The 288,358-nt window shown below is 43.5% G+C and overlaps 1 protein-coding gene and 1 pseudogene across 1 annotated transcript; both read left to right on the top strand.

Annotated features, from left to right (window-relative positions):
* Positions 1-65,797: 65,797 nt before the first annotated feature.
* On the top strand, positions 65,798-251,706 carry LOC124613795. Its single transcript, XM_047142517.1, has 4 exons — positions 65,798-67,052; positions 196,381-196,659; positions 223,716-224,342; positions 250,770-251,706. Exons 1-4 carry the CDS (start codon positions 66,704-66,706, stop codon positions 251,408-251,410), a joined length of 1,896 nt encoding a protein of 631 aa, XP_046998473.1. The 5' UTR covers positions 65,798-66,703; the 3' UTR covers positions 251,411-251,706.
* Positions 90,765-90,882, top strand: LOC124614304 (annotated as a pseudogene).
* Positions 251,707-288,358: the final 36,652 nt, after the last annotated feature.

Here is a 288,358-nt window from a genome sequence, read left to right as displayed (position 1 = left end):
ATCGCTTTCGCTTTTGTCTGAGGCCTCTCAGCAGCTACTACTACAGTCATCTAATTCGATCTGAAACGGTTCTACTGCTATGCCAACACAATGGGCTCTTTGCTCTGTAATCAAGTTTGTGCATATGACGAACTGAAATCCTCCAAACAGTTTGGGAAACATTTTCCAGAGTATGTTATAAAACATCACTTACTTAAAATTCTTGTTCTTTTCTACATTGCTGTTGACAAATGCCCAAATACGTTCAATTGTGCTGAATTCGCAGTGCGCCACAGGCAACCGCAGAAGTTTAATTTCCTTGTATACTAAGCGCAATACGCTTTCCAAAAGGTATGCTTGTGATCTCAACTGCGGTCGTGTGTGTTCAAGTAGGCCAACATTAGTAATTTCTTTATATGATGTGGCATTACATGGACGCTCTACATTATTGCTTTCTACTCGGTCACTAACTCCTTTTTCCATTCCATAGATGGATTTTCGTGACACTGGATTTATCATCGTGTGATATGAAACAGTAGCAGGTACGTACCGTAATTTTTCTGGGACGCTCCTAAACCGCTCTTTGTAGTGTCTGACATTCACGCAGAACGATAATGTCCATCTCCTTTTTGCCCAATAAATCATAAACCAGCATTTCATACGAACCTATCTTCGCACCCATTATGGCACTTTATAATTCTTTTTCCAGAATCAGACAGAGCTTGAATTCCTCCTTTTCAGCTGTTCCACTCACGAACACTTCCTCTGTGATAATCGTATACACATTCTGAGGCGCCGGTCGGAGTGGACGTGCGGTTCTAGGCGCTACAGTCTACGGTCGCAGGTTCGAATCCTGCCTTGGGCATGGGTGTGTGTGATGTTCCTAGGTTAGTTAGGTTTAATTAGTTCTAAGTTCTAGGGGACTGATGACCTCAGAAGTTAAGTCGCATAGTGCTCAGAGCCATTTGAACCATTTTGAACAACATTCTGAGGCGTAAGGAATTTTTTTGCACCTCCCATCAAAACTTTTTAGAATGAATTGTACCATTCCAACACTCGTCAGTCTAATGAATAGTCCATTAAGTGTTTCGCAAGTGTGTTGTTTCTCACAAGAATTCGTCTATTTTTCTTCCAGTGGCACAGGTTTTCGTGAACTCTATGTATCTGAAGACTAATTTCCGAATAGTTCACCAAAGGGTTGTTTCACTCATTTCAGGAGAGTCTTTCAACCTTTCCAATACGTCTGCTGCTGTTGGAAAGTGCTTTTCCACACAGTAGTTGTCTATTTTAATTCTTACGACTCCCTGTGTAAACTCGTCCTGCAATAACTGTTGGTTGGTAATACAAGACATGAAATTTCCTGTTCCCTCGAAATTCGCTTCACTGTATTTTCATCAATACCAAAACACTGGGCATGGATGTGTGTGATGTCCTTAGGTTAGTTAGGTTTAAGTAGTTCTAAGTTCTAGGCGACTGATGACCTTAGAAGTTAAGTCCCATAGTGCTCAGAGCCATTTGAACCATTTGAACCAATACACTGAGAAGTTCTGTATACTGGCTGTAATACGTAACTGTACGCGCTCCATTTTTTTTTTCGTCCTCAAAGTCAGTACCATATGCTGTATCCTGCCTACTCGTCAAATATGTGATATCTCTAGGAAACCTACTTTTCGGATCGCTAGACAGCAATTAAAGCAAATCGGATGAATGAATTTTATTTATAGAAAATAAGTGACAATACTTAAGTTTGAGAAATTTACAATGATGTGTCGCAAACAAAGGGTGACATGCAACATAAGCAATAAGCAATCTCTTCGGTATATGTTGTTGTTGTTGTGGTGGTCTTCAGTCCTGAGACTGGTTTGATGCAGCTCTCCATGCTACTCTACCCTGTGCAAGCTTCATCATCTCCCTGTACCTACTGCAACCTACATCCTTCTGAATCTGCTTAGCGTATTCATCTCTTGGTCTCCCTCTACGATTTTTACCCTCCACGCTGCCTTCCAATACTAAATTGGTAATCCCTTGATGCCTCACAACATGTCTAACATTCTGCGTGGTGTCTGTTGTTCTAAGTCGTGTCACCCTACCACTTTCGCGCAACGACGCTCTGAGCGTGTTTTTTAGAGAATTGACTAGTTTGAACCTGGGACAGGTTGCTGGTAAGGAGACGCCAGACCACACATGACATGTAGAGTTCAGAAGAGTTCAGTGAGACTAGCGATGATATAACCAAATACTTAATGATTACAGCGTCAGCTCCACTGCACTCCCTGTAAAAGAATCTTAATACTAATTAAATTTAGTGGAAGGGGTTCAAGGCTTTCCTATTTTTAGTTAGCTGGTAAAATAACGTCGAAAAAGCAGTTATGTTTACCATTGGAAATTTTATTCTACTCACAAAACATTGTTTATAAATTGCACTATTGATAAAAGAAAATATTTTAATACAGGATGATAAAAACCAACTACGTTCAACAAAAATGTGAACGAATATTCCCTGAATGGGTTTCCAAGTTCTACAATGGATCGAAGGATGACCTATGCCATAACACATCTATAATCTAGGTTTAAATTAAGTTTCACAAGAGAGAAAACTATCAAAATGGTCTACAGTGACCCTCAATTATCTTTAATTACTTATCTAACTTGTCGTAAATTACAGTGGCTGATGTGGCTTCTCAATAATTATAAAACAGAAAAATCATCCCGTTTCAGATTTTAACTTACGTAGCAAATGTGAATACCATGAGCTTCAATTGACGATCGACACTAGTATTACGCAAAAAAGGGGATGTAGCAGATGAGACTTCTGCAGTTCTGAGTAAAGCCTTATGCGCTCAAAAATGCGGCATCGCGTGCGTTCATTACCTTGTCGGTGTTCGTCAGAGGGCGGCGGCCGGCGCAGCTCCATCCAGCTCGCCGTCTCCGAAGCAACTCTTTCCTAACTTCTCGTTACTACAATTTACCGAAGTTGGTTTAAAAAAAAAACTATCTGGCTGTGTTTTCATCTGACCAATCAGGGTCTCAATGTTAACCTTAAGCTCCACCTACAAAAATTCTGTCTATCCAATGAGAAACGTTATACTTTTCGTGGTGGGGCAATGTTTTTAAAGTTTGCAACGTAACAGAGACGCGAAAAAGTGTCACGCTAAAACTTGCAGCTGGTGTGGCCCTTTTAGTGTTATCGTAAGATCTATACTGTTCTTCTGGAGAGCTCTAGCTTTTAACATGGGCTGGGGGGTGGTCCTAGCGGTTAACTGGCGACGTGGGTGTCCGTCCCTTATCGTAGGGCTTTCTCGCTTAACACGGTTCTGCTGTCGGCTTCTGTTCTCGTTCCTCCCCTCGGAACTGCGTCTGTCTCACGGTGGGAAGGTATGACACGCATTTAGGCATTCTTGTGTTAGTCTGTGGTATTCCATTTGCTCACTCGTTACTCGTATTACTTTTGTTAATTTAATGTCACGATTTATTCGGAGCTATGTGACATACTACTGGATTTACTTATCATGTCAGGGTTTTCATGGAAGGTGTTGGATTTGCCTGACACCTTACACATGTCCTACCAACCGATGCTTTCTTCTAGTCGAGTTGTGCCACAAACTTCTCTTCTCCCCAATCCTGTTCAATACCTGCTCATTAGTTATGTGATCTACCCATCTAATCTTCAGCATTCTTCTGTAGCACCACATTTCGAAAGCTTCTATTCTCTTCTTGTCCAAACTAGTTATGAGCCATGTTTCACTTCCACACATGGCTACATTCCATACAAATACTTTCAGAAACGACTTCCTGACACTTAAATCTATACCCGATGTTAGCAAATTTCTCTTCTTCGGAAACGCTTTCCTTGCCATTGCCAGTCTACATTTTAATCGTCTCTACTTCGACCATCGTCAGTTATTTTGTTCCCCAAATAGCAGAACTACTTTACTACAAGCCGCTGCTATACAAGTGCGTGTTCCTGATGCCACTGTCGAAGTGGCTAGTCTTCAACCGGGCCGTGGCCGGGCGGCGCGGCCCGGCGCTTGTTTCCTCTTCGTGTGGAGGGCGGTGCCGCCGGGTTGTCGTCGTATAGAGGGGTCGGTCCGCCTGCAATTGGCGGACGTCGTCTTCACAGGCCTGCTGTAACCTTCTTGGCCAGCGAGCTGGCGCTTGACTTAACGCCGAACACCATCACTATAGACTTTTCACAACTCCGTAAATGATGCATGGTTTCGCAAAAATAAAAAGCAACTAATTATGTTACGAAGAGTGTCTGACATGAGTACACAGCAACGAATGGAAGCACGATTGTTTTCTATCTGACGGGAATCCCCGACGTAAACACTACAGTATTGACAGTGTAGCGGAAATGGTATTCAGAAGTCCGGCACCATAGCATATGCGAACACGCGGACCATAGAATCACGTAAGGAAACACATTAAAGATATGATATTAGCGTTTTGTGTAGGTGTATGTGAATGAAAACATAAGAATTGTTAAAGGCAATAACAGAACTTGCATTTTCACATTTTGTCTTGGTAATAGGTACGAGGTGCATTCAAGTTCTAAGGTCTCCGATTTTTTTGTTGCCGTGCAGGAAGGAATTTGTTCTTCAAAACGTTTTCGTAGGATGCACCTGTTACCGTAGTGCCCTTTGGAACGCAATGGGTAAGGATTACGCCCTCGCTGTCCCAGAACATGGACACCATCATTTTTTCAGCACTGGCGGTTACCCGAAATTTTTTTGGTGGCGGTGAATATGTGTGCTTCCATTGAGCTGACTGGCGCTTTGTATCTGGATTGAAAAATGGCTTCCACGTCTCATCCATTCATCCATTGTCACAACCGACGAAAAGAAAGTCCCATTCATGCTGTCATTGCGCGTCAACATTGCTTGGCAACATGCCACACGGGCAGACATGTGGTCGTCCGTCAGCATTCGTGGCACCCACGTGGATGACACTTTTCGCATTTTCATGTCGTCATGCAGGATTGTGTGCACAGAACCCACAGAAATGGCAACTCTGGAGGCGATCTGTTCAACAGTCATTTGGCGATCCCCCAAAACAATTCTCTCCACTTTCTCGATCATGTCGTCAGACCGGCTTGTGCGAGCCCGAGGTTGTTTCGGTTTGTTGTCACACGATGTTCTGCCTTCATTAAACTGTCGCACCCACGAACGCACTTTCGACACATGCGTAACTCCATCACCACATGTTTCCTTCAACTGTCGATGAATTTCGATTGGTTTCATACCACGCAAATTCAGAAAACGAATGATTGCACGCTGTTCAAGTAAGGAAAACGTCGCCATTTTAAGTATTTAAAACAGTTCTCATTCTCGCCGCTGGCGGTAAAATTCCATCTGCCGTACAGTGCTGCCAACTCTGGGACGTATTGACAATGAACGTGGCCTCATTTTAAAACAATGCGCATGTTTCTATCTCTTTCCAGTCCGGAGAAAAAAAATCGGAGGCCTTAGAACTTGAATGCACCTCGTATTAGCATTAGCCAAACTGCGGCGGTCTACATCCACCATCATGTAAAAGTGCGCTTTCTTTTAAGCATTAACGCGTATGTCTCCCTCTTTTGTACTAAATTGAAAATTCGTACATCAAATAACATCAGTAAGAGTATACATTTCCATGATTACGGCAAGGTAGTACTCACAGATGTTCATTATGCGACGTAACAAGAATATGAGCTCAAAGAAAGGGGTTAATCGTTACGAAATGGAGAAGTACACGCCTTTTACTCTTGCCGCGGCAAGAGCAGCCACACCAACAATCGCTGTCCTGACAATTTCTTTTGCTTCAGACAACGGCACGCTATCCATGTGACTTTCTTTGTAAACAATTCCCACCTGATTGTACGATACTGTGCGGCCGAGTAGACTGTTTGCGTCCTCTCGAGCGCTAGTCATTTGCGATTCTACATGGCGTTAAGTACGAGGGAGATTCAGTAAGTAAGGGAAGAATTTTTTTTTTTTTTGAAAGCAGGCTGTTTGTATTTGCCATAGTATTCCCCACACTTTTAGCTACACAACCGTACTTTTCAACATAACCTCCATTCCAAGCGACGGCCTTACGCCATCTTACTGGGAGGGACTCTATGTGTGAATGGTGCCGCTGTTCTGGACGGCGTCGGAGCCAACGTTTTGCTGCATCAATAACCTCTCCATCACCCACGTACTGCTCCCAGGGAGAGTACCTTGGGCCAGACAGATGGAAGTCGGTTTTGCGAGTACCAGGATGAACTGTCGCATCTCCCCTGGCCACTATAATCACCAAATCTCAGATTATTGAGTCTTTATAGCCTACTTTGGAGAGCAGAGTGCATGATCGCTTTACACTTACGCCATCTTACTGTTAAATTGTTACGAATTGTTATTTGTTACGAATTGTTACGAATGTATTTGTTGTTACGAATTTGTTACGAAATTGTTACGAATGGCGTTCAATAATTAAAACAACACATTTTTCATATTCCAGTACTTCAAGCCATTTTGACACGTCTGCATGCTTTCCTCAAAGTTTGCAACTTTAATGGTCAGAAGTGCACAATTATCGAAACTGGAGGCCGCTGCGGAAACGGCACTGGCGCGTAGTGTGAGTGGCAGTTGCATTCTAACCCTCAGAGACGTGCTGGAGTGTGCGTGTGGCCTGGAGAGAGAGCTAACATGGACCCTCTTCAGAGTGCGCGGAGGGGGGGGGGGGGGGGGGGTCGCAGTAGGTCTATGATGCAACAACAATATTGGCTGCTAATGGCAACAGGGAACTGGACAGTAAGTATACAATAGTATGCACAGCATGAGGATACGGAGCGTAGTTGAACTGCTTAGTCGACGAGTAACTCACAATGACTCACAACACTGCTACAGTGCTAGTGGTGTTGACATTTCGTCAGAAAGGAACCTACGGAGTTTCGCAAAGTGAGGAAGAAGTGACACATGAAATAATAGCATTTCTGCAAGACGAGTCAGTGAAATGCGTATTGTTGCACACGCTCGGCTGTGCGAACAATATGACGAGTACAATGATGATGATTCGTGCGTAACAACCGTGACACTGAAACAGATGTCTAGCCACGTAGTTCATCATCCTTGTCAGACAGGGAGCCACAAATCCCGTCTCCAGTGAAACATAGTGAAGGGCGATCGTTGTCCAAGGAGTGTGTACTAAATATAATTAGGTTCATGGGACGTCATCCGCAGCATAGAAATTATATACACTACTGGCCATTAAAATTTCTACACCAAGAAGAAACGCAGATGATAAACGGGTATTCATTGGACAAATATATTATACTAGAACTGACAAGTGATTACACTTTCACGCAATTGGGTGCATAGATCCTGAGAAATCAGTACCCAGAACAACCACCTCTGGCCGTAATAACGGCCTTGATACGCCTGTGCATTGAGTCAAACAGAGCTTGTATAGCGTGCACAGGTACAGCTGCCCAAGCAGCTTCAACACGATACCACAATTCATCAAGAGTAGTGACTGGCGTATTGTGACGAGCCACTTGCTCGGCCACCATTGACCAGACGTTTTCAATTGGTGAGAGATGTGGATAATGTGCTGGCCAGGGCAGCAGTCGAACATTTTCTGTATCCAGAAAGGCCCGTACAGGACCTGCAACATGCGGTCGTGCATTATCCTGCTGAAATGTAGGGTTTTGCAGGGATCGAATGAAGGGTAGAACCACGGGTCGTAACACATCCGAAATGTAACGTCCACTGTTCAAAGTGCTGTCAATGCGAACAAGAGGTGACCGAGACGTGTAACCAATGGCACCCTATAACATCACGCCGGGTGATACGCCAGTATGGCGATGACGAATACACGCTTCCAATGTCCGTTCACCGCGATGTAGCCAAACACGGATGCGACCATCATGATGCTGTAAACAGAACCTGGATTCATCCCAGGTTCGTCGTTGAGTACACCATCGTAGGCGCTCCTATCTGTGATGCAGCGTCAAGAGTAACCGCCGGCATGGTCTCCGAGCTGATAGCCCATGCTGCTGAAAACGTAGTCGAACTGTTCGTGCAGGTGTTTGTTGTCTTGCAAACCTCCCCATCTGTTGACTCTGGGATCCGTTACAGCCATGCGGATAAGATGCCTCTCATCTCGACTGCTAGTGATACGAGGCCGTTGGGCTCCAGTACGGCGTTCCGTATTACCCTTCTGAACCCACCGATTCCATCTCCTGAACCCACCGATTCCATATTCTGCTAACAGTCATTGGATCTCGACCAACGCGAGCAGCAATGTCGCGATACGATAAACCACAATCGCGATAGGCCACAATCCGACCTTTATCAAAGTCGGAAACGTGATGGTACGCATTTCTCCTCCTTACACGAGGCATCACAACAATGTTTCACGAGGTAACGCCGGTCAACTGCTGTTTGTGTATGAGAAATGGGTTGGAAACTTTCCTCATGTCAGCACGTTGTAGGTGTCGCAACCGGCACCAACCTTGTGTTAATGCTCTGAAAAGCTAATCATTTGCATATCACAGCATCTTCTTCCTGTCGGTTGAATTTCGCGTCTGTAGCACGTCATCTTCGTGGTGTAGCAAATTTAGTTGGCAATGGTGTATATACGAAATTAGTCCCCGCGATATGACCGTGTAGCGCATAAGAAAACCTACGAATATTCAAGGGAGGACATGGTGTACTTGTTACAAAAACTAGAGTTAGCGCTTTTCATGGATGTTTGATACTACTGACAAGATGTGCGTGGTAGTGACGTACTACGCTGTGGACAGTAAATTGCGTGCGGTGTAGATTGTAGTGATTTCAATGGAAGCAGTGCATGGGTGCGTAATTTCAAAGAGTGCTATAGAGCTGGAAGACGTAAAATAAGGAAATTTCAAACAAAGCTTCAAGTTGGCGATGCACAGCAAACTACAGAATCCCCCTGAAAATTTGTAGATGAGATAAACAAACTTATCCCATCGTTCAGTATGAAATTTGTTTACAACTCCGACCAGTTGGCATTTGAAGAGGAAATGCATGTGATTGGAGCCCTGGAATGTATAGGTACCAAGAAAGTTATATCAAGATCAACTGACATCAGTGGCTTAACGCATTCGTGAACAACTACGCCGATTGTTAATCTGGATGGTAAACTGGTCTGGAAAGTTATGTATTGTGCTGTGAGAAGTTCGTGGTGCTGTGCTCCCTACTATTCTCACCGTGGCGATAGGAAATACTTACGTCACAGCAAGCAAGAGTGGGAAAATGGGCGTAAGAGAACTACAGTTATGTTATGAGCACTGATGTTGGCCAATAGCTGGTCAAAATAACTTGATCTTGCTCGATTCCTGGTCTGCGTATAAACATCATATTCCTTTAGAGAAGACAATTCCTCCTGAGAAGTGTGCGACATTGCAGATCATACCACCTGGAACCACTGGACAAATTCAGAGTCTGGTATTTTATTTTTATCCGTGCTTCTAAAACATATTATTGCATTATCTGCAGCCAAGTCTTAAAGGGTAGCCAACTTCACCATAAGGTACACGACAGACTGTTTCGCATTCGGTTGCATGCTATGACATTCCATCAGTTCTCAGCACCTTGTCACACCAATATGATTCGATATACATTCTTTTAAGAGCGGGTACCTTGCTGAACGTCCTGCACGGTTTGTAACTACCAAGGAGTCCGCCTTCGATCTTGATGGTGCGAACCTTTGTGATCACTGAGGCTCGTCATTTTTCATTCGATGCTCATGGTGCAAGTGAATGGTTTGTTTTGAACGTCTCTTGAATATCGACGATGTCCGTTTCGTGAAGTGTAATACATATATCCCACAGAAGGTTGATCTCTGCACTTCCCGCACATTCATTTTCTGTCGACCTTCTGAGGCACATGGTGAGTCATTAGGAGGTAATATTTTTTCTTAGATAATTATTAACACAAGACCTTCAAATGACTTTACTAAAGACTGAACTTGCGACCTCGCACTCAATGTGTTCCTTGTAAGACAGTCATTACCCGTTCAATACCGACGACGGCGCCTTGCGTCTACCCAGAAACTAAAGAGAAAACAGCCCCGCACGCGTGTTTGAGTTATAGCTGCTCCGTACGATATTCGTCAGTAGCCGTTGTGGTCTTATCTTAGCTGTCGTTCGGAGTACGAGGTACTGCTTGTCTTTCCACTAGCAACAGACGATTAGAGAAACCCGACTGTTTGCTTGAACAAGTGTTCCCACTCGTTTTCACACATATTGTAAATAAACAAAAGAGAAGAGTTAATTTGTAAAAAGAGAAGCTTGCACTTGCTGGTAAAGTGATCCCACCATTTTTTTACAGTAGCCTTTGGATTTACAAAGCTAATCTGTATGAACTTTCCAGTTAATTTTTAAAACCAGTTAGCATGGTAACTGTTGATCTTAAATCTAAACAGACGTCATACAAAAATTAATTTTTCACATGACAGCTCTGAATTTCAGTTACGAGGGCGACTGGAGTAAGAATTCCAGAATGAGATTTTCACTCTGCAGCGGAGTGTGCGCTGATATGAAACTTCCTGGCAGATTAAAACTGTGTGCCCGACCGAGACTCGAACTCGGGACCTTTGCCTTTTGCGGGCAAGTGCTCAGTTGGTAGAGCACTTGCCCGCGAAAGGCAAAGGTCCCAAGTTCGAGTCTCGGTCGGGCACACAGTTTTAATCTGCCAGGAAGTTTCATATCAGCGCACACTCCGTTGCAGAGTGAAAATCTCATTCTGGAAACATCCCCCAGGCTGTGGCTAAGCCATGTCTCCGCACTATCCTTTCTTTCAGGAGTGCTAGTTCTGCAAGGTTCGCAGGAGAGCTTCTGTAAAGTTTGGAAGGTAGGAGACGAGATACTGGCAGAAGTAAAGCTGTGAGTAGCGGGCGTGAGTCGTGCTTCGGTAGCTCAGTTGGTAGAGCACTTGCCCGCGAAAGGCAAAGGTCCCGAGTTCGAGTCTCGGTCGGGCACACAGTTTTAATCTGCCTGGAGTAAGAATTGTTTGCATCGACTCATAAAATTAAAATATTCGTGCAGAAGCAAGGACATAATTATTCTTCATACCTGACTGCAGTTGTCAGAGTTAACACCAAGAAACTTTCGACATATGATTGTGAAATGTGATAAGTTTACAAGTTGCAATCATCTATAATAACCAGGACCATAATTCAGGTAGTGACTACTTTTTAATTATGACAATTATTCTTTTCGGTAAGTGTTCTTTGTGGCATCTGTCCAGCTATATTTCAAAAGGCATCCCATTCCATCAGTAGCACTGCAAAGCCAGCGTTGTATTTTCAATTTTATTAACTTACACAGTGCCTGAAACGTAATTTCAATTCTGGGAAGCGTTTTAGTTTGACAATTCTACGACGCCACCATTGCAAACTGTTATTGCGCGTACGATCTGTGAATAGAAACTGCCCACTGTCACTCGTGTTTTGCAGCGTTATCTACTTCAAACTGAAAAATATGTTTACCGTGAATTCCTGCGTCATTCACCCGGGTTTTGACAAAACCAAAGTCGTGACCTGTACAACACGTCACATAAGCAGCTATATCACCTTAAACTACTACCACTCACGTAACCTACCTAAAAACTTCAGCTTCCGATTTTTTTGAATTATTATTTTGGTAGTTCTTAGGACTGTTCATACTGAACCTCAGGATTCCGATAGTTTCCTAGTCTCGCTCTCGGGGAAACCTGTTTCTTCAGTCTGCCTACGAAGGGCCATCTTTTCCATCACCTCGAATGCATTTTCGTCTCGTTATTGCCAGGTACCATCGTTTCCATCCGAGCTTTCGTCGACCAGATCTACAGCGCAAAGACTGTTCTGTGTTTACAATCACATACCTGAGACGTCGCGTTGGCAGCCCACTACTTCGTGTGGACACAAGCAGCACCGCGACCTACCTAATCACTGCTTCGCGTGACTCTAGCGGTCGATAGGTATAGATTGCCTCTATTTTAGTGCTTACATGCGACGACAAAAGTTCCTACATGTGGGTTCGAGATATTTTGAGTCCACAGCCTAACTCAAAATATCGTGGTCACACACCGAGACATCTTAGTTTCATTAAAATTGTTATAGCGATACTAAAAAACAATACTGACCTGTCATAATCTGTTCATTTATTGTGTGACGATTTGTGTTGTAAACAGTGGAACATCATAAATAACATCACATACAATGAAATAATAGACCTTAGTACTGTTGAAGGATTAATCTTATTGCAGAATATAAATGACGATGGCCTGATATTATTTTTACTTGGCAGGGCATTTAGACACAATTTTGTTGGATCGATTCTGTCACCACAAAATCCTTGTGTTAGCGCTTCTGTTGATGGCACCTTTTTATACAACAGCCATATCGAAAATCGTAACTTCTTACAATTACAAAAAATTTAAAACACAACCAGGAATTTTTTTCGGAAACGAATTGAGAAAAAAATATTCCTCTCAGATTGTGCCGAATCTTCCGCTACATTCTACATTCCCGTTCTCCGCACAACCACTGTGACGCAGTGCCATGTTGCGGTGCAGCGTCTTGTCCCGGGGAAAACTCAACCACAAGGACAGCACAAGGCGGATGAGCGGGTAGTGAGCACCCACAAGCAGTGCGAAAACCACCACGACGATGGGGGCGGTTGAGGTGTTGGGCAGCACGTGGCAATAGTTTGAAATACTGTAGCTGTACTTGGCGTTTAGCTGCCCTGCTAGTGTACATATTTCTCCGGTGGTCAAGCAGTAGGCTTTCTCGAGCCTCAGTCGCGGATAACAAGGTTGATTGCGGCGACCTTTTGGCGAATAAGTACAAGTTTGGTTGGTGGTTGATTTGGGGGAAGGGACCAAACAGGAGGTCATCGGTCCCATTGGATTGGAGAAGGATGGGGAAGGAAGTCGCCCTATGCCCTTTCAAAGGAACCATCCCGGCGTTTGCCTGAAGCGATTTAAGGAAATCACAGAAAACGTAAATCTGGATGGCCGGACGCGGGTTTGAACCGTCGTCCTCCCGAATGAGAGTCCAATGTGCTAACCACTGCGCCACCTCGCTCGGCGGAAAGTGAAAGTTTAAACAGTATAATACTGGTTTGCTCTTGGACTTCGCCACACAACTGTTTCTCTATTCGTCACTTCCATACTACTTTTCCTCAGGACATTGTACTGTGATCTCACATTCGTAAGCAGTGGTCCGCGGCAGTATTGTAGTTTGAGATCTTCGGCTCTTCCCGCTTTACACCGGTGCTTTCTCCGTCGCAGTAGTTCCAGTGGTAAGCTCAGTCGCAGAGTCTTGCGTCTGACATTATAGCGATGAAACGACTGATTAGAAAATAACGGAAATCTGCATTGAAGTGTAGGAAGGTTTTATGTTTCATCAACGAAACTGAAATTTTTCACTTCATTACCCTCCGACTTCTAAGACTCCTCAAAGTCTACACTTGCCAAAAAATGCTCGAAATCGCATGCTTTCCCGTAAATACTGAATTATTGCGACGCATGTCGCCCCATTTCAACTAAAATCTAATGTTCGTATTTACACTACTGGCCATTAAAGTTGCTACACCAATACGATTACGTGCTACAGACACGAAATTTAACCGACAGGAAGAAGATGCTGTGATATGCATAATGATTAGCTTTTCAGAGCATTCACACAAGGTTGGTGCCGGTGGTGACACCTATAACGTGCTGACAAAAGAACAGTTTCCAACAGATTTCTCATACACAGCAGTTGACCAGCGTTGCCTAGTGAAACGTAGTTGTAATGCCTCGTGTAAGAAGGAGAAATGCGTACCATCACGTTTCCGACTTTGATAAAGGTCACATCGTAGACTATCGCGATTGCGGTTTATCGTATCGCGACATTGCTGCTCGCGTTGGTCGAGATCCAATTCTGTTAGCAGAATACGGAATCGGTGGGTTCAGGAGGGTAATACGGAACGCCGTGCTGGATCCCAACGGCCTCGTATCACTAGCAGTCGAGGTGACAGGATCTTATCCGCATGGCTGTCACGGATCGTGCAGCCAACCTGAGTCAACAGATGGGGACGTTTGCAAGACAACAACCATCTGCACGAACAGTTCGACGACGTTTGCAGCAGCACGGACTATCAGCTCGGAGACCATGGCTGCGGTTACCCTTGACGCTGCATCACAGACAGGAGCGCCTGCGATGGTGTACTCAACGACGAACCTGGGTGCACGAATGGCAAAACGTCATTTTTTCGGATGAATCCAGGTTCTGGTTGCAGCAACATGATGGTCCCATCCGTGTTTAGTGACATCGCGGCGAACGGGCATTAAAAGCGTGTAGTCATCACCATACTGGCGTATCACCCGGTGTGATAGTATGGGGTGCCATTGGTTACACGTCTCGGTCACCTCTTGTTCGCATTGACGGCACTTTGAACAGTGGTCGTTACATTTCAGATGTGTTGGCCCTACCCTTCATTCGATCCCTGCGAAATCCTACAATTCAGCAGGGTAATGCACGACCGCATGTTGCAGGTCCGGTACGGGCCTTTATGGACACAGAAAATGTTCGACTGCTGCCCTGGCCAGCACTTTCTCCTGATCTCTTAGCAATTGAAAATGTCTGGTCAATGGTGGCCGTACAACTGGCTCGTCACAATACGCCAGTCACTACTCTAGATGAACTGTGGTATCGTGTTGAAGCTGCATGGGCAGGTGTACCTGTACACGCCATCCAAGCTCTGTTTGACTCAATGCCCAGGCGTATCAAGGCCGTTATTACGGCCAGAGGTGGTTGTTCTGGGTGCTGATTTCTCAGGATCTAGGCACCCAAATTGCGTGAAAATGTAATCGCATGGAGTTCCAGTGTAATATATTTGTCCAATGAATACCCGTTTATCACCTGCATGTCTTCTTGGTGTAGCAATTTTAATGGCCAGTAGTGTACGAGGGGGTACCCAAAAAAACGCCGGAATTATTTTTTAAAGCTATGTATTTTCAAATTGTTTCAAAACAATCTTATCCCCTTCAAAATACGCTCCATTATAATTACTGTCCCACCGTTGCTTCCACTGTTCGAAACATTTTTTTTTCATCTTTAGAAATGGCTGACAGTTCCTTCCTCGTTTTCATTCTTGACTTCTTCAATGTTGAAGAATAGGTGTCCTTTCATGCTCATTTTCACGCGTGGAAATAACAAAAAAGTCACACGGAGCCAGATCAGACAAGAAAGGTGCGTGGGCCAGCGGAACCGTGCCAGTTTTAGCCAAAAACTAACAGAGGTGGCTGTGTGTGCAGGTGCGTTGTCGTGTGGAAGAATCAGTCTGCCGTCTGCGACAAATGGGGTCTTTTTTGATTAACGCTGTCATGCAGTCTCCTTAAAACTTCCCAATAAAAGGTCTGATTATCGGTCTGACTTGGGGGAACAAACTCTGAATGAACTACGCCGTTGGCATCAAAAAAATAAATCACCATTGTTGTGATATTTGATTTGATTTCACGAAGATATTTTGGGAGTGACGGTGTGTCTTCCATTAGGTTGACTGTTGCTTTGTTTGTGGGTGGTAACCATGGCATCATGACCCGTCACCAGTACTGACCTTGGACAGAAAATCTGGATCGGTTTCAAGATGTTGTTTCAAAGCACAGCATTCTTCAACTCGACGTTCCTTTTGATTCTCAGTCTGAACCCGACAAATTAATTTGGTAGCAACCGTTTTCATTTCCAAATATTCCGTTAAAAGTTGCTGATCAGACCTCAAAGATAACCCACTAATCTTTGACAGTTGATCACTTATCTGTCGACGATCTGTGAGCACAAGCTCTCGAATTTTGTCAATATTTTCGTCGACTCGGGCAGTTGATGTACATCCAGAACGGGGTTTGTCATCAATCGACATGTCGCCATTTTTAAATCGAGCAGACCAGTTGTACACTTGAGTTTTTCACATAGCGTCATCTTGGTAATCTGTTTTCAACATTAAAATAGTTTCGGCAGCATATTTACCCAGAATAAAAGAAAATTTTCTGACCAGAGGGCGGTGGTTTCCTTGCCACCGGATTTGCCCTCTATTTTGCAAGACGACGCAACGACTGTGGTTAAGGTCTTACGGTTTTGTGTCCTGTCCAATTTGTTGCCTCGGATTTTAGGGAGAGGATTTTAATGTGCTGCTGGGTGACTGGCTCACCCAGGCTTTAGGTAAGAGGTCCGCCAGTCACGATTACCTACTTGTTTCTCTTCGACTTCTGTTCTCTTTTCCTTGTGTTTCCTTTCCTTTTTTAGTGCGTTTCTTCTCCTCTTGTTTTGCCTCTGAATGTGAGGATTTGTAACTGCGTCAGGTCTGTGTCTTTTAGCCGTTCTCCTTGTTCGCTGTCCGTCTTCGTCTCTTCACTGCATGTGTTCCTGTTTCTATGCGTTTGGGCGCTGATGACAAGCTGTTTAGCGCCCGGAAACCTCAAACCACACACACACACACACACACACACACACACACAGCTGCACGTTGTTCAGTTAAACTTACTATAATAGAAAACGAATTAAGAACAAAACCGCACAAGCAAAAACAATCACTGCAGATGAACAGAATAAGCCAGGTCGACAACACAGGCAGCACAGAAGTGGCAAAGAGTTGCGCTATACACGTCTAACGGCAGAAATGCGTACTACACACGCTCCGCCCACGGCACTGTTAATCCGTATTTCTTCTTTTCTTTTTTTTTGTTTGTGTGTGTGTGGGGGGGGGGGTGGGGGTGGGGTGGGGGAGTACCACCTCGTATTTCCACGATTCTGGCAACGTACAACACAACGCTGCTCGTCGTGGTACGTAACCAGAATATGAGCTCAAAGTGAGCAGTTAGTCGTTATGGAGTGGGTAACTGGCGCCAAGTAGTCTTTTGAGAGTTTCTTAGTTCTTAGTACAGCATAACGATGGGTGCGGCTGTATGTGGATACCCCAAGGACAACGAATTTTGGGTCGAATTCGTCATGTTGAACGGCCGCTGTCGGCCTCTGGTCCCTGGTGTGATAATATGGAATGCTGTTTCCCACACTACATGGCTGACTGTAGTTTACGTAACTGGTCATCAGTGCAACAGCAGTTGCATTTCTGACTTGTTAAGGTCGGGAGCTGCGTTCCATCCTAAGGTCTTGGTGACGTTTTCTTTCAACATGATAACGCAAGACCTGTAACACTAGACGTAATGTTTTGTCCCTGCCGACGATTCGTCTCCTGCACACCCTCAACTCACCTACAAATATCTTTCTTCTTTATCGTGGCCTCATTCCGTAACTTCACAGGGTCGGCTCGTTAATGTGGATTTGACTGTGTTAGCGGTAGAGGATCGGCGTATGACCCTCCTATCGCCACACCTTCCCCCCAGGACGAAATTTGTGTGCTCCAGCTGTCAGCGTTTAGTGATATCCTATGTGAAAGTGGGAGCACTTTTTCGAAATATCGACGAATTGTGTAATTGAGGCGGGATGTGGGTGACAGCTCCGTAGTCACCTAATCGCATGTGGGAAACCGCCTGTAAACAACACACAAGCTGGCCGACACATCTACCTTTGTTCTTAATCTGCAGGACGGATTCGACCTCCAACCGGCGTGTCTCCCCGAATCCGAGAAGCAGCATGCTAACGCGTGTGGCGAACCATCTGGGGTGGGGACGTCAAATGGCCTACGAACGTAACATTGCATTTTTATACAAAATGTTGTATACGCACAGTAAGCTTACAAATAATGAGTTTTTGTATCCAAGGTTCTCGAGTGTCCAGCCGGATCCGATCGTCGAAGTTCCACGATATTTCGGCGAATAACAGTTCCGCCATCATCAGGTGGTGTTGATGGAATGATCTGTCTGCGCTGTGTCCGTGGTATTTATGTCCGCGGGGTCCCGAGTTGGAAACTATCTTGAACAACACAATTTCTTTTCTCATTTTAATGAGACATTTTTCGCAGGAGCGGCATTTTCTTCATCTTTCTATTCAACAACAGAAAAATTCCTCGTTATGTACAGATAGTAAAGAGCATTTCTCAACGGGAAGAAAGAAAAACACTGATGATGCTGTAACTTTAGCGAAATATGCCTGTGTAGTTACACTCTTTCTGCGCCGCACGTTTACTGTCAGTTGTTTTCTTACTAAGTTCGTCAATACATTTTTAATATATTTTTCCATTTACTAAAAGTGGTAGTCAGTCCCAAATAGCTGCTGTGATGAATCACTTTATTAATACAAGATGTCTCGATCACTGTTGTAATTGTTAGAGTCTACCTCGAATAATAATGACGTTATGTAATTCATAAATTATAATTTAAATATTTTGCTAATCTAGGACTGTTTGGATAATTGCTTGTTACAATGCCTAATTGTGTAGGTGGTTGAAGTCAGAAACGTCATGAAAAGGGCAGCATTGATCGTAACTGAAGTGTTTTGTTTCTTTACAGTAATATGATGCAGTTATGACTCCTAATATGTTCATAATATTAATGGAATCAGATTATTTCAGTAAGATAGTGTAGCTTCACTAGTTACATCACAGGTGGAATTAAGTAATTAGGCTTCGAAATCAAAAGTCTCTTCGGGTTTGCTACCGGATCCTAAAGTCAACTCGATTCAGTAACTTAACTGAGTTCTCAGCGGGACTCAGCAGGAGTAGCAGCAGTGTTCTCCTGAAGATGGCGAACAGCTGGATCGTCGAAATATTGGACCGAGTTGATTTTAGGATCCGGCAGCAAATCGGAAGAGACTTTCAAGACTTATTATGCCGGGAAAGCCTACGGAGTCGCAAAAAATTTATGATTTTATTCGCGTGCTATCACAGTGGAATCAAGCAGAATATGACTAATACAGTGGAAGCGACTCACAGTATGTCTAAATACCACAAATGAATGGTGGTGCTGTGCCTCAGAGGCGTAATGTAAATAACGAGATACAGAATTTCTTTACTTTGAATTCTCCTTGTGGGGTCTTTGAACAGTAAGCAGTGTTTGTACCGAGCGAGGTGGCGCAGTGGTTAGCACACTGGACTCGCATTCGGAAGGACGACGGTTCAATCCTGTCTCCGGTCATCCTGATTTAGGTTTTCCGTGATTTCCCTAAATCGTTTCAGGCAAATGCCGGGATGGTTCCTTTGAAAGGGCACGGCCGATTTCCTTCCCAATCCTTCCCTAACCCGAGCTTGCGCTCCGTCTATAATGACCTCGTTGTCGACGGGACGTTAAACACTACCTACCACCACCACCAGTGTTTGTACGAAGTACTTCTTTACTTCTCTGACAGCAGAAACTCCGCTATCATAATTTTTTCTCCTTTTCTTTCGCTAGTGATTGTTTTACAATTTTAATTTGACTGAAAACAGACTTTATTATAAACTTCAATTCGGACATTTGCCCTCTTACTGATGCAATATACAACTATTCAATTTGATTGAATGACATAAACACGAATAAGAATCATATTACTTTGCGTCTGCAGCCAAAATCATTGATAGTAGGCACGGTTAATAATCAATCACAAACAATCGTTCTTGTTTAACCATGTGTCGAGAGACTAATAACACTATACATTTCCAACCAAAGTTACACAGCTACATAATACCACAATTTCATAAAGAACAAAGAGATCTTAAAGCTTAATAAAACTGAACTGCCCACATAAAAGTCCACAGTGAAACATGCTTATGCTGAAAATACAAAGTGGGCCAACCAAGGTCGTAAAACTTGCACACAGGAATAATAACAAGTTGCACGTTCATTAAAAATACACAAATGATTAACATCAGTGTTAAATAAGAGGGGCTAGTAATAACTCAACCAATAAAATGACTTATAGGAACCCCAATATTAACAAGCTGGCCTCAATTAACGGAAATAATGGCTCAGAATGATTCCCACATCGCACTTAACTTTAGAGAACAGCCTTAAGGCCCATAGCAGTGTTTGGAAGCAATAACGCTACGGCCGGCAGACAATACGAGCGTTCACTCCAGACGGCTTGTGCACAGGGGGACATAGCAGGCAATATATATTTCTATGTAATCCGACCAACCCGACAATGAGCGGTCCTGACAAGAATCAATAACCGCGCCGACGCCAGGGAACGAGCAGTCTTAACAAAAGGCCTGCAGCCCAAATAGATTGCAATGAAAGCAAGGTCAAATCACAGCCGCACTGGAATATATAATAAGCACGCCCCCAAATTCTTAAAGAGCAATACTCTAGCATTATCCGTCTCCCAGTAAATTAGCAGGAAACGTAGAGATCACTTCGCTGCCTTAAGGCACTTTCACAGTCTTAACAAAAGGCCTGCAGCACAAATAGATTGCAATGAAAACAAGGTCAAATCACAGCCACACTGGAATATATAATAAGCACGCCCCCAAATTCTTAAGAAGCAATACTCTAGCCTTACCCGTCTCCCATTAAATTAGAAGGAAACTTAGAGATCACTTCGTTGCCTTAAGGCACTTTCAGCAGTAAATAAACATACCAAATACAGCCGTGAAAATGATTAAACCATTAACTCTACGGCTGCCGGTCACGAACACAACCGCAGCCAGTCCGAAAGCGGACAATATGTCCTAAAACAAGTTAAAATTTGCACGAAAACCACTTAAAACACACTCCACGGATGATCAAAAACGGAATGAGGAACATCAGCCTGCCGGCCGGAGTGGTCTGGGCGCTACAGTCTGGTGCCGAGCGACCGCTACGGTCGCAGGTTCGAATCCTGCCTCGGGCATGGATGTGTGTGATGTCCTTAGGTTAGTTAGGTTTAATTAGTTCTACGTTCTAGGCGACTGATGACCTCAGAAGTTAAGTCGCATAGTGCTCAGAGCCATTTGAACATCAGCCTCCTTAAAATGGCCACTATGGAACCAAGTTCAGAATCATCTCCGGCACCTACCCATGCCACAATAAGTTTCAACAATCTTCTTAGTTAAACAGAGAATAAAAGTCATGCGCAACTTGGAGCTTGCAAATTACGAGATGGGAAGCTGTTCAGCGTGAGAAGACGAACCCACCACAATTTTGCACGTCAAGGCGCTCAATGATCGGCACCGTACATCTGGCGTAACAAAAGACAAGGGCGGCGAGCACGGCGAGGCCCCAATGCACCACGGTTAGGGACGCGGGCTTGTTTTCAACACAAGGTGGCTCGTTGACCGCCGACCGGAGACTCACTTGTCACATGTTCACTCGGAAAACCACCCGGGGGAACAGTCGAAGACAGCAGGACAGTCGAATATCGATACCAGCGACGCAAGTCGAACACACTAGCGCCAGCCGCCACGGCTCAGCAGAAGACGATGGAAGCGAGTGCCTTAGTTTACAGCACGACGTCGCCCACAGCTCCTCTCGTGGGGTCGTGTCCATATTGCTCGGTCTCTAGACGATATTGCTTGGACTCTAGACGAACGGAAATCAGTGGCCTGGTCAGATGAGCCCCGTTTTCAGATGGTAAGAGGAGGTGGTACGTTCGGGTGGGGCACAGATTCCATGAAGCCATGGACCCAAGATGGCAACAAGGCTCTGTGCAGGTCGGTGGCGACCCCATAATGGTGTGAGCTGTGTTTACATGGAATGAGTTGGGTTCTGTGGTCCAACGGAACAGATCATTCACTGGAATGGTTATGTTCGGCTACTCTGAGACCATTTGCAGCCATTCATGGACTTCATGTTCCCAAACAACTAGGGAATCTTTGTGGATGACAATACGCTCTGCCACCGGGTCTCGGTTGTTCTAGATTGGTTTGAAGAACATTTTGGAAAATTCTAGCAAATTATCTGGCCACCCAGATTACCCGGTACGAGTCCCATCGAGCATTTATGCGACGTAATCGAGAGGTCAATTCGTCAAAAAATCGTGCACCGGCAACACTTTCGCAATTGTGGACGGCTGTAGAGAGAACGTGGCTCAATATTACTGCAGGAGATTTTCAGAGAACTGTTGAGTCCACTACACTAGGTGAAAGGATGTTAGGAAGTACCCCATGACATTCGTCACCACAGTGTACTTCTCCTTTATTTTCCGACAGCAGCAGCTCCACTGTCGTAATTCATGTTCTCAAAGAACTAATTGTGTATTTCTTCTTTTCGCTCCTTGGTTTAATGAAACATCTAGTTTCTCATAAATACCTTCGCTTATTCCGAACGAGTATGTAATGACTTATAATATGCTGTTCTTTCGTGAGTACGACCTACTTCTACTCTTACCAACTTTCAAGTTCTAGGCTCACAAGGGGAGGCCGCCAATTGTGAAATTCAGATTCGATTCATACTGCGCATAATAAAAGCTCATGGTGTAATGTGGCAAAGCACCAAGATGCACTTCTCAGCCGTTGTCGAGAAAATCGACAGTTAAAAGTAACCGTTGCGGTGAAATACTCTCTACGATTAACAATTTTCTACAGCGTCGTGGCGCAGCGGTAAGCGCTCGGGCTCGTAATCCGAAGGTCGCCGGATCGAATCTCGCGCCATGCAATTTTTTTTATTATTAGTTTCTTGTAATTCAAATGTATATAAACTATTAATGAATTGCTTATGCATGTTGGTGAAGGCGGATCGCTCTCCAATTGTACCGCCTCCATTTTTCCGTTTTTTAACAGGGTGTACCAAAGCTCTCCCGTCCTCACTGATTTTCGACGATATAAGTTGCGCTAGGGACCGCATCTACCTTCTTTCGAAGTTAGCAGGCAACTACGCTGTTACGCGGCGGCTCGTTTCGACCCATTCAACATCTGTCCTTCAAGTGTATCGAGCGAGTAACGGAGTTTATATTTCATACCTGCCACAGCAAATTTGTGTTCGTGCGGTCTCTATTCTAATTCGAACGTTTGACTTACGCTATACGTATTCGTTTCGGAATATCGTTTCTACGTCTTCCGGTAACTATACGTGGTTAACATTATGAAGACAATTAATAACATTTGTGAAATACAACTTTGTTTGCGGAAAACATAATGATGTTCGAAGTCGCCAGTTTTTCCACGACAAACGACTTATTATTTGCATAATTGTTGCAACTGATTGCCGGTAATTATATATATATATATATATATATTTGAATTACAAAAAAACAAATACTAAAAAAAAGTTGCATGACGCGAGACTCGATCCGGCGACCTTCGGATTACGAACCCGAGCGCTTACCGCTGCGCCACGACGCTGTGGGAAATTATTAATCGTAGAGAGTATTTCACCGCAACGGTTTCTTTTAACTGTCGATTTTCTCGACAACGGCTGAGAAGTGCATCTTGGTGCTTTGCCACATTACACCTCTGGCCATGAGCTTTTATTACGCGCAGTATGAATCGAATCTGAATTTCACAATTGGCGGCCTCCCCTTGGCAGTCTAACAGTCTGAAGATTGCTCTTTGTCCAGTCCATGGCTGCTGTCTAAAGGTTCTCTCTTTGTGCAACGTAGTCCGTGGCCAGTGCCCGAAGGTTTTCTCTTCGTGCACGATGTCCTTTGTTGCTGTCGGAATGTTCTCTCTTCATGCAGTGTAGTCCGTATCCACATTGGAAGGTTTTCTCTTTGTGCAATGTGGTCCATGGCTACTGAAGAAGGTTCTCCCTTTTTGTAATCTATTTCATGGCCGCTGTCTGAAGATCCTCTGTCTGTGCAAAGTAGTCCATGGCCACTATCCAAAGTTTCTCTCTTCATGCAATGTAGTCCATGGGCGCTGACTGGAGGTTCTCTATGCAATGTAGCCCGTGGCTAGTGGTCAAAGGCTATTTCTTGGTGCATCATAATCCGCTGCCGCTGTCTGAAGGTTCTCTCTTCATTCATCATAGTCCATGATCACTGTATGAAGTTTTTCTCTTTGTGCAACATAGTCCACGACCGATGCCGAAAGTTCTCATTTCGTGTAATGTAGTTTATGGCTGCTGTCTGAAGCATCTCTCTTCATGTTCCATTTTTTCCTTTCGGACTCACACGACCTTCTCAAGCGGTAGATGCAGATGTTGGCGGTATTCAGTGCCTGCCTGCAAAGGTCATCGTAATGCTGGCCAACCAGATGTTGTGGTTCTTTGTTGTTAGTGTTTATGATGAACTGCTGTACGTTTCACTTCAGAACTATCTTGTTGTCCTGTCCGTTTTTACAGCTTTTTTACATCGAGATTACACGCCTGGCTTCGGGAGAGTTGTAACTGACATGAGAATAACATTACCTGTTGACTGAAGATGATGGTCGGTGACTAATACTTCAGTGTATGTAGTGTTAGCTTCCTCGTGGATACTGACATCTGTACTTCCGTCTTGCCATGTTATTCTAAGGACTACGCATTTCTCTTCGATTTCCATAAAATTACATTGGACCGGAATACTGTAAGGTTCCACCTTGGCACCTCGTACGGCGTTCCTAACTGTGGCAGAACTTTATATGATGTGGTCTCTCTGGTTTTCTCGACGTGACTGATCAGTGGTGTCCTGGTAATTCAGCCTGGTTGTTGCTTCCATTTTATGCACAATTTTTCGCCGGCTGAACGACCCATCTTCTTCAGGTGTACTCTCTGCTTGCACTCCCAATCAGACTGTGAAATATCGGTGGTCCCTCACCGACTACTCGGGACCATAGAGCAAGACCACTTACTGCCGGTTCTAGGCGCTCAGTCCGGAACCGCATGACTGCTACGGTCGCAGGTTCGCATCCTGCCTCGGGCATGGATGTGTGTGATGTCCTTAGGTTAGTTAGGTTTAAGTAGATCTAAGTTCTAGGGTACTGATGACCACAGATGTTAAGTCCGATAGTGCTCAGAGCCATTTGAACCATTTTGAACCACTTACCGCAAAGGGAGTCTAGCCAAAGAATTACACCACCTACAAATTGCGTTCTGGAGAATCAGATAAAAATGAGCGGGCATTGCAGTCAAAATCAAGAACACCTGAGAAAGAGGATGGGACTGAGACAGAGAATCAAAGAGGCGCTTATCTCCCTTATGCTGGCCCGGTATCTGGAAATATCTGGTGTGAATGACTTTATCAGCAGGAAACGACTGAAGTAGGTCGTGTGATAGAAATATGAGGTTCTCCTAGAAAACTGAAAGCGTTACGCGCTATGGCTCTTCAGTTGTGTCATTGAGCAGATACATGAAAGAAAGATAGACATCTCCTCGCCATCGAGGTTATCATAGAAAAAGCGCAGGCTCGAAGTGAACCAGAAAGGAGAAGGATTTCAAATTAAACATCTTTCAGGCGTCAAATTTCCAACGTTATTTTATTTGGCAACCAGTTTCAGCGTTTTACTACGCCATCTTCAGTCCCCAGACCGGCGTGTAGGAAGAATCTACCTCGGTTGTGATCAAAACAGGGGCCAGGAATATTGGTATTGGTAGAGGAATGTTTATCTAACAGTCGGCAGGTGATGGTTGAAGTGATTACTAAAGCAAAAATTTACTAATACCAGTGTTGCTGGCCCCTGCTTTGATCACAACCGAAGTAGGGCCGCTTTGATCACAACCGAAGTAGGGCCTGAAGATCGAACAGCCGAATTCCACAACCATCTCTAAAAAGATAGATATACGGAGAACGAATGGAGAACGTTGTAGTTCGCACCCTTTTCAAAAGAACCATCCTTAATCGTTAACATTCCGGTTACCTGCCCTGGCCATTGACATAAATTCATGCAGTGTATTGTCCTCATCGTTTTGTCGCTGTCCAGCACGGTGTGTAGTTTGGCAGCTCAATGCATAATTGGTTATGGGCGCCAATGCGTTCTACACTGTTCCATTGAACTCCCTGTTGTGTGCTGGTCGGGTGAAGCGGAGGTTATCTTGTTGGTGGATCCGTTGACTGTCTGTCGGCTGGGTTGTCGTCGACTCGACAATGGTTGGGCCGACTGCCTGTCTCACCGAAGCGAGCGTTATTAGAATTATATATTAATACCTTCAGCTGCTGATGGGCGTTATATATATCAATGGGGACAGGTGGAAATGTGTGCCCCGACATGGACTCGAACCCTGGATCTCCTGCTTACATGGCAGATGGTCTATCCGTCTGAGCCACCTAGGGCACAGAGGATAGTGCGACTGCAGGGACTATATTGCGCAAGCCTCCCGCGAGAGGAAGACATTCTTACCAAGTCCCGTAAGAGTTCGGGTAATATGTGTGCATCCGCACAGAGGAAGAAGGTCATGGCCAGTATTGCCAGAACCATATACTTATACGGATATGGTGTCTGACATGTCCGAAAGAACAGACACCATATCCCTGTAAGTATAAGCGAATGTTAGTCTTTGAATTCCAGGCCGACCCTCGGAACTTGTGAGCGCCCTTGGGTGTGCTGCCTTTTCTTGTTTATTCTGGTTGTTTGTACTTGTATGGCTTCTAGTCGATTTTTAGATTGAGGTTGTTTTGCCCTTAAGGCTTCAGATGGTTTGGGCCTTCAGCCTAATTTAAAAACTGTTTTACATAAAGCCTTTGGCATTTTTAAAATTAATGATATTGAGTCTTATGTGTTGGGCCTTCAACCGATTTTGAATTTAAGTTGTTTTGCTCTTAAAGTGTCAAATTCTTTAGGCCTTCAGCCTAATTAAGGAATTTAAGATAAGGCTTTGCCTTTTAAATTTCTGATTTTGGTTGAACTTTAAGTTATTGGCTTTCAGACGTTTTTTTAAATTAAAGTGGTCTTGCCCTTAAGGCATGAGATTGTATGGCGCATTCAGCCGCTAATTAAGTTCCGAAATTAAAGTTGTGTTTCTTTTTCTAAAAAAATTCTTGGCCCTTGTAATGTTTGATCAAATAAAAGGTTGTATTTTCGACTGTAATTGACAGCCGCTTATTCTGGCCCCTTTCCACAACTTAAACTACCTGTCCTGTCCTACTTGCTTTGCACGGCGTCTCAAGAATATTTTAAAATGCCTGCAGCAAACCGATGTTATTGCTCTATAATTTTGCGCTTGTGTGCAACCCCCGCCTTTAGGACAGATTGAATTCTGCATGAGACGCTTCTAGTGAAGAGTCTGAATGCTTGAGGAAGGTGGAATGGGGTGGCCGTGTGGTTCTAGGTGCTACAGTCTGGAACCGTGTGACCGTTACGGTCGCAGGTTCGAATCCTGCCTCGGGCATGGATGTGTGTGATGTCCTTAGGTTAGTTAGGTTTAAGAAGTTCTATGTTCTAGGGGACAGATGACCTTAGAAGTTAAGTCCCATAGTGCTCAGAGCCATTTGAACCATTTTGAAGGTGGAAGGTTGGCAGCTCGTTCCTCCTCGAGAGCCGAAAATAGAGAAGGTAGTGACGTTGGGCGCTGGCATGAGGAGCGAAGTCGACGTTCTGAATCCCAAAGGTGTTCCATTCGGCTGAAATCTGGACTCTGGGTGGGCCAGTTCGTTTTAGGAACGTACCATTGCCTAAAATATAACAAGGCGCCTTGTAATTCTTCAACAGCCATCTTCTCTGAACTGTTCCGCTACTTTAAGAGATACAAAATGGTGTGAAATGTGTTCACATCGTTAGGCATTTAGTGTTATCTTAAACGTAATAAGGCAACCACAGCCTAACCGCGAAAAACACCTCCTCTGTACTTCACTGTCGGGCCTACACATTACGCCATTCACCAAACCCAAACTCTTCCATCGGATTGCCACAAGGTATAACGTGATTCACCGGTACAAACCACACTTTACCAGTCGTCCACAGTCCAGTGGGGTCGCTTTTTACACTCCTCAAGCGTCGTCTAACTTCGACTACAGAAATGTGTGATTCACGAGGAGCTGCTCGACCACTGCCCACTATTCTTCATAACTCCCAACGCACACTGATTGTTCTAACTGGGCTACTGGTAGCACTTGGGAATCGACGAGTGATTCAGCCCACTGATTTCATGCAATTTTTTACAACGACTCTCCTCAATGCTCAATGGTCCCTGTCCATCAGTGCACAGGGTCTGCCTTGATTTAGCTATTGTTGTCCCTTCTCCTCTCCACATTCACATCACCAACAGTGGACTTGGGTATCTTTAGAATGGTTGACATGCCCCTAATATACAATGGTGTCCAAAGTTAAAGCAACAAACCGCTATTTCCACGTCCTGTGTCTAATTCACGATATAATCGCACAAACTGGCAACAGATGTCCGTACGACCGTGTTTTTCATGGAAGATGGCGGGCAGGTAAACGGACCACCACGCCAACGACGACGTCAGGGCACCTATCAAACTGGATAGTGTTTGCTGGGTAGCCCCACATACAGAATATCTGTGCATACAGTCACAGACGGTGCAGTGTGGCACAGAGAAGACGCCCACCAGGCTATCTGCGGTGGGAGGCCATGGGAAGAATGGAAGCAGGACAGCCGCAAACTGATGTGGCCCGATGACTTAATGTGAATCGTTCTGTTGTTTTAAGTATGTGGTGACAGTTTATACACAGATGGAAACTATACCGAAGACCAGGGCGGGGCCGACCACGTGTAGCATCAGAAAGAGAGGGCCATTGTTTGGCTGTAAGGGCACGACGGTACCTCCTTAGTACTGCACGGCAACTGGCATCTGACCTCGAAGCATCCACTGGACGTGTTGTAGCGCGACAAACGGTGTACAGAATGATTTGCCGGAGTGGCCTTTATTGTCAGACAACACAGAAACACACCAGGATTACAACATTTACGAACTGAACGACACATATACGATGCAATCAGAACACCAGAATTATGGGACGAACTAAACGTAGTGACAGAAAAAATCTCAGATGAAAGCCATAAAGAGTACAGGCGCGAGAGACCGTACAGACGACAAACCTAGATGCAGAATCTACATAGACGACGTAGTGTGGAGGATGAAAACCGAGACAGGAAGAAGACCGACAGAAATGCATTTGTCTAAACATAATGTACAGATATCACAATAGATTACACATAAGTAAAGCTCTATATGAATACACGTAAACAGTGTCGGCGCAGGCCGGCCGGTGTGGCCGAGCGGTTCTAGGTGCGTCAGTCTGGAACTGCGAGACCGATACGGTCGCAGGTTCGAATCCTGCCTCGGGCATGGATGTGTGTGATGTCCTTAGGTTGGTTAGGTTTAAATGGTTCTAAGTTCTAGGGGACTGATGACCTCAGATGTTAAGTCCCATAGTGCTCAGAGCCATTTGAAGCATTTAGTGTCGGCGCACCGTCCAATTGCCACAGGCAAACACGGCACTTTAAACCTGTTAATAGCGTAATTATCTTAGTAACAGCTTTAGTAATTAGCATAGAAATTATAGATTAGCATAGATCTTCAGCGCTTCAGTCTGGAACCGCGCGACCGTTACGGTCGCAGGTTCGAATCCTGCCTTGGGCATGGACGTGTGTGATATCGTTAGGTAGGTTTACGTAGTTCTAAGTTCTAGGGGCCTGATCACCTCCCATAGTGCTCAGAGCCATTTGAACCATAGATCTTCTTAGTTAAAGGTAAGCAAAGGACTAGAGACTGAGGATCAGTGGCTTGACGACTAATTCCAAGGCTTTCATCCTCAGTTCCCCAGAGTGGAGGGACTATAAACTTCTTCCTTTCCTATCTTCTTTCCTCTTCTTCATTCTATTTTTGTATTTCTTTTTCAAAATTTAAACTTCACGTAAATTTTTGTTAAACGGTTTGGGAATGCTGCCATAAAGAAAGGAAATGAAAGGTAAACAGCAAACAAAGAAAACCAAGTAAAAGAAAACAAAATAAAAGAGACAAAAACAAAACACGATCAACTGGTGTGGAGGTTCAGCCATATCAGCTCCCATATACCGATCGCAGCAGCTAAGTGGTCAGTAAAGACCCACCTTTAGCAATTAGGTGGTGGCTCGTAAAATCAGGGCGGCAAGTGAAAAAAAAAAAAATGATCAGCCGTATGTGTACCTCTGACGCGTCTTCACGGAAGGGAACGTCTAGACAGGAGCCGTCAACGTGCCATCTGGACGGTCGAGAAGCGCGCCAATCTTCTTTTCATAGATGAGTCCCGATTTGATCTGGAGAGTGTATCTCGGCGGATTCGCAAAAATGGTTCAAATGGCTCTGAGCACTATGGGACTTAACTTCTGAGGTCATCAGTCCCCTAGAACTTAGAACTACTTAAACCTAACTGACCTAAGGACATCACACACATCCACGCCCGTGGCAGGATTCGAACCTGCGATCGTAGCGGTCCCTCGGATCCAAACTGTAGCGCCTAGAACCGCTCGGCCACCAAGGCCAGCACGGATTCGCATCTGGAAGGAGCGTGGAACACGATTCCGGTATCGAACCATTGTGAAAAGACACTGATATCGAGGATGACCCCTAAAGGTGTGGGCAAGGATTATGTTGACCACTGGAACACATCTTCATGAAATTGTACGTTTAAGTCGACATACTTTAACTGCTATCAGGTACCGTGTCGAGATCTTTGGACCTTATGTGCTGTGCTGTCGCTGCGAGGTGCTTTTGGCTCAAACTTGGAATTTCTGGACGATAACGCTCCACCTCATAGAGTACGGGTGGCTTATGTTTTCCTAGGAACGGAAGATACCGCAGGTATGGCGTGACCTGCTCGCTCTCTCGATTTGGATCCCATAGAGCTCGTCCGGGATACACTAGGTACACGGATTGCATTACGTCGGCGTCTACCAACTACTCTCCAAGACTTGCGAGCAGCGCTGCAGGATGAATAGGCCTTATTGCCTCAACATGAGATTCATGGCATCAATCGCAGCAACATCGTCACGAAATACACACGATGACACTATGGTTTCACTACATCAGGATATGTTGTAAAAGAGATCTAAAGACGGTCATCGCTCTCCGAAACCGGTAGTCTCACGACAAAAAGCTTTTTGATCATGTACGGATATAAAAGATATTAATTCTACATTTCCTGGAACGCTGTCTTAATCCGCGACCTTGTGAAATACAGGGTGTTTCCGCAAGAGCGCGTAAAAATGTACAGTACAGGCCATTAAAATTGCTACACCACGAAGATGTGCTACAGACGCGAAATTTAACAGACAGGAAAATAGATGCTGTGATATGCAAATGATTAGCTTTTCAGAGCATTCACACAAGGCTGGCGCCGGTGGCGACACCTACAACACGCTGACATGAGGAAAGTTTCCAACCAATTTCTCATACACAAACAGCAGTTGACTGGTGTTGTCTGGTGAAACGATGTTGTGATGCGTCGTTGCAGGAGGAGAAATGGTACCATCACGTTTCCGACTTTGATAAAGGTCAGATTGTAGCCTATCGCGATTGCGGTTTATCGTATCGCGACATTACTGCTCGCGTTGGTCGAGATCCAATGACTGTTAGCAGAATATGCAATCGGTGGGTTCAGGAGGGTAATACGGAACGCCTTGCTGGATCCCAACGGCCTCGTATCACTAGCAGTCGAGATGACAGGCATCTTATCCACATGGCTGTAATGGATCGAGCAGCCACGTCTCGGTCCCTGAGTCAACAGATGGGGACGTTTGCAAGACAACAACCATCTGCACGAACAGTTCGACGACGTTTGCAGCAGTATGGACCATCAGCACGGAGACCGTGGCTGCGGTTACCCTTGACGCTGCATCACAGAAAGGAGTTCCTGCGATTGTGTACTCAAGGACGAACCTGGGTGCACGAATGGAAAAAGTCATTTTTTCGGATGAATTCAGGTTCTGTTTACAGCATCATGATGATCGCATCCGTATTGGCGACATCGCGGTGAACTCACATCGGAAGCATGTATTCGTCATCGCCATACTGGCTTATCACCCGGCGTGATGGTATGGGGTGCCATTGGTTACATGTCTTGGTCACCTCTTGTTTGCATTGACGGCACTGTGAACAGTGGACGTTACGTTTCAGATGTGTTACGATCCGTGGCTCTACCATTCATTCGATCGCTACGAAACCCTACATTTCAGCATGATAATGCACGACCGCGTGCTCCAGGTCCTGTACGGGCCTTTCTGGATACAGAAAATGTTCGACTGCTGCCCTGGCCAGCATATTCTCCAAATCTCTCACCAATTGAAAACGTCTGGTCAATGGTGGCCGAGCAACTGGCTCGTTACAATACGCCAGTCACTACTCTTGATGAACTGTGGTATCGCGTTGAAGCTGCATGGGCAGTTGTACCTGTACACGCCATCCAAGCTCTGTTTGACTCAATGCCCAGGCGTATCTAGGCCGTTATTACGGACAGAGGTGGTTGTTCTGGGTACTGATTTCACAGGATCTATGCACCCAAACTGCGTGAAAATGTAATCACGTGTCAGTTCTAGTATAATGTATTTGTCCAATGAATAACCGTTTATCATCTGCATTTCTTCTTGGTGTAGCAATTATAATGGCCTGTAGTGCAACACGACATAGAGAATTCTTCACTGAATAATTTTAGGTAGGGAACGTGGAGTCAGAGAAGCTATCTTAAGGAGATATGGAAGTAAACTTGTCTACAGCTTTGTCTAGCATTTATGTTTTCCAGCTTATTTATAACTAAAATGCGCACACATTTGCACGTGCTGTTTATTTTCATGTACATTCGTTATTTCCTGCAAGGAAACATGGAGGACGAGCATGGTTACTAGGAACTCATATGCAGGTTTTGTTTATTTTACTTGTCCATAAGGTGGCTCTACTGTATCCTATTTACATTGTCCCATGACAGAACGTGCTATCAATCAATGCCAGACCCATTCATTACTCAGTGCTATTCAGAGACGTACAGTACAGTACGATGGAGCAGTATCGGCAGAGTTTCACATAAATCGCTGACATACACCTTGTGTATGGGGAAGTACGTCGCAGTTCTCTCGCTGCTGAAAGGCTGTACAGGGCACGATTTCCTGACAGGCATCATCCTTCACGACGAGTGTTTGTTTCTCTCGATCGATGGATGCGGGAGACTGGTTTACTGGAAAGAAGAAACGACGGACCTGCCAACATGAGGATCACACCAGGGATATTTGTCATGGTGCTTCAGAATCTTGCTTGCCGATGTCTTGCTTGCATTGAGGTTGATGGCCGTCAGTTTAAGCACGTTTTGTAAGATACAGTACAAATGGTACGTTCAACTATGTCTACATCTACATCTACATTGATACTCCGCAAGCCACCCAACGGTGTGTGGCGGAGGGCACTTTACGTGCCACTGTCATTACCTCCCTTTCCTGTTCCAGTCGCGTATGGTTCGCGGGAAGAACGACTGCCTGAAAGCCTCCGTGCGCGCTCTAATCTCTCTAATTTTACATTCGTGATCTCCTCGGGAAGTATAAGTTGGGGGAAGCAATATATACGATACCTCATCCAGAAACGCACCCTCTCGAAACCTGGCGAGCAAGCAACACCGCGATGCAGAGCGCCTCTCTTGCAGAGTCTGCCACTTGAGTTTATTAAACATCTCCGTAACGCTATCACGGTTACCAAATAACCCGGTGACGAAACGCGCCGCTCTTCTTTGGATCTTCTCTATCTCCTCCGTCAACCCGACCTGGTACGGATCCCACACTGATGAGCAATACTCAAGTATAGGTCGAACGAGTGTTTTGTAAGCCACCTCCTTTGTTGATGGACTACATTTTCTAAGCAATCTCCCAATGAATCTCAACCTGGTACCCGCCTTACCAACAATTAATTTTATATGATCATTCCACTTCAAATCGTTCCGTACGCATACTCCCAGATATTTTACAGAAGTAACTGCTACCAGTGTTTGTTCCGCTATCATATAATCATACAATAAAGGATCCTTCTTTCTATGTATTCGCAATACATTACATTTGTCTATGTTAAGGGTCAGTTGCCACTCCCTGCACCAAGTGCCTATCCGCTGCAGATCTTCCTGTATTTCGCTACAATTTTCTAATGCAGCAACTTCTCTGTATACTACAGCATCATCCGCGAAAAGCCGCATGGAACTTCCGACACTATCTACTAAGTCATTTATATATATTGTGAAAAGCAATGGTCCCATAACACTCCCCTGTGGCACGCCAGAGGTTACTTTAACGTCTCTAGACGTCTCTCCGTTGATAACAACATGCTGTGTTCTGTTTGCTAAAAACTCTTCAATCCAGCCACACAGCTGGTCTGATATTCCGTAGGCTCTTACTTTGTTTATCAGGCGACAGTGCGGAACTGTATCGAACGCCTTCCGGAAGTCAAGAAAAATAGCATCTACCAGGGAGCCTGTATCTAATATTTTCTGGGTCTCATGAACAAATAAGGCGAGTTGGGTCTCACACGATCGCTGTTTCCGGAATCCATGTTGATTCCTACATAGTAGATTCTGGGTTTCCAGAAATGACATGATACGCGAGCAAAAAACATGTTCTAAAATTCTACAAGAGATCGACGTAAGAGATATAGGTCTATAGTTTTGCGCATCTGCTCGACGACCCTTCTTGAAGACTGGGACTATCTGTGCTCTTTTCCAATCATTTGGAACCCTCCGTTCCTCTAGAGACTTGCGGTACACGGCTGTTAGAAGGGGGACAAGTTCTTTCGCGTACTCTGTGTAGAATCGAATTGGTATCCCGTCAGGTCCAGTGGACTTTCCTCTATTGAGTGATTCCAGTTGCTTTTCTATTCCTTGGACACTTATTTCGATGTCAGCCATTTTTTCGTTTGTGCGAGGATTTAGAGAAGGAACTGCAGTGCGGTCTTCCTCTGTGAAACAGCTTTGGAAAAAGGTGTTTAGTATTTCAGCTTTACGCGTGTCATCCTCTGTTTCAATGTCATCATCATCCCGTAGAGTCTGGATATGCTGTTTCGAGCCACTTACTGATTTAACGTAAGACCAGAACTTCCTAGGATTTTCTGTCAAGTCGGTACATAGAATTTTACTTTCGAATTCAATGAACGCTTCACGCATAGCCCTCCTTACGCTAACTTTGACATCGTTTAGCTTCTGTTTGTCTCAGAGGTTTTGGCTGCGTTTAAACTTGGAGTGGAGCTCTCTTTGCTTTCGCAGTAATTTCCTAACTTTGTTGTTGTACCACGGTGGGTTTTTCCCGTCCCTCACAGTTTTACTCGGCACGTACCTGTCTAAAACGCATTTTACGATTGCCTTGAACTTTTTCCATAAACACTCAACATTGTCAGTGTCGGAACAGAAATTTTCGTTTTGATCTGTTAGGTAGTCTGAAATCTGCCTTCTATTACTCTTGCTAAACAGATAAACCTTCCTCCCTTTTTTTATATTCCTATTAACTTCAATATTCAGGGATGCTGCAACGGCCTTATGATAACTGATTCCCTGTTCTGTACATACAGAGTCGAAAAGTTCGGGTCTGTTTGTTATCAGTAGGTCCAATATGTTATCTCCACGAGTCGGTTCTCTGTTTAATTGCTCGAGGTAATTTTCGGATAGTGCACTCAGTATAATGTCACTCGATGCTCTGTCCCTACCACCCGTCCTAAACATCTGAGTGTCCCAGTCTATATCTGGTAAATTGATCGTATTTGGAGTTAACTGTAACTAAAGTAAATAAAAAAGTATACATTATTGTGATTTCTTAGGCAAGGCCCTTGCCGCAGTGGATACACTGGTTCCCGTCAGATCACCGAAGTTAAGCGCTGTCGGGCGTGGGCGGCACTTGGATGGGTGACCATCCAGACCGCCATGCGCTGTTGCCATTTTTCGGGGTGCACTCAGCCTCGTGATGTTAACTGAGGAGCTACTCGACCGAATAGTAGCGGCTTCGGTCAAGAATACCGTCTTACGACCGGGAGTGCGGTGTGCTGACCCCACGCCCCCCTATCCGCATCCTCCACCGAGGATGACACGGCGGTCGGATGGTCCCGGTAGGCCACTCGTGGCCTGAAGACGGAATACATTATTATGATTTTATTCCTATTACCGCCTTCAGCTGGCTTCTCCGACCCCAGATTCCCGATCTCAAATTGTTCAGTGGAGCATCCTCTGTGTCGTGTTAAACTTTTGCACGCTGGTAAGGGAGCACCATGTATATCCTTGCATACAGAAAGTAGTGGCGTTTCTCGTGCCGTTCTGACGTTTCCAGCATGCCAGCGTTGTGCTGCTGCAGTTTTAGCGGCCAGCAGGGTACTTACGTAACGTTACGTCACAGATTGCTCTCTGTTCCTGGAACGAGCGAGTCAGCAGAAGTGTAGTCTTATTTGAGGATTTCAGTGCAGTTTGTCCTTTCCAACGTGACACCAGAGAGACGGCATCAAGAGAACTCTTACAGAATATAGTGCCTCAGAAATAGTAACTACAGACGTTCTTAAAAATGTTCACCTAAACTTTTCTCACACCGACTCCGTTTCGTCTATTTGCACCCGTTATTCGAGATCTCTGTGGTTATCCAGACATCCGTAAGCGTTACATTCTTTGGCTAGAACAAGCACATTGTTACACTACTGGCCATTAAAATAGCTACACCAAGAAGCAGCAGATGATAAACGGGTATTCATTGGAAAAATATATTATACTAGAACTGACAAGTGATTACATTTTCACGCAATTTGGGTGCATAGATCCTGAGAAATCAGTACCCAGAATACCCACCTCTGGCCGTAATAACGGCCTTGATACGCCTGGGCATTGAGTCAAACAGAGCGTGGATGGCGTGTACAGGTACAGCTGCGCATGCAGATTCAACACGATACCAAAGTTCATCAAGAGTAGTGACTGGTGTATTGTAACGAGCCAGTTGCTCGGCCACCATTGACCAGACGTTTTCAATTGGTGAGAGATCTGGAGAATGTGCTGGCCAGGGCAGCAGTCGAACATTTTCTGTATCCAGAAAGGCCCGTACAGGACCCGCAACATGCGGTCGTGCATTATCCTGCTGAAATGTAGGGTTTCGCAGGGATCGAATGAAGGGTAGAGCCACGGATCGTAACACATCTGAAATGTAACGTCCACTGTTCAAAGTGCCGTCAATACGAACAAGAGATGACCGAGACGTGTAACCAATGGCATCCCAAACCATCACGCCAGGTGATACGCCAGTATGGCGATGACAAATAAACGCTTCCAATGTGCGTTTACCGCGATGTTGCCAAACACGGATGCGACCATCATGATGCTATAAACAGAACCTGGATTCATCCGAAAAAATTACGTTTTGGCATTGGTGCACCCAGGTTCGTCGTTGGGTACACCATTGCAGGCGCTCCTGTCTGTGATGCAGCGTCAAGGGTAACCGCAGCCATGGTCTCCGAGCTGATAGTCCATGCTGCTGCAAACGTCGTCGAACTGTTCGGGCAGATGGTCGTTGTCTTGCAAACGTCCCCATCTGTTGACTCAGGGATCGAAACGTGGCTGCATTATCCGTTACAGCCTTGCGGATAAGATGCCTGTCATCTTGACTGCTAGTGATACAAGGCCGTTGGGACCCAGCACGGCGTTCCGTATTGCCCTCCTGAACCCACCGATACCATATTTTGCTAACAGTCATTGAATCTCGACCAACGCGAGCAGCAATGTCGCGATATGATAAACCGCAATCGCTATAGGTTACAATACGACCTTTATCAAAGTGGGAAACGTGATGGTAGGCATTTCTCCTCCTTACACGAGGTATCACAACAACGTTTCACCAGGCAATGCCGGTGATCTGCTGTTTGTGTATGTGAGATCGGTTGGAAACTTTCTTCATATCAGCACGTTGCAGGTGTCGCCACCGACGCCAACCTTGTGTGAATGCTCTGAAAGCTAATCATTTGCATATCACTGCATCTTCTTGCTGTCGGTTAAATTTCGCGTCTGTAGCACGTTATCTTCGTGGTGTAGCAATTTTAATGGCCAGTAGTGTAAATTATACAACCTGGTGGCTGTCTTGCCGTTCAAATAATTCAAATGGCTCTGGACACTATGGGACTTAACATCTGAGGTCATAAGTTCAAAAATGGTTCAAATGGCTCTGAGCACTATGGGACTAAACATCTGTGGTCATCAGTCCCCCAGAACTTAGAACTAATTAAACCTAACTAACCTAAGGACATCACACACATCCAAGCCCGAGGCAGGATTGGAACGTGCGACCGTAGCGGTCGCGCGGTTCCAGATTGAGCCGCTCGGCCACACCGGCCGGTTGTCTTCCCGTAAATTCCACTCTGTTTGAAACGCACGTGACGTTCGTGCTCTTAAAAAAAATCTTTTACTGTCTATTCTAGTTTCATTTATGGACTTCTGTATACATGTTCAACATCTGTTGTCTCTCATCGTCATTTGATTCAATAGAAGCGAGTCTCTCATGGAAGTAGTATGCATTATTGACGTAATATTCTAATATTTTCACAATTTTTCAGAATATTTCAGAAAATTTTGTTTTTGAAAATTATGTTCAGAACGTTTTTATCAGATCCTGCCCCCATTAATTTCTATTAGCATAAGAAGAGAGATGGTGGCAATGTGAAAAAGTATACCAATTTTTAAGAGAATTAAGTGAAAGGTATAGTAATTTCCAACTACACTGCCGGAAGAAAGTTAGAGGTTTCCACTTCACTCAAGATTAATTTTTGCACCAGTGCATATTGTTTTTGTTGTTGCGGTCTTCAGTCCTGAGACTGGTTTGATGCAGCTCTCCATGCTACTCTATCCTGTGCAAGCTTTTTCATCTCCCAGTACCTACTGCAACCTACATCCTTCTGAATCTGCTTAGTGTATTCATCTCTTGGTCTCCCTCTACGATTTTTACCCTCCACGCTGCCCTCCAATACTAAATTGGTGATCCCTTGATGCCTCAGAACATGTCCTACCAACCGATCCCTTCTTCTGGTCAAGTTGTGCCACAAACTTCTCTTCTCCCCAATCCTATTCAATACTTCCTCATTAGTTATGTGATCTACCCATCTAATCTTTAGCATTCTTCTGTAGCACCACATTTCGAAAGCTTCTATTCTCTTCTTGTCCAAACTATTTATCGTCCATGTTTCACATCCATACATGGCTACACTCCATACGAATACTTTCAGAAATGACTTTCTGACACTTAAATCAATACTGGATGTTAACAAATTTCTCTTCTTCAGAAACGCTTTCCTTGCCATTGCCAGCCTACATTTTATATCCTCTCTACTTCGACCATCATCAGTTATTTTGCTCCCCAAATAGCAAAACTCCTTTACTACTTTAAGTGCCTCATTTCCTAATCTAATTCCCTCAGCATCACCCGACTTAATTATACTACATTCCATTATCCTTGTTTTGCTTTTGTTGATGTTCATCTTATATCCTCCTTTCAAGACACTGTCCATTCGATTCAACTGCTCTTCCAAGTGAAGGTATAGTAATTTCCAACTACACTGCCGGAAGAAAGTTAGAGGTTTCCACTTCACTCAAGATTAATTTTTGCACCAGTGCATATATAGTACATGAAATGATTACATATAAGGACCAATAGCACAAGCGGTTCTGAGGTACCACATATCGATCCATGCTGAAACACACATATTAGTACGTGATGTAACATACACAGCCGGCAATACAGGCGCTGACTCCAACGTGCAGTCGATCGGACGGTTGGTGAATATCGTCCTGGACTACGTTAAGCTACGCCTGCTCGATTCGTTTACGTAGTTCTGTAAAAGTTGTTGGTTGACGAGTCGAACGATTCAATTGCCGCCTCGTCATATCCCACACCCTGTTGCAAAAACAGTGAAAGAACGGGTGGAACAACTTCCAGCGCGTACCAAGCACTGGTTAACTTCCCCTCCAGAGACACCAGAGGTGAACCAGAGATGTAGCTTATCGCACCCCAGACCGTAAGGCGTGGGATTGGGGCAGTGTGCCTTGGACGAATCTACTCTACCAGACAACATTCACAAAGTCTGTGTCGCGCAAACGACCATCACTTGCGTGGAGACAAGAGTCTACTTTCATTTCCTTCTCTAAATCCTCGCACGAACGAAAAAATGGCTGACATCGAAATAAGTTTCCAAGGAATAGAAAAGCAACTGAAATCACTCAACAGAAGAAAGTCCACTAGACCTGACGGGATACCAATTCCATTCTACACATAGTACACAAAAGAACTTGTCCCCCTTCTAACAGACAAGTACCGCAAGTCTCTAGAGGAACGGAAGGTTACAAATGACTGGAAAAGAGCACAGGTAGTTCCAGTTTTCAAGAAGGGTCGTCGAGCAGAGGCGCAAAACTGTAGGCCTATATCTCTGACATCGATCTGTTGCAGAATTTTAGAACCTGTTTTTTACTTGCGTATCGTGTCATTTCTGGAAACCCAGAATCTACTCTATAGGAATCAACATGGATTCCGGAAACAGCGATCGTGTGAGACCCAACTCGCTTTATTTGTTCATGAGACCCAGAAAATATTAGATACAGGCTCCCAGGTAGATGCCATTTTCCCTGACTTCCGGAAGGCTTTAGATACGTTTCCGCTCTGTCGCCTGATAAACAAAGTAAGAGCCTATGGAATATCAGACCAGCTGTGTGGCTGGATTGAAGAGTTTTTAGCACACAGAACACAGAATGCTGTTCTCAATGGAGAGACGTCTATAGACGTTAAAGTAACCTCTGGCGTGCCACAGGGGAGTGTTTTGGGACCATTGCTTTTCACAATATATATATATATATATATATATATATATATATATATAAATGACCTAGTAGATAGTGTCGGAAGTTCCATGCGGCTTTTCGCGGATGATGCTGTAGCACACAGAGAAGTTGCATCATTAGAAAATTGCAGCGAAATGCAGGAAAATCTGCATCGGATAGGCACTTGGTGCAGGGGGTGGCAACTGACCCCTAACATAGACAAATGTAATCTATTGCGAATACATAGAAAGAAGGATCTTTTATTGTATGATTATATGATAGCGGAACAAACACTGGTAGCAGTTACTCCTGTAAAATATCTGGGAGTATGCGTATGGAACAATTTGAAGTAGAATGACCATATAAAATTAATTGTTGGTAAGGCGAATGCCAGGTTGAGATTCATTGGGGGAGTCCTTAGAAAATGTACCCCATCAACAAAGGAGGTGGCTTACAAAACACTCGTTCGACCTATACTTGAGTATTGCTCATCAGTGTGGGATCCGTACCAGGTCGGGTTGACAGAGGAGATAGAGAAGATCCAAAGAAGAGCGTCGCGTTTCGTCACAGGGTCATTCGGTAAGCGTGATAGCGTTACGGAGATGTTTAGCAAACTAAAGTGGTAGACTCTGCAAGAGAGGCGCTCTGCATCGCGGTGTAGCTTGCTCGCCAGGTTTCGAGAGGGTGCGTTTCTGGATGAGGTATCGAATATATTGGTTCCCCCTACTTATACCTCCCGAGGAGATCACGAATGTAAAATTAGAGAGATTCGAGCGCGCACGGAGGCTTTCAGACAGTCGTTCTTCCCGCGAACCATACGCGACTGGAACAGAAAAGGGAGGTAATGACAGTGGCACATAAAATGCCATCCGCCACACACCGTTGGGTGGCTTGCGGAGTGTAAATGTAGATGTAGATGTGGATTTCTGAAGACCACGGCGCGATCTTCATCTTCCAAGTGATCCTCTGAGTGTGGCAGAGCCGTGCACGTCGATACTGTGACGTGATTGAAAGATGGGCTTGAGCGATGCGTGCCTGTAATCACACCTCTAATAACAGGGTCGCAACAGTTCGTGTTGACGCCTCTGCGCCCACAAGCCCTCTTATCTGTGCTGCGGTAGATGTACGTTCTGCCACTGTTGCCCTTACAATGCGTCGATCCTGTCGGGCGTCTACGCTGCTTGGACGTTCACAACCTCGTCTGCGTGTGTTCACGTGGACGTTCACATAACTAATGATACCTGCATGGTTGCACAATTGACGCAGTACGTCTAACTTGTGTGGAAATTCTCCGACAGGATCATCCCGCCATTCGTAAGGTCACCATTTGGCCCCTTCCAAACTCGCTCAGCTGGCTGCAGCAAGCATGAGTACGTCTCCTTGGCATGATTGGCTGCTTGCTTCACACGTTTTGCACACATTGAGGCTTCTGGTTGTGACAATTCCCTATTAAAGGGTAGACACAGATGGCAGTCTGATAGCTACACCTCTACACTATCTGTTGGCGAACGACGGTGAAGCCATTATCACTACGTGTACTATCCTCCATATGCTGTCATCAGATCAAAATCGACGATCGTCTTTCCAGGTGTACTTTTTTTTCTTTACCGTCAGTGTATAAGGCGTTTGGATGTCGGCTAGCAGGCCGCGGTGGCCGAGCGGTCCCAGGCGCTTCAGTCCGGAACCGTGCGACTGCTACGGTCGCAGGTTCGAATCCTGCCTCGGGCATGGATGTGTGTGATGTCCTTAGGTTAGTTAGGTTTAAGTAGTTCCAAGTTCTATGGGACTGCTGACCTCAGATGTTAAGTCCCATAGTGCTCAGAGCCATTTTTGATGTCGGCTATCAGTTGCCCAATTGAGCAGGAATTTTACACATGCAGTTTTTGTTGGATTATAGGTTGGGAGAACTAACGTTTCCTTTTACCAAAATTCCCTTTAGCCACCTAATGTCCAGTATATGATCAAATGTATTCGGACACCTATTAGTGCACATTAATATGGTGTGTGTCCACCCTCCGCCTGTATGCCGGCTTCAAATCTGCAGTCGACGCATTTAGTGAAGCATCTGAAGGTCTGTGGGGGAACGGCAGCTCTTTGTTCCTGAAAAGCCGAAACTGAAGAAGGTAGTGATGTTGGACGTTGGGGTCTGGACGTTCTAACTCATCCCAATGTGTTCCATTGGGGTCACACCGGAACTCTGAAAAGGCAAGTCAACTTCCGAGGAATGTGACAATTGTATCGCATACGCTGCTTTACGACGGGGTGCTCCGTCATGCTGATATAAGCCATAAGCGTCTACGAGCTGTTCTTCTACCGTACACAATACACTAAAATGTATTCGTATCCTTCCACATTTAGCGTTTTCTTAAGCACAGCAAGCGGATCACAACCACGAAAATCCCCCTCACACCGTAACACAACCTCTTCCATACTTTGCTGTGGGCACTATACATAACGGTATGTTCCATTCTCTAGCCGCCTGTCGAACCTAAACATATTCCTATCTGACATGAAATATGGATATGACTCACATCAAAATTAGTTATTGTGCATAGATTATGTCTCTCACTACCAAACACTTTTCTACTTAGAATGAAAATTAAATGGCGTTCACTAACAAATTACTTCTCACTGTCTTTTGAACAATGAAGTTACTGTTTTCATAGATAGTGGTCTTTCTATTAATCGTTTTCTAGCATGAGCACAATAGACAAACTGTGCATCCTGTTACACCGTTAATATGCACTTTTAATACACAAGAGGAACCCAACATTGTGCAGAACTTGACAGGAATAGTAAGAGTAATTGAAACTTTCTATAATTAAGTAACTTTGAGCATTTGGACTACTTTCAATGGGGGAGGGGGGGGGGGGGAGGAGCTTAATCTTGACCACTGTAGTAGAGCAAAATAAACGCACTTTCATTACATTAGGGAAAAAAGCACTTAGCAAGCATGAACATATAACTTTCAATAGTTGCAATTCTGAACTTTTACAGCAGTGAAACACAAAATTGAGATATTTGTAAGAGCCTTTCATCAAACAATATTAATTTTAGCACACTCTATTGCCATATTAATTTTAATATGCTTTCAATAAACGACACTCGGTAAGCACTTTAGCGTGGGAGGGACCCTAAGTGGATATGTGACTGAGGATAAATCACGGTAGGTACAAGAGTTCAGTTAAAATGTACCTTATATTTGAGTATACTATGCCGTCCTACGAGATGATCCTTCACTGTACATTGCTATAGTTCTTCTGTTCCATTACAGCGATTGCGCAATGTGGTGGCGAGTGCATGTTGGTAGGTGGATTTGCAAGTAGAGTTGCTGGACTCTGTCATTTCTTGGTGGCGATGATAGGTATCAATTCCAACATAATTCCAGCTAGTTACTGCATCCATCTGAGGCTTTGGAACATTGTAAAACGGCACAAAAAGCACCTATCGGCACCAGCACAATTCACCTTTTCGTGAGCTGTTGGTGGTTCAGTAGCTCATTCCCGACTGACTCTTAATCCGCCTCTTCCACCTATGCCAACCACAATCTGCGCGCGCTACTAAGATCCGTTCCGGAGGGGAACCACACCACCTTTTACATACAAAATAACTAAGAACCCTAAGTGAAGGTCAGCAGATTACATATCAGCAAACAATCACTTTAAACAAAACATATTGTTTGCACATGTTGGTAGTTCTTCACAAAATTATTTAAATAAAATTATTTAATTTTAAAGACAACCAAAGAGATTATGTGAGAAAGACAAAACATATCATTTCCTCATATTGTGCATATTACAGAGATTACACTTCATTACAGTATCAAATTACTCATACTCTAATTACATAAGTTCAATATTGGGATGTTGAACAAAACAAAGCTAAATGAATCAACAAAAGGTATGTAGAGTCTAAGGTATGGTGTTACACACTTACTGAACAACTTTTTTTTACCTTTTCTCCGATGAATTTTAGCTACAACAAGTGCTATGGCCTTGCAAAGTGGGAAAAACGCTCCTCCTTTATTTACTTGCGCTTTTAGAAGCGACAGTGGACATACGAGTCTTCAGTTACCTGTTAGTCTACAAGACTCTGAAGGAAAATCCCAGCAGTGAGAAGAAACGGAAGAGAAAAATGATGCGTCCTTATCGTTTCTACGATTTTATTTTCATTGTTAATGGCCACTAAAACCTGCATATTACGTACATACGTTTTCATTACTCTGAATCAAAATTTTAGGTCACTCTTCATCCGATTAGTGCAAAAAGTTTTGATGTTCTGACGTAGCTAAATCCTTAACAATAATCCAACTGCAAACTGCTTAGAGACAGCTAGCCTTTCACATGAAGCAACAACATTTTCGGCCCTCTCTTAAAATAGAATCGCTTTATCCATACTTAGTTTCCGGCAAAGTTTGAGTATTTCCATTCAAGCTACGCCATTCTCAGGAGTGCTGTGCCTCAGTGAGGTGCTCCAATATTTTGTGAGTGTCCGCCGCAGTAAACGAAGGCAGAGTGGCGTCATCAGCGTATCGTGTGACGCTCTGCAAGGTCATCTGCAGCTCGTGGCTTTGAGTCGCCTATCTCCGTGTCCCACTAGGTGACATGGTCTTTTAGCCTTTCCTGCTTTATTTTCAGCCACACCAATTCTTCAATGTGAAACTTTTCCTCGCGATAAATATACCTCGTCCTACAATGCTTGCCGGCCGGAGTGGCCGAGTGGTTCTAGGCGCTACAGTCGGGAACCGCGCGACCACTACGGTCGCAGGTTCGAATCCTGCCTCGGGCATGGATGTGTGTGATGTCCTTAAGTTTGTTAGGTTTAAGTAGTTTAAAGTTCTAGGGGTCTGATGACCTGAGAAGTTAAGTCCCATAGTGCTCAGAACCATTTGAACCATTTTGAACCTACAATGCTTAATACTCGCATTACTTTAACTAGTTCTTTAGTGTCGTCCGTTCTCTTCCACTTCAGTTCCTTGGAAAATCCTCTACACATGAACAGTGGAGTTGCATTCGGCAGGACGACGGTTGAAATTCCCGTCCGGCTAGGCAGAGTTAGGTTTTCCGTGATTTCCCTAAATCACTCCAGGCAAATGCTGGGATGGTTAATTTGAAACGAAAACGTTTAATTAATTTTTCTCCCTTCCTTCCTCCCTTCTACAAGTGATTCCGTCGAAAAGTATTGAAGCAGCAAATAAGGACAAAATACGTAATGTTTGGAGAATAATGACCTTAACATGAAACTCTTTACCTTCCTCCTCTTCCTTCTTCTTCTCTTCTTCTACCTTTCGTTTTCGTGATCCGAGAATCACGTTAATTCAGATCAGCATATTTTTTCTGATTTTTGTGCCCGTCCACTGTTCTTTCAATTGCGTATTTTGCAAACTTTTCCGCTCTTCTGTCCATGGTGTTTATGTCCTGGGTATAATTCTGTCCTGGAAATGTACGTCAATAGCTGTTTCCTGTATTCCCATTTCTTCTACGTCGCTTTGAACCTCTAAGATACACCGTTCGTCGGTTCCCCGCTTATGAGAATCATTAACCTCCCGTGGACCATTCTATGCGACTATTCGCAAAGTCTCTTGCTGTATACACTTGCTGTCTTCTGTTAGTCACGTATGTGTGAGTACCAAATGTCTCAACAGTATTCAAGTATGGATCGTGTAACGTTTTTGTGTGCAGTATCTTTTACAAACACAGCTTGTTCGCAACCGAGCGTTTGTAGTCATTCCACTTCATATTCCTACGATATGAACAAAAGTAGAGATCGTCTTTTTTCCTTTTTTTTTAAATTTAAGGGTAAGTAACAATTTCGGCAGTATTAGGCCATCTTCAGAGCTGAAGTACAGGAGGACGAGTGATACCGCCGAAGTTGGCAGGTGCGAGTTGAAGCGACTCGTCGTTACTCCCACCCACTTAAGTCACGCGACCGGAGAGTTGTGGCTCGTTAGTCACTAAGCTCTTTAGTAACTAACCCAAAACTCTATATTAAAGAAAACCACGCTTTCAGATTTTCGCCAAACGTTCGGTACAGTTCCGCGCCGTCGCACAGTAAACACACACAGAGGTGACGAAAGTAATGGGACACCTCCTGGTATCGCATCGGGTTTCCCTTTGTCCGGTGTAGTGCAGCAACCTGCCGTGGCTTGGACTCAACAAGTCGTTGCCAGTCCCGTGCAGAAATATTGAGCAGTGCTGCCTCTATAGCCGTCCATAATTGCGAAAGTGTCGCCGTTGCAAGATTTTGCGCACGAGCTGACCTATAGTCTATGTCCCATAAATGTTCGACGGGATTCGTGTCGGGGCGATCTGGGTGGCCAAATCATTAGCTCGAATTTCCCAGAACGTTCTTCAAACCAGTCGCTAACAATGATGACGTGGTGTATTGTCATCTGTAAAAATGCCATCGTCGTTTGGGAGCATGAAATCCACGAATGGCTGCAAATGATGAAATACCTGTTCGGTGGGCCAGATGACCCAGGCTATTCTATGTAAACATAGCCCGCACCAGTGTGGAGCCACGACCAGCTTGCACACTACCTTGCTGACACTTTGCGTCCATGGTCTCGTGTGATCTGCGCCAAACCCTGATCTTACCAACTGGAATCGGAACTCATCTGACCAGGCCACAGTTTTATAGTATCTAGGGTCCAACCGATATGACCACGAGCCCAGGAGAGGCGCCGCTGGCGATGTCGTGCTGTTAGCAAAGGCACTCGCATCGGTCGTCGGTCGTCATAGCCCCTTAAGCCCAAATTTCGTCTCACTGTGAAACGTCACCTTAGAAAAATTATGAATTACTGTGTTGGTAAACTTCTACGTTATTTGATACAGAGACAGCCGCGTAAATCTGAACGTTCTCAGACAGTTCTTTCTTTACTTATTCTGATCATCACTAAATTGACAGACAATATTTTTAGCGCAACGCAATCTGACTTTCAATAATCCCTACAAAAGAATGGCCCTGACCTACAATAACCTATATCTAGAATGAAATTTTCACTCTACAGCGGAGTGTGCTCTGATATGAAACTTCCTGGCAGATTAAAACCGTGTGCCGGACCAAGACTCGAACTCGAGACCTTTGCCTTTCGCGGGCAAGCACTCTACCATCTGAGATACCCAAGCACGACTCATGCCTCCTCCTCACAGCTTTACTTACGTCAGTACCTCGTCTCCTATCTTCGAAACTTCACAGAAGCTCTCCTGCGATGAGAAGTTTGGAAGGTAGGAGACGAGGTACTGGCAGAATTAAAGCTGTGAGGACGGAGCGTGAGTCGTGCTTTGGTAGCTCAGTTGGTAGAGCACTTGCCCGCGAAAGGCAAAGGTCCCGAGTTCGAGTCTCGTTCCGGCACACCGTTTCAATCTGCCACGAAATAACCTATACCTTTCATGAATCACTTACGTTACAAAAATCTTCGTTACTCGAACTACTGCAATACAGCGAGCGCCAATACTGACAGCTAAATAAAAGATTCTAACTACTGAAGGCACTAGTTAGCAAATGAAAAATTTTGATAGAGAACAAACAATGTATTTACCTTAATAATGTTCAAAAGTCATCATATATATATATATATATATATATATATATATATATATATATATATATATATATATTCATGACATCCATCTTTACAAATTTCATTTTCTGGCGGACACACGTCCAGATCGTCCGCTTATAGTAACATCTCAAAATCTGGCATCTCTCTCTCCACATCCACCACTGCTGGCGGCTCACCTCCAACTGTCCAACGCTACGCGCTGTTCACATCCAACTGGTCAACAATACACAAGGGAATATTCCAACAATGACTCCAACCAGCCACAGACTGCACACAGCACAGTCAGTGATTTTCGTACAGAGCGCTACGTGGCGTTGCCAACATAAAAACCTAAACAGCCTACTTACAACTGTCCTAACGGATACCTTCGTCGTACGTCCCACATTGATTTCTGCTGTTGTTTCGGTTTGGAAACCTTTGCACATGAATCAGCTGAGGATGAAGGACAGCTCCGCGAATGCACTGCCCGTTTATACACTATGTAAGCGATATTGCTACCGTCTGTGTATGTTCATGCTGCTATCCCACGAATTTAGTCACCTCAGTGTAATATTCGACGTGCTGAAAAGTAATGACTCCTAAACTTTTTATTGTGTTCTCAGTATCGTTTGAGGTACACTACTGGCCATTAAAATTCCTACACCAAGAAGAAATGTAGATGATAAACGGGTATTCATTGGACTAATATATTATACTAGAACTGACATGTGATTACACTTTCACGCAATTTGAGTGCATAGATCCTGAGAAATCAGTACCTAGAACAACCACCTCTGGCCTTAATGACGGCCTTGATACGCCTGGGCATTGAGCCAAACAGAGCTTGGATGGCGTGTACAGGTACAGATGCCCATGCAGCTTCAACGCGGTACCACAGTTCATAAAGAGTACTGACTGGCGTATTGTGACGCTCCAGTTATTCGGCCACCATTGACTATACGTTTTCAATTGGTGAGAGATCTGGAGAATGTGCTGGCCAGGGCAGCAGTCCATTTTCTGTATCCAGAAAGGCCCGTACACGACCTGCAACATGCGGTCTTGCATTATCCTGCTGAAATGTAGTGTTTCGAAGGGATCGAATGAAGGGTAGAGCCACGGGTCGTAACACATCTGAAACGTAACGTCCACTGTTCAAAGAACCGTCAATACGAACAACATGTGACCGAGACGTGTAACCAATGGGACCCCATTTCATCACGCCGGGTGATACGCCAGTATGGCGATGACGAGTACACACTTCCAATGTGCGTTCACCACGATGTAGCCGAACACGGATGCAACCATCATGATGCTGTAAACAGAACCTGGATTCATCCGAAAAAATGACGTTTTGCCATTCGTGCACCCAGGTTCGTCGTTGAGTACTCCATCGCAGGCGCTCCTGTCTGTGATGCAGCGTCAAGGGTAGCCGCAGCCATGGTATCTGAGCTGATAGTCCATGCTGCTGCAAACGTTGTCGAACTGTTCGTGGAGATGGTTTTTGTCTTGCAAACGTCCCCATCTGTTGACTCAGGGATCGATACGTGGCTGCACGATCCGTTACAGCCATGCGGATAAGACGCCTGTCATCTCGACTGCTAGTGATACAAGGCCGTTGGGATCCAGCACGGTGTTCCGTATTACCCTCCTGAACCCACCGATTTTATATTCTGCTAACAGTCATTGGATCTCGACCAACGCGAGCAGCAATGTCGCAATACGATGAACCGCAATCGCGATAGGCTACAATCCGACCTTTATCAAAGTCGGAAACGTGATGGAACGTATTTCTCCTCCTTGCAGGAGTCATCACAACAACATTTCACCAGGCAACGCCGGTCAACCGCTGTTTGCGTATGAGAAATCGGTTGGAAACTTTCCTCATGTCAGCACGTTGTAGGTGTCGCCACCGGTGCCAACCTTGTGTGAATGCTCTGAAAAACTAATCATTTGCAAATCACAGCATCGTCTTCATGTCGGTTAAATTTCGCTTCTGTAGCACGTGATCTTCGTGGTGTAGCAATATTAATGGCCAGTTATGTATTGCTTGTCATGCATATTATTCGGACGACTTTCCGGTTTCGCATAGGAAAGCTGCAACCCTCTGCCGCTAGAGGGCTTCGAGTTGTAGCGTGTAACATGGCGGTCTTAACGTACCTATGTTGATGCTTGAGAATCGGTGTAGTGTAAGCGAGTTTCTAACCGCAGAATGCGAGCTTCCAATTGAATTCCACACAATAATTAAAGCTCTGTATCATGATGACTGTATCGACATCAGTAGTGAGCGCCGTAATATTGTTCTTGCACGTGATGAAGGAAACGGCGGTGCGAATCTCACAAGGGGAGGCTGTCAATTGTGAAATTCAGATTCGATTCATACTGCGCATAATAAAAGCTCATGGCCAGAGGTGTAATGTGGCAAAGCACCAAGATGCACTTCTCAGCCGTTGTCGAGAAAATCGACAGTTAAAAGAAACCGTTGCGGTGAAATAATCTCTACGATTAATAATTTCCTACAGCTTCGTCGCGCAGCGGTAAGCGCTCGGGTTCGTAATCCGAAGGTCGCCGGATCGAATCTCGCGCCATGCATTTTTTTTATTATTAGTTTTTTGTAATTCAAATATATATACATATATATATATATATATATATATATATATATATATATATATATATTAATGAATTGCTTATGCATGTTGGTGAAGGCGGATCGCTCTCCAATTGTACCGCCTCCATTTTTCCGTTTGTTTAACAGGGTGTACCAAAGCTCTCACGTCCGCGCTGATTTTCGACGATAAGCTGCGCTAGGGACCGCATCTACCTTCTTTCGACGTTAGCACGCAACTACGCTGTTATGCGGCGGCTCGTTTCGGCCCATTCAGCATCTGTCCTTCAAGTGTAACGAGCGAGTAACGGAGTTTATATTTCATACGTGCCACAGCAAATTTGTGTTCGTGGGGTCTCTATTCTAATTCGAACGTTTGACTTCGGAATATCGTTTCTACGTCTTCCGTTAACTATACGTGGTTAACATTATGAAGACAATTAATAACATTTGTGAAATACAACTTTGTTTGCGGAAAACATAATGATGTTCGAAGTCGCCAGTTTTTCCACGACAGACGACTTTCAACAACTTATTATATGCATAATTGTTGCAACTGATTTCCGGAATTATATATATATATATATATATATATATATATATATATGAATTACAAAAAACAAATGCAAAAAAGAAAAAAAAATGTTGCATGGCGCGAGATTCGATCCGGCGACCTTCGGATTACGAACCCGAGCGCTTACCGCTGCGCCACGACGCTGTAGTAAACTGTTAATCGTAGAGATTATTTCACCGCAACGGTTTCTTTTAACTGTCGATTTTCTCGACAACGGCTGAGAAGTGCATCTTGATGCTTTGCCACATTACACCTCTGGCCATGAGCTTTTATTATACGCAGTACGAATTGAATCTGAATTTCACAATTGGCGGCCTCCCCTTGTCAACCTGAGTGACAGAGCTCGAAGTGGACGACCGCAAACAGCAACCGACGAGATTCATCAAAATTGGGTTGATGAAATCATCAGTTAAATTAGTTGGCTAAAACAGACACAGCTCTCTGGCAAGTGTGGCATATCACGAGAGTGAGTACAGACTACCGTTGCAGTACTACGGTACAGAAAACAATGTGTGCGGAGGGTGACACGAATGCTCACTTCTGACACGAAACAGAGAAGAACGGACATTTGTCAGCAATTTCTTTTGGTTTTTGAGCGTGAGGTACAGTGTACATTGTACGGGATGATGAAAGGTTGGTACACCATTTTGACCCGAAAAACAAGAGAGCACCGATGAGGTTCCGCCACAAAGGATCACCGAAGCCAAAAAATACAATACCATGCCATCAGAAAGCAAAAAATTGCTCACACTGTTCTGCGATGTTCAGTGTGTGGTGCATTTCGAATTCATGCCTACAGGCCCCACCATAAACTCTGAAAGGTATGTTACGACTTCTGCATCACTTGTTAGCAGCAGAAACAGTGGCTGCGCCAAAGACTGAGACGGCTTCGAGTTTTACACTTATTTATTGAACTTTCTTTACAATTTCTCCCTCGTCGTCGCTGCCCAGCCCTGCGGATCCCTCCGCCTGGCTGCTGCTGTGTAGATTCTCCGACAATGCGCGCAACCCGCGCCGCTGATCGCACTCGGGAGCCTCAGGCCACCAGTGCTCTGTTGAAGCCAGGATGCCCTGTGGTTGACATGAACTCCTCGCCGCCCGGCGCCCCAGTACGGCACGCCCACGGAGCCGCGACGCCGTGAGGCCAGCTGCCGACGCCTGCTGCACCGGCGGCTGGGAAGCCGTCAGTCGCGATGTCCGCGAGGTCCCGTCATGGAGGGACCACGCGCTGTGGGGCCGGGTTGCTGTGAAGTCCGGGCGTCAGTCCCCGGCGGCGCCTGTGCCCGAGACCGCACTCAGCCTGTCCTGCTGGAAGTTCTCGCTGTAGTTAGTCAGCCATGGTGCCGATTGGACTCGGGCCGACCCCCAGAGCTGAAGCTGACATCTGGCGGCGAACGGATGACTCCTGCGAGCTGGTACAGACTTCCGGAATCGTCACCTACGAAGATTGAACATTCGGACACGGACCACGTCCGTCCTCAGATCCGAACTGCTTCCTAATGGCTTCTGTCTGTTGCTGCCTGCGCTCCACTATTTATATCCGGCAGGAGGACGTTTTTTACCCTTGGTGGCAGCTTCTTGTTATTACTCCCGCAGAATATTGCAGCGTAGCTTAGCGTGCTGGCCTCACTTCCCCTTACTCACAAGGGAACCTCCCCATCGCACCCCCGTCAGATTTAGTTATAAGTTGGGACAGTGGATAGGCCTTGAAAAACTGAACACAGATCAATAGAGAAAACAGGAAGAAGTTGTGTGGAACTACGAAAAAGTAAGCAAAATATACAAACTGAGTAGTCCATGTGCGAGATAGGCAACATCAAGGAGAGTCTGAGCTCAGGAGCGCCGTGGTCCCGTGGTTAGCGTGAGCACCTGCGGAACGAGAGGAGCTTGGTTCAAATCTTCCCTCTAGTGAAAAGTTTATTTTCTTTATTTTCGCATAAGTTATGATCTGTCCGTTCGTTCATTGACGTCTCTGTTCACTGTAATAAGTTTAGTGTCTGTGTTTTGCGACCGCGCCGCAAAACCTTGCGATTAGTAGACGAAAGGACGTGCCTCTCCGATGGGAACCGAAAACATTTCATCGCAAGGTCATAGGTCAACCGATTCCTCCACAGGAAAACACGTCTGATACATTCTATACGAAACTGGTGACGGCATGTGCGTTACATGACAGGAATGTGCTGTCGACTTGTACACGTGGCGAATGGGTAAAAAGATTCTTCTACCTTGCCCGATTTAGGTTTTCTTGTGGATGTGATAATCACTCCCAAAAAACTGATGAAAACATAAGAGTTTGTCACATAAACTGCAACAAATTAATACAACTGTTTCACAGTCGCACAGTTTTCCCTGTGTTCTGTCAAAACATGTGTTTTTAACGTTTTCAAATTTTTCCGTGTGTAGACCGTCAAATCCTGCATATGTCCAAGCAAATCTGAACATGTCCTGGAATTTTGGAGAGCGAAGTTGATTATATAAAAAATTGAACTTTTCACTCGAGGGAAGACTTGAACCAAGGAACTTCCGATCCGCAGCTTCTCATGCTAACCGCGGGACCACGGCGCTCCTGATCTCGTACTATCCTTGATGTTGCCTATCATAGTTCCACACAACTTCTTCCTGTTTTCTGCATGGATCTGTGTTCAGTTTTCAAGGCCTATCCACTGTGCCAACTTATAACTAAATCTGAGGGGGGTGCGATGGGGGGGTACCCTTGTCAGCACTCTCAAGGCTTCCCTCGGCGCTCGGTCTGTGTGCGTCCTTGCGTCAGTCTGTTGGTAGACTGCTGCTGTCAACAAGGCTATCTGTGCCTGCCTACTTCGCAAAGCCTCGGTCTCCAGCGTGCCTCTGTTTTGCCATTCTCCACTGCTTGAACCAATGCTTACTACTTGTGGCATGTGCCCGTAACAGGTACTATGAGACCCAGAGAAAACTGAAAGCACGAATTCGAGAAGTTCGTCAACACACGGAGCACCCTCTCCTCCAGCACAACAATGCCAGACGACACAATAGCACAGCGACATCTGCAACAATGCGGCGCCTTCATTTCACTTCATTGGTCAGTCTCCATACAGTCCCGACTTATCCGCTCCACCCGATTTTCATCTCTTTTCAGAACTTAAGGCACACCTTCGAGGACTTCACTTCTATAGTATTGAAGCGGTGTAAGCACAGGTGAGGTTGTGGCTCCGTTAACAAAGTAAAACATTCTTCAGCGATGATAACAACAAATTGGCCTCTCGTTATGAGACATGTATTCGTCGCCAGGGTGACTATTTTGCGAAATAAATATGTAAAGAATAACTATGTAGAATGTTAATAAATTTCGTTTTATTTCAAAGCTTTAAGAGTTTTGACCTGAGAGATCCTGATGCATTACGTTTCAGCACGCCCTTATACCAGCTTACGAGATGATGGACCAACTTTGTCACTATACTCAAAATAAAATTCTATGGGATCAGATCGACACGCATGGAACAGTTTCAGGCGTACCTCGATAGTGTGTTCATGACATCCTTCTCGATGAGCATGAATGGTCTAGCATAAAGATTGAATCCCTGTGATTCTCTTCTCATATGATGCCGTTATATTTACAGATGTTCTTCAGAGAATGGGTGTTTGGCATAGAGAGTAGCAATTTAAACATAAAAAGTTTATCATATAGCGTAAAAATAGGACACAACTTCAATTTTTGTCTGATTATGCGTTTTGATGAATGATCAGTGGAAACTGTTACAACCTTAACCCTGCGGCGCATAGCGTCCACTAGAGTGGACGGCTGTTAATAGGCGCTTCTTCGGCCTCTTCATTCAGTCCTTAAGCTGCACAGTCCACTGCAGTGGGCACTCCCTAGAAGTGCTGTGCCCTGCCTGCGTTTGCAGCCTCATGTCTGACTGAACACGCCAGAGAAATGACCATTAAAGGCTGTCCACTGCAGTGAAAGTCATGAACCACAGGGTTAATACGCACACCTATGTTCCAAGGTTACAATTCCAGCACCTTGCTGCATGCTACCACAACGAGTTTTGACAGCCAGAAATTATGTTTACTTATGAGATTCTATTATTCCTTTTTTTGTCATGTATCTTAATTTGCGATTTAATTTTAAATTTCATAGGATGTATTGCTTGTTTGGCAGAAGTTTCTGACACAGCTATGTAGCAGCTGAAAATATATGGCCTATATGTGTATTCTTTAATGTTTTTGATCTATTATCCTCAGTTTATAGTAACAATATTTCAACAAATACAGTTCAAGCTTTGACGAAAACGTTTCGCCTTTATTTATTGACACCTGAAAAACGTATACACTTTCAGTATTGTCCCATTGCACTTTCAGGTTTCAAACAGACCTCGATCTGGAACTGTCTTTCTCAGTATATATGTTTCATTACTTGCAATGAGTGTCCGTGTTGTTCTGCACTTGTCCTAGCTATTGTTTTGCCTACACTACTAACAACTGTTGTTAGCATACCATAAAAACTCCAAACGCATCTTTCCACCGTGTGATTGTGTTTGTTTCGTGTAGTGTTGCCAACGTAGCATGCATGTATCTGAGGTCTATAGTCAAACCTTACGTTGGCTCTGTGGCGGCGACAGTGATGGAATATTGACGTGCACATATACAGATGTCGATAGTATCGCGTGCACAAGGTGTAAAAGGGAGCACTGGTGGAGCTGTCATTTGTACTCTGGTGATTCACATGGAAATGTTTTCGACGTGATTATGGCCGCACGAAGGGAATTAACACATTTTGAGCGTACAACGGTAGTTGGAGCTAGGCTATAGAACATTTCACTTTGGAAATAGAGAATTCAATATTCCGAGATCCACAGTGTCAAGAGTATGCCGAGAATTCCAAATTCCACGCATTACCTCTCACCACGCAGTGACCGACGGCCTTCACTTAACGACCGACAGCTGCGGCGTCTACGTAGAGTTGTGAGAGCCAACAGAAACTAACAATACGTGAAATTACAGCAGAAACAAACACCAGAAACAAACGTGACGCGTACGACTAACGTATTCGTTAGTGCGGCGAAATTTGGCGTTAATGGGTTACGGTAGTAGACGAGAGACGCGAAAGCCTTTGCTAACAGCACGACATCGCCTGCAGCACGTCTCCTGGGCTCTGACCTAACAGTTGGACCCTAGACGACTGCGAAAACTTGGCGTGACCTGATGAGATCCAATTTCAGTTGGTAAGAGCCGATGGTAGCATTCGACTTTGGTGGAGACCCCTCGAAGCCATGGATGCAAGTTATCAACAAGGTACTGTGCAAGCAGGTGGTGGCCCCACAATGGTATGTGCTGTGTTGCCATGGATTAATTACTGGAAGTGGTAATGATCTGCTACATCGAGACCATTTGCAGCCGTTCACGGACAGCATGTTCCTCATCAAAAATGGAATTTAATGGATGACAGTGTGCCATGTCACTGGCCCACAACTGTTCGAGCGAATGATTTGGCCACTAGGATCGCCCAACATTTATTCCATCGAACATTTATGGAATATAATCGAGAGGTCAGTTCGTACACAGCCGGCCGAAGTGGCCGTGCGGTTAAAGGCGCTGCAGTCTGGAACCGCAAGACCGCTACGGTCGCAGGTTCGGATCCTGCCTCGGGCATGGATGTTTGTGATGTCCACAGGTTAGTTAGGTTTAAGTAGTTCTAAGTTCTAGGGGACGGGTGACCTCAGCAGTTGAGTCCCATAGTGCTCAGAGCCATTTGAAACAGCCAGTTCGTACACAAAATCCTGCACCGGAAACAGTTTCGTGATTATGGACGGCTATAGAGACAGAACGGCTCAGTATTTCTGCAGTGACTTCCAACGTCTTGTGGAGTTCATGCCACATCGAACTGCTGCAGTAAGCCCGGCAAAATTAGACCCGACACAGTACTAAGAGACATCCCATGAGTTTGTCACCTCAGTGTATGTCTGCTTCTAGGTGTCTTTCAGATCTGATACATGTCTTTGGGAAATTTTCAGTGATAAGAATTCTGTAATTCCGTTTGCAAGGCTACATAATTGTCAAACTGGGTAGACGAAGACTGTCTTGCTTCAGTCCTAAGCTGTTTGAGGGTGGCTTTCACCTAGTCGAATGTTGAGTCTGGGCAGCATCATAAACAGTCCAAAGAATTTTATCTTCCAAAACACACTTGCTTAAACTTCATCAGACCAGCTGACATTAAAGGCAATTGTTGATGTCGTCTTCAGTTCGAAGACTCGCTTGATGCCGCTCATCGCGTTAGTACATCTAGTGCAAGCCTCTCTGAAAAAACACTGTAATCCACGTCCATTTGAATTTTCTTATTGTATACATGCTTAGCCTGCCTCTACAATCTCACCCACCCCCTTCTCCTCTGCCCCCCTCCACACACACACACACACACATACACACACACACACACACACACACACACACACACAAACACACACTCACTCTTCTCGTGGAATTAGCACGTTTGCCAAGTATTAACAAGTAGTCCAGTAACCTCATAAGTTAGCAGATGCCGACTTCACTTACGTTCACTCCAAATGAGGAGCATCGTTTCGAAGCGCATTAAATGCACCCGAGATCAAAACACAGTTTTATGGGTTTTCACGCCAATTGTTTAACGCTGTTGAATCAGATGGGGTCATTTCGTATTCTTTCCTGTGGTAAAAACATGAATCGGATCAAATCGCACTGTGTGCACCACAGCCGACGGTTCGAAAAGTTCAACACTTGTTTCCCGGCCTGAGTTATCAATTCACTCGTTTGTGGGCTGTTCCCCCTGTTTTCATCTTACAACTTCCAGTGTTGTTTTAATTACATGAGTGTGCATTTTCCATCACCGTGGAGGGCTATTTGCCCTACGAGAGCGATCGAAAGGAAGTAGAATAAGAATTAGAGCTGCAGCGTGAGAAAGTAGCTCATTAAGTAATGACACCTGACGTATTTTGCGACTGATCGTTTTCAGTGAAATTTATACTGTCGGTGCATTGATGTGGTATGCATGTGTGAAAGATTGCATAAGTGCATGTTTTTATAGTTTGATTGGGCTTTACTACCTGTAATTAAGACATGAGGGGACGTATTTCGTTTAAGGCACTTCAACCGACATCCAAATTAAAGCAATTTTGAGCAGCCTTGTGATCACAAAGAAGCCAGATTTAAATGAGGACGCATCGCAGTATTTTACTTGGTGAAAAAAAATTGGCATACCAAAATGAAGTGAAACAACATCAAAGACTCAGTTACATAAAAATAAAAATTAAAAATTGAAATTAACGTTTTCCGTTCATATTATATGAAAACATGATTCGATCAAAGCGCGTTTTGTTGAGTGAAGTGGTTCAAAACGTATTAAGTGCCATTTAAAAATTAAAATTGCGCCTTTGTGCGTTGGGAAATGCTTTAAGTCCTGACTTATTCTGGAACACAATCTAAATAGCTAGGTCCTGCTGTTCAGAATGTTGTTGACATATTTCATTTTGTTAGGAAGCGAGACGTTATGATCTGTGCACCCAATACGATATAAAACGATGTTCCTAAAATAAAATCCACAATAATAACTCAGAATTGTGCATTAACTAAACGAAATACTCTCTCTCTCTCTCTCCCTCTGTTTCACAAAGCTTTACTCTCTCTCTCTCTCTCTCTCTCTCTCTCTCTCTCTCTCCCTCTGTTTCACAAAGCTTTATCATTTTTCTACGACCTAGGTGTCGGGCTTTAAACCCATTTTCCAGTACACAACTGTTTCCAAAGACAAAGATTAACAAATGAAAACTTCTTAATCTCTCATTTCTCAACTTAAACTTTACAATTTATCTCTGTTGGCTATTTTGACAAAATTATTGTACAACCTCATGACATTCATTAGGATAACATTTGCTTTGTGATTAAACATATACTCGAATAGAGCTATATGCACAGATGAAACTATTTGTGTGATTACCTGTTTAAGAAAGGAATCAGCAAGCTTCCATTCCTAGTACAAGTTTCAACATTATCTACAGGCCGGTCAGCGAGCCTGGAGATGGCTTAATGAAGCGCTGAAACTGGTTGCTCAAATCAAATTGGAAATTTATGTTGCTGAATGTGTTTTGATTCGACATTTTATGTTGAACAGCCGAGGTCCCTCAACCACCTGTATGAAGATGGGCTTACAGACACTTACCTGAAAAGGGTGAATAATTGGTTTTGAGACTGCTCATCAAGTAGTAAATTTGGGGATGCACACATCTGTTTTTCTTCTAATATTTCTAATTGAGTGAGCTTTGTACCCTTTCCCTCTATGTGTAGGACATTGGTTCTGGATTATGCAGTTTTCAGCAAAGAATGAATGTGGCTTCTTTAATCATCTTATGTGGTGTTCTCTGAACCTAGCATAGACTGATCGCCCAATCTGTCCTATGAAGTGGTACTTATCTTGTAAGCCCCACTTTCCATGATATGTTGTTTATGCTATGGAGACACACCTACCTAATCGAAAAACCAGGGAAGCCCTGTGACTTTAAAATATTACTAATTCCTTTAGAAACTTTACTTATAAAGGGGAAACTGCACAATATAGTTAGACCAAAAATGACGTAGTGTTTAGTCAGAGAATAAACGTTATCCTATTGAATGTCGTAAGGTTGTGCAATACAACTGTAACCTTGTCGAAACGGTCAACAGAGGCAACTTTCATAGTTTAAGTTGAGATGCGATACATTAGTAAATTGACAAGTGTTTATCTTTTCATGGTTGACATCTTTGGGGTCAGTTCCGTCTAGAAGATGGACATACATTTCTACAAGTAGATTCTACGAAAATAATAAAGTTTTGTGAGAGAAGGTAAAATGTAGGTCGTTTAGTTAATACAAAATACAACGTTTCGCAGAGAACCCAAAGTTAACTAGAGTAAAATAATACAATTGGAATAAGAACATTTTTAGAAATTTTCTATTATCATTTCACCAAGGAATTTTTTTCAGTGTATAAAAATATCAGTTGTTCTCATTGAAGGGGACAGGCCTAGAAACAATGTAATACAAAGGGAATTATTTACAAATATTCTACAAAGGAGGACAATTCTCCAAAATCGGAACTGTAACTGATCTGCTTTACACGATATCAGACGTATAAACTTTAAAAAAGCTATTTACATGCTACCTTGCTTTCCGTAACGCACAGTATACTCACTGAAATTATTGTTGATTGCATGAAAAAAATATAAATCACCTTCGTTTTGTTCTGACTGCCTCCGTTGGATATAAGTTTCAAGGAATGGAAGAACTTATTCGTAAAAGACTCTAGGTCCGAAAGCAAATTGTAATAATTCTAAAATAATGTACCATCAACACATACAAACAAAGGTATAGGTAATCAGTTGAAGAGTGTTTTTGCTGTGGTTGGAGACAACATTTGCGTGGACAGTAAAAGAAATAAACTTTATAAAAATGGCCAGAAGTCCTTTTGGCAAACTAAAAAATTTCAAAAATAAACTTCCAGTGTGTCTGAAACAACAAGTTAAGTGTATAACACCGGTTTTAACGTTTGGCAGTGACAGACGAATGGGGAAATCAGTGGTTGAGTGTGCAATGTAGATATGGTTGTTAGAAATTACTAGGAGAGGAAGTATTCTGGAAGACTGGAAGTCGTCGAACATGTAGCAAGGAGAATGACAGATGGACCCAATTATTTTTTTATATTCCAAGAAATTAAAAAAAAATATTGGTGGTGGCTACTTAATGGAAGTAGGCTAGATGACTCTTAGGATGAGCGTTATCCAGCAGTCGATATCGAACAGTGGTTGTTGATGATGACGTCGTTTTTAGGATTTATAGACCTTCTATAGTGCGAGCTGTAAAGAGGAATATCTTGTAGTCTCTCCTGTAACCCATAAAAACAGCGTTTAGGTCAGTTTAAGCAGCTGCTCTTTGTGCCCATGACCATAAGCGGCAAGTATATACAATGGATATTAATTAACGGGACTACTACTGTAAAACTTTTTATTTCAAAAACATGCATGTTTAGTTATTGTTGCCTTCAATATGCTCCTGTCTTTCCCTTCAATGCTCCGTGCAAATTTCCAGTGATGGAACCAGTCTTGGAAACCTTCCTCTGTTAGCTTCTTGATGACGCCTGCCGTTTTTCTTTCATTGCTTCAACGGACTGAAATATTCACCCAGGGGAATAGACAAAAGTCACATGGTGCTTGGTCAGGCAAATAAGGTGGGATGCTGTACTTCTCTGGAAACCTCTTAACAAACAATGCGGTATGAGCCGGTGTGCTGCCTTGATGCAGAAGCCATGACCAAGAAACACAAGGTAGTAATGCAGGTTAATAGTCTGACCGTCAGGAACCCAGAAAACACACACAATTCCATGAACATCGAAAAAACAATAATAATCATTTTGAATCTTAAGCTATTTTTGCTCTCTGTCAAGTTGGGTCCTTCCAACGCATGGCTTGACCCTTAGTTTCTGGATCATAACTGTAAAACGAAGATTCGTCACATATTATCACTTTCCCAAGAAGTTAGGATCATTTTCAATGGTATTCAAAGTGTCGGCACAAAAATTTTCACGAAATTCTTTTAGTTCGATCATGTTAAATTGGTTACGTAAAATTTGCCTTACGCATTCTTTGTCAATTTTATAGTTTCAGCAATCAATGGAATACTCAACTGACGGTCAGATCGAATAATATTACCTACTTTTTCCACATTTTCATCCGTTTTTGATTTTGAAGGGCCTCACGGGAGTGAGTGATCTTCAACGTCTTCTCGGCGATCTTGCAAGCGCCGGAACCACTCACACACTCGCCTACGTCATAAACAGACTTCGCCATACTCTTCTTTTAGTAAAAGCCAGATTTCAATGGCAGTTTTCCAAGTTTCATGTGAAACGGCAATTCGTCGCTCTGTTATTATACTTATCATACACTGAAGAGCCAAAGAAACTGGTACACCTGCCTAATATCCTGTAGGGTCCCTGCGAGCACACAGAAGTGCCGCAGCAAGTCGTGGCATGGACTCGACTAATGTTTGAAGCAGTGCTGGAGGGAAATTACACTATGAATCCTGCAGGGCTGTCCATAAATCCGTAAGAGTACGAGGGGGTGGAGATAAATTCTGAACAGCATTTTGCAAGGCGTTTGGTGGCCAGCGGAAGTGTTTAAACTCAGAAGAATGTTCCTGGAGCCACTCTGTAGCAATTCTGGACTTGTGGAGTGTCCTATTGGTTGCCGAAGTCCGTCGGAACGCACAGTGAAAGTGAATGGATGCAGGTGATCAGACAGTATGCTTACGTACGTGTAATATGTCACAGTCGTATCTAGACATATCAGGGGTCCCATATCAAACCAACTGCACACGCCCCACATCATTACAGAGCCTCCACCATCTTAAACAGTCCCCCCCCCTCCCCCCTGACATGCAGGGTCCATGGTTTCATGAAGTTGTCTCCATACCCGTACACGTCCATGCTCTCGATAAAATTTGGAACAAGACTCAGGTAATACGTTCCAGTCACCAACAGTGCAATGTCGGTGTTGACGGGCCCAGGCGAGGCGTAAAGCTTTGTGTCGCGCAGTCATCAAGGGTACATGAGTGGTCCTTTGGCTCCCAAAGCCCATATCGATGATGTTTCGTTGAATGGTTCGTACGCTGACACTTGATGGCCCAGCATTGAGATCTGTAGCAACTGGCGGAAGGATGCATTTCTGTCACGTTGAACGATTCTCTTCAGTCGTCGCTGGTCCCGTTCTTGCAGGATCTTTTTCCGGCCGCAGCAGTGTCGGAGATTTGATGTTTTACCGGACTCCTGATATTCACGGTACACTCGTGAAATGGACATAGGGAAAATCCCCTCTTCATCGGTACCTCGAAGATGCTGTGTCCCATCGCTCGTGCGCCGACTATAACATCACGTTCAAATTCACTTAAATCTTGATAACCTGCCATTGTAGCAGCAGTAACCGATCTAACAACTGCGCCAGACACTTGTTGTCTTATATAGGCGTTGCTGAACGCAGCGCCGTATTCTGGCTGTTTACATATCTGTATTTGAATACGCACGACTATACCAGTTTCTTTAGCGCTTCAGTGTATATCCGGCTAAACAAAAGAACGGCTCTTACACAAACGATGGCCACGGCCACAGTGATTTGTCTACAGGCACCAGCGAACCGCTTTCAAATGAGAAGGCTTCACACTTCACAGTTTTGGTCGCTCATGTTTCGCGTATGCTTACTTACTCTGTTACAGCATCAGTCTCGTTATTTCATAACCACTCATATTCTTGAAGCGGTATCGGTATTAGGAAAACACCTTTGACGTTTTGGGGATTCTGAAATGAAGTACGGAAGAACTAACTCGTTTCGTACCCACGGAATTCCGCTAAGCACTCTATCGAAAGTCTTAGCGTTGTTTTTTTTTTTTTTTTTTTTTTTTTTTTTTTTTTTTTTTTTTTTTTTTTTAAATATATCTGAGGTGCCACACGTTTGCCGCAAGGAAGTGCGGGCTTATAGAGGCGAATGTTGACTCAGTTCATATCAGCCGAATACACTGATACAAAATGATTACATCTACGTGTTTTATCATTATATGGAGTCCTACGCCGCTGAATTAATATGGGATATGGAAGACGAAGAACGAAGTGCTCGGGTTAAAAAGTGCACAACACAAGGATGTAGTCTTTCGTTTCTGCTTTCAGTCTCTATCTCGAATAAGCAATGATGGAAATAAAATAAAGGCTCAATAGCGGACTTAAAATTCAGGGTGAAAGAGTACCAATTTTATTTTATTTAATCGTATGGCTAGGGCCCCCCGTCGGGCAGACCGTTCGCCGGGTGCTGGTCTTTCAATGTGACGCCACTTCGGCGACCTGCAGTCGATGAGGACGATAGGATGATGAAGAGGACAGCATAACACCCACTCCCTGGGCGGGGAAAATTCCCCCACCCAGCCGGGAATCGAACCCGAGCACAGAAGATTGACAATCCGTCATGCTGACCATTTTTTTAAAAATCTCATTTTGTTCTATATTGTTCGTTGACTTTGTTCGTTGCGGACGTCCGATGACACTCGTTCAGGTTGTTCGTTGATCCGTTCACTCAGTTTTTTTTATTACAGAGGGTAGCTAAACCTTCTGACCGAACACGCTGAGCTACCGTGCCGGCTACCTCATTTTGTTCGCTTTTGTTCGTTGAATCCTGCTCGGGGCGGACGTCGTAAGACATCCGTTTAAGTTCGTTGTTGATCGATTAACTCAGTTTTTTTTTTATTACAGAGGGCAGGTTATTGATTGTTGTGTTTGGTCGTTGCGGACGTCGCATGACATCCTGTTCAAGTTCGGTGGTTCATCCTTCCACTCAGTCTTTTTATTACAGAGGCCAACCGGCTCTCTGACCGAACACGCTGATTTACCGTGCCGGCGCCATAGTACCAATCATACGATTCGATGATGACATTGTTACCCTCAGTGAAAGGGAAGAAGAATTACAGGACCTATTGGAAGGAATGAACAGATTACGGATTGAAACCATAGCGGAGAAAGACGGAAGAAAAGGAGTAGCAGAACGAGAACAGCAATTAACGTAACGTAAAGATGACCACGAAGTAAACGTAGTTACGGAATTCTATTATCCTGGAAGCAACATAGCACTCGACGGACGGAAATAGAAGGACATAACAAGCAGGTTAACACAGGTAAAAAAGGGCAATTCTGGTCAAGAGAAGACTGCTAGTAGAAAACGTGGTCTTAAGCTGAGGAAGGTATATGTGAAAATGTGCTTTTGAGGCACAATATTGTACTGCAGTGACTCGTGGCGTGTGGGGACAACGGAAAAGAAGAGAACCGAAGCGTTTGAGATGTAGTGCTACAGAAGGATGTTGAATATTAGGCGGACTGGTAAGGGGTGAGGTTATCCGCAGAATCGACGAAGAATGATATACTGACAGAAAGATGTGAAAGGGTGACAGGACATACGGTAAGACATTACGGACTAACTTCCATGGTACGAGAGGAAACTGTAGAGGGTAAAAACTGTAGGGGAAGACAGAGACTAAAACTTCCAAGAAATAATTGAGGACGTTAGGTAGAAATGTTAATATGAGATGAAGAGGTTGGCAAAAGAGAGGAATTTGTGGCCGGCCTAATCGAACCAGTCAGAAGACTGGTGAGCCCACAAGAAGAAAGGATGGAGTGTGGCCTTATTGTAGAGTGAGGCACCTAGGCTGGAGTGTAGGTAGCTTGCGCTTACATGAAGCCATGACGCACTCACATACACACTGAAACACAAACACAAAACCTCTAGTCACAGACCTTCATTGGTACTACTTCTGTCTTACCACTCGACTCATCTGTCCGCAGGCGCCCACATTCAGACTGGCGTGTACTGTTAGAGAGGAAGCAGAATATTCATTGACATCAGCAGTGTAACATGTTTGCTGCCACTGTCCGTTCTATAGTCAATTTACTTGTTTCTCGTGGCCTTCAACGGCCAGCTGTAGGGTTAGAACGTTAGATGTATCCAAGCAGTGCAGCCAAGGACGAGAGCAGTAATTGGGAAAGCCCTCTTAACGCCAAGTACTGAGCTGTAACGTCCGAGCGCCATGCAGCGCCTCTGGTGACCGTCAGCTGTACTAAGCACAGCGGCCGCCCGGGGCCGCGTCAGTTGCTCTGTAACCTTCGATGAAAGCGGTCGCGGGCGCCGGGGACAAGTCGCATGTAGGGCGCACCGGAAGTGCTGGTTTTTTATCGACAGCCACACCCACTTGTTGCGTCGCGTTGCAGTGCGTTTATGTTTCAGTGTGAGCCAAGTGTAGCAGCTTCGAGACGTATTGCTCCTGCGAACTGCTTTTGAATACGTGTTCAACAACATGCATGTTTTACTGGATATTTTTGTGTATGTCTTAGCTCAGCTGCTGGCTGTACATGACAGCAGGTGAGCCCAAGACTTCTGCTCAGCGGTAGAGGAAATCACCTGCAAGAAATGGTGTAAATTCGGCAAATTACTTGTAGACAAGCTGGGAGGAACGTGTTGAAGTGATCCGGTGCCTGTGCGTTCAGTGTGCTTTGTTCGTGTGATAGTAGTGACCTTCATATCTATTGATTTTTTATTTCCGAGTATTCACTTGCAAGTTCCGTCAGATGTGCTCGGCTTATTAGCAACTCAGTAGTACATGTGACCTGGCTGTGTGTAGACTGTCAGCTGTCGTTTGACGTTACGTACCTGTTTACATGCGAGCATATTATTTACGCAGCTAGTAGATCTCAAGTCTGTGAATAGTTACTAGCGCTGTTGTTTGCACAGAACTAGGTAATAACCCGAAACAAGACATAGACGAAGAGGAAGTCTCTTGACAATTGAATTAGCTCCGTATCTCTGAAGGACAATTGACTGTTCTTGCGGTTAAGAGTAACGGTAAAAATAAGATGAAAAATTTTGCTACTCTTGAGGGGAAGTTGTAACGGTGTGCAGCTGGGTGACACTATACCGTTGGAGTGATGCCTTTTCCGAGTACACTTTACAAAATAGTGTTCTCTCATAATGGAACTGCGGCGAACTGAGGATTGCGGACGACATCTTTAATGACAATGGCACACGATGACCAGACGAGAGACCCGGAAGAGCGAGGGAACGCGTTTTCGAAGGCCGACGCGTTCTCGCTGTCCTCGTTCGGCTCCAACAGCAGTGAGGAGGGCAGCCTGGTGACGGATGGGGAAGACGAGGAGGACAAGGGCGGACACGTCAACCTGGTGATGAGCGAGCTGCTCAACCAGCCGCCGCCCTCCAGCGTCAACATCACCAACTCGTCGGACGTCCGCATCGGTCCGAGCCTCCACTACAATGGCCCCGTCACCATTAACCAGTTCCTCAACTTGCAGCAGCAGGGTGCGCTTGGAGCCGAAGACATTCCTCTGCCGCTGGATGTAACAGGTAACTAGCAAGCAATCTGCTCATGTGAGGGGTGAAACGAAACTTTGTGCATAGGTAGGTGCCTGCCAAAGGAAATATGTCACTGGTGGTAGGGCTAGCGCCGTTTCGTATTTTATTAATAACTAGCGAATCCGGCAGTGCTTCGCAATTGCTAAATATCTATTGGAATTGCATATATATCCTAAATTCATTGCCTCCCCCCTCTCTCTCGGCCAACCTTCTCATCCGTTCCCACTCTCCCCCATCTCTCTGTGGGTAACCTCCTCCTCCCCTCCCCCCCCCCCCCCTCTCACCATCTCCTGCTTCGTCCACTCTACATCCATTTCCGTCTGAGATTTCAGTAGAGTATCGTGTAAAAATGTAAATCCGTCGAATTCTTCCGAGATTTTTGGTAGCAACATTTTTTCTTGATAAATTGGTATATGTAATACATTACAGAAAATATATAGCCAATGTCCGTCCGAATCTTCACTAGAGTGTAGTGTAAAAACTGAAAGAAAATAAGTCAAGAACTTTCCGTGATTTGTGGTAGCTACCCCCTTTCCATTTTGTAAAAACTGAAAGAAAATAAGTCAAGAACTTTCCGTGATTTGTGGTAACTACCCCCTTTCCATTTATATATTAAATAATACCTACACTTATATATATCCGGCCGGAGTGGCCATGCGGTTCTAGGCGCTACAGTCTGGAACCGAGCGACCGCTACGGTCGCAGGTTCGAATCCTGCCTCGGGCATGGATGTGTGTGATGTCCTTATGTTAGTTAGGTTTAATTAGTTCTAAGTTCTAGGCGACTGATGACCTCAGGAGATAAGTCGCATAGTGGCATAGTGCTCAGAGCCATTTGAACCATATATATATATATATATATATATATATATATATATTGTTGTGGTCTTCAGTCCAGAGACTGGTTTGATGCAGCCCTCCATGCTATCCTATCATGTGCAAGCTTCTTCACCTCCAAGTAACTATTGCACCCTACATTCTTCTGAATATGCTTAGTGTATTCATCCCTTGCTCTCCCTCTCCAATTATATCCTCCACGCTGACCTCCAATACTAAATTGCCTCAGAACATGTCTTATCGACTGACCCCTTTTTCTAGTTAAGTTGTGCCACAAACTCCTCTTCTCCCCAATTCTATTCAATACCTCCTCATTAGTTACGTGATCTACCCATCTAATCTTCATCATTCTTCTGTAGCACCGCTTCTATTCTCTTCTTGTCTAATCTATTTATCGTCCATGTTTTACAAAAGATGGCTCTGAGCACTATGGGACTTAACATCTGTGGTCATCAGCCCCCTAGAACTCAGAATTACGTAAACCTAACTAACCTAAGGACATCACACACATCCATGCCCGAGGCAGGATTCGAACCTGCGACCGTAGCAGTCGCGCAGATCCGGACTGAGCGCCTAGAACCGCTAGACCACCGCGGCCGGCCCGTGTTTTACACCCATACATGGCTAGACACCACACAAATATTTCTAGAAAAGACTTCCTCACACTTAAATCTATACTTGACGTAAACAAATTTTTTTTCTTTAGAAACGCTTTTCTTGCCATTGCCAGTCCACATTTTATATCCTCTCTACTTCGACCATCATCAGTTATTTTGCTTCCCAAATAGCGAAACTCACTGACTACGTCAAATGTCTTATTTCATAATCTGATTCCCTCAGCGTCACCCGATTTAATTAGACTACAGTCCAGTATCCTCATTTTGCTTTTATTGATGTTCATCTTATATCCTCCTTTGAAGACACTGCCCATTCCATTCAACTGCTCTTCCCGGTCCTTTGCTGTCTCTGACAGAATTACAGTGTCATCGGCAAACCTCAAAGTTTTTATTTCTTCCCCATTGATTGTAATTCCTACTCAAGATTTTTCTTTAGTTTCCTTTACTGCTTGCTCAGTATATAGATAGAAAATTGAATAAAATCGGGGATAGGTTACAACCCTGTATCACTCCCTTCCCAACCACTGCTTCCCTTTCATGTCCCTCGACTCTTATAAATGCCATCTGGTTTCTGTACAAATTGTAAACAGCCTTTCGCTCCCTATACTTGACCGCTGCCATCTTCAGAATTTGAAACAGTATATATTACATGTATTACTAAACTGTATAGCCTATAACCGTGCGAACGCTAGGTAGAGCGTCGTGTAAAAATATGTACTAAGGCTGTCAATAACTTTTCGAGATTTTAGGTAACGCCTTATCTCCGAAACTAATTTTTTTCTTATGAAAACATGTGACAGCAAATTGTCAATGTGAACGCATTTTTTTTAGTTTCGTTTTTCATACCAAAAATACCATTACCATTAACAGTTAAGAAAATACACACACACACACACACACACACACACACACACACACATACATACACACACACACACACACACTCACACGCACACACCACGCACGCCAACGAAATTGGTAAAGCTGTTCTCAAGTAATGATCTTACATACATGCGACAAGTGTCGTTTATTTATGTAGGTTGTCCATTTTGATCACACTTTATTATTGAGTTCACAACATCACCGATTTCAGCTTTCTACCATCATTAGATCTGTTTAAGAAATCTAAACAAAAAACAGGAATGTAACAATAATAGGTCCAACGGAAATACGGAAGCGTCCGATCCCGCCCGTCTGCTTTGACCCATGACGTCACAAATATGGCGGAAACAAAAACAAACACACACACTTTCCACAAGAAGCCTAATGACACTAACGGGACAAGCGCGGGAAATGGGGTGTTTTGGGTGGGGGGCAAACTAAATCTAAACAAATTTAGACGCCTTGCGTAGCTACAACGTGTAAGTGAAGACAGCCATGCATGAATACCCACCCACCTCCCCAGGGGTCGTAACCCCTGCAACCCATAGAAGATAGAGATGCTTCAGTAGCTGATTAGTGTTTTTTTGTCTTAAAAAAAATATCTAACGGGATAGAACGAACAGATCAGAAAGATAAATATAATAAACTAAAATAGAAATTCGAGGAAACAGATAATTAAAATAAGTAATAAATGTTTAAAAAAAAAAAAACTCACGAGATAGAACGAACAGATCAGAAAAGTAAATAAAATAAGATAAAACAGAACTGGAGACAGCCACACTCAAACCAAACTCCGCGCCGTCATGACGTCACACACGACAACACCCTTACGTCACGGGTCAAAGCCGACGCGTGAGATCGGACGCTTCTGTCGACCCGGTCCAACTTGGTTGGAGACGAAGTCTACAGAAAACCATCTAGCAGCATGCAATAAATATAACATGGGTACCGCAGTAACATATCATTAGGAGCATGCTAAAACAAGTGCCAATGTGAAATACTTTTTTTGTACACACAATCAGTCCCGGTTCGGGAACATTTTGAACACAAGTGGTTTATCATTTGGTGCCTACCCTTATCCCTACTCTCCCTCGTACACTTTCAACCTTGTCAGTTTTCGCTACTAGTTTTGATACGCTCTGTATAAATATGTTGTGCGCCCTTCTCAGCTTGGCTACTAATTGTGGTTCGCCCTTTACAGAAATCTTATACTCGCGGCACCTCCGGCCTCCCTCCAGCTTGTGTCGCGTGGGTCTTGAACCGGCCCTGCACACAAGTAGACGAACAAGCGCTAGCAATGGCGTGAGGAGGTCCTGTTCTTATGTACGCACGAGTTACAGCCGAAAGAGAGCATTAGCGATTAGGTTACAGAAGTTCCCAGCGTCACGTACCGAGTAGCTGAAGTTTCTTCTTGCCACATTCACAAATATACTGAAGAACAGTTCGGTTTTTACCCCAGCTGTTACACAATCGCTGTTGTTTACGCCACGATCAGCTGATTTCGGGACTGACCATTTTTAAGCGCGTACTCTTACCATTCCACGTTGTCACCAATATTTTATTCCATATACGAGTAACTAATAAGTGTACCAAATTTGATTTAAATTGCTCCACCGTTTCAGGATGCCCTTCTTATCAGTGCTTTGCACGCGTATGTGCATGTCAAATATAGTTCACACATATTTAACATATTCCACACGTATTTGTACATATATTACACCTGTAACTCTAGCGACTCTCACCTTGCAGTTTCATTTTCACGCCACTAAATGTTTATGACGTCATATCTCCTGAAATGTGTGTCGTAGGATGATATATTTTTGTAGGTATATTCAGCGGCATATGTGGATACTGTCTGAGAAACATGTTGCGAATAGAATTAGTACCGATGAAGTAATAAATTTAAACGACATGCGGCAGTTTTTCATGCATCTGTTTATGACGTCCTAATATTGTGAATAGGAAAGTTGCTACTCACCAGATAGCTGAGATGCTGAGTCGCAGATAGGCACAACAAAACGACCGTCACAAAAAAAAAAAAAAAAAAAAAAAAAAAAAATAGCTTTCGGCCAATAAGGCATTCATCAGAATTAGACATCGACCACACACATACTCACTCACGCAAATGCAACACGCACACACACACACACACACACACACACACACACACACACACACACACACACGACCGCAGTCTCACGCAGCTCAGGCCACACTCAGCCGAAAGCTATTATTTGTGACAGTCTGTTTGTTGTGCCTATCTGCGACTCAGCATCTCTGCTATGTGATGAGTAGCAATTTTTCTTTTCACAGTATTGTTACATTCCATCCTGGATTTTCCATTGTTTGTTTATGACATCATATGTTCTTAACTAATTTATTTTGCTGGTACATTCAGCTGTATATGTGAACACTGCCTGAAAAATGTTTCTGGAATACAGTTTCTAGTAAAGAAATAATAAATTAATCAGTCATGTTTCATGGGGTAATTTTACTGCAAGAAAAGCGAAAATGTAAGAGATAAAACTTCTTGTCTTAATCGTGTTATGCAGGTCGTCAGCGAGAAAAAGTTTCGTGAAGTTTATTGCAAGTCGCTAAGTATGGATATTAACACGTCGTGGGCTAAACTTCTTTACACCCCACTCCTTCGATTCTTACCCCCACAACAATTCTATCCAAACAGTAGGTGATATGTGTACCAAGTTTGATACATCCATACATTTTTATAATAGGTATGGATTTATACCGTCACCATTGATGGGGTGAGGAATAGAATTGTCCTTCAATAGTTTAAGATATGATTTCGTTGTTATTAATTAAAATGGTTCCTGAAGGGTATCTAATAGTAAAACATAAGATTATAATAGAAATATAGCAACAATATCCATACTTAAAATCAGAATAAAATGAGTAAAAGTGGTATACAGCCTACCTATAGAAACCCTTTCAGGTCACAAAATAAATAAAATAAGAAATTGTGTGAAAAGTGATAAACGAAACAATAACTGTTCAAACAAAAGCCTCGATGGTCGATAGCGCATTTAGAGGACAGTTCAGCTCTCTGAGGAGTGTTTCCCAGTGGCGCTGCTATCAAGACGGACAGTTATTGACAAATGTTATCGCTGACTCGTATGCAGACAACTTCGACTGTTTCGTACAGTTCTTCCCAGAGAAACACATTATGGGCGTTCAGGGAAAATCTGATGCATGATAAGAAGTGGGTCGCTTTACAAAATAAGGAACAGAAAACGTGATAAGAAGTGCGTCTTCTTCTCACGTTGTTCCACAAAATACCCCTGCCCTTGCGGGCGCACTCTTCTCTTGCTCTGTCTATGTCTGTTTGCCGGCCTGAGTGGCCGAGCGGTTCTAGGCGCTTCAGTCTGGAACCGCGCGATCGCTACGGTCGCAGGTTCGAATCCTGCCTCAGGCATGGATGTGTGTGATGTCCTTAGGTTAGTTAGGTTTAAGTAGTTCTAAGTTCTAGGGGACTGATGACCTCAGATGTTAAGTCCCATAGTGCTCAGAGCCATTATGTCTGTTCACTCACTTTCATTTCTGCGTGTCTACTATGTTCCTGATTTGGTAAAATTAGATTGCATGATTTTCTCCGTAATTTTCGTAAGAAAATTCTAAATACGGGTCTACTGTTGATTAAGTACACATTATTTTTATTTTATTTATTTACATTTAATTTTTTGCTGCTAGTTTCAGGCTCGCCCCATTCTCAATCGTTCTCGTATAAAACTAATACATGAAGACTGAGTCTCAGAATAAAGATACAAATTTTGTTAATTTACATTATAGCAACACTATACTGTCATTAATTTATGCATTACACGTTTCAAGACTTAATCCCTAAGAAAAATAAAAGATAGTTTAGGTTCAAAAATGGTTCAAATGGCTCTGAGCACTATGGGACTCAACTGCTGAGGTCATTAGTCCCCTAGAACTTAGAACTAGTTAAACCTAACTAACCTAAGGACATCACAAACATCCATGCCCGAGGCAGGATTCGAACCTGCGACCGTAGCGGTCTTGCGGTTTCAGACTGCAGCGCCTTTAACCGCACGGCCACTTCGGCCGGCCCGCACACGTTTGGTTGAAAGTAATACACAGAATCGATGTTCACTGGGCTGTTATTGAAATGCTGCTTCACTACGTGGGCGTGGCAGGGAAGCCGCGTCACACTTTTAATTAATTTTCAGGCACTTCGGATGCGATTTCAACATTCAAACTTTGGGAACCTATTGCCCATGAGTTGTACTAACAAATATAAATAAATAGAAAGTTGACATTTTTAGTCAATTTCATCAACGTCCTCCCTGAAGTTCTGGGAACAGATGAAAATCAATTGCCGCCAAGCTGAGACTGTTTGGAGGATGACCGTTGACAGTGGACTCGGGGAGTCGGAGTCTATGCAGATGTCGCAGCACTCGCATGTGGTCTGCCGATGTCACGCTAAAAGAGAGAGTGGTCCGTGCTTTTCGGATTCGAAACTCGATTACAGCACGCTGTTTCTCACGCACTGATGTAGTTCCGTTACGCACCGCCATGTGATACATTAGAACTGGGAGCCCGCTAGCGGCAGAGGGTTGCAACTTGCGTCATCAAAGGGGGAAGTCGACTGAGCAATATGCTTGGCGTGTAATACGCCACCAGATATTGAGAACAGAATAAAAAATTCGGAGGCATTACTTTTCAGCACACCCTCGTATTTTTTTATAGAAGTGATTGACACTGGGGCTGTGACACCCAAACTAGGCGCGAAAAAAATAAATAAATGAAATTTTAATATAGAAAAACCCGCCAGGGTAGCCGAGAGCGCTAATGCGGTGCTTCCTGGACTACGGTAGGCGCGCCGGCCCCGGATCGAATCAGCCCGGCGGATTAACGACGAGGGTCGGTATGCCGGCCAGCCTGGATGTGGTTTTTAGGCGGTTTTCCACGTCCCGCTAGGTGAATACTGGGCTGGTCCCCAAGTCCCGCCTCAGTTACACGGCTCACAGACATTTGAAAATGTTCGCACTATTTCGTGACTTACACTAGACACAGACAGCTGGGGTACACTACTTCCATCCTGGGGGGTTCGGGGTGGCGTCAGGAAGGGAATCCAGCCATCCTCTGCAATTAACACTGCCAAATCTGTCATAACAAAGCCGACCCCGCGTTGGAGCGGGACAAAGGCCCCGAGAAAGAAAGGAGGAAATTTTGATATAGAAAATAGTGGATATTTTATTTCCAAAGCAGAGTGGTGCAGTATAATACTTCAATTTAATTAATCGTAGTCAGATGCTCTTTCAATCACCACAATCGTCAATTTAACCTAATGAAGGACAATCATGTGCGTCAGCAGGCTGTCAATGGTGCAAAGTGTACTCTATTTGTATTTTGATTATTTTTGAAAAATTATTTGGCGCAATAGCTGTTTGTCACTTCTTTATTCAAATGGTTCAAATGGCTCCAAGTACTATGGGACTTAATATCTGCGGTCATCAGTCCCCTAGACTTAGAACTAAGTACAACGTCTGACATGTGCAGGAATATACATAACGGATGCATGAGCACAGGTGGTAGACGCATGGTTGGCAACATATGGAAGTTTGGTTATGGCTGTGAGTCGTGCTCGGATAGCCAAATGGTAAGGCAACCGTTCGTGATAAGCAGGAAATCTGGGTTCGAGTCCCGGTACAGTACAATTATTCATTGTCGTCATTCTTTTCTACAGCTGACGGTTGTCCTTATTCGCAGTTGCCAATTCATGTAATGTATTACATCATTACTTATCTACTACATGATCAGAAGTATCCTGACACCCCCAAAAACATACGTTTTTCATATTAGGTGCAGTGTGCTACCATCTGCTGCCAGGTACACCATATCAGCGATCTCACAAGGGAACCTCCCCATCACACCCCCCTCAGATTTAGTTATAAGTTGGCACAGTGGATAGGCCTTGAAAAACTGAACACAGATCGATCGAGAAAACAGGAAGAAGTTGTGTGGAACTATGAAAAAATAAGCAAAATATACAAACTGGATCGTCCATGTGCAATATAGGCAATATTTAGGGCAGTGTGAGACGAGGAGAGCTGTGGTCCCGTGGTTAGCGTGAACAGCTGCGGAAGTAGAGGTCTTTGGTTCAAATATTCCCTCGACCGAAAATTTTAACTTTTTATTTTCAGTTTATGTGACAAACCCTTATGTTTTCATCACTTTTTTTGGAGTGATTATTACATCCACAAGAAAACCTAAATCGGGCAAGGTAGAAGAATCTTTTTGCCCATTCGCCAAGTGTACTAGTTAGGTGGGTCGACAACATATTCCTGTCATGTGACGCACATGCTGTCACCAGTGTCGTATAGAATATATCAGACGTGTTTTCCTGTGGAGGAATCGGTCGACCTATGACCTTGCGATCAAATGTTTTCGGTTCCCATTGGAGAGACGTCCTTTCGTCAACTAATCGCACGGTTTTGCGGTGCTGTCGCAAAACACAGACACTAAACTTATTACAGTGAACAGAGACGTCAATGAACGAACGGACAGATCATAACTTTGCGAAAATAAAGAAAGCAAAATTTTCAGCCGAGGGCAGATTCGAACTAAAGACCTTTCATTCCGCAGCTGTTCACGCTAACCACGGGATCACGGCGCTCCTCGCCTCACATCGCCCTTAATATTGCCTATCTTAGGCATGAACGACCCAGTTTGTATATTTTGCTTATTTTTTCATAGTTCCACACAACTTCTTCCTGTTTTCTAGATTGATCTGTGTTCAGTTTTTCAAGGCCTATCCACTGTGCCAACTTATAACTAAATCCGAGGGGGGTGCGATGGGGATGTTCCCTTGTCAGTAGTCATTAGACATCGTGAGAGAGCAGGGAGCGCTCCGAGGAACTGACGAACTTTGAACGTGGTCAGGTGATTGGGTGTCACTTGGGTCATACGCCTGTACGCGAGATTTACACACTCCTAAACATCCCTAGGTCCACTGTTTCCGATGTGATAGTGAAGTGGAAACGTGAACGGACACGTACAGCACAAAAACGTACAGGCCGACCTAGTCTATTGACTGACAGAGACCGCTGACAGTTGAAGAGGGTCGTAATGTCTAAAAGGGAGACATCTATCCAGACCAATAAAACATTTGAAAGTGCATCAGGATCCACTGCAATTACTATGACAGTTAGGAAGGACGTGAGAATACTTGGATTTCATGGTCGAGCGGCTGCTCATAAGCCACATATCATGCCGGAAATGCTAAACGACGCCTCGCTCGGGGTAAGGAGTGTAAATATTGGACGATTGAACAGTTTAAAAACTTTGTGTGGAGTGACGAATCACGGTACACAAAGTGGCGATCCGATGGAAGGGTGTGGGTATGGCGAATGCCCGGTGAACGTCATCTGTCAGCGTGTGTAGTGCCAACAGCAAAATTCGGAGGCGGTGGTGTTATGGTGTGGTCGTGTTTTTCATCGAGGGGGCTTGCACCCCTTGTTGTTTTGCGTGGCACTATCACAGCACAGGTATACACTGATGTTTTAAGCACCTTCTTGCTTCCCACTGTTAAAGAGCAATTCGGGGATGGCGTTTGCATCTTTCAACACGATCGAGTACCTGCTCATAATGCACGGCATGTGGCGGAGTGGTTACACGACAGTAACATCCCTGTAATGGACCAGCCTGTGCAGAGTCCTGACCTGTATCCTATAGAACACCTTTGGGATGTTTTGGAACGCGGTCTTCGTGCCAGGTCTCACCGACCGACATCGATTTCTCTCCTCAGTGCAGCACTCCGTGAAGAATGGGTTGCCACTCCCCAAGAAACCTTCCAGCTGACTGAAAGCATTCCTGCAAAAGTCGAAACCGTCTTCAAGGCTAAGGGTTGGTCAAAAGCATTTTGAATTGCAGCTTTACCGATGGAGGGCTCTACGAACTTGTAAGTCAGTTTCGCCCAAGTGTCCGTATACTTTCTATCACATAGTTTAGGTCACGCATCAAAGCTGCTGATGTATAATATTTTCTGAACTGGATGTTGGGGACCAGTCCACCATCTGTTTAGAAGAGCTTGGAAAACCACCTGAAGAAAACTCTCTGGATGGCCTATCTTCAAGACTGACGGTCGTGAACCCACCGCGCGGCTTCTAGCCGGGTATTAACTCACGCCTCCGTCTCGCAACCTGCCGTTCTGTGCTTTAAGTTATTTTTATTATTTTTCAAAATAATCTCCGTTCACTGTGACGACCCCAGACCATTTTACTGGGAGGGCCTATAAGCCCGCACGAGACCACTCTTCTGGTCGACATCGGAGCCTACACCAATAACCTCCTCATCATCCACGTATTGCTTCCCGCGGATTGTATCCATCAATGGGCCAAACAGGTGGAAGCCGGAAGGTGCGAGATTCGGGCTGTTGGGTGGATGGGGAAGAACAGTTCAGCGGAGCTCTATAAGCTCCTCTCGGGCGCACAGACTTACGTGAGACGCTTAGCTGAGCAGCGATGTATTTGACTGCGATCCGTCGGGCCCTTCGGATGGAAGCGTCTGCACGCTGCAACACTGCAGCAATCACAGCTGTGTGCGGCCGTCCTGCGCGCTGGTGATAAGACAGTTTTGCGCGACCTTGGTGCGAAGATGAGAGGCACTTTGCCCAACGACTTAGAACGCTACTGATCACTGCTAGCTCTCCGTAGACATTCTGCGAGCGCCTATGAATACACTCCTGGAAATGGAAAAAAGAACACATTGACACCGGTGTGTCAGACCCACCATACACTGCGAGAGGGCTGTACAAGCAATGATCACACGCACGGCACAGCGGACACACCAGGAACCGCGGTGTTGGCCGTCGAATGGCGCTAGCTGCGCAGCATTTGTGCACCGCCGCCGTCAGTGTCAGCCAGTTTGCCGTGGCATACGGAGCTCCATCGCAGTCTTTAACACTGGTAGCATGCCGCCACAGCGTGGACGTGAACCGTATGTGCAGTTGACGGACTTTGAGCGAGGGCGCATAGTGGGCATGCGGGAGACCGGGTGGACGTACCGCCGAATTGCTCAACACGTGGGGCGTGAGGTCTCCACAGTACATCGATGTTGTCGCCAGTGGTCGGCGGAAGGTGCACGTGCCCGTCGACCTGGGACCGGACCGCAGCGACGCACGGATGCACGCCAAGACCGTAGGATCCTACGCAGTGCCGTAGGGGACCGCACCGCCACTTCCCAGCAAATTAGGGACACTGTTGCTCCTGGGGTATCGGCGAGGACCATTCGCAACCGTCTCCATGAAGCTGGGCTACGGTCCCGCACACCGTTAGGCCGTCTTCCGCTCACGCCCCAACATCGTGCAGCCCGCCTCCAGTGGTGTCGCGACAGGCGTGAATGGAGGGACGAATGGAGACGTGTCGTCTTCAGCGATGAGAGTCGCTTCTGCCTTGGTGCCAATGATGGTTGTACGCGTGTTTGGCGCCGTGCAGGTGAGCGCCACAATCAGGACTGCATACGACCGAGGCACACAGGGCCAACACCCGGCATCATGGTGTGGGGAGCGATCTCCTACACTGGCCGTACACCACTGGTGATCGTCGAGGGGACACTGAATAGTGCACGGTACATCCAAACCGTCATCGAACCCATCGTTCTACCATTCCTAGACCGGCAAGGGAACTTGCTGTTCCAACAGGACAATGCACGTCCGCATGTATCCCGTGCCACCCAACGTGCTCTAGAAGGTGTAAGTCAACTACCCTGGCCAGCAAGATCTCCGGATCTGTCCCCCATTGAGCATGTTTGGGACTGGATGAAGCGTCGTCTCACGCGGTCTACACGTCCAGCACGAACGCTGGTCCAACTGAGGCGCCAGGTGGAAATGGCATGGCAAGCCGTTCCACAGGACTACATCCAGCATCTCTACGATCGTCTCCATGGGAGAATAGCAGCCTGCATTGCTGCGGAAGGTGGATATACACTGTACTAGTGCCGACATTGTGCATGCTCTGTTGCCTGTGTCTATGTGCCTGTGGTTCTGTCAGTGTGATCATGTGATGTATCTGACCCCAGGAATGTGTCAATAAAGTTTCCCCTTCCTGGAACAATGAATTCACGGTGTTCTTATTTCAATTTCCAGGAGTGTATCTGCGACACTCTGGCTTTCAGCCAAAAAAACTCAGTGGCAGATATCTGCTTCGAACACACCTCCGTTACAGACGACATTTTGAAAGATGGGTGAAGCGCCGCCACCTCTCGTAAATTCAGGTAACTACGGGGACTGAGGCGGGAATGGTCCACGATTTCCCGCATCAAATTCCTTTTTTTTTTTTTTTTAAAAAAAAAAAAAAAAGAACCGAAATTGGTTGAGAAAAAGAAGTGTGAGTGCGAGTGGAACAGGGAATTGTATCTATGCTTTATAGATCTAGAAAAGGCATATGACCGGGTTTCTAGGAGTTATTGTCTGTTCTACGAGATTATGGAATAGCAGGCAAACTTTTACAAGCAATTAAAGGTCTTTACATAGATAGTGAGGCAGCAGTTAGACTTGACGGTAAATTGAGTTCATGGTTCAGAGTAGTTTCAGGGTTAAGACAAGGCTGCAACCTGTCTCCACTGTTTTTCATATTATTTATGGATCATATGTTGGTTCAAGTGGTTCAAATGGCTCTGAGCACTATGCGACTTAACTTCTGAGGTCATCAGTCGCCTAGAACTTAGAACTAATTAAACCTAACTAATCTAAGGACATCACACACAACCATGCCCGAGGCAGGATTCGAACCTGCGACCGTAGCGGTCACGCGGTTCGAGACTGAAGCGCCTAGAACCGCACGGCCACACCGGCCGGCGATCATATGTTGAAAACAATAGACTGGCTGGGTGAGATTAAGATATGTGAACACAAAATAAGCAGTCTCGCATATGCGGATGACTTAGTTGTGATGGCATATTCGATTGAAAGTTTGCAAAGTAATATTTCAGAGCTAGATCAGAAATGCAAGGACTATGCTATGAAGATTAGCATCTCCAAAACGAAAGTAATGTCGGTGGGAATGATATATAAATGGATTGAGTGCCAAATAGGAGGAACAAAGAACAGGTGGACGGTTTCAAGTACTTAGGATGCATATTCTCACAGGATGGCAACATAGTGAAAGAACTGGAAGCGAGGTGTAACAAAGCTAATGCAGTGAGCGCTCAGCCACGATCTACTCTCTTCTGCAAGAAGGAAGTCAGTACCAAGACTAAGTTATCTGTGCACCGTTCAATCTTTCGACCAACTTTGTTGTATGGGAGCGAAAGCTGGGTGGATTCAGGTTACCTTATCAATAAGGTTGAGGTTACGGATATGAAAGTAGCTAGGATGATGGCAGGTACTAGTAGATGGGAACAATGGCAGGAGGGTGTCCACAATGAGGAAATCAAAGAAAAACTGGGAATGAACTCTATAGATGTAGCAGTCGGGGCGAAAAGGCTTAGATGGTGGGGTCATGTTACACGCATGGGAGAAGCAAGGTTACCCAAGAGACTCAAGAGTTCAGCAGTAGAGGGTAGGAGGAGTCGGGGTAGAGCAAGGAGAAGATACCTGGATTCGGTTAAGAATGATTTTGAAGTAATAGGCTTAACATCAGAAGAGGCACCAATGTTAGAACTGAATAGTGGATCATGGAGGAATTTTATAAGGGGGACTATGCTCTAGACGGAACGCTGAAAGGCATAATCAGTCTTAAATGATGATGATGATGAAAGAAGTGTTACATTACTTATTGAAAGCCGCTAGTATCTTATGAATTAACTGTTCTATTGGTCTCCGCAGAAGAATTGCTGTACTGTGTTTGTCCAATGTGTCGTGCAACTGATACACTCTCAACTACAAAACTTATACTTTTCGTCAAATAGAGTATGTGTTTTATGGAATTACTTCATTAGGTACTGCCGATACACTAATTTAGTGGCAGTGAAATATGACGGGGCGCCTGCCATTTCGTTCTGAGGAACCTTCGGTTGTGCATCTCGATGTTGTGGCTATGTTTGGATGCACTGCCATCACTTTCTGTTCGCATGTATTAGAATTGTGGCGTATTCAGAGGCAATCTAAGTAACTCCTCAGTTTTTCCAACAGTCTCAGCCTTGCATTGATTGTTGTTCACGATTTTCCTTCCTGCTTCTGGAATGCCTTATGGAAACAGTCTGAACTCGAGGACCTTTCATCGTAAAATGGACTAGTTTATTTCTTCTGGGGTACAGCTTCACAGTCTTCATGAATAAACAGTCTTTCCTCCTATTTCACTCTTTATTTAATGAATAATTAACTTATACTTCCGAGTATCACATTCAGTGCGTGAATGCGTCGTTATTACCTCTAATTAACAAGATTCATTTTGTATTCGACGCTGACCTGTGCACATTTGTCAGCTTTCTTTGTATCCAAAGCCAAGTCGTCAAATGCATCGCCACAGAATGTAACTGTCAATGTTTGTTACCTTACAAATTGATGACGATAGAGTTCAAAAGTATCACAGCTTCAGCTGTATCGTATGAAGATTAGTAACGCCAAGTTCACCCAGCAAAGATAGAGTTACCTGCGAGGATAGCTGATGTAAGAAAGGCCACATTCATTGCGCCACTTTTCTGGTCATAATGGTTTTGATGTGACGCCTATCATAACAATTTAAGAAATAAAGACACACACACACACACACACACACACACACACAAACACACGCACAGCTTATTTAAATCTGCAGTAATAAAACCGAAATTCTGTAATATCTGCTTTGAGAACTATTCTGTCGCCAGGTGGTATATTCCTGTTGCCGGTTCTTCTGTTCGCCACACTTAAGAAATTATATGCAAAGTCAGACCGCTAACTGCGGCTTACAGATTTGGGTGAAACTGCGCATAGGAGCGTGCCATTGACAAAGTGATGGCCACATATTTCACCTTTCGGTCTGTGAGAAAAATAGACATATTTGTCAACCAATGATGAACGGAAGCACTTGCCCCTAACAATGCGGGTTACATCGTCTATTTACATCAGATGGTAGAGCAAAGTCTTGCGGTTCTTTTCTTCTTCTGTTTAACGAAATGTTCCTTCCAAACGCTTCTGAAATGCATAAAATTAAGTAAGAGTTATGAAACAATGCAGCACACGTTTTATGTGAAGTATAAATTCGCTTTCTTGTAATATACAAATATACAATGAACTAAATACTACACTGCTGGCCATTAAAATTACTACACCAAGAAGAAATGCAGATGATAAACGGGTATTCATTGGACAAATATATTATACTAGAACTGACATGTGATTACATTTGACGCAATTTGGGTGCATAGATCCTGAGAAGTCAGTACGCAGAACAACCACCTCTGGCCGTAATAACGGCCTTGATACGCCTGGGCATTGCGTAAAACAGAGCTTGGATGGCGTATACAGGTAGAGCTGCCCATGCAGCTTCAACACGATACCACAGTTCATCAAGACTAGTGACTGGCAAATTGTGACGAGCCAGTTGCTCGGCCACAATTGACCAGACGTTTTCAATTGGTGAGAGATCTGGAGAAAGTGCTGGCCAGGGCAGCAGTCGAACATTTTCTGTATCCAGAAAGGCCCGTGCAGGACCTGCAACATGCGGTCGTGAATTATCCTGCTGAAATGTAGGGTTTCTCAGGGATCGAATGAAGGGTAAGAGCCACTGGTCGTAACACATCTTAAATGTAATGTCCACTGTTCAAATTGCCGTCAATGCGAACAATAGGTGACGGAGATGTGTAACCAATGGCACCCCATACCATCACGCCGGGTGATACGCCAGTATGGCGATGACGAATACACGCTTCCAATGTGCGTTCACCGCGATGCCGCCAAACACGGATGCGACCATCATGATACTGTAAACAGAACCTGGATTCATCGGAAAAAGTGACGTTTTGCCATTGGTGCACCCAGGTTCGTCGTTGGGTACACCATCGCAGGCGCTCCTGTCTGTGATGCAGCGTCAAGGGTAACCGCAGCCATGGTTTCCGACCTGATTGTCCATGCTGCTGCAAACGTCGTCGAACTGTTCTTGCAGATGGTTGTTGTCTTGCAAACGTCCCCATCTGTTGACTCAGGGATCGAGACGTGGCTGTACGATCCATTACAGCCATGCGGATAAGATGCCTGTCATCTCGACTGCTAGTGATACGAGGCCGTTGGGATCCAGCACGGCGTTCCGTATAACCCTCCAGAACCCACCGATTCCATATTCTGCTAACGGTCATTGGATCTCGTCCAACGCGAGCAGTAATGTCGTGATACGATAAACCGCAATCGCGATAGGCTACAATCCGACCTTTATCAAAGTCGTAAACGTGATGGTACGCATTTCTGCTCCTTACACGAGGCATCACAACAACGTTTCACCAGGCAACGCCGGTCAACTGCTGTTTGTGTATGAGAAATCGGTTGGAAACTTTCCTCATGTTAGCACGATGTAGATGTCGCCACCGGCGCCAACCTTGTGTGAATGCTCTGATAAGCGAACCATTTGCTTATAACTGCATCTTCTTCCTGTCGGTTAAATTTCGCGTCTGTAGCACGTCATCTTCGTGGTGTAGCAGTTTTAATGGCCAGTAGTGTAGGTGCACCTGCCCTGTTCTCGCACGTCTCGCTGTGTTATGTCGTCGATAAAACGCAACATTTCGATCATCATGTAGACCAGCGGAAAAGTTCTCCCATCGGAGCACAGAAAAGGCGAATATGTTACCGGTTATTAAAAGACTCTGACTGCAAACTGGGGTACTAGATGGCTCTGGCTCACTCTATCTTTCTCAGTACCTTTAAAAATTTTCCAAAAAAATCTGGGATACAAGTATATTCGTGCTCTTTCTAACGTCCAACTCACCTCCCCCTCCCGCAGTCTCCTCTGACTGTAACTCTCTCACACCCATTTGCCCATCGCTGTTCAAAAGTCGCTCATACCCATCCACTCCCACTTGCCCATTCACAGTCACTCACTCATCCCAGCTCATTGTCTCATTATCTCTGTCTCTCTCTGTGTCACTGCCACTGTCTCCTGCCTACAGCCACAGTCTCGTTCGTTCTGTCCCAATACTCACTGTCATTGTCTGCCTCTTGCTCTCTCCTACTACTATTAACTCATTCCTTCTGACTGTTGCTATCTCTTCTCACTGTCACTATCTCTCTCTTTTTCGTTGTCTTTGTCATAGACTCCGTCTCATCATTGGCTACCACCCGCTTACACTTTTTCTACCTCTTTATTCCTCTCCCAGTGACACTCCTCCACTCTTGTCCTAGCACTGTTCTGTCACTGTTATCTATGCTCCACTGCCATTGTGTCCCTATCTTTCTCTCACACTGCGATCATCTCCTTCGCTCTTTCTATATCACAATCACTATTTTCCAGTATTTATTACTGTCGCATCTCTTTCACACCATCTCTGTCACCTTCTTTCGCAGCATAGGAAAGCGGGAATATACAGTGTGTTTATAAATGAATATCGGTGTTTTAACGCTTTATAATATTTATTATAGTAAACTTACAGTTATAAATGATACGCCAAATGAAAGAGCAACTCAAACAGTTTTACCAAGAACCTTATAAATGTTCAATGTGAGCGCCATTTGTCACACGGCACACATCAAGTCTACAGCCAAGTTCTTCCCAAACGTTGATAAGTGTGTCTTCAGTGATTGCATCAACAGCTGCTTCATACAGGTTTCTTAAATCAGGGAGGTCTGCTGGTAGCGGAGGCTCGTACACACGATCCTTGATGAAGCTCCAAAGGAAAAAATCGCATGGCCTTAGGCCGGGTGAACGTGGATGCCATGCAAAGCAAGCCCTGTCATTAGGCCCCTTGCGGCCTATCCAGTGTTTGGGAAGAACTCGGCTATATACTCGATGTGTGCCGTGTGACAAGTGGTGCTCACATTGAACATTTATAAGGTTCTTGGTAAAACTGTGAGTTACTCTTTCATTTGACATATCATTTTTAACTGTAAGTTTAATGTAATAAATATTATAAAGCGTTAAAACCCCGATATTCATTTATAAACACCCTGTATTTTCATGCCAAAATTTTTGAACGTACAATGAGGCAACTGGTACTCCCCTTTCCGGTCAGAGTCCTTAAACACGAGCATATTCGCCTTTTTTGTGCTCCGATAGGAGCATCTTTCTGGAGCTGAATAAAATTTTGATATTTTACTTACGTGAATTTGAAATAGCGCTAAAATTTAAAATTTTCGTTTTCAGACCGGCTTTTATCTGCTCAAAAATTTTGCTTGCACTTCATGACTAAAACAAAATGGGAATCTCAGAGACCTTCTGGTGATAAACTACTTTTCCGCTTCACACTGGATTTTACTTGCGTATTTTACGTGTACGAGTGGGGTAACTTTGCCATGCAAAGACGTCTTGGAATCCGAGGCTCGGTTGTGGTACTCAAAAACCATGTGTTTACGGTGTTTCTCGATACGGGATAAATATTTTTGAAAAGGGGAAGATCTGACCGCTAAATAAATATCTTGAGAATATACCGTTAAAATTAGAGCAATTTTCTGCGATTACTTATTGTTTAGATTTCGCCTCACACGGTTTTACGTGAGTATTTTACGTTAACAAATAGGGTGGTTCTGAACCTCTGTCTCAGAAACATTTATTTAATTATTTGCTTATTTAGCCTGACCAGATAAGGGCCTTAAGGCCCGCTCTTACATCTGACCAGGAACAACACATACAGATATATTGCCAAAACATTCCTGAAAATGATAAAAATCTCAGAGATGATAATAAGCATAGTAATAATAATAATAATAATCATAATAGTTGACAATAATGAAAGTAAGGATAAATGGCAATAATAACAGTAATAATAAAACAAAGTGCATTAAAAATAGTATAGACTGGTTTAGAGCAACTTAAATCATGTTCAGTATTGTCAGAAAAACAAAAGGCTGAAGAACAAGAAAATTGGAATAACAGTAATAGTGGCTGTTAGGAGAGGATTTGATTTAAGTAAACAACTCTGTAAGTGAAGAGAAGGGAAAGGTTGTAGTGGGAGGGGGGATTGAAGAGTGTGGGATGCAGACCAGTATGTGGGACAGATAGCTATTGCGAGAGAGGGTGAACCATTAGCTGCTTTTTGAAGCCTGGAAGTGATTTAATTTCTCTGATATTTTGAGGAAGATTGTTCCAAAGTCGGGTTCCGGATACAGAAAATTATTTGGAAAACATGACGGTCTTGTGTGGCGGTACTGAGAGCATCTTACTTAGTTGAGAACGAGTATTTCTGCTGTGCTGTTCAGATAGTAATGTAATGGCTGAAGATGAGTAAGAGGGGTCTGATGATTGAGAAGACGATGGAGTAAACGTTTATCAGGCATAGTCACGATAATTGTTCCTAGGCTGGAGTGATACGGTCGTAATAACGAACGTCACACATATATCGTACGCAAGCATTCATCGCCGGTACAAGTCTGCGAGAGTTTTCGTACGAAAGTCCTTGAAGAATAGCACCGCCATAGTCGAGAATAGGGAGTGTTAGAGATTCTACGAGCTTCTTCGTAAGTCCGAATGGAAATACTTTTTCGTATTTCTGCAGACAATGAAGGGGTGCAGAAACTTTCTTGCAGGCTGCAGTAGTGTGTGCAGTCCAGTCTAAGTGGTGGTCCAGGATTATCCCCAAGTTCTTTTCAGAAGGAGAAAAGGTTATTTTGGTGCCATTTAAAATTAAGCATGGAAGAGATTCTCTGTGCTGTGCTGTAATAAGTACTTTGTGGGCGACTAAGATTGCTTGCGTTTTGGAAGGGCTTAGTTTCAGACCTAAGTTCTGCGACCAATCTGATAAAGCAAGTAAATCAGCATTTACATGATAGATGGCTGTGTGCACTGAGATATAACTGAAGGTCATCAGCGTATAGGTGGTATCTGTAGTGGGAGAAAAGTAATGGGCCCAATACTGATCCTTGTGGGATCCCTGATACAACATCCATCCACACCACCCATTACACACTGCTGGCGGGACGTAAGGTATGAGTGGAACCGCTGCACAGCACGTAAAGAAATATTTTGACGTGTCATTTTAGCAATCAGAATGTCAGACTCAACAGTGTCGAAAGCTTTGCTGAAGTCCAGGAAGCACATAATAGAAGCCTGCTGTTTGTCCATGGCATGTATTAATTCGTCAGTAACTTTTATAAGAGCAGGCGTTGTGCTGCGATTTTGCTGGAAACCAGACTGGTATTCATCAAAGAGGTTATTGAGTGTTAAATAATTGGTAACCTGTTCGTGGACTGTGTATTCTAACGCCTTACACAGTGCCGGTAGAATGCAAATGGGCCTGTAATAGGAAGGTTGTTTGCCAGATTCCTTCTTTGGTAATGGTTTCTTGAGCCCCTTCCCCCCACGCTGTAGGAAGAATGCTGGACGTCAGAGAGCGGTTAAAGATGTCAGTTATTTTGGGCAGTTCGCCCGGGTTCCCGGGTTCGATTCCCCGCGGGGTCAGGAATTTTCTCTGCCTCGTGATGGCTGGGTGTTGTGTGATGTCCTTAGGTTAGTTAGGTTTAAGTAGTTCTAAGTTCTAGGGGACTGATGACCATAGATGTTAAGTCCCATAGTGCTCAGAGCCATTTATTTTGGGCAGTTATGAGTCGACAAGAAAATTGATCATTTGCACCGTTGTATTATCATGTCCTGCGGCTGCCGAATGAATAAAGAGATCAAGAAAACTTCCAAATTTATACGAGATCGGGATCTTAAGAAAATATCGTAAAAAAATTCAGCCATCTTGGAACCCGCGGTTCGGTTCTGGTATCGAAAACCCACGTTGTCCGTCAACTAAATAGTGCCTCGACAAGCCTCTTATGGCGCACCGTATGCTACATCTAATCGGTTACTAACCTCAAGACATCACACACATCCATGCCCGAGACAGGATTCGAACCTGCGACCGTAGCGGTTGCTCGGCTCCAGACTGCAGCGCCTAGAACCGCACGGCCACTCCGGCCAGCAAGTAGTATTCAAACTTTGACTCTGTACTGTAGGGTAGTTGTAGCAAGACGTTCCTTCTGCTGGGTATACAGGTGATCCGTAGCCAATGAGCTATCCAAAACACTGCTCTTCTATCACAAATAGAACCCGAGGCATGAGCCCGGGAAAAAAGTGGTTTTGGTACACATTAGGCTGCGCAAGCTACTTCATGCTGTCGCATGCGTACAGATAAAATAGCGATCGACAGACGGAACAGAACGCTGTTTTCCGGAAATTAGGATAGAAGGTAGCCCCATGTAACTCTTTTGCAACATTGCGTATTGTCTACATGTATAACAAGTTAGTGCGAAAATACAATGTTACAGGAGCATTTTCTCCGTTTTCTATCTTTGCTGACACAATACTGTTCCCACTTTTAAAAGGGAAAGAAGGAAGTGAAAAGGAGTAGTGGAACGTTTGCCGGCCATGAATCAAGCTACTCTTTAGTAGCCTAATATGCAAGAAACTATCAGCCTCGACTGCGGTAATGAAACCAACCTTTACCTAGGTTTCAGTCCAAATAATTGAGCTTTCTTCAGAAGATATACCTGAATCTATAATTTGTCTAATTGGGCATGGTCTAAAATAAACCTAAAGCAGCCTGACTAGGCGTAGTCACGTTTTAAAAATGCGGTACATAAGTACTAAGTCAACACCAAGGCTTCACTTAAGCTCTGGCGTGCGCCTCGTCTCCGTGGAGGCCGTGCGGTGGGCCTCGGGAGCTCACGTGAAACTAAGTAGGTCTAGATAAGGCGCTGCAAATCGACATGGCGGGGAACATTGCGCCTGTCTAACCCAGACCATGACAGTCAAAGGTAAAAGACCAACGCAGTTATATCTTAAAAGAAATACGAGGGCAGCTCAATAAGTAATGCAACACATTTTTTTTCTCGGCCAATTTTGGTTGAAAAAACCGGAAATTTCTTGTGGAATATTTTCAAACATTCCCGCTTCGTCTCGTATAGTTTCATTGACTTCCGACAGGTGGCAGCGCTGTACGGAGCTGTTAAAATGGCGTCTGTAACGGATGTGCGTTGCAAACAACGGGCAGTGATCGAGTTTCTTTTGGCGGAAAACCAGGGCATCTCAGATATTCATAGGCGCTTGCAGAATGTCTACGGTGATCTGGCAGTGGACAAAAGCACGGTGAGTCGTGGGGCAAAGCGCGTGTCATCATCGCCACAAGGTCAAGCAAGACTGTCTGATCTCCCGCGTGCGGGCCGGCCGTGCACAGCTGTGACTCCTGCAATGGCGGAGCGTGCGAACACACTCGTTCGAGATGATCGACGGATCACCATCAAACAACTCAGTGCTCAACTTGACATCTCTGTTGGTAGTGCTGTCACAATTGTTCACCAGTTGGGATATTCAAAGGTTTGTTCCCGCTGGGTCCCTCGTTGCCTGACCGAACACCATAAAGAGCAAAGGAGAACCATCTGTGCGGAATTGCTTGCTCGTCATGTGGCTGAGGGTGACAATTTCTTGTCAAAGATTGTTACAGGCGATGAAACATGGGTTCATCACTTCGAACCTGAAACAAAACGTCAATCAATGGAGCGGCGCCACACCCACTCCCCTAGCAAGAAAAAGTTTAAAGCCATACCCTCAGCCGGTAAAGTCATGGTTACAGTCTTCTGGGACGCTGAAGGGGTTATTCTGTTCGATGTCCTTCCCCATGGTCAAACGACCAACTCTGAAGTGTATTGTGCTACTCTTCAGAAATTGAAGAAACGACTTCAGCGTGTTCGTAGGCACAAAAATCTGAACGAACTTCTCCTTCTTCATGACAACGCAAGACCTCACACAAGTCTTCGCACCCGAGAGGAGCTCACAAAACTTCAGTGGACTGTTCTTCCTGATGCACCCTACAGCCCCGATCTCGCACCGTCGGATTTCCATATGTTTGGCCCAATGAAGGACGCAATCCGTGGGAGGTACTACGCGGATGATGAAGAAGTTATTGATGCAGTACGGCGTTGGCTCCGACATCGACCAGTGGAATGGTACCGTGCAGGCATACAGGCACTCATTTCAAGGTGGCGTAAGGCCGTAGCATTGAATGGAGATTACGTTGAAAAATAGTGTTGTGTAGCTAAAAGATTGGGGAATAACCTGGTGTATTTCAATGCTGAATAAAACAACCCCTGTTTCAGAAAAAAATGTGTTGTATTACTTATTGAACTGCCCTCGTAACTGAAAATCTTAAACATAAAGCCTCTGCACCAGGTTATGACTAAAATGTAACAAACTATGCATGGATTTATATAAGTTCGAACGCACATGTAAAAAATATGGTAATTGCGTGAACGAACCTTCAACGCCCTATCATTGCCCTTATACTCCATCGGCAACGGCCTTGCTGCAGTGGATACACCGGTTCCCGTGAGATCACCGAAGTTAAGCGCTGTCGGGCGTGGTCGGCACTTGGATGGGTGACCATCCGGGCAGCCATGCGCTGTTTCCATTTTTCGGGGTGCAGTCAGCCTCGTGGTGCCAATTGAGGAGCTACTCGACCGAACAGTGGCGGCTTCGGTCAAGAATACCATCATAACGACTGGGAGAGCGGTGTGCTGACCCCACGCCCCTCCTATCCGCATCCTCCTCTGAGGATGACACGGCGGTCGGATGGTCCCGATGGGCCTCTTGTGGCCTGTAGACGGAGTGGTTTTATACTCTATCGACCGACAGAGGTCAGTTTCACTATGAGCTACAAAAGAGAATAATCGCCTCTCATATTAAAGGCTATTGTTAAATAGATATGATAAAATGTGCTTGACCCGAAAATACACATAGGAGAGTTTTATGGACATTTGACATGGGAAAACGGCATGTTCTTCACAGGGATAGAATTAATAAGAAATAAAAGATAGCTACTAATATTCCCATGTGCATGCCATAAATGGACAAAGATGAAATCGTCTCTGGATTGCAACTACAAATAAATGTAAAGGGAATTGAATCCCAAAAGGTCGAGACGGACCAGCTAAACTTCATTTTGTCACCTGAGGCTCCATTTCACCGCCTGTGCGCTGGTAACCACTTATATGAATATGACTATTGTCTGTGGGATAGATGCGGGCATTACCATATTTTTTACATGTAAAACATAATTTTACCTATGCTGGTTATTTGCTATTACATGGCGATGAAGTGGTGTTGTTCGTTCACTCACGCGTTATTTTTAGTAATAAGATAAAAAATTAATCTCGAAAATATTCTTCATTCAGTGCGTGTCAGCAATAAGAAATATATCTACATCAACTGATAAAAATACCTACTCGACTATCTGTGTACAGGTTAACCGAGATTATTGCATTATGGCGTTTACATACTACATATCAGCGCACACTCCGCTGCAGAGTGAAAATCTCATTCTGGATACAGTTTCGTTGTTTTATGTCCTATGTCATCTTTCATCTATGACGATGGGTGCGTTATGCAGCATTCGTTGTGAAAGGGCCGATGTATTCTAATACTGTAAGTCGGGGAAGTGTGTTCGAACTTATATAAATCCATGCATAGTTTGTTACATTTTAGTTATAACCTGGTGCAGAGGCTTTATGTTTAAAAAATGGTTCAAATGGCTCTGAGCACTACGGGACTTAACATCTGAGGTCATCAGTCCCCTAGAACTTAGAACTACTTAAACCTAACCAACCTAAGGACATTACACACATCTATGCCCGAGGCAGGAATCGAACCTGCGAGAGTGCAGAGTGCAGCGCATAGAACCGCTCGGCCACACCGGCCGGCTTTTTTGTTTAAAAATTTCAACCTTTCTATAAGTTATTTGTTTTAAGATATAACTGCGTTGGTCTTTTATCTTTGACAGTCATGGTCTCAGACATGCGCAATGTTCCCCGCCATGTCGATTTGGAGCACATTATCTGGTCCTACTTAGTTTCACGTGAGCTCCCGAGACCCACCGCACGGCTTCCATGGAGACGAGGCGCACGCCAGAGCTTAAGTTAAGCCATGGTGTTGACTTAGTACTTATGTACTGCAATTTTAAAATGTGACTACGCCTATTCAGGCTGCTTTAGTTTTATTTCTAGACCATGCCCACTTAGACAAATTAAAGATTCTGGTATATCTTCTCAAGAAGACTCAATTATTTGGGCTGAAACCTAGGTAAAGGTTGGTTTCATTACCACAATCGAGGCTGATAGTTCCTTATATATTAGATTATCACGATTGCTGACTGTGCTTCAATGTTGAAAGTACAATAATACTCTTTAGTAATTTACAACACATGTGAGGCTGAGCCCTCGACAGAGTATCACGTCTTTCACCAAGTGCTGTCATTTAACATGACGTTTACATTTCACCTAACACAAGCGTCTTGCCGGATACTTGGAAAGTGAGGTATCTTGCGCTGCGCTTTCCAGCTGTCTGCGAGTAGCCCTCCAGCCGCTCTGTACTCTACGTCCGTAGCGGCCTGGCGTTGCAGCCACTTCCTCCCAGGCAGGATGGGACTGGGTGCGGCCTTTCCTGGAGATAACCCAAAATATTAGTGCAAACATAGGAGATTAGATCACACAGGACGACCCGGGGAAGTGGAACTTCCGTGATGCAGCGTCTGCATCACATAAATGGTCTATAGTCAACAGTACACAGAAGAATGGGAAAGAAAATCGAAGATCTCCTACATAACGATGAGTTTGGCTTGAAAAGCCAGCGGAGAGGCAGTTCTGACGTTATGGTTGATGGATGGAAGCAACACTGAAGTAAAATCAAGACACGTTCATTGGATTTTTGGACCGGAAAAAGCGTTCGACAATGCTAAGTGGTGCAATATGTTAGGTATTATGAGAAAAGAGGGATAATCTACAGGGGAAGACGGGTAATATACGATGTGTACAAGAGCCAAGAGGGAACAAGAACGAAGTGCTCGGAATAGAAAAGGTGTAAGACAGGATCGTAGTCTTTCGCTCCTACTGTTCAAGCTACACATCGAAGAAGCCATGATGGAAATAAAAGAAAGGTTCAAGAGTGGGATTAAAATTCTGGGTGAAAGGATATCAATGCTAAAAGTCGCTGATGTCATTTCTATCCCCGATAGAAGTAAATTGAATTACAGTATCTGTTGAATGGGATTAACAGTCTAACGAGTATAGAATACGGTTTGAGAGTAAATCGAAGATAGACAAAACTAATGAGAAGGAGCAGAATGAGAACATCGAGAAACTTAGCATCAGAATTGGTGATCCCGAAATGTGAGAATTCTGCTACCTAGGCAGCAAAATAACCTATGACGGACGGAGCAAGGAGGACATAAAATGGAAAGTAGCTGGGGCAAAAGGGACATTTCTGGCAATGAGAAGTCTAGGAGTATCAAACACAGGTCTTAATTCTTAGGAAGAAATTTCTGAGGGTGTACGCTTGGAGCACAAAATTGTATGGTAATGAGACATGGACTGTGGGAAAACCGGAATAAAGGGAATCGAAGGATTTGAGATGTTGTGCTACAGAAGATAGGTGGACTGATGAGCTAAGAAATGACGAGGCTCTTCGCAGTATCGGGGAGGAAATGAATAATGACAAGAAGAAGGGACCGGATGTTAGGACATGGTACTAGAGAGACGTAGAGGGTGAAAACTGTACAAGAAGACAGAGACTGGAATATTGCCAGGACATAATTGAGGACGTAGTTTGCAACTGGTTGATATGAAGAGGTTGCCACATAAGAGGAATTTGTGACGGGCCGCATCAAGCCACTCAGAAGACTGGAGACTCAGAAAAAAAGAGCCAACTATACTACCTGTGGTGCACTTTTATAAAGCACTGATTTGTGATATTCTATTACATCTTGATGGCATTTCCGCTTGATCTATTACAAATATTTTTCATATGACTTTCTCGAACGTAGGGAATACATCAAATGCATCCTGGCAATAGCAAGAAAAACGTTTCTTAAAAAGGGGATTTGTTAACATTTAATATAAATTTCAGTGTTGGGAAGTCCTTTGTGAAAGTATTTGTCTGGAGTGTAGCCGTGTACGGTAGTGAAACTTGGGCGAAGGACAATTCAGACAAGAGAAAGAACAGTGGTGCTGAAGCAGAATTCTGAGGATTGGATGGGTACTTCGAGCAACAAGTTCAAAGGTATTGAATGAAAGTGGAAAAAAATTACGCCACAACTTGACTAATGGAATGGATCAGTTGATACAACACATCGTGAGGCATCAAGCAATTGTCAGTTTGGTAATTCAAGGAAACGTGTGTGTGTATGGGAGAGATGGACGAGGGGGTTAAGAATTGTAAAGGGGGAGCAAGGCTTGAATACAGTAAGCAGGATCCGCCTGTGGTAGTTATACAGAGATGAAGCAGCTTAAATAGGATAGACTACCATGGAGGGCTTCATGTGACCAGTCTTCGAACTGAACTACAATAACAACACGAATGTCCACCGGCAATATTTTGTCATTCCTTTCTAAACACATTTAAAGGACGTTTCTGTACTAAATTGATTTGTATATTTGTTATTTTAGTTCTATTTGGACTTCCTTCTGTGATAAACAGAAATTCTATCTCAAAACAATTTCATCGACCTCCATGTTCACTTCAGTGTGTGGTTCTACGGTCCTAAGCTCCCTTCGCCTTTTCATCGATCGGTCCATGCGTTGTAACCAGGAAATTGAAACTTCCTGGCTGGTTAAAACTGTGTGCCGGACCGAGACTCGAACTCGGGACCTTTGCCTTTCGCGGGCAAGCGCTCTACCGACTGAGCTACCCAAGCACGACTCACGACCCGTCCTCACAGCTTTAATTCCGCCAGTACCTCGTCACCTATCTTCCAAACTTTACAGAAGCTCTCCTGCGAACCATGCAGTTTGGAAGGTAGGAGACGAGGTACTGGCGGAATTAAAGCTGTGAGGACGGGTCGTGAGTTGTGCTTGGGTAGCTCAGTCGGTAGAGCGCTTGCCCGTGAAAGGCAAAGGTCCCGAGCTCGAGTCTCGGTCTGGCACACAGTTTTAATCTGACAGGAAGTTTCATATCAGTGCACACTCCGCTGCAGAGTGAAAATCTCATTCTGGAAACCTCCCCCAGGCTGTGGCTAAGACATGTCTCCGCAATATCCATTCTTTCAGGAGTGCTAGTTCCGCAAGCTTCTGTAAAGTTTGGAAGGTAGGAGACGAGATACTGGCAGAAGTAAAGCTGTGAGTACCGGGCGTGAGTCGTGCTTCGGTAGCTCAGATGGTAGAGCACTTGCCCGCGAAAGGCAAAGGTCCCGAGTCCGAGTCTCGGTCCGGCACACAGTTTTAACCTGCCAGGAAGTTTCATATCAGCGCACACTCCGCTGTAGAGTGAAAATTTCATTCTAGAACCAGGAAATTGCTGTTTCTCCTTGGAGTTGTTCTCACTTTGTTTACATAAATATCCGTCCTATCACTTGTGACGTAATCGGGAATCTTTTTGTAGGACGTTCCTGTGTTAACATTAACTCCCAACGAAAAGTATTGCGATTGAGAACAGCAGATACGAATCTTCGGGTGTCTTGTTCGAGGTTTTTCCTAATTTTCTTGAATCACTTAAGTCGAACGCCGAATTGCTCCTTCAGAGAGCGCTTGACTGATGCCTTCGGTTGCAGACCTGAGACAGTCTCCAGTGTCAAACCATCAATATCCGAACTTGCTCAGTTCGTCTGTGAAGAATTTTGCCAACATTTATGGGAGTCTGTTCGTCAAAATTTTTGTTATTTTCGATGTGTGAATCCTGCTGTTGTGCACCAAGTGGATTATAAGGATCTCTTCTCCTGGATTACATTTTTGGAATACATTTTTGTAATTCGTGAGTATTGCTCTGAGAGCGTTATGTTTTAACGTATATTGTGTATGGTCCCACAATTAGTCTGAAACTGGCCAGCCTTCTCTCTATATCATCTGACTTAGAAAATTTTAAATTGCACCCTAGATATTTAAGCTGTCTCACTGGTTCAATTATTTGTCCATCTACAGCAATTTTGGCTGTTATGAGTTTCAATCGTTTAAATGCCATAATTTTAGTTTCATCTGTTGCTAGTCTCATTACGGTACTTATTTAGCAGCAGTTTGGCTCCACTTATCTGCTCTGCTGCAATTTGAACCTTTTATTCAGATTTAAAATTATAAGCTGATCCTCAACAAATAGCAGCGTCACAAAATTAAAATGTGTCGTTTAATATAATCAACCAAGTATGTACGATATGGTCAACAGAAACATTGAAAAGGGTTCGAGACAATGGGCAACCTTGTCTACCAGCTTAATCAATGCCGGCAGATTCTGCGCCATTCTCTACAGTACGGATCCTTCCTTATGTTACTATTTTTTTATAATCACTCAATGGCCATTATTAGTTGTGCTGAACTCCCATTACGTTTAAAGATTCCGATAGCATTATGCGTTTCATCTTTTCAAACTCATTTTTACCATCGATAAAATAAATTGGTAATCTAAATTCTGTTCTTTTTTCAGGTACTTGTGCCAAAGAGAAAATACACTACTGGCCATTAAAATTGCTACACCAAGAAGAAATGCAGATGATAAACGGGTATTCATTGGACAAATATATTATACTAGAACTGACATGTGATTACATTTTCACGAAATTTGGGTGCATGGATCCTGAAAAATCAGTACCCAGAACAACCACCTCTGGCCGTAATAACGGCCTTGATACTCCTGGACATTGAGTCAAACAGAGCTTGGATGGCGTGTACAGGTACAGCTGCCCATGCAGCTTCAACACGATACCACAGTTCATCAAGAGTAGTGACTTGCATATTGTGACGAGCCAGTTGCTCGGCCACCATTGACCAGACGTTTCGAATGGGTGAGAGATCTGGAGAATGTACTGGCCAGGGCAGCAGTCGAACATTTTCTGTATCCAGAAAGGCCCGTACAGGACCTACAACACGCGGTCGTGCATTATCCTGCTGAAATGTAGGGTTTCGCAGGGATCGAATGAAGGGTAGAGCCACGGGTCGTAACACATCTGAAATGTAACTTCCACTGTTCAAAGTGCCGTCAATGTGAACAAGAGCTGTCCGAGACGTGTAACCAATAGCACCCCATACCATCACGCCGGGTGATACGCCAGTATGGCGATGACGAATACACGCTTCCAATGTGCATTCACCACGATGTCGCCAAACACGGATGCGACCATCATGATGCTGTAAATAGAACCTGGATTCGTCCGAAAAAAATGACGTTTTGCCATTCGTGCACCCAGGTTCGTCGTTGAGTATACCATCGCAGGCGCTCCTGTCTGTGATGCAGCGTCAAGGGTAACCGTAGCCATGGTCTCCGAGCTGATAGTCCAAGCTGCTGCAAACGTCGTCGAACTGTTCGTGCAGATGGTTGTTGTCTTGCAAACGTCCCCATCCGTTGACTCGGGGATCGAGACGTGGCTGCACGATCCGTTGTAGCCATGCGGATAAGATGCCTGTCATCTCGACTGCTAGTGATACGAGGCCGTTGGGATCCAGCACGGCGTTCCGTATTACCATCCTGATCCCACCGATTCCATATTCTGCTAACAGTCATTGGATCTCGAGCAACACCAGAAGCAATGTCGCGATAGGCTACAATCCGACCTTTATCAAGGTCGGAAACGTGATGGTACGCATTTCTCCTCCTTACACGAGGCATCACAACAACGTGTCACCAGGCAACGCCGGTCAACTGCTGTTTGTGTATGGGAAATCGGTTGGAAACTTTCCTCATGTGAGCAAGTTGTAGGTGTCGCCACTGGCGGCAACCTTGTGTGAATGCTCTGAAAAGCTAATCATTTGCATATCACAGCATCTTCTTCCTGTCGGTTAAATTTCGCGTCTGTAGCACGTCAACTTCGTGGTGTAGCAATTTTAATGGCCAGTAGTGTATAAGTAGAACATGATCAACCTTTCCTAAAACTAATGTCCAGCGTACGTACTACTTTATTGGTGTTATCTCTTATTTATAATTTTTAACGTACGTACAGTTTGTAACGGGAATTTAGCAGATTTATTCCTCGGTAGTTTGCACATCGTCATTTATGGCCTTCCTTCTAAAGAGGGCATACCAAATGTACATTCCATTCGTCTGGAACATGTCTGCTCAGCCAGCGAAGATTCATAAAATTTAAAAGTGTACACATCAGTTGATCAGGCTCGTATTGAATCAGCTCTATCTTCATATATATTATCAGTGCTCAACATTTTTGTTTTGTTTCTTGAACAATCTTCTGCAGTTCTTCTCTTCAGTCGTTGGCATTCGTATTTATTTCTGGTTCTTCATCTTTATCAGTCCATTTACATCTAAGTGCTTTAACCATTTTTTTAGATATTATATTTAGTTATAAAGTAGGTCGTGCATGTTTATTCACATGCTTCGTAATTTTGTATGCTTTGTTCTGCCTTCCAGGAGCGTCATGTTCTATTTGACTCTCATATAGATCCCAACTTTCCCACGTAATTTTATGTATTTCTTGCTACACTAAAACCAGTTTTACATAATCCTCTCTCCAATTCATGTTGTTAGGTAATGACTCGGTTCACGTATTTTCTCCATACAGGAGCGTCATGTTCTATTTGACTCTCATTTAGATCCCAACTTTCCCATGTAATTTTATGTATTTGTTGCTACACTAAAACCAAATTTACATAAACCTCTCTCCAATTCATGTTGTTAGGTAATGACACGGTTCACGGTTTTTCTCCATACAATTAGGTACACAATTTAAATATGTGTTTTAGTTGGCTGAGTGGCGTACAAACGCTGGAGGCCAAATATAAAAGAAATCTTCCCCGTTATCTATTTCCTCGTCTTTACATGGCTGCTGACGCAATTCGCACGCAATAGCTGACGATATTTCTTGCTGGACTGCCGGAAGTACTGAGCGCAATGATCGTGTTTATTGACAAATCCGGTTGGGAAGAGAGGCTATCTACAGTTGCGGTTCTAACTAGCTTTCACCAGAAGGCACTTTGTGTTGCGGCAGTTCTTTATCTTTTATCGATTGACTGTCCATATACCATTTTAAACTGTAGAGGATTCAATATGCTCTGAGACCAGAAGGCAGACGCTTTATGTAATGTAAATCACCCTGCCAGCAGGCTGCAATTTAAATCTGTCATGAGGATCAGTCAAGGTACAGGGAAGTGCGTTGAAGTTCTCTGCGGTACTGAACATTTGATGAGATATAGACATAAAAAGTAAAGTTTTACAGACAAATATACGTATAAGAAAGGTAACTGCGAAGAAATCGTGGGTACTTCAACTGTTGGACGAAATAAATAAACATGAAAATTCTCAGGAAAAGAAAGCAATTACGACTGACAGAGGTCAACTGGAATTGCGGAGAAACTAAAGTAATATGGATGCAGCAAAAATGTGAAGAAACGAAAAGGACATCATCATCTGAAGGCAGATACAAATCAAATACGTCAACACAAAGAGTTCCAAGATATGATAGTGTTAAACGCAGAAGAGAGCTGGTTGGTGGAACGGCTGCGTTAAGGGTCCAAACGAGAAATGGGAAGAAACTGTCGGCTGACATGATAAGAGACGGAATGGTTGTCCGTTTGGAATAAAGAGTGGACACAGTATTAGGATTATTCAGTTTATTGTGTAGATCTATGATATTGGAGACATTCCATCATATTTTCGGAAGAAAATCATCCACACAATCCTACAGACTACTACAGCAGATACGAGGGTTGGAACATAAATAGTGGCAACTATTTATTTACAACTCGAACAAAATAGATACGTTTTCAAAATTTTACTGACCTTCAAAGTAGTCACCACCCTTGTGTATAACCCGTTGCCAGCGATGTGGAAGTCGTGGGATACTCTTAGCAGTGCCAGTTGTGTTGACAGTTCGAGCGGCGCGGGCTATTGCCCGACGAATTTATAGCAGTTCTGAAGCGAATGCCGTAAAGTGTTTCCTTCAGTTTAGAAATCGTGGTGAACTCACGAGGGCTTAAGTCAGGGGAGTGCAGCAGGTGGTATAGCACTTAGCAGCCCCATCAGCCAAACACATCAGTAACAGCTTGCACTGCACATGCTTGAGCATTGTCCTGCAAAATGATGGTCAGGTCCTGCAGAAAGTGTCATCACTTCTGTCTCTATGCTGTTTATTTTTGGAGCACAACCTACGACCAGCTTAGAGACAGAAGTGATGACGCTTTCTGCAGGACCTGATCATCATTTTTCTGGACAATGCTCAAGCACGTGCAGTGCAAGCTGTTACTGATTTGTTTGACTGATGGGACTGCTAAGCGCTATACCACCTGCTACAGTCCCCTGAATTAAGCCCTCGTGATTTCAGCTCGATTTCTAAACTGACGGAAACACTTCACGACATTCGCTTCAGAACTGTTCCAAGTTAGTCGGGCAATAGACCGCGCCGCTCGAACTGTCAACACAACTGGTACAGTTAAGAGTAACTTACGACTTCCACATCTCTGGGAACGGGCTATACACAATGCTGGTGACTACTTTGAAGGTCAGTAAAACTTTGGAACACGTATCTATTTTGTACGAGCTGTAAATAAATAGTTGCCACTATTAAAGTTCCAACCCTCGTAAATGTGAGAACTGCTACCGTACACTCAGCAGGTCCTGCATACAACTTGATGGCGAGAGCAATACACCAAAGAAAACATAGGAAAGAAAATTGAAGATCTGTTAGATAACGATCAGTCTGCCTTTAAGAAAAGTAAAAGCGCCAGAGTTACACTTTATAATGGACGCAAGACGTAACAAAAATCAAGACACTCTCGTAGGATTTACCGACCTATAAGATGCATACGGCAGTGTGCACTCGTGTAAGATGTTTCAAATATTAGAATAAAAGAGATCTCGTATTAAAAAGATACTGAGGCATTTCCCCATTACTGCGGAAGCTGTGAGCGAAATAGAAGACAGGTACAGAAGTGGGACTAAAACTCATAGTGAAGAGATATCGGTCCGCTCACTACAGTACACATGCCAGTACGTTTCAAAAACCCGCACGCTAAACTGCGATTTTTCAGGGAATAATGTCTGGGGTTCTATTGAGCTCAGAGATAATGGTACAAGTGTTTTGGATATCCATTGGCCTAGCGACCATATGATACCTATCGGAAGAACGTACATACTGTAGTTATCCCACAGTACTGTATCAAAATTTAAACATCACAGCCCAGGCAAATTGACTAAATCTGTTGGTTCTTTTGTATTAGGTATGGTCTAGGGTGAACCCCAGGCGGCTTAAAATCCCTCATTTGCTCATGGGCGGTTTCTGAGAAAACGTCAGAAACCATAATTTTTGGGTACGAAAGGTACACATTGTGGAGATGGCCAAATTTGTAATTTCCATTCATTACAGGTCCTTAAAATTTTTATAATACGTTCTGAAGGTGATATTCTCGGGGAACTTCGAAACTTTTTTTGAATGTCAATATCCATTACCGAGATAAAGAGGTTCAAACTTACAACATTTATGCACGTAAAATATGCACGTAATATCTGGTCTGATGTTTAAGTGTAGTTTTAACTGACTTAGGGAACACTTGACAAGTGTTCTGGGGTCACCGCAAGGATTCTGAGGTCACAAAATTATGTTTTTGGTCGCCATTATTTCACCAATGAAACTTACTGACACGCTGCCTCTGTATAATTGGCACTTCACGCCTACACAGGCTTTCTTATGCTGGAAATTATTCGATGATTTCATCTGGAGTGTAAGCGCCCTACAAAAGATTATTTTTTCATGCGAAAGCCTTTGTACTTGCAAATCAAATACCGCATTTTTTTGGTATATTGGTATATAGTTATGTAAGAAGTAAAATTTGCTATGATGTGGTATATTAATTACTTTTAAAAGTTCCTTTAAATATCGGTATAAAAATTTAGTCGTTATTGTTGTAGCTCAGTAGTTATTTAATGTCCTCAATTAATTAACAACTAAAGAAAAGACTTGGTTTTATTTTCTGGAAAAGTTATTGCCCCTATTGTTGATGCAGTTGTTTTATTCACAACATGCTCACTCCGTACATATGATAACGGCACATTAAGCCTGTTCCAGGTAATAATGACTAATGATAGTGACGACTATGAAAGTCGTATTATGTCGTCCAAAACGCGAAGAACACTAATAACCCTTTTACAAAGCTAAGAGACTGATGTGGTTCGATGCCCAATAAAAAGAAATAGTCTGTAGGAATGGACATGGTCCCAAGGACAGAGGCATACTTGTGTTGGTGCATTGTGCCTTGCAGAATAACAAGGTCATCCAGGGAATGCCACGGAAATATTCCCCACACCATAACGCTCCCTGCTCTGGCCTGAACCCTTCCTAAGATTGTTTCAGGGTGTTTGCTTTCAGACGTTTGACGCGATGGAGCATAGAACGTGATTCATCTGAGAGACTAGTCGACCGTGACTGCTTCAAAAATGTAAAAACGTGTTCAGAGAAATAAAGCCGGAGACATAAAGCCTTTGTATCCTCTCCTGAGGCTAGCTGATCCACAACTATTGTAATGGTCCTTAATATCCTGAACGCTTGCGCTGGGCCGTAGTTGACGTCAGAGCTGCCCCACACATGTTCTCTCGGGGACAGATCTAGGTATCTTGCTGACCACGGAAGTACAGTATCACGCAGGCAGTTCACAGAGACACGTGCGATGCGCGAAGGAGCATTGTCCTATTGACGATACTGTCGCATGAGACGTAACACATCCGTGAAGTACAGTCGTACCGTCAGAAGTCACTCAGTCACTACTAGCGGTGACTTCAGGTCACTCTTGATAGCTCCTCACACCGCGACGCCAGGAGGAACGCAGCTGTTCCTCTCCAAAACATTGGAAGAATGGGATAGAGTTCCACTTCGCCACCGAAATTGCCCACAATTATCATCCAGGGTATTGCACAACAGCTGAACACAGTGGAACGGCATGGTTCCGTATCACTGCACCCCTCCAAACGCAGCCGTTTGTGTTACCGTGTTAACGGCAGCTTGCGCATGGAACGGTAATTCCCTAGTCTGGCGACTGCTAGTATCCGAATCTTTTGCGAAGTCAGTTACTTTGCCTCGGATGGCAGGCACATATGCCACCGGGTAACGATGTGCTTGGGGCACAGTACGATGATCCTTCCTTGTGATGGTCAAACGTGGGTGTTACGAACATCGACGACCAGTGTGCCTCCCCCCCCCCCCCCCTTCCTTCCGCCCCTCCGTTCGCGTACAGTCCCACATTGGGCCATTGTATCATCCGAATGGCTCACAAATCTGCATATTGCACGATTCGACCATTGTAGATGTCATTGTTGGCAACCGGAATAAAATAATAATTGGACCCTTTTACCGACTTCCCAATACAGATGATACAGTTGCTGAAAGGTTCAAAGAAAACTTGAGTTTGATTTCAAACACGTACCTGACTCATACGATAATAGTTGGTGGTGACTTTAATTTACCCTCGATATGTTGGCGAAAATACATGTTCAATTCAGGAGGTACGCATAAAATATCATCCGAAATTGTGCTAAACGCATTCTCGGAAAATTATTTCGAGCAGTTAGTTCATGAGCCCACACGAATAGTAAACGCTTGTGAAAACACACTTGACCTCTTAGCAACAAATAATTCTGAGTTAGTAACGAGCATCAAAGCTGATTCAGGGATTAGTGAACTCGGAGTTGTCGTAGCAAGACTGAATATTGTAATCCCCAAATCCTCGAAAAATAAGCGAAAAATATAGCTATTCAAAAAAGCAGATAAAAATTCACTTGACGCCTTCCTGAGAGACAGTCTCCACTCGATCCAAATTAATAATATAAGTGTAGACCAGTTGTGGCTTAAATTCAAAGAAATAGTATCGGCAGCAGTTGAGAGATTTATACCAAATAAATTAACAAACGACGGAGCTGATCCTCCTTGCTACACAAAACGGGTTAGAACACTGTTGCAGAAACAACGAAACAGACATGCCAAATTTAAACAGACGCAAAATCCCCAAGACTGGCGATCTTTTACTCAAGCTCGAAATTAGCGCGGACTTCAGTGTGAGATGCCTATAACAGTTTCCATAACGAAACTTTGTCTCGAAACCTGGCAGAAAATTCAAAGAGATTCTGGTCGTATGTGAAGTATGTTAGCGGCAAGAAACAACCAATGCCTTCTCTGCGCCATAGCAATGGAGATACTATCGAAGACAGTCCTGCCAAAGCAGTGTTACTAAACACAGCCTTCCGAAATGCCTTCACAAAAGAAGACGAAGTAAATATTCCAGAATTCGAATCGAGAACAGCTGCCAACATGAATAGCGTAGAAGTAAATATCCTCGGACTAGTGAAGCAATTTAAATAACTTAATAAAAGCAAGTCTTCTGGTCCAGACTGTATACCAATTAGGTTCCTTTCGGAGTATGTTGATGCATTAGCTCCATACTTAACAATCATATACAACCGTTCGCTCGACGAAAGATCCGTTCCCAAAGACTGGAAAGTTGCACAGGTCACACCAATATTCAAGAAAGGTAGTATGAATAATCCACTAAATTACAGGTCCATATCGTTAACGTCGATATGCAGCAGGATTGTAGAACATATATTCTTTTCGAACATTATGAATTAAATGGCTCTGAGCACTATGGGACATAACATCTGAGATCATCAGTCCCCTAGAACTTAGAACTACTTAAACCTAAGTAACCTAAGGACATCACACACATCCATGCCCGAGGCAGCATTCGAACCTGCGACCGTAGCGGGCGCGCAATTCCAGACTGAAGCGCCTTGAACCGCTCGGCCACATCGGCCAGCATTATGAATTACCTCGAAGAAAACGGTCTATTGACACACAGTCAACATGGGTTTAGAAAACATCGTTCCTGTGAAACACAACTAGGTCTTTATTCGCAAGAAGTGTTGAGTGCTGTTGAGAAGGGATTTCAGATCGATTCCGTATTTCTGGATTTCCGGAAGGCTTTTGACACAGTACCGCACAATCGGCTCGTAGTGAAATTTCGTGCTTATGGAATATCGTCTCAGTTATGTGACTGGATTTGTGATTTCCTGTCAGAGAGGTCACAGTTCGTAGTAATTGACGGAAAGTCATCGAGTAAAACAGAAGTGATTTCTGGCGTTCCCCAAGATATTGTTACAGGCCCTAAGCTGTTCCTTGTCTGTATAAACGATTTGGGAGACAATCTGAGCAGCCGTCTTCGGTTGTTTGCAGATGACGCTGTCGTTTATCGACTAATAAAGTGATCAGAAGATCAAAACAAACTGCAAAACGATTTAGAAGAAATATCGGAATGGTGCGAAAAGTGGCAGTTGACCCTAAATAACAAAAAAGTTTGAGGTCATCCACATGAATGCTAAAGGGAACTCAAACTTCAGTTACACGATAAATCAGTCTAATCTAAAAGCCATAAATTCAACTAAATTGGTAGGTATTACAATTACGAAGAACTTAAATTGGAAGGAACACATAGAAAATGTTGTGAGGAAGGCTAACCAAAGACTGCGTTTTATTGGCAGGACACTTAGAAAATGTAACAGACCTACTAAGGAGACTGCCTACACTACGCTTGTCCGTCCTCTTTTAGAATACTGCTGCGCGGTGTGGGATCCTTACCGGATAAGACTGACGGAGTGCATCGAAAAAGTTCAAAGGAAGGCAGCACGTTTTGTATTATCGCGAAATATGAGAGAGAGTGTCACAGAAATGATACAGGATTTGGCTTGGAAATCATTAAAAGAAAGGCGTTTTTCGTTGCGACAGAATCTTCTCACGAAATTGCAATCACCAACTCTCTCCTCCTAATGAGAAAATATTTTGTTGACACCGACCTACTTAGGGAGGAACGATGTTGTTGTTGTTGTGGTCTTCAGTCCTGAGACTGGTTTGATGCAGCTCTCCATGCTACTCTATCCTGTGCAAGCTTCATCATCTCCCAGTACCTACTGCAACCTACATCCTTCTGAATCTGCTTAGTGTATTCATCTCTTGGTCTCCCTCTACGATTTTTACCCTCCACGCTGCCCTCCAATGCTAAATTTGTGATCCCTTGAATGCCTCAAAACATGTCCTACCAACCGATCCCTTCTTCTAGTCAAGTTGTGCCACAAACTTCTCTTCTCCCCAATCCTATTTAATACTTCCTCATTAGTTATGTGATCTACCCACCTTATCTTCAGCATTCTTCTGTAGCACCACATTTCGAAAGCTACTATTCTTTTCTTGTCCAAACTGGTTATCGTCCATGTTTCACTTCCATACATGGCTACACTCCACACAAATACTTTCAGGAACGATCACCACGATGAAATAAGGGAAATCAGAGCTCGTACGGAAAGATATAGGTGTTCATTCTTTTCGCACGCTATACAAGATTGGAATAATAGAGAATTGTGAAGGTGGTTCGATGAACCCTCTGCCAAGCATTTAAATGTGATTTGCAGAGTATCCATGTTGATGTAGATGTAGATCCTGCCGAATGGAGACCCGTAATGAGGCCCATTTCGAACTCCGTCAGGTGCTGATAACGCTGGTGGTGGTTGGCTGCTGAAGCCTATGCAGTGCCTTTACATCCTTTTAATTCTGGCATAAATAGATCCCTGACGCCCCACATTCAAATCGGCTCTCCCGAAGAGACGTGACCACTGTCCGCCAGCCACTCGTGGTGTTTCCGTGTGCCGATTTACGTGTGTAGAAACATTCTGCGATACTGAAGTTGCACGCGGGACACTGGTGACCTCACACAATCGCGAATTCTTGAGTTATCTTCGATGCCATGTGACCCCTGGGTCTTGCACCGATTATCATCCCACGTTTCAAGAAGGTTAAGTCGCGATGTGCTGCCATCTTCACTGCACACTTGTCTGTAACAGACTGCTCGGATATTGTTCACACCCATACATACTGTAATAACTACACCATATGTCGCATTCAGCCTCAACATTTGAGCATCATACACGTTATATCTTCAAGTGTCACTACACTGATTTTCGTTCCCGTTACACAAAAAATGATTTTTAAACCGGAATTTTACATTCCAGTTCGATAGAGACACACCGCAAAAACAAATACGCAAATATCTGCCGAAACATTAGAGGAAATGCCCCTGACGACTGTTAGGATAAGAGTCGTGCGCAACGAAGGTCGTGTGCAAACATTGGTTGGTTGCAGAATGAGATTTTCACTCTGCAGCGGAGTGTGCGCTGATATGAAACTTCCTGGCAGATTAAAACTGTGTGCCCGACCGAGATTCGAACTCGGGGCCTTTGCCTTTCGCGGGCAAGTGCTCAGTTGGTAAAGCACTTGCCCGCGAAAGGCAAAGGTCCCGAGTTCGAGTCTCGGTCGGGCACACAGTTTTAATCTGCCAGGAAGTTTCATATCAGCGCACACTCCGCTGCAGAGTGAAAATCTCATTCTGGAAGCATCCCCCAGGCTGTGGCTAAGCCATGTCTCCGCAATATCCTTTCTTTCAGGAGTGCTAGTTCTGCAAGGTTCGCAGGAGAGCTTTCTGTGAAGTTTGGAAGGTAGGAGACGAGGTACTGGCAGAAGTAAAGCTGTGAGTACCGGGCGTGAGTCGTGCTTCGGTAGCTCAGTTGGTAGAGCACTTGGCCGCGAAAGGCAAAGGTCCCGAGTTCGAGTCTCGGTCGGGCACACAGTTTTAATCTGCCAGGAAGTTTCATATAAGCGCACACTCCGCTGCAGAGTGAAAATCTCATTCTGGAAGCATCCCCCAGGCTGTGGCTAAGCCATGTCTCCGCAATATCCTTTCTTTCAGGAGTGCTAGTTCTGCAAGGTTCGCAGGAGAGCTTTCTGTAAAGTTTGGAAGGTAGGAGACGAGGTACTGGCAGAAGTAAAGCTGTGAGTACTGGGCGTGAGTCGTGCTTCGGTAGCTCAGTTGGTAGAGCACTTGGCCGCGAAAGGCAAAGGTCCCGAGTTCGAGTCTCGGTCGGGGACACAGTTTTAATCTGCCAGGAAGTTTCATTGGTTGGTTGATTTGGGGGAGGGGACCAGACAGAGCGGTCATCGGCCCCGTCGGATTAGGGAAGGAAGTCGATCGTGCCCTTTCAAAGGAACCATCCCAGCATTTGCTTGAAATGATGTAGGGAAATAACGGAAAACCTAAATCAGGAGGGCCGGACGCGGGTTTGAACCACCGTCCTCCGTCCTCCCGAATGCGAGTCCTTAAGACGAAGATAATTCAACTATAGAGTTGTTTGAAGTAATGAAATACAATAGATTACAGTATTGTATTACGCAGTAATAATGACATAGCGTAGCCTAATTGTTATCTTCACTGTTACGAATTTCGACAGACAATCTTTTCCAAGTAGCTGAAAATCACTTAAACATTACTAACCTCGCTCGGTCATACAGCAGTCTTGGTTTCCATTGAGCCTCCATCAGGTGTCATATTGGACAACTTTCTAGTAACGTGCTGAGTGCTGCTACCAAAGATCATATCTGTAAAGTTATATACAGTTGTATCTGACAATATACTATGTTGTGTGTTACATTATAAATTCCAAATTTAAAATTTCTTTTGAACTGCCGTATTTGTTATCCAGAAGAGGAAGATGCATATTGTGAGACATATATTCTATGAAACTAATAGGAAAAAAAAGCAGTAAGTAAACATGGACTCTGACATGCATACCTTAAGAGCGATGAGCACTTGCCTAACACAAGAGGTGTGTTTCATTGTAGCGAAGATGAGCAAGTTCTGATAGCTCTTAAGGTATGTACTTTAGAACCCATGATTACTGGAATTTTTTTCCTGTTTAGGTGTAAAGAACCTGTCCTCGAAGCCTGTAAAGGTGATTTAAATTTCTGAAGACGCAAAACATTATGACCACCACTCACTGCGAGATTGAATACTGCCTGGTGCCGTTGAGAGCGTGTGGCACGGTAAGGAGAGTATAGAAACGGAATAGAGACGAGTGAGGATACATTCTAGCGACGATATGGAATGCAAAGAGGGAAACCTACTGACACGCAACGTTAACAAAGAGCAGATTGTTGTGGCCCAGCCCTGGAAACGATCGTCTAAGAAAGGACCAAGCTGCTAGTCTATTCGCGTGCTGATATCGTGAACAATTATAGAAAGCGGTTGAAGAACGATGGAACCAATAGAAGGCGACGAGGACGTCCACCTCCCATCAAAGGACGTTGTCGTCAGGGGCCAGCCTGATCTGTAAAGCGGGGCCGCGCGGGATTAGCCGAGCGGTCTAGGAGCTGCAGTCGTGGACTGTGCGACTGATCCCGGCGGAGGTTCGAGTTCTCCCTCGGGCATGGGTGTGTGTGTTTGTCCTTAGGATAATTTAGGTTAAGTGGTGTGTAAGCTTAGGGACTGATGACCTTAGCAGTTAAGTCCCATAAGATTTCACACACATTTGAACATTTTTTTGTAAAGCGGGACAGGCCGCAATCTGTGGTAGATTTGCCGAAAGATCACACGGGTCCTACGCGCTCCCATGTTGACCTAACAACGTAGTCTGTTAAGTCTGTAGTCGGCAGGGGGTCATCGATATTCTACCGTGGATCAATGCAAACAAGTCATCTGGTCAGATGAATCACATCTGCTATTACACTAGTTCGACGAGAGCGTCCGGATTTTCACTCATGCAGGCGAACGGCTGTTCGAAACATCTAATCGCTTCGGACGCAGGCCGTTGGAGATAGTATTATGCTATGGAGGACATTCACGTGGTCTTCCACGGGTCCTGCGATAGTAATCGAAGGCACCATGACACGCCTGTGGAGTATGTGAATGTTACAGCGGACCAGCTATATCCTTTCTTGCTTCAAGTCCTCCAGAACGGCAATGGCAGGATAATTGTCAGTATCACAAGGCCAGAATTGTGCTACAGTGGTTTGAGAAGTATTATAGTGAAGTCACGTTGATGTCTTTGCTACCAACTTTTCAAAATTTGAAACTATTTGGGACGCTATCGAGTGATAGGCCTGCGCTCACAAACCGCCTATCGTAAATTACTGGCACTGAATGACCTGTGCTTGGACATCTGGTACCACATGCCTTCAGAAACCTACCAAGGAATTGTCGAATCCAAATTGTTATCACGACGACGAACGCACCGTTGCCAATGTCAATGAATGGTGGCCAATGCTAAATAGAAGCATACAAATCTCTTCTTGCGTATACAGCAGGTTTGTTAGTGAAGTCGATAAGGAACTGACTGCATGGTCTGGGTCTTCAACGACTAAAATAATTAGAAGTCATTGGTAAAAAATAATATATTGCACTTAACTGGTGGTACAGGAGTCTTCATAGTCAGGAGGAATACAATCACAAACAGAGAGCTATAGAAGCGCGTTACGTAAACAAGGTCACTCCTCTGCTATATAAGCGGGCAGTGCACGCCAGCGGAACCATTCCGCTGTGGGATCCATCTGCAACAGCACTGAAGCACTATGCCTCGTCGACGTGTGTATCGTCATCGTCGCCACCGCATTCCCATCTATAAACACAATATTAGCGTCGAGAATAAACTTGGAGGAAATGGAAGTGCCCAAACAGTTATATTGAATGGACCTATTTTCTTTCGAGGATGCAGGGTTAATTTTACCCTGGACGTCTCTACAGGAAATTCTGGTAGTGGTTGGTTTACACTGGCCATTGTTGGTTGCGAAAATGCATCACTTCCTGGAGTGGAATCTTTCGCCGATCGAGATGTCATCGCCTACAAAACCTGGCATTGTGGTATCGACCCGAAGACCCAAAGTAGACCTAGTTATGCCTACAGTAATATGCCATTTACACTGTATACTGGTTCCACTGGTTCCTGTAGAAAAGTTAGTAACGATGAAAAAATACATGTATGGATGAAGGGACTTGGTGTACTTGCCTGTCTTCACATAGGCCATAGTTTAACTAAGCGCCTTGTTAGAGGTTGCTTCCTATCAGCTGAAGGCTATGCTACTTTCCTACTTGACGCCCAGAGCAAGAGTGGCTGAGCGCACGCTAGAGACTTGTTGCAAGCCGCGGAGCGGCATTAGTCTCGATTCGCGGGTCCAGCGATACTAGTACGGACCGCGGTCGATAACTGAAACCCCTAACAAGTGTGGTATCGAACGTCGATACCACACAAATCCCGGAGAATCGCTGCAAACGACAAACTGCAGGGACGAATTCCTGCCTGGAAATGGAGATCCTACGAACATTCCAAGATGCTACTCCAGGTGGGTGTAAAAATGAATGTGCGCAGTGGAAAATACTGAACGCGAAAATGAAGATTTGGCCCTGCCTGACTACCACCTAAAGCAGATCTTAAGATCTGTTAATGGTGGTATTATTTCCTCCTCCTTACTCTTTAACACATAAATTACAAAATAAAACATAAATGAATGATTAAGGGAACTAGTAACTACAAAATGATAAGTGTTGTTTCTGCTTACACATTATTTGTAGATTAAAACCCCTTTATATATTATAAACGTTTATATGTCAATGTACAATGGAGATAAAGAGATACAAGTGAATTTCCTAACCAATGTTACTGATCAGTTGCCCAAATCTGCCCTTTTTATGGACACGCGATCTAATATAAATGACGCGAGATGGCTGAGATCATCTGGGTACCAAAAACTAGAAGACACTACTTTCAAGGATGATCTACAGTGGTGTGCAACCTCAATGGTAATAAAGTTACGTGATCAAAGCTATTTCGCTTTGTTGTTGTTGTTGTGGTCTTCAGTCCTGAGACTGGTTTGATGCAGCTCTTCATGCTACTCTATCCTGTGCAAGCTTCTTCATCTCCCAGTACCTACTGCAACCTACATCCTTCTGAATCTGCTTAGTGTATTCATCTCTTGGTGTGCCTCTACGATTTTTACCCTCCACGCTGCCCTCCAATGCTATATTTGTGATCCCTTGATGCCTCAAAACATGTCCTACCAACCGATCCCTTCTTCTAGTCAAGTTGTGCCACAAACTTCTCTTCTCCCCAATCCTATTCAATACCTCCTCATTAGTTACGTGATCTACCCACCTTATCTTCAGCATTCTTCTGTAGCACCACATTGCGAAAGCTTCTATTCTCTTCTCGTCCAAACTAGTTATCGTCTATGTTTCACTTCCATACATGGCTACACTCCATACAAATACTTTCAGAAACGACTTCCTGACACTTAAATCTATACTCGATGTTAACAAATTTCTCTTCTTCAGAAACGATTTCCTTGCCATTGCCAGTCTACATTTTATATCCTCTCTGCTTCGACCATCATCAGTTATTTTACTCCCTAAATAGCAAAACTCCTTTACTACTTTAAGTGTCTCATTTCCTAATCTAATTCCCTCAGGATCACCCGATTTAATTTGACTACATTCCATTATCCTCGTTTTGCTTTTGTTGATGTTCATCTTATATCCTCCTTTCAAGACACTGTCCATTCCGTTCAACTGCTCTTCCAAGTCCTTTGCTGTCTCTGACAGAATTACAATGTCATCGGCGAACCTCAAAGTTTTTACTTCTTCTTCATGAATTTTAATACCTACTCCGAATTTTTCTTTTGTTTCCTTTACTGCTTGCTCAATATACAGATTGAATAACATCGGGGACAGGCTACAACCCTGTCTCACTCCTTTCCCAACCACTGCTTCCCTTTCATGCCCCACAACTCTTATAACTGCCATCTGGTTTCTGTACAAATTTCGCTTTATAGCGCTAATAAGCGGAAGCGGGTAGCAACATCATCGTAAGGAAACGAAGTTTTTCGCGACGGCACTTAAATGTAAATCATTGCCGGTATTCTTGCCGCGTCAGTTCTGGATAAAATCTCGAGCTTTCGGCGATTACCTCCATTGTCATCGTCAGGAGCTGACTGTCTTCACTGGTGGCTTTTTTTATAGCCCGTGGACGGCTTCTGATTGGTCGGCTTCTGATTGGTCGGCGATTACGTACTGCTGTCGCAGACGATGTCACTGTGTGCGCCGGTGTGCGCTGCACAGCGGTCGGACGATTCGTACCGTTTCCGGTCGCTGTGCAGAACACCAGCGCCATATTACAAATAGAGAACTGGAGAAATCGGCAATTGCGGAGCACTGCCTCACGAGCAAACATAAAATATTGTTCGATGCAGAGAAGCAGCAGAGGCGTTCCTTCCAAGGTTTACGTTCCAAAGGAAGCGCTGGCGCCACCGGCGCACACAGTGACACCGTCTGCGACAGCAGTACGTAATCACCGACCAATCATAAGTCGACCAATCAGAAGCCAACCACGGGCTATAAAAAAGACTACCACAGCAGCAGTGAACACCCCCTGGTTGCTCCTCTCCTCTCCGATCCCCGCCCCCTGCCACGTCTTCACCGTTGTGTCCCCCCTACCCTCCATCTCTACACCCTACATCTCCTTTCCCAACGTGGCTTCCATCAACTCCCCCTCCCGGATGATGCCCTCTCTCCCTCCATTTACCCCTCCTATCAACTCTGATCCTCACTCCCCCTCCTTTCCTCCGTCCTTTTCCCGGGCTCCCTCACCCAAACCCTTCCATCCTCTTTCTTCCCCACCTGCCCTCTCTTTGCCCCCTTCTCTCCCCCGTGTCCTTTTCCATTTCCCTTCTCTGCCTCCTCTCATTCCCTCTCGCGTCTGCCCTTCTCCCCCTTTATTAGTCCTCTCCCTCTTTGGTTCCCCCCCTTTTCGTTTTTTCCTCTCCTCCCTCCTTGTTTTTTCCCCCTCCTGCAGGTCCCCCCCCCCATCTGCCTTTGGCTCGGGAGTGTCGTCTTTGTGCTGCCACTTTCGTGCAGTGTTCTACAGTGAGTGTTCTACAGTGTGTGTTTTACAGTGAGTGTTCCGTGTTGTGTTTTTTGGGACTTGTTGCGAACGGCCATCATACTGTCGCTGGGTGTGCCTTTTATCTCTTGGGAACAGAAACCAGACTGTCGCCATGTTTTTTAATTGTGTGTCTACTATGTTACTTGTCTGATTCCTGTGTATTTTATCTACATTGCCAACCCCCTTTTGCTTTCTGTTTTAACTTTCCGCAATTTTACGCCATTTTACACTTTAAATCGCCATTTTATCGCTTGTTTTTCCTTGTTTCTTTCTTCTTCCTTTATTTAAAAAAAGTCTGTAGGCTGTAGAGCAGCGTAGTAAGCTGCTGCCAGCCTGCCCCCTTTGGGGGGAATTGAAAATCAATAAAGAGAAAAAAAACAGCAGTGAAGACAGTCAATGCCTGACGATGACGATGGAGGTAATCACCGAAAACTCGAGATTTTATCCAGAACTGAGGCGGCAAGAATACCGAGAATGTTTTAAAAACATCACCGTATGTACTGCGTCCGGTGCGTCGGAGTGATGGTTCTCGTACACGTCTGCGACGACGAAAGACCTCTAGCCACAAAATATTAAAAAAGAAACTCATTCAAACTCTAGGACGGCAGAAGGCGGTCCTCTCACTAGTACACTCTAATATTGTCTTCTCCTATCTGTGTTCTACAGATGAGAAACGCTACCTCCCAGCCACAAGTATGAAAGTCAGATAACGTCTCAACGTGAGTATAGACAGAAGAAGTGCTCTCAATCACTGAACGCTGCGTACTTAACGACGATTCCATAGCCCGAGGCGAAGTCCAGAATCGTATAAGTTCGCAATAGTACAATGCCTAACTGATCACTAACAATAAAATCTCCTGAGAACAGAGACAGCAAGTCCGTCTGTTCCAACGAAAGCTGATACTGAGCGACCGTCAAACAGGGGCGCTCAAAACGGAAGACCGCCTTTCTCTCCGCCGCTGGCTTCCCAGCAAAGCTCAGCTCCCTTCCCTCGTAACTGCATAAGGCGAATCGTATTCTCAAAACCACGGAATATTCTCCCTCTCTACAGATTCATCCGAATGCCGACCAACCTCGCTACAATACCGGCTGGCCACCGCTCTATTGTGCTTCTGCATTTAGGTGCCCTGATCGCCTGTCTTGGGCTACTTACTGTTTTAAGCAGCCGGGTTCTCACACCGGCCATTTCCTGTCACTCAACCTGTGGTAAGCTGGACCAACACACCAGTGTGGGCTTTTCCACCCCGGGCCTGAGGTACGCCTGCCGCCAGTATAACGTTGTCTTGATGATTTTTTTTTTTTTTCTTTATTGGATTTCAATTCCCAATCGGGGCGGGCTGGCAGCAGCATATGCGCTGCTCTTCAGCCGAAAGACATAGAACAAAACAACAGAAGACATTTAAAAACAGCAAAGGAGAGAATAAGGTGAACATAGATATAAAAAAGAGGGAACATCGTGGAAGGCAATAGACAAAAAACGGGGTGACTGTAAAATGGAGATACAAAACTGTTTAAAAGTAGCACACACAAAAAGCCACACACTGCGACGATTAAAAGAACACAAGGCACAGTATGACTGGAGCATAAAGGTGTTGACGGATGGCATAGCACATAACGTAACACTGACGGCGAACCTCAAGGCAGTACACAATTAAAATCACACCTCTTGACGCACATGAGAAACAGCACTAAACACAACACTGATGTGGCACACTGTGTGTTGACGGATGGCATAGCACATAACGTAACACTGACGGCGAACCTCAAGGCAGTACACAATTAAAATCACACCTCTTGACGCACATGAGAAACAGCACTAAACACAACACTGATGTGGCACACTGATTATGAGCAATACAGAGGATCTGCCAGGCGCTAGGAGATGAGGGAGACCTGAAGAAGGGAGGGAGAGGAAGAGATGGGGGAGGGGAGCGGGGGGCGTGCGGAAGAGGGCCAGGTAGGGAGGGATGTGGGAAGGAGAGAGGCAAGTACGGGGTGCAGGGTCTCAGGGGTGGGGGGGACGGAGGAAAATCCGCTCCGGGAGAAGGAGGAAAGAGGAAAAGGGGGCCCTGGGGTGGGGGGGGGGGGGGGGACAAGGCCAGGTTATAGTTGGAAGGAAGAGTAGATGTCACTGCGAAGTTCGTCATCCGGGAGGGGGAGGCGCTGGAAATTGCCCTGATGAAGGAGATGGAGGGTGTGGAGGTGGAGAGAGGGAGGGATACAGCGATAGAAGCGCGGCAACGGGCGGGGGGTGCAGAGGAAGGAGGAAACCAGAGGGTGGGGGTGATCAAACCTGCGAACATTGTAAAGGATGCGGAGATGTTGGAGGAACAGGAGGATGTGGGGGAAGGGGATCAGTTCATACAGGAGCCGTGTGGGGGAAGGAAGGCGGATACGGAAGGCAAGGCGGAGCGCTTGGCGTTCAAGGATTTGGAGGGCCTTGTAAAAGCGGGTGGGGGCGGAGATCCAGGCGACGCCGGCATAACAGAGGATAGGACGGATGAGGGATTTGCAGGTGTGGAGGATGGTAGAAGGATGCAATCCCCATGTCCGGCCGGACAGGAGTTTCAGCAGGCGGAGGCGGGAGTGGGCTTTCTGCTGGATGGTCAGGAGATGAGGGGTCCAGGTGAGGTGTCGGTCAAGGGTGAGGCCAAGGTATTTCAGGGAGGGGGTTGATCTTGATGATTGCCGTTTTGATAGTAAAGACAGTCAATGACCTTTCATGCAATAAGCATTAACAACTATTTGTAAGGTGTACATGACAATGTCAGTCTTCTTTAAATATTCATATATATGATGTACAACCTATCAAATGATACCTAATTCCGATTGTACAGTAAATAACGGTAAAGTACGTAGATGAGTCCTTATAGGGTACAAATTATAGCCACCTTACAATATTTGTCCGGAAATACATCGTTGCTATGGTAGATGGCGCTGACCATGTGCCGTGTGTTCCTTGCGCGGTGTAGGTTGTGTAATTGACGCAGCATACTGTAAGCAGCTGAATGGTCCGGTATTCATGTCACCCGTAAGCCTAGATGGTGTTTGTGTACGGCAAAGCAGATGGAAATGGTCGAGAGCAGTGAGGCATGGCGCCATATAACGACCCTGCCTTGGAGGCGGTTAAGTGGGAGATGTGTCTCAGAGCTGGATAGTGACAGATGGTGACGCGAGACTGGACGTGCACGTAGTTTATGTATCAGCTGATAGAGGACAATTTTGGATAGGGGGACTGTGATTTTAGTTTAGATTGTGACCGCTAGAGTGCGCTAAAGTAATAGAATGTTTTTCATAAACTGTTCTAGTATTTTCATAAAGTGGTATTATGTCTTTTTGTGTATGTAAAATGTTATAAATGTGTTTTAGCAGGATGAATGACGCGTGAGTGGGGTTTGAGGTTAATATGAAGATAATTGATTAACGAGTTGTGTAGTAGGATTTAGTGTGGGAACATTTCAAAGAAGTATGGATATGAACAAAGGAGATTCTTGTAGAATAGATTTGTAAAGTAAGTTTATGGTAAAGGGAAAGTTAATTCAGGTATAAATAACAATAGTAAATAAATTTATGCATAAGCAAAACTTCAGCATATTAGATAATTATGTCGGTAAAAAGTGCAGTCGTGAGGAGCTTTTTTGCGATTGGTTATTGATGAAAAGCGCGGACTAGCGCGGGAGAATGCTGTTTTGCTATTGGCTGTTGAGTACACTGATCAATGGTAAAGCAGCATTCTTCGCGCGCCTTTCTCTGCTGGTAGAGAAGACTTAGAGTATTCTAGAGAAGAGTGGGAGCCTAGCCATGAAACAGTTCGGACGTGTGTAGTAGTAGTTCCGATGGAAATGAGCAGTTGCCGGATCTAGCTGTGTTTCATACATCAAAAGTGTGGTAAAGTGACGGCATAATTATTCCGATGGGTGTGTAGAAATTTCTGAATTTTTAAGTGAATTTTGTGAGCAGAAAAGACATATTCCGCGTGGCGTATTGAACAGGTCGGTGGCTAGAAACTGTGACTGCATTTGGTACCGACAGAATTAATATTTGGCGAGCATTATCAATCAAAAATAATCAGTATTTTTCTAGCTATTACGTTTTCGGGAAATGCAACACCATGAACTTGCTAACGTGAGTGAAAGGGATTGTGAGTGATTGTGTTAAGTCTAGCACGGGCTTGGCAGTGATACTTGTTCACCTAAGTTTCAGAATATATTAATTGAGGACAAAATTTCCAACCTTTCATTTCGTGTGAAAACTTTCTCCCGAAACGTAGATTAGTGACTTTAATTGCAGCCTGGTTCACGTCGAAGTACAGCAGGTTTCGCTCGGCTTCCCTACTGATGATCTGCTGAGACAATGTTCACAGGTAGGTGCAGGTCCGTCGTAAAGGGACGGAAGGAACCGCGCCGCCGCAGCAGCACAGTACGCCAAAACAAGTACCCTCGTGGACACCAACCACGTCACACAACATTTCAAGCCCTTTTTTGGACTTTTATGTGATCTTGGGTCCCTTCAGACAGACAAAAGTGCAGCGAGGTAGCGAACTGTGGGTACACCAGTTCTGAAGGACTGAGTTTTACAGGATACTGACACGAACCCTAGTAAAAACTCCAATCAAGTGGCCCGCCAACATGGTGTAAGCCAAGGTACGATTATGTGTATCCTGCATGACAACCGATATCACCTGCAATATCTGTCGTGATGTGGATGCAATGCAACTCTGTTTTCCGGGACGATTTGTTGTCGTTGCACCCACGCCGTCCATTTCCGGAAAAAGTGTTCATAGGACCTTTTTTCCTCCATTTCCAGATAGGAATCCGTCTCTACTGTTTCCCGGTTTAATTAATATATATATTCTGTTTACACAACAGTGCTGGGCGTGAAAGAAAGACAGCTGGGCAGCTATGTAACAACCGTGCGACATTGCGCGACAAGTGTCTTCGTTATAAGCTGTGGTGCGCAATTAGTTGAGTGGGAGTTAGAGGCAGGTTCTACATGCATATTTTTACTCTCTAAATTTAGACTGTGTGATATGGCTCAAAATGTTTCAAATGGCTCTGAGCACTATGGGACTCAACTGCTGAGGTCATTAGTCCCCTAGAACTTAGAACTAGTTAAACCAAACTAACCTAAGGACATCACAAACATCCATGCCCGAGGCAGGATTCGAACCTGCGACCGTAGCGGTCTTGCGGTTCCAGACTGCAGCGCCTTTAACCGCACGGCCACTTGTGTGATATGGTATGGCTTTTCAATAGCGATACAGAAATTACTTTAAACACGTGCAATTATTTAATATTAACGTACCAATTAGAGTACAATCGTTTCTATCATTCGACTTCTAAAGACGTATTTTACCTTTAAACGTTTGCTGCTCTACCACGTACTGCAAACCTACATGCTTTCCACTCCACAGACATGCTGTCACTGATAGTACATTTAAAATATTACTAGAATGAATTTAACATTTGTATTTAATGTATCCACACTTATAAGTTTTGTATTCATTTCTGTCCTATTACAAGTAGTTTATTGTTAACTGATTATTACGCTCCATGAATATTTCTGAGATGCCTGATCCATAATTAAATCGGTTAATGCAAAAAGGAAATATGTCCACACTGCCTACCTTTACAACAGAGACAAAGAACTGAATAAAAGGCTTTAACGCTATTATCTCTTGATTTGTATTTCTGGTTTCTTGATGTAGGTGTACTTGCTTATTATATACATGTATATTTGAAGTTTTACGTAAGGGGAAAGAAGGGGACGACTTCGTTCATATTGCTCAAGCAGGTTCCTTTATAGAATGTAGGCCACCAAGAACTGCAGTCGATAACAGAATGCACCTTCATTTCAACAAAGGGAAACTTGTTACCGGATTTTTATGTGTCCAACAACGTCATCCTCTTTATAGTACCTCTCCTCCTTCCAACATGTTCCGCACTAGTTGCCAGACCCGTGTCATCGTGCAAACAGGTTTCCTCTTGCGGTAAACAATGAATTGATCCACTTAGAATCACAATCATCAAAAAAACGAAAATTTATATATTTCAGGCTACTTGCATTTCTGCAGTGAGTGATTCAGTTATGTTCAACACAAGAGAAGTTTTGTTGTAGGATATGAATATTTAAGAAATAGTTTACACTACAGTATTATTGCACAGATCAATATTATAAAAAAAGAGGATGTAGACCCACACTGGGGACTGAACTCACGAAGTTAAATATTGTAACAGAAAACTTGACCCACTTCAGCACGTGCACAACAGATATACATAGAATTGAATGGTTATGCTTGTCGATCATTTCACTACAAAGTTGACAAATTGCTTTTGTCTGACGTCCATTTTCTTCCGAAAATATGTGAGGGACGAAATTTTGGAGAAACATTTTTCTAGTGTTACTGTTCAACGAATCGTTCTACGGCCTCCGTGTGCCGGAAGTTTCGTTCACCCTGTTTATATACAGTATGAAACAACTAAAACTTGCACTGCAGATATTTCGGAAGTGGCAAGTGCTATTGTTGTGCGGTTTTCACAGAATAGATTGGTAGTCAGTGCCTTCTATTGTTAGCTAATCAAAAGATTGTAGTAATACGTAGAAAGTGTATGTTTTGTCCAAATATACATTTTTTAAATGGAACAATACGTATTGGTGTCAGACTGGAAGTAGGATAAAGTAGAATGTCAGTGGTGCTTGTTGCAGGATTCTAGTGCGAGTCGTTTACGAGGTATCGTATTTTGAAAAATTCGCACACTGACACTTGTACAAAGCCCGTGGTAGTACATAGTAAAGAACAACACAGGTGTATCCACTAGTTATGCGGTTTCTGACCAGTGACTGGGCAATTAACCCTCACCATAACCATGACCACCGGCAGCGACGATACACACTTCCAGTCTGGTATGGAACGTCTGCTATATACGCGCAGCCGACATGTCCGAGCAGGCTGCAGTAATATGTTGTTGTATATCATCGGGTGTAGTTGGTATGTCCTTATGTACAGCATCTTTCAGCTTTCCCCCACAGAAAAAAATCTGCAGGCGTCAAATCCGAGGAACTGGGTGGCAAAGGTACAGGTCCTCTGCGTCCAATCCAACGATTCTGAAACAATACGTGAAGACGTGCTGTAGCACTTCCTGCGCTATAGGCTAGACAGCCACCATGTTGGTACCACAGGTTCCTGCTAGTCTGCAGAGGAACATACACTAGCATCCGTGGAACATGGTGTGTTAGGAAGCTGCGATACTCGTGTACGAAAAACGGCCCTTTGAGTTGATGGTTCACTGTCCCACACCACACGTTTACACTCCATGGACACTGACTTTCCACCTGACGAAGCCAACGGGGATTGTCACCAGAGGAATAGTGCATGTTTCGGCGGTTTACAGGACCGTGATTGGTAAAAGTTGCTTCTTCGCTGAACAAGATACACTGCTGGCCACCGTAAATGCAACACCAAGAAAGACAAGAGGTAGCACAACAAAATTTATTTTGTAGATAACATGTTGACCAAGTATCAAATGATTACGTTTACAGACGTCTGTGACATGTGGTTCCTGCCAGAATCAGTAGCCAGAGTAGCCGCCATTGTTGGAGATCACCGCTGCCACACGTCTCGGCATTGAGACAAAGAGACGTTGGATGTGTTCCTGGGGTACAGCAGCCCAAGCAGCTTTTCCACACGTTGCCAAAGATCATCTGGTGTGGCAGCTAGGGATGTAATCTGGGTCACTCCTTGAGCAACCATGGACCACATGTTAGATCCGGAGAGCGAGCCGGCCAGGGAAGCAATTCAATCTGGTTATTGACGAAGAACCTTTGGACAATGCGTGCCACGTGTGGTCGCGCATTATCCTGTTGAAATATGGCTGTGGCCGAGCCCTGAAGGTAAGGAAGGACAACTGGCTCCAGTGCCTCGGATATGTAGCGCCGGCTATTTAAAGTACCGGCAATGCGTACTAGAGGCGTGCGAGAGTAATATCCAATATCGCCCCATACCATAATACCCGGTGCAAGACCAGTGTGGCGGTGCATAATGCAGCTGTCCAGCATCATCTCTCCACGGTGTCTCCACACTCGAATCCGACCATCGTGGTGCTGCAGACAGAAACGTGCCTCGTCAGTAAAGACAACGTCATTCCATTCTGCCGTCCACATCCGTCTGTCATCACACCATTGGCGACGGAGACGTCTGTGGTTGTGCGTCAATGGTAGACGAAGCAATGGACGTCTTGCGAACAGACCACTCTGCTGTAAACGGCGTCGAATGGTACGCGCAGACACTGGATGATGCGTTACAGACGCATTATGTTTTGCTATGGTTCGGGATGTCACTGAGCGATCCGTCACTGCCATGCGCACAATTTGCGTATCAGCACGTGCAGTGGTGCACCGAGGTGAAAGCGATCGACCACGTCGGTCCGTCGTACCCTCCTGCATTCAACGGTCACATATCCGCATTACAGTTGTTTGGTTTCGTCCAACACGACTAGCGATTTCTCTGTATGATAATCCACAATCTCGGTAAGCCACTATCCTTCCTCTGTCGAACTCGGATACTTGATCAAACGATGTTCGCTGTTGTCTACGAGGCATAACTGATCGTCTTGTGAAACAACCACAAGGTAAACACACGTGCCGAACGTACACTCGTCGAAATCGCCAAGCCTTAAATGGCGCTATGAGGTGGCGCCACAGGCGCGCGTGATGTGCGTCTGCGCTGAAATTCTAATCAGTTGTATATCTCATCGCTGCAAACCCATGGTGTAAATTTCACTTGATTCGGATGCTTCCTTCAGGGTGTTGCATTTACGGTGGCCAGCAGTGTACATGATACACCTGGAGTATTCTGTCTTAATGCTCACGTACAGAAGTTAACACGATACTCATAATAGTTTCCATGCAGCTCTAGATGGAGACAGAAGTGATAGGGATGGAACCTATGTCGATGGAAAATGCATAGGACGCTTCCTCGCGCGATTGCGCGGGAACTAAAGTGTATCAACTACAAGAACAGTAATTTCCCTGTCTTCTGACGTCACTTGTTTCTTTCTGTTACGCTGTCTAGGTTTTATACTACCACTTTCACGTAATTGGTTGAAGAGGTTGATAAATAATTGCCGAGATGGATGACGTATATTGGGATATCTTGCCGCCTACACCATACAAGACGAACAGCATTCTTTCTACTCTCTCCGTACACTATGAGCATGTAGACTCTTTCTGCCTCGTTAAATCGCATCGTCCACTCACGGCCTACTGCTTGGTCTGGCACACACTAACTGACTAGCAAGCCACAGTGCACTCAAGGAACACATAAGCACGCTGTAAAAAAACAAAGCAATATCGTATGTAGCAAGTACGCAGGTTGAATGGCTCAACCAAGTGTCGGTGTGGAAACTTTACAAAATAGGATATCTCGTAAATGAGTCGTGCAATATACACCACTGACATTCTAATTTACCCTACTTTTAGTTTGTTAATGTCATTAGCCTATGTTCCATTTAAAAAGTGTGTGTTTGCACAAAATATACTATCTAAGTATTATCAGAATGAGATTTTCACTCTGCAGCGGAGTGTGCGCTGATATGAAACTTCCTGGCAGATTAAAACTGTGTGCCGGACTGAGACTCGAACTCGGGACCTTTGCCTTTCACGTGCAAGTGCTCTACCGGCTGACCCACCCAAGCACGACTCACGACCACTCCCCACAGCTTCAATTTTTTTTATTTTATTTATTTATTTATTTATTGTTCCGTGGGACCACATTAAGGAGAAGTCTCCATGGTCATGGAACGAGTCAATACACGAAATTATAACACGATTGTAGAAACAGATAAAATGAAATATAAGAAACATATTCAGTTGTAGATTGTAGAAACAGATAAAATGAAATATAAGAAACATATTCAGCTGACACGTCGTTAGTTTAAATAATGAAAATCAAGAATGTAACACTGGAATTTGGTTAATTTTTCAGCTCTTCCAGGAGCTCCTCGACAGAATAGAAGGAATGAGCCATGAGGAAACTCCTCAGTTTAGACTTAAAAGCGTTTGGGCTACTGCTAAGATTTTTGAGTTCTTGTGGTAGCTTATTGAAAATGGATGCAGCAGAATACTGCACTCCTTTCTGCACAAGAGCCAAGGAAGTGCATTCCACATGCAGATTTGATTTCTGCCTAGTATTAACTGAGTGAAAGCTGCTAACTCTTGGGAATAAGCTAATATTGCTAGCAACAAACGACATTAAAGAAAATATATACTGTGAGGGCAATGTAAAAATTCCCAGACTATTGAATAGGGGTCGACAAGAGGTCTTCGAACTTACACCACACATAGCTCGAACAGCCCGTTTTTGAGCCAAAAATACCCTTTTTGAATCAGAAGAATTACCCCAAAAAATAATACCATATGACATAAGCGTATGAAAATATGCGAAGTAGACTACTTTTCGTGTTGAAATGTCACTTATTTCAGATACTGTTCTAATGGTAAATAAAGCGGCATTTAGTTTCTGAACAAGATCCTGAATATGGGCTTTCCACAACAGCTTACTATCTATCTGTACGCCTAGGAACTTGAACTGTTCCGTCTCGCTTATAACATGCCCATTCTGTCTGATTAAAATATCAGTTCTTGTTGAATTGTGAGTTAGAAACTGTAAAAACAGAGTCTTACTGTGATTTAGCATCAAATTATTTTCCACAAGCCACGTACTTATTTCATGAACTACATTATTTGATAATGTTTCAATATTACACACAAGATCCTTCACTACCAAGCTTGTGTCATCAGCAAACGAAATATTTTTGAATCACCTGTAATACTAGAAGGCATATCATTTATATAAATAAGAAACAGCAGTGGCCCCAGCACCGATCCTTGGGGAACGCCCCATTTAACAGTGCCCCATTGGGACTGAACACCATTACCACTCTCAATATTGCGGAGAATTACCTTCTGCTTTCTGTTCTTAAAGTTGTAAGCTACTTCCCTTACTCCATAATGTTCCAACTTCTGCAGTAATATTTTGTGGTCAACACAGTCAAAAGCCTTCGTTAAATCAAAGAAAACACCTAACGTTCGCAACCTTTTATTTAATCCGTCCAATACCTCACAGAGAAAAGAGACTATAGCATTTTCAGTTGTTAAGCCATTTCTAAAACCAAACTGTACATTTGACAGCAAATTATGTGAATTTAAATGCTGCAGTAACCTTGTATATACAACCCTCTCGATAACTTTAGCAAACACCGATGGCATAGAAATATGTCTATAATTATCAACATTATCCCTGTCTCCCTTTTTATAAAGTGGCTTCACCACCGAGTACTTTAATCGGTGAGGAAACCGACCACTCCTAAAGGAAAAGTTACTGATATGGCTAAGTACTGGGCTAACATACATGGAACAATACTTCAGTATTCTGCTAGATACCCCGTCATATCCATGAGAGTTCTTGGTCTTTAGTGATTTAATTATTAACTCAATCTCCCTCTTGTCAGTATCATGGAGGAGCATTTCAGGTAACAGTCTCGGAACACTTTTTTCTAAGAGCGCTAATGATTCCCTGTTGGGACTAGGTTTCTATTTAGTTCACCTGCTATATTCAGAAAGTGATTCTTAAATACTGTACATATATGCGACTTATCAGTAACACGGACATTCCCACTACGCACTGATTCTATATCCTCGACCTGTCTCTGCAGACCAGCCACTTCTTTTACGACTGACCATATGGTTTTAATTTTATCCTGAGACTTAGCTATTCTATCTGCATACCACATACTTTTTGCCTTCCTAATAACTTTTTTAAGCACCTTACAATACTGTTTGTAATGGACTTCTGCATTTAGATTGTGACTGTTTCTAACATTTTGATATAATTGCCACTTTGTTCTATAAGATATTCTTATACCTTTAGTCAGCCACCCAGGCTGCCTGTTTGTGCTAGTACCCTGTTTTGAACGTTCTACCAGTACCTCGTCTCCTACCTTTCAAACTTCACAGGAGCTATTCTGCGGACCTGTCCCGAGTTCGAGTCTCGGTCCGGCATACAGTTCTAATCTCCCAGGAAGTTTCAGTCTGCTTATCGGTTAACAAAACGAGCGAATCCACAGCATGAAAACCGCCCATCAGTAGCACTTTCTTTTCCGCAATATTTTCGGTGCAAGTTTTAGGCGGTTCACCCAGTACACAAGTGAATGGTAAATCATCACGATCGCTGCGGAACTCGCATTTACGGTGAGTAGCATTCGTCTGAAGAGGCAGCAGCGTTCAGCTGCAGTAAGGGCGCGAACTGGAGCTGACGCGGTCTGTCGGCGACGGGAAAACCCGGGCCGCTGGGAGGTGATGACGTCTCCCTTGCTTGGCCTTGTGTCTGCTGCTGCAACAGCGGCTCGAGGCCCGCTGCCAGCTCCATTAGTTCTGTAGCAGCGGTGTTGCTTTCAGTACTGAGACCGCGCACGCACAGTGGTGGCAGTCGAACGATTATATTTAGTCTCGAATGGAAAACAGCCCACAGTCGCACTAAATTACGTTTATTTTAAGCCTTGACCACGGTTTCTGCTATAATAATATAGCCTTCTTCAGAAGTCCTAAAAAATGATGAAAATAACATCTAGAGCAGTGATACAGTCTACACATAAACTTCAAAATTACGTAAGTGATAACATATTACATACATACACACTAATAAATTAAAAATGTCTTAGCCCAGCGGCTGCGTCAAGACCGATAAAATAACGTCAACAGACATAAGCCTGTTTCGAACATAAGTAAAATTACATATAATTACGTATGTCCTCCGCCACTGCCTCTGTTATACTGGGCGTGCGGTCGTCAAATGTGCTGCACCCCGCGCACCATAGGTGCCGCTCACCACAGTGAGCTGCGTCGCACCGTTTATCAGGCAACCAGTCAATATGTACGACAATAAATTAATAACAAGCCTAGATGTGCAAATGAAGGACCATATACAGGGTTATTACAAATCATTGAAGCGATTTCACAGCTCTACAATAACTTTATTATTTGAGGTATTTTCACAATGCTTTGCACACACATACAAAAACTCAAAAAGTTTTTTTAGGCATTCACAAATGTTCGATATGTGTCCCTTTAGTGATTCGGCAGACATCAAGCCGATAATCAAGTTCCTCCCACACTCGGCGCAGCATGTCTCCATCAATGAGTTCAAAAGCATCGTTGATGCGAGCTCGTAGTTCTGGCACGTTTCTTGGTAGGAGGAGGTTTAAACACTGAATCTATCACATAACCCCAAAGAAAACAATCGCATGGGGTTAAGTCGGGAGAGCGTGGGGGCCATGACATGAATTGCTGGTCATGATCTCCACCACGACCGATCCATCGGTTTTCCATCGGGTGTCAGGGCTTGTAGCAATTGTAAACGGTACGGCTTCTGCTTTAGCCTTTTCCGTAAGATTTTCCAAACCGTCGGCTGTGGTACGTTTAGCTCCCTGCTTGCTTTATTCGTCGACTTCCGCGGGCTACGCGTGAAACTTGCCCGCACGCGTTCAACCGTTTCTTCGCTCACTGCAGGCCGACCCGTTGATTTCCCCTTACAGAGGCACCCAGAAGCTTTAAACTGCGCATACCATCGCCGAATGGAGTTAGCAGTTGGTGGATCTTTGTTGAACTTCGTCCTGAAGTGTCGTTGCACTGTTATGACTGACTGATGTGAGTGCATTTCAAGCACGACATTCGCTTTCTCGGCTACTATCGCCATTTTGTCTCACTGCGCTCTCGAGCGCTCTGGCGGCAGAAACCTGAAGTGCGGCTTCAGCCGAACAAAACTTTATGAGTTTTTCTACGTATCTGTAGTGTGCCGTGACCGTATGTCAATGAATGGAGCTACAGTGAATTTATGAAATCGCTTCAATCATTTGTAATAGCCCTGTACTTATTAATACGAATGTCCAACAGATGAAATACCGTTGCATACGATCATAAGAGTGGTAGAATATCAACAATTTCATATAACAAAGTTTGTCGTATCACAATTTGATGCATGTTTCAGAAACGAAATTATCGTATGCAAATATAGAATCAGCCCTATAAGCTAGTAGAGTGTATAATGTAAGCTGAAGTTATATTTGCATGTGATAATTTCATTTCTGAAACGCATCAAATTGTGATACGACAAACTTTGTTATACGAAATTGTTGATGTTCTACCACTCTTATGATCGTATGCAACAGTATTTCATCTGAAACTTCCTGGCAGATTAAAACTTTGCCCGACCGCGACTCGAACTCGGGACCTTTGCCTTTCTGGCAGAAGTAAAGCAGTGAGTACCGGGCGTGAGTCGTGCTTGGGTAGCTCAGATGGTAGAGCACTTGCCCGCGAAAGGCAAAGGTCCCGAGTTCAAGTCTCGGTCGGGCACACAGTTTTAATCTGCCAGGAAGTTTCGTATCAGCGCACACTCCGCTGCAGAGTGAAAATCTCATTCTGGAAGTATTTCATCTGTTGGACATTCGTATTAACAAGTGTATGGTCTTTCATTTGCACATGTAGGCTTGTTATTAATTTATTGTCGTACATATTGACTAGTTGCCTGACAAACGGTCCGATGTAGCTCACTGTGGTGAGCGCCACCTATGGTACGCGGGGTGCAGCACATTTGACGACCGCGTGCCCAGTATAACAGAGCCAGTGGCGGAGGACATACGTAATTTTATGTAATTTTACTTATGTTCGAAACAGGCTTATGTCTGTTGAGGTTATTTTATTGGTCCTGGCACAGCTGCTGGACTAGGACGTTCTTCATTTATTAGTGTGTATGTAAGTAATATGTTACCACTTACGTAATTTTGAAGTTTATGGAGGAGGAGGAGGAGATTACTGTTTAACGTCCCGTCGACAACGAGGTCATTGGAGACGGAGCACAAGCTCGGATTGGGGAAGGATGGGGAAGGAAATCGGCCGTGCCCTTTCTAAGGAACCATCTCGGCATTTGCCTGAAGCGATTTAGGGAAATCACGGAAAACCTAAATCAGGATGGCCGGACCCGGGATTGAACCGTCGTCCTCCCGAATGCGAGTCCAGTGTGCTAACCACTGCTCCACCTCGCTCGGTTGAAGTTTATGTGCCGGCCGCTGTGGCCGAGTGGTTCTAGGCGCTTCAGTCCGGAACCGCGCTGCTGCTACGGTCGCAGGTTCGAATCCTGCCTCGGGCGTGGATGTGTCTGATGCCCTTACGTTAGTTAGGTTTAAGTATGTCGAAGTCTAGGGGACTGATGAGGGACTGATGACCTCAGATTTTAAGTCCCATAGTGCTTAGAGCCATTTTTGAAGTTTATGTATAGATTGTATCACTGGTGTAGATGTTATTTCGATCATTTTTAGGACTTCTGAAGACGGCTGTATTATTACAGCAGAAACCATGGTTAAGGTTTAAAATAAATGTAATTTAGTGCAACTGTGGGCTGTTTTTCATTCGAGACAATTTGTGATGGCTGCTGTTGTCGCTCCCATGATGAAAATAATGATTATATTTCACTGCCCAGTAACTTTGTCTGTATATCCTTAATATCGTTAGTACGTGCAGCAATTATTTATTAGTTGCTACTTCAGTGATATTTATCACATGGATCAAAGTAAGTATTATGAGCATTTTGCAGCTTACGGCTTCTTTTTTTCGCCCAAACACGTTGCACCTCTTTATTACGCGTATCAGTGGTCCATAAAATGAAATATAATTGTTTAACTACCATTATATGTATTGTTTTGTTGTGAGACATGTCGTGTTTTCGAGGACCACATTTACATGACGTCTAATTGTAAACAGTAAGATAAGCTGAAAGTGCGGACAGAGGGACTTAATGTGTCATAGCAGAATATGCGTATTTAAACAATTATCTACATCATACTTCGCAAGCTACCTAATGGTGTGTGACGTGCGTACTCCTGGTACCACTAAGCGATCCCCCCTTAACTGTTCCACTCGCGAATGGCGCGTGGACAGCCTCTGTATTAGCTCCGATGTCTTAGATTTTCTCGTCATGGTCACTTCGCGAGAAGTATGTGCGAGAAAGGAATACGTTTCCGACTCTTCCTGGAAAATACTCTCTCGAAATTTCAATAGTAAATCTCTCCGTGATGCACAACGCCTCTTTTGTAGCGTCTGCCAGTGAAGTTTGTTGAGCATCTGTGTAACGCTCTCGCTCTCGAAACGATCCCTTGACGAAATGAGCCGCTCTCCGTTGGATCTTCTCTATGTATTTCTGGTAATGATCCCAGATAGACGAACAATACTCAAGAATCGGTCGAACAAGCGCCTTGTATGCCATATCTTTCGTGGATGAGTTACATTTCCTTCCTATGAATCTCAGTCTTGGAACTGCTTTTCCTACTGTTTGTTTTATGTGAGCATTCCACTTAGGGTCGCTTTGGATACTTACTCGTAGATATTTTGCGGTAGAGAGTGTCTCCAGGAATTTGTCATCAATAGTACAGTTGTACGAGAGTGGATTTCCTTCCACATATACGCGTAACATTTGCATTTGTGTACGATCAAGGTCAACTCCCAGGGCCTGCGCCATTCATCAATCCTCTGCAGGTCATTCTGCAAATCGTTACTGTCTTCTCGAGTTTCTACTGTCTTATAGACAACCGCATCATCCGCGAACACTCTTAAATAGCTTCCGGCGCTTTGTAGTAGGCTGTTTATATAAATTGTAAACCATAAGGGTCCTATCGCATTTCCTGGCGTTACTACGGAAATTATCTTTACATCTACCGATTTTGTTCCGTTAAGGGCGACGTGTTGGGTTAGACCTGCGTAGAGGTCTTGAATCGAGTTGCAAAGCTGGTCTGATACTCGGTAAGCTCGTACTTTTTGTCCAAACGGCAGTGCGGCGCGGTGTCAAATGTCTTCCTGAGATCAAGAAACACGGTGCAAACCTTAGCACCGTTGTCTACAGTTGTATGGATCTGGTGGAGGAACAGAGCGAGCTGGGTTTCGCAAGATCTCTGTTTGCGGAATCAAAATTGACTTGTGTAGAGGAGATTTTCGTTCTCGGTCATCTGAATATCTGCCATTTCTACGTTTGAAAAGAGCGACCGTCTTACGTTCTTTCGTAGCGAAACAATTTCGAAAGAGTGGATCCAGTATTTCGGCCTTCTCTCTGCATTTTTAGTGTCACTGAACGCTTCTTTCATTGCCCTCCTTATGCTCATTTTCACTTCGCTCAGCTTACGTTGGTCGGTTTGGCTTCGACTTCTCTTGAATCTGAGATGAAGCTCTCTTATTTTACGTAGTCCGCAGCTCGTGGTCGTGCGGTAGCGTTCTCGCTTCCCACGCCCCGGTTCCCGGGCTCGATTCCCGGCGGGGTCAGGGATTTTCTCCGCCTCGTGATGACTGGGTGTTGTGTCCTTCCTCGGGCATGGATGTGTGTGATGTCCTTAGGTTAGTTAGGTTTAAGTAGTTCTAAGTTCTAGGGGACTGATGACCATAGATGTTAAGTCCCATAGTGCTCAGAGGCATTTGAACCATTTTACGTAACAGTTGTCGACCACAGCTACCACCCTATACTTTGTAGACCAATTGCGGTGTCCGATACGAATGCGTGATACATATTTGATTGAAAAAAAAAATCAGTTGCGGGAGACAGCTAATTTTTATGTATATGAAAAATACAATCCTATATCTTTATCTAAGAAATTCGTTGTATTCGTCTGTATTGTCTCTGATGACGGAACTCCTGTTATATATGACAAAGTGTGGGAAGATCATTTGAACAAAATGGATTCTGACGAGGGAGTAGATAGGAGACGAACATCAACGAAAGTAAAACAACAGTAATACAATGCAGTTAAATCAGGTGGTGTTCAGAGAATTAGTTTAGGAAATGATACATTGAAAGTAGTAAATTGTCGCTATTTCGACAGCAACATAACTGATGATACCCGAAGCAGACAGAATATACACTCCTGGAAATGGAAAAAAGAACACATTGACACCGGTGTGTCAGACCCACCATACTTTCTCCGGACACTGCGAGAGGGCTGTACAAGCAATGATCACATGCACGGCACAGCGGACACACCAGGAACCGCGGTGTTGGCCGTCGAATGGCGCTAGCTGCGCAGCATTTGTGCACCGCCGCCGTCAGTGTCAGCCAGTTTGCCGTGGCATACGGAGCTCCATCGCAGTCTTTAACACTGGTAGCATGCCGCGACAGCGTGGACGTGAACCGTATGTGCAGTTGACGGACTTTGAGCGAGGGCGTATAGTGGGCATGCGGGAGGCCGGGTGGACGTACCGCCGAATTGCTCAACACGTGGGGCGTGAGGTCTCCACAGTACATCGATGTTGTCGCCAGTGGTCGGCGGAAGGTGCACGTGCCCGTCGACCTGGGACCGGACCGCAGCGACGCACGGATGCACGCCAAGACCGTAGGATCCTACGCAGTGCCGTAGGGGACCGCACCGCCACTTCCCAGCAAATTAGGGACACTGTTGCTCCTGGGGTATCGGCGAGGACCATTCGCAACCGTCTCCATGAAGCTGGGCTACGGTCCTGCACACCGTTAGGCCGTCTTCCGCTCACGCCCCAACATCGTGCAGCCCGCCTCCAGTGGTGTCGCGACAGGCGTGAATGGAGGGACGAATGGAGACGTGTCGTCTTCAGCGATGAGAGTCGCTTCTGCCTTGGTGCCAATGATGGTCGTATGCGTGTTTGGCGCCGTGCAGGTGAGCGCCACAATCAGGACTGCATACGACCGAGGCACACAGGGCCAACACCCGGCATCATGGTGTGGGGAGCGATCTCCTACACTGGCCGTACACCACTGGTGATCGTCGAGGGGACACTGAATAGTGCACGGTACATCCAAACCGTCATCGAACCCATCGTTCTACCATTCCTAGACCGGCAAGGGAACTTGCTGTTCCAACAGGACAATGCACGTCCGCATGTATCCCGTGCCACCCAACGTGCTCTAGAAGGTGTAAGTCAACTACCCTGGCCAGCAAGATCTCCGGATCTGTCCCCCATTGAGCATGTTTGGGACTGGATGAAGCGTCGTCTCACGCGGTCTGCACGTCCAGCACGAACGCTGGTCCAACTGAGGCGCCAGGTGGAAATGGCATGGCAAGCCGTTCCACAGGACTACATCCAGCATCTCTACGATCGTCTCCATGGGAGAATAGCAGCCTGCATTGCTGCGAAAGGTGGATATACACTGTACTAGTGCCGACATTGTGCATGCTCTGTTGCCTGTGTCTATGTGCCTATGGTTCTGTCAGTGTGATCATGTGATGTATCTGACCCCAGAAATGTGTCAATAAAGTTTCCCCTTCCTGGGACAATGAATTCACGGTGTTCTTATTTCAATTTCCAGGAGTGTAAATTGCAAACTAACGATAGAAAAAAGCGTTTGTGAAAAAGTGATATTTGTTAACATCAAATATAAATTTAACTGTTAGGAAGTGTCTTCTGGAGTAATTAGTCTGGAACTAAACGTAGACGATAAGCAGTTCGTACAAGAAGAGTCTGGAAGCTTCGACAGTGTGGTACTACAGAAGAATGTTGAAGGTTATGTGGGCAGATCGCACAACTAATGGAGAGACCGTAACTAGCACTGCGCAAAAGAAGTTTATGTCATAACTAAGGGAAGGCATCGGTTGACCCACAGGCCACGTCACGTCATCACCATTTTGGTAATAGAGGCAAGTGGAGTTTTGTTGGTGGTGGGGGGGGGGGGGGGAGGGGTGGTCTAGTAGAGGGGGACCAAGGTTGATTATAGTACGCAGATTCTAATGGATGCGGGTTGCAGTAATTCTACAGAGATGAAGAGATGTGCACAGGCTAGATCACTGTGGAGAGAGACATCAAACAATCCTTCAGATTGAAGATAACACTCATAACTACTACAACAACAACAACAGCAACAACAGCAAGAACTATTAATCAGCCACAATGTTACTGCACCTGGCAGTGAGGGCGCTTCGGTCATCTTATCGTGTTTTTATGGTGATATTTCACGAGAACACGCAGAACCACTTGATAGTCTGATAGTTTGTGCGCACCTGTCCTGAAGGCATTCACAGTGCGATGCATTTTTCTTAGTCACCACTGTGACTGTTTTCTGTAGCTTCACCGCATGTAGTAAGCGTTCTTAGCTGAGTAGTTCGTTCAGAGGACTGGCTGCCCATTGTACCAAAAATTAAAAAAAAAGGGTGAAATATTCAGTGCTGAACTTGAAGGGGTCTCATATGACATATGGTATGTTTTCAACGGGTACATGAACTTTTGACTTTAACTTCCATGCTTTGTGGCATATTTACGGGTGTTAAGACTTCTGACATTGCCGCGTATTTGATAGTATGGAGTCTTGAAGCTGTTAATAACGGAATAAATAAATAAAGAAAGTACCAGTAGTTTCGCAACTTTTCTGCAGTCTACATCTGCATCTACATACGTGCTCCGCAAGCCACCTTACGGTATATGGCAGAGGCTACTCTGTGTTTCCGTGTCACTTCCCTCGTTTCCTGTTCCCGTCGCTGATGGTTTTCGAGGACAAGGATTGCTGGTAAGCCTCGGTATGGGCTCTAATCTCTAAAACTTAACCTTCATGGTCTTTTCGAGGAACGTGTGTAGGAGGAAGCCACAAATTGGTTGACTGGACTAGGATCGTACGCTCTCGGAACTTTAACAGTAAACTGTATTGTGATGCAGAAAGCCTCTATTGTTATGTCTGTCGTTCGAGTTGTCTGTGCTTCCCCGTGACGCTTTCGTGTTTAGTAAATTAACCCGCACTGAAACTCGCTGCTCTTCTATGGATCTGCTCTCTTTCCTATATCAGTCCTATCTGCTACAGATCTCAGACGAGCTATATTCACTATTTTATTAACTACGTACAAATAGTAACTTTCTGTACAAAAATGGAGAAGTTTTGGAGAGTTCGTTTACTGCGTGCTTCCTGTAGCTATTACGTGACGATTAAACTGAGTGGCGGGAAATCACTGAAGTGTTGTCTCATTTCAAGACGTACGGTGTATGTTGCCCGAAAGGTGTGGCTGGATGCGGCGTATGGCGAGAGTATAGGCCAGACATCTGAGCAGTGTATTGCAGGCAGGTAAGTGATGAAGATGGCAGCACGTCATGAGTTAACTGACTTTGAACGTGGACTGATAGTGAGAGAGCCGGCCGGTGTGGCCTTGCGGTTCTAGGCGCGTCAGTCTGGAACCGCGTGACCGCTACGGTCGCAGGTTCGAATCCTGCCTCGGGCATGGATGTGTGTGATGTCCTTAGGTTAGTTAGGTTTAAGTAGTTCTAAGTTCTAGGGGACTGATGACCACAGATGTTAAGTCCCATAGTGCTCAGTGAGAGACGCATAGATCCTATCATCGATGCTTATACAAGAATTCGTTCTTGAAGTCAGCAGCGTAGGGATGGCCTCAAATATCGCAGGTACATAAGTAAACTGACGTAGTCGACTACCAAAAGTGTCTAACACGTACCTTCTGCAAAACCGGAGGAGGCAATCAGCACTGATCTGTGAGCCAGACCGCCTCCGATTTGAATGAGGCGCATAAGGAGCCAGTTTCTGCGAGGACAGCAAAGAGAAAAATGCATCACGTCGGGTTGAGCAGCCAACGACGGAAATACCATCCACTGACTTCTCACGACTTCCAGCCACTCCCTGTGTCTGAGTGCGATGGTAAATTTCGCGCCATAAATCACAAGAAACAGCTCAGACTAGAATTACACAGTCCAGTCATATTAATGTGACCACCTGTCAAAATCATGAATAACCACTTTCTGCAGCGCGGACGTTCAGAAAGAGAGTCATTGAGGTTCTGGAAGGTACCTACAGGGATGTGGAGCCACTTTGACTCCAGTGCCGCGGGCAGCTGCGCTAGGTTTCGGTAGAGGATCAATGGCACTAACTGCGCGAACGAGGTGGTCCCACATACTCTCTGTTAGGTTTCAAACAGGGAGGTTTAGTTGCAAAGGGAATACGATAAACTCGTCCTGGTGTTCTTTGAACCACGCACGTACAACGTGAGCTGTGTGACACCTTGCAAAGTCCTGTTGGTAGTTACCAGCATGGAAACGAAAAACAAACTGCGTCTTGGCGTTGACATGGTCCACATGGATACATGCACGCCTGTGTTGATCCACTGTGCCTTACAGAATGACGAGATCATCCAGGGAATGCCACAAATACATTCCCCAGACTATAAAGCTCCCTCCTCCTCCTCCTTTTATGATGATGATAATGAAGTTTGGTTTGTGGAACGCTCAACTGCATGGTCATCAGCGCCCGTACGAAGTCCAAATTTTCACACAGTCAAATATTGTTTACATTCCAATCTAACCACTGTCACGAATGGTGATGATGATGGGGACAACACAAAAACCCGGCCCCATGGCAGAGAAAATCCCCAACCCGGCCGGGAATCGAAACCGGGACCCCGTGATCCAGAGATAGGAACACTAGCCACTAGCCACTAGACCACGGGCCTTATAGAGCCTGTTATATACGTCTTCAATTGAAGTACAAGTCATCTTTTATTATGATAAAGGTCTATTACACTTTCTTAAGTGGACGTCCAATACGTGATCATGTACGAGGGTCACTCCAAAAGAAATGCACACTACTTTTTTTTTTTTTTTTTTTTTTTTTTTTGTTCTACATGTTTGAAAGTTTTACAGTGTGTAGATACATCCTTTAGGAACAATATTTTCATTTCTCCACATAATTCCCAACCCTCTCAACTGCCTTACGCCATCTTGGAACCAGCACCTGTATACCCGCACGGTAAAATTCTGGACCAACCTGTTGGAGCCACTGTTTGGCAGCGTGCACAAGGGAGTCATCTTCTTCAAACCTTGTCCCACGAAGAGAGTCTTTCAGTTTCCCAAAGAGATGATAGTCACATGGAGCCAGGTCAGGACTGTAAGGCGGGTGTTTCAGTGTTGTCCATCCGAGTTTTGTGATCGTTTCCATGGTTTTTTGACTGCTATGTGGCCGTGCATTGTCGTGCAACAGCAAAACATCCTGCTTTTGCCGATGTGGTCGAACACGACTCAGTCAAGCCTGAAGTTTCTTCAGTGTCGTCACATATGCATCAGAATTTATGGCCAGCCGGGGTGGCCGAGCGGTTCTAGGAGCTAAAGTCTGGAACCGCACGACCGCTACGGTCGCAGGTTCGAATCCTGTCTCGGGCATGGATGTGTGTGATGTCCTTAGGTTAGTTAGGTTTAAGTAGTTCTAAGTTCTAGGGGACTGATGACCTCAGAAGTTAAGTCCCATAGTGCTCAGAGCCATTTGAACCAGAATTTATGGTGGTTCCACTTGGCATGATTTCCACAAGCAAGAGTCGTTCGGAATCGAAAACACCGTAGCCATAACTTTTCCAGCAGAAGGTGTGGTTTTGAACTATTTTTTCTTGGGTGAATTTACATGATGCCACTCCATTGATTGCCTCATCGTTTCTGGTGAAAAATGATGGAGCCATGTTTCATCACCTGTCACAATACTTCCAAGAATTTCATCTCCACCATTCTCGTACTGTTCCAAAAGTTCGCTGCATACCGGTTTTCTTGTCTCTTTATGAGCCGCTGTCAACATCCTGGCAACCCACCTGGCACAAACCTTTTTTAACGCCAACACGTTCGGTATTATGCAAACACTTCCTTCCCCAATCCCAACGTAGCGTGACAATTCGTTCACTGTGATGCGTCTGTCAGCACTCACCAATTCGTTAACTCTCTGCACATTGTCTGTAGTGTGTGCAGTACGAGGCCTGCCGCTGCGAGGACAATCCTCGATATTGCCGTGCCCGCTTTCATCACATAACCTGCTTGCCCACCGACTAACTGTACCGCGATCGACAGCAGCATCTCCATACACCTTTTTCAACCTCTTGTGGATGTTTCCCACTGTCTCGTTTTCACAGCACAGGAACTCTATGACAGCACGTTGCTTCAGTCGAACGTCAAGTGCAGCAGCCATCTTGAAGACATGCTGTGACGGCGCCACTCACGGGAACAGGTTCAACTTAGTTTGAAAATAAGCGGGAAGGATGCATCTACACACTGTAAAATTTTCACACATGCAGAATGAAAACTGTATTTTTACAAAAATAGTGTGCATATGTTTTGGAATGACCCTCGTGCTAGTAGTAGCACAAATTTGGAACGATGCCAATTTTATGACAAAGAAGTTAATGGAAGCATCTGAACGAGGTGGGCTTAGAATAAATGTGAGCAAAACCGAACATGTAGTAGTTGGAGGGTATGAAAGAGTTATAATACTGCCACAAGGAACTATAAAAGCAGTAAAGCTGGATAAATACTTGTGATCGATTATCCATACCTCAGGAAACTGTAAAGCACGTGTGAAAGGCAGGATCCAGCAGGAAAGAGGAGCTATTAAGATGTGAAATGGAGTTCTGTAGAGCCGGACGATATCAAAAGAAACAAAGAAGAGGATTTTGGAAACAATAGTTGCAAATACACTATCGTACGGTGGAGAAGGATAGGCCCTTCCTGAGTGGCAGAGAAGCAAAGCGATCGCAGTAAAAAAATGGAATAAGGGGCCAACTAAGATATCCAGAACAAAGAGCAGAAGAAAAGAGGAAATTATGAAAGTAATGGGTGTGCAAAGAATTGAGAATGGAGATCTTCAATAGTATGGCTAGTTACCACGAATGGAGCAAGAAAGGTGACCAAAAGCAATCCTGGGATGGTCACCACCGGGAAGGAAGAAGCGGGGACGGTCGAGAATAACATGAAGAGCGGTAAAAATTGTAATGGTGAAGAAGAGGGGTGTGAAAGAAGAAGACTGCGGTGGTGCTGAATGGTGACTAATGGTAATACAATGTAACTGCTGAAGAGTGGAGAAGCCCTTAAAGTAATTAAGAGGACGTTGACAGACGTTGTGTAGAAAATTTATACGAGTGCGGTTCATTTATACATGTTGATACAAGTGTGAATCTCTACTGAGATGCACACATTGCATCCTGTTGACAAACTATGATGTCGTTTCTTAAGTGCGTTCATATCTCAGAGCAGTTAATACTCCAGTACCACAATCTCAGTTCTGGAGAGTATTATGCCACCAGACTCGAATGCTGGTCTTCTCTGATAATATTGACACAGTGCTGAGTACTATCAAGAGCACTGAATGGTATGACGATAACAGCCTTGTGCGTCGAATCACAGGACGCAGCCTTTCAACTTCCTTGAACGCCAGCAGCACTTCACGAATTTTCGCTGTGATAATGGCGACGGGAATTATAAGAACAGGAAGATAGAATAGCTTGTCATTGTCGGCTGACGGGCACAGAGGAATGGGATCAGCAGCATAATAGAGGAGGTTTCCTTCCTGAGTGCGGAATGTCATCCTTCCTATGCCATGTGCGAGAGTTGTCTCGTGTAGCTGGCTATAAAGTAAGCAAGAAAGAGTAAAGTTTAATGTCGCATTGATGGCGAGATCATTAGAGACGGAGCACAAGCTCACACTGACGAACATGGAGATGGAAACGGCCACGCGCTTTGGGAACGATTCCGGCATTTTCTTTAAGTATGTTAAGGACGTGAAGGAAGACTTTATTTGTATGCATGGAGAGGGTTTGAACAGCCCTTCTCCAGAATATAACCACCGAGCTATCGCGCTTGGTGTTGTGTGTGTGTGTGTGTGTGTGTGTGTGTGTGTGTGTGTGTGTGTGTTTAGTGTTTAGTGTTGTGCTGATATTATTGCTGTTCAAGTTGTACAATCTTCTGGGTTGTTGGGCCACGTTTTAATTCTTCAAACAATCGTCTTTTCGACCCCTCTTTTGGATCTTCTTCCTTATGGTGTCCACTGAAAAGGAAATTGGAAATTTGTGGTAAGTTCCTATGGGACCAAACTGCTAAGGCCATTGGACCCTAGGCTAACACACTGCTTAATCTAGCTTAAACTAACTTAACGTTAACAACACACACACCCATGCCTGAGGGACGACTCGAACCTCCGACGTGGATAGCCGCGCGAACCGTGGCAAGGTGCCCCAAACCACATGGCACCCCTCGCGGTTGTCCACTGAAGATTGAGCAATACCCAAGTAGAGAGGCATAAACGTCGATTGTTTGACGAAATATGACGCGGCCTAACAACCTAGAACATTTTAATTTCAGTGATAACGGCCACGAAAGCCCGCAGACTTGTTATTATTGTTGTTGTTGTTGATTATGATGAAGTTGATGTTGACGGTGGTGATGATTTTGAACATTCCACGCAAAAAAGTTGCTTGTGGTATGCCAGTTCGTTGTGCTCCTACAAGACGGACGTCTTAGCGCTGTGCGGCGAGCGAGAACAAATTTCATAACTTAATGCTTCGCAGATTTATTCGGAACCGACGCTTATCCGTTACACATATATTAGAACCACGGCTGTGTATCCATACACATCATAAACATGTACGTACATATGTATGTATGTACGTGTGTGTGTGTGTGTGTGTGTGTGTGTGTGTGTGTGTGTGTGTGTGTGTGTGTGTTTTCCACATCTCCTCCAAAAACACGGTACCGATTTCAACTAAACTTGGTGCACACTACCTTACCCTCAGGCCACAATCACTATGGGAGAGAGAACCACCTAAGTAGGCGATATGACGTCATAAACATTGAGATGCGTGAAAAACTGCCGCATCACGCATAACGTTTGAATGTATTACTTCTGTGCTACTAACTCTATTCGCAATAAATTTCGCAGGCAGTATCCAAAAACGCCGCTACATGCACCTACAAAAGTATACCATGATATAGTATGAAGGCTTGCACGACCGGATGACATATCTTCTGGTAAACCTTCCGGGATGTAAGGTCGTGGTCCATGAAACTCTTCAGCTCCTAACGTTTCGTCCAGAGCTGCGCTGGACACCTTCAGAGGGGTGTTTCTCCTCCGGTGAGTCTTGCCGACCGGCAAGACTCACCGGAGGAGAAACACCCCTCTGAAGGTGTCCAGCGCAGCTCTGGACGAAACGTTAGGAGCTGAAGAGTTTCATGGACCACGACCTTACATCCCGGAAGGTTTACCAGAAGATATACCATGATACTACACACAATTAGGAGACAAACACTGAGATGCGTGAAAAACTTGCGTATTGTGCGTTGTGTTTTCATTTATTACTTTTCTTATAATTCTATTCGCAACAAATTTCGCTGACAGTATTCAAAAAAGGCCGCTGAAAGTACCTACAAAGTTATATCATTTCTGTGACACGTACATCAGGAGATATGACGTCATAAATGCTGATGTGCGTGAAAAACTGCTGCATCATGCATCACGTTTAAATTTATTATTTCCTTGTTACTAAGTCTGTTCGCAATATATTTCTCTCAGTGTATCCATATTTGCTGCTGAATGTGTTGTGGATTGGCAAGAGAGCCAACCCACTAATGTAAGAGGAAGCCGAAAGGCACGCGTTTTAGCTCACGCAGGCTGGCGTGAGGTCTGGAACAGGACAAGGAAGTTGGACTAGAAAAAAAGGATGTAGCTGGTGGAATACTTAACTTTAATCCATTACTGTTGAACGTAGCTCTTGTCTGTACATTATTTACAATATCAATAGTAACTGAATATGGCGCCTTGCTAGGTCGTAGCAAATGACGTAGCTGAAGGCTATGCTAACTATCGTCTCGGCAAATGAGAGCGTATTTTGTCAGTGAACCATCGCTAGCAAAGTCGGTTGTACAACTGGGGCGAGTGCTAGGAAATCTCTCTAGACCTTCCGTGTGGCGGCGCTCGGTCTGCAATCACTGATAGTGGCGACACGCGGGTCCGACGTATACTACCGGACCGCGGCCGATTTAAAGGCTACCACCTAGCAAGTGTGGTGTCTGGCGGCGACACCACAGAATGTACCTACACAAATACATCACTGTACGACACATATTTGGAGAGATATGACTTCATAAATTCTGAGATACCTGAAAAAATGCCACATCTTGCATAAAGTATTATACATTGCGTCTTTATTACCAAGAAACTCATACAACCGAGTCAACTTACGGAAATCTCTGACGTATGACAACGTTTTTGAATGATTTCAACTGCGAAGCACAAACTGCTGTTGGCGAAAATTATGGTGTCTATGGAGCTACGGAGAGACGTTGCCATAGCGACGTTTACAAAATCGCGTTGTGGACACGCGAAGCAATTGCACCCAGGGTACAGAAACCGTGTTCGTACAACTGTTTCATAATATCAAATGATATTTCTTCGATAATTCACTACAAACACAGTTCTTTTTCGATTTTATTTTCCGATTGGGGACTCGCAATATGAATACACGGGCTATGCCTGGTTTGTTGGCTCGTTTGTTATAAATACAGAAAATTGCAACCAGTCACTTTTTGAAATATTCGAGTATTCCGTTATCTAACTTTCGAATCTTTTTCATGTGCATCTTCTGACGGGCACATGAAAGTTACACGATTATTTCTAAAGGCTGACGATGGGTACTGGTTCTGCGACAAAAAGACAAATACTTAGAAAGACTTTAATGTATCGCCTTGAGTCACTCTTATACAGCGAGTTGTATCGAAACATAAATTCTGTTACTTACTGCGACAGTCGGAGCCCCTTTGCAATTTGTAGCGAACTGGCATTTTCCATTGTGTGGTCAATTTGCATTGTTTTTTTTTCAGGGACTTGTTGCAATTTTCCGTGTTTACGTTACACGGAACAGTTTGTTGGTTGAGTCGTGTTATTCGTCCGCACTGCTACACTTGTGAGTCTAAATAATTGCTCAGAAGTAAGCTGCCTACTTCCAGAAAGATTCCGAGACACGACCACAGCAATGGGAAATTTACGCTGCTAGCACTTCAAACACCACTCCAGATATCTCCTAGAAGCTTCCGTCGGTAAACACAGAAACAAAAGAGGACAACAGTTTCAGATTCAGTACGGAAATAAATCACGCAAAAATACAGGCTGATTACAACTAAAGTTAAACTTTCAAACCGCTGTAGAAATAACACCACCGGTCAGAATGACATCACATCGCAACGGAATATTATCGGAGAAGGGGGAACCGCATCGCAGAAGAAAAATAAATAGTTACAAAATGTAGCAACAGATGACGCTGTAAGCATCATAATTTAATAGTGGTCGACAACAAATGACTAATGAGTCATACAACAATGCCTAGGTTGTACGTTTGACGTTAAACAAACTGTACTGCTCAGTGTGCTTGGGCGCACAGGTGTGACACTGTTAGTTACGTAAGACCATCCACGACGGAAAGGTCGTATCACATCGGATGGGAAAAATTGGTTTTTAACTGTCCCGAGGCCAAAAACCGCACAGTGAATGTTCAGTGTTGTTCGTCTTTCTAATGTTGCGACCAGAAACCATGCTGTCGCTGGGTGTGACTTTTATGTCTTTTGCGAACAGAAACCAGACTGTCGCCGTGTTTTTTTTAATTGTTCTGTCTATTATTTTACCTGTCTGCTTCGTATGTGTTTTATTAGCATCATCACCCCTTTGTTCTATGATTTAAGTTCCACAATTTTTTTATCCCTGTTACTATGTAAGTCTCCGATTTTACCGCCTGTTTTTATTATCTCTTCATCTTATTCAAACAATGTCTGTAGGCTGATGAGCGGCATACTAAGCTGCTGCGAGCCCTCCCTCTTCAGGGGGAATCGAAACTCAATAAAGCAAAAAAAGCGTACAAAAAGCATCACTCACATCGGTTTTGTCCTGAGGCCAAAAACCGCATAAAAAGCACCAGTGAAAATCTAATCGGATTATCAATTTCCGTGTGACTGACGCAAAACATGTTCTGTAAGCTGTCCACCGTTTCCTGCGTTGCGCAATGCGTGCCTTCAGTGCAGCTAAGTTCGCAATCGGAACATTGAACACAACAATTTTCAGATAGCCCCACAGCAAGATCAGGTGATCGGGACGGCCAGGCTGTAGGGAAATGGCGGCTGGTAGTTCTAGCATTTCCGAAATGGCGCTTCAGCAGCTGCTAAACTGGATTTGCAAAATGATCCCATCCACACATCCACGCTGTTGGAGAGCTGGAATGGTGGTGGTACAAAAGACACTCAAAGCTCTTGCCAGTGACTGTACAGGTAACAGTGACGGAAGCACCTGTCACTCCGCAAAAATGTGGCCCTATGATAAATGATACCATAAACCCTGATTTTCATGTGGACTTTCCGTTGCCCACTTTCGACAGTTTTGTGTAGTATTGACATATCCTGTCAGATGGAGATGGGTAGCCGGCCGGGGTGGCCGAGCGGTTCTAGGCGCTACAGTCTGGAACCGCGCGACCGCTACGGTCGCAGGTTCGAATCCTGCCTCGGGCATGGATGTGTGTGTTGTCCTTAGGTTAGTTACGTTTAAGTAGTTCTAAGTTCTAGGGGACTGATGACCACAGATGTTAAGTCCCATAGTGCGCAGAGCCATTTGAACCATTTTTGGAAATGGGCTTTATCTGCCCACAAATTCTTCTACGGCCAGTCACTGTCCACTTCCATGCGAGCTAGAAATTCTAAAGCAAAGGTCTCTCTTGCTGGCAGGTCAACAGGAGGCAACTGGCGCGTATGGGTAATTGTGAATGGACAGCAAAGAAGGATGTTCGTTTGATTTTACGCACCGTGCTCACGGGTGTGTCTAATGTTCTGGCAATTCTCTATGCACTAAATGTTTGTGCACCACCTCTCATCTCTTCCTGTATTGCTGTGGCCACTGCTTCCACTGATGTCGAATCAATTCGTTTTCTCCCTCTACCAGGTTGCTTACCAAAAGAACCCGTCTTTTCGAATTTTCGAATCTTTTTCTTCAGATCCACGGCAGTCATCAGACCCTTCAGTGTGCGGAACTTCTGCAGAGCGGCGGGTGCTCTGTCATCATTCTTATAATACAGCTTTACAAGCAGAGCACAATCCTGCATTGATACAGTCATGGCGACGCGGAAGGAGGAAAAGGCCTGTACCCGGCTTGTTTATACCAACTTAATTGGTCGCGCGTGTGACAGGTGTTTTCATTTACGTATTCTGACGCATACAGTGCCATCTGTTGATCAATTTTCACACTATTTTTTTCTTCTGTCATACGTTTTCCCCCTTCTCCGATAATATTCCGTTGCAATATGACGACATTCTGACCAGTGGGGTTATTTCTACAGCGTTTTGAAAGTTTAATTTTAATCACCCTATGCATTACGTTGAGTTCGCGCGGAAATAAAAGTAATTTATTGGCTTCAATTAAACCTCGCCGTCAGACACCACCTCGCAGCCAACTACTGTCTCTGCGATCTCATGTGTGGACTCTCTGTCTACTGGGCGGGTCCTCGCTCACTAAATCGCAACACTTGAGATGAAAACCAGGAAATTACTAAATCGGATTGCACGTTTGCTCGCAGGAATATACTTTCAAATTAATTTTAAACGTTTCATTCTTGTGGGACAACTGTATTAACCACTAGCTATCTCTTGATTCCATGTTGGTGTACTCAACTCTCCTAAAAACATCAATTCCGCCAGACAGGACTTGCTAACTGCCTCTTACATCCGCAAAAGCTGTCGGCATCTCTCGGTTTCGCGACCTCCAAGCTCCTCGAGGAAACTGTGTCAACATTCGCTCGTTTCAGTCAGTCAGTCTCCGGAGCAGAGCGCAGGCCTTCCCTGTAACAGTATTACTTTGGAAGGTACTGCTTCCTGCCAGGATTTTTCAGAAGTCTGTTCCCATAATTATAAAGTCATTAATCATTAGGCCACCATACTAGTCCTGATCTTAGCCGATTTAGAAAGACTATGGGTCGTCTAACAGATAATCACTGAGCTGCAACAGTTATACGAGGTGCATTCAAGTTCTAAGGCCTCCGATTTTTTTTTTTTCTAATTAACTACTCACCGAAATCGATGAAACTGGCGTTACTTCTCGACGTAATCGCCCTGCAGACGTACACATTTTTCACAACGCTGACGCCATGATTCCATGGCAGCGGCGAAGGCTTCTTTAGGAGTCTGTTTTGACCACTGGAAAATCGCTGAGGCAATAGCAGCACGGCTGGTGAATGTGCGGCCACGGAGAGTGTCTTTCATTGTTGGAAAAAGCCAAAAGTCACTAGGAGCCAGGTCAGATGAGTAGGGAGCATGAGGAATCACTTCAAAGTTAATATCACGAAGAAACTGTTGCGTAACGTTAGCTCGATGTGCGGGTGCGTTGTCTTGGTGAAACAGCACACGCGCAGCCCTTCCTGGACGTTTTTGTTGCAGTGCAGGAAGGAAATTGTTCTTCAAAACATTTTCGTAGGATGCACCTGTTACCGTAGTGCCCTTTGGAACGCAATGGGTAAGGATTACGCCCTCGCTGTCCCAGAACATGGACACCATCATTTTTTCAGCACTGGTGGTTACCCGAAATTTTTTTGGTGGCGGTGAATCTGTGTGCTTCCATTGAGCTGACTGGCGCTTTGTTTCTGGATTGAAAAATGGCTTCCACGTCTCATCCATTGTCACAACTGACGAAAAGAAAGTCCCATTCATGCTGTCGTTGCGCGTCGACATTGCTTGGCAACATGCCACACGGGCAGCCATGTGGTCGTCCGTCAGCATTCGTGGCACCCACGTGGATGACACTTTTCGCATTTTCAGGTCGTCATGCAGGATTGTGTGCACAGAACCCACAGAAATGCCAACTCTGGAGGCGATCTGTTCAACAGTCATTCGGCGCTCCCCCAAAACAATTCTCTCCACTTTCTCGATCGTGTCGTCAGACCGGCTTGTGTGAGCCCGAGGTTGTTTCGGTTTGTTGTCACACGGTGTTCTGCCTTCATTAAACTGTCGCACCCACGAACGCACTTTCAACACATCCATAACTCTGTCACCACATGTCTCCTTCAACTGTCGATGAATTTCAATTGGTTTCACACCACGCAAATTCAGAAAACGAATGATTGAATGCTGTTCAAGTAAGGAAAACGTCGCCATTTTAAGTATTTAAAACAGTTCTCATTCTCGCCGCTGGCGGTAAAATTCCATCTGCCGTGCGGTGCTGCCATCTCTGGGACGTATTGACAATGAACGCAGCATCATTTTAAAACAATGCGCATGTTTTTATCTCTTTCTAGTCCAGAGAAAAAAAATCGGAGGCCTTAGAACTTGAATGCACCTGGTAGATCCCTTGCAGGTCTTCCTCCGATTTGCTGAAGTCTTCCCTTGTTGCATCCCTCCCACAGACAACAGTATTGCCTGACATACGGTATCACGTATCGATACCACCCATCAGCGTATCAAGGCTGGTAACGAAGTGGCAATTTCCCATGTGACACCGACATCAGTCCAGCGGTATATGGCGGTCCCAGTGCTGTGCGTCCGCAGAGCCACACTCCCGTGGCCCTGTTCTATGAACGCCCGTTGGCGCGGCGACGCAGTATAGGCCGGGCGGCGGGAGCTCACCACCTGCGCCTGGAGCCACTTCGCTACTGGACACTATGCAGAAGCCACCCAGTCATTCCTCTGACTTCGTTGTTCTTGCTGTTGTAATAGTTGGAGTCTGTTTCTTGCTGCTTTATTTGTAATGGGTCTTCATTCAAAAATGGTTCAAATGGCTCTGGGCACTATGGGACTTAACATCTGAGGTCATCAGTCCACTAGAACTTAGAACTACTTAAACCTAACTAACCTAAGGACATCACACACATCCATGCCCAAGGCAGGATTCGAACCTGCGACCGTAGCAGTCCCTCGTTTCCGTACTGCAGTGTATAGAACCGCACGGCCACCGCGGTCGGCGGTCTTCATTCACTTCGAAAAATAACAGTTATGTAAAACTTTGACATTGTAATTCTGTCAGAGACATCAAAGGACTCGAAGAGCAGTTGAACGGAATGGACAGTGTCTTGAAAGGAGGATATAAGATGAACATCAACAAAAGTAAAACGAGGATAACGTAATGTAGTCGAATTAAGTCGGGTGATGCTGAGGGAATTAGATTACGAAATGAGACACTTAAAGTAGTAAAGGAGTTTTGCTATTTCGGGAGCAAAATAACTGATGATGGTCGAAGTAGAGAGGATATAAAATGTAGACTGGCAATGGCAAGGAAATCGTTTCTGAAAAAGAGAAATTTGTTAACATCGAGTATAGATTTAAGTGTCAGGAAATCGTTTCTGAAAGTATTTGTATGGAGTGTAGCCATGTATGGAAGTGAAACATGGACAATAAATAATTTGGACAAGAAGAGAATAGAAGGTTTTGAAATGTGGTGCTACAGAAGAAGGTATTGAATAGGATTGGGGAGAAGAGAAGTTTGTGGCACAACTTGACTAGAAGAAGGGATCGGTTGGTGGGACATGTCCTGAGGCATCAAGGGATCACAAATTTAGCTTTGGAGGTCAGCGTGGAGGGTAAAAATCGTAGAGGGAGACCAAGAGATGAATACACTAAGCAGATGCAGAAGGATGTAGGCTGCAGTAGGTACTGGGAGATGAAGGAGCTTGCACAGGATAGATTAGCATGGAGAGCTGCATCAAACCAGTCTCAGGACTGAAGACCACCACCACAACAACAACAACAACAACAACAACAACAACAACATGTAAAACTTCTGTTTGCTGTGTAAAGTTGTTCGCTAATCATGTCCAGCTTTCCTATGAAGACAGTTGCCACAGCACTTTTTAGCCCACCGCTCCTTACCGTTGTGTACGAAGTCATACATCTAAAAAGCGTCTTAGAACTTCTGACGTTACACAGGATGAACAGTAATAAAACTGACGACTGCAGAGACGGATTCATGACTGGAAATGGAGGGAAAAAAAGGTCCTATTAACATGTGTCCGGATAGGTACAGCTGCCACGGTAGATGGCGGTGACGATTGAAAGTTCCTTGTGTGCGGCAGGCTGTATGATTGACGCAGCGTAGTACAGGTGGCAGAGTGGTCCGGAATCCATGTCGGGAACAAGATGACATGGTTCCAGAATGCAGGGGAGTGTGCGCTGATATGAAACTTCCTGTCGGATTAAAACTGTCTGCTGAACCGAGACTCGAACTCGGGACCTTTGCGTTAAGGCCTGGGCAAGTCCTCTACCGTCTGAGCTACCCAAGCATTTCTGACGACTCGTTCTTACAGATTTAATTCCCCCAGTACCTCGTCCCCTAACTTCCAAACTTCACAGAAGCTCTCCTGCAAACCTTCCAGGACCACCATTGCTTGAAGAAAGGAAACATCCCCCTGGTTGTGGCTAAACCATGACTCCGCAATATCCTTCCTTCCAGGAGTGTAAGATCTGCAGGAGAGCTTCCTTGAAGTTTGGAAGGTAGCAGACCTGTCGGAATTAAAGCTGTGAGGACGATATCGTAAGTCGTGCTTGGGTAGCTCAGGCGTTAGAGCACTTGCCCGCGAAAGGCAAAGGTCCCAAGTTCGAGTCTCAGTCCGACACACAGCTTTAATCAGCCAGGAAGTTTCAACCTGAGATGGTGTTTGTGTACAGCCAAGTAGATGAAAATAGCGAGAGGTAGCTCGGCCATACCAAAACAAGTACACTCACAAACACCAACAACAACACACGTTTCAAGCCCTTTTTGGGCGCGTGTGTGATCATGGGTCCTTTCAGACAGACGAACGTGCAGGAAGGCGGCGGTCTGTGCGTACACCAGATTTGGGGGACCTGGTTCTACAGGTTATTGAGACGAACCCTAGTACAAGCTTCAGGCAAGTCGCCTGCCAACATGGTGAAAGCCAAAGTACGATTAGGCGAATCCTGCATGACAACCGCTACTATCCCTATCAGTTGCAACACCGAGCGAGGTGGTGCAATGGTTAGCACACTGGACTCGCATTCGGGAGGACGACGGTTCAAACCCACGTTTCAGGTTTTCTGTGATTTCCCTAAATCGCTTCAGGTAAATGCCGGGATGGTTCCTAAGAAAGGGCTCACCCGACTTCCTTCCCCATCCTGTCCTGACTCAGGTTTCCTGTGATTTCTCTAAATCGCTTCAGGTAAATGCGGGGATGGTTCATAAGAAAGGACACACCAGACTTCCTTCTCCATCCTTCCCTAATTCGATGGGATCGATGAACTCGCTGTTTGGTCTACTCCCCCGAATCAACCAACCAACCTACTTGCAAACACACGGTATTTGGTCAGCGGAACTGTCATTTGTCAGCGCCATTTCCGAACACATGGTCATAGGGCCTTTTTTTCCTCGATTTCTAGTCAGGAACCAGTCCCTGTAGTTTGTCGGTTTTATTAATGTTCCCCCTGCATGTTAGATTGTTTATATATTCTGTAAACAATAATTCATGCATATTATAAAAAGGAGGTATGTGTGTGTATGTCTCACATCTCCTCCTAAACCACTGAACCGATTTCAGCCGAACTTGGTCCACATATCCCTTACTTTCAGACACTATCGCTGCGGAGGTAAGAACCATCAGCCTATCATAGTTCAGGAGGTATGACGTCATAAACACTGAGATGCGTGAAAAACTGCCGCATCATGCATGATGTTTAAATCTATTACTACTTTGCTGCTAACTCTATTTGCAGCACATTTTGCAGACAGTATCTACGTATTCCGCTGAATGTACCTACCAAATTATATCGTTGTATGACACATAGATCAGGATGTATATGACGTTATAAACACTGAGATGCCGCATCATGCATGAAGTTTTTGTGGTGTCACCGCCAGACACCACACTTGCTAGGTGGTAGCTTAAATCGGCCGCGGTCCATTTAGTACATGTCGGACCCGCGTGTCGCCACTGTGTGATCGCAGACCTAGCGCCACCACAAGGCAGGTCTCGATATACGATAGAGCACTCGCCCCAGTTGTACGGACGACATTGCTAGCGACAATACGGACGAAGCCTTCCTCTCATTTGCCGAGAGTCAGTTAGAATAGCCTTCTGCTAAGTCCATGGCTACGACCTAGCAAGGCGCCAATTGTAACAGTGCATGTATCTTACGAGTCTCATTTGTATAGTCAAGAGAGATGTTATCACAAGGAGTGAATAAAGTTAAGTATATTCCAAAGCTACGTATTTTCTTGATAGCAGTCATAACGTATCTTGTTCCAGAATTCACGCCCGTCTGCGTTAGATAGCGTGCCTATCGGCCCCCCTCAAAATAACACTGTGTCGGCACTTCTGTCGACACATCAGTTTTAATGCATTTATTCTATAATACTGAGACACCCCTACAGCCGAGTCAACTTAAGGAAATCTCTGGCGCTTGGCGGCGCTTTTGTAAGCTTTTGACTGCGAAGCGCAAGTGGCTGTACGCAAAAAAAAATGGCCGCTATATCTATATTACACTACAAAAACAGTTCACTTCTTGTTTTCGTTTGTAATAGAGAATTTGCAACATGAATGCCTGCTCAATGCCAGGTTGGTCAGCTAGTGACCCTATAACAATCCTTTGTAGCACTCCCGAACTTACATTCTAATTTATCCATTAATCCTAGTAAGAATAGTGCATTGTGTTCCATCTCTTAAATTCCTGAATGCGGTGGGGGCTATGGATTGCATTGGCAGTGCACTGCACTCCGCCTATAAGCACTTCCTTAGCGGATGAGTACTACCAAACCACTACATTATTTCACATGGCCTCGCACGGCCATTACAATGACGTTAGAGTAAAACAAGTACAGTGTTGAGTAAGGAAAACGCGTCCCACTGTCAGTACTGTCGCGTTAGCTGTGCTCTCAAGTTGTTCAGCGTGCCCTCATGAAATATCGGCAGTAGCGCAGTGCGGTGTTATCCATAATCATGAATACCTGTGAGAGTGAAAAATAGAGGAAGATGTCGTGAAAGTGGACACATTCGGGTGAAAGCTTATATTCAAAGTTGTTCAATTTAGCCAGGAAGAAAAAAAAGCAGATTCGGGCAATCAAACCTATACAGAAAGCAGTCTTGCGGGCGGAAAGAAATGGTAATGAAGTCAGAATGAGCAGTAAAACTAGTTTTCAAAAACTTTAAGAAATATGAAGAAACAGAGGAAATAGTTGAAACCGATAGGAAACAAAAGGCGTTGTAGAAAAGTAGTTTCTCTAGATGAATTGGGCAAGATGCTTATTCAAAGAAAACTTTTGGAGTATTGTGAGCGAAGAAGAAAATGTCAACGGTGCTTATATTTTCATAAACTGAAATAAATTTTCAGCGGGATGGGGGAGAGGGAAACCAGTATCATTTGTGGAGGCTTATCTCGCCGTTGTATTAACCTGTGATATTGCAATGCTAATCACTACCTAGACAAATGTATTCCTGAAATTTCATTACTCTACACTAACTATTTTTTGATGCTGCGAGTTTTATTCCGAAAGTGTACGTCATCATTCACTGCGATGACTTCTCCATGCTCCACTCTCTCGTAGCTCACATCCTAGGTACGCTCCTGTCCCGAGATGGGTAGGCAGAAAATTTTGTATTCGACATTCCTGTTGGCTGTCGAGGGTCTTCGAAATCTCTCTCCCCCCCCCCCCCCCCCCCTCTCTCTCGCTCTCTCTCTCTGTCCCTTTTCGAAGCTTTTATTTTGTATTTTGTGAAAACCATGCACAGCCTACTTCCTTCTCCATGCACCCATTTCGTATTTTTAACAACACTGACCCACGAAAGAGGGAAAAGCTTCGTGACTGTGTCTTCAGTTGCGATGCGTTATGTCATTCGGACCCTGCTTATGGGCCAGTACACAGGGAGACGCCTGACTTGTTGCATCCTGCAAATTGCATAAATTTTCACATTTTGTACGTGTTCTCGTATTCTGTTAAGTTTACCATATTTCTAAGACGAATATGAGAATTTTTATTGTACCTACCACATTCTCAAGAAACAGACCCATTAGAAAAATATAGCATCATTTGAAACTTCAACGGATGCTATCAACGTTACGTAAAAAAAATCATAAAAAAGTTTGTAATCAGAGTAGAATCAGAAACAACACTTATTTTTCAGTCCTAGTCCAGTACATAGTTTTGTCAAAATACACTCCACTTTGCATATACTACCTATCGCTGAGGAATCAATGTATTAATATTACATTGGTAGCAGGAATGAAATTTCGAAACAATACACAGTATCGAAAGCATTACACCTTTCAGGTTATGTGCAGGTGATACTTGCTAACCGTACCTGATTATATTGTCATCCTGTTTCATTAGTTGAAACAACAGACTAAGTTTAACAAGATTACGGAGCGAGCGCTAACTGAACTACAGAAGTAATGGGAGGAAAATTTCCTGGAAACATCATAGTGCTGGCCTTCAGAAATTTCTCGAAACCAAGAGCAAACCCAATCACATCAACCGAACAACGATTTGAAAAGACGTAAGATTGCAGTTTAGCGTTCAATCGACGATGAGGTCTTCGAAACGGAACATGAGTTCGGATTAGGAAAGAATGGGACAGGAAATCGAATGCGCCCTTTTCAAAGGATTTATCTAGGGATTATTGACTCTAGCGATTTGCAGAAACCACGTAAAAGTCCGGACAATCGGACGGGAGATATCAACCACCATCCCCCACCCCCTCTCAAATGTGAATCCAACGCCTTAACACTGCGCTAGCTCGCTCAGTTGGAGCTTTGAGTCATATTCCCCCGAATATTTGATCTGTGCCTTCAGTACTCCGCCAGCTATTCGGTATGAATAACACCCAATTTTTAAACTATGCATACACGTTACTCAAACGTCAGTGACTTACAAGCTTGTCAGCGAACGAATGAGCGAGCACATCGCATTCCCTGTAGAGTAACAGAAAATACGTCACAAAATCTCCATTTTGGTTTTTCAATTTCTTTCCATCTGCACTTCCACGTTACACACTTCAGCTGGTTTCTCCCGGCATTTGGCAACACTGTCGATTACTTCACAGGAGGTGTTACCTTTTGCTTCTGACTCTTTTGAATACGTGATGCGCACGGGACGATATCGCCATTGCCTGTTTGTGTAAGGCTTTGCTTGTCTCTCTTCTGTCACCAATAATCAATGCTACGATAACAGAATAATCCACATTGCACATGCACTATCGGGAAAAATCAATACTAAACATTCAGTCTAAGCTCTGAAACAGAATGACGCCGTTGATTGCCAAGTTACGTATTACACTATCTATTGTTACTTTGCATTTCTGCACCGTCCTTCTTGGTTTATGTACAAAATTCTTACAACCTAGGTTATTTTAAACGCTCAAATAAATTCTCGTGATTTGTGGATTCACCAGCAATTAAGCATTAACTAAAGCCCTTTTGCTCAAATAATGTAAGAGAAATACAGTAAACTTTGTTTCAATATACGAACTTAGAAATACGTCAGGTGTATATTGTTAACACCGATGAAATATTAGTATTTTTGAATTATAGGACATAAATTAAAAGATCCAATTCACGAAAAAGTTTGAAAATATTCAATATAACATTGCTTTCGGATATCATCTTGAGGAATTTCAATGAAATCTTTAAAGCAAGTGAATATTCTAGTCAAATAGAAATTTTGTATTTTGGATGTTGCAGCAGTATCATAAGTGATGGTGAGAAGACAGAACTTGTTTGTCACTTGCTGGCTGGTCGGAGACAGTATTAGGCATCCAGAATGAAATTTTTGGCTTTTCGGCGGAGTGTACGCTGATGTGAAACTTTCTGACAGATTAAAACTGTGTGCCAAACGGAAACTTGAACTCAGGACCTTTGCCTTTCTTGGGTGAGTGCTCTATTAGCGGAAGGCAAAGGTCCAGAGTTCGAGTGTGACACACAGTTTTAATCTTCCAGGAAGTTTCCACATCAGCGCACACTCCGCTGCAGAGTCAGAATTTCATTCTGGAAACTTCCAACAGGCTGTGGCTACGCCATGTCTTGGCAGTATCCTTTCTTCCACAAGCGCTAACTCTGCAAGTGTCACAGGAGAACATAGGTGAGGTTTTAAAGGTGGGAGATGAAGTACTGCCAGAAGTAAAGCTGTGAGGACGGGTCGTGAGTCGTGCTTGGATAGCTCAGCTGGTATATCACTTGCTCGGAGATGGCAAAGCTCGAGAGTTTGAGTCTCTTTCACAAACAGCTTTAATTGTTTTGAATGTTTCCTGTCTTTTTTGTACGGTTATCTGCTGCTATTTGCCAAGATATAACGAACGTGGGTAGATCACATAACTAATGAGGAAATATTGCATAGAATTGGGGAGAAGAGGAGTTTGTGGAACAACTTGACAAGAAGAAGGGACCGGTTGGTAGGACATGTTCTGAGGCATCAAGGGATCACAAATTTAGCATTGGAGGGCAGCGTGAAGGGTAAAAATCGTAGAGGGAGGCCAAGAGATGAATACACTAAACAGATTCAGAAGGATGTAGGCTGCAGTACATACTGGGAGATGAAGAAGCTTGCACAGTCTCAAGACTGAAGACAACAACAACAACAACAACAACAACAACAACAACATGACGAACGTGGGTCTTCGTATCTAAAGTATGAATATATCCTATTTATTCTTGAGTTATTTGATAGTGAGCATTGCATGACACCGTGAAACAGAGAAATATACACAATAGCAGAAGAGCTAGCCTTAGGTGGCGTGTACTTCTGTAGTCCACTCTGAAGCATGGTTTCATTAAAATGCTTCACTTCGTTAGTATCAACAGCAACATTATAATCTCATATAATATGACATGTCTATGCGTCAGTTTATTTGGAAAACACATAGGCAATTTTATTAAGAGCATTTTATCCTGAAATATGATTTGAATACTGTAGTTTCAAAGCTTGATAAACTTGTGGATTTATCTAATACAAATCTTTAACTGATAAAAGAAAAATTCATGTCTATCGCTACTACACATAACATGTAATTTATATCTGTTACGTGCAGTGATAGCAGCTTTTCCAGTATCAGATTCCACAAGACACACACTGCCGGGTCTAAGAGAGTTGCGGAGAGCGTTGTGTAGGATCTCTCTCTTCTGTTATCTTCTGGTAGCTTTAAGGTCGTCAAATCAAACAAACAGTCAGTCAAGGCAAGATAGCAGGAGACAACTGCACTGGACCTAAGGCATATATTTCACTGTAAAAGTTCTTCAACGAAGCCATTTACTTAAGTCTTTGACACTGTCATTGGGCACTTTTTGTAAGAGATTTACTTTGTAAAAGATCTTTAATAGGAGCATCGATCTTTAATAGGAGCATCGACCTACGTTTTATAAATGTTTGTTGTTATTATACTTAGTGATTTTGTGGGCAGTTACGATAATACTGCTACTACTACAACTAATGCTGCTGCCAGTAGTAGTAGAAGTGGTATTTCTAGTATAACAATTACATCGCAGTTTGCTTGGTGTATCAATACTAAGACCATGATAATTTCTTAACATGACGAGAAAGAAATGTTGATAAAACGAAAGCATGCGTATTACGTTAACCGCAACAAGCGGTTGAAGGAAAATAACAGCATCGGTAAGCTGCGTTAAAAGTACGCGGTGGACGGCGTAAGGAAAAAGATAAATGGCGTATGGATTGGAGTGATAACCCGAGCAATTGAAATAGAGGGCAGTGTATTGGTGAGTCCACAGCCTTGTTTGAAAGGAATTTTCGTGATTAGTGTTTTCCTTTCTAAGCTGCCTGACAATAAATGAAGAAACCAGAAGACATGGTCGGATGTGAATGTAACGTCGTGTTGTTCGGGGTTAGTGTTGTTACCAGGCCTACTGCGTGTTACGTATATAGGGTGCTTCCAAATTCATGTTACACACTTCTTGGGGATGTAGAGGGGTTTTAGTAGATCAAGTTTTACAAAGCAACTTATGTCCGGAAACGTCATCCAACTGCAGCAAAAACTACTGCCCACCACGACGTTTGATACCGCCTGCTGCCGGTGCGGGCACGTGACGCGATAACAAAAAGTACGTAAGCGGAGCAGACGAGCACGGGGGATCACCCTAGCGAGGGTATGGCATGCAAATGGGGAAGTCCATTGAGATAAGCCATCCTGACAATGGCCGTAATATTGTTACGCAAAGACCGTGAACAATTATTTCGAAATTGGCGAAGCTGGTCGGATGTTACTGTCGTGAGCATCTACGGAAAGAGGTAAAGGCCCAGTCATACTTCCAATACGCGCAAACTTGTTGTACGTCCACGATTGTTCACTGAACGTAGGTATCGGAGGCTTGTCTGCGCTGTAAAGTAGGATAGATGATGAAACTTCCTGGCAGATTAAAACTGTGTGCCGGACCGACACTCGAACTCGGGACCTTTGCCTTTCGCGGGCAAGTGCTCTACCAACTTTTTTTTAAAGTTCTTTGTTTATCTCATTTTGTTCGTTGTATATGATCGGGGCGGACGTCTCATGACACCCGTTCAGGTTGTTCGTTGAAACGTTCAAAAATGGTTCAAATGGCTCTGAGCACTATGGGACTTAACATCTGTGGTCATCAGTCTCCTAGAACTTAGAACTACTTAAACCCAACTAACCTAAGGACATCACACACATCCACGCCCGAGGCAGGATTCGAACCTGCGACCGTAGCAGTCGCGCGGTTCCGGACTGCGCGCCTAGAACCGCTAGACCACCGCGGCCGGCTGAACCGTTCACTCAGTTTTTTTTTTTTTTTTTATTACAGGGGGTAGCTAAACCCTCTGACCGGACACGCTGAGCTACCGTACCGGCGCCAACTGAGCCACCCAAGCACGACTCACGCCCCGTCCTCACAGCTTTACTTCTGCCAGTACCTCGTCTCCTAACTTCCAAACTTTACATAAGCTCTCCTGCGAACCTTGCAGAACAAACATTCTGGAAACATCCCCTAGGCTGTGGCTAAGCGCCGGCCGAAGTGGCCGTGCGGTTAGAGGCGCTGCAGTCTGGAACCGCAAGACCGCTACGGTCGCAGGTTCGAATCCTGCCTCGGGCATGGATGTTTGTGATGTCCTTAGGTTAGTTAGGTTTAACTAGTTCTAAGTTCTAGGGGACTAATGACCACAGCAGTTGAGTCCCATAGTGCTCAGAGCCATTTGAACCATTTTGTGGCTAAGCAATGTCTCCGCTGTATCCTTCCTTTCAGGAGTGCTAGTTCTGCAAGATTCGCAGGAGAGCTTATGTAAAGTTTGGAAGTTAGGAGACGAGGTACTGGCAGAAGTAAAGCTGTGAGGACGTGGCGTGAGTCGTGCTTGGGTAGCTCAGTTGGTTGAGCACTTGCACGCGAAAGGCAAAGGTCCCGAGTTCGAGTCTCGGTCCGGCACACAGTTTTAATCTGCCAGTAAGTTTCATATCAGCGCACACTCCAATGCAGAGTGATAATCTCATTCAGGATAGATGATGATCTATGGCATCTCTGCCGAATGAGCAGACTGCTGGTGAACGCACATCTTACATTGTAGAACATGGAGCTCCGCGGCAGGTCAGCCCTACGTGTTCACATGTTGACACGACGACGTCGTTAAGTATGATTTCAGTGGGCACGGAACTATCGAGATTCGATCGTCGATCAATGGAAACGTGTCCGTCCGCCCTTCAGGTGAACCACATTTTTGGTACACTAGGTCGTCTCCACAAACGCGATCATCGAGGAGAACGGCGGCTCGAAACGTGCAGCGCACCACGGACGCAGGCTGGTTGGAGCAGTATTATGCTATGGGACGCAAACTCCTGCGCTTGCACGGCACCTCTGGTAGTAATCGAAGACACGCCGACAGCTGCGAACCACCTGTATCCGGACATGCGTGATGTCTTCCCCGACGGCACTGTCATCTTTCAGCAGTGTAAATCTCCGCATCTCGGAGCAAGATCCTCGCTACAATGGTCTGAGGAGCATTATAGTGAACTCACGTTGATGTCTCGCAACCAAATTCGCCTGATGTAAATCCTATGGAACTCTTCAGGGTAGCTATCGGATGCCATCTCGCGTACGCAAATCAGCGGCCCGTTATTTACGCGAATTATATGACCTGGCGTAGGCATCTAATGTCACATACGAAGTGCATTCAAGTTCTAAGGCCTCCGATTTTTTTTTCTATTTAACTACTCACCCGAAATCGATGAAACTGGCGTTACTTCTCGACGTAATCGCCCTGCAGACGTACACATTTTTCACAACGCTGACGCCATGATTCCATGGCAGCGGCGAAGGCTTCTTTAGGAGTCTGTTTTGACCACTGGAAAATCGCTGAGGCAATAGCAGCACGGCTGGTGAATGTTGTAACCTCCCCACAAAAATTTACAAGACAGTAATGTTATTTAGGAATGCCAATGGACATTGCGCTAAGTGTAACCTCTCCACTGAAATTTTAAAGACAGAAATAATAAATGAATAGGAGCCAAACGTAACCTCCCTGCAATTAAATTTAATGATAATAAAAGTGAGAATCGCAATCTGACTCAAGTATAAGTTCTTCATAAAAAAATTAAAGTCCATTCAGTGATAAGAAAATCTCAGCGATAATAATGATTCAATTAAACCGAAATATCGGTCTTTGGCCCTGTGCAAACATCAGAATTAAATTCTTACCTCATTGCAACACCTAGTCAAATTTCTGCTCTTGTTGTTGCGCACCGCTTGGAGGAACTGCATTGCAAATAATAATATTCCTTTTTTTTCTTTTTGTAATCTAATTGAAAACTGAAACTTTTGTTTAGGGGAAGTGGAACGAAATAGTTACTTCAATTAAATGAAAATTTTATGTAAAATTGCTTTTGAAATCAAAGTTATTATTGGGGGCACTTGTTGAAAATTAGTTACAATAATTAAACTTTACATTATCCGTTGATTATCTTAATTAACAGTATACCTCATTCAGCATCTTGACCAGTGTTGTCGCCAGACCACATCACGCAATCCCACTGGACTGCTACCACTGACCGACGCTCTGCATGACGACTACTAGCGTACTGTTCTACATGACGACTGAACAGAGCTACTGCACTCAACTAGACAGAGCTACAGACTCGCAACGACTGAATGACAGACTGAGAACCGCTCGCAACACTCGCGCGGTCAAGCGCATACTCTCTGGTCACAGATGCTACAATGCCTCGCCATCGCTGCTATGTTACATACGTGTTTCAATGTGCGGCCACGGAGAGTGTCTTTCATTGTTGGAAAAAGCCAAAAGTCACTAGGAGCCAGGTCAGCTGAATAGGGAGCATGAGGAATCACTTCAAAGTTGTTATCAAGAAGAAACTGTTGCGTAACGTTAGCTCGATGTGCGGGTGCGTTGTCTTGGTGAAACAGCACACGCGCAGCCCTTCCCAGACGTTTTTGTTGCAGTACAGGAAGGAATTTGTTCTTCAAAACATTTTCGTAGGATGCACCTGTTACCGTAGTGCCCTTTGGAACGCAATGGGTAAGGATTACGCCCTCGCTGTCCCAGAACATGGACACCATCATTTTTTCAGCACTGGCGGTTACCCGAAATTTTTTTGGTGGCGGTGAATCTGTGTGCTTCCATTGAGCTGACTGGCGCTTTGTTTCTGGATTGAAAAATGGCATCCACGTCTCATCCATTGTCACAACGGACGAAAAGAAAGTCCCATTCGTGCTGTCGTTGTGCTTCAACATTACTTGGCAACATGCCACACGGGCAGCCATGTGGTCATCCGTCAGCATTCGAGGCACCCACCTGGATGACACTTTTCGCATTTTCAGGTCGTCATGCAGGATTGTGTGCACGGAACCCACAGAAATGCCAACTCTGGAGGCGATCTGTTCAACAGTGATTCGGCGGTCCCCCAAAACAATTCTCTCCACTTTCTCGATCATGTCGTCAGACCGGCTTGTGCGAGCCTGAGGTTGTTTCGGTTTGTTATCACACGATGTTCTGCCTTCATTAAACTGTCGCACCCACTAACGCACTTTCAACACATCCATAACTCCATCACCAAATGTCTCCTTCAACTGTCGATGAATTTCAATTGGTTTCACACCACGCAAATTCAGAAAACGAATGATTGCACGCTGTTCAAAAAAGGAAAACGTCGCCATTTTCTCATTCTCGCTGCTGGCGGTAAATTTCCATCTGCCGTACGGTGCTGCCATCTCTGGGATGTATTGACAATGAACGCGGCCTCATTTTAAAACAATGCGCATGTTTCTATCTCTTTCCAGTCCGGAGAAAAAAAAATCGGAGGCCTTAGAACTTGAATGTACCTCGTACCTCCACAAACCTACCAACAAACTGTCGGATCCCTGATACGCAAAATCAGATATATATTTCGTTCCAAAGACCGACAAACAAGCTATCAAGCAGGTGGTCACAATGGTTTGACTCATCGGTGCATGTATATACAGGATGATCCCGTGACGATGTTACAAACTGTCAAGGACGATGTACAAGCATAAATGTATTACTATGAGATTAGAGTCCCTGTACCGGAAACGAAGAGAGTCGAAACTTATAAGCGAAAACCGTTCTGATACCTCTGACAGTGCAATACATCTGCTAGTACTGTTGTTGCTAAGATTGTAGGGTAGACGACTTTCAGAGGCGGCAATATGGGACCAAAACAAGAAAAAAAGTAAAGTACACATGGGCTCTAAAATGCGTACCTTAAGAGCTATGAGCACTTGTTCAAAAGAAGAAATGTGTTTCACATTAGCGAAGATGAACAAGTGCTCATAGCTGCTCAGGTATATATTTTAGAGCCCATGTGTACTAGATGTTTTCTCTTCTCTTGGTCCACCCTAGCGTATCTGAAAGTTGCCTACCCTACATTCTTAGCCACAATAATACGGTACATGTATTCCACTGTCAGAGGTATCAGAAAGATTTTCACTTGTAACTTCCGATCCTTTCGTCTCCGGACCAGGCACCTTTGCTTCGAACTGATACATTTATCCATCTTCATCATCCTTCAAAGTTTGTAACGTGATCACTGAATCACACTGTGGAAACATACATTTACAGACGCCGACGTCTATGGCTTTGACGCTCTGTAGCGCCATTGGATGACGTTTGGGGACATGGGTTCCTATGTAAAACTTGATCTAAGTCATCTCTACAAACATTAGAAGTGTGTCACATTAATTTTGAAACACCGTGTATAAGCGGCATGGTCAGCGTCAGGTACTGAGTGATAACCATGAAGGACACGGTGATGCTGCGTAATCATGTGACACGGCGTTATCAGTATCTGACAGAGTTTCAAAGGGGCGTCATTGTGGGTCTCCATTTGACCGTCTGGTCGAATCGTGCAGTGTTCAGATTTGTGGGGCAATTGGATGTGACAGTGGCCGAATGTTGGACTGCATGCGAACATGGGGACAGGCACACTTGTCAAGCATCCTGCCTACCATATCTGACCATGACAAGGGAGGATCGCCAGCTGTGCACCATGCGCATCGTACTTCACATCTGCATCTGCAGTTCGAGAACAAGTGATGCACTCCCTGCAACTTCCTTTGTCATTCTGCACCACTAGTCAAAGAGTAGCAGCAGTCGTTTTAGGGAGTCACTACCCATGTCGTGCAGGCCATTAACACAGCAATACATACGGCCGCCTTTGGAGTGGTGCCGTAATCTGGAAGCACAAAATACTAACGATGGCGTCGCATTGCGTTCAGCGATGAATCGCGATTTTGCGCTACCCCGTGTGATAATCGTCCTCGCGACCTGTTGAGAGGTTCCGTTCTTCCAGTGTTTTGGAGAGGCTCAGATGTACTCCTCCTGGCGACATAGTGTGAGGAGCCATTGGATATGATTTCAGATCACGGCTGGTGGTGGTTGAGGAATGTCTGATGGCATAACGGTACTTCGTGAACATTCTGCGTCCTCATGTGTTATCCTCCCTGCGACAGTCTCTTGTTGCCATTTTTCGACTAGATAATGATCGTCACCCTCATTTTGTCATGTCAAAGAGGGCAGATGAGCGGACAGATGTTCAGGACACTTTCTTACCTTTGGGGTGGGTAACAGCCCCTAGATGCGAAAGAATCAGCAATGATCACCCGCTTGAGGATTCAGAAGGCAATGGAAACCACTGCACTGAAGACAAATTATGTGTATGCACAGAACATGAGGCCTATATTTGAAAAAGTATCATGATGATCTCTCTACTGCAAAAGATTCCTGAATAGTCCCTCATTCGCATCTCCGAGAGGGTACTGTCAAGGGGGAGGTGACCATGGTGAAAAGACTGAATAACCAACAAAAGAATGACTTCCTACGAGCCGGGGCGTGGACTGTCAGAAGTTTCAACATGACTGGTAAGCTAGAAAATCTGAGATGGGAAATGCAAAGGCTCAGTGTAGATATAGCGGGGGCCAATGAAGTGAAATAGAATGAAGACAAGAATTTCTGGTCAGATGTGTATAGGGTAATATCAACAGCAACAGGAAAAGGTATAACGGTAGTAGGATTTGTTGTGAATAGGATGGTAAGGCAGAGTGTGTGTTACTACCAACAGTTCAGTGATAGAGTTGCTTTCATCAAAAACGACAACTAAGCAACACCGACAATGATAGTTCAGGTATACATGCCAACATCGTAAGCTGAAGATGAAGAGATAGAGATAGTATATGAGGATATTAAATGGATAATTCTATACCAAAAAGAAGATGAAAATCTAATAGTCATGGAGGATTGGAAGGCGGTTATAGGACGAGTATAAGAAAGGTTTACGGGAGACGGGAGAATATGGACTTGGTGCTAGGAATGAATGAGGAAAAAGACTAATTGCGATCTGTAATAAATTTCAGCTAGTAATAGCGAATACTGTGTTCAAGAAATACAACAGAAAGAGAAATACTTGGAAAAGACAGGGAGATATGGGAAGATTTTAGTTAGATTACATCATCATCAGGCAGAGACTCCTGAATCAGATACTGGATTGTAAGCCGTACCCAGGAGCAGACAGTCTCAGATCACTGTTTAGTAATGATGAAGAGTAGTCTGAACTTTAAGATACTAGTCAGGAAGAATCAGTATGTAAATAAGTGGGGTACAGAAGTTTTAAGGAATGAAGGGAATTTGTGGGGTTGTTTGGGGAAGGAGACCAAATAGCGAGGTCATCGGTCTCATCGGATTAGGGAAGGACGGGGAAGGAAGTCGGCCGTGCCCTTTGAAAGGAACCATCCCGGCATTTGCCTGGAGCGATTTAGGGAAATCACAGAAAACCTAAATCAGGATGGCCGGACGCGGGATTGAACCGTCGTCCTCCCGAATACACTGAGGTTCTGAAAGGCTATAGATACTGCGTTGAGAAATAGCTCAGGAGGCAGTACAGTTGAAGGGGAATGCACATGCCTAAAAAGAGCAATCACAGAAGTTGGAAATAAAAAACAGAGGTACAAAGAAGGTAACTGCGAAGAAATCATGGGTAACAGAAGAAATACTTCAGTTGAGCGATGAAAAAAGGAAGTACAAAAATGTTCAGGGCAATTCAGGAAAACAGAAATACAGTTCACTTAGGAATGAAATAAATAGGAATTATAGGGAAAGTTAAGCGAAATGGCTGCATGAGAAATGCGAAGAAATCGGAAAAGAAGTGATTGTTTATAGAACTGACTCAGCATGTAGAAAAGTCAAAGCAACCTACAGGTAAATAAAAAGCAAGGGTGGTAACATTGAGAGTAAAATGGGAATTCCACCGTTAAACGCAGGGGAGAGGGCGGGTAGATGGAAAGAGAGGCCTCTATGGGGAGTAAGACTTGTAAGAAACGGGAATCGATATACAGGAGATGAAGACATAGGGATAGATAACATTCCATCGGGATTTCTAAAATCATTGGGGAAAGTGGCAACAAAACGACTATTCACGTTGGTGTGTAATGTACGAGTCTGGCAATATACCATCTGACTTTCGGGAAATCATTATCCATACGATTCGGAAGACTGCAAGAGCTGACAAATAAGACAAACATCGCACACTCAGCTTAACAGCTCATGCAGCCAAGTTGCTGACAAGAATAATATACGAAATGAGGACCTGTTAGACGGCGATCAGTTTGGCTTTAGGAAAGGTAAAGGCACCAGAGAGGCAGTTCTGACATTGCAGTTTGTAATGGATGCAAGACTAAAGAAAAATTAAGACAAGTTCATAGGATCTGTCGAACTGGAAAAGCGCTCAACTCTGTCGAATGGAGCAAGATCTTCGATATTCTGAGGCAGACTGTGGTAAACAATAGGGAGAGACCGGCAATATACAACATGTACAAGAGCCAAGAGGGAATAATAAGAGTGGAAGACCAAGAACGAAGTGCATACATCGAAGAAGCAATGGTGGAATTAAAAAAAAAGGTTGAAGAGTAGAATTAAAATTCATAGTGGAAGGACATCAATGATAAGATTCGCTGATGACATTGCTATTCTCAGTGAAAGTGAAGGAGAGTTAAAAGGTCTGCTGAAAGGAAATAATAGTTTCAAGAGTACAGAATATGGGTTGAGAGTAATCGAAGAAAGATGAAAGGAGTGAGACCTAGTCGAAATAAGAACAGCGACAAACTTGACATCAGGACTGATGGTCACGAAGTAGATGAAGTTAAGGAGTTCTGCTACCTAGGCAGCAAAATAATCCATGACGGACGGAACAAGGAGGACATCAAAAGTAGAAGAGCACCGGCAAAAAAAAGTCAAACATAGGTCTTATTTGAGGAAAAAATTTCTGAGAGTGTACTTTTGGAGCACAGCATTGTATGGTAGTGGAACAATGACTGTGGAAAAACCGGAACAGAAGAGAATCGAACCATTTGAGATGCGGTGCTACAGACGAATGTTAAAAATTAGGTGGACCTATACATCACGGCTGCCTCTCTGATGCCCTCACCTTCCCTAAAGCCAAACTGATCGTCATCTAACACATCTTCAATTTCGTTTTCCTTTCTTCTGTATATTATTCTTGTCAGCAACTTGGATGCCTAAGCTGTTAAACTAGTGCGATAATTGTCGCAGTTGTCAGCTCTCGCAGTGTTCGGAATCGTGTGGATAATGTTTTTCCAGAAAGTCAGATGGCATATCGCCAGACTCCTACATTCTACACACCAACGTGAGTAATCGTTTTTTGGCCATTTCCCGCAAAGGTTTTAGAAATGCTTGGTAAATGTTATCTATTTCTTCTTCCTTATTCGATCGTAAGTCTTCTAAAGCTGTTTTAAATTCTGATTCAAGTACAGGATGCCCTACATGCTCTGTATCGACTTCTATTTCCTCATTTATCACATCACAAAGTCCCCCCGTTAAAAGAGGCCTTCAATGTACACTTTCCACCATCCCCTCTCTCCTGTTAGTACCTGAAATTTATTGCACAAATCGATTAGACTTTCTAATCCCTCATTCCTACTACCAAGCCGACATTATCCCGTAACCCTTTCACTCCTTCTCCTACGACCGTATTTAAGTCCCCCATAACTTACAGATTTTCATCTCTCTTTACGTATTGATTTACCATTTCAGTATTCTCATATAATTTCTCTCTATCTTCCGCTTGCGACGTCGGCATGTATACCTACATTATTATTGTCGGGTTTGGTTTGCCGAGTGTGTTTGTCACTCAGAAATGGCAATCGTTGTTGGCTGTTAGTAAGACGACTATGTTTTGTTATTAAAAAGAAATTTACCGGCTAAGGAGGCCCGTACTGCAGGCCCTGCAGGATCCTAATGACCCCATTCTACTAGTGCCCTACGGGACTGCCGTATTGTTCAGTCAACGGTGCCGGAACGTGCAGCCACATGAAGTCTTCAGTCTGATATGGAATCGAACAGTTAAGGTAGCAGAGAAATGAAAATATAAGTAAAAAAACTTCAAAATATCACGATCGTCTTTGTAGAGCATTTATTCATACAATCGGTTTCCGCACACTATTCATTCATCTTAGCGTCTTATGCACTACACATTTTATTATGCGACACAAATTATTGTACACGTGGACGAGATTCCTGAAGTTTAGTGCATAAGATCCGAAGATGGCAACATATTTTGCCGAAACAGGTTATTTGAATAAATCCTCTACAAAAGCTACAGTGGACTTTTGAAGCTGTACCTTCTACATACATCAAAAAAGTTCTGCATCACCTTGGTTCCGAGAGTTCCGGAGTCTGTACAGAAAACTGGAATAGAGATCAACATAAACATCACTTCAACCTTTTTTATTGCTCATGAAAATCACACATTGTATCTTGTACCACCATACAGCGACACCTCCAGAGATGGTGGTTCAGATTGCTGTACACACCAGTACCTCTAATACCCAGTAGCACGTCCTCTTGCATTGATGCATGCCTGTATTCGTCGTGGTATACTATCCAGCAGTTTTTCAAGGTACTTTGGTATAGATTGTCACACTGCTGAACGGCGATTCGACGTAGATCCCTCAGAGTGGTTGGTGGGTCTCGTCGTCCATAAACAGCCCTTTTCAATCTATCCCAGGCGTGTTCGATAGGGTTAATTTCGAGGACAAGGTGGCATCTCTAGTCGAGCGACGTCGTTATCCTGAGGGAAGTCATTTAGAAGATGTGCACGATGGGGGCGCGAATTGCCGTCCATGAAGACGAATGCCTCGCCAATATGCTGCCGATATGACTGCACTGTCGGTCGGAGGATGGCATTCACGTATCGTACAGCCGTTACGGCGCCTGCCATGACCACCAGCTGCGTACATCGGCCCCACATAATGCCACCCCAAAACAGCAGGGGAACCTCCACTTTGCTGCACGCGCTGGACAGGGTGTCTCTTTCAGCAACCCTTTTGCCTCCAAACACGTCTCCGACGATTGTGTGGTTGAAGGCATACGCGACACTCATCGGTGAGGAGACCGTGATGCCAATCGTGAGCGGTCCATTCGGCATGTTGTTGGGCCCATCTGTACCGCGCTGCATGGTGTCGTGGGAGCAAAGTTGGACCTCGCCATGGACGTCGCGAGTGAAGTTGCGCATCATACGGTCTACTGCGCACAGTTTGAGTCGTAACACTACGTCCTGTGGCTGCACGAATAGCATTATTCAACATGGTGACGTTGCTGTCAGGGTTCCTCCGAGCCATAATCCGTAGGTAGCGGTCATCCACTGCATTAGTAGCTCATGGGCGGCCTGAGCGAGGCGTGTCGTCGACCGTTCCTGTCTCTCTGTATCTCCTCCACGTCCAAACAACATCGATTTGGTTCACCCCAAGACGCCTGGACACTTCCCTTGTTGAGCCCTTCCTGGCACAAGTAACAATACGAACGCGATCGAACCGCAGTATTGACCGTCTAGGCATGGTTGAACTACAGACAACACGAGCCGTGTACCTCCTTCCTGGTGGAAAGACCGGAGCTGATCGGCTGTCGGACCCCTTCCGTCTGATAGGCGCTGCTGATGCATGGTTATTTACATCTTTGGGCGGATTTAGTGACTTAGCTGAACAGTCAAGGGGACTGTCTCTGTGATACAATATCCACAGTCAACGTCTATCTTCAAGAGTTCTGGAAAAGGGGGTGATGCAAAACTTGTTTTGATGTATGTATTTTAAAATCAGTCTAGATTGCGGGCAGGGTGGAATGATATCAAACGTACACAGTAGCAGAGATGGCGACGTAGACAGTGGTACGCACAATGCCAACTGGAGTGGCACCACGCCATCCTGTCAAACACGACACCGTTTGTGCACATTGTGAGGATGGACGCATCCGTATGTGGAGACTAAGTAGAACACAGTTTGATATGAGACACTTGTAGTTTATCAAAGGAGGAAACTACCACAAATTGGTCTGCAAAATCGCCTAAGTTACAGCGCATGCTCTCTTGAAGCAAACCATTGGTCCTAGAGAAAAAAACGACGAGGACCGTATCCATAGGAAATGTAACGTAGTTTGATTTTACACTGAGACACATTTTCGGCATAGGCAGCGGTTTTCGACTTGTTCAGAAGTGACCTTCGTGCGCAACTCTCCGGTCCCCCCTCGGCGTTCCCCCCCTTCCTCTGGTAAGGATTTTCATTATGTTGTTTATGGCACTTCCTCCTACCACTGTACAAGAATTTGCAAGTAAGCGAATTATACACATTCGACCTTTTTTTGATCTTCATTAATTGAGCTATTACAGCACCGGCTTGGTCGACTATTTCATTAATATCAGTATCTTCAACTTACCCGTAATGATAATGAAAGAAAAAATGTAAATATTGTGTCAAAACTAATTACGTTTACAGTTCGTTCTAAACTTGACCCTCAAAAGCTAGTAATTTCGTAATAAGAATATCATACAAAGGAAAGTATTTAATTGTTGATTTTATGCTGCTAAAATTCACAACATTCCTAGGTAAAACTTACACAAATGTCAGTTTTACAATTTGGAAGTGCACGACTAAGCCGGTGGCATAGCAATGACAGTCGATGAACAGCAAAAAATTACGAATATGTATAACTCGTACAGTCGCAAATTCTTTTTGCGGTGGTAGGAGGGAGTGGCCTGAACTATACACTAAAAATCTTGCCAGTGCGGGTTGAATGCATTAGAAGATCACTTCGGTGTGTTCTTCTTGAATAACTCGAAGCCCACGGTCTCTAACCATAGCGTATATAAGTACAAAATTAAACATTTTTTCTGTAGGAGCAATAGTTTGCGTCGAGAGAGCGAGAAATACTGAAAATCTCGCGCGACGCTCATACATTGTAGCTTAGGTGCTTTTATCAGTCATCCTATACTAGGTATTTAAGTGAGTCCGAATGTTAGAACCATTTGCTGAATGGAGACCTTCACAGATCACTTTAAAACGTTCTTTTATCGTATCGGTCTTCTGTCCAACCGCTGACTGCAAGGTGGGATTCCTCTGCACACGCCCAGCAGAGCGAAGCGCAGGAGCCGGTAGCTGGCAGCCACACGCGCTCTACCTGCCGAGGCCGTGGGTTGGGCAACGCTGTGTTTGCCTTGAGCAGTGATCACTTCGTGTGAACCTGCTGCGTCACACCGACTCCCAGCACAGCTCGCTAAAGGGCAGTGCCGAGGAATGATGCTGCCTCAACTATCCTTTTTATTAGCATAAAACTATTTGAAAAGCCCGCTAAACCCGCTGGGCAGAAGAGGTGATTAGGATTGTGGAAAGGGCCAAATAAGGCTGGGGTCAGTTTCACCTTAAAATTGTAATTTATTGTAATTTAATAACACATTTACAACCGAAGCGGCAGCCGAAGTTTTACAACTACGAGTTTCAAACTCCAAATCTTTCACGGCTGAAGGCCCCCAAAACAAGGTAAATTTCAAGAGACTGAAAACAGGCAGTTACAATTACAAATAAAATAATTAGTATATGAAAGCCTCAAGGCAACAGTGGATAGAAAAACAAAAACGAGATGTAATGCAAACGGCTGAAGGTAGACAATAAAATTTCCAAGATTTTAAAATAAATTATCATAAGCCTTAATTTTTTGTAGCTGAAACCGAACTAAAAGAAAAGACAACACAACGGCAATAACCTTTCAGCAAATACCCACTTGACCGCGCGGGATTAGCCGAACGGTCTCGGCGCTGCAGTCATGGGCTGTGCGGCTGGTCCCGGCGGAGGTTCGAGTCCCCCCTCGGTCATGGGTGTGTGTGTGTTTGTTCTTAGGATAATTTAGGTTAAGTACTGTGTAAGCTTAGGGACTGATGACCTTAGCGGTTAAGTCCCGTAAGATTTCACACACATTTGAACAAATATCCACTTGCCAGAAATCTAACATACTTACATAAAACGCAGTAAAACCAAGATTTTTCTTTTATCACTGGCTGTGATAAATTATAAACAGACAGTTAAACACCGGTGAGAAAACAGTAAAGACAACAGCACTCAGAAGCCTCCAGGGGGTCGGTTTGCCCTCGTTCACTTAGTTGAGACAGATGGTGGGCCCAACTACACTTGACCCGTCGGAACCTAACCAAGGGACAGCCACGAACCGACCGACAAACGACTTGCTTGTCACCAATCGCTACATGAGAATTCAACACAAAATGTTGCGGGCGTAATTATCCACAATCAAATATGTATATATATTAAGCTGTCAAAACTACACATCGTGTTGGATTGCGACAACAGGTAAGGAAAGGACACTGCCTCAAATTACGTTAGTGGCCAGCGCAGGTAACCGGAACACTAACGGCCACAATGCAGATAATTCCGCTGGTGCACTTGAATTGTATTCAACCAATATAGTTAATTCCACCGCATGGCGGCTAAATTTCAGCAATACAAACACTCGGTGTTGCTCACAGGAAAACCTCCCCAACAGCGAACCACCGAAACGAACCACACAACATGAATGGGCGTGACTTGGGTACATGAAACCACTACTCAACTTTGACGTCCTAGGTCGGTGAACCACGAAACTCGTAGCGATCGGACAGTTCCACACACGCTCCGCCATCGGACCCAGCCGACAGCACCGCGATAAGATATCTTCCCAGGTCCGCAGCAACCGACCGACCGCCCTCAGAATGCCGACAACATCTGAAATAGTCGTCAGTGGAAATAATGTCAACTACACACACAACCTGACAAGTGATGCGTGGCGGCAATGGTCGGCTGAGCCATGTCGACGCAGATCTCACTGCTGCTCCACCCGACTGCACCAGTGCAGCATTGCAACTCCCCGACTGGCGGGTCCGGACTGCGCTCCAGACGCGTTCCAACTGACTGGCAGCCGTGAACTCGCGACCCCAACTCGCTTATGACAGGCAACGACCAGGAAGTAACAGCAGTCGAGCAAAGATACTACGAGAGGGTATATATCTATACGCCCTGCTAAAGCCGCTCACGGTCAGGCAAAGCAGTAACTCAGTGAGAGTAGTAATTTAAATTAACGTTGTGAGGTGAAAGTCACGTACGGCTCACCATTATTGTAGGCACCGTTTATGGAATATTCCGTCGATACTTGGAGAACCATCGACATATTGAAAAGTGAAAAATACAGTACTGATGTCGCACAATAGTATTAATTTTATAATTCGTTGTGCACCGGACTTTGGTATTCTAGGCCATCATCAGATTATTCAAGACTAAACAAATGATCGACAGAACATCACAGAGAGTTTATTGCTGTGCAAACATTGTTTCTACAAAGATAAGTGACCGCTTAGGACCATATATCTATACGAAAAATACGAGATAAAGGAGATACGAACAAATACAAAAAAAAGCTATTAGCAAACGCACCTTACATTACGTACAAGGTGGTCAGAAACACTCTGAAAAGCTCTTAAGGGTGCTGCAGGATAGCTTATGCTGAGAAAAAAATTCGATACGTTACGCCGTTTCTGAGTTAAGCGCTGACGTTAGCCAGTAAGGCACAAATTCAAGCGGCCCGCAAGAGCCGGTGTCACCAAACGTACACACCTGGCCATTACAATTGCTGCACCACGAAGATGATGTGCTACAGACGCCAAATTTAACCGACAGGAAGAAGACTCTGTGATATGCAAATGATTAGCTTTTCAGAGCATTCACACAAGGTTGGCGCCGGTGGTGACACCTACAACGTGCTGACATGAGGAAAGTTTCCAACCGATTACTCATACACAAACAGCAGTTGACCGGCGTTGCTTGGTGAAACGTTGCTGTGATACCTCGTGTAAGGAGGAGAAATGCGTACCATCACTTTTCCGACTTTGATAAAGGTCGGATTGTAGCCTATCGCGGTTGCGATTTATCGCATCGCGACATTGCAGCTCGCATTGGTCGACATCCAATGACTGTTAGCAGAATATGGAATCGGTGGGTTCAGGAGGGTAATACGGAACGCCGTGCTGGATCCCAACGGCCTCGTATTACTAGCAGTCGAGATGACAGGCATCTTATCCGCATGGCTGTAACGGATCGTGCAGCCACGTCTCGATCCCTGAGTCAACAGATGGGGACGTTTGCAAGACAACAACCATCTGCACGAACAGTTCGACGACGTTTGCAACAGCATGGACTATCAGCTCGGAGACCGTGGCTGCGTTTACCCTTGACGCTGTATCACAGTCAGAAGCGGCTGCGATGGTGTACTCAACGACGAACCTGGGTGCACGAATGGCAAAACGTCATTTTTTGAATGAATCCAGGTTCTGTTTACAGCATCATGATCGTCGCATCCGTGTTTGGCGATATCGCGGTGAACGCCCATTGGAAGCGTCTATTCGTCATCGCCATACTGGCGTATCACCCGGCGTGATGGTATGGGGTGCCATTGGTTACACGTCTCGGTCACTTCTTGTTCGCATTAACGGTACTTTGAACAGTGGATGTGTTACGACCCGTGGCTCTACCCTTCATTCGATCCCTGCGAAACCCTACATTTCAGCAGGATATTGCACGACCGCATGTTGCAGGTCCTGTACGGGCCTTTCTGGGTACAGAAAATGTTCGACTGCTGCCCTGGCCAGCACATTCTCGAGATCTCACACCAATTGGAAACGTCTGGTCAATGGTGGCCGAGTAACTGGCTCGTCACAATACGGCAGTCACTACTCTTGATGAACTGTGGTATCGTGTTGAAGCTGCATGGGCAGCTGTACCTGTACACGCCATCCAAGCTCTGTTTGACTCAATGCCCAAGCGTATCAAGGGCGTTATTACGGCCAGAGGTTGTTGTTTTGGGTACTGATTTCTCGGGATATATGCACCCAAATAGCGTGAAAATGTCATCACATGTCAGTTCTAGTATAATATATTTGACCGATGAATACCCGTTTATTATCTGCATTTCTTCTTGGTGTAGCAATTTTAATGGCCAGTAGTGTATTCTTCGTTTGGTTTCCTAAACCCGAATAAGAGACCGATGGAAAAAACCGACATGGGACGGTAGCTAGGCCCGCGCCAGAGGCAATGGCTGAGCAGTCTCATGCGCTATTGTCTACGCTGTGAGAACGACTGACACTAATTGTATCTTGCGGGGCGCTTCAGTCTGCGCGCTCAACGCCCTCATTGGCTAACTTCAATGTTAATTAACTCGGAAACGGCTAGCCGCGGTGGTCTAGCGGTTCTAGGCGCTCAGTCAGGAATCTTGCGACTGCTACGGTCGCAGGTTCGAATCCTGCCTCGGGCATGGATGTGTGTGATGTCCTTAGGTTAGTTAGGTTAAGTAGTTCTAAGTTCTAGGGGACTGATGACCACAGATGTTAAGTCCCATAGTGCTCAGAGCCATTTGAACCATTTTTTTGAACTCAGAAACGGCACGACAAAAGTTTATGAACAAAATCAGATTTGATGCACCTTGAAAACACATGTATGAAAACGAGGAGCTGACAAAACTGTTACATCGTCACCACGATGTAACAGTTTTTACTATCGAGTCCAAAAAAGATGATGTATTTGCCAAAATTTCGACTGTATTTGCCAAAATTTCGACGTTGTCATACAACATACTGTGACTAGTGTCAATACAGTGCTCTGCCACTGACGACTTGTTAGGTTGTAAAAGTCGTGTGTACCTCCGGTGTTCTGTACATCTTTCTTGGACAGTACGAGTTGATTGTCCAATGTAAGAAAGGCCACATTCACATGGAATTTTGTAAACTCCAGATTTTCGGAGCAGCAAATCATCTTTGACGGAGCCCACGAGTGCAACTGCCTTGGGTGGAGGACGAAAAATCACTTTTACTTTGTGTCTGTTGAGAATCCGTCCTATTTTTGATGAGAGGCTACCCACATATACCAGGAAGGCCATTGATTTAAAGGTTTCTTCGTCTTCTTCTTTGTGGCCTCTTTAGATTTCATTTTCAGTGCCTTCAGCACTTGCTGTGGGGAGTACCGATTGTCTTCAAACAGTCTTTGCAAGAGGGAAAGTTCATCTTGCAGACTGCTTTAGTCAGAAATAATATGCGCTCTGTGAGTCAAAGTTCGGAGAACACTCATCGTCTGGGCAGGATGGTGGCAGCTATTTGCACGTAAATACAAATCCGTGTGTGTCGGCTTCCGATACACTTCATGTACCAAAGTGCCATCCTCTCTGCGCCGAACCAGAACATCCGAGAATGAAAGGCATCTCTCCTTTCCAATTTCCATTGTGAACTTTATTTGATCGTGGAGGGAGTTCAGATGTCTTAAGAAATCTTGCAAGTTATCTTCACCATGGAGCCAAACTACAAAGGTATCATCAACATACCTCCAGAATACCCTGGGTTTCAAGTCAGCAGATTCAAGCTCCTTCTCCTCGAAGTCTTCCATAAATAAATTGGCCACCAGAGGGGACAGAGGGGATAAGGGACTACCCACGGCGACTCCGTCCGTCTGTTCAAAAAATTCGTTGTTAAATAAGAAGTATGTAGGGGTCAGAACATGTTTGAATAAAGCTGAAATCTCTTTGTCAAAACTTCTTTCAATAAGTTGTAGAGATTCTGCAAGGGGAACCTTTGTGAATAAAGACACCGCATCGAAACTAACTAATATATCAGAAAGGTTCATTTTCAATGATTTCAGTTTACTAATGAAATCAGTAGAGTTTCTTATGTGGTGAGCACATTTCCCCACAAGAGGCCTCAACAACGATGCCAGGTCTTTGGCAACGTCACAGGTCGGAGAGCCTATGTTCCTCACTGTGGGACGGAGAGGCACATATTTCTTGTGGACCTTAGGTAGTCCATAAAATCTAGCAGGGACCGCACAACTTGGTTTCAATCTCCGAACAACTTTTTGTGGGAAGGGAGAATCATTCAGAAGGGAAGCATTTTCCTTCACCACTCGATTAGTGGGATCCCTTCTGATCTTCCCGTACATGCTGTCACTCAATAAGTTGTACATTTTATCATGGTATTCGTCCCGAGACAATAAAACAGTAGCATTACCTTTATCCGGTGGGAGTATTTAAAAATACTGTTAGTCTGATCTCTGACATTGGCTGTGTAATCAGACAACTACTTTATACGTTATCATAATGTAAACTGAATATGTTCTTTTATGTCAATTTAAGATTCCATATTGCTTCGCTTTGTAAATGCTCTTGTTAAACTGAATGAAACCGGTCAATAAAAACACAGATTGCGATTTGTGACTGTCCTACAAACTTAAATTCAACACGAGATTTTGTAGTACCTGAGTTGCTCAGTAGTATGATGCAATGTTCTTTCGGACACTGCATCGAACTTCTGAACAACTCAGGCACTGCAATATCGTATTTACCCACCGTTACCGGGCAAGCGACTTTCAATTAAAATGTCTCTCCTGCACAGAAATATACTACATAATGGATTTACGAGTGCAGATTTTAGACACACGGTTTACGACGCATGGGAATTCAGGGTCTGTCCTCCAAGCATTCTCGGATACCCTAATGGTGAGGCGACCTCTCACATAAGCGGTAAACCCGGGTTCCATTCGTGGTAAGGCACACATTTCGTTACATTGCACAGCTGTTGGTTGTCCATATTCGCAACTGCGAATACATTTCATGTATTAATTTCAACACTCGCTGTTTTCCATGCAGGCATTCTCTGCTCTTGCTATGCTTGTGGATATGACTGAAAATTCTTTTTGTGATAGGCCAGTCACTAAGTGTCTGAAAAAAAACTTCTGTTTTCCTTTATCTTATCTAAGCTTCCAACGTCCTACTACTAACATATTAGTTTTTCTTGTTTTCTACCTCATTGAAAATATATATTTTCCAAGGCAAAGACTTGCTGCTTTCACCACTATGAGTACATTGTACATCTACATCTACATCTACATTGATACTCCGCAAGCCACCCAACGGTGTGTGGCGGAGGGCACTTTACGTGCCACTGTCATTACCTCCCTTTCCTGTTCCAGTCGCGTATGGTTCGCGGGAAGAACGACTGTCTGAAAGCCTCCGTGCGCGCTCTAATCTCTCTAATTTTACATTCGTGATCTCCTCGGGAGGTATAAGTAGGGGGAAGCAATATATTCGATACCTCATCCAGAAACGCACCCTCTCGAAACCTGGCGAGCAAGCTACACCGCGATGCAGAGCGCCTCTCTTGCAGAGTCTGCCACTTGAGTTTATTAAACATCTCCGTAACGCTATCACGGTTACCAAATAACCCTGTGACGAAACGCGCCGCTCTTCTTTGGATCTTCTCTATCTCCTCCGTCAGACCGATCTGGTACGGATCCCACACCGATGAGCAATACTCAAGTATAGGTCGAACGAGTGTTTTGTAAGCCACCTCCTTTGTTGATGGACTACATTTTCTAAGCACTCTCCCAATGAATCTCAACCTGGTACCCGCCTTACCAACAATTAATTTTATATGATCATTCCACTTCAAATCGCTCCGCACGCATACTCCCAGATATTTTACAGAAGTAACTGCTACCAGTGTTTGTTCCGCTATCATATAATCATACAAAAAGGATCCTTCTTTCTATGTATTCGCAATACATTACATTTGTCTATGTTAAGGGTCAGTTGCCACTCCCTGCACCAAGTGCCTATCCGCTGCAGATCTTCCTGCATTTCGCTACAATTTTCTAATGCTGCAACTTCTCTGTATACTACAGCATCATCCGCGAAAAGCCGCATGGAACTTCCGACACTATCTACTAAGTCATTTATATATATTGTAAAAAGCAATGGTCCCATAACACTCCCCTGTGGCACGCCAGAGGTTACTTTAACGTCTGAAGAAGTCTCTCCATTGATAACATGCTGTGTTCTGTTTGCTAAAAACTCTTCAATCCAGCCACACAGCTGGTCTGATATTCCGTAGGCTCTTACTTTGTTTATCAGGCGACAGTGCGGAACTGTATCGAACGCCTTCCGGAAGTCAAGAAAAATAGCATCTACCTGGGAGCCTGTATCTAATATTTTCTGGGTCTCATGAACAAATAAGGCGAGTGTTTGATTGTAGTGTTAATTCCTTTTGTTGCTGGTACCTTTTGTTCGTTTGTGGGTAATTTAACTAAAGAAAGCAAGTATTGACTATGTGTTATCGGGATTTTCGTTTGAGGCTAAAGGAATTATCACTAGAAAAATTACATTTGCACTGAAAGAGAGCGCTTTACTTCTTCTTGCAAGTGTGACCCATGTAGTCTTGAGGAAGCAAGAAATCATTTGAAAGCTGTCGAAATGTCAAATTGTTACTCTTGTAGCTTCTGTAGTGAAGGGAGAGGTGATGACGTCAGCTGCTGAAATTCACACTCGTAAACTTCGTTGTGTTCCGTTTTTATTTCTGTAGACGATTTTGACTGGATTCTCTCTTTCATATTCTGAAGGTGGCAGGGGTAAAATACAGGGAGCGAAAGGCAATTTACAATTTGTACAGAAACCAGATGGCAGTTATAAGAATCGACGGGCGTGTAAGGGAAGCAGTGGTTGGGAATGGAGTGTGACAGGGTTGTAGCCTATCCCCGATGTTATTCAATTTGTATATTGAGCAAGCAGTAAAGGAAACTAAATAAAAATTCGGAGTAGGAATTAAAATCCATGGAGAAGACATAAAAACTTTGAGGTTCGCCGATGACATTGTAATTCTGTCAGAGACAGGGAAGGACCTGAAAGAGCAGCTGAACGGAATGGACAGTGTCTTGAAAGGAGGGTATAAGATGAACATCAACAAAATCAAAACGAGGATAATGAAATGTAGTCGAATTAAGTCGGGTGATGCTGAGGGAATCCGATTATGAAATGAGACACTTAAAGTAGTAGATGAGTTTTGCTATTTGGGGAGCAAAATAACTGATGAAAGTCGAAGTAGAGAGGATGTAAAATGTAGACTGACAATGGCAAGAAACGTGTTTTTGAAGGAGGGAAATTTGTTAACATCGAGTATAGATTTAAGTGTCAGGGAGTCGTTTTTGAAAGTATTTGTATGGAGTGTAGCCATGTATGGCAGTGAAACATGGACGATAAATAGTTTGGACAAGAAGAGAATAGAAGCTTTCGAAATGTGGTACTACAAAAGAATGCTGAAGATTAGATGGTTAGGACACATAACTAATGAGGAGATATTGAATAGAATTGGGGAGAACAGAAATTTGTTGCACAATTTGACTAGAAGAAGGGATCGGTTGGTAGGACGTGTTCTGAGGCGTCAAGGGATCACCAATTTAGTATTGGAGGGCAGCGTGGAGGGTAAAAATCGCAGAGGCAGATCAAGAGATGAATACAGTAACCAGATTCAGAAGGATGTAGGAGGTACTGGGAGATGAAGAAGCTTGCACAGGATAGAGTATCATGGAGAGCTGCATCAAACAAGTCTCTGGACTGAAGACCACAACAATAACAACAACAACAACAACAACAACAGTGCAACTGCTGTATTTATTGGTTTCTAGTTTAACCGTAGTCGATTTCGTAGCCGCAGGATTCTTTCTTTAGGCACATAAGGTGGGAATCGGTCTACATAACATGGGCAAGTTCGTCCTTCTAGGTACACCAGAGATATATTTGGTTCTGAAAATACCCACAATATTAATACTGTTCTCCGGTTTACTGACGGATAACGTCCCACAAGATTTGATGGACACAACTGTTCAAATTCTTCAGCTGGTGGTAGTTTGTGTTGTTACTGCTGCAAGACGCGGCCAGTGTGACGATAGTAACTACCACCATCCGAAAATGTCTAACAGATGTGTTAATAAAATTTGTGGGACTTGTACGATCTTGTCCGGCGACAAACCCAAGAACTGCTTTTTCGACGGACCCGTCGTGAAAGCCTGAAAAGTCAAGAGCCACAATATTTTACAGATGTCTGTTCGTTCAAGTATACTTATTTTTACATGTTATGACGGCCCATTCTACTCCTGCCCTTAGCAGAGGTAGGATTTTTTAATTTTTAATCTTTTTAATACAAAATCCAGTTGAGTCTTCTCCAGGATTTCCTGTGTTACTCAGGTCATACATTCATCCTCCCACACTCCAATCTTCTAATACACTCATGTTCACACAACCCTAAATACACACACACACACACACACACACACACACACACACACACACACACACACGTACATGATACGGTGCAAGCGAAAAGTCACGCACATGATGATAAATGTGTCTGTAAATAGGAGTCGTATTACATTCGTTCGATCAACCATTGGAAGCTAGCCCTACAAATTTTAGCGACAGAACGAAGCGCCAGGATAACGGGAGTAGAGCCACAGATATCTGTAGTATTGATCAGTTTATTGCTTGGTTATCATGCCGTTTTCCCAAGATCGGCGGCTTTTTATTGCTAAGCAGTATTTTTCCATGTGTTCACGTGCACGAATTTAGGTGGAAATACCCAGATACCGCAGTGGCGAACAGTTCAACAATAACAAGAGTGGTTATCATGTCGTTTTCCCAAGATCGGCGTTTTTTTATTGCTGAGCAGTATTTTGCCATGTGTTAATGTGCTCGCATTTCGGTGGAAATACCCAGATACTGCAGTGGCGAACAGTTCAGCAATAACGAGAATGGTAGCCTGTTTCCGGAAATGTGGATCAGTTGCAGACATGAAGAGACGAATACTTCGACGAGAACTAAACCGACTGAGGTGAGGTTTGTGAAGACGCGTTCTCCATAAAAAATTGAGGAGATCCTCTGGCCAGTCTCATATTCGTACAGTAATGCTCGTAAAATGATGCAGAAGCTAAAATTTCCTGCAAAACATGTTATAACTGTGCAAGAATTGAAGACAGCGGATAAAGAAAAGCGTCTAGCGTTCTTGGATGGTTTCGATCGTTTGTTGACTTTCATGGAATCACAGACCTGGACCGTGTTCTCTTCACAGTTTAGGCTTGGTTTCACATTAGTGGGTAAATGAATACTCACAACACAAGAATTTGGTCAACCGAAAATCCACATGTGTTTCATGAAAACACCTTACACAGTCAGAAAATTGGAGTGTAGTGTGCCGTATGGCTTTGTCGAACAGCGATTCGTATTTTCTTTGAAACTGCAGTGTACAATGTTGTGCACCAACACATCATTACATACTTTATTTCGCTTCTTGGAGGTGATAAGCGCAACTTTTCAATCACCTTTTATAATCTAAAACTGTGGGTAGTAATTATATTCCTGGTTTCGCGTGGGAATTGATGATTTATCTTGCGTTAACATTTGAAATTGTTTTGTTGGAGCACTTTTCACTGAGAAAAATTATAAAAATTATGTGAACCAGATGTATTTCATACTAGATATAGTGGTTACTTTTAGCACATCGAGACAGTGAAATAAGTAATGAAATGTGGCTATTGTCTTTTACAGTGTTTTTCAGTCCCAATATGCATTTCGAAATCACAACTGCTTCACTCGGTCTTAGGTCCGTTGCGATATCAATACGCCAGAAAAGTGAATCTGTTAATTTTATTGTGTGTTTTGTTTATGACATTGCAATGAAACAACCCCCACATGTTAAGCAGTTTTCAAATGTGACTCTACTAAAATACAAAAGAAACCAACAAAATTCGCAGATACTCTTTTATTATGTGTTGATGCCGCAATGCAGGCCCTTACGCAACAACCTAAAAGACTTGACGATGAAGCTGTGACTTCGAAATGTAAACTGACGAAGTAAGAACGGAACAAAAGACGAGTTTTATTATTAGGTTCTGACGAGATGTATGGTTTAATAATATCTAAATAGCTTATTATATTTGTATGGGGTCGATAGGAGTTAAACATTGGTCGTTGTTGAAGATAACGAGATCAAACTGCTTTCCACTACGTACAGTGTTAGCTGTAAAACTGCGTTGCTAAGATATTCGGAGAAAAACTCCGGATCGGGTCGCTGCTTAAGGAGCTACTCCATGTATTACTGGTATTTTCAGCAAAGAGTTTTATGCTTTTTTTAAAAAAAAATGAAGTTAGGAAGGTAAGAGAAATGAGTTGCTTCCTTGATGCTCTTGGAGACAAGCAGTCGTGTTGCACCACACAATATCAAACCAAATCACTGCACAGAGTAAACAGAAATCTAAAAACTGCAGTGACCTAATAAACAGGTCGAGTGTCATCGTGATTACAGTGGCCATGGACGTTGTTCGTTAGCTCGGAGTCTCCGACAGCAACTCTGCCAGCTTGTCAGTCCGTTCTTCGAAAAGCCTTCCCACAGTTTCCTTGGGACTAGCTTGTTGGTCTGAATGTCGTAACATCGTCAAAAGCAGCTGCCATCTGGCCATGGGAGAATAAAACGTAATTGCAGGCATTCCAAAGTTTGTGTGGGATACCTGCTGGTAACGTGAACTACAGTGCTACAACCACAGAAAATAATGAGAATTTTTATTTCTCGTTCGATCTGCCAGATACATTTTACAAAGAACAGATAAGATTAATATAAATCACAATAAGCGTTTAGAACTTACAATGTGGAAACAAATTATATCAGTTATTACATTACAATTATGTCAGGGAAACTACATTATTACATTAAATGGCACAAAATTCACATAAATTGAAGACAATTACACAATAACATTAAGATTATGCCATTTCCTGGCATTGTCCGTTAACTTGTGGAGCGAAATCAGAGAGCCGTCTCTGAAACCATGAATGATACAAACCAGAAGATGGTCCATTGTTTGTACCTCGCCCCAGTCACAACACGAATCGTCTGTATAGCCCCATTTGGTTGTTTGCTGTCTGCATCGTCCAACTCCCGTGCGAAACCTGTTTAGAGCCGACCAGTGTTTCCTGTTGAGACTGAAGCTTTCAACTCGTTTGGTTGAATGGCTTAAAATTACAAGAAATTCGGATTAGCATTCCTGAAGAACAAGAAAATGAACTCATTCAAACCAGAGATTCTCACCCCCTCACCCCCTTCACTGGCTGCACTCCTGTAGGAGTAAAAGAAACTGGATGAAAAAACATAGAATCATATTGACAAGTTATTTTTTATTACATATTAGCTGTTACTGAAATTTTTACATTGTTGAATAGTATATTCTATTTTAATCATTATGGTATTTTATACTTGCAAGGATACAAGGGATACAAAATAAGACGACAAATACTGATGGGTACATACACTGATGTATACAAGAACTAGTTGAATTTGGGATCATGAAACTAAAATCTTGAAGCGCGACAAATAAAGGTAGAAGACTCCTGTTGTTGACTGCACAATGAAAGAACGTATCATCAATCGATCCTGAAGAAGCGGGTAATAACAAGGAATAAAAGAACAGTTTACTGAAGACACAAAGAAAACCACAAAAATACTCATACATTGATTCTCAATAATCATTATTATTTTTCCTAAAGAGTGAGCCGGCCGGTGTGGCCGAGCGGTTATAGGCACTACAGTCTGGAACCGCGAGACCGCTACGGTCGCAGGTTCGAATCCTGTCTCGGGCTTGGGGGTGTGTGATGTCCTTAGGTTAGTTAGGTATAAGGAGTTCTAAGTTCTAGGGGAATCATGACCTCAGATGTTAAGTCCCATAGTGCTCAGAGTCATTTGAACCTAAGGGGTGAATAGCACACGGTATCAGAATTTAGCTCTTTCCATAGTTAGTCCATTAAAATGTGCCACAGAGGACAAGAAATGTCAAGGTAAAATCGAACTGCTAGAAATATTATGGTAATAAAAGTAACAGAATCATCGACTTTTAAGGAAATACCACAAACAGCTTTACGCAACGTAAAAGACTCGTTGCAGGGTTTTCTGTACATAGATAAAGATCCTGTATTCAAAGTCCTCTTCGTTCATCAACTCTGAATTATCTAAAAAAAAAAAAAAATGAAAAGAAATAAAAGACATAATTACAATCGTAACCGCATAATAACAGAAGCATATTCACACTGAGATGTTTTAGATATGCAGATTTAACAGTGTTCATACGGTAAAAAACAATACTATCTCTTTTTTTTTTTTTAATCGTGAAAAAATCATGTTCGGCTGCTTGTTGGAATCCATCTGCAGTCATTCATTGACTTCATGTTGACAGACAACGATGGAATTTTTATGGACCACAATGTGGCGTGTTACCGAGCCAAAATTGTTCTCTGTTGGTTTGAAGAATATTCTGAACAATTCAAATCAGTGATTTGGACACCCAGGTTGCTCGGCATGTATCACTTCGAAAATTTATGGGGCTTGGCTCTGAGCACTAACCTAAGGGCATCACACACATCCATGCCAGAGGCAGGATTCGAACCTGCGACCGGAGCGGTCGCGCGGTTCCAGACTGAAGCGCTTAGAACCGCTCGGCCACACCGGCCGGCTTTAAGGGGCTTAACCGAGAGGTCATTTCGTGCACAAAATCCTGCAACGGCAACATTTTCGCTGTTATTGATGTTGATAGAGGCAGCAGACGAATGTAAAAACTGGTAGAAGCCGACCTCGGGGAAGATCAGTTTGAATTCTGTGAAAATGTTGAAACACGTGAGGCAATACTGACCCTACGACTTATCTTAGAAAACAGATTGAGGAAAGGCAAACCTACGTTTCTAGTATTTGTAGACTTAGAGAAAGCTTTTGACAATGTTGACTGGAATACTCTCTTTCAAATTCTGATGGTGGCAGGGGTAAAATACAGGGAGCGAAAGGCTATTTACAATTTGTACAGAGGCCAGATGGCAGTTATAAGAGTCGAGGGGCAGGAAAGGGAAGCAGTGGTTGGGAAGGGAGTGAGGGCTGTCGCCTCTCCCCAATGTTATTCAATCTGTATATTGAGCAAGCAGTAAAGTAAACCAAAAAAAAATTCGGAGTAGGAAATGGAGAAGAGATAAAAACTTTGAGGTTCTCCGATGACATTGTGATTCTGTCAGAGACAGCAAAGGACCTGGAAGAGCAGCTGAACGGAATGGACAGTGTCTTGAAAGGAGGATATAAGATGAGCATCAACAAAATCAAAACGAGGATGGTGGAATGTAGACGAATTAAATCGCGTGATGCTGAGGGGATTAGATTAGGAAATGAGACGCTTATAGTTGTAAATGAGTTTTGCTATTTGGGGAGCAAAATAACTGATGATGGTCGAAGTAGAGAGGATATAAAATGCAGACTGGCAATGGCAAGGAAAGCGTTTCTGAGGAAGAGAAATTTGTTAACATCAAGTATAGATTTAAGTGTCAGGAAGTCGTTTCTGAAAGTATTTGTATGGAGTGTGGCCATGTATGGAAGTGAAACGTGGACTATAAATAGTTTGGACAAGAAGAGAATAGAAGCTTTCGAAATGTGGTGCAACAGAAGAATGCTGAATATTAGATGGGTAGATAACATAACTAATGAGGAGGTATTGAATAGAATTGGGGAGAAGAGAAATTTGTGGCACACCTTGATTAGAAGAAGGGATCGGTTGGTAGGACATGTTGTGAGGCATCAAGGGATCACAAATTTAGCATTGGAGGGCAGCGTGGAGGGTAAAAATCGTAGAGGGAGACCAAGAGATCAATACACTAAGCAGATTCAGAAGGATGCAGGTTGCAGTAGGTACTGGGAGACGAAGAAGCTTGCACAGGATGGAGTATCATGAAGAGCTGCATCAAACCAGTCTGGGCTGAAGACCTGTACAATAGAAGCAGCATGGCTCAATATTTCTGCAGGGGCTTCCGACGATTTTAGTCCATGCCACTTCGAGTTTTGCACTAAGCCGGGCAAAAGAGGGTTGACACGATATTAGGAGGTATCCCGTGGCTTTTGTCACCTTAGTGTATTTGTTTTGATGTTCTCTACCTCTCGTGTTAATTTGAAGTAATAGTTTCATAATACCCCAGTACTTGGAAAATAACTGCTAAATGGGATGTAGGTGATTGGATGTGAGTGGAACTGCAATGGGGTAAGGTAAGTGATTGGTTGGAACCTTCGCTTAGATGATTAGGGTATTGTAGGATTTGGTTGCATGGGAAGGTAGATCCCAGGGATGAACTAGTGGTCTGCGAAAGGAAGGCAATATAAATCAAGTTGCGATACGAGGTGGAATGCTTGTAGATGGACGGAAGATGGGGTATAATGATAGAGGCATGGGAAAGAACCAGCGTTAGGGGTGGGGGAGCGTATTGGTTGCCGGGACAAGTTTACAGAAGACGTTGGAGACGTGAAGCTGTTATGATTGTTCAGCTCAGATCTTTTTTCTGTCTCTCAAAAAGGAGAGCTACATGTGTTCGCAAGTGCAACAGCGGATTCGCGGCATTTCCTCCTCATACGAAAGTAGTTTCCGCCGTTAAACTGTAAATTACCATTCCTATATTTCACAAAGTCATGATTTATAGCCATTCTCACCCCTGTCTTATATTCCTCTATACTACAGTAGGAGAGTACGAGCATAGAAGTGTAAAACGACCGCAGCGCCACAGTTCTCAGACTCGTCATACTCGCGAAACTACAACGGGAACAAAGGAAACCTGACAGTGGCGCCTTGATTTTTGAAGTATGCAACCTGCAGCACTGGACTCCTACTCGCTCCGTTTCTAATCCCTAACTGGTAGCGCTCTATGTGTGTGGACGACTTGTCTAGTGTGTTGGTGATAAATTATGTACACAAGCCTTCCTTGTGAATAAGTTTGTCTATTAGTGAAAGCTGTATCTGCAGCTCTTCGTCCAATGGTGAGCGGAGTCCTGGATTCGATTCCTGGATGTGTTGAAGATTTTCTTTGCCTGAGGGCCTGGATGTTTGTACTCTCCTAATCATTTTATCTCATTTTCATCACAAGACGTGCAAGTCGCCAAACTGGTGTCAAACTGTAAGACTTTCAACATTTTGGCGAACAACCCCAGACAGTGTCTCATGGCTAGTAAGGCCATACATTCTTCACATTTCAGTGAAAACCGCATCAAAATCCTTAGTGTAACTCCTGGGACTTACTTAGTCTACACGTACAAGCAGAAAAACTTTAGTTTATGGTATGTATAGAATTTAGGTAGCAATTTCATTGCTCACAGAGAGAAATAATAAAAAGAACTGACTTCTAAACAAGAAAGCAGTAATAAAATAAAAAGCACCCAAACTTGTTAGTTTTTGTATCCACGACACGTAATACAATGCCGTGTGTCAAGAAAAGTAATGTGATTCATCACGTCCCTCACAGAAATATATCCACCCCCAGAAATTTTATCCTCTACATAAATTTGTGTAGGTATTACATGTGTGCTCTTCATCCTTAAAGTGTTACATATTGTTAAATGTTCTTTTATTCCAGTCTTTGATCACAATATCAATTCTTTTGACGATGACTGGTTTCGGTCAGTAATGACGATCCTCAGACCTAAAATATAAAAATATATACATCTAGTGAGCAGTGTGTCTTTCAGCACAATACAGCATTACGTATCACAATATACTATCATACAACAAAGGTAATGTACAGATAAAATAGGGTAAAACGTGCCTTTGCAACACCATGTCCTAAAGTGATAAGGCCGTAATGGCATCGTCAAAACTTATAAATATACTCAGCACTGCATCGTCACATAGATCTAAAATAAGGTGTAGAATAGGCCACATCGTCCACACAGTCATTATTGCTACTGGCTATTGAAGTACAGTAGCTACCAGAAATGTGTTTGCCTACATCCTACATAGATGTCGCTAGTGTGGGCTTAGAATTTAGATGTAGTCATCATTTACGTAAGAAATATAATCTGATAAAAACACATTAGGTAAAATAAATGTAGCAGACTTATATATATATATATATATATATATATATATATATATATATATATGTAGCACCCTATAAATTACTTATGACAGATTAAATGTCTATATGACAGCTGAAGAAAAGAGATCAATGATCAGCGTCCTCTGTTGGGTCGGTCGCCAGGACGTTACGTAGGCGCCCACCGAATGTAAAAACATAACCACTAGAGGGCTTTACATACATTTTGATATGTCTCCCTCAGAAAACGTTTAAACAACATATTAGCAGTCAATAAATAAAATTATCTAGTCTGGCCATGCCATCCATGAATAGGTAGGACATAATCGGTTACAGGATTAAAGCGTCGAATGTATGGGAGTAAGGCAAATGCCTACTGTTCTCAACATAAACCATATAGCAAGGCTAGGTATAAATACGCGAAGCATTGTTTGGTTATCGTAGCTCGTTATCGAACAGAGCAAAGTAGGCGTTGGGTACCCTAATGGGCTCATGCTTTGCAAATTTCCAACTCCTCCAACAAGTCGAGAGCGCTACTCTTCTGTGCCCTGTGTAAAATACGCATATAACTCCCAATATTGCCTACGGTGTGGCCGGTTTCTGCCAAATGCATTCCCAATGAAGTTTTGTTATGTGCCTGCAAATGCTTCCTGAATCTTATTTTAAAAGAACGGCCAGTTTGAAGGATATAAAATTTGTCACAGCTACTACAAACGATCTTGTAAATCCCAGAAGCGTCAAATTTATCAGAATCATTACTCAAACTATGTTTTACACGGAGTTTCATAGTTTTGTTAACTTGATAACCACATTTAACCTTAGATTACTCAAGCACTTTTCTATTTATTTGGACACTTTTCCGTAAAATTACATTGCAATAGTTTTCAGGTTTTCTTTCTTATTTCTTTTTTCTAGATGATTGCGGGTCTGCCTATTATTTATTTCCTGCTTTTTTATCCTATTATACGGGCGCATATCATCATTTGCTGCGAAACTGTTGGCTACTGCAATTTGCTTTAATATACTAAGTTGTTGGAGTATTTCATTTTCGGCCAATAGTAGTCGAAAAAGACGGTGAAAAAGGCCCTTTTATATCGAGGCGGATGGCATGAACTGGCTCCAATAATAGTATCTGTACATGTACGCTTTCTGAAAATCGAAAATTTATGTCTGTTATCAACCTTCTTAATAGTGAGGTCTAAATAGTTAACGGAGCCGTCTTCTTCTATTTCTGTAGTAAACGCTATTTTTCGGTGCATGCTGCCTATGGCTTGAGCAAATGGCGTGACCTCATTCTTTTCCCCCTCTAACAGTAAAAAGATGTCATTGACATGACGTTTATGATATACAGTCTTGTCTTTCAGTCGTGGAAGCATAACAAAGAACTGACACTCTAAGTCGTTCATGAAAATGTCTGCTAACGTACCAGCAAAACTGTTACCCATCACAAGACCATCTTTTTGTTGATATATTTTGCCATTGAAAGTAAAATAGTTATAAGTTAACGCAAATTCTAAAAGTTCTATTAATTCTGTGTATTCTGCAGTACTAATCTTGTTATGAGTTAGCACATTACGTTTTATGATCTGAATCGTTTCCTTTATCGGGACACTACTGTAGAGGTTTTTTACGTCTAGGGAAGCTAGTGTCACATTATTTGGAATATGTTCGTATTTAATCGCATTAGCAAGGTCAGAACTGTTTTTCACGCGAAAATTGGTAGAGAAGGTGTGCACTGCCTTAAGTTTGTAGTTAAGAAACTTATTTAGTTTACGACATGGCGATGTCAAATTGTTAACAATTGGACGGCCTGGGTTTCCCTTCTTATGTATCTTAACCTGCAATCTCAGTTGGGTAGCTTAGGATTCATCATTTTTAGCGATTTCTTTTCGTAATCATTAAGCAGATTTGTTTACTATGGCTGACGAATGTTCTAGACTTCGGGCCCAGGATCAGGGACATCAGCCTATAAGTTGCAAGATGCAGGTGCACCAACACCTTGCAGCTAACAGAGCTCATTGCGCTGGGAAAGTAAGGTTAACTTGTAAAAAGACGCGAATATGTCAAGATATTTTGATTTAAATGTCTTTAAAGCTGCCAGATAAATTCTTTACATTCCCTGTTCTGCGCAGCACATATTGTCCTTTTTATGCTAAGATACGAGCATTTCTCATTCGGGTTCCAACCTCTAACGTAATTTTGATATTTAACAGCCATAACTTAGCAGCTATGTAGATTATGTTGACTGGGGCGACGAATGATCCGGTGTAGTTCTTTTTTTATTGTCTTTCGAACCATGTTACTTACATCGTGGTAACGCATGAAGCTTTCACAAAACATCATGATGACCATTAATGACATGTATTCGTCTACCGTCTTGCAAAATTTGAACCGATTCGTGCAAGTCTGAAACATATAAATGGCATAAGTAACAAAGCGCACAAAAACGGTTTTTTTACATGTAGAGTCCGATTAGTGCTAGATTTTTGGAAGCAAGGTTTAAAATTTTATCTTTACAATCCATTTTTCATTTATATGAATCACTTTAAACGGTTTCCGCGCATGCAGTTCACGTAAGGATGAATTTTACGTCGCAGATTTAGCTCGACTTTAAATCGCCGTATCTCGACAGCGGATAAAGATCTTTCTTCTTCTGTAGTGGTCAATCCAAGGATTGGTTTGCAACAGCTACAGTGGCAGCTTGTCTCCATTCTGTGCGTCTTTCAGCTTTTCTCTTCATTTCTTTGTAGGTGTTACATCCCACATATTTCACGATTTGATCCACGTACCTCAGTCGTGGTCTTCCTCTTGGTCTTTTTCCCTCGACATATCCCTCTATGATTGTGTTCAGGAGTCCTTTATGTCTTAATAGATGGCCTGTAAATTGCACTCTTCTTTTAACAATGAAACTCCAGAAGCTTCTCTTCTCACCTGCTCTTTCCAGAACCACTTCGTTTGTGACCTTGTCGATACATTTTATTTTGAGCATACGTCTATAGCACCACAGTTCAAAAGAATTTAGCTTCTGGTCTTCCTCTGTCCCGAGAGTCCATGTTTCACACCCATAGCATGCCACACTCCACACATATGATTTCAAAAATCTTTTCCTGATTTCAAGGGTGATGCTCTTAGATGTTAATATGTTTTTCTTCTTGTTAAAAGCAGCCTTTGCTTGAGCTATTCTACTTCTGACTTCTGCCTTGCTCCTTCCATCCCTGGTAATATTACTGCCCAGATAAGTAAATTTATCAACTTGTTCAAGCAGTTCATTGCCTACATGACAAAGATCATTGGATAAATATTGGATAAAATATTTCGTTTTGTGTTTATCCATTTATTTACCTTTCCCACCCTTTGCAAGCATAAGCACTTTACCACAAAGAACTTTACAAATTACCTGGAGATAAAACACCTTTGCCAGGTAAAAACAGACATTGAACCACAAAGTTGTCTTTGACAAAGCACCAAAAATGTACTTGTCATCCTGAGGAAGACGTAGCTTATAAAAATTTGTTTGGGTTCCTTTTTGTTGGCATATATTAGCTGTACGATTACTCCTGAGTAACTTATGGTTTTTCTGTTGAATGTGGTAGTTTTTAATTATTTGATTGTAAAAGAAATGATATATAAAATCTTCCTGGCAGATTAAAACTGTGCGCCGGACCGAGACTCGAACTCGGGACCTTTGCCTTTCGCGGGCAGAGCACTTGCCCGCGAAAGGTAAAGGTCCCGAGTTCGAGTCTCGGTCCGGCACACAGTTTTAATCTGCCAGGAAGTTTCGTACCAGCGCACACTCCGCTGCAGAGTGAAAATCTCATTCTGTAAATGACATATAGTTGTTTCCGGTCCAATTTCAGTAATTTTCTTTTATTACTTCTTATAATTCTTGCCATGTTGCCCACTTGACCACCCTATTTTTTTGTTCCTTCTTCTTCATGTTGCCCCCCCCCCCGTTTCCCATCCCACCATCCCACCCTCCCTCCCCCCTCTACCCTCCACCTCCCTCCCCTACAACCACAGTATCATCCTACACGCCCTTGAGTGTGGCTATGCTATGTCTTCCTCAGGACGGCAAGTAAATTTTTGATGCTTTGTAAAAGATAATTTTGTGGTTTAATGTCTCTATTTACCTGGTAAAAGTTGTTTCATCTTCACGTAATTTGTACATTTTTTTTATGACCAAGTTTTTATGCTTGTAAAGGACCGGAAGTGAAGAAGATTTTTAATCTCCTATTGTTTCAGTTTGTTTTAATACTAACGTTTTTGTTCGCATTTGATGATTTTGACATGCCAGCAAGGAATATGCGCCGTATGTGGCGCTGCAGTGTTTTACCATTCAGTGATTGTAAGTATTTGACTGTTTCTGGTAAACGTTTTAAAAGTATTAATTTTATTCTTGACATGTACGGTTATTGTCTCAATTATTGTAATCCTGATGGTTGGAGAACATTTTAATAAAAAAAAAGGTTTTCTATAATCTGATTGGTGCCCCATTCCCGAGGTTTCCTAACGGCAGCAGAAGGAGTAGACTGCCAGTTTTGTATGCGCCGTAACTAATCGTTGTACATTTTTGGCTTCAAATGGCTCTGAGCGCTATGGGACTTAACTTCTGAGGTCATCAGTCCCCTAGAACTTAGAACTACTTAAACCTAACTAACCTAAGGACATCACACACATCCATGCCCGAGGCAGGATTCGAACCTGCGGCCGTAGCGGTCGCTCGGTTCCAGACTGTAGCCCCTAGAACCGCTCGGCCACCCCGGCCGGCGTTGTACATTTTTGGTGTGGTTTTCACATCTTCTGAAATACCATTTTTTTGAGTATCCTACGCAAGTGTTGAAACGTTATATTCTGTATTTTTGGCACATGCTTAAAAAAGTTGGTAATACCTGTATTGTATATGAGCGTAAATTTGGTTTTCTGCCTTGCAGGATGATTTGAAAATGGGTCTTGGCCCAAAACTGGTCACCGAGTGAGTAAAAAGAAAAGTTAAATTTACAACTTTGGACTGGTTTTCCGTTGTAATAGAATATATTTATATTTTTAACAGGAATTCGTATACAATTGATATTTAATGACAGAATTAAAAATGTTCTTTCAAAAAATTCAAATGAATTTGTAGATAGTTGGCAAAATAGAAAACGGAACAGGACGAATTATTTGACAATAGTTACCTGTATTATACACACATCAAAAAGAGGTTTACATCATCTCGGTTCCGAGAGCTCCGGAACCTGTACAGAAAATTGGAAGGGAGCTCAACATAAACATCATTTACGCCCTTTTTATTGATCATGAAAACCACACATTGCATGTTGTACCACCATACAGCGAGACCTTCAGAGGTGGAGGTCTAGATTACTGTACACACTGGTACCTCTAGTACCCAGGCACGTCTTCTTGCATTAATGTATGCCTGTATTCGTCGTGGCATACTATCCATAAGTTCATGAAGGCACTGATAGTCCAGATTGTCCCACTCGGCAACGGCGATTCATCGTAGATCCCTCAGAGTGATTGGTGGCTCACATCATTCATAAAACAGCCATTTTCAATCCATCCCAGGCATGTTCAGGAGGGTTCATGTCTGGAGAACATGCTGGCCACTCTAGTCGAACGATGTCGTTATGCTGAAGGAAGTCATTCACAAGATGTGCACGATGGGGGCGCGAATTGTCGTCCATGAAAACGAATGCCTCGCCAATATGCTGCCGATATGGTTGCACTGTCGGTCGGAGGATGTCATTCACGCATCGTAGAGCTATTGCGGCGCCTTCCATGACCACCAGCGGCGTACGTCGGCCCCACATAATGTCACCCCAAAACAGCAGGGGAACCTCTACCCTGCTGCGCTCACTGGACAGTATGTCTAAGGCGTTCAGCCTGACCGGGCTGCCTCCAGACACGTCTCCGACGATTGTCTGGTTAAAGGCATATGCAACACTCATCGGTGAAGAAAACGTGATACCAATCCCGAGCCGTCCATTCGGCATGTTGTTGGATCCATCTTTACCGCACTGCATGGTGTCGTGGTTGCAAAGATGGACCGCGCCATGGACGTCGGGGGTGAAGTTGCGCATCATGTAGCCTATTGCGCACAGTTTGAATCGTGACATGACGTCCTGTGGTTGCACAAAAAGCATTATTCAACACGGTGGCGTTGCTGTCAGGGTTCCTCCGAGCCATAATCCGTGTGTAGCGGTCATCCTCTGCATCCTTGGGCGGCCCGAGCGAGACATGTAGTCGACCGTTCCTGTCTCTCTTTATCTCCCCCATGTCCGAACAACATCGCTTTGCAGAATGAGATTTTCACTCTGCAGCGGAGTGTGCGCTGATAGGCAAAAGGTCCCGAGTTTGAGTCTCGGTCGGGCACACAGATTTAATCTGCCAGGAAGTTTCATATCAGCGCACACTCCGCTGCAGAGTGAAAATCTCATTTTAGAAACATCCCCCAGGCTGTGGCTAAGCCATGTCTCCGCAGTATCCTTTCTTTCAGGAGTGCTAGTTCTGCAAGGTTCGCAGAAGAGCTTCTGTAATGTTTGGAAGGTAGGAGACGAGATACTGGCAGAAGTAAAGCTGTGAGTACCGGGCGTGAGTCGTGCTTCGGTAGCTCAGATGGTAGAGCACTTGCCCGTGAAAGGCAAAAGGTCCCGAGTTCGAGTCTCGGTCGGGCACACAGTTTTAATCTGCCAGGAAGTTTCATATCAGCGCACACTCCGCTGCAGAGTGAAAATCTCATTCTGGAAACATCCCCCAGGCTGTGGCTAAGCCATGTCTCCGCAGTATCCTTTCTTTCAGGAGTGCTAGTTCTGCAAGGTTCGCAGAAGAGCTTCTGTAATGTTTGGAAGGTAGGAGACGAGATACTGGCAGAAGTAAAGCTGTGAGTATCGGGCGTGAGTCGTGCTTCGGTAGCTCAGTCGGTAGAGCACTTGCCCGCGAAAGGCAAAAGGTCCCGAGTTCGAGTCTCGGTCGGGCACACAGTTTTAATCTGCCAGGAAGTTTCATATCAGCGCACACTCCGCTGCAGAGTGAAAATCTCATTCTGGAAACATCCCCCAGGCTGTGGCTAAGCCATGTCTCCGCAGTATCCTTTCTTTCAGGGGTGCTAGTTCTGCAAGGTTCGCAGACGAGCTTCTGTAAAGTTTGGAAGGTAGGAGACGAGATACTGGCAGAAGTAAAGCTGTGAGTACCGGGCGTGAGTCGTGCTTCGGTAGCTCAGTTGGTAGAGCACTTGTCCGCGAAAGGCAAAGGTCCCGAGTTCGAGTCTCGGTCGGGCACACAGTTTTAATCTGCCAGGAAGTTTCAACATCGCTTTGGTTCACTCTGAGACGCCTAGACACTTCCCTTATTGAGATCGCTTCCTGGCACAAAGTAGCAATACGGACGCGACCGAACCGCGGTATTGTCCGTCTAGGCATGGTTGAACTACAGACAACACGAGGCGTGTACCTCCTTCCTGGTGGAATGACTGGAACTGAATGGCTGTCGGACCCCCTCCGTCTAATAGGCGCTGCTCATGCATGGTTGTTTACATCTTTGGGCGGGTTTAGTGACATCTCTGAACAGTCAAAGGGACTGCGTCTGTAATACAATATCCACAGTCAACGTTTATCTTCAGGAGTTCTGGGAATCGGAGTGATGCAGAACTCTTTTTGATGTGTGTACATGAGTGTAAATTTGGTTTTCTGCACTGTAGGATGATTTGAAATGAGACCTGGCGCGAAACTAGTCATCGAGTGAAAAAAAAATATTTGCAACGTTGGACTGGGCTTTCGTTGTCCTATAAGTATATTTATTTATTTTTTAGTGGGAATTTGTATGCAATTGATATTTGATGACAAAACTAAAAATGTTCTTTCAAAAAATTGAAATGAAGTTGCAGGTAGTTGGCAAAATAGAATACGGAACAGGAATATTTACTTGACAGTAGTCAAAATTTCAGTAATGAGTTAATCCGTTGGTCAACATCTAGTGTCCAGGCTGTTAGTAAATCCTCGTTCTGTAATGTGTTGATCTGTAAGTCGACTCGTTTCACCAAAAACATCATCATTTAAAGACGATTCCAGTTCTTCAGCAGCCACATAATTTCCTTCCAACGACAAATATTTTTTGGCTACAAATGACAAGCCTGGCGCACACATTTTACTCTGATCTCAAATAACGGAAGGATCGCAGCGTGTGGGTAGTAAAGGGCTACAGGTGCATTACTGTCTCAGCAGTACTGTTCTGAGTCTAATGTCATGGGTTTGTAGCTCGTTTCTGCCAGCGTTGTCGTTTGATCGCTTTACCCATTTTCTATAATATCCAAACATTTCAAAGAAAGGGAAGTTATACGAAAAAAGATCGCTCGGTTTAAGAGAAGTTTTGTTAAAGACTGAAAAGTATAGCAACACTACTGTGACAAACTGATATACCGTTTTTTTACCTCTTTCTTGGCAAAAAATAAAATACCGGTTGTTACTGAGACCAAACAAATACCGAAAAATACCCGTTATCCAGAACTAAATTACCAGTATCGGTTTCAAACGGTCGGTTTTCCCATCCCTGCGGTCATCTGTTGCTGTAGTAGACCGAGGTCGACCAGCTCTCGTCTTTCGGGCAGCAGTGCTTGTGGTTCGAAATGCTCCCCACGCACGACATACAATGCTTTGAGAAATACCAAACTCCTGGGCTACACTCGCCGCAATTCGTCTTCTTCCAATTTCGCGATGATGCTTTCTCGACTGAAGTTAGCCAAATGTTGTATCCGCGCACTTCCATTCATTTCCATCGAGCTGCTAATATGTTGTGTTACTTTAGTCAAGTTTTGCAGAACAGTAGATTAGTAGACGGTGTACGTTGCTCTTTCAGGGAAAGGCGTTCTGACTGGCGTCGCATCCTCGGGAATCGGCGGCAGCGCAGAAGTGAGCAAGCGCTCTGGCGGCGATGGCGCTGGCGCCAGAGGTGCGCTCTGGTGGCGGCGTCCCAAAGTGCTTGCGGCAGCAGGAGTGTTCGTAGTGTTCGTGGCCGGCGCCGCGACGGCCGTGGCGCTGCTGTGGCCCTCCTCGAGAGTTGGGTCGGGCACCTCCACTCCCATCACCTCCAGTCGCAATACTATGGCGTCCCAGAGGAACTACGTCATTCCCACAGGTGAGCCCCGGAGACAGCGCACTTTTGCGAGAGTTGCGAAATAGTTTTTACTGGACCACCGAAGGAAACCTGAACCTCTCTCTTCCCAGAGCACGCCCGAAAATTGAAGAGGCACTGACAAATGTTTTGCTAAGGGACCAAGAGTTTCCTTGGGAAAGTACCTGTAAGGCGCTGTTCACACTGAGGCGATACAGTACGGGATGCGGTATCGTACACGGAATGTGCGATGCTACACGTGACATGACGCAGAAGCAATCGCATCAATGGAGCACGTAGAAAGATAGGGGAAGGGACGGTGACAAAACACCGATACTTTTCTCTATCGCACTGCTCGGTGCAAAAGGGCGTGCTGGTCGCTCTAGGCAACCTGTATCGTACAATATACAGGGAGTGAAGTTTCAGGTCATCTGATTTGACTAAGAAATTGTTTTATGTAGGATGAATCAAAGCTACATCCATCACTGTCGTTAGTTTCTCAGTAAAACTTCTGCCTTTCGAGAAAGTAAAAACTAGTCCTTTGGGATTCGCGAGCATTCTCATCTGTGTAGTCTTTCTCTTTCGAGGAAACTATCCCACAAAAAAACATATTTCTTTGAAATGTGTGTGTGAAATCTTATGGGACTTAACTGCTAAGGTCATCAGTCCCTAAGCTTACACACTACTTAACCTAAATTATCCTAAGGACAAATACACACACGCCCATGCCCGAGGGAGGACTCAAACCTCCGCCGGGACCAGCCGCACAGTCCATGACTGCAGCACCTAAGACCGCTCGGCTAATCCCCCGGCGGCAAATTTCTTTAAATATCTTATAGTCTGATATCACAGCTTCATAATGAACTTGTTTTCTTTTCGTTATTGCACGCGGTTATGGTGATACTTCAAAGAAAAGTACAACACTGTTCACATTTTGAAAATTTCGCTGTGGAAAATGTAGTTGCTGGCCAGTTCACGTTTGGTACGTTTTATGTCATACATTACAGTGTACGAAATACAGCTGACACATCGAAACTGAACGGTGGAAGGAAACTCGTGCCTCTTTCCATTCTCTAGAAAATACGTGAGATATGGTCGAGATTGTCCATGACAATGTTGGCAGCTATGCGCCACATGCGCTGCTACTGCCATCTGCTAGGCAGAGTACGGAGATGTCTTACGTTTCTTGTCTTCATGTGCTGCCGATACAAACTGAAGCTGGAAATGAAAAACTTACTGAAATGAAAAGACACAAGGAGTTGACTATATGATTTTTTCTGTCTATGCTACATGGTTTCAGGAAACTTTGTGACATGCGTAAAAGAGCTCGGAAAGCTTAAATTACTTTTACTTCTGATGCGCAGTTGGACGAAGCCGTGATGGATATCTTGTAATTCTCCTTTTCGTCATGGACTCTTCAAACACTTTGTCTATCCCTACAGTAAGTTCACCACCCACAGCTACACCATTGATGGTGACTGAGCTACAAATCTAGCGACGTTTCTTCACAGTTCTCCTCAAGCTGAATTGTGTACTACTTGTGTCACTGACCAGCTATAGAAATACTGTCAAGGGAAACTCCCCTACGCAACCTCCCACCCCCCTTCCTACCCTCCCAGATTCAGTGGTAAAATGGGGAAGTGTATAGCCCGTCACAAACTGAACACAGATTAAGCATGAAAACAGGAAGAAGGTGTAATGAACGGTGAGAAAAAGAAACAAAATAGAAACAGCGAACGGTACAAGCTCAAGATGAGTAACATCGAGTGAACTGCAAGAAGCACGGCGTCAGGGTTGTGTGGTCAAGATGTTGGACTGCGAAGTGAGAGGCCCGTGTTCAAATCTCCTTCGCGTCCCATTTTTTTTTCTACGTAAAACTATGAACGTTCTGTACGGTCACTGATGTGTCTGTCTCCTTCTGCAGTATTGGCAATTGTTAAATTATACGTCGGTTATAGAATATGTTACCGTCGCAAGTAAATTTGGTGAATAGTGAGAGCAGGCGATATGCCACATATACCTTTCACAGAAATGAAAAAAAAAAAAAAAAAAAAAAGATACAGGTGTGCACTATGTTGCAACAAAGGAATTCAAGGGTCAAAACTTCTAAGGCGGAAAGCAAGTCATAATATGTGGTACTTGTGTAGAACAAATAGGAGGTACATATGTCTGGAAGTCCCTTACTTTCACTTCGCTGCTGCAAACGGACGTTACTCCACGACGCAGACACAAATCGGAATACGGCGAGAGACACGTCAGTGAGTGGATGAACGGTTCATAATTTTGTGAAAGAAGAAAAAAAAATATGTGGGGGGTGGGAAAGAGGTTTGAACAGGAATCTCCATCTTCTCAATCCAACACCGTGACTGCAGAACCACAACGCTGTCGCTATTCAAATTCGCTGAATGTTGCACATCCTGAGCTAGGACCGTTCACTGTTTCGATTTTGCTTCTTTTTTCACAGTTCAGTATACCTCATTCCTGTTTTCATGGCTGATCTGTGTTCAGTTTTTGACGGCCTATCCAGTGGGCCATCTTACTGCTAAATCTGAGGGGAGTTTTTCTTGTGAGCTTTGTCAATTTCTGTCCATTATATATGAGGTGCGACAATAAAGTAATGAGACTGATTTTGTTTGCAAGATGTGGCAACCCTGCAAGCTTGCGTAGGCACAATATCTTTGACCTTGGTCTATAAGCTGCTTCTAGTCCAAGTGGCACATCGATGCAACTGCTCAGTCGTGAGTTGTGCTTTAATAAGTTAACACTTGTTTGTGTCTCTCATCACAGAAATGGAACCGCATAATATTGCGCAATGGTATACCATTTCTTTTTGCGTTAAATTGGGTGAAAACACGACGACAACTTATGGTAAGCTTCAGAAGGCTTTTGGAGAGGAGGTTATGTCAAGAGGTCAAGTTTTTCATTGGCATAAAATGTTTACTGAAGTCAGAACGAATGTTGAAGATGAAGACTGCAGTGGATGCATGCTTGCTTGTGTACTTCTTTGATTCCAAGGGAATTCTTCGTAAAGAGTGGGTGCCTCCTGGACAAACAGTTAATCAGTATTACTACAAAGAAATTTTAGGAATACTTCGTAAAAGAGTTCTTGGTGTCCGTGCTAACATTGCTGATAATTGGATTCTGCATCACAATAATGCGCCATCCCATACTACTCTGTCAGTAGAGCAATTTTTAACCTCAAAACAAATTTCAGTTCTACCACAGCCACCCTATTCACCATATATCTACCCATTCGACTGTCTTCTATTTTCAAGAGTCAAAACAGGGGTCGAGAGACACCATTTTCAAACAACACAGGATGTCCAAAAAGCTGTGACGAGGGTTTTGGAGGATATTACAGAAGATGAATTCCAGAAATGTTACCATCAATGGTAGAAGCGCTGGAAAAAGTGCGTGCAATTAGAAGGGAACTACTTTGAAGGAGACAACACTAAACTTGACTAAAACGGTAAGCAACATTTTTTTTCAGTCTCATTACTTTTTTCAGTCTCATTACTTTATTGTCGCACCTCGTATATGCACCACACAGAATAAAGTACATACTAGGTGATATTCCTAAAACTAAACTTTTCATAGTGACATTTTTAATGTCACTCAAGCACTCGCAGCTTTCGTAATGAGCAGCTTCTCAGCAGGAGAAGTAGCTGTTCGAAAATTTGTGTCTTGCTTTATGAGAGTAGCTGATAATGGTTGTTCCAAAAAGAAGACATTATTTAGAATTTGTGGAATTTGTGTTCTCGTTGGGTGAGGTCACGAGAAACTACACTGAATAATTTTCGACATTTATAGCATTGTTTGCAGTTTCTTGAGCTTCAAATAATATTCGACAAAGATCCTCCTAGAATAACTTGTAAGGCAACTGGAACAGAGACGTTACTCGTGCTGTCCTCTTGCTTGTCGGACGGCGTGTCGTATCGCATATCGATCGCATCGTCCCAGCGGGAACTCGAGTGTCGTATCGATAAGTGTCTCGTCGCTCGACCTGTACTGCAGATAGTCTTTGTATGCCCATCTTTTCACAGGCGGTTGCGGGACCTCAGGTGTTCAGTACTGAATGTCAAATGAGACACCTTTCAACCATATATTACGCCATCTTGTAGTCCCTGAGTACAGACAACAACGATAACGATATGAAACACATAACCATAGTGGGCGGTGAAGTCTTATGTACAGTGGTAATATGTAGTAATATACAACAATACCAAACTGTAACATCAAAGTTACAGGTAAATTACGGAATAAAATAACAGTTACACATTGCATTAATATAAATTAGGGAGTAACTATATATGTAATGTAATCGTAAAAAAAGAACCTACTAAACGGAGGTCAGTATCGCATTTTATGCATAGCTAATCAGAATTTAATATAAATGTGTACAGTAAGGCCCATGAAACGGGTAGACCTACGTTCCCACACGATACTCAGTTCGTTTTGTTGTACTTTTCTACTTTTTCACAAGTCATGTATAACGTATGTTACATTGCCTTGACCTACTTACTTGCTCATCTTCATTCTTCGAAATATAGCCACGATGGTTGCTACACTACATTTGTTGGCATTAGGGTGTTAGTGTTGTGAATTCTTCCCTCTTTACATTGTCGCAAGTCTTTGTTTTTAGGCGACTACAACTTTTGTTAGTTGACATGGGTATTTGTTCGGATTTTACACCTGTACCTCTAATGCCTTGATAATATCTGAAACAGGATTCTGGTATATTCCTTGACATCCATATTCTCAATTAAGCATACACATTGTATGGTTTAGTGTGACCCATGTTTTCTGGTTGTTTTTCGGCCGTAGTTCATCCTATCCCTTGTCTTCTCGTGTTGAAGGGCTACATGACGTATAGAAGTGCGTGTCTTTGAATGATCTGATTGAAATTAGTGTCTTTCTAATATAATATTATGTATTGCAGTACTTTTATTTAGAATTTGTAGCTTATGGTTTGGTATATCACACAGCCACATTATTGTTTACCAGGAAACTTATCATTTTCGTGATAACGTTGGTTATTCCCTTTTCCATATATTTCAATACTTACTGCTTAGTTACAGTATATTATATTAGATTCATAGTTTAGTTTACTACAAATGTTTTATTAAATAAATGGTATCTTGGGAATCCGTGATTGATAAATTACGTTGATGTAACTTGATGGGGCATGAAAGGGAAGCAGTGGTTGGGAAAGGAGTGAGACAGGGTTGTAGCCTCTCCCCGATGCTATTCAATCTGTATATTGAACAAGCAGTGAAGGAAACAAAAGAAAAATTCGGAGTAGGTATTAAAATTCATGGAGAAGAAGTAAAAACTTTGAGGTTTGCCGATGACATTGTAATTCTGTCAGAGACAGCAAAAGACTTGGAAGAGCAGTTGAACGGAATGGACAGTGTCTTGAAAGGAGGATATAAGATGAACATCAACAAAAGCAAAACGAGGATAATGGAATGTAGTCAAATTAAATCGGGTGATGCTGAGGGGATTAGATTAGGAAATGAGACACTTAAAGTAGTAAAGGAGTTTTGCTATTTAGGGAGTAAAATAACTGATGATGTCGAAGTAGAGAGGATATAAAATGTAGACTGGCAATGGCAAGGAAATCGTTTCTGAAGAAGAGAAATTTGTTAACATCGAGTATAGATTTAAGTGTCAGGAAGTCGTTTCTGAAAGTATTTGTATGGAATGTAGCCATGTATGGAAGTGAAACATGGACGATAACCAGTTTGGACAAGAAGAGAATAGAAGCTTTCGAAATGTGGTGCTACAGAAGAATGCTGAAGATAAGGTGGGTAGATCACGTAACTAATGAGGAGGTATTGAATAGGATTGGGGAGAAGAGAAGTTTGTGGCACAACTTGACTAGAAGAAGGGATCGGTTGGTAGGACATGTTTTGAGGCATCAAGCGATCACAAATTTAGCATTGGAGGGCAGCGTGGAGGGTAAAAATCGTAGAGGGAGACCAAGAGATGAATACACTAAGCAGATTGAGAAGGATGTAGGTTGCAGTAGATACTGGGAGATGAAGAAGCTTGCACAGGATAGAGTAGCATGGAGAGCTGCATCAAACCAGTGTCAGGACTGAAGACCACACAACACAACAACTTGATGTTCTTGTTTTGATAGTTATTATTAGTATATGGAACATGATGATACAGTCAGTTGTGGGACTGATCTCCAGTACCTTCAGGTTTTACTCATCAATATATGACTATAGCAGTTTTGCTCGAGTTGTTTCATGCAGACTGACATTTGCACTAAACTATAATGCCAATGCCTAACATGCAATATTGGCCTCTGTTTAGTAGTTTCTTTTTTCGATTCTCTAATATTTGCTCTCTAGTTTATATGAATATAGTGTGCAACTATTCTTTTTCATTCCTTAATTTATCTGTAACTTTGATGTTATTCCCTGTACAGTTTGCTATTGTTATATATTACGTTCTACATGCTACCACTGTATATAAGACTTGCACCGTCCCCTTGTGTTATGTATTTCATATTGTTATCATTACTGTCTGTACACAGGGCCTGAAGATGCCGTTATATATCGCTGAATGTGGTAGCGCAATAAAATAACAATTTAGACGGCTGAAAGGCGCTTGATTTGACATTCCTTATTGCGGCATGTCGTATCGCATATGGTATCGCCTCAGTGTGAAACGCACCTAAACTGTACCACCTCAGACAACACCAGACGGTCAGCAGATGTAACATTTTGTTTGAAGCTGACGTTCCAGAAACCGCCAGCTCTCACGAGAAACTAGCCAGAGGACACTGCCTACTGGTATTCGCCATCTTCGGTCCGTATTGGGCAAAAATACAGCCTGTCAACACCCTGACTTACTCGAGAGGTGTGGGTGAGACACAATAATATTGAATAAAGGCGAAGCCCAACAAGACACGCAAAGTACTGTTCTACCTGACCCAGGAAAGACGCCCAGGATCTAGCACTCCACATCTGAAAAGTATTACTGACACACTACAAAATACCTAGGCGTGTATCTGGAAAAATGCACACACTTAAAGAACACGCTTGACACAATAATCATTTTGTGGACGCTGGAGTTCTTATTATTTCCATGCTTGCTAATAAAAACTGGAGAGAAATTCCACTTTACGCAATACACAGTTCTATACTTCTGTTTTCACCCGGATTTCTTTCAGCATTTTTTGTGCTCACTTGCTTTATTGGTTTATTTCCTTTCTGAAAAATTGTTGTTACATTTTAAACTCTTATGTGGGTTGTATGAACCTTTGGCACAAAAGTATTTACTCTTGTAAATGGAGCGAATATTTAGTGTCAACAATCGTACGTTAGTTTGCATATAGAACAGAGTTGAGACGTATATCACTGAGATGAGGCAGTTTGTGTGTTTCGTATAGTATGTGTCTAAAGGTTTCTGTTTTATAGTAAATTTGGAAATAAATTGTATATGTAAATTTGTTTACAAACCTCATATGAAGCTGTTGCTTGTGTATACTGGTAGCTTTAAATGTGCATTACGATATGCATCTTGTCATCTGCAGACAACAAAACGTTTGTAATCTTCCGTATCTCAGGTGGTAAAAAAGGAACTCTTATAGGATTACTTCCTTGTCCGTCCGTCTGTCTGTCTGGGCGACTGCTAACAACACACCTTTTCTCAGGAACGGTCTGAAGTACCAAGTTGAAATTTATATCCATGGTCCGCTGGATGAGTAAAACTTTAATCTTCTAAGTCAGTGCAGTAAAATAATACGGTCGTTTCTTGAAACTCCCAAACTCATTCATGAAAACCTGTAGAGTACTTCCCGTTGACCTAGAATCGTGAACTCTGGCAAGAAATCAGGTTTTACAGTAGAAGTAAAGGAAAAAATCCGAAAACTGATAATTTGTAATTATATCACATGCTCTTGTTGTGGTCTTCAGTTCAAAGGCTGGTTTGATGCAACTGTCCACGCTACGCTACCCTATGGAAGCTTCTTCATCTCCGAGTAACTACTGCAACTTATGTCCCTCTGAATCTGCTAACTGTATTGATCTCTTGCTCTCCCTCTACGATTTTTACCGCACACGCTTCCCTCCAGTATTAAATTGTTGATCCCTTGATGCCTCAGAACGTGTCCTACCAGTCGATCCCTTCGTTTGGTTACGTTGTACCACAAATTTCTCTTCTGCTCTATTCTATTCAGTACCTCCTCATTAGTTACGTCATCTACTCATCTAGTCTTCATTCTTGTGTATGACCACATTTCGAAAGCTTCCATTCTCTTGTTGTCTAAACTGTTTTTTGTCCATGTTTCACTACCATATATGGCACTCCATACAAATACTTTCACGAAGGACTTCCTGACACTTAAATCTATGCTCGGTGTTAACAAATTTCTCTTTTTCAGAAACGCTTTTCCTACCGTCACATAAAAAATACTTTTTTTGCAATTACAAACTCACTTTGCACACGTGATCCGTCAAAAATCTGAGGATCTACTGTACGGATTTTGACCTGGTTTTCAGTAAGCGGTAGAGCGATTCACGAGGGAGCCTTTTATGTATAATTTACAAATATTTAGTGCCAATTGACTGGGCTAAGATAAAGTCTAGTCCCCTGTCGCTGTGAAACCCCATGTTTGCCGTCTAGTGGAGGCTCATGGTACTTACCAACATTCCCTGACAGTCTATGTTTATGACAGGTACAGCATCTTTAATGTTTCAGAGCAAAGTAAGATTCACAACTGATGCACGATTGCATTACCATTGTTTGGAACTGTGTTCCAACATCCGTTGAAGGATTCCACAGAACAATTCGCCATTTGCCTAACAACTATATCCCCTTAGCCAATTGTACCGTTCCTTCTCTGGAAACTTCCGTAAAATCTTACCAGTAAAGGCAAAATGGACAAGAGCGAGAAGGACGAATGAGAAATCACAAAAAATTTGAACGTAAAAGTCGAAATGAATACATTCTCGAAAGTCTTGGAATATTCCGGACTGATATCTTGCCAGTATCGATATCGATAACAGGGGAAAATCGTCAGGCTTCTCTTGTATCGAACCCTCGGAGTGCGAGCTCTACGGTTACCCTTGAAAACAATCTACAACTACAAGGAAACATACCTGCAACAAACATACAAGAAATATCAGCCACACTCAAGCTCATTAGACAAAAACTACTTCATATCCAAAAACAAGTTTTCCTCCTAACAAGAAGGACTACCTATGCGATGCCTAATCAATGGCTTTTTCTAACATACTCATCACTCACATAGAAAATCAGAACTTTGCTAAAGCTGTTAAACCGAAGCAGTACAAAATAAAATATTGCTACTGGTATATAGGCGATGTAATTTGCGTAATAGATGAACCACATTCTCTTATAAAAGAGCTTCATGATGACATAGGCACCATCCACCCACAAATACAGTTCACCATTGAAACACTAACAGACGAAAAGCTCAAGTTCTTCGACCTCGCCACGCGTAAGGGAAACAGCAAACATGATTTCACTTTTTATAGGAATCGTATAATTATCAGCACAACCATTCATAATCAATCCACTCATGTCATAACACATAAAGAAGCCGGTTTCAGATGTTACCTGCATGGTCTGAACACAGCACCTATGATCGAACTCCAAGAATAAAACACAACAAAACCGATTTAACATGGCAATGGGTACGGTGCAACGACATTAGATAAAGTAAACGACACTGTACACTAACAGGCAGCAGATAATCAGTAAACATTCACTCACACAGATGCAGTACAACTCAAAACAGATAAGCAGAGAGTAAGCAACAAATGGTGCATAGTGAGTTACAAGACAAGGTCACACACGGGATGGGCAGTGTACTATAGAGACAAGGACTCAACATAGCATACTGAACCAAAAATACAGAACAGAGTTGGAAGACATACCAGCAACACTGACAAATGTAGCCAATCTCATGTGTATCAATTAACTTGCAATTACTGTCAATCTATTGTCAAATATGCAGGCCTACAGATCATCCCAGAGCACTGAAAAGTAATAGCTCTCACTTAACATTTCTGATCACCTAATCGCACAGAATTACCACTACACGTACATAGAAACTGATCAAAACATTTTTAAAACCAGTAACAGCCCATACCAAAAATTAACAATAGAGAAAAATTATCACGTTCCAAAATCACTGTCTCTATGAAAGATAGTACGGAACCAATACACATCACTGCGCAGAAAACACCCTTTGCCACAATAGAAGAACTGTATAAATAAACCCCCTCCAAAAACTGCACATGGTCTGTACATCCTCTGGGATGAAATTATCTTCCCCATAGCAGATACCATTCACTCTACCTGCTTATCGATAACTACCCCCCCCCCCCCCTTTCTCTCTCTCTCGGTCTCTGTCACACACAAACGCTCTCCCCCTCCACCGCCCTCCACCCCCCACACGCACAAGCTAAACATCACGAAAAACAACACCACATTAAATTGGCGCGCCAAATACCCAAAAAACACGCCGCGAAGCAAACGAACATCATACAGCCACAACAACACGTGACATGCTGGCAGAGACGCTGTGCTTGGCTAACAATACAAAATGCATGCGGAACGACAGCATCTAAAAAAATAAGCATGTTAACACACACAAGGGAAAAACACAAAAATGTCAAAATACGCAAGTAAGACTCTAAATAACCTGCCATATAGCGATTCCGAGTCATGAATGTGCAATAAACAGGAAAATAAAAAATCATTTTGTTTTTTTGCAGATGACAAGCAGATTGTGCTGTAGATTTAATGCTATCGGCATAAACATGTAAACAAGTGTGTATATCCACTTTATTTCCAAATCTTATAATGTTAAAAAAAGCAGTCTTAGGTTGCGGCAATGCTCTTTATTGGTTCAAAGAGACGCCTTTCATCCTGGTACGGCGTCATAAGGCTACGTCGTGCGATATGGGTCATCATTCATAGCAGAGTAGAATAAGACCCTGCTCATACACTATAACATGGCCCTTCAACAAAGTGCCAAGAGCTGATCACACGAAACTTTCCGGAGTGTATACACAGTTACTCAACGCTGCTCTGAGTGATGACCCACAGCGCACGACATAACCTTACGATGTGCCACCTATCGTTATTAAACCAATAAAGAGCACTGTGCAGTCGAGGACGGTTTTTTAAAAATATCTATCACAATAAAACGTTGCTGTATAATTGTGCCACAACTGAGTGAAATAAATCCCAAAATCTTTAGACGCATAGTAAATAAACAACATAAACTGCCTCAACTTAGTGACACACGTCTCAAGTCTGCTTTGTATGCGAACAAATGTAAAATATTTCACACTGAATAATAACTACTTTTACAAATGTAAACACTTTTGTGCTGAAAGTTCATAAAACACACACAGGAGGTGAACATGCAACAAGAGATTTCCAGAAAAAAAACCCACTGAAGATAACACAAAAAGTGCCGAAACATGTCAGAGTGAAAACAAAACTATAAAATTGTGTCTTGCATAAGACGGAATTACTCTCCATGATTGACAGATGAAGCAAAATAAAAAAAACTAACATGACTTGTTCAATAATGTTTCTGCTGCTCCAGTCCCACCACAGTGATAAATACATAATTTTTGTATGTAATAACAATGACGGTGTGTTTAGCCACTCCCTTTGCTGATGTGACCAGATCAAAAATAGAACGACTGTTCGCCACTGAACGACACCTACTGCGAAGCATTCTCCGACCGCCTTCACGCACCCGAGTCGAGGGAGCATTCACAGTAGACACTGCAGATGAGACTTCAGACACTTCGTGGCAGATACGGAAGACACTTTCTAGAGAAAAGACATAACGACCTAGACGCACAACCATACCCATAAACAAGCTCATCTACACAATGATGGTCGTAGCACACAAGAACAGCAACGAACGTCACTACACAACTGAAGGATTACTCTCAGTGACGCAAGACGCATCACTGCGGTCTCAACCACAACTTGATAGCAGAGTGGTTAGCGCGACGGAATGCCATGCTAAAGGGCCCAGGTTCGATTCCCAGCTGGGTTGGAGATTTTCTCCGCTCAAGGACTGGGTGTCGTATTGTCCTCATCATCATCTCATCATCCTCATCGACATGCAACTGACCGACGTGGCGTCAAGTAAAATGACTTGCACCAGGCGATCGGTCTACCCGACGGGAGACACTAGCCACACGGCATTTCATTTCATCTACTACCTCACTATGAGAAAAATGACAATTACTGATAAGTAACGAGCAACACATTACATCTGTAACACGAAGCAAGCCCCGAATTGAATTATAGAAAGCAAATGCGATGTAAATCAAATTTCAGTGCAAAACATCTGAATATATCCCGTAAAATGAGTGTGTCTTGCGCATCCCCAGCCATCAGTGGCTACCATAACTTCTTTTCATACTTATTATTTACAATAATAACAATGAAAATTATTTTAAGCCTCGATTAATACACTGCTCAAAAAATTAGAGGGTCAACTTTTTAAACAACTGCATCAATTTTTCGGGAATTTTTGGAGTAAGACAGACTTTTGTGGTGGAAAATGAAACCTTTATTTAACAGAAATGTACATCTCATCAGAAACGTTAAGAAACATTTCAGTATCTGGTAAGTCTTTCACGTTCCCATATTGCTGGCTCATGTCTTAGAGGCATGCTATCAACAAGTCTGCGAATATTTTCTTATGGAATTTTTCCCACTGTTCAGTAAGTTTGAGGTGCTACAGGACGGGCCAGAAGTTCTCGGCCTAGCATATCCCATAAAAGCTCTATACGACTGTGGCCAGGTCAGTCTAATGTTCTAATCGCGAGATCCTGTAACGTTTCCTCAGTGGCTGTTGCTGAATGCGCTCTTGTTGGAGGATAAAGTTGGACCCACTACAACTGCAGAGGACATAGCAGGACCCAGTACAAAATCTCGTTGATGTACCTTTGAGCATCAAGTCGGCCTCTGAGTATCCGAAGGTCCGAGCGGCCATCAATTGTGATGCCACCCCACATCACGACACACACGCACCCAAATCTATTTCCTGGACTGCTGCTTATTATAACGTTCACCACGATGATCAGATACAAGTATACGTCCACTGCACCTTGTTAGACGAAACAATACATGGCGCCAGTGACCCTGATGCCAATGCCTATGTTCCTCAGAAGATTGAAGTCGGTCTTCCACGTGTGGAACAGACAATCGAGGGACGTGGTGATGACGTCTTCTTGGTCTTAAACCGTCCTGTTCGAGTCTGTTGCGTATTGTTTGGTCACTGGAGGGAACAACTAACCACATATCGGTCTTTTCTGATCGATGTTTGTCGCTTTCCCTCTTGACATGGCTTTCTTGCGTTTGTGCCAGTTCGACGAAATCGTTTCCAAACCCTCCCAACAACAGATGAAGCCACATTAAGAGACACTCCATGAATAGTCCAACCTTCCTGCAGGAATGTCACTGCCTGAACACGTTATGCGTCAGTCATGTGCCTCATAGTGAATGATGAAACATACACAAAGAGTATAGAGACGCATTCGTTACTTATACGCACTGCATGGCAGAGTGAGACATTATTCGTCCACTTCATTCTTAGGCATAGCATCATATATTGGAATACTGACACTAAGCCATGGCTCTCAACCGTACTGTTGAGGAATGGTCTCATTATTAAAACACGTTAGCAGACAAAGGGTAATAGTATATATCTTCATTACGAATTACGTACACAATACACTCTATCAAATTCCTGTCTCTCTCTAATTATTTTGAGCACTCACTGCATACTACCTTTAGTGCTGCTTTCCTAATTATACACAAATAAAAAGAGTTTTACATCATCTCGGTTCCGACAGTTCCGGAACCTGTAAAGAAAATTGGAATAGAGATCAACATAAAAATCGTTTCTGCCCTTTTTATTGCTCATGAAAACCTCATATTGCATGTTGTACCACCATACCGCGAGACTTTAGAGGTGGTGGTCCAGATTGCTGTACACAACGGTACATCTAATACCCAGTAGCACGTTCTCTTGCATTGATGCATGCCTGTATTCGTTGTGGCATACTATCTACAAGTTCATCAAGGCACTGGTGGTCCAGATTGTCTCTCTCCTCAACGGCGATTCGGCGTAGATCCCTCAGAGTGGTTGGTGGGTCACTTCGTCCATAAACAGTCCTTTTCAATCTATCCCAGGAATGTTCAATAGGGTTTCATGTATGGAGAACATGCTGGCCACTCTAGTCGAGCGATGTCGTTGTCCTGAAGGAAGTCATTCACAAGATGTGCACGATGGGGGTGCGAATTGACGTCCATTAAGACGAATGCCTCGCCAATATGCTGCCGATATGGTGAAGTTGCGCGTCGTGTAGCCTATTGCACACAGTTTAAGTCGTAACATGGCGTCCTGCCGCTGCACAAAAAGCATTATTCAACATGGTGGCGTTGCTCTCAGGCTTCCTCCGAGGCATAATCCGTAGGTAGCGGTCATCCACCGCTGTAGTAGCCCTTGGGCTGCCTGAGCGAGGCATGTCATCGACAGTTCCTGTCTCTCTGTGGCCCCTCCATGACAGAACAACATCGCTTTGGCTCACTCCGAGACGCGTGGACACTTCGCTTGTTGAGGGCCCTTCCTGGCACAAAGTAACAATGCGGGCGCGATCGAACTGCGGTATTGACCGTCTAGGAATGGTTGAACCACCTCCTTCCTGGTGGAATGACTGGAACTGATCGGCTGTTGCCCCCCCCCCCCCCCCGTCCCCTCCCCCCTGTGTAAAAGTCGCTGCCCTTGCACGGTTGTTTAGATCTTTGGGCGGGTTTAGTGACAGTATCGACAGTCATCGTCTATCTTCAGGAGTTCTAGGAACCGGGCTGATGCAAAACTTCTGTTGTTGTGTGTACAAGAAACTTTTTCTTTTGTGTTCACCTCATGACTATCTTCCATTAAAGTTAATATCTACATGCACGAGAGGAACATACCGTAATGTTAAATATGAATGTAAATTTTATTATGTGAATTTAAATTTACATTTTAATGTTTTATCCTTCGTTATGTTTAGATCTGAATATGTTTAAAAATAATTTTTAACACATATTGTTGTTATTTTCTGTGAATAACATTTTTCTTCTTAATAACCATAACTATGTCTGTGTGTGACTACTTCTTCGACTACTACTTTTGTCCAAAAACATTTTTTATCGTCTCTCACTTTCGCTTCGACAAAATCTCCAATGTACCTCTTTGGTGGTCGAGTTGCCTGTCAAGCTGGACAGCTCTTTAAGATATCATACGTAATGAACTTAGTATTACACAAGGGATATGTTTCTTTGTATGTCCATCGCAAGTATACTTTGAAGCTGTAGTTTTGCGAGAAGTATTGTACACATCGTAACTCACTGTCGACATATCACTCTCAGGGCTGTTCATACTGTCACCCAGAAGAACGCAAACATGTTTTTACAATTGCAGCAAGTAAAGGCAATTATCTCGTGCACATTACGTATAAGGAGTGTTCAATAAGTAATGCAGCACATATTTTTCTGAAAGCTTGTTGGTTTCATTCAGGATTCTAATACATCATATTATTTCCCACACTTCTGGCTACAAAACCATATTTTTCGACATAATCTCGGTTCAGTGTGACGGCTTTAGTGGGAGGGCATGTGTTTCCACGTGGTACCACTCTACTGGTCGATGTCGAAGCCAACGTCTTGGTGCATCACAAACCTCCCAGTCATCCGCGTGCTGCTTCCCGTGGAGGGCATCCTTCATTGGGTCAGACAGATGGAAGTCGGAAGGAACGAGACCCGGACTGTAGGACCGATGGAGGCGAACAATCCTACGCAGTTTTGTGAGCTCCTAACGGGTGCGCATTCTTGTGTGGGACCTTGCGTCATGGGTTTAAATGGTTCAAATGGCTGTAAGTACTATGGGACTTAACATCTGAGGTCTTCAGTCTCCTAGACTAAGAACCACTTAAACCTAACTAACCTAAGGACATAACACGCATCCATGCCCGAGGCAGGATTCAAACCTGCGACCGTAGCTGCAGCGCGGTTCCGGACTGAAGCACCTAGAACCGCTCGACCACAGCGGCCGGCCCGTCATGGGAAGAAGAGGTTCTTTTGAATTTTTGTGCCGACGTGCACGCTAAAGTCGTTTCTTCAATTTGAGCATAGCAAAATAGACTTTTGAATTGATTGTTGGATCATGAGGGAGGACATCAAATGGAATAACCCCTTCAGAGTCCCCGAAGACAGTCAAAAATGGTTCAAATGGCTCTGAGCACTATGGGACTTAACATCTGAGGTCATCAGTCCCCTACTTAAACCTATCTAACCTAAGGACATCACACACATCCATGCCCGAGGCAGGATTCGAAACTGCGACCGTAGCAGTCGCGCGGTTCCGGACAGCGGTTCTAGGCGCGCAGTCCGGAACCGCGCGACTGCTACGGTCGCAGTTTCGAATCCTGCCTCCGGCATGGATGTGTGAGATGTCCTTAGGTTAGTTAGGTTTAAGTAGTTCTAAGTTCTAGGGGACTGATGACCACAGATGTTAAGTCCCATAGTGTTCAGAGCCATTTGAACCATTTTGAACCGCTCGACCACACTGGCCGGCCCGTCATGGGAAGAAGAGGTTCTTTTGCATTTTTGTGCCGACGTGCACGCTAAAGTCGTTTCTTCAATTTGAGCATAGCAAAATAGGCTTTTGAATTGATTGTTGGATCATGAGGGAGGACATCAAATGGAATAACCCCTTCAGAGTCCCCGAAGACAGTCAAAAATGGTTCAAATGGCTCTGAGCACTATGGGACTTAGCTTCTGAGGTCATCAGTCCCCTAGAACTTAGAACTACTTAAATCTAACTGACCTAAGGACATCACACACATCCATGCCCGAGGCAGGATTCGAAACTGCGACCGTAGCGGTCGCGCGCTTCCAAACTGTAGCGCCTAGAACCGCTCGGCCACCACGGCCGGCAGAAGACAGTCTCTATGGCTCTACCGGTTGAGGGTGCCGCTTTAAACTTGTTTTCGGTGGAGAGGTGATGTGATGCCACACCAAGTATTGCTGTTTTGTTTCTGTTTAGAAGAAATGAACCTGTGTTATATCGCCTGCGAAGCTGTTCGACAAAAAATTGTCACGATCAACTTCGTAACTCGCAAACAATTCCGCGCAGATGGTCCTTCGTTGCTCTTTATGGTGTCCTGTTAGGCGACGAGGGACCCAGCGGCTACACACCGTCTAGTAGCCCAACAGGTGGACGAGCGTGTCAGCACTACCAAGAGATACGTCCAGTTGTCCAATTACGTCGAATGAGAGTGTCTGGACGTTCAAACACTGCAGAAGTCACAGCTGTGTGCGGCCGGGTGGCAGGCGGGAGATCGGACAGGCGCGGCGATCGTATACGGTATGTGTTTGCTGGTTCGCGTGGCTGTGTCGTGAATATTTCATGTTTAAAGCAGAACCTGAATCTGAGTCATCTCGGATTGCACGTTGTGGCCAGCTTTCCTACATCAAAATCGAATACTTACGCGGAATGAATCCAACGGAAAAAAACAACGCTTTGAGAGAGGTGTGTGTGGGGGATAGTGTAATGGATCGTAGCACTGTATCACAGTGCGAGAATGAGATTTTCACTCTGCAGCGGAGTGTGCGCTGATATGAAACTTCCTGGCAGATTGAAACTGTGTGCCCGACCGAGACTCGAACTCGGGACCTTTGCCTTTCGCGGGCAAGTGCTCTACCATCTGAGCTACCGAAGCACGACTCACGCCCGGTACCCACAGCTTTACTTCTGCCACTATCTCGTCTCCTACCTTCCAAACTTTACAGAAGCTCTCCTGCGAACCTTGCTCAGATGGCAGAGCACTTGCCCGGGAAAGGCAAAGGCCCCGAGTTCGAGTCTCGGTCGGGCACACAGTTTTCATCCGCCAGGAAGTTTCATATCAGCACACACTCCGCTGCAGAGTGAAAATCTCATTCGGGAAACATCCCCCAGGCTGTGGGTAAGCCATGTCTCCGCATTATCCTTTCTTTCCGGAGTGCTAGTTCTGCAAGGTTCGCAGGAGAGCTTCTGTAAAGTTTGGAAGGTAGGAGACGAGGTACTGGCAGAAGTAAAGCTGTGAGGACGGGGCGTGAGTCGTGCTTGGGTAGCTCAAATGGTACAGCACTTGCCCGCGAAAGGCAAAGGTCCCGAGTTCGAGTCTCGGTCGGGCACACAGTTTTAATCTGCCAGGAAGTTTAGTATCACAGTGGTCTGGTCGTTTCGGTGAAGATCGGATACGCACTGACGACAACCCAATAAGTGGAAGGCCATAACTGCAACAGACAGCACCTCTGAACTTATTGTTAACGAGGTTTTGACAGAGGATCGACGAAAAAAATGTTAAGAAGTTGCATATGAGACCGGAATATCTGTCACTTCACTTTAACAAATGACGACTGAAAAGTTAAAGATGATAAAAATTGCTGGCAGGTGGGTTCCACATGATCTGGGCGAAGACAAGAAAGCAGGTCGTAAGAGAATCGCAGGAGAATTGCTTCAGCGTTATCGAAGAAGATTGTAGCACTTGATGAGATCTGGATAGGAGATTTTGAGCCGGAACTGAAGTCTCAGTGGTCACAATGGAAAAGTTCCGCTTTCGACCCCCGAAAATATTCCACCGCCAACAATGGAAGGTAGGACTGAATGAGGTCACAGCTGCAGACAGAATGCCCCAGGGGACGTGTGTGAATGCGAATGTCGTGTGACTAGGGCCTCCCCTCGGGCAGACCGTTCGCCGGGTGCAAGTCTTTCAATATGACGCCACTTCGGCGACTTGCGCGTTGATGGGGACGAAATGATGATGATTAGGACAACACAACACCCAGTCCCCGAGCGAAGAAAATCTCCGACCAAGCCGGGAATCGAACCCGGGGCCTTAAGATTGACATTCTGTCGCGCTGACCACTTTTTTCCTGTTTTTCTTTTTTTATTTTATTTATTTATTTTTTTAAGTAAGAAAAAATGGGGTAAAGGTCGTTCGAAGGTTAGACTGAGAATTCACCGCTACTCTTTTTTTCCAATGTCAGACTTACAACCTTTGCTGACATACATTTTTATACTACCGCATAAATAGTGTCTATAATGTCCAAATGTTGACAAATAGTGGCTAACTAGAAAATTAATTAAGTGAGGAAATGAATAAAACTGAAAACGTCCAAATGAAAAAGACATGAAGACATCGCGGATAGTACAGATACAAAAGAAACATGCTCCTCACGACCCGACGTTCGATAGAGCAAGAGAGCCATCTATCGACCCGTTCTCCAGACGTTGGTGTAAGACTGGGTCGTCTTCTCGAAATTAACTAAGGGTCCGTAAGTGTGATCGATGTCTATCTCTGCTTCCTCGTCTATCTCATCTCTCACCCGTCACACCCCATCTGGCTGGCGGTTCGGTAAAGGTAAGTCGCAGGTAATTAGCAAAGTCTTGCCTATATTTCTTATGCTGTTGCAGCTTCGTGTGTCCATCCAGGAGAAAGTGCCAAAAATCCATTTTGTCATTTTCCGATTCGTTATAGACGCAGCCCACAACAATTCCCCGTACCCATGTCACTGCATTGGTTTTTTTTGGACCGGCAAATAAGATTCTTGGGAGAAAAGAAAAGTGTCTGATGAAATTGTGGGAGGGGTGGAGCGTAACAGGAACGCCAGGTGCCACAAAAATGGTTCAAATGGCTCTGAGCACTATGGGACTTAACTGCTGAGGTCATCAGTCCCCTAGAACTTAGAACTACTTAAACATAACTAACCTAAAGACAACGCACACATCCATGCCCGAGGCAGGATTCGAACCTGCCACCGTAGCGGTCGCGCGGCTCCAGACTGAAGCGCCTAGAACCGCTCGGCCACTTCGGCCGGCCCAAGTGCCATACCGCAGCCGTCCCACTACATGCTAAACGATGTTCAACAGCGTCCACTGCTGCGCAGCCTAAACATAGTGGGTTGTGTGCCAAATGAATCGCGTGCTGCCGTTGATTCGTTGCGAACTTCCTATTTACCACCACATACCATGTTGAGCGTACCGCCGTTGGGAGGTAAACGTTCCGTATAACGCGCCATATCTGTCGCCAGTTCTTGTCTGGGTTCTTCTTTTCCAGGGTATTCCTGGGGCACCGGCGCGGTAAGAGTTGGTATACATTTCGCGTCGTCGGTAGTCGTGTTGTTGGGAAGGATTCTCTGACATAGCTAAGCTCAAAAAATAAACAATAAAAAAATAAATAAAAAAATAAAAAATAAAATAAAATAAAAATGTAGGCTTGAAATGCGACATCTTCGGTGAAATATGGCCCACAAACCACTCAGCTACCGGGGGCGGACAGGGGACGTCTGTAACAGGCGCGTACTACAAGCTGCTTTGCGCTCGAAAATTCATCAAAGAAGACCTGACATGACTGCAGTTGGTGTCCTCATTTTGCACGGTAATACAAGACCGCATACTACCCCACCACTGAGAGAAACGCTCGACGAATATGGATAGCAAATACTTCCCCACACACTATACAGTCCTGATATGATCCCGCCAGATCCTGGTTTGTTTCCCAAATTGACGACACAACTCCTTGGAAAACGTTTCGATGCAAATGATGAATCTTTCAGTTCGTAGACCTGGGTAATCAGACAGCTCAACAATGAAGGTGACCCATTAGGAATACAGAAGTTGTCAAAACGCTGGGAAGCTGTCAAACATGAGTCGGGATTATATTGAAGACCTGCAAAGAAATTTAGTAAAATAAATTAATTTCTTAAATTCTATCTTACAGTGTGTGGAATTTTTAAAATGGCACTCTTAGATGCGTAAGAGGAGATCTGAAACTGGAAATACGCTTATGACATTTCTTGCAAAAAGTCACATTCACTACTAAAACGATAAATATTTACCAAAATTTTAAAATATAAAGGAAATGACTAGATGTTTCCGAGAAATGTTTATCAAGTGCCAGCCCACTCCCTCTGCCACCCCCCCTTTCGCCCCCCCCCCCACACACCTGGTACTAAGAGAGTTAGTAATGGTCTTTAGAAGGTGGAAATCTACGTCGTTGGAACAACTGCCAGCCTATGAGAAATAACGCTGTGGTTACACGCTGCCTGCCTGCGTGCTAAATAGATGCTCAAAATGTCATCTGTCTTCTGCTCTCAGAGTAGCTGAGATACAACAGCCCCCACATAACTCATTTCACAATCATTACTACAAACAAGCACCACATTTCAAGAAGACCTTCTCGGTAATGCACGTTCACGAAATCCATCTGATCTGTTTGGCACGACTGTGTTGTCGGGACAGAATTAAGATGGCGGGAATTCGTTTTACCGCACCTTCAACCCACTCAAGAACTGCGATCGGTATGGTTCATTTTCCTGTGTTGCCGGCATTCTACACAGCAAAGGGCTAGTCATCTCGGCAGCACAATGCTGTTGACAGTAATGCTGATACAGTCTTCATAAATGTAATTAAAATACTCCTTGAAACACTTAAGGAAATGGTTTTACAATTTTTAGTACAAGCAACAAAATTGTATCATTTGAAAGAAAATTGAAATTTCGAATTCCTTCAGTTATAGAAAACAGTTTTAATTGACTTCCCACATGACTTACATGAACATTTGACTAAAAACAATTTTAAAGGAGATGAAGTTTCTAAGCTATTTGTAGAGCGCTTAAATGATTGTAAAAATTATTTGAAGTATTTTCCGAAGTTCAGTGCATTCTATATTCATTTTCCTTAACAGACAAGCAAGAAGGCTTAAGAACAAGAGACTTGAGAAACTACTTGATTTTAAAGAAGACTTTGATTGAAAGAGAAAGGCAAAACATCAGCCATTATGTAATTTCAGGAGAAATTTATCAGAAGAATGCGCAAGTATATCAAAATACGCTGTTATTGTTTTACTTCCGCTTATCGCTACATATTTATGTGAAGCAGGATTTTATTACCATGCTGCAAAAACACAAAAATTTTCTGCTACTGTACCTGATATAAGATGATTTGTAATTTGTAAATCACGATTTGTAATTTGTAAATCACATAAGCCGTTAAAAACTTATTTCATTCTGTTGTTATGTGTTAAGGACAAAATAAAATCATTGCTAAATACATTTGTAATAAATAATAATTTTCATCTTAGTTTAAAAAATGTATAATGATTTCTGTGTCATTAGTTATCATTTAAAATTAAAATAATCACTAAATGCACGTGGGCTATTTGGAAAGCAAGGAACGACCGGTCGCGAAATGGAAACCACTGTGAAAATCAGAACTGGTTATTTGCGACATATAGCTACACCTTCCAGCTACTTCTCGACTTAGAGATGTGTCGTAGCGTTGTACCAACTTTCCAATACGCCCATCATAGAAGACAGCTTCATGTGCTTTCCAACAATTGTCTAGGCGCTACAGTCGGAAACCGCGCGACCGCTACGGTCGCAGGTTCGAATCCTGCCTCGGGCATGGATGTGTGTGATGTCCTTAGGTTAGTTACATTTAAGTAGTTCGAAGTTCTAGCGGACTGATGACCTTAGAAGTTAAGTCCCATTGTGCTCAGAGCCATTTGAACCATTTGACAATTTTCTACGCTGGACTGCAGCTCTTTGTTTGTGCTAAAATTTTGTCTTTACAGCCAGCGTTTCATTTTAGCAGAGTTAAAACTCGGAGGGAACCATATCAGGACTGTATGGTGGGCAGTCAAATACTTCTCATAGAAAACGCTGCAGGAGCGTCTTCATTGCCCCTGCAGTGTGCTGCCGAGAACTCTTCAAGAAGGAAATGCATGCCAGTTACGTTATGTGGGATTGCATAAAATCAGGCGAAATATGTCGGAAGACACCCATACCTCGTTTGAGACAGTATCTTCTAGGCATCTTTGTGCGCTCAAAACTAAGAAGAATGACGTGATGTTATGTATAGTATTACTGGAGACCCTGCCCAACAAACCTGTGGAAAGCTCCTGCGGATTTTCACTGTAGTTTCCATTTCGGGACCGATCGTTCATTGCTTTCCGAATAGCCACCATAATACTATTTGCTCATTTTTTAAAATTGTTGTTATTTCAGAAGCCTCCAAAACAAGCAAGGTGCTCTACCAGAGTACCAGGATTCTCGAAGTGTTCTGTCAAAGGAAAATTTTGGGAAGCCCCGATTTAGTACACTACATGCTAATTTGATGTTTGTTGCACACGCCTCTCATGGTGGTGCAATTCTGATGGCGAGTGACATAGTCACGGCACATGTCATGTAGCCGGTAGTCATAATACACTGAGATGACAAAAGCCATGGGATGCCTCGTAATATCGTTTCGGATCTCCTTTTGCCCAACATTTTGCAGCAGCTCAATGTGCTTTGGACTCAACAAGTCGTAGGAGGTTCGCTGCCGAAACATTGAGCTACGCTGCCTCTATAGCCGTACATAAGTACGAAAGCACTGGCAGTGCAGGGTTCTGTGCACGAACTGACCTCTCGATTATGACTCATAAATGTTCGATGCGATGCCGGAATGGCGATCTGTGTAGTGAGGTCATTCACTCGATATGTCCAGATCGTTCTTCAAACCAATAGCGAACAGTTGAGGCACAGTGACTTGCCGCACTGTTATCCATAAAAATTCTATAGTGATTTGTTTACATGATGTCATGAATGGCTGCAAATGGCCGCCAAGTAGCTGAATATAACAATTTTTAGTCAATGATCGGTTCGGAGGGACCGGAGGACCCAGTCCATTCCATGGGAACACAGCCTACACCATTATGGAGTCACTAACATCTCGCACAGTGTGTTGTTGAGGACTTGAGTCCATGGCTTCGTGGGGTCTAGAACATCAGCTCTTAAAACTGAAATCGCGGCTTATCTGAGCAGGCCACGTTTTTCCACTCGTCTAGGGTCCAGTTGGTATGGCCATGAGCCTAGGAGAGGCGCTATAGGTGATGTGCTGTTGGCAAAGACACATAGTGTCAGTATTCAGCTGTCACAGTCCATTAACGACAAATTTCGCCATATGCCCCGATTGATCTCTACGGTTAGTTCATGAAGTGTTGCGTGTTTGTTAGCAGTGACATTGAAAAGTATTTAAACCAACAAACTCTGGGAGATTGTAGGAGACATCAAAACAAATATTTTTTCCTAATGTTATTTTTTCCTGTGAGGAGTATTTAAACCAGAAGAGGAAGATTTCTCTGGCGGCAAATTAATTAAACCAACAAACACTTTTCCATTTTTTTTATGATCAAGAGACAACACATTAACACAACCCAATTTCAATTACAGTAGATTTTCAAAAATGCCTCCATTGACACATAAACAAAGGTTACGCCATCGGGTCATGTTCTGTCTGACACATGCAAAAACCCCAGGAATATCCTGAATTGTTCTTGATGTTGCTACTATCCGGGCAACCAGATCTTCTTCTGATGCAACAGGAGTTGCGTAAACAAGGTTGCACATCTCTCCCCACACACAAAAGTCCAGAGGGGCCATATCTGGGGATCGAGCAGGCCATGGTACTGGACCACCTCTGCCAATCCACATTTCTGTGAACTCTTGGTCCAGGAATCGACACACACGACGACTGAAATATGCCGGTGTCCCGTCATGTTGGAAGCACATGCGTTGTCTTGTAGGGAGTGGGACGTCTTCCAGCAATTCTGGCAATGCCCCGGCGAGAAAATTGTAATAGTGCCTGCCATTTAATGGCCTAGATAGCAGACACGGCCTAAGTAAACACCGACCCACACATTAACGAAGAACCGCACTTGATGAGCGTTAGTAACTGTGGCATGTGGGTTATCCACACTCCATACATGTGAATTGTGCATGTTGAAGACTCCATCATGCCCGAACATTGCTTCATCGGTAAACAACACAGAGGATGGAAATGTAGGATGCATTTCACACTGTTCCAGGTACCACTGCGAAAACTGTGCTCTGGGTGGATAATCAACTGGTTCCAGGTTGTGGACATGCTGTAAGTAAAATGGACGTAACAACTGCTCTCGGACTGTTCTTACATTAGTATGATTCGTCCCCATGTTTCGTGCAATTGCACAAGTGCTGATTGAAGGATCCTGCTCCACATGCAGCCTTCTTACCGAACGATGGCGTCCCTGTCCAGGTAATCTGCTAAAAGACCCAGTCTCATGCAGACATTGGTACACAGCAGCAAAGGTCGTATGTTGCGGGATACGGTGATTAGGCTATTGTTGTTGATAAACCCACTGTGCAACTCATCCGTTGTGGTGCGCTACATAGTACGGACCAACCATATCAGTGTACTCACTCGAGGTGTATCGCTCCAGTAGTAAACAGAGACAATGCATTACTACACTGGTGGACAGGAGTTGCCTACAACTGAAGAGCTTAATACGTCCTCTAACAACTGAAGATCATAATACGGCCTCTACCAACTGAAGAGCATAACACGGCCTCTACCGGCTTAAATAATCCTCATAGTAATCCTCTTTCAAATTCTGAAGGTGGCAGGGGTAAAATACAGGGAGCGAAAGGCTATTTACAAATTGTACAGAAACCAGATGGCAATTATAAGAGTCGGGGGGCATGAAGGGGCAGCAGTGGTTGGGAAGGGAGTGAGACAGGGTTGTAGCCTCTCCCCGATGTTGTTCAATCTGTATATTGAGCAAGCAGTGAAGGAAACAAAAGATAAACTCGGGAGTAGGGGTTAAAATCCATGGAGAAGAAATAAAAAGTTTGAGGTTTGCCGATGACATTGTAATTCTGTCAGAAAAAGCAAAGGACTTGGAAGAGCAGTTGAACAGAATGGATAGTGTCTTGAAAGGAGGATATAAGATGAACATAAAAAAAGAAAACGAGGATAATGGAATGTAGTCGAATTAAGTCGGGTGATGCTGAGGGAATTAGATTAGGAAATGAGACACTTAAAGTTGTAAAGGAGTTTTGCTATTTGGGGAGCAAAATAACTGATGATGGTCGAAGTAGAAAGGACATAAAATGTAGACTGGCAATGGCAAGGAAATCGTTTCTGAAGAAGAGAAATTTGTTAACATCGAGTATGGATTTAAGTGTCAGGAAGTCGTTTCTGAAAGTATTTGTATGGAGTGTAGCCATGTATGGAAGTGAAACATGGGCGATAAATAGTTTGGACAAGAAGAGAATAGAAGCTTTCGAAATGTGGTGCTACAGAAGAATGCTGAAGATTAGATGGGTAGATTACATAACTAATGAGGAGGTATTGAATAGGATTGGGGAGAAGAGGAGTTTGTGGCACAACTTGACTAGAAGAAGGGACCGGTTGGTAGGACATGTTCTGAGGCATCAAGGGATCACAAATATAGCATTGGAGGGCAGTTTGGAGGGTAAAAATCGTAGAGGGAGACCAAGAGATGAATACACTAAGCAGATTCAGAAGGATGTACGTTGCAGTAGTTACTTGGAGATGAAGAAGCTTGCACAGGATAGAGTAGCTTGGAGGGCTGCATTAAATCAGTCTCAGGACTGAAGACCACCACAACAACAACAACAACAACAACAACAACAGTAAAGAATTACATTAGGGAAAAATATTTGTTTTGATGTCCGCTACAACCTCCTAGAGTTTGTCGGTTTAAATACTTTTCACCCTGTATAAGCAAACGCAGCTGCTCCCGGTCGTTAAGTGAAGGTCGTTGGCGACTTCGCTATCCATGGTGAGACGTAATTTTCGTCACACTCTTGAGCCCGTGGATCTCGGAATATTAAATTCCCAAACACTTTCCAAAACGGAATGTGCCATGCGTCTAATTCCAACTACCATTCCATGCTCAAAGTTTGTTAATACTCTTGGTGCGGCCCTATCATGTTGGACTCATTTTCACATGAATCACTAGGGTAGAAACGGCAGCTCCGCCAGTGAATGACCCTTTCACACCTTGTGTACGCGACACTATGGGCATCTGTATGTGCGCATATCGCTATCTGATGACTGTGACATCTGTGTAAATAGTGTATTTTGTTTCGCTCACAGCAGGAGCCCCTCAGACGTCACACAACACATGTTTATTTGATTGCAGTGCCTCCGCCGAACCCTGAACTGGTGCTGAAGAACGGACAGCGTATCGTTCCCAGGTCCGTGTGGAGCAGTGGCGTGCCGCCCAATTTCAGGATCCCTCTGCACCATCCGATACCGTATGTGGTCGTCGGACACACGGCGGGCACGGCCTGCAGAGGCGAAGAGGAGTGTTTCGTCCTCCTGCGCGCATACCGCGACGAGCACTACGCCAAGTGGGGGCAGCCCGACATCTCGTACAACTTCCTCATAGACGTGGAGGGCAACATCTACGAGGGCCGCGGCTGGGGCGCCACCAACAACTACGACAGGGAGTGGGTGCTGCGCTGCAACCTGGCCGTCACCTTCATGGGCAACTTCGTGCACCACAATGCGACGGAGGCGATGGCGCGCTCGCTGCAGCTGCTGCTGGAGCTGGGCGTGTCTCTGGGCAAGCTGGACAGCGAGTACCGGCTGCTGGCGCACAATCAGGTGGCCAGCACTCTCAGCCCGGGGCCCAACGTGCTCAAGCTCATCGCGTCCTGGCCGCACCGCTGCTTGAAGCTCTGCAGCGCCGGCATGCAGTGCATCCGAGCAAACTCGACGGAAGTGAGCACGACAGCATTGAGCACCGTCGAAAGTGGAGAAAGCTGAACTGCAGCAAGCGATTGTGCGCTCGAAATAGTTCTGTGGTACCAGACCTATTCCTCGAATTCTGTGTGCCGGACTTTTTCTGGTGTTGTAAGTGAACCTCTAAGAACGGACTGATTGGTGAACCTCACATTCGACATATAATTTGACTAATACCTTGATTTATTCAGCATAGTCGCAGTACACCCAGTGAAAACAGTTCATAACCTGGCCACGCCGAGTCAAGAGTCACTGCATCCCAAAACTGAACAAGGTAATCTCACCAAAACGTCCAGAGAGCCAAAGCCAAGACGTTACACTCAGTACTGAAGCCCTCCACTGTAGTAACAGGGTACGCATCCAATCCACAGGTTGTTGTTATTGTGGTCTTCAGTCCTGAGACTGGTTTGATGCAGCTCTCCATGCCAATCTATCCTGTGCAAGCTCCTTCATCTCCCAGTACCTACAGCGACCTACATCCTTCTGAATCTGCTTAGTGTATTCATCTCTTGGTCACTCTCTACGATTTTTACCCTCCACGCTGCCCTCCAGTGCTAAATTTGTGATCCCTTGATACCTCAGAACATGTCCTACCAACTGGTCCCTTCTTCTCGTCAAGTTGTGCCACAAACTCCTCTTCTCCCCAATTCTATTCAATACCTCCTCATTAGTTATGTGATCTACTCATCTAATCTTCAGCATTCTTCTGTAGCACCACATTTCGAAAGCTGCTATTCTCTTCTTGTCCAAGCTATTTACCGTCCATGTTTCACTTCCATACATGGCTACACTCCATACAAATACTTTCACAGGTATCGGCAAGTTTGCACGATCACTGCAGGCGTTGTCACTATCAGCTTGATGATCTGAAGTGATGTAACGAACCCTACCTCTGCCATGCACCGTAGTTGAGGCCACCGACAGGGGTACTGGAACCGCGTCCTAACGCCTACTGCGGTATCTGTCAGTGAATGTGCTTTGTCTATGTCGTTATACGAGTCACTTTTGGGCCCTGACATACGAATCTTGAACTGCTGGGAAGTGGAGGGAAAGAGGAGAAAGTCTGAATATCGAACGAGAAGATGTCATTCGAACATGATCAACAGCACAACGCACTTGCCTTGGTATTTTGCACAAATTCAGCAATATCAGAGTATAGTGTCACGTTATAAATATACTCTTCATGATTGCAAAGCTTCGAGCAAATCTTAAAGCACGAGAAACAAATTTCGTAGAAAAATGGATGTGCTTCACAACTGGTTTTTATGTTATCGTGAGGAAGAGACTTTTACTTGCATGTTCTTTTTTCAATAAATGTCTTTTTTCCATTTTTTAAAAAAGAACTATGGATTTTATTTAAATATAGGTTTTGTTGAGAAATTATGTTGGTTATGGCTCATTTTGCTTCCTAGTCTGACATACTGCGAATAAAATTTCTACTGGATGATGGCTCAGGTGAGCAGGAAATAGACTGAACTTATTTGAACAACTATTTAGGGACACATCAAAATTACATGTCCTGCAAGAAAAAAAAAAAAAAAAAAAAAAATTTGAGGCTATGGGCTATATTTTTGGAAACATGCCCGTGGCTCCATAGACATTTAGGAATACCTGAAGTGCACTAAGAAGAGTTATACTGTACTGAGAATGAAGCAAAAAGCTTTTTGAGCATTTCTTTACTGTGAATGGAAAGTAGACAATTGTATTCTTTTACGATAATTTATAAACAAGAAGTTAATTCGTTAACTGTAAATCTTTCGTTTCGTTGTTCTTAAAATGACAAAAGTTGGTACATTTGAAAGAAACAGTCTAAGTGGTTTTTAACAGCCTAAAATGTGAAAACTTATGTTCCTAAGCACGGAAAGTAACCTACAATGTTATTGTTTCTTTCCTTTTTCATTGTTCACCCTTGCAGCGTCGAGAAGGTTATTTTAGTATCTTAAAACCTCAGCAGCGTAAGAAAAAGCAATTTTTCAAGGTACGAAATGTTGGCTATTGAGAGCTCTTTTCGACGAAGCTAATTTTGTGCCATATTCTCACTGAAAATGGTGGCGAGGACTTCCTAGCCTTCAGGTAGCACGAGAATGTATACAATGTGTGGTTCACCATTCAGTTCCTTTGTCTAAATTTCGCACACACTGTTTCCTAGCAAAAATGGGTAGCAACACGTATGTGTGAGACAGATGCTATATTTAGTGACTCTGCATTGCTTTGTCTGTGATATTAATTGATAGTAAACTGCATAAGTTTTGAAAATAATGACACAGTGGAGAAGAGATGTGGAAAAATAAACACTCGCGAAAAGAGGTAGGCAAATTTTATTTCTTGTCTGGGAATTACGAGCTTACGTGTGGCAGTGGCACTAATGTGCATCTGATTTCAAACTGTGACTGTGTTAGAGCATCAATAGTGTGAAAGTTCGTCGCTGTGGTGTGTATTGTGCATGAGCAAGTAGCGTAGGACAATCAGAACTGGGCTAAGAAGAAGGAGCCGTCTCTCAGCAGCTTCTTCTCTTTCGTTCATACTATACTCCTGTCTCACCTTTGATGTAATTCTTGTGTGATCTCTGTAGCGTGCAAAAACGTTCGAAAAGTGTGAACAGTGTGGTTTGAAAGTTGCATCACATTCCAGTCATTAAAATTTTCTCCAGTTAATAATCATTCATAAATATGGGCGTTTATTAAACAACTTCTGTAAGATTATATTTCTCAGATGTTTGTAAAAAACCGAAAACTGCAAATGGACAGGGACTCCTTTCCCATTGGAATCCTCCATTGTACTTATAATCAAGGAAGAAGTTCAAAAAGAGTGTCGAACTGTAATGAATTACTTGAACTAAACAACGGTATTCAGTGCTTTCTGTGACTGAAATTTATTCGAAATAAACAAATCAATAAAACCAAAGTTTATAATTGCATAGCCAGATGCAGTGTTTCTTTATCCTACGGCAAGTATAGTGTTCAAATATGTACATGACATATCTCTGACTGCCACCGCTCAAGTTATTTCCCCACGTTGAAGTTCATTACATATTAACTAATCATCCAAAATTATGTTAATAGATTAATCAATTTTTAAGAAATGTCTGAGTGTTAGGCACAATAAATTAAAATAACTTGTGCTTCTGCGTTACATGACATGAAAAAGTACAGCACACACATTTGATTTTATATGTGGTATAAAATAATTGATCACTGCTGGGCAGTCAAGTAAGTCTGCTGGTAACTATATTTTCCTCGAAGAATTAATGCGGTTTCACAAACCTTTTTCACTGATTAGTACGTAAGTCCCTATCTGGAATTCGTTACATCTTATGTACCTTATGTTTTTGGATCCTTATCACAATAGCAAAATTGCTTTACCTACCATAATAAAACGTTTCACAAACAGCTGACGAAATTTCAGAATCGTAGATAGCGGTCTAGTTGTCACTTCTCTGTGTCAATACTTCACATGAGTTACCTAACTAGTTTTTGAAATGTGCAGTAAATATTTTCTGCTTCAGATAGTGTTCACGTGAAATCAGAAACATTACAGATAAAATATAATAGTTATTCTCAGTTTTAATCGAGAGACAAGATACTGCTATTATTTCGATAGGACGATCTTAAAATCATTCGTTTTATGAAGTAAGATCGAAAACGGGAGTCTTCATCATCATAATCTTCGCAAAATCCGGCATACTTAGTGAAAAAGTCTGTTGTTTAATATTTACTCGTCAAAATCAACAAGACACGGGGGTTATTTGCGATTAACTGATCATGTCATTCAAAAATTAACCATACCACTTCCAAGTACTATTACAACTAAATTTCTGAATCAAGTTTCAGTACTAATGGTTGGATACTGCGGAAATCTTCATCTATACCTAACCATTATTTTAGATTTACTTTCTTTTAAGGAGAGCTGCAATTCTAACCACGCCTTTCTACATCTTCATACAATCAGCTGCGACACCTCAAACCACCCATATTCTGTAGACAATCACCGAGAAATATGTTATTACTGCTGAAACACTCTGATAAAGTTTTTTAGCAGATTTACTAAGGTGAGTTTCATGTATACAATTCAACATCAGTCTGAAATACAGTACAATTTATTACTATACAGTGGCATGAAAAACTATTTATAATTAGACCTGTAACGGTTGGTTTACTATGAATTTTAAAAGCGTGATTTTGACTCAACGTTTTTATTCTAAGATCAAGAAAATTGATACCTTCAGCTGTCTCAAGTGCAACGGTGAATTTGATGTGGTGGCGTATTACTCATGGTATTTGGAAATGATTCTAATTCATTTGCTTTATTATTGAACATGACGATTGTGCCCTCAACATACATTTGCTAATAAATCAGTTTAGCTTTTAAAAGGGTATTGGCACTGAAAAATTTGTTTTTCAGATGGATAATGTAAATATCAGATAAACGGACTGCCACAATGCTTTCCATTTTTTAAATCGTCTGACTGTATACACATTTTTCTTGTTGATTAAGATATAGTTTTGCAGTATAATCGATTCTTATATTTCTAAGAGTAAACGTAAGTCTATCTGGATAAGTTATTCGTTTCTTGGTAAATTGCACCTAATTATTTCCATAGACCATAAATTTGTGTACAGGTTTACACTGCTTAAGGATGGAAATCGGACATTGTCTGGTTTGTGCACGTTAGTGCTGTCGTTAATATCCTCTCGGGGATTTCTGATATATAAGTTGTTTCCATAGGTGTAAAATTTCTGAGAAATGTTTAAGCTACGTACAGAAGCAATATCCAGCATTGTTCCTTGAATTAGCAGTGGGATGTATTGGACACTAAGGTTTATGAATTTTTGGCTGAAATCTTAGTTTAGGTGTTAAGGGTTTCGTGATTTGCTATCTTGGCCATCAGCATCTGGTAAATGGTGGCTGGTACTCTTAATTTATTTCCTAAACTGAGCTTGATATTTAGATGTGAGTTCAGTGTCCAGACCTTATATATTAGTTTCCAGAAAGAGCAGTAAGAGTTTAGTGCTGTAATCTTCTTCATTCATGACTAATGCAGTGGTACATTCATCTGCCTTTACAACAAGGTCTTTACTACCTGTAAGTTTTTTTTATTTACGCCAACGGGTATTATTAATCAGTTTTCCCAGAGTTATTTGTTGATTATAGATTTATTGATTTTTTTTCTTTTTTGCTACTGAGCTCATCACAGTATTTTACTCACTTTGGCTTAGGTTAGCTGTGGCACTAGCAACTTTCTTTATTTTCTTGTCATTGGGTTTAGGTGCAGTGTTATGTTTGAGAACTTTATTCAGTAAATAAAGTTCTCCGTTTTGAAAGAAAATGATGGTTGAGTTTATTAATATATCGTAGAATTCAAGACTTGAAGTGTTGAGGGTTTCATTAGAACAATGTAGTAATTCTGACATAGATGAACTTTCTTTTCATGTCTTGTGTAGATGATTAGCTGTTGTTCGCTTATCTGTCTATTGATGTTCCATAAGGTTTGAAGAAGTGTGTAGGACACATCTAATTATTGAGTTCAAGATGCAGTTTAGAATGTCTTTTTGCTTGTGGAGGTAATTGGTTTCAGTTCTGAACCGCATTATTTCGCACTTGGTAATCTATGGACATTTACTCTGGCTTTTAACGTTAACTTTGATGTAGATACTGATTACATTAAAACTATTGTGGCCATGTCAAAGATTTTAGCTTAAATTATCTTCATATATCTTCTCTCTGCAGTTTTTAGTGTAGTGGTAGAATGCCTGGCTAGACAACTTGAATCTTATTTTATTCATGCTGGATGTTATGAACTCTTTGCCATTGATGGTTGTTAGGCAATAACACAACCAGTGATAAATATCTTTAAATTGCTTTATTGTTAAGGTAAAAGTATTTTGCTGTTATTAACATGTTGCACTTGTCAAGTATTTTCTTTACTTAGTTTAGATCTTTGCTCAACACGAAATTAATCATATTTCTGGGTTATAAACAAAAACATCTAATGTAAAGCATATGTGTGAAACTCAGACTGATGTGTAGAATATCAGAAATTGTATTTTACGTGCCACAGTGTTTTATTTTGAATACATGTGTTATTTGTTCTTCAACAGCTTTCTCATTGTCTGGGAAAAAGATATGGACCATGGCATTCCAAAGTGCTGTCCACTGGACCATATTTAAGCATATATAAGTGCTTCATCTCATAACTAAATAAATCCAGGCAAATTAGCCAGTTTTTATTACCAAAACAACATAAAAATAACGCTAAATATTGAAATATTGTTGTGCAGCGATTTACCCCGGGACGAATTGTCCTATTTCCGATACATAAGCCGCACCTACATCCATCCTTGTAATGTTTCTATGGCTGGTGAAGTATCATTGAAAACAAGGGCAAAGTTGTACAATCCAGTGTCATCAGTCAACTGAAATTTCGACGGCTGTGTCGTGCCCTTATACGTGTAGTAGAGCACATATTTTCAGGACAATGTGCCCATTGTTCAGGACAATGTGCCCATTGTTGTCCTGTACAAAAAACTGGTCACTTGGTCTTGGCTCCTTACGTAAACTGGTGTAATTTATGACCCTAATATAAACAATTAATATAATAATATAAACAAACTGCTTTGGTTATGGGTACACAGATAAAATTTATGACAGAATGCTCTTAGCCCGATCCCAATTACCATGATTTATGACACAAAATGGCCTTATTTATATCTGTGCAATTAAATTAACATATTTTATGACCCGAAAATTTGCCACCTCTCTCCCTCCACACTTCTTTAGGGATGTTGTGTAATGTACGAATGTCAGGTCAGGTGGAATTATCTTAACTAATATAAATTTTAACCAAAAATTATGTCAGATATTTGGCACCACAATGGATGTGCAGTAATCATTTTAGAATTTGTGTTTTGCAGTTTTCAGCAGAGTATTGTGCCCAGTGGTATTTGCAGCAAGCACTCCTACACATTGCTGCCTTGTACTGATATTTACAGTTTGGGGTCTATTTGTTACAGTTTTGGGGCATTTTTCTCTAAATATTCCGAATACCCATTTTTAATTATCATCATTTAAAGACACGGTCATATTAATACGAGACCTTAAATGTCTTAACAGTTACCAGCTTAGTACAACACATACACTTATTATTAGTATGTCGAAATCAATGTCACTATCAAGCTCTCTTAGAGGATTCTGATGGTATAAGATTATACTAGAGGTGAGTAGACCTGATTTGTGAGAGTAGCTGTTAATGGTTGCTCAAATAAGAGGAAACTGTGTGGACTCATTTCTTGGAATTCGTGTCCAGTTGGGAGAACTCACGGGAACCCACAACTGAACAATGTTTAGTATTTATAGCATCGTACAAGTGCATCCAGACGCCGAGCGGTTCTAGGCGCTACGGTCGCAGGTTCGAATCCTGCCTCGGGCATGGATGTGTGTGACGTCCTTAGGTTAGTTAGGTTTAAGTAGTTCTAAGTTATAGGGGACTGATGACAGTAGCAGTTAAGTCCCATAGTGCTCAGAGCCATTTGAACAATTTTTTTTCAGTTTCTTGAGGTTTAAATAACGATAAGCCACAAAACGGCCTCTCGGAATAGCTCATGACTACTACTGAAACTGATGAAACTGAAACAAAAACATAATTGGTGTTGTCTTGGTGCTTGTCGCCCCCACATATCGCATATCACATCATGCAAGTAGGAACACGAGTGTCTCGCCGATTAGCGTCAGATCGCGCGGCCGCTATTGCAGCATGTCGAATCGCATATTGCATCGTCTCAGTGTGTACCGCACCTAATCCGTGCCACCTCAGACAACTTCAGACCGCCAACAGGTGTAACAGTTTGTTTAGCGCTGACGTTCCAGAAACCGCCAGCTCTTACGAGAAACTAGGTAGAGGACACAGATTTATGGTACTCGCCGTCTTCGGTCCGTTTCGGGCAAAAATATAGCCTGTCAAACACCTTGAGATACTCGGGAGGTGTGGGTGAGACAGTGTTGAAAACAGGAATATCCCAACAAGACACAGTAAGTGCTATTCAGACACCGTAAGCTGACCCAGGAAAGACGGCCAGACGTGAGAGACATAGCACTCCATATCTGGAACGAGCTACTGACACAATACAAAATACCTAGGCGTGTATCTAGAAAAACAGACACACTTAAAGTACACGCTTGACACAATAATCGTCTTGTGGACGCTGCAGTTCTTATTTTCGTACTTGCTAATAAAAACTGGGAAGGAATTCCTCCTTATGCAATAAACAGTTTTTTAGTTTTGTTTCAGCACTTTTTCTGTTCATTTGCTTTATTCATTTATTTCCTTTCTAGAAAGCTGTTGTTACATTTCAACCTCTTGTGTGGGCTATATAAAGGTTTGACACAGAAGTATTTACTTTTGTAAAAGAAGCAAATATTTAGTGTGAATAATTTTACATTAGTTTGCAGACAGGAGAGAGTTTAGACGCGTATCACTGAGATGAGGCTGTCTATGTTTTTGGTTTACTATGTGTCTAAAGATTTCGGTTTTATTGTAAAGTTGGAAATAAATTGCATATGAAAATTTGTAAATATACCTCATATGAAACTGTTGGTTGTGTATACCGGTAACTTTAAATCTACAATACAATATGCAGCTTGTCATCTGCAAACAGCAGAACGTTTGTAGGGTTCCGTGATTCAGTTGGTAACAAGTGAACTCAAATAGGATCACTTCGTTGTCCGTGTGTCTCTCTGTCTGTGCGACTGTCAACATCCGTTTTCTCAGGAACAGTTTGAAGTACCAAGTTGAAATTTATGTCTTAAACTAAGGTCTATGGTCCATTGGAGGTGTTAAAAATTTAATCTTCTAAGTCAATGCAGTAAAATAATACGGCCGTTTTTCGAAACTGGCAAACTCATTCATCAAAACCTGTAGTGTATTTTCCATTGTCCTAGAATCATGAAACATGACAAGAAGCCAGGTTTCTCACTAGAAGTAAAGGAATAAAATCCTACAATTGTTCAATTGTAATTATATGACATAAAACACATTTTTGCGATTACAAGCTTACTTTGCATTCGAAATCTGTTAGAAATCTAAGAAAATAATGTAGGAATATACATCTGGTTTACAGTAATCGGTAGAGTGATTCCCTAGGAAGCCTTATGTGTGTAATTTACAAATTTTTCGTGCTAATTAGCTGTGCTACGATAGAGTGAAGTTCTCTGTCGCTGTGAAAACGCCGCCTTTGCCATGTAGTGGATGCTCATTGTACTTACGAACAATCCCTGACAGTCTTTACTTATTACAGGTACAGTATCTGTAATGCTTCAGAACGAAGTAAGACTCACGACTGCACTTCCGTTGTTTGGAAAAAGGTTCCAACACGAAATAAAATATCCGTTGAAACATTGCACAGAACAATTCGCCATTTGCTTAACAATAATATCCCTATGGCCAACTGTATCGTTTCTTCTCTGGAGACTTCCATCAGATCTTACCGATAAACGCAAAATGGACGAGAGCGAGAGGGACGAATGAGAAATCACCTAAAAATTAAACGTAAAAGTCGAAATGAACACATTCTCGAAAGTCTTGGTATACCCTGGACTGATATATTGCCAGTATCGATATCGATAACACGGGAAAATCGTCAAGATTATCTTGTACGGAAAGACCGGGGTGCGAGCTCTACTCGCACCTGCCCTTTTCTTTGCTCTATTTTTCGGTTTACATAGAAAAAAATTTGCAACTACAAGGAAACATGCCCGCAACGAACTTGCAAGAAATATCAGCCATACTCAGTCTCATCAGAGAAGAAAGCTACTTCACATTCAAAACAAGTTTTAACTCTCAACAAGAAGGACTACCTGTGAGATCCCCAATCAGTCACCTCTGTTGACATACTCATCACTGGCACATAAAATCAAAACTTCGATAAAACTGTTAAACTGAAGCAGTACAAAATAAAATGTTGCTACTGATATGTAGCCGATATAATCTGCGTAACAGATGAATCATGTTCTTCTATAGAAGAACTTCATGATGCCGTAGGCACTATCCACCCACTGTTCACCGTTGAAAGAGAAACAGAAGAAAAACTCAATTTCTTCGACCTCGCCATGCATAAAGGGAACAACAGACATGAATTCACTGTTTATAGGAAATGTAAAAAATCGCGAGCACAACCATTCTTAATGAGTCCAGTCACCCCATAACGAATCCAGTTTAGGTATTTACTACACGGACCGAACAGAACACCTATGTACTAACTTGAAGAATAAAACACAACAAAACCAATTCCACATGACTGTGGGTATGGTGCAACGACAATAAATAAAATAAACGACAAAGTATACAAACAGACAGCAGATGATCAGGATGCAGTACAAGTCACAACAGATCAGCAGTGAGTAAGCAACAAAATTGAGCATAGTGAGTTTAAAGACAAAGTCACACACAGGGTGGGCAGTATACTATAGAGACAAGGACTCAACATAGCATACCGAACCAACAACGCAATACAGAACAAACTTGGAAGACATACCAGCAATCACTGACAAATGCAGCCAATCTCATGTGTATTAATTAACTTGCAACTACTGTCATTCTGTTGTCAAATACGCAGGAATTTTAGAGCCAGGCATACAGATCATACCAGGGCACTAAAAAGTAATAACTCTCACTTGACATTTACTGATCACCCCATCACACACAAATATAGAAACTGGTTAAAACATTTTTAAAACTAGTAACAGAATATACCAAAAATTAGCAATAGGGAAAAATTATCACATCCAAAAACCAGTGTCTCAGGGAAAGAAAGTACCAAACCAATACACATCACTATGCAATAAAACGTCCTTTGCCACGTTAGAAGAACTGTATAAGTAAATCCCCTCCAAAAACTGCACATGGTCACTCTCTAAGATCAAATTCTGTTTCCCACATCACACATTGCTCACTCTACCTGTCTGCCGATGACTCTCTCTCTCTCCCCCACATAAATACTCGCTAAACTTCAAAGACGTTAACAACACACTGAATTGGCGCCCCATATACCGAACAAACACACCACGAAGCAAACGAACATCACACAGGCATAACAACACGTGAAATGGTGGCAGAAACGCTGTTCTTGGCTAATACAAATAATACAAAATGCTTGTGTAGCCACAACATCTAAAAAAAAAAATAAGCGTGTTAACACAAACAATGGAAAAACACCAAAATGTCAAAATCCGGAAGTAGTACTCTAAATAAGCCTGCATATAGCAATTCCGAGTCGAAAATGAACAATAAATAGGAAAATAAAAAAACATTTCGTTGTTTGCAGATGACTGGCTGTAGATTCTGCTTTAGATTTAGAGCTATCGGCATACAAAAGTAATAGCTTCGTATGGGGTATGTAAACAAATGTATATATACTCTGTAAACATGGCCCCATAACGAAGTCCCGAGGTCCGATCCGCGCTCACACAGTGTATCACATGAAACTTCCTGTCACTCTCGTTCTGGGGTGTATACGCAGTTACCCTACGCTGCTGTGGATGATGACCCACAGCGCGCCAGATAACCCAAAAAAGCGCCACCGGGGTGAAACGCGTTTTTTTAACCAATAAAGAGCATTGTGCAATCTATGATTGTTTTTAATATCTATCACAGTATAAGGATACTATGTCACCACGTCACAGAAGATTGGAATAAATGCCGGCCGGGATGGCCGAGCGGTTCTAGCGCTTCAGTCTGGAACCGGGCGATCGCTACGGCCGCAGGTTCGAATCCCGCCTCGGGCATGGATGTGTGTGATGTCCTTAGGTTAGTTAGGTTTACGTAGTTCAAGGGGACTGATGACCTCAGATGTTAAGTCCCTTAGTGCTCAGAGCCGTTTGAACCGTTTTTGATTGGAATAAATGCCAAAATCTTTAGACATACAGTCTCAACTCAGTGATATACGTGTCACGTCTGTTCTGTATGCAAATTAATGTAAAACATTTGACACTAAATAATCACTCCTCTTATAAATGTAAATACATTTGTGCCAAAGGTTCATATAACACACACGGGAGGCGACAATGCAGCAAGAGTTTTTCAGAAAAAAAACACTGAAGATAACACAAAAAGTGCCGAAACATGTCTGGGTGAAAACAAAACTATAAAACTGTGCCTTGCATAAGACGGAATTCCTCTCCACGATTGACAGATTAAGCAAAAGACAAAAGCTAATATGACCTGTACAACAACGTTCCCCGCCACGAGTTCGGCCACGGTCATAAAAACATAATTTTTGTATGTAATAACGGTGGCGGAAGGTGTAGCCGACCCCTCTGCGGATGTGACCAGATCAAACACAGAACGACTGTACGCCTCTGAGCGACACCTTACTGCTAAGCATCCTCCGCCCGCCTTGACGCACCCTAGCCGAGGACGCGTTCACAGTAGACACTGCAGATGACACTTCAGACACTTCCTGGCAGATACAGAAGAGACGTTCTAAAGAATAGATGTGACGACCTAGACGCACAACCATACCCATAAACAAGCTCATCCATCCAGTGATGGTCATAGTCACAACAGCAGCAACGACTGTGACTACACAACAGGGCAAATGCTCTTAGCGACGCAAGACGCATCACTGCGTACTCATCTACGACCTCACTATGAGAATAATAACAATGACTGATACGTTACGAACGGCACACATCATTACGTTTGTGACACCAAGCGAAACCGAAACTAAATTAAAAAAAGGGAAAACAATGTATATTAAATTTAAGCGTAAAATTTATGAATATATCCCGTAAAATGAATGTGGACCTCCGTATCTAGCCCATCAATTGCTGCCATAACTTCTTTTCATTCTTTTTCTTTATAATATTAGCAATGCAGATTACCGTAAGCTTCGATTAATATACTGTTCAAAAAATTAGAATGACAACATTTTAAACACCTGCATTATTTTTTCAGGAATTTTGGAGCAAAACAGACCTTTTTGCTGGAAAATGAAAGCGTTATTAAAAAGAAATGTAGTTCTGTGCTCAACCGACATGCTGATGCTGTGACCAGAATTTCAACGCAATATCGTAAACCAAAGTGAAAACTCCTTCAATTATGTCATATAAGGCAAAAAAAGAATCATTTCAATATCTGACAGGTTCTCCATATTCCCATATTACTGTCTCACGCCTTCGAGGCAGGTTCCTAACACGTTTGCGAACATTTTCTTGTAGAATTTTTGTGTACTGTTCAATAAGGGCCTCTGCAAGTTGTTCAAGAGTTTGAGGTGCTATAGGATTTGCCCGAAGTTGGCTGCCCAGCATATCCTATAAATGCTCAGTAGGACTGTGGGCACGACAGTCAAACGTCCGAATCGCGAGGTCCTGCGACGTTTCCACGGTGAATGTTGCTGAAAGCGCTCTTGTAGGAGTATAATCTGGAACCCATTACGGCTGAAGTGGGCATAGCAGGACACAGTAGAATCTCGTTGATGTACCTCTGAGTACTAACTCGGCCTCTGAGTACCCGAAGGTACTCACGGCCATCAATTGTGACGCCACACCTCACCATAACAGATCACATCCAAATCTGCCAATTTCCTGGACAGCTGCATCATTATAACGTTCACCACGACGGTCACATACAAGTATACGTCCGTCGCGCCTTGTTAGACGAAAGAGGGACTCGTCTGTAAACAATACATGGCGCCAGTGATGCAGCTGCCAGTGCCTATTGTAAAGAAACTGGTTCTCTACTTCTAAAAAAAAACTTTTAAATAATAAAACATGACCTACACAAGGAATCTGATTACCCCTGTCAGTCGTGGACGAAAAAGAAAAAAATATATTAGGTACTTCAGTACAATTATTATATAGATGCGATAAATCACTTTAACGGAGGCCAAATGAACAATTAAAGTCAATATAATTCCAGTAAACCTGCAAAAGTAAAAACAAATTATTGTAGGGGCCTACATAAACATCGCGCATCTGCTAGATTTTGTTTTGAAGCTGACAGCCAATGAGAAAATACGTGCAGTTTTCAAGCAGTAATGGCGGACAGCATCAGCTGGGAATATACGTAATTTTATGGTAGCTAATTTTACTACACAAAAAATAAAATATGTACTCCCTCCTAAAGAAGTTACAAACAAACATTAAAATAAAATTATAATGAGCAGCAAAATGTTAGAGAAGAATTTTGAAAGAAAATTATTAATTGAACTTTGGCGGGCTCACAACACTGTCAACAAGACGAAATAATGGAAAGAATATTTATTGTAACTAAACAAAATTGAGATGTTGTGACAGTATTTTTAAAATAGTTAATTTAACAGCGATTGTCTTTAATTTTGAAATGAGAGAGAGCGTAATGATTTTCTTTTAATATCTTAACTGTTACTGCAGGCAGTGCGATGACGTCAGCCGTGGTCCGCGCGGACCATGTGTGAAGTGAATCCTGGTTCGTGGCGTGAAGACAATGATGGATCCTCCTGTTTCATTAATATTCCAGTTACGGCGGTGGTCCACGTCTCCGTTGTAGTCGAATCAGCTGGCAGCACTGGCGTGATAATAATAGTTCCAGTATGTGCGTTGTCGTTACGCGCGCGACATTTTATTATTAAAAGTTTATTAATCACGCGGTGCGGGTAGGTCGGAATTATGCAATGTCTTTAGTATTTACGATATATATCCGGTTAATGTTAATACTTCGCACAGTTTTTTCACTGTGTTGCCACAGGAAAACAGTCACATGGATTCATCACTATAACAATCCGTTAAACAGTTCAATTTACGTCGTCGTCTTCAAGACAGTTTGGACGATATAATAAATGTTTCTTGATCAGATCACAGCTCTGTTCTTTTACTTAACCTTTTGGTTTGTTCCACTTTCACAGTTAGTGTCTCCACACGACAATGGTGTCTGCTTCATGGGTAATTGTCACAAGTTCACACAGTTTGTAAAATCGTCACCGCAAACACTCGATATAGTTTTCAGGTTTTACTGTTCACTTAATAATGCACGATCTCCTATTACCACAGCGGACGCACTGTAACTAATTGTTCCTTCGCGTATCACCGTCTTTCACGCCGAAATTTGCAACGTTTTACACCCACGAACCGACCACGATACCACAACAACTCGCACGCTCTCTATCGATAGTCGTTCGCTCTCTCTCTCTGACACAGTACTTCTCCGAGCCTAATCAAAGATTTACAAAGCATATAGAACCAGATCATTCATAGTCGTACAATATAAAATATAAAACAGTAGGAAAATGAATGAAAAAAATTATTGTGTCGTATTAACAAATAGTTTAAATAAATAATACATACATACTATGACAAGGTAATGCACAAAAGAAAAAAGATATTATCGAATTTCGGGGAAGACAATGTCTTTACACTATGTTTCTCAGAAAATTGAAGTCGATCTTTCATCTACATCTACACGTACATTTATACTCCGCAAGCCACCCAACGGTGTGTGGCGGAGGGCACTTCACGTGCCACTGTCATTACCTCCCTTTTCTGTTCCAGTCGCGTATGGTTCGCGGGAAGAACGACTGTCTGAAAGCCTCCGTGCGCGCTCTAATCTCTCTAATTTTACATTCGTGATCTCCTCGGGAGGTGTAAGTAGGGGGAAGCAATATATTCGATACCTCATCCAGAAACGCACCCTCTCGAAACCTGGCGAGCAAGCTACACCGCGATGCAGAGCGCCTCTCTTGCAGAGTCTGCCACTTGAGTTTGTTAAACATCTCCGTAACGCTATCACGGTTACCAAATAACCCTGTGACGAAACGCGCCGCTCTTCTTTGGATCTTCTCTATCCAACCCGATCTGGTACGTATCCCACACTGATGAGCAATATTCAAGTATAGGTCGAACGAGTGTTTTGTAAGCCACCTCCTTTGTTGATGGACTACATTTTCTAAGGACTCTCCCAATGAATCTCAACCTGGTATCCGCCTTACCAACAATTAATTTTATATGATCATTCCACTTCAAATCGTTCCGCACGCATACTCCCAGATATTTTACAGAACTAACTGCTACCAGTGTTTGTTCCGCTATCATATAATCATACAATAAAGGATCCTTCTTTCTATGTATTCGCAATACATTACATTTGTCTATGTTAAGGGTCAGTTGCCACTCCCTGCACCAAGTGCCTATCCGCTGCAGATCTTCCTGCATTTCGCTACAATTTTCTAATGTTGCAACTTCTCTGTATACTACAGCATCATTCGCGAAAAGCCGCATGGAACTTCCGACACTATCTACTAGGTCATTTATATATATTGTGAAAAGCAATGGTCCCATAACACTCCCCTGTGGCACGCCAGAGGTTACTTTAACGTCTGTAGACGTCTCTCCATTGATAACAACATGCTGTGTTCTGTTTGCTAAAAACTCTTCAATCCAGCCACACAGCTGGTCTGATATTCCGTAGGCTCTTTGTTTATCAGGCGACAGTGCGGAACTGTATCGAACGCCTTCCGGAAGTCAAGAAAAATAGCAACTACCTGGGAGCCTGTATCTAATATTTTCTGGGTCTCATGAACAAATAAAGCGAGTTGGGTCTCAAACGATCGCTGTTTCCGGAATCCATGTTGATTCCTACATAGTAGATTCTGGGTTTCCAAAAACGACATGATACTCGAGCAAAAAACATGTTCTAAAATTCTACAACAGATCGGCGTCAGAGATATAGGTCTATAGTTTTGCGCATCTGCTCGACGACCCTTCTTGAAGACTGGGACTACCTGTGCTCTTTTTCAATCATTTGGAACCTTCCGTTAATCTAGAGACTTGCGGTACACGGCTGTTAGAAGGGGGGCAAGTTCTTTCGCTTACTCTGTGTAGAATCGAATCTTTCATGAACAGTTAATCTAGGGACGTGGTGGTAATCTCTTCTTGGTCTTAGGTTGTCCTGTTCGAGTCTGTCGCATATTGTTTGGTCACTGGAGGTAACAATTAACCACATATCGGTCGTGTCTGGTCGATATTTTTCGTTTTGTCACTTGGTCTGGCTTTCCTGTGCATATGCCAGTTTGACGAAATCGTTTCCAAACACTCCCAACAACAAATGAAACCACATTAAGCTCTCTAGACACTTCCTGATTAGTCCAAACTTCCTGGTGTAATATCACTGCCCTGAATACGTTCTGCCTCAGTCATCTGCCACAAAGAGAATGATGAAACGTAGGTAAAGAGTGTAGAGACGCAATCGTTACTAACAACCACTAGATGGCAGAGTGAGACATTGTTCTACCATCTCACTCTCACTCATAGCATGATACATTTGAAAATTAGCGCTTTACCATGCCTTTCAAACGTATTTTTGAGGAATAGTCTCATTACTAGAACATGTTGTAATACTAAGAGAAGCAGCATGTATTTCAATCAACTGCGTACGCCGTACACTCCATCAAATTCCAGTCTCTCTAATTATTATTAGCAGTGTATCTAGCTTCGTTCACTGAATACTATGTTTAGTGTTGCCTTCCTAATTATACACGAAACTTCTTCTTTTGTATACACCTCACCAGTATCTTCAGTGAAGGTTAATATTTACATGCACAGGAGTAATATAACCTTAAATATGAATTTAAATTCTATTGTGTGAATTTAAATTAATGTTTTAATGTTTCGTCCTGTGTTATGTCTAGTTTTGTATATTTTTAAAAACAATTTTTAACTCATGTTGTAGTTATTTTCAGCGAATAAGATTAATTCTTCTTAATAAGCATAACTATGTCTGTAAATGACTATTACTCCTACTTTTGTCTAAAAAAGATTTTTTTATCATCTCTCACTTTTGGTTAGACACAGAGTAGAATGTACTACTGTGGTGGCCCGGTTTACTGTCAAGAAATCATACGTAATGAAATTAGTGCAACAGCAGGGATACCTTTTTGAGTCTGTCTTTCGCATAGACAATTTGAAGCTGTAGTTTTGCACAAAGCATTACACACATTACAACGCAATGTCGTCAAATCATTCTCAGCGTTGTTTATACTGTTGCTGTGAAAGACACAAATATAAAACATTTTTTTTTTAAATTGCGACAAGTAAAAATAACTATCCTGTGCACATAATGTATGAGCGGTGCTCAATAAGTAATGTACCATTTTTTTTTTCTGAAAGCAGGTTGGTTTTATTCGGGATTCTAACACACCATATTGTTTCCCAGTCTTTTGTCTTCAAAACCCTTTTTTTCGACATAATCTCCGTTCAGTGTGACGGCCTTACTGGGATGGCTTGCATGACCACATCATAGCACTCTACTGATCGACGTCGAATCCAACGTCTTCGCCGCGCGGGATTAGCCGAGCGGTCTGATGCGCTCCAGTCTTGGACTGTGCGGCTGGTCCCGGCGGAGGTTCGAGTCCTCCCTCGGGCATGGGTGTGTATGTTTGTCCTTAGGATAATTTAGGTCAAGTAGTGTGTAAGCTTAGGGACTGATGACCTTAGCAGTTAAGTCCCATAAGATTTCACACACATTTGAACATTTTTTTCCAACGTCTTGCTGTATGAATAACCTTTCCGTCATCAACGTCCTGCTTCCCGCAAAGAGCATCCTTCATTGGGCCAAACAGACGTAAGTCGGAAGGTGCGAGATCCGGACTGTAGGATCGATGAACGGTCCTATGCAGTTTTGTGATCCTGTCGAGTGCGCAGGCTTGTGTGAAACCTTGCGTTGTCATGGAGAAGGAGAAGTGCGTTTGCATTTTTGCGGCAACGAGCATCTTGAATCGTTACTTCAGTTTCCAGAGTGTAGAACAATACACTTCTGAATTGATCGTTTTGCCGGGCTCGGTGGCCGTGCGGTTCCAGGCGCTGCAGTCCGTGGGACTGCTACGGTCGCAGGTTCGAGTCCTGCCTCGGGCATGGATGTGTGTGATGTCCTTAGGTTAGTTAGGTTTAAGTAGTTCTAAGTTCTAGGGGACTGATGACCTAAGATGTTAAGTCCCATACTGCTCACAGCCAGAGCCAATTGATCGTTTCAGCAGGAGGGAGGATTTCAAACAGAATTTTTGTAGGAGTTGTGGTGTGACACCACTCCATGAACGGCCGTTTTGTTTCCGACTAGAAGCGATGAACCCATGTTACATCGCCTGTGAAGTTGTTCGACAAAAAATTGTCACGATTAACCTCGTAAGTCGCAAACAATTTCGCACAGATGGTCCTTCGTTGGTCTTTATGGTGTTCTGTTAGGCGGCGAGGAACCCAGCGGCTACACACCGACTAGTAGCCCTATAGGTGGACGAGCGTGTCAGCACCACCAAGAGATACGTCCAGTTGTGCACTGAGGCATTTGATTGTGATCCGTCGATTACGCCGAATGAAAGTGTCCGGACGTTCCAACATTGCAGAAGTCAGAGCTATGCGCTGGATTAAACCTTCATAGCGACTTTGTGTTTAGTCTCCCGCGGTTATCGCGATTATGCTGTTATCCTCTCCTTCCGCGGGTGGCAGCAGCGGTGTGTATCGAGATTTGCACCTTGGACTATCTTTGACCTGGCGCTTATAGTTTCTGGCTGGTCGGTGTGCTAGGAGTCGGTCGGTTGGCGTGGAGCAGCGAGGAATTCTCGGCGGGGCGTAGTTTGGCCGGGGCTCTAAGCGGTGTCGGAGAGTTCTTTTTTTGTTTGTTTGTGGTTTTAGGGCGCAAAACTTCTATGGTCATTAGCGCAGTGTCGGAGAGTGTGGCACTGTTCCCACTGCTGCGAGGTCCGTGGCTCACCGACCCTGGACACGAAAGTTGAGTTTTGATTTCACCTACCAGCAAGTCAAGACTGTTCACATTGTGTAGTTTGGAGTTCGTTGCCGACTGTTGATATATTCCCGCGAGCAAGTTTTCACGTTGCAAAAATTCTAGCCACCCTCCGGAGGAGTTTCACTGTACTTGGTTACTTGAATTGAAGTGCACCAGCGGAATCTTCTGCCTTGTGGCCGTTAACGTTCCGGTTACGTTCAACGTTACGTAGAGCGCCGCCACCTATCGGAACTTCAGGAAACTATAGGGGCTGACGCGGGAATGTTCTCCGATGTCCCACAACAAATTCGGCATTTCTTCAACCGAAATTGGGCGAGAAAGAAAATGTTGTATTACTTACTGAACGTGCCTCGTGTAATAACTGAGAATCGTAACGCCCCTCATTATAAGATTTACAGAGTTTATCAATGGGCCTAAATAGTTCATGGCTTTGAATACATATACCCAATGAATGAGTAAATTGCTTCAAATGGTTTCTTTTTTCGGTAATAGTTGATAGGTTTGCACCCGTCTTTAAATCAAATACACTGGTTTCTGTAGATCGATGTCCCCTGTCTTGAAATTTGCAGACGAATGCCAGTTTTTTTAAAATGATTTGCGGCATAACGTGAATTTTTGGCAGAAAAACAAAGTTTATGGCATTTGTGGGAGGAGAAATTCACGCTTTGTGTTATGAAATTTCGCATGCCGACTGCCATAATGAGAACAATCGAGCAGTATGTGACAGATCTGCCATTCCAGTCTTCTCAATTTGTAGAGGATAAAATTTTGATTCTGTGGTGTTTAGAATACCACCTGTGACCATTTCAAATCTCTATTTTTGCTATTATGTAGCATCGAGCAACTCCGAATTCTGAATGTGATATTATTTTAGGGATCAGTGTAAAATACTATCGTTTGGTATGCTGAGAGGTTTCGCAGGAATGGGACCATTCCTCGACTGCCCCTTCCACAATTATAACTTCCAAGAGCTGTGCACACAGTAAGAGAAGTACAACTTATGTCGTACAAATTGGTGAACTGTATCATTATGCTTGAGTCAGAAATGTCTTCTTATCAAGAGAAATTGCAAATTTTGAGCTGCTTGATGCCGAAATAAGTCAAAATGGTTCAAATGGCTCTGAGCACTATGGGACTTAACATCTGAGGCCATCAGTCCCCTAGAACTTAAACCTAACTAACCCAAGGAAATCACATACATCCATGCCCGAGGCAGGATTCGAACCTGCGACCGTAGCAGTCACGCGGTTCCGGACGAAAGCGCCTAGAGCCGCTCGGCCACTGCGGCCGGCGATGCACTTGTAAATTAAAGAAGTAATAGCTTGTTTCCTAGTTACAGATTTAATGTTGTAGTGTATAGAGGGCACCCCATAAAACTATTTTGATCATAATGTCATTGGTATTATGAAATATGTACCACAGTATCTCTGTTAAAAATTGATCGTAAAGCTACGAAGAATGTTCGTTTGAGGAGGAACTAGCGGAAAAGAAGTGTGTAAATCCTGTAGCTAGAATACATATCAATTCGTCATTATTCGGGTTGCTCAAAAATTTTAGTGTCAGCCCGATTCTTAAAAATTAATGACCAATACACGTGAAACATTGATTTGTAAACTTGGACTTCCTATGGCAACCAGAGCTTATATCCGGTATCTACGTTAACAGGGTGTAACACTAACGGGTTTATGTCACTCTTTCTTAACAACCGACGGTAATAGTTCAGTTTTTTTCTAATAGGTGGAGAATATGATGGGGACCCATAAACTAGTACAATTTTACTAGTCCATGCTCTCTAATTATTACAGCAGAAAAGACTAATTCAAAAAGCTAATCATTCACTTCACTTGGAGTAGTCATAATTTACTTTGCAAAGCAATAAAATAGAACACTGGGCTTAATTAACTTAAGAAAGGAACAATTCATGATAGAAATCAAAACCACGCCATCTTTGAAAAAGAGCTCAACTTATTTGCATTTTTATCACCTGTGAAGCAGGTATACTAGACAGTAATATTTACGCAATCTTGCACTGTAATCCTACAAAACCATATTTCGTAATAGACTAAGGATACTTCAGCAAAATCCTATCCAACTTCACTTAAAAAATCACTGTTAAACACTTGAATGCAAGAATTGTTCATTTAAATCAGGATACTCGGTTTTAGTATCATTTAGGTAAGTACCATGCATAGTTTCGTGATCAGGATAGAAAATATGGTTCTGGACACGGATTTTTACTAAAACAACACACAAATTAACTGGTCCATGCCCATATACATTACTGAATGTATGAAATTGGTGAAGCAGTGGCGAAGATTGATGGCAAGCATCATGGCGGCTAACTGTACTCACGGCTCTTGATGTTCGAATGCTCTATAAAATCTCTTCCTGGCGTCGGATTTTCAACATATTACAGCCATTCCTTTATGCCGAGAATACCAAATAATAGCCAGATCCACATTCGAGGCAAATTCTTTGTAAAGCAGCTTCCAGTCGCCTCTCTTAGGACCATCGAAGTGAACCGTACTACGGCTAGCCACATACTGCGTACCGTTCCCCCACTTCCGCTGCGGGGAGACTTCCCTACAGATTTTACATGTTACAAATACTAGTTCCCTAAGCATGAATCAGCTTTCAATAAACATTTTATTTTTATGAACATACAGATACTATAATAATTTATCATTTTAACATATCCTATTGCTTTTTTCATGTATACGTTACAAAATTCTAATTTTCTTGTCATATATCAAGGAGTTTAAATAAATAAGAGTACACACTCCATAACTGCAGATACACAATTACATGATATAAACCTACTTCTAATTGATATAAGTGTTACAAGGGGCATATGTTCCTCTGAGATGAAGGGTCGGTCTTTTTGTAATATTTATAAATGGTCTGTGGTCGTAGCCTCAGGGGTAAATTTCCTAACATCACATATAAATTTAAAAGTTCCTTTTACCTGAAATTTCTCGCAGTGTCTCTATATAAATCGTAGTAGTTTACCAAGGAAACCCCTTTTGCTTGCTGCACTCCATTTTTAAAGTTTATTCATGTACTCATTTGTGTTTCGCCTCTTTAACACATCCTCTTCAGTGGGTATCCTGGGATATTACTCAATTCTTTTGTTGGCACGTATTGTTTACAAATTTAAAAACAGTTCATGAATGTTATTGTTAGTGATAATACAATACCTGTGTAACTACCTGACAAACAGGCATTGCTCAGGTATTCATTTAGCCTATTTTCTGTATGAAACTAAAACAAACGATGAACTGTGTGTGTAGTGTACAGTTTCCATACGATGCGTACAGCTGCTCTGGGTGTCTACATAGTGATCTTGTAGACGACTCTACCGGAACACCTCTTCATAGCTCTGCAGACGGCTGTTGTTTTCTCCTAAAGCTGTTTGCAATTCGCAGTTGAAAGTTGTCAAAAGCTCTGTCAGGTGTCAGGAATTTCCTTAAGTAGACCTGACTGCAGGAGTGTCTTAACAGTAAGGAGTAAATGCATTAAAGCTTGATGCGCTATGCGGCATTTTTTCACATATGTCAGTGCTTATGACATCACATCTCCTCTTCCTTGTCTCATACAATTAAATAATTTTGTAGGTACAATCAGTGGACTGTGTGTATACTCTCTGCAAAATGTGTTGCGAATAGAGTAATAAATTTAAACGTCATGCATAATGCGTTAGCATTTCAAGCATGTAAGTGTTTATGACGACATTTCTCATGAATTATGTAAGGTAACATGATATAATCTTGTAGGTGTATTTAGTGGAAATAGTGGAGATTCTCTACGAAATGTATTCCGAAAAGAGTTAGTCTCACAGCATTAATAAAATTATACGCAATGCGTGATGCGTTTCTATGTCATTAGTTATCATTTAAAATTGAAGCAGTCACTGGACTATGTGGAAAGTAAGGAACGACCGGTCGCGAAATGGAAACCACGGTGAAAATCAAAAGTTTTGTTTGCAACAGGTAGCTACACCTTCCAGCTACTTCACGAAATGGTCACCACTGCGACTTACACATAAGTCGTAGCGTTGAACCAATTTTCCAATGCCATCGTTATAGAAGGCAGCTTCCCGTCCTTTCTACGCTGGGCTGCGCTCGATGTTTGCGCCAAAATGTTGTCTTTACAGCCAGCGATTCATCTGAGCAGAGATGAAACTCAGAGGGAATGAAATCAGCGATGTACGATGGGCGATCAAATACTTCCCATCGAAAATGCTGCAGGAGCGTACTCACGGCCCCTGCAGTGTGCGGCCGAGAACTGTCAATAAGAAGGAAATGCACGCCAGTTACTTTATGAGGGGTTCCGGGCGAAATCTCTCGGAGCGCCCACATACCTGGCGGAAGATACTAACTACTGGTTATTAAAATTGATACACCACACAGATGACGTGCACCAGGCGCGAAATTTAACCGACAGGAAGAATATGCTGTGATATGCAAATGATTAGCTTTTCAGAGCATTCACACAAGGTTGGCGCCTGTGGCGACACCTACAACGTGCTGACATGAGGAAAGTTTCCAACCGATTCCTCATACACAAACAGCAGTTGACCGGCGTTGCCTGGTGAAACGTTGTTGTGATGCCTCGTGTAAGGAGGAGAAATGCGTATCATCACGTTTCCGACTTTGATAAAGGTCGGATTGTAGCCTATCGCGATTGCGGTTTATCGTATCGCGACATTGCTGCTCCCGTTGATCGATATCCAATGACTGTTAGCAGAATATGGAATCGGTGGGTTCAGAAGGGTAATACGGAACTCCGTGCTGGATCCCAACGGCCTCGTATCACTAGCAGTCGAGATGAAAGGCATCTTATCCGCATGGCTGTAACGGATCGTGCAGCCACGTCTCGATCCCTGAGTCAACAGATGGGGACGTTTGCAAGACGACAACCATCTGCACGAACATTCGACGACGTTTGCAGCAGCATGGACTATCAGCTCGGAGACCATGGCTGCGGTTACCTTTGACGCTGCATCACAGACAGGAGCGCTTGCGATGGTGTACTCAGCGACGGATCTGTGTGCACGAATGGGAAAACGTCATTTTTTCGGATGAATCCAGGTTCTGTTTACAGCATCGTGATGGTCACATCCGTGTTTGGCGACATCGCGGTGAACGCACATTGGAAGTGTGTATTCGTCATCGCCATACTGGCGTATCGCTCGGCGTGATAGTATGGGGTGCCATTGGTTACACGTCTCGGTCACCTCTTGTTCGCATTGACGGCACTTTGGACAGTGGACGTTACATTTCAGATGTGTTACGACCCGTTGCTCTACCCTTCATTCGATCACTGCGAAACCCTTCATTTCAGCAGGATAATGCACGACTGCATGTTGCAGGTCCTGTACGGGCCTTTCGGGATACAGTTAATGTTCGACTGCTGCCCTGGCCAGCACATTCTCCAGATCTGTCACCAATTGAAAACGTCTGGTCAATGGTGGCCGAGCAACTGGCTCGTCACAATACGCCAGTCACTGCTCTTGATGAACTGTGGTGTCGTGTTGAAGCTGCACGGGCAGCTGTACCTATACACGCCATCCAAGCTCTGTTTGACTCAATGCCCAGGCGTATCAAGGCCGTTATTACGGCCAGAGCTGGCTGTTCTGGGTACTGATTTCTCAGGATCTATGCACCCAAATTGCGTGAAAATGTAATCACATGTCAGTTATAGCATAATATATTTGCCCAATGAATACCCGTTTCTCATCTGCATTTCTTCTTGGTGTAGCAATTTTAATGGCCAGTAGTGTATTTTCTAGGCATCTTTGCGCGCTCACCATGCGCGCAGAACTGAGAAGAACGACGTGGGGCTAGCGGCGGGTATCTACTGGAGATACTGCCCAGCACTCCTGTGAAAAGCTTCAGCGGATTTTCACTGTGGTCTCCATTTCGCGACCGATCGTTCCTTACTTTCCGAGTGGCCATTGTCACACATTTTTCTCAGTCTTAAAATTACTATTAATGTTATTAACCTTGAAAGTAAGAAAGGATTCTTGGAGTGCTGGGTTAGAGGAAAAGTATGAGAAGACCTAATTTAGTATACTTCATGCTAATTTGATGTTTATTGCATGCGTCTTTCATGGTGGTACAATGTTGATGGTGAGTGATGTAGTCATGGCGGATGTCATGTAGCCGGTACTCATAATACAATGAGGTGACCAAAATCACAGGATGCCTCGTAATATCGTGTCGAATGTCCTTTTGACCGGCCGGCCGGGGTGGCCGAGCGGTTCTACGCGTTACATTCTGGAACCGCGCGACCGCTATGGTCGCAGGTTCGAATCCTGCCTCGGGTATGGATGTGTGTTATGTCCTTAGGTTAGTTAGGTTTAAGTAGTTCTAGGGGACTGATGACCTCAGATGTTAAGTCCCATAGTGCTCCCAGCCATTTGAACCATTTTGAACCATACCGTATTGACAGTCTGTAACACTCGTTGGGCGGCCGTAATCTTGCCGGACACCTTTCCACCTGGAGAACCTGAGTACAAATGGCAGCTCCGCCAGGGGAAAGCCCTTTTATACCTTGTGTACCCGATACTACGGCCATCTGAATATGTGTATACCAGTATCCTACGAGTGTCACATCATTGTAAATTTGGTATTGTCTTTCACTTACACTCAAAGCCCCTCAGACGTCACAATGTTTATCTGATTGCAGTGCCACCGCAGAACCCGGAACTGGTGCTGAAGAACGGACAGCATATCATTCCCAGGTCCCTGTGGAGCAGTGGCGTGGACCCCATTTCCACCATCCCTCTGCATCACCCGACACCCTACGTGGTCATCGGACACACAGCGGGAGTGCCCTGCGAAGGTGAAGAGGAGTGCTTCAGCAAGTTGCGCGACTATCGCGACGAAAATTACGTAGTGCGGGGCGAGCCCGACATCTCGTACAACTTCCTAATAGACGTGGAAGGCAACATTTACGAGGGCCGCGGCTGGGATGCCGCCAACAACTACGACAGAGAGTGGGTGTTGCGCTGCAACCTCGCAGTGACCTTCCTGGGCGACTTCTCGCACGACAACGCGACGGAGGCGATGGCGCGCTCGCTGCAGCTGCTACTGGAGCTGGGCGTGTCCCAGGGCAAGCTGGACAGCGAGTACCGGCTATTGGCGCACCATCAGGTGGCCAGCACTCTGAGTCCAGCGACCAACGTGCTGAGGCTCGTCGAGACCTGGCCGCACCGCTGCTTGGAACACTGCGGCGTCGGTGTGCAGTGCGTCCGACAAAACTCGACGGACGTCAGCACGACAGCGTCGAGCACCAACGAAAGTGGGGAAAGTTTGAAAAGGAACTAAAAAAATGTTGTAATTTAATCTCAAAGATACAAGAAGAAAATTTGTTCGACTGTTGTACCAGAGGAATACTCTGTAAAACTGTTTTATCCTTGACATCTTGGATATTCTGGAATCCAGCCGGATGTTCGCGTCGTTCTCGCACGATATTTCAACAGCGTGCCTCGCTGTGTTCTTCAGGTGCTACATGAGACTGGTCCTTGGACTAGTTGGTCTGATGGGTATGGATACCCCGGTAGTCGAAGGATCGGATCGACTTCTGTCATCCCTGCCTTCTGTCTGATGATAATGGTAACGGACTGATGAATCTGTGGTCAGCTTGGATTTTTAAGGTATGGATTTTTCTGGGAATGGGATATGGTCGGATTTCGGCGTCTTCTTGGCTTCCTGCGCCCCAATGTGCCGATCACGTTGTAGCTCGGTGAACTCGCCTGACCATGCTTTGCGGCCATTGTCGTCGTTCCCAGCGTCTTGTGGTTGGAATCGGAAGGCTGTTGGCTGCTGTGAAGCAGCCCTCTTCCGATTTTCATCGGAAGTCGGGGCTGCATTCGGCTTGGTGGCTGTCTCAACCTTTTGGGAGGCGGCCAATTCGAGCAACCCTTCCAGGTCCTTGGAGATCCTCACCGCCAGCTTCTTCTTGGGCGGCGGTGGGACTGGATCTGGCTCCGATTCCGTTGTGTCCATGTTCTCTGTGGTCTCCCGCCCCGAGGGGTGGGGGGGGTGGGGGGGGGAGCAGGCGGGGTGGGCCGCAAGGCTTTCGTGGCAGAAGCCACTTGAGCTCGCAGCCGATGGATTTCCCTGTGCGCCGCGGCCAGTTCGTGTCGCAGGGCGGTCCTCTCTGCCGCGAATGCAGCTTTGAGGTCCGCTATTGCGTCTTCCGTGGCCGCACGGAGCTTGTTGTGCGGCACAGCGTCGTCATGGCGGCGTCTATCGGGGGGCGAAGGGGCCCCCCGGTGCTGCTGCTCTGTTCCTGCCACAGGCACTGGCCCACTGCCGGAAAGGTTTCGTCGTCTCTTCTTCCTCTTCTTGTTGCCTCCGTGACCGCAGTTATCGGTCCTTGGGTCGATCGAGTCCAGTATTTATGCCTGGCAGGAGCTGGGCGTTCCATAATCGGTCCGCGCCGAGTCGAGTGTTCCATCTGCGGTCCGCGCCCGCCAGTCTCGGCTTCAACGGACCCATCCAGTCGCGGATGTTCCGACTGTCGTCGGTGCCCGTTTTGGCCGTCCTCAACAGTTGTGGTTGTCATCTGAGGTGTGTCAGACCCGATCTGATATGTTGGGCACTCTATCTCATGACTGTTACTATGATTTCCACTTCTGTTTCGTGCTGGGCGCTCCCTAATCGGTCCGCGCCGCGTCGTGTGTTCCGTCTGAGGTCCGCGCCCGCCAGACGCGGCCACATCGTCCCTCTCTGGTCGCCGGTGTTCCCTCCGCCGTCCGCGCCCGGCCTGGCCGTCTTCTGAAGTCGAGTTCATGATCTGGGGTGTGTCAGATCTGGTCTCTAATGTCCGACACCTTGTCTCACGGCTGTTCTATCGGTCTCCTCTTCTATTTCTTGTAGAAGCCCGGAGTGTCCTGCGTTGAGTTTTCACAAGCTCAAGCGCTGGATTCCAGGCAATGCTGATTTGGTATCCCGAGTCACGATTGATTAGATTGTCTGTGACCTTAATCTCAATGGCTTCTTTAATGACACTGTCCCAAAATTTTGAGGTCTGTGTAACAATCTTAGTGTCATTGTAATCCATTGAATGACCAAGTTCCAGACAGTGCTCTGCTATGGCTGATTTAGTTGCCTGTCTGAGTCTGGTATGTCTCTGGTGTTCTTTACACCTGATGTCCACAGTTCCAGTGGTCTGGCCAATGTATGACATCCCACACTGGGGTGGTATGTTGTAAATACCTGGCTTGCGTAGCCCCACGTCATCTTTTACATTCCTCGGCATAGCCCCAATTTTGGTGGGTGGGCAAAATATGCTCTTGATGTCATATTTCTGGAGAATCCTGCTGATCTTGGCAGAGATAGGTCTGGCGTATGGCAGGTATTGCCTCTTCTGGTTCTTCTTCTGGATCCTTTGGCCAGTTGGCAGGTTGAAGTGCCTTCTGGATATCTCTAGAGGAGTACCCATTCCTTGATAGACAAAGGACTAATTTCGAGATTCTTTTATTACTTCGAGTATTAACTACTTTTTGTTCTGATGTGCTGGCGTAAAGACGTACTGTATAATTTCATGTCTATGTGCGTGTTAAATGAAGGTGTTAAATGATGAAAAGTGTGTTTTATAATTTCTGTCAAGATCAAGCCTAAATCCCATACCAATGTAGTACAAATTATTCTGTTAATTCGAGAAGGCGAATTTTAGATGGAGCGACGATCTTCACGACGGCGCTGCTCAACAATAGAGGTACGTGATTGTGCTCGCTACTTGCCTTTGGTGGCCGCTAAGATTAATTCCGACGTGTTTTTGCCGAGACATTCAGAACCTGCAATCTTCCTTTTCGTATAAAAATTGGAGTCCGATATAAAAAGAAATATTCTTAAACTTAAATAATTGCAATTCTTTTACCCAGGCCACGGGGAATGATAGAACGTACGTGCCTCTACCCTGATTGTACGTTCACAATCTCCGGGTGTGTTATGACGTAATTATTTTACAAAAAAAAAAAAATTGTTAAGACAGATCTTTCTCATCAGATCGCAACCACTCGCACGCGAATGTACGTACCCTCTGAATGTGTCTAGTCAGTCGTGTGCATTGTTCTAAAGCTTTTCTGTTAATATTCAGTGGATTGCATCTCCGCAATTAATTTTTGTTTATGCCGCAAATCGCACTTCACGCGAAGTATTTATTACGCAAGTTTCAGGCTCCATTTAATGTAAAAAATTCCGAAGTACGGCTGACCAGGCAAACCGCTACAATAATTTCATATCTCTACAACTACAATAACACAAAACAACAATAACATAACAGAGAGGGTACGTTACAAGTTGAACTGCAGTAACGACTGTACACTGGGCGTCGCAGTTCTGTCACACCAGATCTTTACCTCGAAAGCTGTGTGCCGGTCTTTTTGTGGTGTTGTAAGTGAACCTATGAGAACGGGTTGATTGGTGAACTTCACATTCGACATAGAACTTGACTAATACCCTGATTTATTCACCACACTCACTGTACAACAAGTGAAATAAATCATGACCTGTCCATGCTGAATCTGAGTCCACTGGGTCCCAAAACTGTATAAGGTAGTCTCACCATAATGTCCTGGGAGCCAAAGCCAAACATCACATACAATACCAAAATCCTACAGTGTCATAATAAGGTACGCATCCAATCCAAATGTCAAAGTTTCTACGATCACTTCAGGCGTTATCACTAGCTGCTTGATCTGAAGTGACCTAGTGCATCCGATTTTGGCCTTGAATTGCAACAGAGACCACCGACAGGCGTACTGCAAGAGCGTCCTATCGCCTACTGCGGTATGTGTCAGTGATTGTGCTGTGTCGACATCGATATACGAGTCAGTATTAGGAACTGACATACGAAACTTGAACCTGCTGGAAAGTGGAGGGAAAGAGGCGAAAGTCTGATTATCGAACGAGAAAATATCGTTTGAACATGATCGACAGCACAACGCACTTGCCTTCGTATTCAGCACAAATTCAGTAATATCACGAATATAGTCTAATGTCATGAATATTCTGTCCATGACGCCAAAACTTAGAGCAAATCCTAAAGCAAGAGAAACTAATTTCATTTTGCTTCCTAGTCTGACGTACTGCAAACAAAACGTCTGCTCGATGATGTCCCATGTGAGCAGCAAATAAACTGAACTTACTTTGAACAACTGTTTAGGAACATATCAAACTTACATGTCCTCAAAGAAAATCTAAGGTAATGGGCCATATTTGGCAAGTATGCCTATGCACTAAGAAGAGGTAGTAATGCGCCGAGAATGAAGCAAAATATTTTCGACAGTGTATCTTTCTGTAAAAGAGTTGAACATCTGTAATAAATATGGACGTTTATTATGCAGATTCAGTAAAGCTATATTTGTGATATGGCTGTAGAAACTGAAAACTGCAAATGGACAGCGTGGGTTCCTTTGCCATTTGAATTCTCCACTGTACTTATAATTAAAGAAATCGTTAAAAAAGAATGTCGAACGGTAATGACTTACTTGAACTAAGCGAAGTTGTCGAGTGTTGCCTATGACTGAAATTTATTCCAAATAAACAAATTAATGATAGCAAAGTTTTATAATTGTGTAACCAGATACAGTGTTTATTTATCCAATGGCAGGTATAATGACGTAATACACAGATGCTATCTCTATCACTCTCATTGCCCATATTATTTACCATATTGAAATTCATCACATATTAGTGAATCATCCAAAAGAATGTTAATAGATTAGTTAATTTTTAAGAAATGTCAGATTGTCAAGCAGAATAAAATTCAGTAACTTGTTCTTTTGTGTTACGTGACATGAAAAATGCAGCATATACTTCTAGCTATATATATGGTGTAAAGTAATTGATCACCGCTGGGTACTCAAGTAAATCTGCTGATAACTATATTTTTCTTCAAGAATAAATGCCGTTTCACAAACCTCTTTCATGCTGCAAAGATAGGTCCCTATCTAGAATTCGTTAGTTTTTGTGTATGTTATGTTTATGGATCCTTATCACAACAACAAAACTGCTTTGCCTACCACAATAAAACTTTTCACAACTATCTGACGAAATTTCAAATCCGCAGATTCCAGAGTAGTCGTGATTTCTCTGGTGTCAATACTTCACGTGAGTTAATTAAATAGTTTCTGGAATCTGTAGTAAATTTTTTCTCCTTCAGGTGGTGTCACTTGAAGTCAGAAATATTATAGATAAAATAAAATAATTATTCAGTCATAAGCGAGAGACAAGATACTGCTGTTAATTCGATAGGACAATCTTAAAATCATTCTTTGTTTTATGTGAGAATACCAGAAATGAAAGTCTTCATCATCAAGTCCATCACAATATCCGCACAATATCCGGCACAGTTAGTAAAAAAGTCCGTTGTTTAATATTTGTTTGTCAGAGTCAACAAGACACTGGGGTTACTTGGGATTAAGCAATCATATCGTTCAAAATTATCCATTCAGCTTCGCAGTATTATTGCATCCAAATGTCTGAGCCAAGTTTCAGCACTAATGGTCGAGTTCTTCACTGTAGGCATTATTTTATATTTACAATCTTTTATCGATAGCTGTCATCATTACATTACGTAATTCTGACCAAGTCCTTCTTCATTTCCATACAATCATCCAGCGACAATTCTCTTCTGCAGACAACGTGAGACAGCTTACAGTCACTGAGCAAAATTGTAATAATGGTGACTCAATCCGATAAAGCTCTTAAGCAGATGTACTAAGGTGAATTTAATGAATACAGTCCAACATGGATCTAAAATATGCTGTTTATTGCTATACAGTGGCATGAAGAATTATTTATAAGTAGATATGTAGTGACGGGTTTACTATAACTTCCAAAAGTGTAATTCTGACTCAACATTTTCATTCTAAGATAAATAAAACAGATACCCTCATCTGCATCAAGTGCAATGATGAATTTGGTGGGGTGGCATGTCACTCATGCAAGTTGCAAACGATTCTAATTCATCTACTTTATCATTCAACATGATGATTGTGGCTTCAACATTCAATTACAATTCAATTTAGCTTTTAAAAGAATATTGGCAGCGCAAAATTTATATTCCAAATGAGTAATGTAAATATCAGATAAAGGTACTGCAACACTGCTTTCCATTTTGAAATCATCTGGCTGTATTCACATTCTTCTTGTTGAATGAGATGCAGTTTTGTGCTATAATCGATTCTTACATCTCTATGAGTCCACATATATCTGCCTGATTAAGTTATTTGTTTCTTAGTAAATTGCACCTAATTATTTCCTTAGAATCATGGACAGATAAATATGTGCACAAGTTCACAATCTCTAAGGATGGAAATCGGACATTATCTAATTTGTGCTCATCAGTGCTGTCGTTAATATACTACTGGCCATTAAAATTGCTACACCACGAAGATGACGTGCTACAGATGCGAAATTTATCCGACAGGAAGAAGATGCTGTGATATGCAAATGATTAGCTTTCCAGAGCATTCACACAAGGTTGGCGCCGGTGGCGACACCTACAACCTGCTGACATGATGAGCTTCCAACCGATTTCTCATACACAAACAGCAGTTGACCGACGTTGCCCGGTGGAACGTTGTTGTGATGCCTCGTGTAAGGAGGAGAAATGCGTACCATCACGTTTCCGACTTTGATAAAGGTCGGATTGTAGCCTATCGCGATTGCGGATTATCGTATCGCGACACTGCTGCTCGCGTTGATCGATATCCAATGACTGTTAGCAGGATATGGAATCGGTGGGTTCAGGAGGGTAATACGGAACGCCGTGCTGGAATCCCAACAGCCTCGTGTCAATGGCAGTCGAGACGACAGGCATCTTATCCACATGGCTGTAATGGATCGAGCAGCCACGTCTCGATCCCTGAGTCAACAGATGGGGACGTTTGCAAGACAACAACCATCTGCACGAGCAGTTCGACGACGTTCGCAGCAGCATGGACTATCAGCTCTGAGACCATGGCTCCGGTTACTCTTGACGCTGCATCACAGACAGGAGCGCCTGCGATGGTGTACTCAACGACGAATCTGGGTGCACGAATGGCAAAACATAATTTTTTCGGATGAATCCAGGTTCTGTTTACAGCATCATGATTGTCGCATTCGTGTTTGGCGACATCACGGTGAACGCACATTGGAAACGTGTATTCGTCATCGCCATACTGCCGTATCACCCAGCGTGATGCTATGGGGTGCCATTGGTTACATGTCTCGGTCACCTCTTGTTCGCATTGACGGTACTTTGAACAGTGGACGTTGCGTTTCAGATGTGTTACGAGCCGTGGCTCTACCCTTCATTCGACCACTGCAAAACCCTACATTTCAGCAGGATAATGCACGACCGCATTTTGCAGGTCCCGTACGGGTTTCTGGATACAGAAAATGTTCGACTGCTGCCCGGGCCAGCACATTCTCCAGATCTCTCACCAACTGAAAACGTCTGGTCAATGGTGGCCGAGCAATTGGTTCGTCACAATACGCCAGCCACTACTCTTGATGAACTGTGGTATCGTGTAGAAGCTGCATGGGCAGCTGTACCTGTACACGCCATCCGAGCTCTGTTTGACTCAATGCCCAGGCTTATCAAGGCCGTTATTACGGCCAGAGGTAGTTTTCTGGGTACTGATTTCTCAGGATCTATGCACCCAAATTGCGTGAAAATGTAATCGCATGTCAGTTCTAGTATGATATATCTGTTCAATGAATACCCGCTTATCATCTGCATTTCTTCTTGGTGTATCAATTTTAATGGCCAGTAGTGCATGTTGTGAGGGATTTCTGATGGAAAAGTTGTTTCCATATTCGTAAAACTTCAGAGAAATCTTTAAGCTTCTTACTGGTATAATATGCAGTATTGTTCCATGAATTAGCAGTGAGGTTTGTTGGACTATTAGGTTTATGAATTTTTGGCTGTAATATTACTTTATTTGGTAAGGGTTTAATGACCATGCTATCTTGGCCATCAGCTTTTGGCAAATTGTAGCTAGAGCTGTTAATTAATTTCCTAACCTGAGCTTGATAATTGGGAGCGTTGTCCAGTTCTTTTGCATTCATTTCAAGAAATAATTGTAAGAGTTTTGTTCTGTAATCTTCTTCATGCATGACTAATGCAATTTTACACATATCTGCCTTTACAACAAGGTCTTTGCTAACTGTAAGCTATTTTTATTTACACCAGTCGGTATTTTTGAATCAGTCTTCCCAGAGTTGTGTCTTGATTTTAGATTTATTGTAATTTTTTTCTAATTTTTGACTTTTGAGCTTACAGTATTTTGTTCGCTTTGGCTTAGTTTGGTTGTGTCACACGCATTTTTTGTGTTGACACTAATTCTTTGATATTCTTGTCATTGGGTTTAGATGCAATATTATGATTGAGAATTTTTTCAGTAAATGAAGCTCACCGTTTTGGAATAAAATGATGGCATAGTTTACCAATCTGTCGTAGAATTCAAGACTTGAAGTGTTGTGAGTGTCAGCAGGACACTGGTAATTTTGAAGTATGTGAACTTTCTTTGCATATCTCGTGGACATGATTAGCTATTCTTCGCTTATGTATCTATTGATATTCGTTAAGAAATGCAAGAAATATCTAGGAGACATGTAATTAATGAATTGAAGATGCAGTTCATATACTTGTTTCTTTAGGATATCTTTTTGCTTATGGAGGGAATTGGTTTCATTTCTGAGCAGCACTGTTTCGCTCTTGGCAATCTAAACACTTTAATTCTTTCTCTTAATGTTAACTTTAATATAGTTACGGATTACATTAAAACTAGTGTGCTCCTTTTAAAGTTTAGCTTGAATTATCTTCATATATCTGCATTTTTCAGGTTTTTGATGTAATGGACCAGATAGCCTGGCCAGGCAAGTTGAATGTTATTTTATTCATGCTGGATCTTACGAACTCATTGCCATTGACAGTTATTGGTCAATAACGTAACCAGACATAAATACCTTTAAATTGGTTTATTATTCAGGTAAAAGTATTTTGCTGTTATTAATACCTTGTGTTTTCCACGTATTTTCTTTGCTGTGCTAGATCTTTGCTCAATAGGAAATGAACGATATCTCTGCTTTTTCGGATGGCCAATGCGTTGTAAATAAAATCATTGTATGTAAAGCACTTGTGTGACTCTCAAACCGACGTGAAGGATATCAGAAACTGTATTTTATGTGCCACAGTGTTTTATTTTGAATTTGTGCGCTGTTTGCACTGCAACAGCTTTCGCATTGTCCAGGAAATTTGTATGGACCAATGGACCACAGAATGCCGCCGTCCATTGGAACATATTTCAGTGTATACACGTGTTTTATCGTATAACCAAATACATCCAGGATCATTGGACAGTTTTTATTTTCAAAACAACGTATAAAATGGCGCTAGAAGTTGAAATATTCTTTTGCACTGATATCTCCCAGGATGAAATTGTCCTATTTTCGATCTGTAAACAGCAGCTCCATCCGACCACGAAATGTTGTCATGGCTCGTGAAGTACATACGAAGATACGGGCAATATTGTACAGTCCAGTGTCATTAGTCGCAAGAAATTTCGACGACATTTTCATGCCCATATATGTGTAGTGGAGCAAAGATGGTTTCGGGACAATTGGCCCATTGTTGTCTGATATAAACAAACTGGCCACTTGGTCTAGGCTTCTTATGTAAACAAACTGTTGTAATTGATGACCCCCCCCCCCAAAAAAAAAACAGCTGATCTGTGCTTTGGTTATGTTTACACAAATCTAATTTATGACAAAATGCTGCTAGCCTAATCTTGATTAGAATGATTTATGACCCATAATAGCCGTCATTTTTGTTTGTGAAATTTAATTAACGTATTTTATGAACGAAGAATGGCTGCCTATGTCCCTCCCCACTTCTCTAGACATGTTGGGTATTATTGTATGAATGTTATTTCAGGCTGAATTACCTTCATTAATATAACTTATAACCAAAAGGTATGTCACACACTTTGGTGTGAAATATTCATTTTCGAATTTAGTTTTTGCTGTTTGCATTAAAGTATTGTGACAAATGGTATCTTCTGCAAGCACTCCAATACATTACTGCCTTCTGTTGACATTTACACTTTGGGGTCTTTTTGTTACAGTTTTCGGGCAATTTTCTCCAAATACTTTGAATATCCTCTTTTTATGGTCATCATTTGAATATACATGTAAATATGAGACCTTAAAAGCTTAAGAATTACCAACACAGTGAGAAAATACACTCTTGCTATGTTTAAAGTCTAGTTTCTCACTGTGTGTTAAAGCCAATGTCACTATCAACCTGTCTTAGAGCATACTGATGCTGTAAGATTATACTAGACTTGAGCAGACTTGTAAATAACAGCGGGAAATGCATGCATGAACAGAGAAGTACACAAATGGCTCTGAGCACTATGGGACTTAACTTCTGTGGTCATCAGTCCCCCAGAACTTAGAACTACTTAAACCTAACTAACCTAAGGACATCACACACATCCATGCCCGAGGCAGGATTCGAACCTGCGACCGTAGCAGTCGCGCGGTTCCGGACTGAGCGCCTTAACCGCGAGACCACCGCGGCCGGCTGAAGTACACACACACACACACACACACACACACATACACACACAAATATATATATTTGAAGTTTTTATTACCGAGAATTAAATTTATATGTATCTATCATTATATATAAATGAGGAAACGCTTCTTGTGACGTGTTTAGGGGGTCAATTTTATCTTATAGACTAAAAGTCAAGCAGTTGAATTTTAGATATTCGATGTTCTATAGCACTGAATTTAGTTCAAAAGTTTTTGTCATTTACAATTATTGGCAGATCGTTGTCTAATCAACTGTAATCTCTCGGCACCTGAAAAAGCGAGCATCTACAGAACGAGATGACCAGCGAAAGCTTCCTCAAATTCATGGATCGTTGTTTAACTACATCTCACTCGATGCAGATTTTGGGATATGGACCGCAACCTGTTAACAGGTTCACCATACCTCTGTTAGAGGCAATGACGCACAGTTTAAGCCTGTTCGCGATGCTTGAACGTATGCTGTAAGCACGCCTCGCAATGCTCTTATTGTCCCAGTCAGACCGCCATTCATTCACCTTCAAGCCTCGTAAATACCTTTTGTCGGTAATATGCGTTCCTGTGATCTTCTACACACGATCATATTGCTCACTGCTTAGCCAATATAGCTCTGCCCTGTAACGTACCACGATATCCATCACCTGTAAACTTTCTACAGGTGTAGAGCGGAAAGTACCGATGAGCCTCATAGCTTCGCTTCACTTCACTGAATTCGTTGCAGTATTGCTTCGTAGCTGTCTTGTCTATGGCGGTGCGCCCATCTATGGCAGCGAAGCCCACAATGCTGTATGACTGCACCACACACAGTGGTAATTTATAGTCAGCAGTGCAAACAAGGGCAATGTTATGCATAATTTTGGCTGCTTTGTCAGTAACAGATGTTGCATGTTCTAGAAAGTTTCTTTTCTTGCCTAGAAGAATGTCTGAGTATCTACAAACAGAGCTGCGTTTTACAGGTATTCCTTCAAGCCTTACGGAAGGATTTCTGGCAAGAGAAAGGCTTCCCTTCAGAGATATGTATGTGATCTTATAAACGGCTATAGTCAGTTTGTTGCTCTTGCACCAATGCCCTATCTGAGAAAGCGCATCATTCGTCTTTTACTCAAGTCTCGTCCTGGAGTCTGCAGACACAACTACTAGCATGTCACCTGCGTTTGCACCAACTCCCTCAGCAGCATCTGACCCGTCTAACAGATGTAATAGGGGTTCAGTACTAAAATCTCAGAACAGTGGACCACTTCCGGAACACAGGCCTTGGTAACCTTTTCGATTATCTTGCTCTGCTCCACATGCCACTCAGCGCTACGTCAGTTACAATAATCTACAAAGCTCTTATGCAGACATTTGGGGACCCTGAGATCTCGAAAGCGTGTGAACATCGCAGGCCACCAAAGATTGTCGCATGCGCTTGCGATGCAATCATGAACGCGACTGCGTACTTCGTTGTCGAATTTTTTACAATCTGAAAACCGCATCTCTATTAACCGTATCATCTACAGACTTCCCTTTTCAGAATCCTTATTGACACCGGTTTAGACCCGAGAGCTCGCTGTGCACCTGCAACCGACCACAGAGGAGATGTTTGTGAACGTTCGCCAGGGCGTTTAATAAGCAGATAGGTCTACAATTTTTCAGTGTTGCTGGGTCTTTATCCTTTCCCTTTTTAACCACTATATCGTCTGGATCCTACCTATTCGAAATTCCTCGTTTAATAATTCTGTCAAATATAGCACTACCTGTGGACCTACCATCCTCACGACCTCAGGCAGACGCCATCCGAACCAGGTGCCTTTCATGTTTTGAGTTTAGGAATTGCGACAGCAACTTCTTCTTGAGTCAACGATATCACTAACATCCGATTGCCGTTTTCGGTATGTCTAAGTTTTGCGTATATTTCATGGTATGTGTTGTCAGAAAGCAGGGCGGTTAGCAGATACTCTGCTGACTCCCTCCATTCAGCCGTCATTGAGTCTTCCTCCTTACTAATTGTGGGCATGAGAGCATGTCCTTTAATCTTTTCAGTCAATAATCTACACGGTCTTCCCCATCTGCGAAATTGCAGTTGCCTTCGTAGAAGTTTATCCTGGTGTATTCTTTTAGTTTCCTGGAGCAATGTTTTGTAGCGCATCTTAATTTCCCCGTATTCATGGAGCCTAGCAGTCATTTCTCCATTCGATGACAATCGCATTATGGTTGTTGGGTGTTAGGTACTGGAAGACTTCCCAGCTATTAATCTCATCTGCTGCCATGTGGTTTGCTAAAGTGACATATATGTTAGTGGTTACATCTGCTCGACCCTCGAATGTACTGGGCTGGCCTCCTAGATTTAAAACAATGAGATCCAGTTCCTGTATTGTGTACTGTAGTATCTCACCTCGTTCGTCAGTTTTGCTACTGTGCCACACAGAGGATTTTGCATTTGCATCTGTTGCTACGAGGAGACACGTACGTCGTCCATATAGAGCAACCGCCCTGAGTTTATCTACATAAGGTACGCTAGGATGAGAATACTGCATGTATATGCTCACTACAACCCACTTTTTCTGCGCGTCCTTCGCGTCTTCTGTGACCATGTGCTTGTCCCTCAGCTGTGCCACCTTTTGTCACAGCGAATTTCTTCAGGCATGGATTTGCATCCTGCCTTTACCGAAGAATCCATTACAACTACAGTCTTTCATAACACGTATATATCCAGCTAAAAAACTTATAGTTTGTAATTTTAGAAGTCATGAGAGTATAAAGACGTAATGATCAACAAATTATAAGTTAGAATTACATACCAGTGGTCAAAATTGCGGAATTCCATTAGGGCACATGTATGAAAATTTTATTACGTAATGGTCTAATCCTGTTCAATAAAAAGCCTACTATACGTGTCAGGAAGGTACAGTTGGTTTTATATCGCTACCAACATGACAAACAAGACTCACCTTTACATTATCAGGATTACTGTTATTAGTTTCTCTTATACTTTTAACAATATAAAAAAAACTCTGTGACATAACATATCCCGTGCTGGTAGACTGTCATCCAGCAAAGAGGTAGTCCACAGCATAGCTTTCTGGTGGCTCACGTATCGATTTCCAAGTTAAATAATTAAATCTTAGACATAGATTATATCATTATGACTTATTATCGGACCTGGTTACATGGAATGTATGCACAGCCACATAAGTCAACAGTATTTAATTCACTGGAAGTTTCCGGTTTAGATGCCACATCCATTTGCATTAGTATTTGTAAAAAAATGTGTTGGAGAAACAGTGGAATATGTCTTAGCTTGGCAATATGTCTACAAACAGCAAAAGCTTTTTACTAATGATGATTAGTCACTAGGGTAGCAATATCAACCATCGAGTAAAGGCCATCACAGCAGCACTTCCAGTCACATGATCTTCTACATGTGGCTGAATTTGCTTTCTAAAGTAGTTACACTTATTGGATGTTACGCAACTTGGATACCCAGAGACATGTGGTGTGGGGCGTTTGGTCCCGCAACGACAAGCAACATGCATAGTGCTACTCTGCACACCAAAAACGCATACTTATCGTCTGTCTATGTCTATGTCGATGTCTGTAAAAAATGCGAGATGAAGGTTCCAATCCTGACAGCTACATAGGAGAATGTGATAATGGTTTCCTTGAATGGAAGGTCGTCATAATATATAAATGGTATTGATATTGTTTTAAGTAGAACTAAGACGTGTATTTTGATAAAATGATACACGTAATCTAGACTTAGGTCATCAGCCCAGTGCTTATGTAGCTTCTGTAGTAGTACTTAACAGCTTAGAATACATTATTTCTTTTAGATGAGCACATACTGACAGTATGGGCTTTGTAATCCATTTCCACATTAAATATTTAAAATTATAGACCGATAGATGATATTTTGCATTAGGCGCCCACAGGTCCAACACAGTTAAGTCAGTGATTCATGTAAGACAGCCAGGCAAAGACGCAAGATGGCAACACTTTCGATTATATCCCCCAAGTGGAGATGTAATTAGACTATTTTATGTTTGTGCTGCAACTTGCATTTCCTGGCAAGGCTAAGGGGTAGGCTGGATGTGATTTCTTTCTGCACGCATGAGTTAACCTCAAATGCTTACTAATGGAAGAAATTCACTTTAAAGATACCAGGACACTTTGTAGTAAGAGAGTAAATGTTTATTTAAACAATAACGCATGACTGTAAAATGTTACATAGAGCTTGGAGACAGGAGGTCGCAGAACAAGAGGTTGCATCTAGTGGTGTTGGGTGGAAAATTGCACAGCACTTTAGTTAAAATAACATTACCATTTCCTCACACACACACACACACACACACACACACACACACATGGAACTAGTGAGAGTATGACTCCTCTCTAGAATGGACCATAGTTCCACTATTATGGCATACGGTGTTCACCCCCTGTCTTATAGCTAGTTGTTACAGCTTGTAACACCCCAAGAAACCCGAAAACCCAAATAAGATGTGATGATAATTTAAAGTAGGGAACAGTGTTATCCTGACAGGTACGACAACTTTGACAATAATATAACACCTTAAAGTTTTGATGAACACCAATTTCAATAATTACTGAGTATGTCGTGATATAAAGGTAGAAAGAAAGGAAGGTTATTTTTATTTAGCTATCAAACATCTTGGTAATAACTGAAAATCAGTGCGAAGAAAGTCAAGTCCAAAGTAATATGTCGGTCAGAGATAACATTTATTGTGAAAGAGAGTTGTAAACGCGGCGAAAAGGAAATTAAATGCGTCTTCAATACTCGATCATGGAAAAGTTAGTCGCTTGCTAGCTTGTTTGCTACCAAGTCGAGAGAGAGCACCGTTTGTTATAGTACTACAAACGGAACGCTACGAGATTGTTTCTATTAAAAAAAAATAATATTGTGTGATAGAGATGCGCTGACTTTGTTCTCAGTTATTCTGACCTGAGAACTTGAACTGAAGTGATATTCTGATAGTGTACGACGAGTTAATGAACTCTGATTGTTGGAGATATTATTGTTGGACTCAACCTTCATAAAAGTGAACAGTTAGAACGAAGAATGGACATAGTATCGAAGACTGTAATAACTTATTAGCCTTGAGTAGGGAACATTAATATGACCACACGAAGATAATACAAATAATCCAATTGTAAATGTTGTCGTAATTGATCTGATCCATCGATGTGCGTGTGATGTGATGATTATAAACTAACTGCTAAGAAGGAACAATAAAATTGTTCGCCAGTAATGGAAATCTCACGTGTTGGCTCCATCATTAATTGAACTGTGTGATAGTTAATGGTCAAAATTAATTAACTGTGAACATTTTAATTGAAAGAGTGACTTGATGAACATTGACCATTGAAAGGAGTGTTTTGCCGAAATAATATGACGACGCACGACAGCAAGATATCATTATAGATTATCTCTGAATTTGGGTCGTTCCGTAGTGAACAATTGTGCCTAGCAACGTAACAACTACTGATACTGAACCGCAAATGAATTTTTCCTCGCTTCATTGGTGTGAAACGACGCCGGTGATGAATGATTCACTCAGTACAGCAATAACTAACTAACCGAGCAGAGCAAATCATCATAAATCCATAACAGACAATTAAAACCAGCAGTTCGCATCGCTGAGAAGACTGCGCGGACTCGCAAACGGACTTTCATACATTACGTGAGGAGCAATTTTCTTTAGAGTTTTTCAGGTGCTGTTACACGTTATCCGACGGGAACAACCATCACTGCGCGTCGCGTCTCCATTTCACCGACCGAGCTGTAGCAGTAGCGGCTCAACATCAACAGCGTCAACAAAAGGGGAGAGGAGACGTCACAAGCTCCTCTCGACAGATTAATCCGTCTGTATAATGATTTTGTTTTTCTAAGTATACCTGAAACGCCATGTCCACCCCTCACTCTGTAAGAATATCGAAGTCCATATATTTTTTCCAAGGGTCTATGACGAGCTTCCTCTCTCTCTCAGCCTTTAACACAGATCTCCATCAATTTGGAGGCAGTTGATTCTGTGATTATAACAGGTTACCCATGCTTGTAGCTTTCTGGGAAAGTATGCAGTTTATCTCCCCAGACACTTCGCTGTGCTTGTGTCACATTTCGACGACACTCTAGTATAAATGCAGGTAAGGTGGTTGAGCACGTCATACCCAGATTTTACTGATTTTTTATTTTCCATGTTTTTTGGTTTCTTCGATATTTTCCCATTTTTTGATATGAAAATATACAAGTCCATATATGATGTTACTGCTTACATAACCAGGTGTGACATGCTTCTTTTGTACCATTAAACTTTGATAAAAAGTCCGAACCTAACCACAGTATCTACTTATTCCTCCAAAACCAATTCTAAAATACAGACATGCATTTCTGTGAGGGTAAAGCGTTGATGTTATTCTATTGTAAGCACACTTAGCACACTGTCTGACACTATTTCGAGTGTTTGTTTGCTTCCAGCAGGGGAACCCCTCCCTCCACTGATACCAGGGGCGTCATAATCGCAGACTCTATCAGGGCCAGTTGTGGTGGCAGGGGAGCCAATGTGGGTGGCGGTGGTGGCAGATGCGGCACCATTGGACCTAATGTAGGAAGATCGACCTTTCGGGCTGTACCGCAGATCATATGTGGGTATTTCCGTGTTGGTAATTTTTATTTACATGCATGGATTTACCCAAGCATTTCCCCAGGCTTTGTGCAGGTGGATCCATCCCAAACAATATTCTTTGATGTACTGCGTGCTGAATCCTGTTCCAACAAAATTCCTGTACTACCTATACACTAGGTCCAGCCTGAACAATATTTCTGAAGTGCTGACGGGTCCTTCTTTTGTACGAAAGTTCAGATCATACATGCCTGGATCCATGTAGAACATTATCTAGGATTTTTTTTGCTTAGATGGATCCACTCTACCATTATCCCAGCTTTTGTGCAGGTGGATTCATCCCAAATAATATTCCCAAACATAGTGCATGCTCGGTCCACTCCTAATAATATTCCAGGACATATCTTTAGCAGTATCCTACACCTAACACAGGTGGATCCACCTTTTAGTAACTCCAAACCCACCCCAGGATGCTGCTACCACACCCACTGCTGCCACTCCCTCTGCCACACTACCCACGTCTTCTCCACCACCGCCAGTGATGGTGCCTCTGGCACTGGTGGAGGGAGGGAGTGGGGCCCCCTGCTGAAAACCAGCACTCGAAAAAGCGTAACTGTGCTGTGAGTGTTAACAACAGCAAAATGTCAACACTCTACCCCTACAGCAATCCATTTACATGCATGTGTGTGTGTGTGTTTCATCATTGGTTTTGGCACTTACTGTAGACATCTGCAGGGATACGTTAATACCCTGGCTGGGTTATCACTTTGCATCAAAATTGGTTGGTATGAAAAATAGTAGCACGCCACACATGATTACGTAACCAACAAGAGCATACATATACTTGTACATTTAAATATGTAAAAAAAGGAAAAATATCGATAAAACGGAAAAATTTGGAAAACAACAAAAATTCAGAACAAATCTGGATGCGACATGAGCAAACAGGTTATCTATGTTTATACTTGTAAGGAACTCCTTGAGTTCGAGGTCACAAAAGGCCAATGATGCTTAGACAATTCAGCACCGCACGTATTGTCTGCCTTGCAACCACAATACTGGCTGCTAATGGCAACAGGGGACGGCACTGGAGGTATCCAATGGTGAGCACAGCATGAAGCTATGGAACGTAGTTAAACTGCTTAGTCGACGAGTAACTCACAACACTGCCACTGTACTTGTGGTGTTGATGCAAAGCAGAGCAATGACAAAGATAAACAAAGAAAACATACCTTTATACGCACAACAGCAGTTGCCGAAATTGACATTTCGTCAGAAAGGAACCCAAGGAATTTTGCAGAGTGAGAAATAAGTGGGAGATGAAATATCAGCGTTTCTGCAATACAGTCAGTCGAATGTGTGGTGTAATGTACGCTCGACTGTGCGGATAATGTACCTGAGGAGTGCAATGATGGTGATACGTGGTTAACAAGTGAAAGTGATATTCAAACAGGTGTCGAGCTACGTAGTTCATCATCCTTGTTGGACAGGGAGTCGTAAATCCCATCACCAGTGAAACGTAGTAAAGAACAATCGTTGTCCTAGGAGCGGGCACTAAACATAATTACGGAGCATAGTAAAAAAGCAGTTACGAATAATATCGAATAATTATGCAGCAATATGGATATTCAAGGGAGTACAAGACGCACTTGTTACAAAAACCGGTGTTTGGACATTTAAACGGTGCTCGATACAATTTACAGGATGTGCATGATAATAACCTACCACGTTATGCACATGAAACCGCATGCGAAATTGGTTATAGTGATTTCGAGCGATGTAGTGGATGGTTGCATAACTTCATACATTGCTACAGAATTGGAAGACCTAGGATAATGAAATTTCAAACAAAGCGCCAACATAATGATGCACAGAAAACTGCGGAATCGGCCGGAAAATTTGTAGGTGAGATAAACAGACTATTCCCTCCGTCGGTAAGGAATTTGTTTTCAACTCCGACCAATCAGAATTTGAAGAGGAAATGCATATGACAGGAATCCTGGAAATGAGAGTGATCAGGAGAGTTGTGTCAAGATCAACTAACATCAATGCCTTAATGCATTCGTGTACAATTGTGCCGACTGTTAAAATGGATGGTAAATTGGCTGGAAAGTAATTTATTGTGCTGCGATAAGTTGGAAGTGCTCTGACCTCTACGACTCTTTGTCATCTTCGTGATATTGCAATGACAGTAGGGAATATTAACTTCACAGCAAGCAAGCGTGGGAAAATGTACGTAAGAGAACTACAACTATGGTTTGAGCACTGCTTTTGGCCAATATTTGGTCAAAATAACTTGCTTTTGCTTGATTCCTGGTCTGCGCATAGAAATCATATCCCCTTAGAGCAAAGAATACCTCCTGAAAAGTGTGAGAGATTGAAACAGTGGACAAATTCAGCCTCTGGTTGTTTGTTTTTTCCGTGCCTGCAAAACATATTGTTGCACTATCTGCAGCTATATCTTAAAGGGTAGCCAGTTTCATGATAAGCTCCAGACAGACTCTTTCGCATTCGGTTGCGTGCTTTGACATTCCATCAGTTCGCATCACCCTGTTATACCAATATAATCCTCTATACATTCTTTAAGAGTGGGTACCTAGCTGAACAGATGGTTTAACAGATGTGAAATATAATTATTGTGCACCATATCTTAAACATATGATCCCTAAACAAAGTGTCCAGCGGAGTGCTATTAGAGGAAAACATAACATGCAAGGATCAAGAATATTTTTGCCAAACAGATGTCGTATTTACCGCCTTAGAAGAGAACGATAAAAAGATTTAGTAATATCTTTTCTACAGGCTTCTCCTCCCAGAAGCAGCAGGCTCTGAACTTGACTCTGATGTTAGCTGATTTCCACTTCGTAAACAATGACTATGTCCTTAGATGGGATGTTGCTGGAGCTCTAAGGATACATCTGAACCAGGGGAGAGGTGGATTCGTTGCAAATAATTTTTACGTCCAGCACTTTGCGTCTGATGATACAAGTGAGATGTGGGTTTTTTGCTATTAAATAATGGATTTTTATTAGTAAGACTGTATGGGTAAATCTAGCAGCTCAAAGACTTGTAGTAAAATTACAAGGTGTACGACTTTGCTCCCGCCGTTTGCCGAAAGGTGGCGACAACGGTAAGTAGAGGTCGAAAGAAACAGATCGCAGACGTCAGGCAGTTAGCTTGCACCTCGGTCAACATAACCTCATTCAAACATTAGCGGATTTGTGTCTGCTCATAAAGCTGTTCTTGATTGAAAATGTCAGTTTACGAGTCTAAATCCCATCATTTGCGGAAGGTGTTACTGTTTTGTTTCAATATGAAGAAAACAGCGGCTGAGTCTCATCGAATGCTCTCAAGTACGTATGTTAAGGACGTGTCGTAAGTTCTTTCAACGCTTCAAGAACGGTGATTTTAACGTCGTAGACTGGCATAGTGGTGCAAGAGAGAATGTTTTCGAAGATGCAGAATTGGAGACAATGCTGAGTGAAGACTCACGCCAAACTCAAGAAGAATTGGCACGATTAGTGGGAGTGACACAGCAAGCCATTTCAAAACTTCTCAAGGCTACGGGCATGGTTCAGAAAGAAGGAACTTGGGTCCCGTGTGAGCTGAAACTAAGAGACGTTCAACGCCGTTTGTGTGTTTGTGAACAGTTGCTTCAGAGGCAAAAACGGAAGGGATTTCTGCATCGTATTGTGACCGAGGACGAAAAATGGGTTTATTACGATAACCCTAAATGCAAGAAATCATGGGGATAACCCTGCCATGGTTCCACGTCGACGGCCAAACCGAATATTCACGGCTCCGTGATCATGCTTTGCATTTGGTGGGACCAGCTGGCTCTGAGCTCTATGGGACTTAACATCTATGGTCATCAGTCCCCTAGACTTAGAACTACTTACACCTAACTAACCTAAGGACATCACACAACACCCAGTCATCACGAGGCAGAGAAAATCCCTGACCCCGCCGGGAATCGAACCCGGGAACCCGGGCACGGGAAGCGAGAACGCTACCGCACGACCACGAGCTCCGGACGGTGGGACCAGCTCGGCGTCGTGTAATATGAGGTGTTAAAACCAAGTGAAACAATCACAGGTGCTCGTTATCGAACGCAATTAATGCGTTTGTGCAGAGCATTAAAAGACAAACGGCCTCAATGCAGCTAGAGGCACGATAAATTGATTTTGCAGCACGATAACCCTCGACCCCACGTTGCAAAAGAAATCAAAACTTACTTGGAAACGTTAAAATGGGAAATCCTACCCCACCCGCCGTATTCTCCAGACACTGCTCCCTCTGACTATCACCTGTTTACATCAATGGCGCTTGGCCTGGCTGACCAACACTTCCCATATCATGAAGAATCGATTCATGTATCACTTCAAAAAGGAACAATTTTTTTTTCGACGCGGGATTCATACACTGGGAGAAAGTAGTGGCCAGCGATGGAAAATATTTTGAATGACACGTATGTAACCAATTTGTTTCATTAAAGCCTCAAATGTTGGGGAGAAAACGGCGGAAGCAAAGTTCTACACCTCCGCTGGTTGCAGAGAGTTGCTGACAGGTGACACACAACACAGCTTATCGATTAAAAGCTTCTAACTATTAAAGACCCGTGTTAAAAGTTGCAGAAGCAGTGTCAGCCGTCTGGACACTTAGATCATGGACGATGGTAGAGAGGAATTTCACTGACATGCAGAGCGGTGATTTTCCACTCCCCGTCCCCCCTCCCCACACCTTTAACACTTTGTGTAGACAGTTTTTTCCCATGGTTGCTGTCAGTGAATGTTCTCACTTTGGCCATATGTATGGAGAGGTGGTGCCCGGTCGCGGTCTGGTCACAATTTGCAGGGGTGGCTTCACGAGCGCAGTGTTGCTCTCAGTACTGTGGCCCCTAGCTCCGTAGCGTCGAGTGAGACGTGATGCATCTCATCATAAATGTGGCGGTGTTTTTATTGTTATCAGGTATGTGCAGCCCGTTTTTGTCGAGCAGTAATTGTGCGTGTGAGTTGGTCGCAATTGGAAACAATATGATCGCAAGTTAATTGTAACTGAATCTTTGGAGACTCTATTTATCGGCTGACGATACATTTTTCTAAGCTCTCTTTTTTATCGTGTAGCGGGAGAGGTGCTGTGACCTGTGTGAGTCATTGGCTTTGTATGTAGGAACACTTTATTTTTACTGCACTATGGTCATTGGCGAGGGCGTATATACTTTGGATTATTACTGCGTCTATTTACGAGGCTTACATTGACGATTCTTCACTAATACTGCGAGAGTTATATGTCTTTGTAGTCTGATTGAGATCCCAGGTGGATCTCTCACACAACAATTGTCCTTACAGGATTGTGTTTATGAGTTTTGTAGCATCGCCACAAACTAATAATATTACTGGACTTATTTTACTTAGGTATTTCCCCCGGTCGCTTACAAGTGAAAGCAATGGAGAGGGCTGGGATTGGACATTAACATATTTCCAAAACAACATTTATTAACATTCAAAGACGTGCAGTGAAACACAGGTACCAAGGTTAACATTCAAAACATGAAAGTTGAATAGAACTGTTAAGCATTTACCAACACTAAGGCGCGAAAGTAGTTTAACTAAACTGTTTAAGCCAGTTCATTTAAAGCGGAAACATTTCATTGCTTATTAAAACATGAAACTGGTTTGCCAAAATTGATAACGTTTAATAATATGAAAACCTGAAATACAATAAGTTCATTACGCAGTCTGAAAAGAACATTTACTAACATTAAATCCTGGAAATTAATAACATCAGTACCAAATTTATGAATCCGAATAGCGAAGGCCTCCAGACCTCAAATTAACCAAGCTCTGCTAGGTAGATAGAATTTTACCAAATCCTGCTCAAATAACACTATAAAGACAGTTGATCAATACAGCGCACCGCCACTGGCCCAAAGCGAGGACAGTTAACAAATCGTACAGCTCAAAATTCTGGCTCTCAACTTTTAGAACGCACGTGGAAGACACACGTGATTATATGCACGTACATAATGTAAATAATAACTAAACAAGCTGAAATAATTATATCAGGAGACTTGCGAGACAACCGCAAAATTTGCATACCGGTTATAGAAACATTGCAAGAAACTACTTGCGGACTGTACAATCAGTGAACACCACCAACAGAATAAAAGTAATAAATAAATAGGCAGCAATGCATTCGGAATAATTTCAATAAAAAAACTTTCAAATCAGGGGAACAAATTTAGCAGGTTGGAAATGACCCCGCCTACTTGGTCCCTGTAGACGGAAATGGGCTCAAACGCCAACGGTTAATCAAATTCAGATATTACGCCCATGGCGCAGAAGGGAAAAGTATCCATGTATCGTCACATGGGACAGAACTGAGATCGCATGATTAAATACTACTGAAAGGACGGCTAGAGAAATTCCTTGGTGAGAACTGATATAGGAGCAGTGTCTTTTGTGTCAGTTACCAGGTTGGATGGGATAACACCACATCTTTCTCAACCATTGATGGTTTGGGGGCAGTATTCGTGGTTGTGTCCTATCATGTCATTGTTTGAGGGGTGGGACTATGCTGCAGGCGAAATGCCTTGGCTGGGTTGGTAGCAAATACTAGTCAGCTCTCTATCTAGGGTGTATTTCGTTGTTGTGTGCTACACACAGTATTTTTGGTAGGGAGTATCAGAATTTTGCCGTACGCCACACATTCCAATGTTGTAGTGGTCACTTTGCACGGAATTTATCAGTCACGGTGTGCTATTTGTTTTACATACACTATCTTTGGTTACATGATTTGCCATCGTGTCATTTACATCATGTGACGTCATTATTTCTGCAATGGTTTCGTTCCTAACACGTTTCACAGATACTGCAGATACTACTAACAGAGTTTTGCCTTAGCAATGAGACACAAAATTCAAGACCGTGCTGCAATGTGATTGGCTCACAGCAAGGTGACTTCGATGCGACACAACGTTGACATGACATCGTGACTCAATGTGATGCGATGTCGATGTGACGTCGAGACAGAACTGTCGTAATTGATAAAATACTTAAAATTTCGGAAAATGTGAAAAACTTAAAGTACTTACATACCAGCCTGTGTGTGGTGTCGGCTGGTGCCTTGGATGACTAAATATTTAATTGTTATTAAGAAATAGGCCTTGGACAATGTAATTTGTTATTAATAAATGGACACATTCTACGACTTCCCCCTTTGGTGGCCGCACAGATGTCGCAGCTATAAAAGAAGGGGAGGGGATGCTTCAATAGCAATGGACACACGCTGCATTGGCCAACCAGATCCCCTTCTGATTCAACAGTGGTTTTGTAAACGTGGGTTCATCATTGTAGGGAAGCTAGAGTTTCTGAAAAGGGAAACGCATAGACTCAATCTAGATATACTGGGGGTCAGTGAAGTGAAATGCAAAGACGACATGATTTCTGGTCAGACGAGTATAGGGCAATATCAGCAGCAGCATAAAATGGTATAACGGGAATAGGATTCGTTATGAGTAGGATGGTAGGGCAGAGAGTGACTTACTGTGAACAGTTAGGTGATAGGGTTGTTCTCATCAGAGTCTACAGCAAACCAACACCGAAAATAATAGTTCAGGTTTACATGCCGACGTCGCAAGCAGAAAAGAAAGAGAGAGAGAAAATATATAAGGATATTTAACTGGTTGTTCAGTGCGTAAAGGGAGATGAAAATCTAATGTGGGATTGAAATGGAATTATTTGGAAGGGAGTAAAAGAATGGTTTAAGGAAGAATATGGGCTTGGTAGTAGGGACGAGAGAGGAGAAAGAGTTATTAAATTCTGCAATAATTATGAGTTGGTAACAGCAAATACTCTATTCACAAGAGGAGGAGGTATAAGTACAAAAGGCCTGGGGATACGGGAAGATTCCAGTTTGATCACATCTTTCTCAGGCAGATATCCGAAATCAGATACTGTATTGTAAGGCTTACCCATGAGCAGATGCAATAGAATCAGATTACAATTTACTAATGATGAAGAGTAATCCGAAGTTAAAGAGACTAGTCAGGAAGAATCAATGCGCAAAGAAGTGTGATACGAAAGTGCTAAGGAATGGAGAGAGACGCTTAAAGTTTACTGAGGCTATAGATGCTGCGATAATGAATAGTTCAGCAGACAGTTCAGCATTAAGCCTGAAATGGGAATTCCACTGCTAAATGCAGAGGAGAGAAAGAACAGGTGCAAAGAGCACATTGAAGGCCTCTGGGAGGGGGAGCACTTGTTTGATGACGTCATAGGAGAAGAAACATAGGTCGGCGGGGAAGAGGTAGGGTACCCAGAATTAGAATCAGAACTAAAAATATATTTCAACGTCCGTAGATCAAATAAGACAGAAGGGATCGATAACACTTGGTTGGAAGTTCTAAAATCATTTGGGGGTAGGGTGGGGAGTGGAGGCAACAAAACGACTATTCTCGTCAATGTGAAGAACGTATGCAGCTGACGATATTACGTCAGACAATTGGGAAAACGTCATCGACAAAGTTCCGAATATAGCAAAAGCTGACAAGTGAGAGAACGAGCGCAAAATCAGCTTAACTGCTCATGAATCCAAGGTGTTGACAAGAAGGAAAGGTTGAGGCACTAGAAGGACAGTTTTGCCGTTGCTATTGACAATGGAGACGATGCTGAAGAAAAATCATTACACGTTCATACGATTTGTCGACCTGGAGAAAGCGGCCTATAACGTAAAATAGTGCAAGATGCTCGAAGTTTTGAAAAAAAAACAAAAGAAAAAAAGACAGCTATTTGTACAAAAACCAAGAAAAAACAATAGTGTTGGCAATCAAGAATGAAGTGCTCGGATTAAAAATAATGTAAGAGAGGGGTGTAGTCTTTCGCCCCTGCTGTTCAATCTATACATCGAAGAAGCAAGGACGGAAATAAATGAAAGGCTTAGGAGTGGGATTAAAGTTCTGGGTGAGAGGATATCAGTGATAGGATCCGTAGATGACACTGCTTTCTCTGAGAGTATTTTTGTTCTGTCATTGCAATTACAAGAAAGCAGGTGTTTTTCATCAGACACGTTTCGATTTATTGAGGTAAAGTATTATCGGTGGTCTGTAATTAAAGATATTAACAACTTGATTTGTTTTGAAGATCGAAAAACAATTCGTTAACAATATGTTGCTTTTTTACTCCTGGTAACTTCCGCTTTCTTTCTCGCCGACATCGGGAAATGCCGTTTGGTGGCACATCTTTAGTGTTTTTCTTCATTAGACACTGATACTCGTAGTGTAATTTATAGTTTCTTTGCAGTACTATGCATTTCTTATGTTTTACACTTCAAATTTTTTCGCACAACACTGTTATCCGTTTATTTTTATACTTCTAGTTGTATGTTGTGGTTTCTGTTTTGTAGCGTTGCCAACTTAACATTGCCCCTAATTTGCCCTTGAACTATGCTCTTTTCTTGTATTTTAGCTGATTGTGTGTGTGTGTAATTCTATTTAATTATGTTGCTGTGTATTTATATACAGTGTAAAGGTAGTAAAGAAATAGTGATTCAGTAGTTTTTCCTTTAAGGTTGGGGGTGGGAGAAGTCATGATAAGTGGTCACAATTGTATAGTAGTGCGATGTATGGTGGAGTGTGAGCTGAGGGAGAAGATGAGGAGCAAGAATTGAAATTGGGAGGGGGGGAGGGGGGTTGGGTGGGAGATGGCGAAGGATGGAATAGGCACTTTTTCCATGTAATTTCTTCAATTATTTTATATAGTATGTGGTTTCCAATATTTATTTGGTCATTGGGCAACCGTTTACCTTGTGTTAATGCATTGCGCATGAGGACATTTTCTTGAAAAGTCAGGTGTCTGTGATTACTGATTCTTATGATGTTCATATCTTTTTCAATATTTCTTGGTCTATGATATTCTTCTTTTAGATGATCTGCAAATGTTGAATGGTTTGCACCATATTTAAATTCTCCGATGTGTTCTTTATGACTTGTGTCGAATGTCCTGCCACGAAGAGATTAAAAATCCGACCGGAAGGATCTCAATGATAAATTCCGTTAACGATCATATTGCCAACAACAGTATAAGCGAGGAAAACCTGCAGGACATGTAGAATGGAGCGGAAATTTTAACGAATATTAGAAATTTTTGTCGCGATGCTTAGTACCATAATTGGATACCACGAAATAGACGAAGTGAAGGAATTCTGCTTCGTTAGAAGCAAAATAACACATGATAGAGTAAGCAAAGAGAACATTAAAAGCAGACTAGTAGAGGCAATGTGGGCATTCATGACCCAGACAAGTCTACTAACTTAAAATATAGGCCTCAATTTGAGAAAGAAATTTCTGACAACGTACATTTAGAGCTCAGCATTATAACGTAGTGAATCATCGACTGTGGGAAGACTGCAGAAAATAATCGAAGTGTTTGAGATGTGGTGCTGTAGAAGCATGTTAAGAATTAGATCGGCTGATAAAATAAAGAATGAGAAGGTTCTCCGCAGAATCAGTGAGGAGAAGATGTAGAAAATATTGACAAGAAGAAGAGTCAGGGTGCGTATGAATTGTGTATTGAATCAGAGACCTAGAAACGACGCAGAGGCTTCGCCCCTTCGTAGCCTTCAGTGGTACACAACCCCACAACAGGGCACAGCAGTCCATCCACCCCAACGCCGCCCCACACCAAACCCAGGGTTATTGTGCGGTTTGGCTCCCAGTGACCCCCCCCCCCCCCTGCTCCCCGGGAACGTCTCATACCAGACGAGTGTAGCCCCAAATGTTTCCGTGGTAGAGTAATTGTGGTGTAACTCCGTCGGAATAAGGGGTAGATGGAAAATCACCTTAAAAACCATCCACAGGATGGCCGGCACACCGGACCTCGACACTAATCGGCTGGGCGGATTCGTGCCGGGGATCGGCACGCCTTCTCGTTCGGGAAGCAGCGCGTTAGACCAGTCAGGGTAATAGTAGCTCGATATCTTAAGATATCAAACAATACTTTCCACGATGTTGGAGAAAATGCTAGAGGGTGAAAACTGTAAGGGATGACAGACACTGGAATTTGTCCAATAAGACCCACATTCGATGATTCACTACGTTATCATGCTGAGCTCCAAATGTACGTTATTAGAAATTTCTTTCCCAAATTGTGGCCCATGTTTCATACGAGGGTTGTCCAGAAAGTAAGACCCGATCGGTCGCGAAATGGAACCACTGGGAAAATCCGGTAAAGCTTTGCAATGGGATTGGCAGTGCCTCTAGTATGTACATCGATAGTCTCGCGTCACTCTTTTCAATTATGAGTCAACAGTGAGCACGTAAAGATGCGTAGGGAATAGCGTCTCCCGCCAAGTATGAGGGCCTGGTTAGAGATTTCGCCTGTGTCATGCAGCCCACATAACACAACTGTCGAGCAGTTCCTTCTTCATGCCAATTCTCGGCCGGACACTGCAGGGGCAATGAAGACGCTCCTGCAGCGTTTCCAATGAAAAGTGTCTTGTCACCCACAATACAGTCTGTAATTGGCTCCCCCTGAGTCTGATCTCTGCTCACAAGAACCGCTGTCTATAAAGACAAAATTTTCCCACAGACAACGAGCTGCAGACCAGTGCAGATAACTGGCCGAAAGCACAGGCGGCTGCTTTCTATGAAGGGGATATTGGAAAGTTGATACAACACTACGACATCACTCGAAGTTGGAGTGCGACTATGTAGAAAAGTAGGTGGAACGCGTACCTAACTGTTGTAAATAAAACGTTTCGGGTTTTCACTGTGGTTTCCTTTTCGCGACAGATTGGATCTTACTTTCTGGACAACCCTCGTATTAGTGGACTTCTCTGGGTCGTGAATTCCCACATTGTTTCTGCTACTCTGCTCTTTATGTCTTCCTTTCTTCCTCTAACATGTGTTACTTTGCTTGTAACGGAGCAGAATTCCTTCACTTCGTCTATTTCGTGGTATCCAAACAAGGCATTAAGCTTCGCGACACAACTTTCTAGTGCTCATTATTCCGTTTACTGCACTGTGTGCTCATTAGAATTTCCACTCCATACTACAAGTCCTGCAGTTATTTCTCGTTTACGCTATTGTTAGCAATATGACCACTAGCGGAACTTATCACTGAGACCCTTTCAGTCGGATTTTCAATCTCGTCTTGAAACTTTCCTTTATTTCCCTCATTGTTTCATCCATGTATAAATTGAACTGTCAGGGCGAAAGACTGCACTCCTGTCCATCATCCTGTTTAATAGGATAGCTTCGTTCGTGGTTTTCCTTACTTAATGTTCCCTGTTGGTTCATTACTGGAGTAAAAACACCAAACCACTCTGCAACAAATTAAACTCTCCACCGCAAATGTATAAGTCTGAGTCCTCAGCTAGAGGGCAAGTCTCCATTTAATTATGCTTCCTCCCTCTTTCCAAAACAATATGCACTCAGTTGAATGTACCGTACCGTGGACGGCACGACTACCACGCTCTCTGGAGTTTTAACGGTGGTGTATGAAGTCATACGTAGGAGGACATTGCCCATTTTGGAGTAGCTCCATTCTTCCGGGATTATTGGGCGGTGATCGACACAGCGGGACTGAATACGAAAAGAAGCAGTGTGTTCGTCTTTTGTCCTTCTCTCTTGCCACAAATCTGTAATATGTTTTCTGCTGGACATGCTATAGTGTGCTGGCATTCCAAACATTTACTTATTTCGTTTTAAGTTCGACTTTTACCAGGTAGCAGGTAACTGTTCGTTCTTTAGCACGTTAATGAGGAGACCAGTCCCGCAACACACTTCCCTGTCAGTCACCGCTCACGTGTGTGTCCGTATTCTCGGCGACTTCCTTGTAGCATCAGACCGCGTCACACCAAGTGCGGCATCTGTTCCGTGGGAAAATCCTGTCCACTTTTATGTTACTGAGTAGGAAAATGAAGTACAGGAGCAAAGACAAGCCTTAAGCCGTCGGCACACGGACCTTCCATCCGAACGTTCAGAGTTGAGCGTGCTGAGTTTCTGACGTCATAGTGTGAAATAGGACGTTGGGGAGTCTTTCCAAACGTGCGTGATGATGATGTTTGGTTTATGGGACGCTGAACTGCGTGGTCATCAGCATCCGCACAAAGACACAGTTTTTACACAGTCCAATTCTTTACACAGTACCATCGAGCCACTGTCATGAATGATGACGATGAAATGGCGAGGACAACACGAACACCCAGTCACTAAGGAGCTCTCGAAAACCCGCCGTTAACTGTATGATTCGTTGTAAAGAAAATAACAAGAAACATCATATTCGTTGTAAAAGAATTACTTTAAGTTGTTTATTATGAGAATATACTATCTAAAGGCAATGGCATGTTGAGGACCCATTAAAAACGCTTTGTTCTTCAATTCGTTAAAGATAAATTTGAATCACTAATACAGCAACGAATAGAGCTTTCAGGACATGGTAACAAGCTACATAGGATCGTTTAACATCCGTATTTCTTTCAGTGCAATGACTAGCATCGGTGTACATGACGAATTTTAATATATGTTGATGGTTTGCGTCCCACTACCTCCAAATATTTTTTCTAACCTTTGGGTTTCTGATATTTCCTTATTAGTTTAATATAAGCATATAATATAATATCCGATGTCATGCCGGCCTTGGTGGCCGAGCGGTTCTAGGCGCTTCAGTCTGGAACCGCGCGACTGCTACAGTCGCAGGTTCGAATCCTGCCTCGGGCATGGATGTGTGTGATGTCCTTGGGTTCGTTAGGTTTAAGTAGTTCTAATTTCTAGGGGACTGATGAACTCAGATGTTAAGTCCCATAGTGCTCAGAGTCATTTGAACCATTTGGACCGATGTTATGTAAGTGTAAGTGCCCTGCTTTTGAGGAGCGAGTTTGTCGCTAGGTGTAATCTACAGAACACCTTGCTCTACTTTCAGTAATGGATTTTGCCCTTTTTTCATTTTAAGTTTTTTAATTCACATGTTGCAGAAATTCTGCTACTGAGTAGGAACAGTGATCAACTGAGAATGAGTTTCACTAAGAGGTGCGAATGATGAAATAATTTTTATCTTATGAGGAGAACTATTGTAAATTTGTGTCGCACTGTCTGTAATGGAACTTTCATAAGCCGATGTTCTTATTGACTGTACACCGTACTTTCCTTTTCGCCTTATAGTGTTATCACGGTACTTGAAGTTTTTATTCATGTGTACTACAGGAGAAAAACAACCTGACTAGTATATAGACAATGGAGGAAAAAGTGCGTTTTATTATAGCTACTATAGGAACTTTGCTCACGTCCATTACGTAAACAGTGTGATTTGCGACCCGGATACAGCCGGTAACAGCCGCTGGAGTGCGTTGCGATCGCTTATACCACGTTGGGGCTCACCTACCGTGTGCACAAGTAGCACGGTTTCTGAGAGTTCAGAAACACGTTGAACTCTGCACGCTCGACGTTGACGTTCGACACGGTCCGTGTGCCGACGGCTTTACTCTACTTCTGACGTCGACTCACTGAAACATATGGAGACGCCGCGATACCTCGAGAGATACCGCTTGTTACTACTCTAAGATCAGAAAGTTAAATACACTCCTGGAAATGGAAAAAAGAACACATTGACACCGGTGTGTCAGACCCACCATACTTGCTCCGGACACTGCGAGAGGGCTGCACAAGCAATGATCACACGCACGGCACAGCGGACACACCAGGAACCGCGGTGTTGGCCGTCGAATGGCGCTAGCTGCGCAGCATTTGTGCACCGCCGCCGTCAGTGTCAGCCAGTTTGCCGTGGCATACGGAGCTCCATCGCAGTCTTTAACACTGGTAGCATGCCGCGACAGCGTGGACGTGAACCGTATGTGCAGTTGACGGACTTTGAGCGAGGGCGTATAGTGGGCATGCGGGAGGCCGGGTGGACGTACCGCCGAATTGCTCAACACGTGGGGCGTGAGGTCTCCACAGTACATCGATGTTGTCGCCAGTGGTCGGCGGAAGGTGCACGTGCCCGTCGACCTGGGACCGGACCGCAGCGACGCACGGATGCACGCCAAGACCGTAGGATCCTACGCAGTGCCGTAGGGGACCGCACCGCCACTTCCCAGCAAATTAGGGACACTGTTGCTCCTGGGGTATCGGCGAGGACCATTCGCAACCGTCTCCATGAAGCTGGGCTACGGTCCCGCACACCGTTAGGCCGCCTTCCGCTTACGCCCCAACATCGTGCAGCCCGCCTCCAGTGGTGTCGCGACAGGCGTGAATGGAGGGACGAATGGAGACGTGTCGTCTTCAGCGATGAGAGTCGCTTCTGCCTTGGTGCCAATGATGGTCGTATGCGTGTTTGGCGCCGTGCAGGTGAGCGCCACAATCAGGACTGCATACGACCGAGGCACACAGGGTCAACACCCGGCATCATGGTGTGGGGAGCGATCTCCTACACTGGCCGTACACCACTGGTGATCGTCGAGGGGACACGGAATAGTGCACGGTACATCCAAACCGTCATCGAACCCATCGTTCTACCATTCCTAGACCGGGAAGGGAACTTGCTGTTCCAACAGGACAATGCACGTCCGCATGTATCCCGTGCCACCCAACGTGCTCTAGAAGGTGTAAGTCAACTACCCTGGCCAGCAAGATCTCCGGATCTGTCCCCCATTGAGCATGTTTGGGACTGGATGAAGCGTCGTCTCACGCGGTCCGCACGTCCAGCACGAACGCTGGTCCAACTGAGGCGCCAGGTGGAAATGGCATGGCATGCCGTTCCACAGGACTACATCCAGCATCTCTACGATCGTCTCCATGGGAGAATAGCAGCCTGCATTGCTGCGAAAGGTGGATATACACTGTACTAGTGCCGACATTGTGCATGCTCTGTTGCCTGCGTCTATGTGCCTGTGGTTCTGTCAGTGTGATCATGTGATGTATCTGACCCCAGGAATGTGTCAATAAAGTTTCCCCTTCCTGGGACAATGAATTCACGGTGTTCTTATTTCAATTTCCAGGAGTGTATAACGTATGCCGTAAGAGTGACGTAACAGACAAAGCCTAACCCCGAGGTAGCTAGCATAAAACGGCCCTCAACACGTGTGCTGAGAAAAGGCTTCTGATTGTAGATACAAAATTCGCAAAGAAAACGTAACAAACTCGAAAAATCTCTACCATAACTAAGAATACAGTAAACAGGGAATATTCGTGGCATGCTTTACATGAGGTAGTTCAAGGTCTCAATAGTTAAGTCTGTCATATTCCTGTATGAGAAGAGTCCACAAAATGACTATTGCAAAATTGTTAAGGCTTTCGTGACCACTTGTTGACAAACTGCCTATTGGCTCCTGTCTCGGGTTCTTCGGCCGACGTTCATCTAATGATTTTACTGACGTTTCGCCAGCACGAGTGGCTGGCATTGTCAAAGCTTCACCCTCCATCGCCGGTGGAGGGTGAAGCTTTGACAATACCAGCCACTCGTGCTGGCGAAACGTCAGTAAAATCATTAGATGAACGTCGGCCGAAGAACCCGAGACAGGAGCCAATAGGCAGTTTGTGAAAATGACTATTCTTTGTTGTCATTGTACTGGCCTATGGTAAACATTTACAGTATTTTTACTGTAATACGGGCAATGAACAGTTTTATTTTATTTTGTTTTTTTTGTGGACACTTAAATCAGAAGAGTGATTTGAAAAAGTCCGCTACTAATTGCTCTTCTGTGCCAACCTCTTCCTCTCAAAGCAGCACTTGCACTGAAACCCAACAGCTCTTTCCAGCATCAAATTAACTGTTTCTTGATGTAGCAAATATCTCAGTAACCTTCCGCTTTGTATCGTAAGGATCTTGTACGGATTTCTTTGGTCATTTATTCTCTTTGATATTTCCGCATATCGTATTTTATCTGTCCACTATCTTTTAAGACTCTTCCACAGTACCACGTTTCAACTGCTGCAGTTTCGTCCCTGCATTTACTGTGGCATCTGTTTCGCGTCAGTACAATTCTGTGATTCAAACACTTTCAAGAACACCCCTATTATCATGTCAATATTTGTCAACAGTACTCTTTTACTGAAGAGAGGTTCCTTCACTTTGTCACTTGGACCATTGTTCTCCTGTTTCCATTGTTTCAATCATCGCGTGAGATACTTTATCCTAGCTACACTGAACTCTTTAATTTCTTGCTTTTGCTGGCCGCCTCGCCTTTCGCGTCTACATACGAGTGTTCATCAAAAGTGATAAACTCAATACATGTGACCCAATGATAACGCAGTATGACTTTTTGACTAATTATAGGAAATGTAAAATTCGCGCAAAACGCAACAAAGAAGGGGAAAGTTACTCGGAAGTAACACAATGAATGTTGAACACGTACATGAACTGGTAACCACATGCTATACAACCTCAAAGTGTATTAAATATACCTTATATAACCGAAATGTGCAAGGACAAATGTTTTAATCGTCTGTTACCTATACTGCCTAATAACTCGTGAAAATTTAACATGCGTGGTGAATGCGAGACTTTGCAATTACGTAGTCTCATCCACATGAAATCTCTGAGAAACTGCATCAGCTCCAGCTTACTTGGCTTACTAAGCATTTTCTACATAACAAGAAATTCTAATAGGGAACGCACGTGCAATGTAACCCTGAATCAAGTTCAATACAAATGCAAGAAGCACATTATCCCCAAGAAATACCGTAAGCATTGTAACATGGAGGCAGATTGGTATATATATAAAAAAAAAAAAAAAAAAAAAAAAAAAAAAATGTTGTGGATAAATGAGTTCACGAAGCCGAATAATAACGGAGAAAACTTTTCCATGGTTGCGATGTATAAGTGTCGAGTAGCAGTATCTCACATTACTTCCAAACAAAATCTCAGAAGCAGAAAAGGAATAACATTACAAATCCGATGAGAAAATCACCGCGAGTGGGAAAAGCTGTTTGCAAGTCAATTGAACTTAGAGATTCCTAGCACAGAGATGTATTCAGATGGCCACGTGTTCTGAATCAGTTGAAAACGTGAACAATGACCGGGTATTGTGCACTTGAAATTTGCACGTAAAAGGCACGCGAAGATGATAAGACTTTACATAACCTGACTAATATCATGGTTTGCACTGACAGTGCTTGCGGTTTTCAGCGATCTCGCCATTATACCTATGTATGCTGTTTGAATGTTTTGTAAATGAGAGATTTCTCCAGCTTGCAGATGCACTCACGTTGAGAAGTACCCAGTACCACTGCGTTCAGCCTTGCAAAGAAAGGGACATGAAATAGCAAAGAAGTTCAAAATCCAAGTACAGATTCGGGCGCTAAGACAGATGACGAATCGAATGACGGTAATCAGGGAGGGACTGAATGCATTGCCGCCCAAGCGGTTCTAGGCGCTTCAGTCTGGCATCGCGCGACCGCTACGGTAGCAGGTTCGAATCCTGCCTCGGGCATGGATGTGTGTGATGTCCTTCGGTTAGTTACATTTAAGTAGTTCTAAGTTCTAGGGGAGTGATGACCTCAGATGTTAAGTCCCATAGTGCTCAGAGCCATTTTGAACTGAACGCATTATTAATCAGCTGATCAATTTGCTAGGCAGTTTTCGCGCCTATAAATCTCACAGAAATTCTGAAGCGATCGATGTATTCTCAACATAAACGAGAACTAGGGCAGAGGGTGCGCTTTATTTTGTTTTCTAGAAGTCGAATCAGTAAAACAGTCCATGTACGGGAGGTCTGTTGAAAAGGTAGGCTTTAGTAGTTACGTTCAAACTTGGTTCGCAGTCAGGCGTCAGCGTAGTGAGACTTACTTTTCTTTTTCTGCAGAGGTCGCCCATGCTCCATCGTGTGATCCTCTAGAGGAGGGACAGTACTATGAGGCTGGCAGTATACAGGGTGAAAAGTATTTAAACCGACAAACTCTGGGAGGTTCTGGGGGACATCAAAACAAATAATTTTCCCTAATGTCATTTTTTCCTATGAGGATTATTTAAACCGGTGGAGGCCGTATTACGCTCTTCAGTTGACAGAGAGACCGTATTACGATCTTCAGTTGTTAGAGGGCGTATTACGCTCTTCAGTTGTAGGCAACTGCTGTCCACCAGTGTAGTAGTGCATTGTCTCTGTTTACTAGTGGAGCAATACACCTGGAACGAGTACAATGATATGGTTGGTGCTTACTACGTAGCGCACCACAACGGACGAGCTGCACAGCGGGTTTATCAACAACAATATCCTAATCATATCTCGCATCATACGACCATTGCTGCTGTGTACCAACGTCTGCGTGAGACCGGGTCATTTAGCAGATTACTTGAACAGGAACGCCATCGCACGGTAAGAACGCTGCAATTTGAGGAAGCTGCCTTGCAACATGTGGAGCGGGAGCCTTCAATCAGCATTCGTAAAATTGCACGCAACATGGAGACGATTCAGACGAATGTAAGAACAGTCCCTCGAAAGCAATTGTTACGTCCATTTCACTTACAGTGTGCCCACAACCTGGAACCAGTTGATTATCCACCCAGAGCACAGTTTTCGCACTGGTACCTGGAACAGTGTGAAATGCATCCTACATTTCCATCCCCTGTGTTGTTCACCGATGAAGCAACGATCGGGCGTGATGGAGTCTTCAACATTCACAATTCGCATGTTTGGAGTGGGGAGAACCCACATGTCAAAGTTACTAGCGCTCATCGGGTGCGGTTCTTCGTTAATGTGTGGGTCGGTGTTGCTGGGGACTGTTTAATTGGACCATATCTGCTACCTAGGCCATTAAATGGCAGACACTATTACAATTTTCTCACCAGAGCATTGCCAGAATTTCTGGAAGACGTCCCGCTCCCTACAAGAAAACGCATGTCGTTGCAACATGACGGGGCTCCGGCACATTTCAGCCGTCGTGTGCGTCGATTCTGGACCGACGGTTCCCAGAAACGTGGACTGGCAGAGGTGGTCTTGTACCATGGCCAGCTCGATCACGAGATATGTCCCCTCTGGACTTTTCTGTGTGGGGAGAGATGCGCAACCTTGTTTACGCAACTCCTGTTGCATCAGAAGAGGATGTGGTTGCAGGGATAGTAGC

This window comes from Schistocerca americana, chromosome 4 (assembly GCF_021461395.2).
Source record: "Schistocerca americana isolate TAMUIC-IGC-003095 chromosome 4, iqSchAmer2.1, whole genome shotgun sequence".
Classification (NCBI taxonomy): Eukaryota; Metazoa; Arthropoda; class Insecta; order Orthoptera; family Acrididae; genus Schistocerca; species Schistocerca americana.
This window is presented reverse-complemented; position numbering and strand designations above follow the sequence as displayed.

Excerpts from the sequence above, each read along its gene's own strand:
- LOC124613795 (XM_047142517.1), top strand. The coding sequence starts at position 66,704 with ATGACAATGGCACACGATGACCAGACGAGAGACCCGGAAGAGCGAGGG. Across the intron at positions 67,053-196,380 it reads TCTGCCGCTGGATGTAACAG|GGAAAGGCGTTCTGACTGGC; the intron begins GTAACTAGCAAG and ends TTGCTCTTTCAG. Across the intron at positions 196,660-223,715 it reads GAACTACGTCATTCCCACAG|TGCCTCCGCCGAACCCTGAA; the intron begins GTGAGCCCCGGA and ends ATTTGATTGCAG.